Source organism: Lacerta agilis, chromosome 13 (assembly GCF_009819535.1).
Source record: "Lacerta agilis isolate rLacAgi1 chromosome 13, rLacAgi1.pri, whole genome shotgun sequence".
Taxonomy (NCBI): Eukaryota; Metazoa; Chordata; class Lepidosauria; order Squamata; family Lacertidae; genus Lacerta; species Lacerta agilis.
Window position 1 is genome coordinate 27,939,821 of NC_046324.1, and position 254,821 is coordinate 28,194,641.

The following is a 254,821-nucleotide window of genomic DNA, read 5'->3' on the forward strand; positions in this document are numbered from 1 at the left end:
TCAGCCCTGATACGGGCTGGGCCCGCTAAACTGGGGGCGGGTGCAGAGGCGGAGGGGTGTAGGGAGAAGCACTGCAAGGCATAGGAGTGAGGAAAGTAGTGTTCTGCTCACCAAGCGGGTACAAGTGGAGGAGACACTCCAGTACTGGGATAAGTGCTATTAAACAAAGAGAAAATAGTTCCTGTTGGGAGTGTTTTGAGCTGACTCTGTACCTGCCATTGACATAATTCAGCCCTGACTGAAGTCTTAATCTGGAGTGGTGGGGGTTTTGGTTTTTGTTTTGAGTGGTTGTGTTGCCCCAAAACAGTGCATAAGGGAGTGTATGTACTGTATACAGATCCCACCTCTCTCAACAGGGCAGTTCTCATTTGTTTCCTTTCTTTGCAGATTCGGATGACACCAGCATGGATGCAGAAGCTGAGAATCCGCCTCTAGGCTGCAGGGATGGCAGCGATCCTCTTTCTGCTGAGAAACCTTTGGAGACTGATGATCCTCAAAGTGATCCACCTGACCACAGGCTTCTGTCAGCAATGGCGGCGATTCTGAGATTGGGAAAGAGCTGGTTGAGCTAAAGTTATCTGGAACAAAAATAAGTATGACTTGAAGTTCCCACTGATAACACAGGGGCTGACCTGAAGCAGAAAATCCACTCACTTACAGGTGAGGCTGTCTGTGTTTTATGGAGAGGTAATTCTACCACGTGACCTTCCCATCATATCTGGAAGAAATTCCTGCGTTAAAAAGTCTTCCCTGTTGATTCCTTCTTTGCTAGGCCTTCCACCTGCAATGCAGAAGGTCATGTTCAAAGGACTTCTACCAGAGGATAAAACTTTACGGGAAATCAAAGTGATCAATGGAGCAAAAATAATGGTGGTTGGCTCAACTATCAATGATGTCTTGGCAGTTAACACACCGAAAGATGCTGCTCAGCAGGAAGTGAAATCAGAAGAGACCAAAAAGGAGCCCCTTTGCAGACAAAAGGTTGGTTACAACTGCCAGCCTATGTGGCTTATTTGGACTGAAGGTGTACATGGATCTCCCAGGTAAAATGGGAGTACCCCTTTTGACCATAGACCTGTTCAAAGGAAGGACCTTGAGGTCCATGTGCTTCAGTGACAGGTTAACTTGAAGCTCCTTATCTTGATAATTCCTGCAACAGCCTTCTGGTTAGATCACTATTCCAATAACAGAGAGAGCAAGTTGCCTAAAAACTATCTGCAAGTCCAAGGTTGAAGAGCCATTTGAACTCTATTTAACTTTAGTGGAATGGACAGTGTAGTGACTGTAATTTAGCAATAAATAATGTTTTGTAGCCAAATGGTACTGCCCTTTAGGTAGTCCTGTTGAATTTGGCCTTTGTCACCTTTGGCCGATAGCTAATTCTGCTATCGACTGGCCAGTTTTGAGGTGGGAATCTCTGTGAGACCTTTTCATGCTTTCCTTTGCAAAGTTACTAATTACAGGTGGGTAGCCGTGTTGGTCTGCCATAGTCAAAACAAAATAAAAAATTCTTTCCAGTAGCACCTTAGAGACCAACTAAGTTTGTTCTTGGTATGCGCTTTCGTGTGCATGCACACTTCTTCAGATATCTGAAGAAGTATATCAGGTATCTGAAGAAGTGTGCATGCACACGAAAGCTCACACCAAGAACAAACTTAGTTGGTCTCTAAGGTGCTACTGGAAAGTTACCAATGTGATAGCTTTCACCAAAGTTGTGTAAACTCTTGAATTTTAGGGAGGTGTGTGAATTTATAACTACTGATAGACAGAATACATACTATGCATTTTCTTGATTGCATTTGGGTTGTGTGGCTAAGATAAGAGGTTACTAGTTGCCTGTGTATCTTTTTGAAATTCTTAAAAATCTCAATGTGTTGGCAAGTAGGTAGATGGGAAAATCTTCTAGCCTTTTGTCATGTTTATTTTTTATTTCTGCTTTGTTACAGCAACACAGGAAAGTGTTAGATAAAGGAAAACCTGAAGATGTGATGCCTTCTGTCAAGGGTGCCCAGGTGTGTGAGTAGGCTGTATCATTGTCGAGGTCTATAGGAGCCAGTGGCAGTTTCTGGGGCTCTTCCTTCTCTCCTGCACTTGTGTCCTGTACAGGAGGGTGGCTTTTTAAACTTTGTGCTGTAAAGCTGGCAGAAGCTTCTTGTTGTTCACAGAAGACCTCTGTTCTCAACTTCTTAGGAGCGCCTGCCAACTGTTCCTTTATCGGGCATGTACAACAAGTCGGGTGGGAAAGTGCGGCTCACCTTTAAACTCGAACAAGATCAGCTCTGGATTGGCACTAAAGGTAGGTGCTCAAAATTATATACTTTGAGGGGACCTGAAGACTTAACTCTGGGGGAGTACTAATGGCATGTTTAGTGTTTCACAGTTGACCCCTTGCAAGATTTCTGAGCCTGTAGAGTCATCCTGTTCAGGTGATGGTTTAGGAGCAACAAGTAGAAACATGCTACAGTTCATGTGAAGGTTGAAGAGCGGAAAAAGCATTGGTGATTTAGATACCCTGGAGTGTATTTGGCTGTACATCTTTGGCCAATCAATACTTTGCCTGCTTGAAGGGTTTGAGCTACCTAATATGAGGGCTTTTGTGGCACTCAGTGTTTAATGCTCTGCCTGTGCCCCTTGTGTCTGTTGTGCAGGAGTCTTTTTGTGGTAGGGAGTTGAGCTGCTTGTGTCCCAAGAACCATCCAGGAGGGAGGGTCTGAAAGTGCTAAAACATTGAGAGAGCTGGCATTCTGCACACACTCACGCCAGTGGCACTTTATGTACCACTGTCTCATAAATATCAGGACATTGCACAGGGGCTGGGCAGAGTGGGGGACCATTAAAAGCAGCACTTGCAGTACAGAGGGTCCTTAGAAAGAGGTTTTGTTGATCTGGCTGGCTGGTTGAACTCTGGGCAGTATTTTAGTGGCTCTGTAAGCTGCACTTCCTGCTCGTTTGCAGCCCCAGGCTTTCTTTAGATGCAAAACTGGATTGAGCAGGCATGATGCGTGGAGTTGAAAGGGCTAAAGAGTCTGTGGGAAATTATGGGTATTTCTGAGTTTCATTTAACAAGGCTAGTTGAGGAGCAGCATACTTTTGCTACACTCTGGTTTCCATTGAAAGTTGGGGCTTACTAGTTTAGATGTTTTTGACCCTCACACAGAATAACAGGCACAGTGTAGCTCATACTAAGCTGTTGTATGTCCGATTTGGTTTCAATAGTAGCTAAGCTCATGCTTAATTTTCACCAGATGAAATTAATGGGCACAAAGTGCTTGATCTGGGCTCAGTCACAACTGTGGTGATCTCTGTATTATGACTTCTTAATGGTTACTGATATGACTGAATAATATTCTAATGCAGTAATGGCCAATTTCATTATATGGGGTTTGGATTTCCCCAATCCAACTCCTTAGCAGTAGGAGCACTTCAACCATCACCTGTTCTTGCAGCAGCCCACCTGGGGAGGGTCAGGCACTGGTAGTTTACATCTCTGCCTGGCAAATGGCCCTACCATTGGAGAAAGAGAGAGGCCATCTGTGTGTCTCAACATCCTCTCGGGGGATCTTCTCCTTTTGCAAAAAAAGGCACATCTGTTGACTAGGAAAGATGTGAAATATGACACTCTATTATGCTGGCCTTGGACCAGCTTAAAATAGGGAGGAAATAAGAGATTGAAATGCATTCTCATTTTGTCGCTGGGTGGTCTTGTAGATAGACCATGCTTTTGTTTTGTTTCTTTAATTCTATCTGATTTCTTGCCACAGGAATGGTTTAGGGGGTGAACTAGGGAAACAACAAGAACTTTAAGGATCAAGCTGCATATGGGGTTTATAAAGCCATTATTATTATTTTATTATTTAAATCCTTCCAGTGAGTTGAGTGATACAAAGAGCATTTGGGGTGGAGGGAAGGTCTTTGGAAGAGGAGAGGTTGTTGGGATCAGGTATTGGGGCTGGTGAAGTTTTGAGAAAGCTTTTCCTTTTTCATACATTCTGATGAGATGGAGAAGCTCTGGAAGGAAGAGTGGAGGAATGGTGTGAAATGTCATCCTGCCCAAGTTGACATGCTTTATTTCAATGCAGAAAGAACAGAAAAGTTGCCCATGGGGTCTATCAAGAATGTGGTGAGTGAACCTATCGAAGGACATGAGGATTATCACATGATGGTAAGGAACTGTCCCCTGCAAATACCGCACCTGAACTTTTACAGATGTTAAGCCCAGGGTTTCAGGAGAAGACTACATTCCTATGAGCAAAATCAGTCAGCATAAGGGCTAAATCAGAGAGAAGCCTTTCTTCCTTCTGTACTTTTCACGCAACACTCTCCATAGAGAGGATCATATTCCCTGCTTTTTACCCTGCAAGAAGACTCAGCATTCAGTGAACTCCTGTGAACTGTATGCCTCTCTTCTATTTTCTATGGAGGAAGTACTTCTCCCTTCAGTGGACAGAAACACACAGGGGCACAGGGCCTCTGCTTGCATAACAATCGTATTAACTCTTTGGTTTATTTGCCACTTGAAAGGAGAGTTTATGCGTCTCCTTTCCTCCTCTCACAAATAGAACTGAAGCGGGTGTTGAGTGAGGACCAAGGGGTGTGTTTGTGACCCTCCGGATGTTGCTGAGCTACAACTCCCATCAGCTAGCATGGCCAGCGGTCAAGAAGGATGATCATGATGGGAGTTGTAGTACAGTTTGGATGCAGCAGCTGACTGGTTTGCACAAGTGCAGGAGTAAATAATTGAAGCAGAACACCTGAGGGGGGGAGGTGCAGTGTGTGAGCACAGAGCTCATTCCTGAAGCACCAAACCGTGATTTGGCTTTTATATTCAAAAGTCTGAGCCCAGTTGGCAAAATGCATAATGTCTCTGCGTGTGAACAAAGAAGTATTCACCTTGCTGGAGGCAAGCCAATATTCTCTGCCTCAACTACTTTGTAATATGGAGATGCTGCTGTTAGTGATGGTCTGCATTGCTTGGTTGTTGTAAGGGTTTGGGGATAATGTACGTGAAATACTTTGAACACCCTAATATGTATAAACAGAAAGTGTCTGATACCAGTTGGTGAAAACCACAGGAGAGGGTGCTCTTGTGCTCAAATCCTGCTTGTGTGTTTCCCAAAAGAGGCATCTGCTTCGCCACTGGAAGAACAGAATGCTGAACTAGGTGGGCCATTGGCCTGATCCAGCAGGCTTTTCTTATATTCTTCAGTGTTTTGAGAGAGAGAGCTGCTCCACCTCAGGAAACTGCTGAATTTGGCTTGGTCCCAGTGTTGAATGAGGTGGCCATCTTTTGAGAGACCTTAATCCTGAGCCTCCTGTTCTTCTTTTCCCACATCTTCCAGGCCTTCCAGCTGGGTCCTACTGAAGCCTCTTACTACTGGGTCTATTGGGTGCCTACTCAATACGTCGATGCCATCAAGGACACAGTGCTGGGGAAGTGGCAGTATTTTTGAAGGCACGCTCACCTCTGGCACTGGAGACTGACATGAACCTAAGGACACTGCTAGGAGAGGCCTGGACATGGGTCGTCCTGGAACTTCTTATCGATACGATCTCAAAGAGGCCTGGGAGGACGCCAGAGGTGGGGATCTCTCGCCATTAGTTTATTTTTAACTTAAAAAGTGCAGCAGCAGCCTTTGTTCGGCAGCCCAGCTTCAACCATATTTAAAAACAAAAAGCAAATATGATGGAAATCAATAAATCTTAATTCACAAACCACTGTGTGTAATACACTTTAACTGTGCCAGGTGTAGTAGCCCTTCTGGTTTTCTGTTTCTGCAAGGAGAAAAACGCTGACACACCGCTGAGGATTTTCTACATGATTTGGACAAGAGACAGCTATTTTCGTAACTCTTCATTAACAAGCATTATGGTTTGTTTGAGGTATGCGCTTGTGACTGGGAGCTTGAGAAGTAGGTTTCTCTCTCCTTTTTAATACTAAAAGAAAACTTTTAAATGGTATGCAAACTTGGGGTTTCAGAAGCCATATCTTCCTTGTCCTTAAGTTTCCTGGTAGCTTTTCTGGTAGCAAAATGGGACAACTCTCACTCTTAACCCAAAGATGCTTGACTCCTTTTTCAGATGCTGGCAATGATTCTTTAGTGGAGTTTTTCATGCCTGTTACTGAGAGGAAGGAAGCTTAATAACGCAGGAGGCTTGCAGCCATGCTGGACTGTTGCTTACTCTGTTCTGTGTTCCGCCATTCTCTCTTTCTCCCTTTCTGCTGCCATTATTAGGGGGATCTAGACTGCCTTAAGAAGCATTTCTTGGCTATCCCTGTTGTTACCGAGAATTACTTTGCAGCTAGCTTGTGGGTTTGTTATCTCTTGTTTTACGTATAACATTTGCTCTGCATCCAGACCGCATCCAGTATCACCCAGGCATCAGTGGGGCCTCTGAATGTGTGTACAGTCACACAGCTGCCTTGATGTGCTCAGAAGGGAGGTCCCTTCCTGTGTTCAAAGAAGAGGCACAGTTGGTCTGTGTGAACATATGTGCTCTCCTGCACATTCTAGAGATGCTGGGTTTGCAGCTGTTAACTACAGCAAGAGAGCACATTCTTCACACCCTTTAATATGAGGTTAGTGGCATTGACCAATGTTTTAGCAACTTTCCCATAAAATGGTGGTTAAAATTGAACAAAGTGGTGGTCACTTGCTTTTTGTTCATTATACCAGAACTCTGGTCCACTGTGTGGCCTGTGGTGACTGAGGAAGATACAAATTTGCTTTAGAATACAGGTTTTTTCTGTTTGGTGCTCTTTATACCATGTTTTCAGCTGGGCGAGTAGCTGGCCATCACCCTGTTCCGTGGCCCAGATGTCCTTGTACCCTATCTTCCAAGCAGGTTTTCCTTGAGTCTTTGCCTAGGTGAACTTGGAGTGTGGCTTAACATCATGATTTGCATTGATCCTGGTAGGAACTGAGCCAGAGTGGCTGTCATTCCAGCCTAGCTCATTCAGTATAAGTTCCCTGGGTTTCATGTTTTTGAAGAACAACTCAAGGCAAATTGCATCCAGAGACCTCCCGCGTTCAGTTGAGTTGGCCATCTTACTTTCTGCTGAGCTATTGTATAAATCTTTTGTGCCTGGTTAGGGCACATTTCAAGAACCCTTGAAGTAATTTTGACTTCTGTGCCATCCAATTTTGTGGAAGTGACCAGTCTGGTTTTGATGATTGATTCCCCTGCTCCTAAACATCACCAGGTGTGAATAGAGATATATAAAACTTCAAATGTTAATGCCATGGTTGGGTCAGGGCATGTTTTCCTGGAGAAAAAATAGGCATTTGGAAAAACTGAAACTTATGCAATTCTTTCTTACTAAGCCTAAACCCAAAGCTGTTACTATTAACTATCCTGCATTTCATTCATGAATCTAAGAAGTATTGCAGCAGTCAATTGACTCTAATCCTTCAAGTGCTGCTTTCAAAAGTTTTTATTCATCATCCTAGTAGGAAAATATTGCATAACGTTTTTTTCAGTCTTTCCTCAAATGCAGAGTATTTCCACCCCCCCCCCCGAGTATATGTGTTAGGGTACCCAATTATTTTACACATCTCTACTAGTAACTCATAACTCCTACTGGCAACTAGTAACCTTAAATACTTATAGAATAAGGTTGGCTGCAATTTTAGCATTGGGAACATAAGACACTGTCTTACCAGTTGCTAGGAATTGCAGGTGGGCAGAGTGCCGCTGCGCTCATGTTCCTGCTTGGAGGCTTTGCACAGGAATTTGGTCAGCTGCTTTGAGAACAGGATTGTACTAGATGGGCAACCTTTGGCCAGACCCAATGGGCTTGTCCTCCATGCACCAAATCAGACAGTTGGTCTATATAGTTCAGTATTTACACTAGCTGTGGCTGTCCAGGGTTTGAGGCAAGAGTCTTTTTCCAGGCTTAATTGGAGATGCCATTGGGGATTGAACTTGGAACCTTCTGCATGCAAGGCAGACGCTGTACCACTTACAGCTCTTCTCCCTTCTGATTTCCTCATCCCAGGCTCCTTTGAAGGAAGGCTGTCTTTTAACTACCTGTCTATCATGGTATACTTCTCCTTAGTGCTGTAGTTCAATTCAAGGGTCGTTTGCCTCTGGTTTTCTTTGATCCCCATGGTGCCCATTGTGAGCATCCTTTGTTGTGCATGGAGGGTGAGCCAGCCTCAGTCTGGGCTTTAGCTGCACCTGAAAACACCCCGTGCCTAAGTCTGTGCCTCCTGGATTACAAGACTACTTGATGTGAGCATTACTAAACATTAGAGATCTGGTGTCAATGTCACCTGCCTTTTGCAAACATGTATCCCTGTCTGTTCCATTTCCATGAAAGTGACCTTACCGGATGCATCCACACAAATAATTACAACTAGTATTGAGGTTGTTTGTGCTTTAGGGGACGAGTGGGAAGCTGTAAGAAGGTGTGTGCCTTACCTCTTTATTGTTGGCAGCTGTTTAGGAGCAGGAATCCCTCCCCCCCCCCATAAGGGAGACTATACGGAGTGGTGCTCAGTTGGGGCAGGGGCAGGAGAGGCCACTCTTATTTTGGTATTTCTCTTTTGGTCTGCTTTCTAGAGAGGTCCTGCTTTAGGAGAACAGGAGGGACACCAGAGCACTTTCAGGGTTTCAATGGCTATGTTCTCTCTCCAAAGTTGGAGCAGTATGCCTGTGAATATCAGTTTCTGGGAATTGTGAGTGAGGGGAGTGTTGTTGCTCTCAATTCCTGGTTGTGGGTTTCCCTTTGGTGTATCTGACTGGCCTCCGTAAGAACATGAGGCTGGACTTGATGGGCCCCCTTGGTCCTGATCCACCAGCCTGGTTCCTCTTAATGATATATTGAAGGTAGTAGGTAATTGTGACAAGTGGAAGGGAGTCTGACGATACCAAACTGTTTGGCTGTTCGCTCCAGCTCCTTCCCACAAGTGCTTCAACCCATCTTCTCAAGGAGTATGGCTTCTCTCTAGAAGGCAGAGCAACAATACAAGTAAATGGCATAGGAGTCCTGACAGTGGGTTGCCTGCTTCCTTGTGTACAAAGGCAGCTGAAGGTTGCACTAGGCTGGTTTCTCTCAAAAATTAACATCAAAATGGCTCAAATCTTTCCCAGGAACATGCAGTTTAAAAGCGACTATGTACTTGCAAATGTCCAAATACTTCCTATTTGTGCAGCTAAAGGCACAATTTGTAACGGGCCGTAAGTGCAGATAACGTGGTTGACATGGTCTATCCTTTTATAAGATGATGTGCTGATGCTTTGAGTTGCCTTCCAGTCTTTATATGTGAAGGGCATGTCTGCATAATTGGGGATGTGGGGAAACATCTGCATGGAATAGGTAAATGTTTTCTAGGTTCAAGCATCAGTTGTCTTTTTCTCTCTCTAGAAGCAAGCTACAAATTGTTAGTCTCCAGTCTTTCTCAAGGCTCAACCATTTTTCTAAAATTTATCTGCATCATGTGACTAATGCCTCTGAGCCCAGGGAATTTGCTCAGCCCAAGCCTGAAGATCCATCTGAACTTGTAACATCTGCATTGTGGCTTTGTTTGAGCCATGGCCTCGTTGAACTCAGTCCCACAACCTGTGTTTAGTGCCAAGACAAAAGCATTGGAAATTGGGAAGTAAAGAAAATATAAGCAGTTGCCTCTGAGGATAAGCAGAGTGCCTTTCTCTTAACCTTTCAGGCTCCTCTTCTCTCTCCTTCCACCTCCCCCAACACACCTAGGGTGCTGTATCCAACATCAGCTGTAACTCAGAGCAAACCCATTGAAATCAAAAGACCACATGTCCATTATTTTCAACAGGCCTCCTCTGAGTACAGCTAACATTGGAGCCAACCCTTGGGGTTATTGGGCAAGATTCCCTAGTGAGAGGGTTGGAGCTTCAGCTTGGCTTGAGTTCTTATTCTGATCTTTGGGCATTTGGAATGCAGCTCCAGCCCCACTTGAGCCTTTATAAAAGATTCCACCTTTGGTCCTGGAGGCAGCTCTTGCTTCAGGTACTGACTACGAACAAGCAGCTTTTTCAAGCTTGCTGTGTATTCACAACATCCTGGTCTGAAGGTGCAGCTGTGTCTTTTTCAGTCCATGTGTGTATCTGTACCCCTCTGTGATTCCTGCCTTGCAGGGGGTTGAACTAGGTGACCCTTGAGGTGCATTCCATCTCTATACAGTTCTATGATTTTATGACTATTCAACTGAACACATTTTGATAGCAGTGTGGCTGACCCTTGTAGGTGCTGGAAGTTGCAGTCCAAAACCGCTAGAAAGCGCCAGTTTGTGGAAGAGTATCTAATCTGACAACTCGTTGTGCCCCATGTGCTTAGGAGAGGGGGTCTTGAATTTCCTCCAGCATGCCAATATTAATTGGGTTTCTGTGCAAGAGAGGGGCAGCCACATTGATGCAGAAGGCTGAACTGGATGGCCTCAGTAGAACTGGCTTCCTAATGCTGCTAGTGTTTTTTGTTTTTTCCCCTCCGTTGTCTGCTCTGTCCTGTCCTGCTGCCTGAGATATCATTCTTTGCCTCTGCTTGCTTCCAAACTGCAATCCCTTTCTGTGAGGGAGTGTCTCTTTCTGCAGCCTGAAGCATCGCTGCTTAAAAGCCTCCCTGGTGCCATGTTTACATGCAGGTTATATTCAGATCATTTAATGAGCCTGTTGGAAAACATTTGCTTGTGTGTGTACCTTCTTAAAGTGTCTCTGATTGGAAAATGAGGTGTCTCTTCTTAGTGGAAGGAAATATCGAAGGACTTGACTTTAGATTACAGGTGCTGCTTTGGACTGCTTTTTAGGGAAGGCTTCAGTAGACACAAAGAAGTGGGTGGGTGTTCCCCTGTGGGTTTTTTAAATGAAAAAACCACCTTGGGAGCATATCTCCTTTCACCACTCCCGTGATCTCCATCCTTTTTGAGGCAGATTTTCAGTTCTTTCTTTAAAAAAAAAAACATATCCTCATGTTTCCTGCTTTCCACAACCAGGTATACTCCAGATGTTTTGGACTACAGCATCAATCAGCCCTAGCCATCATGGGAGATGTAGTTCAAAACATCTGGAGGAACATCCCATGTAATGCTGGTGATTAGGAAATTACTCTGCATTTGGTGATTAGGAAATGGGGATGGTTTTTCCAGTGCTAATCTTGCTCTTGCTGAGTTGTTGATTTTCTTTCCATTTTCTTAACCAGGGCCAAAAATCTAGGTTCTGTTGTGCAATGCATTTCTCCCACACAAGGTGCCATATTTGGAGAACTCTCCTCCTTCAGACTTGCAGCCATAGGGCACCCCAGTATGCCCTTCTCCCAGCACAGACACATGCTAGCTGTTTGGTCTTACAGGACAGGCTTTCACCACTTGCCCTCCTCCCTCCTAGTCTCCCAGTCCTTCCAACAGACAAGAATGACCTGCCCACATCATGCTCACCCCTTGTAGGGAGCTTCACAAGCAAATGGAGCACTCAAGAAGGGCCCAAGCAGTGAAAGCAGCCAGCTGGAGTGTGGTTGGCATGCACATGTACACACAGACCTGTTTAACACTGGTATGGATGCATTTCAGGGGCTGGGATCTTGGTGTTCAGTATCAGGAAATCTTCCATCTCCCCCAGTTTTCCTTCCTGTGTGAAGAGTTGCCCTGTGCTGGGGTGGATTTCTCTTGCACCATCATGTGCCTGCCCTCTGAATCTTAGCCGGTTCCTTGCATGGGCAGAAGCTAGGCAGGCAGTATGTCTATCCCAAATAGCCCTGCCTGATTCACCCTCATCCCAGGTCCCCTGCAGAGCAACAGTTTATCATTTCCAGGGCCAGTTATGGGAACAGGAAGGCATGAATGAGGCTGGGTGAACATTAAGTCTTAGACGTACACTGCTGAAATATTTTTAAGTGTAACTTTGTCCGGCAAATATTCTCCTTGTTCTATTCTGTAAGATCAATCAGTCTTGTCAATTAAACTTTGATAATGAACACTTTTGGTTGTGTTGAGTGGTTTTTCGCATGGTACTTGTTGCAGATAGTGCTATTGAATTTTGGGGGGGTTTGAGGTGGGGAGGATGGCATCTCAAGGTAGCGTTGGGGAAACGCTACCTGAAAACCCCAGGGAGCTGCTTCCAATCAGTGTTGACAATACTGAGCTAGATGGACCATTGGTCTGACTCCATATAAAGCAGGCTTTGAGCGATGAAAGCTCATCCCCTCCACCCCTTCAGCAGTGAGGATATTTGGTAGAGAAACACATCTTCGTTGGGGATCGTCACATACAATACTTATTGCAAGTATCTCTAAATTACTAAGTAGGTGAAATAATACTTAAGAACATAAGAAGAACCTGCTTGAACAGGCTAGTGGCCCATCTGGCTCAGAATCCTATTCTCACAGTGGCCAACCAGATGCCCCAATGGGAAGCCAGCAAGCAGGACCAGAGCACAAGAGCACTCCTGTAATTTGCAGCAACTGGTATTCAGTTGACTGTAGATCCAAAGGAACAGCCACCATGGCTGGTAGCCATCGATAGCCCTCTCCTCCTCCACAAATTTGTCCAATCTTAATTTAAAGACATCCAAGTTGGTGGACATCATTCGCTGCCTCCTGTGGGAGCGAGTTCCATAATTTTAACTGCACTGTGTGACGGAGTACTTGGCATCCCTGTTGAGTGGATAAAAAGCTACTCTGTGTTGGCGCGAAGGTTGGAAGTTTAATATAACATTTTGCAGCTGCTGGACTGGTCTTGGGCAGCTGTTCATGCAACTCAGGAGTTCCTGGTTGGCCTCATATAGTCCTTCCAACGTGTTTCCTTCTCCGCCTGCGCAGATTTTTGTCCAGCACTTCCTGCTAGTGAGATCTGTGGGCAGATTGTGGTTTCAAGGATGTATCTGAAAGGGTGTGTGTGAGCAGCACTGCCAGCCCATAACCCAGCTCTCCTTACTTTAACTGGGAGGGGGAATCAGGAGTTCAAAATGCCATTTGAGGAGGGGGTCTGGATTTGGGGAAAGGGCTGTTCTTTCTTCCAAATTCAAAAAAGGAAGGGCTCCTTGCACATGCTCACTCTGCACTCTGTATGGGCTCCATTGTTGCCTTTGCTTCCTTCTGCTCTCTTAGTGCCAACAGCCTTCCTTACCACCCTGCCCAGGATATCCCACTTCCTGGTTGTAGCTGGGTCTGAGCTATGGAGAGCCCTGACCCTTAGAAGCTGGAATCTCTATCTCATACACATACCTATGTATGCACGTGTGTTCGCAAAAACAGCCATTGTCATAAACGATTGAAATCCTCTGTGTGCCTCTGGGCCCGTGCAGAGTGCCTATTTTACTGGCAGTGGGGGAGAGGAGAAAAGCAGTGCTTGGGAAGGGGAAAGCGGGTCACTGGAGGGGACAGTGGCTAGGTGAGTCCCGTCCTCCTGGCTGTTGGTCCCGGCAGGTCAGGGACCCGGATCTGGGGCGGAGGCATGTGCCAGGTGGGGCAGCAGCGCCCGGGAAGGCGGTGGCGTGGCAGGTCCGGCTCCTCCCTGCGCGGAACCTGCCGGAATGGAGCCGGGGCTTCGGGCTTGCGGGGGTCTCGGCTGTGGTAGCACCCCCTGGAACAGATGAGGAGGAGGATGCCCCGAAGCCGCGGCAAGAGCAGTCATGCGCCACTCTCCGGAGCAACTGCCCCGACGAGGCAACCACGGACCGCGTCTGCTCCTCCTCCTCGGCGCCCTGCTAGCCCAGGTAAGACTGCATTGGGCGTGGGGTGTCGCCTCCTAAGATGTGGTGCCCACCAGCCCCAGCCGAGCCCAGCTGCGGGAGTGGAGCGGATGCTAAGCCCAGGGCTCGTGGGAGATGCTGTCGGGATGCCCAAGGATTCTCCCCTGTAGGGAGTTGGGAGGACAGACCGCCCCCCTCTCCCCGCCGTGGGCTGACACGGCCCACTGGGAAGCCCGCGGAGCAATCCACCCCCACCCCCACCCCCACCCCAAAAAACCTTTCAGCGCTCTGCTGCGTCCCGGAGCCCTTGAAGAGAAGAGGGGACGGTTTTCTTTCCTGCTCCCCTAAGTCTTCTTTTCCTGAAGCAGAGCATGATGTCGGTCCCGCCAAGGCGCTAGTCCTTCGCGAGGACAAAAAGAAAAGGGGGGCGTGGAAATGGGGCGCTTTCAGACAGCAGGGTGGGCTAAGGCTGGCTTTCTCCTCCTGGTCCCGAGGAGGAGGAGCAGAAAGAGGAGGAAGAAGAAGACGACTCTCGCTCTCCCCTCCATCGCCGTGTTTGCTAAACTGTTTGCCCAAAGGGTGCGCCCGGCTGGAGTTGGCGGGCGGGCGGGGCGCAGCAGGTGAGCTGGCACAAGTCCGGCTTCTGCTGTTGCCGTCCAGGAATGCGCCCGAATGTGGCCGGTCCCTCCTGCAGGGGTTTCTCTGGCAGTCTCGGAAGCGGGGCGGGGTCGTGGGGTTGGACTAATGTCACATCCACACACACAAACCACTTGGAGAGTCATTGTTCCTTTCCCCCAAGAAAGCGTGGGAACTCGTTTCTTCAGGTATCTTGGGAGTATGCCTTCTGGACCAGCCCATGGCGCATCTAGTCCAGCCTCTTGTTCTCACAGGGGCCAACCAGATGCCCCAATGGGAAACCCATAAGCAGGAGCCCAGCACAAGACCACTCTCCCCTCCTGTGCTTTCCAGCAGCTGAAGCACTGCTGCCTCTGACCGAGGAGGCTGAGCATAGCCACTCTGGCTACTAGCCATTGGCTACTAGGCTGGTGGCCATCTGCCTCCTGCAGAAGCAGGTTCCATGGCTTAACTGTGCTCCATGCCTCTCTGAGTGGCATAGGAGGGCTTCAGAAATATGGGGTGAATGCGATCTTTAGGGCACACATCACTGGGTGCCATCCGATGCTCCCCACAGTGTCCCCTTTCCTCCCCACTCCCCATTTTGGCTGGCAAAACTAGGTCCTCTCATTTACCTGGGAAGGCTCTGCTGCCAGGGGTGGAGGCTGCAGGCGGGACCACCATGAGACTTAAATCAAGTTTCGAGAAGACCCTTCGGGACTGCCTACACTAACTGGCAGCAGCAGCAGCATCAGGTCTCATAAGACTTTCCCCAGCTCTTCCTGCAGATGCCATGAGGGAAATGAACCTGGGAGTTTCTGCATGACAAGCACACGTTCTGCTCCTGAGCAGAGGCCCTTCGCTTGAGCTGCCTTAGCCTGAGTCGTAGAATCACAGAAGAGTTGGAAGAGACCCAAAGGGTCATCTGGTCCAGCCTACCACCATGCACCGAGTCAGCCACCTAGTTGGCTCTACAGTGCTGTCTGGTGCCTGTTGAGATGGGGCTGCTGAGTTCTACTAGGGTAACCCTGATAGTAAAGAAGAGGAGGAAGCTGGCAGCACAGGACCACCCTCTGGAGCGACTGTGCACAAGAAGGCAGGGAAAGGACCTTGCTGTGGCTCTGTGTTCCAAACTCACCCCGCTTCATCTCTTCCGGGCCTCCCCCCCCCCCCAGTGTCTTGCTGGCAGCACATCCAGTGTTGCGGAAACGCTGCTCTTCGTGTCAACCCTTGACGGGAACCTCCACGCAGTGAGCAGGAAGACAGGAGATGTCAAGTGGACCCTGAAGGATGGTGAGTACCAGCATAAGCCCATGGATGGTGGGTTGGGGTTTGGCACTGGCTATGTGCCTTTCACCTTGCAGGGCTGGGCTTAAATAATAATAATAATAATAATAATAATAATAATAATAATAATAATAATAATAATAATAATAAATAATAGTTAATAATAATAATAATAATAATAATAATAATAATAATAATAATAATTAAGCACCCCTCCACTTTCTCTTTCCAGATCCACCTCTGCAGGTGCCGGATTACGTGGCAGAGTGAGTGTGGCCTCCTGGGGTTTCCCCTTGGTAGCAATAGCTGGCTTCCCGATCCACAGCCTGACTCCCAAGGGTTTCAGCAAGCCAGCCAGATGGGGTTCCCAGTTTTGTCTGTAGGTGACAGCCAAAAACGTCCTTTTTCCATGCCCTAAGAGTAACCCGGATGTAGTTACTGGTAGTTTGTACATCCCACCTGCCTGGCCCATTTTCAAGATGCAGTCCCAGGTGTTGTAGGACAAGAATAAGGAACCCTTTTCAGCCCAAAGGCCATTTTGCCTTTGGGGCAACCCTCTGGCAGATGCTCCTGCATGGTGGGCAGAGCCATAGGCAAGAGTGGACATGGCAAGAAATGCAGATTTCACCTCTGGGCACTGGGTTAGTTGCTACACACTCACACCATTCTGTCTTCCATCCAGGCAAGGGAAAGGCATTATCAGGGTTCAAGTCTGGTAAGGAAGAGTGGGAAGCAGGGCTGTGGCCTTGAGATAGGAGGTGTGGCCTGGGGAGAGTGGGATGGAGAGGCTTGGAAGGCCACATTTGGCCCCTGGGCATGAGGTTCCCCACCCCTGGTGTCAGAGGCAGAAGAGAGGTGGGGTAAAAGGTTTGGAAATGGTACTTAAACCATCAGGGAGAAAAGAGGGTACTGTAGTTTAAGCACCATGGGTCCAGACAATGGCTGCAAGAATCAGCTCCGTGAAATCTGCACAAATGCTGGGATTTTAAAAAATGAATGGAAAAACATGAATCCTGAGCTTTTCCTGATGCCAAATTCTGCTTCGGATGCCAAGTTCAGACTGGGGTGCTGGCAGAGGGCTCCGGGAGGCATTGCTTGCTGGCTGGTGGTATGTGGATTGGTGGAGGGGTGTGTGTGGATGCCCTGACTTGTGATTCTGAGTGTAGCAAAGTAGCCACTTGCCTGGAGGAGCAGGGAGCACTTTTGCCCAGAGGAAAGAGCAGCAGCAGCAACAACAACAACAACTGAGCAGCTGTTTTATTTGGCCTGTGTCCCTGGCTCAGGCCAGCATTTCTTCCAGACCCAAATGATGGCAGCTTGTATGTCCTGGGAGGCAAGAACAAGGAAGGCCTTATGGTGAGTGGCCTGGGAGCAGCAGAGGGGAGGCAGGCTGGCTCTCTAGCACAGGAGGGCCCCCTCAAGCCAAGGGGAGGTGGCCCTGGGGCCCAACTGCTGCATTTCTACTCTCAGCCCACCTCTCTCTGCTACAGAAGCTGCCTTTCACCATCCCTGAGCTGGTCCAGTCTTCTCCTTGCCGAAGCTCGGATGGGATTCTCTACACAGGTATAAGCTGGAGTGCCTGGTGAGGTGTGTGGAATGATGATGATGACTACTACTACTACAAATTCTGTACCACTTAATATATAAAATATATCTCTAAGTGGTGTACAGAGAACTAAAACAACAACAGTCAACTTAAACAATAATTAGGATCCTAGTCAGTTTCTGGATGGCCGAGCAAGTATGTGGAGCAGAAGGTATTGTGGAGCCTGTTTACATTTTGAATAAGAGTGCCTCTGAGTACGTGCGGAGTTCCTTTCCCTCAGCAATGAAGGACTGTAGGAAGTCAGAAGAACAACCTTCCTACAGGTTTTATTTACAATGAAGTGGTGTACACAGTTTTATCAACTAAAATCCAGTGGTTGCAAAGTGGGGGTGGGATTACCTGGGGGGGTGGAGCTGAGAGGCAGGAGGGTGGCAGACAGGTGCACTTCTCACATTTTGAAAAGTTGGCATTCATCAGGTTTTCTTGAATGTTTTTAATTGGGTTTTGAATCAATGTGCCATTCATGGTTCCTGTTTTGAATTTTATTGTGTTGCTATCTTCCGTGGTGGGTCATGCAAACCCACTATTCTGAATAATGCTTTTTTATACCACAGTGTAGGGGGCATTGGGGATGAGTTTAGGGAACCAAGGTGGCAGTAGCCCCCAAAAATTCCGGAACCAGTGAATTTTTCTTATTTTTTTCTTATTTCTTATTCTCACCATTTCTTAAGTGAGAAGGAGATTTGATCCCCAGCACTGCTCAGTTTACAAATAAAGCATGAGGTGGGTGGGTGGGGCTTGTGTGGGCCACTGTGCACATTCAGATATAATGAAAGTGCCACCCACCCATTTATGGGATGATTGCAATAGGTACCAAGCAAAAAAACCCCTCCCCACTGCAATTTCCCCAGGGAAAAAAGAGGACACGTGGTTTGTCGTGGATCCAGCATCTGGGAAGAAGCAGACCACACTGTCTACCGTGGCTTGGGATGGTCTGTGCCCCCAAACTCCACTGCTCTACATTGGACGCACTCGTAAGTCTGGGTTCCCTTTTTGGCTCGTAAACGTAATAGCTGATTGCAGGAGGGAGCGGGAATCCCACAGGAAGCAGATATCCACACCATTTGCCCAACGCTGGCACGATCAAGAACATGCGGGCCTTGAATGTGCCCTTGCTCCTGGAAGTGGGTGGGTGGGGGGATGTGACGGGCTCTGTGACCACACCCCATTTTATCCACCTGCAGAGTACATCATCACCATGTATGACACCAAGTCCCGCCACCTGCGTTGGAACGCCACCTACCTCGAGTACTCTGTCCCGTTTCAGGACCAGAACAATGACTACGGTGAGTAACTGGGAAGGCAAGAGGGAAGGGACTTGGCTGGGTGGGTGATGTGGGCCCCTCCGCCCCATGGGCGTAGCCAGGATTGGTAGGGCAGTAGCCAAAGTTGTTGAGATTCTTTTAGAACATGGGTAGGCAAACTAAGGCCCGAGGGCCGTATCTGGCCCAATCGCCTTCTCAAGCCCACGGACAGTCCGGGAATCATGAGTAGAATGGGTCCTTTTATTTAAAATATGTCTCTGGGTTATTTGTGGGGCATAGGAATTTGTTCTTTTTTTTTTTCAAAATCTAGTTTGGCCCCCCACAAGGTCTGAGGCACAGTGGACCAGCCCCCTGTTGAAAAAGTTTGCTGACCCCTGTTTTAGAATATTCCCCCCCCCCCGGTTTTTGAGCTTTTGGGGGGAAATCAGGAGTAAATATACCCCCCAAAAGAGGAAATTGCGGGCGGCAGGCTTTCATTGGAGGGAGGCAGGCTTCTGCTGGGGGAGGCAGAATCTCAGCTAACTGACTACTTTCTATGTTTTTAAAGAATTTTTGTGGATCTAGGGGGAGCAGCTTCCCCCCCCCAATGCTCCACCCCACCCTCAACTTCCTTTTGCAGCTGGGTTTGCAAAGACAAGAGTGGCATGGCTTCAAGCGCCATTTATCACTCCCCACAAGTGACCCTCCTCAACCCCTTATTTTTGTCCTGCACCCCCGAGCATTTCAACCACCACAGCACCAATGGGACACAGCTCACACACTCTCCACCATCCTGAAAAAAAAACACCCTTAATCCCGTTTTTATTTGATTTTATTGTTTGGTAGATTTACAAAAAGAGAAACACACGAATACATAAATTTAAAAAGGGGGCGAGATTAGATGCGGATGCACAAAGCATTTTTTAAAATAAAATTAAAACATAAAGACTCCTGGCACTCTGCTCCCCCTTTCTTCCCAACCAGGGTGGCCCTGCCCTCTGTTTGCCCTTCAGAGCTGGGGCATCATGCTGGGCTGGGCCTCAGTGGCAGCAACCTCTCCTCCTCATCACCCGATCTGCAGCAGCCGCTACAAGCTGCCCAAGGGAAGAGGCCGGCGGCAGCAGCCATGGAGAAGCAGTGGGATTCTCCATCCATGCTCTGGTTCATCCTCTTCCCCGAGCTCCGTGGCAGCAATGCTGGGAGGAGGGAAATAGGGACACTCTGGGATCAAATCAGAAGCTGGAATTGCTTTCATAATTCCAGGACTGTCCCTGGAAAGTCAGGACACTTGGAAGGGTATGCAGCATAGAGTCTTGTGGCACGTTAAAGACAACCTTTTCTTCTTATATCATAAATGCGCACGGACTGCAGACCATTTTACCAGATGCACCAGGAACTACCCCTCTGGAAAGCAAGATAATACTTTCAGGGAAGCCACTTACTGGTTTTCCTTAACCTTCACCCTCTGCCCAGAAATGGCCCACTTTGCCTCTAGCGGAGACGGCCTGCTGGTGACGGTTGGCAAGGAGAGCGGGCAGGTGCTGTGGATGCAGGACTACGGCTCCCCTGTGGTTGGCGTGTACACCTGGCGCCAGGACAGCTTGCAGCGGATGCCCTACCTCAACGTTGCCGTGGAGAGTCTGCGCTACCTCGTCCTGCGCTCCCAGGACAGTCATTTCTTCATCCACTGGAACTACCAGTCCACCAAGGACTTCACCGCCAAGACTCGGCTGCTGTGGGTATTGGGGGGGTCCTGTGGCAGTGAGTTCCGCAGGCTTAATCCACAGCAAGTGGGAGACTGTTCAGGTTGTGTGGCAAGTTCTCTGCTTGAATGTTGAGCTTTGCCGTACGGTGTGACTGATGTGCACCCTCTCCACCCTATTCCCCAATTTTCTAGGCCAACGCTGTACGTGGGCAAATACGCTGCAGGTTTCTACGCCTTGACGTCCTTGGTGCATGAGGGCACAGCTCTTGTTGTGAGTGCCCCTCTTCACCCCTTGGGTGGCCCTGGGCAGGTAGAGGAGGAGCAGGGTGCTCAAAGAACTATTTTTTGTGTCCCCGCCTGCTGCAGCCTCAGGGGCTGACACTGGCCCGCAGCAATGGCCCCACCACGGAAGATGTGACGATCCAGAAGTCCGGCGAGTGCGAGATCACGCCCAGCACGAGCGTCAAGTACCCACAGGGCAGCATCACCATCCCCCACAGCCAGTGGCTGCTGATTGGTGGGTCCCCTTCCTCCCTAGACAGACACACACACACACACACAGCGCACTATGAAGCTTTGGCCCTGTTCAAAATTTTGCTCTTTATACAAAAGAAATGGGGAAGGGATGATACTTCCCACTTTGGGAACCACTGCTATGGCTACAGGATGCCCCCTCAAGAAGCAGCATCATGACTACATTGGGCAAGCATTGCAGAACCACAAATAAAGCGGAATGTTTTATTTCCCCGCAGGGCACCACGAGTTGCCACCCGTGGTCCACACCACCATGCTGAGGGCTTTCCCTGAGACTCTGCGGAGGAGCCCAGAGCTTATCCTGCCCCACAGCTCCTCTCCCAGGACCCTCTTTGACGATGTGAGTGGAGCAAGGGTGGGTGGGTGCAAAAGCCGCTTCTGTGATAGAGAATGTGTGTGTGTGTGCTTGGGCAGGGCTGGGGTGGTCTGGATGGCGAGAGGGGGCGTTCCAGAAGGCAGACTTGCCAAGGGTGCTTGTGTGCCCTAATGTGTAGGTACAGGGGTATGTTTTCGTATATTATTATTTATGGCATTTGCCTGTTTCAGTTCCTGGCCTCACATAGCCAGAGGGCACATCCTGAGGATGGCTGGCACAGCGGAGACCCCCGCTTGGAGATGGAGCAGACGGAGATTTACCCTGGGTTCAGCCGCTTGGAGCTGGTGACGGCTGGCGTGGCTGCTGTGTTTGTGGGCGGGGGGCTCTTCTTCCTCCTTCTCTGGGTGAGTGGGCTTTGGTCTTTTCCCCCTTAGGGGGCCTCTTTGGGAAGCACTGTTCACCCCCCGCCCCAGCAGTGAGTCCTGGCTCTCTAGTCCCGCCTAGGCCACCCACTTCTCTGCCCGGAGATCAGCCCTCGACTTCAAAGAAGAACGTGCTTCTTTGTTAAACTATGGAACTCACTCCTGCAGGAATTGGCGATGGCCACCGACTTGGGTGGCTTTAAAAGAGGATGAGACAAATTCCTAGGCCTGAGGGCTATCTCTCGGTGGCTACTAGGCATGAGGCCCCTTCTGTACCTCCATGGTCAGAGGCAGTAATGGCTCTGAATACCAGTTGCAGGAGGGGAAGAGAGTGCTCTTGTGCTTGAATCCTGTTTATGGGTTTCCCACAGGCATCTTGGTGGCCCCTGTGAGAACAGGATACTGGTCTAGATGGGCCATTGGCCTGATCCAACAGAGCTCTTATTATGTTCTTATATTATTAACCTGCCACCTGCACCATGATGGGAAGGGAACCCACTGCCTGCACAGCAATGAGGACTAGAAACTTGGGAATGCTAAATCCTGCCTCGGAGGTCAAATCCCATACCTGTGTAGTCTGTGACAGGATCCAGGCAGCCCTCCCATTCTGGGGAAGGGGAAGGGGCTAAAGACATGGGTGGTGTGTGTCATTCTTACGTCTCACCCAGCAAATGCAACAGCAACAGAACCGAGAGCAGCAGCGGCAGCAGCTGGAGGAGAAGTTGCAGCTCCTGCAGCAGGAGCAAGGAATGGGGCGGCCCCCTGCCAGTCACAGCTCTGGGGAGCATCCTCCCACAGCGTCCAGGGATTCACCAGGAATAACTCCAGACCAGAGTTTGGGCCCTTCTTCTTCTGAATGGACGGATGGGGAGACGAGCCAGAGTCTTCTTGTCAGAAGCAGCAGCCCAGGTTGGTGCGGTCAAAGTCCTGGTGCAGCCAAGGTTTTCATTTTGCTTCATGGGGTGTGGGCGGATACTGAGCTCCCTCAGCCAGGTGGGATTCAGGCAACACCTGGCATTCTGAGCCTGGAGTGGCCTCTGCCTGCCCTTCTGAGCATCAGCCACTCTCCTTCTTGCTCTCTCCTTGCAGCGGGTGCTGACCTAGAAACCATCCAGGTGGGGAAGATCTCCTTCAATCCCAAGGATGTCCTGGGCCGTGGGGCAGGGGGCACCTTTGTCTTCAGGTAAGAAGGATCTGCCTTCTCCTGGAAGGTCCACAACTCGGTGGCAGAGCAGACATGCAGGAGGATCTTGGTTTAGTCCCCAACAGGTAGGCCTGGGAGAGGATCCTGTCTTGAAACCCTAGAGAGCTGCTGCCAGTCAGTGTTAACAATACTGAGCTCTATAGAGCAATGGTCTGACCCTTTATAAGCTTCCTATGTCCTGAGCCAGAGCGTTGGTCCATCTAGCTCAGCATTCTCTACACAGACTGGCAGCAGCTCTTCAGGATTTCAGACAGGATTGTCTCCCAGCCCTACCTGGGGATTGAACCGGGGACTTTCTGCATGCAATGCAGGTGCTGACCGTTTCCCTACCATTTCCTTTTGCTCTGTGACTGATCTCCGAGCAGAGAAGGGAGCAAGAGCTCAGCAGTGCATCTCTGAAGGTGTTGCCTTCTGGGAGAGCTGGGAGATTTATGGAGAGAGAGCTTTGGCAGGAGAGGAGGGGGGTGGTCCAACCTGCAAGTGCAGACCATTGTCCTCCCAAGACACCTGGAGCCCAGGGAGGTATCCAGAGAGGGAGCTGTCCTTGCACCTGGGAGTTTCCAGCCCTGGGGTCCAGGTGCAACTGACTGGGCGCAGCTGAGCCAACCTGGCTGGCCGAGCCATGGACAGCTTCTTTCCTCTCCCTCGCCAGAGGTCACTTTGATGGGCGCCAAGTGGCGGTGAAGCGCCTGCTTCCCGAGTCCATCCACCTGGCGGATCGGGAGGTGCAGCTGCTGCGCGAGTCGGACGAACACCCCAATGTGGTGCGCTACTTCTGCACAGAGATGGACAGGCAGTTCCACTACATTGCCATCGAGCTGTGCTCTGCCACGCTGCAGGAGGTGAGCTGCGGGGAGGAAGAGGGGTGTGTGTGGGGGGGGGGAGAGGGCTATTGATGACTCCTAGCCAGAATGGCTACACTTTGCCTCCACAGTCGGAGGCAGCCGTGATTCTCGATACCAGTTGCTGGGCACATGCAGGGGGTCTCTGGCTGTCCTTTGCATCTGGGCATCTTTGCCACACCTGGCCTGGATGATGATGATGATGATGATGATGGTGATGATTTATTACTTATACTCCGCCCATCTGGCCGGGCCTCCCCAGCCACTCCGGGCAGCTCGCAACAGAATATTACAAACACGATAAAACAGCAAACATTAAAAACTTTGCTAAACAGGGCTGCCTTCAGATGTCTTCTAAAAGTCAGATATTTGTTTATTTCCTTCACATCTGATGGGAGGGCATTCCGCAAGGAGGGCACCACTACTGACAAGGCCCTCTGCCTGGTTCCCTGTGGCTTTACTTCTCGCAGCGAGGGAACCGCCAGAAGGCCCTCGGAGCTGGACCTCAGTTTCTGGGCTGAACGATGGGGGCGGAGATGCTCCTTCAGGTATACTTGACCAAGGCCATTTAGGGCTTTCAAGGTCAGCTCAGAAACGTACTGCGAGCCAATGTATGTCTTTCAGGACCGATGTTATATGGTCTCGGTGGCCACTCCCAGTCACCAGTCTGGCTGGATTCTGGATTAGTTGTAGTTTCCGGGTCACCTTCAAAGGTAGCCCCACTACAGGTGCAGCAGGATGATGGGAACTTCATCTCCATTCATCCTCTGGAGTAATGAGAACTGAGGTGCTGCCATTACCTGAGGCCACTTGGATGGGTGTCTTCTGTTCTCTTTTTGTGATGGTATCTTGGGGGACTTACCACACACACACAGGTGTCATCTTGCACTGGTTGGATAGCTCAGTTGATAAAGCATGAGATTCTTTATCTCAGAGCTGTGGGTTTGAGCTCTGTGTTGGGCAAAAATATTCCTTTTTGCTAACATTACAAAGGAAAACCCTGCTTTCTGGCCATATTGGAAACAGTATACTTTTTGACTTGTATCCCTACCAACAAAAATATTTGGGATGGGGCAGGGGAGCAGAGGTTAAAAATAAGTGGTGTCCCTTTTAAAAGCCCAAGTCAGTATGCTGAAAAGTGAACTTTGATGAAACCGTGGCTTGCTTTGCTTTTTCAAGTTCTCTGGTTGCAATTTGGGTCCCTCCAAAATGTTATTTGTTTGGATTGTAAGGAATTGGTTCATCTTTGTGCTCTGAGTTGGGCAGTGCATTTAAGGTTATCTTTCTGAGACTAAATTTAATCACATATTTATGATTTGCACAGAGCCCACTGGGCAGGTGGTAGCGGAACCTCCCTCCTTGGCTCCCCAGCGAAGTCATTCTGCCCCATCTTTCTGTCCCCCTTTTAGTATGTGGAGAGCCCCATTTTCAACCGGCAAAGTCTGGATCCCGTCTCGCTGCTACATCAAACCATGTCTGGGTTGGCTCATTTGCACTCCCTCAGCATAGGTAAGGGCAAGCCCCCCTACTTGCGCACCTGAAGACAGCTGGTGGTGTTCCTAGGTGACCCATCAGAGGGCACAGGAACCTAGAAAGTTGCCTGGTCCACCTAGCTCAGTATTGTCTACACTGACTGGCATCAGCAGTAGCTCTCCAGGATTTCCAGCAGGAGTCTCTCCCAAACCTACTTGGAAATGCTGTTGAGGATTGAACCTGGGGCTGTACCCAGAAGGCCAGCTGCCTCCCTCCTCCATTCGATGAACACTCTGTGTGTCTTCTCAGTCCACCGCGACCTGAAGCCCTGCAACATCCTGATCTCGGCCCCAAACAGCCACGGAAAGATCCGCGCCATCATCTCCGACTTCGGCCTGTGCAAGAAGCTGCAGAGGGGGCGGCGCAGTTTCAGCCTCCGCTCCGGCATTCTGGGCACCGAGGGGTGGATTGCGCCCGAGGTGCTGAGGGAGGACCCAAAGGAGAACCCCGTGAGTAGCAGCGTCCGCCTTGGGCCCTCCTGCCCAGGCTCCTGTGTTTACGATGCAGGCAGGGCGAAGCAGCTCATGCGGGTCACGAGGTTCTCTGCTGCGCAGGTTGGAGATGCCACAGGCCTGCTGGAGACCTGAGCTGGCCTGGGGTGGGGGTGGGGGTGGGTGGGAAGCAAAGGGTCTGGCTTTAGGAGCAAAGAAGGCAGTTTCCCCCAGGACTCCTTTTGTGTACGACAGACGAGTGCAGTGGACATCTTCTCGGCCGGCTGCATATTTTACTATGTTGTGTCCAGCGGGCAGCATCCCTTTGGAGACGGCTTTCACCGCCAGGCAAACATCCTCACCGGGGCCTACCAGCTGCCGCATCTCCAACAGGAGACACATGGTGAGGAGCATCACCCACTATCATATGTGGGGCAGGGGGCAGGGGGGGCACATCTGCTAACAGAGAGCAGCATCCCTGACTCCTCCTCCTTTTTCCATGGAGAAAGTTTGACCTACCCTCTGCCCTGTGGACTTCATTTGCAGCCAACCTCACCTGGAGGAAAGGTGAGAATGGATCTAGCTGTCAGGGTGAAGCTACAGACCGTGATGTCCCTGATCCCTGCAGGCTCGGCAGCCGGCTTTATGCAAGCCGCTCTCAATCTCAGCCCCACCCATCTGCAAAGCGTTGATAAATTTGGAATACCTTGCAGGGGTATTGCTAACTTGACCAGGAATGTATGGGAAGGGCCCTGCTCACTCTCTGCCTGCCCACTTCCACCCCAGACAACGTCATCGGCCGGGAATTGATAGAAGCCATGATCAGTGGCGACCCCCGTTTGCGTCCGTCGGCCACGCAGGTCCTCCTTCACCCCTTCTTCTGGAGCCACGAGAAGCAGCTGCAGTTCTTCCAGGTGAGCGTCCTAGAAGGAGGGGCTGGGGGTGCAAGCCAGACAGAAATCCAACAGGTGCAGTGCTTTCCCGGTGCAGGCCTCACCGTGCTTGCAAAGCTCGGGGGGCTTTTAGCAAACTCCTCTGCATCTAGGATGTCAGCGACCGCATTGAAAAGGAGCCAGCAGATGGGCCCGTTGTCCGTGCACTAGAGGCCAGAGGGCAAGTGGTGGTGAGAGACAACTGGCGGACGCATATCTCCATCCCCCTGCAGACAGGTACAGGCTCTGCTTCTAGGGTTCCTCTCCCCCCCCCACTACTGGTTCTGACCCACAGGGGGCAGGAGAGAGTCTCCACCCGCCATGCAGAACGTCAAATTCTCCTGGAAAAGCAGCTGCGAAGGTGCTCACCTGTGCCATTTCCCTCCTGCAGACCTCAGGAAGTTCCGTACGTACAAAGGCAACTCGGTGCGTGATCTCTTGAGGGCCATGAGGAATAAGGTACCTTTGTGTTTTCCCCCATTACCCAGGTGTGTCCCTGCCCTAGAATGGTGGTTGCTGGTGGGACAGAAAGCAAGGAGGCCAACAGGAGGTGGAACCAGAAGCTGTGCGAAGTATATGCCTGCGCAAACATGCAGCTAGCCCACGGCCTCCTTTCCACGGTGGTTCTGTGCGATGTGCCATGCGTAACACTTGACTTCCTTTCTCCCTACAGAAACACCATTACCACGAACTGCCCAGCAGCGTCCAGGAAACGCTGGGGGCCGTCCCGCGTGGGTTTGTCCAGTACTTCACGTCCCGTTTCCCTTGCCTCTTGCTGCACACATACCAGGCCATGCGCCTTTGTGCCACGGAGAGGCCGTTGCAAGCGTATTACCCCCCTCCGTCCTGATTGGACCACGCAGGGACATGCAGGCGGCAAATGGCAGGAAACTGATCTCCTTGGAGGATGGAAGAACCGGCTGTGGGGCCCAGGATGCCTTGTGGCGGAGGAGTGATTTCCTCCATTGGTGAGTGGAGGCATCAGCCTACACCAGCATGCTCTCTGGACCATTTGCAGGAGGACCCGGTTCAGCAAAGCCACTCCAGGATTGCGCCATCATTGTGCTTTCGGCAAAGCAAATTTCCTGTAGAACAGAAAGCCCCTTTTGGTAGAAGAACAGTATACAGAGGTGTTCCTTCTCAATCAGACCACTGGGCCGTTTAGCTCATTATCATCTAGTGACAGGCAGTCGCTCTTTGGGGTTTCAGGCAAGTGTCCTTCTTAGCCCTGCCTGGAGATAGAGCATTTTGCAGGGCTTTAATGCAAGAGAGGACTGCTTTATCTTCAAGCAGATAAGCATAAGCAAGAGACAGCATAGTTATCAAGGGGAAGTCCCTGTCTCTGCAGTCTGAAGCTCCCTCTAAGTTGCCAGTGCAGCGAGGGAGCTTTCTGGAACAGGTGTCATGTCAGGTTTATTGGGGGGGGGTGCCCACCCTCTCCTACAAAGTCCCATTGGTGGGAGAGGGCGGGCATCTCCCCATCTGTCATGGATGCTTTAGCTGAGATTGCTGCATTGCAGGGGGTTGGACTAGATGACCCTTGGGTCCCTTTCCAATTCTAAGATTTTATTATTTCTCCCTGGTAAAATGCAAAAGGGCATTGCTGGCAAATAGGGTCATGTATCACCATGGAAAAGCAGGGGAATGAACCTGAGAGGTAATGGCTGATATTAAGCCCTGCAATAGTATTTCCGGGGTAGAGGTGAGAAAAAAGTTGTTCCTGGTAGCTGTATTTCAGTTGGGGTGGGCCTGGGGGGTTGGATGTTGGAATAGGTTCTCTGTGGCCTCCAGTTCTCATTGTAGGAGATCCTTCAGCTCATGGGGGTCCATTACCTGACAAAGGCTGGTGGTGTCAACATGGCTCTGTCAATCTGGGTACTTCCCTCTGACCTCTCACATCAACCACTTGTTAAATTGCTGAGCATACCTGTTCTTGCAACGTATTTGGGTGGCGTTTTATCCTAGCAAGTGACAATTGCTGCAATTTGTAGGCAGGCAGGTAGGATGTATTGCTGGCTCATAATTTGCCTCTGAGTGATTTTGTAACGCAATGTTGTAAATAAAAGATTTTTTTTAAAAAAAGAAACAACAGTATATATTTAAATGTAAAAGCAAAGGAGGCTAGAGTGTTGTGTGTGTGTGTGTCCCCCAAGACAGGGGCTTTCTCAGACCTTTTGCTTACAGAATCACCTCAGTGGCTCGATGTCCAGCATTTTGGGGGACAGCTATTAATAGTTTTTCCTACCAACCCTTCGCCATAAGATACCAGGGAGGCTTAGAGCAAAATAAACAATCAGTGCTAAAATCATTTTTTTAAATTTGCAATGGAAATAATAGGGCAGGTCCTATAAATATGCATCTCTGTCACTCAGGCTAAGCTGGTGGTCCTTCAGATGTTGTTGGAGCCCAGTCCCGATTATCCCTGACCTTTGGATGAGTCAGGACAGATAAAGTACTACTTCATGCAGTATCTAGTTAAACCAGAGGCTTTAAACCTTTTGGGTCCACGGCGCCCTTGACCAACTACATTCTTTCTGCGGCACCGCTGTGGGGCTCAGGAGCCCAGTTATGTCACCCCTTGCCTGAAGAGTCGGCAGCCTCTCACCCTCGTGTAGTGTTCCCTCCGCCTCCTCTCTTCTCCTTGCGAGTCCTCTGGGCAACCACAGCTGCTGCCCCTGGTCTATGAGGTGCCTCTTCACACTGCCCCACAGGGGCCTGGGAAGCACCCCCTGGCCAGCCCCAGCGGCATCATTCGCCTGGGGAGCTTGTAGCCATGCAAGCCTTTGGGAGGCAGAAACACAAGAGGGCATGGGGGGGGGAGAGGAGGAAAGAGGGGCAGAGGCCAGTGTTGCCCACAGCACCCCTGAGCATCATTCAGATGTCAAGGAAATAAACTACTATCTGACTTTTAAAAGACATCTGAAGGCAGCCCTGTTTAGGGAAGGTTTTAAGGATTGATGTCTTTATTATGTTTTTAGATATGTTGTAAGCCGCCCAGAGTGGCTGGGGAAACCCAGCTAGATGGGCGGGGTATTATTAATATTATTATTATTATTCAAGGCATCCCAGGATGCCACAGCACACTGGTTGAAAACCCACTGCCATAAGAGGCAGTGATGGCCACCAATTTGGGTGGCTTTAAAGGAGGGTTGGACTAATTCATGGAGAATGAGGCTATCAATGGCTGCTAGCCATGATGGCTATGCTCTGCCTCCACACTCACGAGACAGCAGTGCTTCTGAATACCAGTTGCTGGAAACTCCAGGAGGGGAGAAGGCTCTTGATCAGGAATCCTGTTTCTAGGTTTCCTATTGGAGCATTCCCCCAGGATGCTGGGGGTCTTTGGCCTGATCCAGCAAGCTATTCTTATGTTTTTATTGGCTACTGGGAGTCTGACAACAGATCTGAAGGGCGCCTGCCCCTGACCTAAGCAACTGTAACCAAAACAATGGATTATTATTCTCTTTGTGTTCACACCTAACTCCATTCCCTTTGTTTTTCAAATGAATAATATTGGATTATAAACAATTATAACTAAATTGTAAATTCTCCCTGGTATTCTGATAGCCCAACATTCTTCAAGCTGAAGGCAAAGGCTTACAAGGTTCTCCCTCTCCCCATGTTACCTTCAGAACCTTGTTGGATAGGTTATGCTAAGAGACAGGTCTCAGGACAGACACCCAGTGAGCTTCATGGCAGAGTGGGGATGTGAACCCAGGTCTCTCAGGTCCTAGTCCACTACACAACACATGTTTATAGGCAACCCTACCCATGTCCAGCCAGAAGTCCTAAGTCCTATTGAATTAAATTTGGCTTACTCAGAAGTGGAGTTATTTTGTGTATAAACCTATTTTAAAACTGCCTATCGCTCATTAGGGCCATAAAATTATAAACAAGGGGCAAATGTATTGACACTGAAATCAGTTTAGTATGTTAGTCTCCTGTCCTTTAATGTTAACATTTCCAGCGCGGCTCACGACTGTAGAGAAGATCGATAGCAATAAGTTCAAAACCTCAACCGCCAATACAATAACGGTTGAAATACCAAGAAGGCGACGCCATTCTAGGCGAAGAAGCGAGCAAGCACTTGGCGGAGGGCCTCGACTCGCTCCGCGGGGCCCGGGCGAGGCTCTCCAAAAACGATCCTACGCTTGCAGCCCTGCCCGCTCCATTGCATCGCAGCGCCCGACGGGGTCCCCAGCACAGACCTACGACGGGTCTTGGAAGCGCACCTTTCCGCACGTTTACTCGGGAGTAAAGCCCTCCCGCCGCGTTAGACGGGTCGGAGGACTCCCACGGGTGTGCGCAGGGGACGCGGATGCTGCAGCAGCAGCAGCTTTCCGCAAGCCGCACTCAGAGGCTGCGCTGGCGCCGCTTTGCCCGCTGCTGCCGAGGCGGGGCGGGGACGGTGACTGCCTCCCAGTCTCGCTCCCTCCCTCCCTCGCGGGCTCCGGTTCCCGTCGTGCTCCGCGGCGCTGGAGGCGGGTTGGAGTTTAAATCGTGCCGGCCAATGAGGAGCGCGCTCGGGGCTCCGTAACGCTCCGGCTCTTGGTTTGAAATTGGTGCAGCCACCGAGCAAGAGCCGTCGGCCGGGTCGCTGCCGCTGCTCGTCTCTATCACGGAGCCTGAACGGAGCGCACAGCAGCGCCACGCCGCCGCCATCCTCACCCTCTGCCCTGACGGGAGCGCAGCGCAAGGAGCCTCAGGAGCAGCATCCGAGGAAGGCGTCGGGGATGAGCACGGCGGTGCCCAGCAGAGGGTCCCGCCCGGGGGCGTCGGCGGCGCCTAGCACAGGCGGTGGCGCCGGGGGGAGCCGGGCGTCTTCTGCGGCGTTGAAGGAGAGCAAGGCCATCCCGGAGGTGCTGCTGGACTCGCGGAACCGCCGGCGGTACACGCTGGGGCGCTTCCTGGGCAAGGGCGGCTTCGCAAAATGCTACGAGATCACGGACGTGGAGAGCCAGGAGGTCTTCGCGGGCAAGATCGTGCCCAAGTCGCTGCTGCTGAAGGCGCCGCAGAAGGAGAAGATGTCCACGGAGATCGCCATCCACCGCAGCCTCCACCACCGCCACGTGGTCGGCTTCCACGGCTTCTTCGAGGACGCCAACTTCGTTTTTGTCGTCCTCGAGCTTTGCCGGCGGAGGGTGAGGACCCGGGCCGGGAAGTTGTAGGGGGAGGGCGCGCAAAGGGCGGCAGCTGCAGCGGGCTCGGGGTTCGCTGTTCGACGGGGCTGCCGGAGGGGCGCTGCAGAGCCTAGGGCTGGGGGGGGGGGGAGAGGTGGGTTTAAAGGGACCGACCCTCTAGCAGCCCCTGGCAAGGCAGGCCTGGGAATTGCCAGGCAGTAGCCATAGCTTCGGTTTGGCAAGGGGAGGGCGCGGATTCGGATCCCAGGCGACCGCCTCTCGGTGGGGTAGGGTGGGCGCCTTTGTTGGCCGCGTTCCCAAACGACTGGATGTGACGTTCCAAGTCGCTGTTTTCGGCACTTAGTGGATAATGCAAGCCGTCTCTGAGCACCTGCAGAGAACCTTCCCCGTAATCGCTCACCACGACCAGCCCCCATCAAACAACAACCACGCTGGGTGGTCCTTCTCCTTAAGTCTTGACATATCTGCTTTGTAAGAAGATTCCCTCACTCCAGAAATGGAGGGTTGCATCAATATCCTTTGCCTTAAGTTCAGCTGCTGCTGCTGTCATCTCCCTCCTAAGTTAAACTTATTTGGGGTTATTGGTTTGTTTTTGTTTTATCATGTATTTTGTGTCCTCATCTTTTATTTCTGTGCTGTGAACACCCCTGTGACCTATGGATGAAGGGTGGTATACAAATTGAATAAAGGAACTGGAAGTCTTGAACCCTTCAACACTCTCTCATATGAAATGAGATGACTGGTTCTGAACAGCCTCACTGAGATCTGGGAAGTTGAGGAATACATGAAAGCTCCAGAGTTTAGCTGTCAGCTTTTAGCTGGGTGAGATGGCCTTGGTGCCTTAGGGGTGAGGAAACTGTTAAAAGTTATGGTCCATGTTTCAAAGGTCCCAGAAACTGCTTGTAGTCTACCTGTCACCTGTGAACCCCTCTTGCCCGTTGCCTGAGCTGTGGTGATCCTAAAATCATAGAATTGTAGAGTTGGAAGGGATCCCAAGGGTCATCTAGTCCAATTCCCTGCAATGCAGGAATCTTAACAAAAAAGCTTGCGATGTTTGCAGACCTTGAATTAAAAGCGGGGAGGTTGGTATACCACACAGGTTTTGTGACAGGCACCAAAGGCTGGTGTGAATAGGGAAGTAACATCACATAAGACCCACCAGGAGATGGCAGGAACCCCTGCTGTAAGGAGGAATATGAGGCAGGGAAAGGAGGTTTCAGGTGGGCCTGAGGTCGACAGAAATAGACTGTGGGCAGAGAAGGTAATATTTGCGTCCTTGCATTTGCCTGCCAATCACAACATCAGAAGAGACCTGTGGGGTGTCATGTTTAGAGTGTCAGACAAGGACCTTGGAGAGAAGGGTTCAAATCCTCACTCAACCATCAAGCGCACTGGGTGTGACCTTCGGCCAGTCTCTGCATGTCAACACCTTGCTAAAATCAGTGCTTTGAAAAGCACAATCCACTGTGGTGCCCTGGCCAAACTTTCCAGGGGTGGCGAGAGAGTTGCTGTGAACTGCATCATATTCCATTCCAGCCCCACACTTATTTGCAAGGAGGGGGGCTGTCTGTCACTCACTGGACAGAGCTTCCTTGGCATCTCCACATAGGGCTGGGAATGCCCCCTGCCTGAAACCTTGGAAAGCCATGGCCTTGTCTGACTCTGTATAGACAGCGCTGATCTAAATGGACCTGCAGTCTGACAGGTCTTCTAATGCAGCTTCCTGGAGAGGAGGGAGCTCCTGCCCGCCTTGGTCAGTTCAGTGACTATCTCCTTAAGCTGCTTTTGTCTTTCCTCCTCCCTCTCCAAAGTCTCTTCTGGAGCTGCACAAGCGTCGGAAAGCGCTGACGGAACCCGAAGCTCGCTACTACCTGCGGCAGATCATCCAGGGCTGCCAGTACCTGCACAGTAACCGGGTCATCCACCGCGACCTCAAGTTGGGCAACCTGTTCCTTAATGATGAAATGGAGGTGAAGATAGGTAAGGGGTTTGTGCAGGGTAGGGGGCCTGGGAATTATATGGCCATGGGCTCACTGCCTGGGGAGGGAGGTTTCCTATCGTGCTGCATGTGAAAGGGAAAGAGAGCTTAAGCAGCCTGGACACGAAACAATTTGATGCCAGCTGGTGCATCAGAACACCTGGCTTCAAAATGTAGGGTTGACATATTTCAAAAAGTAAGCCAGGACACCCCTGAAGTTGTTGAGCTTTTTTTTTTTCTTTTTTTCCCTTTTTTTTTTTTTACAAAAATGCCAAAAAAACGGTTATTTTTTCAATTGACTTCCCTAAGATCCAGGACAAAGTGCTGCCTTTTGGAAACCCCCCCCCCCGATGTCAATTCCACCTTGAAATCCCGGTAGTGTCCGGATGTATGGTAGCCCTACTCTAAATGTGTATATTTGCCTTCTATTGCATTATTTCCCAAGCTGTATGAGTGCTTCTTGGGATGGGACAACTGTCCAGTTTCTACCTGTTTGAACTGAATGACTCTTATTCTTATTCATTTATTACCCACTCATCACCCAAAGGTCTCGGGGTGGGTTTCGGCATTCAAATCAATATTTAAAAAAGAATTAAACAGCTTACAACCATATCGTCAGGAACCATCAGTATTGTGGAATGGTACTTTCCCCAAAGTACTGTTTGGGTGCAGAGCAGGCGCATCTTCAGAGCAGGTGACATCTTCAGAAAACCTTGTTTCCCTCTCCCTGTACTTTCAATTAGGCTGAGGGCTGTAGGTTCCCCATCCATCTTCTAGTGTTTCCAAACTCCCATCAAAGGGCACTAAAAGGAAGCAGCCAGCAATTCACAATTCTCCCCTTGCCAGTTTGTGGGAGTTGATTGGAGCATAAAAACATTTATACTGCACATTGTGAAGGAGCAAATCTTGCCTTAAAACAGCACTCTGCTCACTGCAGAAAAGAAAACCTATCCTGTGAGAGTTCTCCTTGCCAGCGTTCCCCAAACCTTCCAATGTGAAGTGTGCTTGTGTTAAAAATCCCCTGCCCTTTCTTGGGCCTTTACATCTCTGTCTGCCTCTGAAAAGGAAGCTACTTAATGCTTCCGTTTGGGGCTCCTCTGGCGTAGCCTTGACCATGGAAACCTCTGTTTTCCTCCTGTTTATCCAGGGGACTTTGGCTTAGCCACCAAGGTGGAGTACGATGGCGAGCGGAAGAAGACCCTGTGCGGGACGCCCAACTACATCGCCCCAGAGGTGCTGGGCAAGAAGGGACACAGCTTTGAAGTGGATGTCTGGTCCCTTGGCTGCATCATGTACGTTTCGTTTTGCTGTGGTCCTGCAGTGTAAGACTTGAGTGGATCTAATGGACGCCAGGGGTTTCCCTCATCAATGTTGGCGGGAAATCAGTAGAGGGGAAGTTGGGGTAATGAAGTCAGGTGGTGTTAGAACTTCCAGTCTTTCTCTTCCTTCCACAAGTTGGATAAAAATGTGCTGCCCCGTCCCCCTAAAACACTTCCAGTTTCCTTTCCAGAAGTGCCTCTCATGATGGAGGGACTTTTCAGGGATGTGCCTGGTTGTATCACTTGTTCTTGGTGGGGATGACTGCCCAGGAAAAATGCCTTTGGTGTCTTTGCCTAGGATGGGAAATCCAGCCCCAAACATCCGGAGAACATCAAGTGGTGGGGGTGGAAGCTGGTTTAGGCACAGCCTGTCTCTGTTCCCCTCTGCACAAACTGGAAGGAAGCGGGGAGATTCTTAAGTTCTGCTCCCTCCATCCCCACCTTGGGATGTGCTGGGAAGGGGCGAGAAGCAGGGTGGGTCACGCTCCGTGCATTTTGAGGAACAAGAGTTTCAGCAGTGTAGACATGGCTTGTTCCACAAAAGCGGGAGAGAAAGGTGGCTAAATGTTTGGGTGGGCAGTGGGCTCCCTAGCGTTTCTCTCCACACCCACCCCCAGCACCCGCAGTTGATGGGTTTCCATATATGATCTCTCCTTGCAGGTACACTCTCCTGGTTGGGAAGCCCCCCTTCGAAACCTCCTGTCTGAAAGAAACGTACATTCGAATTAAGAACAACGAGTACACCATTCCATCGGTACAGCCTTCCCTGGATACGGGAGAGTTGACTGGGGGGGGGGGGTCAGAAGTAGGCACCCTTTAACTCCAGAAGCACTGGCTTTGATTTTTGGGGCTGGTGCACCTGCCTGTGTCTTGTGTTTGTTCCATTTCCCAATGCTACTCTTCCTCCTTTCCAGCACATCAACCCCATAGCTGCTACCCTCATCCAGAAAATGTTGCGGCCCGACCCGTCTGCCCGCCCCACCATTGATGAGCTGCTGACCGATGAGTTCTTCACCACGGGCTACATCCCGTCACGGCTGCCCACCACTTGCCTCACAATGCCCCCTAGGTTTTCTCTGGCCCCCAACGGGTTCGATGCCAGCGCAAGGAAGCCTCTCACAGTGGTCAACAAAGGTGAGGGAGCAAGCAGGGGAAGGCTTGGCTGCGCTTGCAGCCCAGGTAGTAACTTAATAAGGGGGCTGGTGGGGAGAGTGATGCAACAACATCTAGAATGTTCCATAAGACTCATCAATAGACAAAGAAAGTGCCTTTTCGAACCTGAATGTCTGACAGGGCTTCCACGGCTTCTGATTGGCTGCAGGAGCTTTCTGCAGCCAATTAGAAACCGCAATTTGGTTTTCGGACATTTTGGAAGTTGAACGGGCTTTCGGAACGGATTCCATTCAACTTCCAAAGTATGACTGTATTTATTTATTTCATGAAATGTATACACTGCTTGGTTGTAAAAAAAAAAAACAACCCCCCCCCAACCTCAAAGCAGTGTACAAACAAAGGTAGAACAATAAAACTATCGCTAAGAACAATTAGCCACAATAATTTAAGACTTAAGTTAAAATAACAACGGACTGAAAACAGATTAAAGCTCGCACCAACTTTCTAAACATCTGGGCAAACGAGAATGGTTTTTCGCAGGCATCTTACAGTGAAGATGCCTGCTTGATCTCAACAGGCAGGGAGCGTCAAAGTGCCACCACACTAAAAGATTGAACAAGTGCTGAAGGGGCGTAATGTGGCACCTGTAGCCGTGCTAGTTCTGCCAGTGAAACCCAGGCAAAATGGAGTGAGCCGAACTTGTGGGAAAGGTGTGTGGGTCTGGCTGAGGCTGCACAGGGTGTGATCTCCAACTGGGAAGCTGAGCTCCATGAGCCAACAGTGGAACAAGGCATCACCCCCTGCTTCTTTTTCTCTCTTTCCTGCACAGGACCAGAGAGCCCTGCGCTGGAGAGGGTGCCTGAGAAGGAAGAAGAGGTGGCGCTGCGGGAGCCCAGGAGCCCTGTGGAGAGCCACTTGGCTGACCTCCTGCAGCAGCTGACACTGGTCAATGGGTCCAAGCCTGCAGAAAGAGCACCCATCAGACAAGGTGTGGTGTGTGTGTGTGTGTGTGTGTGTGTGTGTGTGTGTGTGTGTGTGTGTATGTGGTACCTGAGCCAACCTTGCTTGCCTGCGGGCTTCACTCCCTCGTCCTTAACCTCTATTTGGTAACCACGATTCTCTTTTTCAGAGGAGGCTGAGGATCCAGCCTGCATCCCCATCTTCTGGGTCAGCAAATGGGTGGACTACTCGGATAAATACGGCCTAGGTGGGTAGTTGACTGGGCAGAGCAGCTGTCCGGGCGGAGAAAGTGCACTTTGGGAAACAGGGCCATGAGGCAAAGTGAAGCAGTTGCCTCAGGCGGCAGATCTGACCTCCGAAGAGTGTGCTGCCCAACCCTCTCCAGTCTCCTTTTACTCCCTCTCTACCTTCAGCTCAGGCAGTTGGAAAGGAAGAGGTGAGAGGGCAAAACATCCCAGGTTGGTCCTGTTGGAAACAGACCAAAAACCCACCTATCAATGAGGCAAGCCCATGTTCCAAGCTGCCACTCTGACTGCTTCTTAATCATTTAATTTTTTATTTTCCTGAGAACAAGAATAATAAGGGGGGGGGGGCGGTACATGGAGGGCAGGGGTGGGGCGAGACACAATTTCAGGAACCGGGGAAGTCCATGAGATAAAAGAAAGAGTTGCTGGTTCCCCTTATGATGCTAATGTGTTTTTTTGTGGCTATACAAATTTTTATTTGCATGAATTTTGCATGACTCAGATTAATATGTTGGGGGGAAATACCAAAAGTAACTGGGAGAATAACAAAAAAAAGCCGTGACCTAAATCCAGGGGTGGAACATCTGACCAGAGATTAATCAGGATGTTGGCAGGTGGAGCTGTTGGTCAGCCTCTATTTTATTCATTCGTTTGGGTTCAAACCTTCCTCCCAAAGGAGCCCAGGGTGGCAGGACTCCCAAAGGGGCATGAGCTTGCAATGAAATTGTCCAGATGTGATGTTATTGTCTGTTGGTGCCTGTGATTAGTTGGTGCTTCCTGTATGAAAGAGGAAGCCTCGGAGCCCTGCTTCAGGACCAAAACATCTGCCAAAGCATGACCAAGGGGCCTCAGATCTGGTGGCATAGGGCGGTATACAAATTGATTGATTGATTAACAGATAATAAGCACCTGCTTTGTGGCTTTGCCCCGGCCTCTCAGATGGGAAAGAGTCTTGGGTTCAGCTGAGACCACGGAAAGGCAAGATTCTCCTTGGTTTTGAATAAAGGCAGGTTTTGAGTGCTCCCCTCTGTTCTCCGCACCCCAGGCTACCAGCTGTGCGACAACAGCGTTGGGGTCCTCTACAATGACTCAACCCGCCTGATTATGTACAACGACGGGGACAGCCTGCAGTACATTGAGCAAAACGGCTCTGAGTCGTACTTCAACACACGTTCCTACCCAGAGGCTTTCACCAAGAAGGTCAGTGACTTGAGCCTCGTGGCAGCGGCTGAATCTGACCATGTGCAAAGTGCCCCTACCCTTTCCACTGAGCAGCTGCCTTTCTGTATCTGAGGTGAAGGTGCGAGGGACTTCCAGCCATCGCTTGGCCACAGGGTATCTTTTTTTTCCTTGCAAAAGAAACCACCGTTCTCATTTTGGGAAGGGGCAGCATCGATGCGAGGTCGGGGGTCTGGTGGCAACAAGTGGGCTGTTGGCTCTTATTGGGTGCAAGTAGGAGGCTACTTAAGAACGTAAGAACAACCCTGCAGCTGGGCCAGTGACCCACCTCGTCAGCATCCTGTGGCCACTGAAGGCCAACCAGATGCCCCTGTGGGAAACCAGCAAGCTGGATGGGAGCCCAGGAACCCTCTCCCCTGTTGTGGTTTCCAACAACTGGTATTCAGAACATTGCTGCCTACAACTGCAGCATAACCATCATAGCTAATAGCCGTCAGTAGCCCTCTCCTCCCTGAATTTGTCTAATCTTTTAGAGTCATCTAAGCTGTTGGCCATTACCGTCTACTGCGGCAGTGAGTTCCATAGTTTAACTATGCGCTGTGTGAAGAAGGACTTTTATACTATTCTGGTGTCTGTGTGGCTTAAGGGAGGGGGTGCATTTAAATCCTGCTGGGCAGAGGATGCCTTTATGAGATCTGGGCTTCTGTTGCCAATAACCAATAACCTTTTATCGAGCCTTGCAGGGTCCTTTGATGGAACGTAGCTTTTTGAGGCCTGCCTCTGCTCCGCTGCTGTTTTGCTGACATGGGCCCTTGTTTTTGTCTCCTGCAGATCACGCTGCTGAGCTATTTCCGCAACTACATGAGCGAGCACTTGCTCAAGGCGGGAGCCAACATCACCCCCCGAGAGGGAGACGAGCTGGCCCGCCTTCCCTACATGTGCCACTGGTTCCGCACTCGTAGTGCCATCATCCTGCACTTGAGCAATGGCACTGTACAGATCAACTTCTTCCAGGTGACCTAACAGGAGCGGGAAAGCTCTCTCCCCACCCTGCTAGCCTGCATGTATTTGGGGGTGGGTTTTGAAGCTATAAACTATCCCTCCCACCCCTCAAAAAAGGACTATCAATGGGTTCCTTTGGGAGGAAAGATGGGCTAGAAGTTGAAATGATGATGATGATGGCTGTCCATGCTGTGAACTGGTTCAGCCTGGGGTGTCACAGGCATCTCTCCTTGAACAGGTTTAATGCTGCCCCCCAATACTGTACCTAAAAGGACCGTGATGGATCTGGTCAATGGCCCATCTAGTCCAGCATCCTGTTCTCACAGTGGCCAACCAGGTGCCCCCTTGGAAACCTGCAAGCATGACCCGAACACAAGAGCCTTCTCCCCATCTATGGTTTCTTTTCTAACAACTGGCATTCAGAAGCATTGCTGCCTCCAGCTGTGGAAGCAGAGCGCAGCTACTGTGGCTAGTAGCCATTGATGGCGTAAAGGTGGAACTGAGAGCAGACAAAGGAGAGGGACTGTGTGCACAGAGGAGGATGCCCTGGCTTCTTCATATTTGTCTCTCTAAGGGGCAAGATTTGAGTCTCTTCCTACTCCAGTTCCTTTGGCTTCAGAACTGCTTTTGGGATTACAAAGCCGGCATCTTTCTGAAATGCTGTTCTGGCATCTTCTCTGACCGCTTACAGAAAAGTGCGGGGAATCCTTCCAGCCCAGGGGCCCGCATTCCATTCTGGGCAGCCTTCTAGGGGCCACATGTCAGTGGTGGGTGGGGCCAGAGGCAAAAGGGGGCGGAGCAACCAACACAAACTTCACCCTTGTGCAGCAGGCTAGATTTTGAAAGGCACTCATCCCCTCACTCCTCCGGTCCATGTGAGCAAGAGGCGTGAACAGAGTTGAAGGGTGCATCCCATCCTGGCATATCTGAAGTGACGAGGGTTGCCTGGGGAGAGTTCTGAGCCCAAATGGAGGATTGCATCCAGGCCCTGGGCCTGAGGTTCCCTCCCCTGCACTGGCTTAAATGGATCAAGACCAGGGCTTCTCAAACTTGGGTCTCCAGCTGGTTTTAGACTGCAATTCCCCTTGACCACTGGTCCTGCTAGCTAGGGATGATGGGAGCTGTAGTCCAACAGCAGCTTGAGACCCAAGTTTGGGAAACCTTGATCTAGATATTCCTTCTATCGGGAATAGCCACGTTTTTGTGGGGTCCAACTCCCACCCACCTCCCTCCTTGGCCAAGCTGATTCTAGGACCAACAGCTTTGTCTTGTGTGTGATTTTACAAACTGCTACCTCGTATTGCATTGATGCCACCATCCTAATCCCCTGTGGCTGCCTCTCAGAGCCGAAGGAGCCCGGCTGGTGCTAATTTAACTCTTGCATGTATCTTCTTCATCCTCTGCCCACAGGACCACACCAAGGTCATCCTGTGCCCCTTGATGGCAGCCGTCACCTACATCAATGAGAAGCGGGAGTTCCGCACCTACAAGCTGAGCTTGATTGAGGAATTTGGCTGCTGCAAGGAACTGGCCAGCCGCCTCCGCTACGCCCGCACCATGGTGGAGAAGCTGATGAACTCCAAGCTGGGCATTCCCTGCCCCAAACCTTCTACCTAGCACCTGGCTGCTGGATTTGTGCAGCAGCAGCAGCAGCAGCAGCAGCGAAGGACTCTCGCTGTCTCTTCCAGTTCCAATACCGTTAAGGGCTGCAGCGTTCCTGCCCTCCCCTCCCAGCCGGGGTCACCTCTGCCTGGCTGTGTCCTGGCACAGAAGGGGTCAGGTCAGGGAGTGGCTTCTAGCTGGGCGGTGCTCCTTACAGGGGGACTAAATGCCCCACAGCCCAGCCTAGAAGACTCTTATTTTTAAAAAACAAAACAATGATTTGTTTTCTCCCGATTCTGCTGGAGAAAAAGCCCCCGTTTCTCCCTCCTTTCAACCCACCCCACTGAGGCCTCTGGTGCTACTTAAGAGTTGGGGGTTTCGGTTACACCATGTAAGTTACTCGTACGTGGTCTGTCTGATGAGCCTTCCTCTTATGGGCACTCTTTCCTCTTCCCGCTGTAGTTAAACTGTCTGGCATTTTGTTCTTTGACTAAGCAACCAGACTTTTAAAATACTGAAACTAAAGTCTACACCAACTAAACTTTTTGTACATTACTTAATAAAGAAGATTCTCTGGAAGCTTTCAGCGGGGTCTTCCACACTGCCTTCTCCGCTCTTGTACTCTGAAAGGGGTCTTTGGCCCCCTTTGCACATCACCCTCTAATAGAGTTGCAGGTCCCAAGTCCTTGGCTACCTTTACTCCCTGGTGTTTCTTGCCTGGGGCTGCAAGTCTCCTTCCCCTCAGAGAACAGGTTCCTAGGAGACATATTGAAATGGCTTCTGCTCTGCTGTAAGAAACTGTGGCCCCTTCGTGCCTTCTCCGCATGGACACATTGGGAGAAGTGGGCCAGGTCCCAAAATTACATGCCCAGAGGATTAGGGCACTATCGAGCAACAAAGGGTTAGTTCCCTTTTAGGTTCAGAAGACCCACTTCTGCAACTCCTAGAGGAGAGACTCATTGGCTGCCTCTTCCCTTTTGACCTAGCTAGGACTGCCCCACAGCTGAGCTCTCCCTTTCAGGTGCAAAAATGTCCACCAGCCCTTCACAGTTGTAACGCTAGACCCCCGGTCTCTAACTCTGCAGCATGACTGTTCTTAGTTTTGGAGGGATTCAGCAGGGGGAGGGTAATGATTGTGCCTAAGCATCACCAGTGTTTCTTCTGCGAAATGGATCATCTTGCAGTGCGCACAGCAATTTTAACAGTAAAAAGAATTAAAACTTGCCAACCTTTAACATAGGATGCTGATGCCATGCCTCAGGATGTTTCACAGAGCAAGTGTTGGATGCAAATATGAAGATGACCTTTAATATTAATTTAGGGTAGGAAAGCAGAAGGGAGCCTTTGCTTTCCTGCTGCCCCTCCAGCTTATCTGGAATGAAACTCACATCTGCTTCAGGCAGCAAAGCTGTAAGATGTTGGCACCAAAGATGCACCTCTTTATCCTTGACCAGGTACAGTATGGGGAAACAGTGTCCTTCCAGATGTTGAACTACAGCTCCCAGCAGCCTCAGAAAGCATGCCCCAAAGGATCACCTGCAAGGCCAAAGGTGCGCCCCGCCCCCCCACGGAGAAGGCGGGGCATCCTGAACAAAGTGGCTTTGAACAGCTGTGATGTGGTTAGCCTCCTACTGGATGCTTGAGGGGAGGTTGCAGCCGCCCAGTATTGGCAACTCATGTTGCTGCCTGGGGACACACGCTGCCTTGACGGTGACAGGGCTGTCAACTGAACCTCATCCACAGCATACATTTAAAGTGATGATATTGCAGAAAGCAAAGAATCCTGGGAGCTGTAATTTGTTAAGGGTACTGGGGGCTGTTAGGAGACCCCTGCTCCCTGAGCTACAATTGACAAATCCCTCTTCTCTGCAAACTGGGAATTGTCGGTCTATTGGGCGTGGTGGTACCTGCTAATGTTTCAAATTTAATATGCCGTTCGGGCTGAATGTCCTAGAATAAAGGCCACACCTCCTAACAGCAATTTTCACCAACCTGCTGCCTCCCAAGGTCCTTTCAGCTCAATACACTGACTCGCAGCATTGGCTCTCTGGGGTTTCTGACTCAGGACTGAACCTGGGACCTTCTGAGCTGGCCTCTGCGTGGTCTCCCCACCCCCCAACTCAGATGGTCCACCCAGTTGGTTCACCACAGCACTAAGAAACAAAGGAGTAATAGTTTATTCAGCAAAACAGGATGACGTACTGTATTAAAAAAAACAAGTCACACTCCTTCAAGTTCAGAATGGTCTTTGAAGAAACAAGCACAGGTGTAAGCACTCAGTCCAGTCAGCCCAGACCCCATACTCCATCCTAATGGATCAGATCCCCAGCCAGCAATGCTGTTAAGGTAACAGCAGTAAGTTCTGTTTCCACCCTACACGACAAGCCAAGGCTCGCTGTAACAAGCAAGTGGGCAATGCGTTGGAAACAGCTGGAACTGAATGTCAGGCACCCAGGTTTCCTAGAGAAGTCCAGCCTCCGGAGTTGGTCTCTGTCCGAGGCCAGGCTTCTGGAAGAGAGCGCCCCCACCCGGTTGCCAAGAGCAGGCTCGGCAGAGTCCATGTCCTGGAACGGGCCACCTCGAGGGCCAGGAAGCTTGGCACAAAGGGGTGTGTCCTTCCCTCGAGCGAAACTCTTGCGCTCTGAGACCCAAGTGGCAAGTGGGGGAAAGTGTGCAGTCCGCCGCAGGGGCGCCAGATGCAAAACAAAGGCACTTGCTTCTGTTGTCCCGCCAGGCTGGACCTGTGTCTGTCTTTAGAGACTCGATCCCCTAGCCTCAACCCACCGGGGAGAGGCGTCTCCGCATGGCTCGCTACTCCGGAGAGGCAAACGCGCTCCGTTTCTTCCTCCTGCTTCACTCGTGCTCGACGGCATTCGCTTCCTCTGCCGCCCCGTCGGCTGCGTACGAGGAAAGGGGGGCCGCAGCGGCCGCTGGGCTTCCTCCGACGCTCCGGCTAGCAGATGGCGCAGTTGGGGCTCTTGCTCGGACGTCGCCGCGTGGACGCCGTCGGCTCCTTGGCCAGCGGGTCGGGGATGGAGCGGCGCCGGAGGGCCGGGCTGAGGCGCCCGCTGAGCACGTCGACTTGGCCCAGCAGCTCCTGGAAGAGCCCGACCACGTTGCAGCCCTGCTTGGCCGACGCCTCGACGAGGCGGGCGCCCCACTCGCGCTGCACTGTGGCGGCGACCAGGCGGTCGCTGTTGCCGGCGGCCGGGCCCAAGTCGACCTTGTTGGCGACCACCACGAGGCGGACCGGGGCGCCCGGTTTGGCTTCCAGGATCTCATCGCGCAGCCGTTGCAGCTCCTCGAAGGAGCCCGGCTCGTGGGGAGAGTAGACGAGGGCGAAGACGTCGCCGTGTTGGATGCAGAGGCGGCGCATGGCCGGGAAGCTGTAGCTGCCGCTCGTGTCCAGCAGCTCCAGGCGGAGGCGCAACGCCGGGCCCGGCGGCTCCAGGTCCAACTCCAGCACGTGCAGCTCCTCCACGGTGCGACGGTAGCGGGCCTCAAAGGCGTCGTGCAGGAAGCGGCGGATCAGCGCCGTCTTACCCACGCCCGCCGCGCCCAAAAACACTAAGCGCACCCGGGCCTCTGGCTTTAGCGACATCGTGGAGCTGTTTATCTCTGGTCGGTCCGCTAGGACGGGGCGGCCGCTTTATCTGCTGCGGCTGCAGCCCGCGGCCAATCAAACTGCCGGAGGAGGGGCTCAGGCGGGCCGGTCTGCGGTGGGAGGGGCTGCCTGCTGGCCGCCCGCCAGCCCGGGCAATTGATTGCCTCGCGGGGGCGCCCCGGAAGGCTCCGCGCGCTGGGAGCCGAGCACGCGCTACGGGGCTTCTCAGCATTGGCAACAGGACTTCGCTGCTTGGTTTCCCCCTTCCGCGCACATCAGACTTATAGGATAAGCCTCTGTTCTGGTTGTTGTTGTTGTTGTTGTTTTTACACATGGCAGCAGACTGAGGCAGTTTTTGTCACAGCAAATCCAAGCGCTTAGAGGTGATGGATGATTAAAGCAGGATATAAATACAGTTCGCAACAAATAATAGGTATTCTCTCAGCATTAGCCCCCCTGCATATGCAACAGGGGTGTGTCAGTGGCCCACCTTACAAAAGTGTTGTGAAGCTTGCTTTCCTAGGCAAAGCACTTTGAACACACCAAAGAACTTATTACAGTACTAATAATATCCAAAGCTGCATACAGGCTGCACACACGTGGTACATTTAAAGCACCCCCAACTCCTGTAACTTACCTCTTAAGGTAAAGGTAAAGGGACCCCTGACCATTAGGTCCAGTTGTGTCCGACTCTAGGGTTGCGGTGCTCATCTCGCGTTACTGGCCGAGGGAGCCGGCGTACAGCTTCCGAGTCATGTGGCCACCATGACTAAGCCACTTCTGGCGAACCAGAGCAGCACACCGAAACGCCGTTTACCTTCCCGCCAGAACGGTCCCTATTTATCTACTTGCACTTTGACGTGCTTTCGAACTGCTAGGTTTGCAGGAGCAGGGACCGAGCAACGGGAGCTTACCCCATCGCGGGGATTTGAACCGCTGACCGTCTGATCAGCAAGCCCTGGGCTCTGTGGTTTAACCCACAGCACCCCCAGCATCCCAACTTACCCCTTACAAAGCTACAATTCCCAGCACCCTTAACAACCTACAGTTCCCAGGATCTGGTGTGAGTGTGGTTTAAATTTTGATGTGAGTTTCTGGTAGAGGAGGGACTTGACCCCTGGGTGCTGTACATGGGCATAGCCAGGATTTATGTTACGGGGCAGGCTTCATGTTGGGGGGAACAGAACCTCAGTTAAGTATTTTATTTATTTATTTATTTATTTATTTGATCTGGGCTCCTTGGATGCCACCAGCTTGGACGCCACCAGCATCTCCCCTCCCCACCCTCAGTGCAAGGAGGGAGCCTTTGTTCAGTTTTGGCCAACACTTTCTCCTCCTATAGTGGAAGGGGAAACAGATAGACTTGGTCTTACACTGCAATGCTTTTGAAATGTATTTATTTTTTTAACTGCAGTGGCCAAGAAAGCCTGGGGCATGTGTGGCATCTCAGCCTCTGAAGACAGAAAAATTAATTCCCTGGAAAGGGAGTTATCCGCAGATGGAAAACTTTCCTTCTGCCAACAACCTTGGCTTGGAGTGCCCAGAAGGAGAACATTTGTAGAGTCCTAGGATGAGAAACTGGGTCAGGTTTATTGGGACAGGAACAGGGGGGTGCTTAGGGATGCCAGTGCCAGGAGCTGCAAAGTCTTCTTAACTGAAAAGTGATGCTTTGTCAGGCTGTCCTTGGAGTCCGGCCAGAGCTACAGGGATTGTATGTTTTGTCCTGCCATACTACCTCTGGGAAAGGAAGAATGTGTTTCACATCCCCTCCCTTGATTCTGCCCCCCCCCCAAAAAAAACTTTTTAAAAGCTGCCCCACTCTGATGGTTTCTGGAACCATTCGCCTGTGCCCCCTCTTAACAAAATGATGCGCTTCAGAGGCAGGTGTTAGACTCGGATGGGAGGTTGTCTGCATTCAGGTCCAACTCATTGTGCACCTCCAGGCAATAATGAAAAGAAGTGGGGACCTGCAGCCTGTGGTGCCTGGTGCCTACTAGGTAGAGTTGGTGGGGCTGCCAACAATAGGTAGTGTCAGTGACAGGCAGAGCCAATTAATTCTACTTCCCCCCACCGCTGGCCCCATCCTTAAGGAGGAGGTAGCTGACAGCCAGCGCTACCCCCTGGACTGGTTGTAAGAAGGCAGCGCAGCTTGGAGGAGTCGAAGCTGAAGTTGTGGGGCCATGCCCCATTTGCCCTAATGGACCAGCCACCACTGCCTTCAGCAAAGTTGCAGTAAAAGCCCATTCTCTAAAAAGTGTGTTCCTATTCAGGCTTCCATCCAGCCTTGAATAGGAGCCTAGTAGTCCCTTGTAGAGACACGGGTGGCACTGTGGTCTAAACCGCTGAGCCTAGGGCTTGTTGATCAGAAGGTTGGCGGTTCGAATCCCCGCGACAGGGTGAGCTCCTGTTGCTTGGTCCCTGCTCCTGCCAACCTAGCAGTTTGAAGGCACGTCAAAGTGCAAGTAGATAAATACTGGCAGGTACTGCTCCGGCAGGAATGTAAATAGCATTTCCGTGCGCTGCTCTGGTTCGCCAGAAGCGGCTTAGTCATGCTGGCCACATGACCTGGAAGCTGTACGCCGGCTCCCTCAGCCTATAGAGCGAAATGAGCACCGCAACCCCAGAGCCGTCCATGACTAGACCTAATGGTCAGGGGTCCCTTTACTTTTACCTTTAGTCCCATTTTGAGGGCTCCTGGGGGTGTGGGGAGAGGGTCCCCTCCCCCGGGGAAAAACCAAACTAGCTTGGCAGCTCTTTCCTCTGCTGTGATATAAAACTTTAAATGATTTGGATTAGATGGTGTGAGCCAACTTGCCAAAGCCTTCGTTGCTATATAGCAGCAGAGAGGTCTCTAGGAAAAGGAAAGGGTGCAAATTCTGCTTCCCTTCTTCCTGAAATCTCTTTGTTTAGTACAGAGAAGGAAGGTCCTTAACATTGCAGTGTGCACCTGCTGCCACCTGCCCTCAAGGATACAATGAACTCTTATGGCTCAAACAGGCCAGAACCCTGCTCAGCCATGACCACCTCCTTCACTGGAGCAGAGCAACCCTTCCTCTGGCTATTCCTGCTCTTTTTGTTCTGAAGAACAATGGTTGCTCTGCCACAGCTGAATCACTTTCTCTAGGAAAGCTGTCATTCACTTGGGCTGACCCACCCTGTTTGGGTTTGGGATTAGAAAGCCAGAGCCTTTGAAGAGGCCCTGGGAAGTCAAACAGAGGAAATGCCAAGCCCTTGGCATGGGCCAGCCTGATGGCCTCCAGCTGTTTCGGATGACAGCTCACAGCATCCTGGCCCTAGGGTGGGGAAGGCTTGCATATACTCTGCAGGGTTGGGGTGGGGGCACAGGGAAAAGGAGCGGGCAGGGAAGTGGCTCTCATAATACTATAGAATTGTTGTTGGAAGAGATTCAAAGGGTTATCCAGTCCAAACCCCTGCAACGCAGGAATCAGCCAATCTGCCAGCAGCTGATAGCTGGAAAAGAAAACCTGGTGGTTGCAGGAGGTTGGAATGATTGGCAGGTGTCACATGGCTGCCTCTCCTGGAACCCTGCAGGGCTTCCTCTCAAGGCTGGATATTGGGGATTCAGATTTCCTAGTCTTCCCCACCTCCTGCTGCAATTCCACCTTCACCTATTGCATCTGTGGGTTCTTACTGGGGTTACCAAATTTTCTGAGGATGATGCACATGAAGGCAGAGGAGTCAGCTGGGGAGAAGGAACTGACCCATTTCCCCACCATTTAATTGTCCAATAAACTGGTGTTTCGTTTCTGGAAATGACTTGACCCTGACCTACGTGATGTGCATCCCTCTGTTGCTTTGCTTGTTTATTTTTATTACGTTTTATGGTGTCTTTACAGCTGCTTTTTAATTGTTTTTATTGCGGGCTTCTACTCTTGTTCTTATGCCTTGTTGCCTTTTATAGTATTTTGATTCTTTTTGGAATATAGGCCAGCAACAAGTCTTTTATATAGACCAGCTACAAGCCTTTTATATAGAACGTCACTCCAGAAGAAGGAGGGAAGCTTTGAGCTACAAATGCAATGTCATTGGGCCCCAAGTAAATGACCCTTTTCATTTGCCCAGTATGGACACATCAGAAAACCTTTCTGAGGATTTGGCTGCAGAGGATCTTGTGGAGCTGTGCAAAGCCAGGACACTCGATTATATTTTAAACTATTGGTTATGTATTATTGCTAGTTGTTTGTGATTTCCCACCTCAAAGTGGTTGGGAGTGTAGAGGTACAGGAGAGGAGGCTGTGTCTTAGCTATTCCAGAGGTTCCATAACTGGGGTCTGTGGCCCACTGGTGGCCCCCCCATAGGACTGTAGAATCGTAGAGCTGGGAATGACCCCAAGGGTCATCAAGTCCAACCCCCTGCAAAAACAGGAATCCAATCTCTGTTTAAAACCCAGTAAAGGAGAGTCGTCCTCCTTCATTGAGGTATCCCATGGGAAGGTTGCAGAACAGAATACCTGTACTTTGGCCAGTGATACCTGTGCTTGGTTTATTTGTCTCCTGCTGACAGATAATGCATTGTTTTGGTTTACAAAGGATGTTTCTTCACTGAGCCCTTGGGAGCCGAAGTGCGTTGTCCACACACAAATTTATTTGCCAAGCGGGAGGTGGCTTGATATTTTCCTGTTTGGCCTTGTGTACACATCTTATGCTGAGGGGGAGCTCCTTGCCTGGGCTTCGGTCCACAACCTCTCCCCTACTTCTGAAGGGAGCAAAGGTTCTGTAACACCCACCCCACCCACCACCCCCAGACGTGGTCCACGCTTGGCAGCTGTGTGGCTCTGTCCCCTTCGCTGCGAGTGCCAAAGTCTGGCTTGATAGCTGGGACCAACCAGAGGCGCCACTGTCACTTGGATGGCAAAGTCTCTCGTCCTGGTAGAAATCACAGGGTTTTCTTATACTGTACCAGCATTAGGAATGTAAGATGAGCACCTGTTGGATCAGGCCAATGGCCCATCTAGTCCAGCATCCTGTTCTCACAGGGGTCAAGCAGATGCCCCAGAAGAAAACCCACAAGTAGGATTTGAGCCCAAGAACACTGTCCATTCCTATGACCCATGGAGGGATAGCATAGACATCATGGCTAGTCGCCATTGATTGCCCTCTTGACGAATTTGTATTTCTCCCCTTTAAAGCCATGTGGCCATCACTGCCTCCTATGGGAGCATGTTTAATTCCATTTCACTTTTAATTTGTATTCCGCCTTTCTCTATTAGTAGACACAAGGCGGTTTACAAGCTGAAGAAACAACAAAATAGACAGCAAAGATCACACACCTAATAACAATCTGATCCAACACAAAAAAGTCACAGTAACTTTAAAATAAACAACTTATATCGAGTAAAACAATATTCAACAATCCATGGTTCTGTGGTTTAACTATGTACTGTGTGAAGGAGGACTTTCTTTTATCTGTCCTGAATCTTCCAACACTCAGCTTCCTTGGGTTTCCCCACTGAGATCTAAATGTTATGAGAGAAGGAGAAAAGTAGCTTTTCTTTAGCCACTTCCTCCATACCCGGCATAATTTTATAAACTTTGATCATGTCACTTTTTATCCCCCTTTTCTCTAACCTAAAAAGTCCCATAGGCGGCAACCTTTCTTCATAGGGGAGTTGCTCCACCCTCTTGATCATTTTGCTTCCCTTTTTCTGAACCATTTCCACCTCCACAATAATCTTTTGGAGGTGAGATGACCAGAAGTATTCACGTTTGCCAACCAAGCCCCCTCCATATGTTTTGGACAAACTCTCACCTGCTCCAGCATCCTATTGTCTTGGATACAAACCCAAAACACCTGGGGAACCCTAGCCTGCAGTAGGCTGCAATAGACCACAAGCCATGTTGATTTATCCTAACGGTTGGGGACTTTTGTTTGCTGCTGAGAGCTACATCCCCTCAGGGAACTGTTGGGGGTCATGTAGTGGCAATGGGCAGGGTTGAATCCAGCCATGGGCAGGGAACCCCACTTTTCTCTCTCTATGCCACCCCTTTTCACCCTGTTCCCCCCTCCGCACCTTGTCACCTGTATTAAATTAGGCTGAGAAGTGCTGTTTACAACAAGTGATTTGGATGCAAATTTGACTAATGTTGGGTCAGTATCAGTCTTTTCAGGCCATCTCAGACAAGCATCTCTCCCTTGCCTCTTCACATCCTTGGGGTGCAGCTAAAACTGGACCTCAGGGCCAGAATCCAGGGCCCCCAAATGATGACCCAGAGAACAGGAGACGAGCAGAAACAGGCTCCATGTCAGCATCAGAGCCCCTTTTGCCTTCTTACTTTTAAAAAACATTTTTAGTTGGGGGCTGGCTAGGCATGCAGATAGTTACAGATGCTCATTTTGCTATTTCCACAAGCTGTTTGTGCACCTGATACCTGCCTTCTCCTCTGAGGCGGCCACAGGACATGGGCAGGACTCTCCCTCTCTGCCCCAGTGCTGTGTCGGGCCCTGGTGAGAAGCCCTCTCTTCAAAGCAAGCCAAGTGCCTTATTGCTGTTGACAGCGGCCGCCATTCTTCTCAACAGCTGGCATCTTGCTGGAGAGGGAACCTGCCAGCTCTCTCCTGGACAAATATTTGCCTTCTCAATCCCTTTGGCACAATGCAAGGGGAAGAGGCGAATGCCAAGATGAAGAACAGGGAGGGCAGATGGTTGTCAAGTCCCAGAATCGGTACCACCACTCTGGCACTCAGCAGGGCGCCCGGGGATCCAAGCAGATCACAAAAGAGCTGCTGAGATAAACAGCTTTGCCAACCCAAGTGGAAACAGAGGGAGGAGAGGCCCGTGGGTGGTGTTTACTTGTTCATTGTCCTGCTCCCTGCCTTCCCAGCTGGAGATTTAGGCCCTTGGGGCAGTGTTCAAGGGGACCTTTGAGGAGCACACTGAGGAGACAAGCTTCCCTTGAACTTCAGCTGCCCACCCCCACCCCACATCCTGGTTGAGCTTCTCCTGAAGTGTGCAGCCCAGAGGACAGGAGACTGTTTTCGGATGCATCTGGGCCACAACCCATTTTGTGATTTAAAAATTAACCCTGCTGGTTTAAGAGCAGAGTTAAGGCTGTCTCATATTGGGCTCTCAGGATGCTGGACCCTTTGGCTAAGGCCTTAGCAGGCATTCCAACCACTGGAAACCACAGGATAGGAGAGTGATCTTGTCCCCAAATCCTGCTTGCAGGCTTCCCATTGGGACATCTGTTTTGCCACTGTGAGAATAGGATGCTGGGTCCCCTTTGGCATGATCCAGCAGGGTTTTCTGTTTTTATGCCTCGTGATCAGTGGTGATGCTGTGCAATGCCACAAGTTGTGCTTGCTTGCAATGGGATTTGTAGTCCAAAACATCTGGAGGGCAACCAGATTGGGGAAGTGGGTGGCAGCTGGTTTTTCTGCTTCATATCTCAGGTTACTCTCAATTGCATCTTTTGTAAGTATTTGGAAAACTACAGCATTGGGAAGATAAGTGTAGCTGCCAGAATGTTGGCAAGAAGATTTATAGTCAAAGGGACTCTGGGCACCTTCATCCCATATCACACTATCAAAGGAGGAGGAGATGCAGGCCCAGGAGGAGAGGTCACAATCCAGAGAAAAAGGATCGCTGTGTCACCAGGTCAGGTTTGGTCTACAAGCTGCCAGCTCACCATGCCAGATCTTCACCCTGCAGATGCTCTGTGGTCCTCACACAGGTGCCCCTCAGAAGGTATTCAATGCGAAATGGATTCGCCAAAACTTAAGAGATTGAGAATCCACCATTACTGCGTATTTACATATTTTCCTACCATATTTCTAGTTTTCTTTTCACCCAAATGTCACAGGGCAGAGATACATGCAATTAAAAGCAAAGTTATACAAGAATATTCAGACAGGCCCACAAAAATTCCATTCTGAGAGCTACCATCTTTCAGAACTGTCAAATGAAGCATTTATCAACAAGTAAGTTATTTGGTCAGTAGGGAAGTGGGCATTCTGGCAGCCAGACAGTTTTCAGGTGATGGTGAGGCTTCCTTATTTAGAGATAAAGAAATAAATTCAGTGCTGCCCACCAGCTGGTACACACTGTAAGAAAACAGGTATGTACAGTTGGTAAGGAGTAGGATGTGCTCACCCTGCCAACTGTTTATTCCCTTTGGCAGTGCCTTATCTCTCCCAGAGAGCAGGAGGTAGACAAAAACAACTCTGTTGATTTCCTGTCCAGTTTGGCGCTCTGCATTAAAGCCTGCGCTCATCCGTGACTCAGCCTGGAAAAGAGTCTCCAAGGAAGTCCTGGTATAGCTTGGAGGAACTAAGCAAAGCACCTCCTAATATGGGTTCTAGAGCTTCCTCGGGTCATGCTAACATTTCATGGCTGATCTCTGCCTTTACTCCCTTATTAAATAGATGAGAAGGAGGGAGCACCCTCAAGTTCCTTCCTGCAATGCCCTCTTTGCTTATCACAGGAGCCCTGTGCCGTTGCTCTCTCAGGGCAGGTCCTGTGTGCTTCTTTCTGCTGTAACAAGCAGGTATCCCTAACCTCATTGGGTTGGGGCAATGTCCCAGCTTCTTCTGACCATTTGCCAGGAGTCCTGCACACCCAACAAGCAAAGGGACATGTTGGTGCTAAGTCTCCCAGGCGTCCATCTCCAGCACCACCGGCTTTGAACTCAGGGCCTGGGAGGTGCCTGCCTCTCAGTCAGAGTGACATAGAATTGTAGAGTTGGAAGGGACCATGCAGGTCAACTAATCCAACCCCCTGCAATGCAGGAATATTTCACCCAATGTGGGGCTCGAACCCACAACCCTGAGATTAAGACAGATCTAACACGCATGTGCATTATTTTAGGGAGCTTTGTTAAATAACTGAAAATCATTCCTGAGGTGTGTAGGATATGAATTTGGGTCACTTTTTCTAATCTTGGTTGTTTGGATGCCATCTTGAAGAATGGTGGCCATGACTAATGAGATATAAATGTTACTATCTCAGCACTTGTGTGACTAATTCGAAACTTATACATGACTAGTTATTCCAATAGTTTCAGAGCTTGATGAGTAATGTCCATTGTTTGATAGCTCTGAGCCAACACATTGGGGGACACACTATTATTTGACCTTTTTTGCCAACGTTTTGTTGTAGAGTACTTATTCATTTGTTTATAGATACACTTTCTAACGCATCACTCTGTTTGGCTTACCAGCAAGTGAGATTAGAATTAGACAAACACAAAATGCAGTATCAATATAATATTTAGTCAGATACAGCAATAGGACACAGGCAGGCAGGCAGCACAGATAAAACAATCTCTTCAGAAGCAACACAACTGCTCAGAGAGGCAAAGTCCTGTTAGAATAAATAAAGGTCTTTAAAAATAGATGACAAGAACCAGCCCGGCTTCATGGGGCACCGTGGTCTCGCAAAGTTCCCAAAGCACTTGTGCTGAGATTTGAATTGACTTGAATTGTAAGGAAAGTAATTGTGAAAATTACTATTCAAAACACATGGAAGTATATTTGCTCGAGGGCATTGCAAGTAAATCAGTAACCAAACAATAAAAATTATATTTTGAAAGCATGCTATGCCAAAAGAGATTTGTGAGTGGCAACGCCCCTCAATGTTGCTTCAGCGACTTCAGAATATTTGCAAAAGAATGGGACTTTGTTCACAGTACATCGAGTCCAGCATGTATCACCGCTTCTGATATACTATCAGGGCAAATGTAAGGTTTTGCTGTTGGTAAACAAAGCCCCTAAACATCTTAGGCCCAGGTTATCTGAAAGGCTGCCTTCTCCTATATAGACTTACTAGGACACCGAGATGATCAGATGAAGCCCTTCTGGTGGGTCAGGCGCTCTGGAAGTTTGCAGAGCGACTAGCATTGCAACACCCACTTTGGTGGAATAGCCTCCCTGCTGACATCCGGTTCATTTCCAGACCCAATTTAAAGAGCTGGCAATTACCTTCAAAGCCTCAAACAGTTTGGGGCCACGATTCTTAAATGGCAGCCTGCACCCCTATCAACCTGCCCCTGCCTGAAGATCGACTTCAGAGCTCCTGCTTAGGCCTCCTCCTCCACAGACAATCAGGTTAGAAGGAACACAGAGCAGATCCTTCTTGATGGTGGCTCCACCACTGCAAAACTTTTGATACTGTTAAGTAGGCCTTAAGTAGGCTTTTGCCTCTTGTGTTTAGTGGTCTGTGTGTGGATGTGCTTTGGCTTTTGGTAGCAGTCATGTTGAGCTGGGTACTGTTTTGAAATGTTTGTTTATGCATCATTTGTTAGTATATATTGTGGCAACCCCCCTTGTTGTTTGACTAGAGGTCTATCTATTTAAAATGAAAATGATGGTAGTAAAACAACAACAAAGCAACCAAAACCCTGAAAGAAGGGGAAGGACAAGCCAGGATCTGTGATGCAGCAGCAAAAAAAGAGCTAACGCTATTCTAGCCTGCATCAACAGAAGTACAGTGTCCAGATCAAGGGAAGTAATAGTACCACTCTATTCTGCCTTGCTCAGAATACTGTATCCAATTCTGGGCACCACAATTTAAGAAATAGCCTATGTTGACACGCTGGAACATGTGCATTGGAGGGCAACCAAAATGATCAAAGGTCTGGAAACTAAGCCTTATGAGGAGCGCTTGAAGGAACTGGGTATGTTTAGCCTGGAAAAGAGGAGTTTGAGAGAAGATATGGTAGCCATCTTCAAATATCTTAAGGGCTGTCGCATGGATGAGGGAACATGCTTGTTTTCTCCTGCTCTGGAGGCTGGGACTCAAACCAAATGGCTTCAAGTTACAAGAAAGGAGATTCTGACTAAACATAAGGAAAAAACTTTCTGACAGTAAGAGCTGTTCAACAGTGGAACAGTCTCCCTTGGGAGGTTGTGGACTCTCCTTCCTTGGAGGTTTTTAAGCAGAGGTTGGAAGGCCATCTCTCATGGCTGCTTTAGCTCAGATTACTGCATTGCAGGTGGTTGGACTAGATGACCCCTGGGTTCCTTCCAACTCTAAGATTCTGTGATTCTGTGATTTGCTCAGCTTGCCCCAAGGGTGCCTTTTACCTGGGGATAAATCCTTTAACAAACCAGACTGAATTTCTGCTAAGCCTCATTCAAATTGATGAGGCTTCATTCGGTGCTTGTGCCAGCCTGTGTCTTTATTGAAGGGATGGCTTGCAGAGCTTTAAAGGAAGGCTGTCCATGGAAGGCATACACCCACCCATGCACCCTTGTGTAAACAGAGATCTTGCTGGCTGCAGTTGGTCCCAGGGCCAGTGTCCGTCAGTGTTCCACCTAGCTCCCTTGGGGTAAAGGCTAGCCAGACCAGCCACGGAGGCTTGCTTCAAATACGTTTAGGTGGGTTTCTTGCCGTTTGTTCGATTCGCAGCGGAGTTGAGCGTGTTGAATTGCCCAGATCACATATCCAAGCCAACATCCTTGGAAAGTCCGTTAGCCTTCCCAAGAAAGGCCTGATCCATTCTTCAAACAACCAAGCATGCAAATATGAGTGTTTGGGTGAGAAAGATATTTATAAAGCCCAATAAAAAGTTAAGGGAGAGAGAGACAGGGTGGTGGTGATAGAAGGCAACATCCTTCCAGGGAAAGAGGAAATCGTGAGACATCGCTGGAGGTGGGACTGGGTTGCTCAAAGTGCTTTCAAAACCCTATACAGTTGTACCTTGGTTGTTGAACGCCTTGTGACACAAACATATCGGCTCCCAAGCACCGCAAACCCGGAAGTGAGTGTTCCGGTTTGCGAACATTCTTTGGAACCTGAACGTCTGACGCGGCTTCCATGGCTTCTGACTGAGTGCAGGAAGTTTCTGCAGCCAATCAGAAGCCATGCCTTGGTTTTTGAACATTTTCAGAAGTCGAACAGACTTCCAGAACAGATTCTGTTTGAGAACCAAGGCACGACTGTATAAAATTTTGAAAAGCAAATTAAAAGCCCCCCTCCCCCATTTAAAAGTCCTGTAACTGCATAGGGATGAGGCAGTTGAGTTATCTTAAGAACATCAGAAGAGTCTGGCTGCTGATCAGGCCAAAGGGGGCCCATCTAGTCCTGCATCCTACTCTCACAACAGCCAATGAGAAGCCACAAGGAGGACATGAGTGCAACAGCAACTGGTATTCAGGGCCATGCTGCCTCTGATACTGGAGGTCCTTGCATAGCTTTTAGTGATGGAGCCACAGCTCAGTGGTGGAACCCCGTTGGATCAAACCAAGGGCCCAACGTTCTGTTCTCACAATGGCCAACCAGATGTCCCAATGGGAAGCCTGCAAGCAGGGCACGGAGTGCCGCAGCAGTGCTCTTTCCTTGCTTGTGATTCCCGGCCACTGGTATTCAGACATACTGCCTCCAATACTATCATTGACGTCACAGGCACTTCCCAATATGTGGCTGCAAGAGTTGACCAAAAGCAGAATATAGCACTGATGGTGCTTGGGAGGTGTAGAGAGGAACTTATTTCACCAGCAGCATCCAAATGCAGCCCTTGTGTTGCATGATCAAGAAATCAGCTGGGCTTCTTTGCAACTCAGGCATGTTCAGGATGTATAACCCCCTGCAAGATGCTGCAGTATTGGTGGTCTCTTATTTTAAGGATACTTCAGAGAGTTGCCAGTGCTCCACTCCCTGCTGCCCATCCCTCCTGCTGGCTTCCAGTGTGCTCTGCTGCCCAGCAATCCACCTGGTGCCTCATGACGGGCCGGGTTGCCTTTGCAACAACACCAAGGCCCAAGATCTGCAAACAACAGTAATTGAAAGGGACTTTATTATAGCCTTTATCTTGCTGGTATTGACACATTGGAAAAGGAAGGCAGGTGTGTATTTTTAGAAATGCTCTTTGTGTGTTTGGTGGGGCTGGGATGTAAGTGTGGGCGTGTGCACTGAGAAAGTGGGTTCAGTCTTCCGAACTAAAGAAAGGGTGCTTTCCCTGTAACGGTTGCTGAATCAGAAAAGGGCCGGGCATTGGCAGAGGCAGCTAGACCACTTAACTAAATCAGGGAGGGCTGTGCTAGGCTCCCTGCCTCAAATCTTGGAGGACAACTGCTAGTCAGGGTTGACAATACTAGATGAGCCAAGGGTCAGGCAGTATAAGGCAGGGTCTGTGTTCTTATGTAATGGGGGGGACGGGGGGACACAGGTACCTCTGGATCATAGGCCAATCTTGGGCTGCAACAGTCTCATTTGACCCACAAGGCCATTTTCGTAAAACCACAATTAGCTGTCCATCAAGTGACATCCCCTCAATGGGCAGGGTGGTGGGGTTCATCTAATCCCGCATCCTGTTGTCATAGGGGTCAACCAGATACCTGTGGGAAGCCTGCAAGTTGGACGTGAGTGCAAGTTCACTCTGCCAGCCTTGGTCTACCCTGTGGGTTAAACTTGATGTCACTGTGACACCAGATGATTGACAGGCAGGTGTTCCCATCCACATTTAAGTCGGCCCATGGGGTTGGGGAAGATAAAGATCTGGTCCACTGGGCCAAAAGGGTTCCTCACCCCTGCTGTGTAAGGAAAGCTTAGTGAGGTGGTCAAGATAGGGGTTGCTATACTCCAGCACCCCTAAGAATCACCCCTGTGACTCTTGCCAGAGAGGAAGAACCGCCCCTTCAGCAGGGACAAAGGAGAGAAGAGTTGTAGCTCAGGGGCTGGGCACCTGCAATGAACACAGAGGATGCCCAGTTCAGTCCCCAGCAGTGCCAAGTGAGGCTGGGCAAGGCTGCAGCTGGAAACCCTACAGAACTGCTGCTGCCAGCCAGTGAAGACCTTTTCCATCCTGAGGGCCACATTCCTGCTTCAGCGGTCTCCTGAGGGCCGTGGGGCAGTGATGGGTGTGGGTGGACTGCAGTGGCTGTTCTCTCTGTGTACATCTTTGTTCTCAGGCCTGTTGCTGCTGAGCAGTAAGCTCTTTGAGGTTCAGGAGCAGTAAACAGATACTGTACCTGTCACACAAGTTCTGTGAGAGGGAAGGCGTCCTTATGCAGAACAGGCTGCAGATCGCAAATGATTAAGGTTTGAGTGGTTTCGTAGCGCAGCTGTAAGTGACAAGAAGCAGTGGCCTTGCCAGTTTCTTTTCTGGCTCTGTCCCATAGAATATTATTCCCAGGTACCAGTTTGGCTTTATTCATAGAACCAAAGGACTGGAAGAATTGGAAAACACTCAAAGGGACATCCAGTCCAACCCCCTGCAAAGCAGAAATCACAATGTTTTGCACATTCCATTTTAAGTGGAGCTGACATTCTCTAGGAGTGGCCAGCATCTCTCCAGCCACCCTTGGGCAGAGACCAGTTCAGTTCCAGCCCTGCCCAGTCCCTCCGCAAGGAATGTGCCCAGCTCAGCACAAGTTGCTTTTGCCTTTGCCACAACTGTTTGTCCTGGTTTCTTCACCCTGATAGCCACTTTCTAGGACGGCGGCCCTTATCAGCCCTGATGTGGGAAGCATGCAGGACCTCTGCTTCTTACGGCGACAAAGGTGACCTCGGCACTTCCGATAGGACACACCGTAGCCAGCCCTCAATTGTGGTCTTGATTGGTTTCTTCACTTTTTTGGGGGGGGGGTGTACTGTAGTCTGGCTGTGGGAGGGGGGAATCTAAAGCCTCCATCTCCAGCAAGGTAGCTTGACTCCTCCCCAAGACAGAAACCCTTGTCAAGCGATCAGTTCAGACCCCACAGCATGCGCAAGCAGTGCTCCCTCCCCTGGCAGGCTGCTGGTTGGGGAGGAAGAGAAAGAGTTCACCACTCCCTTCAGACTCTGATTCTGCCCGCCACTACATGTGGGTGGCATGGGAGAGAACAACAGATTTACCCTCAAGGGAATATAGCTTTTTGACAATATACCTTTAAAGCATATTCCTGCATTGCAGGGGGTTGGACTAGATGACCCTCGGGTCCCTTCCAACTCTACAATTCAACACACATTTAAAGCACATTACTTCTTGCAAAGAATTTAGCAGATACAGTTTGCTAAGGGTGCTGGAAATGGTAGCTCTGTGAGGCAGAAACTACAGTTCCCAAGATTTTACATTAAATATGCTTTAAATATATAGCATGGACCTGCCTTAAGACAACAGAAGCATCCCACCCCACATCACTGGAGGTTTTTAAGCAGAGGTTGGATAGCTGTCTGTCAGGGATTCTTGAGCTGGATTCCTGCATTGTAGGGGGTTGGACTAGATGACCCTGGGGCTGCCTCCCAACTCTGCAATTCTATGATTTCTTTGCTGCCATCCATTTCTGGGTTGCCACTGCTGCCTGCAAGCTCCACCTGCCACTGCAGCCTGTTGTGGAACTAATTTCCTTGGACACCAGCATGGGGTTCTTGGGGGACAGGTAAGGGAGAGGGGGAGAGAGCATGCAGAACGAGTCAGGTGGCTACAGCCAGGCACAGCAGAGGGCCTCACTTCAGGACCCATCCTTAGTGGCTGCTCACTGAAGGGTATTGGCTCTTCCATTGCTGCAGTGAAAGGCTGGATCATAGAATTGTAGAGCTGGAAGGGATCCCAGGGGTCTTCTAGCCCAACCGCCTGCAAATCAGGATTCATGTTTTACACTTTTCATTTTAATTGTGAGCGGAACTTCTCCAACATCCCTCCAGCCACCCTTGGGCAGAGACCAGTTCAGTTCCAGCCTAGTCCAGTCTTTCTGCAGAATGTGTGCCCAGCTCAGCACAAGTCGCATTTGCATATTTTACAACTGTTTATTCTGGTTTCTTCACCCTGATAGCCACCTTCAAGGATAGCGGCCCTTATCGGCCCCGATATAGCAAGCATGCAGCAAGAGGTCTGCTTCTGGTGGCGACAAAGGTTCTCTCAGCCCTTCTGATGGGACACGCCAGGGCCAGCCCTCCAATCTGGCCGTTTATCACTTGCACGGTCCAGGAAATGTTCAGTTGAGTACACAAGAGAGATGGGGGGGAACACACACACAGAGAGAGATTTGTGAGCTGTTGGGAGATTGCATTGAGCAACTGGGAGAGCCTTCAGGCACACTGCTAGCAGCTTTAGGCTTTTAAGAGAGCTCTTTGGTTAACTGGGCAGTTGGAAAGAAGGCCTTGACATTGCCCAATGTTGGGTCACCCAACTGGTCAGTCCCACCCAACTGGCTAAGAGCCCCTCCAGCCCTGCATTTGCAAAGCTGGTTTTGTGGGACCTGGCTGGATTTGGGGTGGTGGCGGTGAAACCCCAAGCAGCTTTGATCCTGGCCACCTTAAGGATGGTCTTTTCCCAATGGCGGGCCTTGCAGCCCTATTGTTCAACAGCAGAGGCCATTAAATAAGGCGGGTGTCCACCAGAACATAAGAGGAGTTTGCTGCATTGCAGGATATTTGGTAGAGCCCCATGATAAGTTTGCTGGGCCTTGGCTCTGTACCGTTTCAGGCACCGGGTCCAAACTGGGCTCTTTTCAGGAAGCACAGGCAAAAACCAGTTCACCGCCATGTGCAGCTGTTTGACATGGGAGAGAGGACCTGGCACAAAGAACCCGGGGGGCACTCATCCTTTCCCTGCTTACTTGGCATCAAGGAGAGCAGCAGCAGGCAGCAGCACTGGAGGCAGAAGCCCTCCTGCCTACACTGAGATTTGTACCCCAAGGCCGCCGTCTGAAAAGCACAGCCCTGGAGGATGGAAGCTGCCTCCACACTGCCTTCAGTGCCATGCCAACAGCTCTGGAGGTCAGGCTGACACAGGCATCTTTTGTTGCAAAAGCTCTTTGAAAGGCCATTTTACACACAAAGTAAGAGGAAGCAGAGTCCCCAGGTGGACTCTCCTTCGCTAGAGGGGTTTGCATTAGATGACCTCTGAGGTCTCTCCCAACTCTACAATTCTAGAATTCTGTGTATGGAATTACTTACAGGTAGCTGGGCTGGGCTAGTCTGGGTGGCCGGTTGAGCAGCCCCATTTATTCAGCAGTTGGAGATTTCACCAAGGACAGGTGTAGCTAACACACACACACACACACACACACACGCACGCACACACACACACACACACACACACACCAAGCAGTGGGTGGTGACGCCAGTGGGACACTCCCCCCCCCCCTGCTCTGTTTCCAGAAGATTTGTTGGAGGAAAATTACCACTTCAAAGCACCTGACCTACTTGAGAGGATTTTAATTTGTGGACAGCAAAGTATAAACAAGGCAGACAGTGACACGATGGTTAACAGCAGCTCCTCCACGCTGCTGTGTTTGGAGAGGCCATGGCTAGTTAATAGGTGGCAAAACTGTACGTGCCGTAGAACAAATGAAAAAAAAGCACACCCCACCCGCCTGCCAGTATGTTGGGCCTATATCCAACATTCAGGAAGCAGCTGGGTGGGAACCAGGGATGCACACAGCCACCAAACCAATGGTCTGGGGGTTTGATCTGGAAAGAAGCAAAGGATCAGCAGAGCGTATATGGCAGGGTGGGAGTCATTTTCATCCCCAGATGGAAGCTGGTTCCTTCATGTTTTCCAGCAGTGTCTACCCTAAAGAGAAGGACACAACCTTCTCTTGCAGATGACCCAGCCAAGGGGAAGCTGTGGCCTGCCAGGTGATGCTGGACTCCCATCAGCCAGCCTGGTCAGGCAAGGTGGGAGTTGGGAGTCTAGCAGATTCCGAAGAACCACGGGAGTCCTGTCCCTGCCCTATGCCCTTCCAGACATACTACCCCCAATCATAACCCTGTGCAGGGACCCCTAAACTTGTGCAAAATCCACAAGGCCACCCACCTCCTGCCTGCACTCAAGCCCTATGCTCTGAAACACCTCTACAAAGCCGCCCCCTGCAGGAAGAAATGGGTCAAAGCAGCTGCTTGCAGAGGGCGTGTGTTCAAGAGTAGATTGCTGCTGCTAAGTGCCAGGTCACCTCCTCAGCGCCACCCTTTTCTCCAAGTCACATATCTCTCGCTGCCTGAAAAATATGCGGCTGACAAAGGGGAGGGGTAATCTGGACAGAATGTCTGATCTGGGTCACAGCGCATGCCCTCCATATAAAGTGGAGATGGAGGCTTGCTGGGAAGCCCTCAAGGGCCAAATAGATGACCACTTTCTCATCTTGTCCAGGCAGGGAGCAGAACCTTCCCCACTGGAGGGTGGCAGGCAGGAGGGAGGCTACATACGCACCTGCCTGGAGGAGAGGGTGCTGAGGGGCCTCTGGTCACGTTGGCCTCTAATCAGGAATGTGTTGGGTGTGGGGAGATGACAGCAGAATCACACAGGACCCCCCCCCTGCTTATAGGCTGGCTGGCCGTCCTCCCACTCAGGAGGTTTGTCTCTGCCCATTTCACATTCCAATGCACCCTGGATCTAGGGATAAATAAATAACATGCGAGTCTCTCACAAGCAAAGGAGTAGACAGTGGGGTTAGTCCAGGCTGGTCAGTGGCAGGGCTATGGTGGTCAGTGGGAAAAGGCCTCCCACATGGGACAGAACAGTCCAGATCATGGGCAAGGGTGTGAGGCAGAGGAATGAAGGGGATGCCCCAAAAGGGAAGATGGTGTTATACAAGGCAGCTTCTGCAGACTCTGCCAGTCGGGCCTGGGGCCAGCTGCTTGCAGGACTCACACAAGCCACGGCAGTCACGCCGAAGATTCTTCCCACTCTTCCTCCTGCAGAGGGCCACGGGAGGGCTAGGTGGAGACGGCTAGACCTGGGTGAGGGGCAGGAACTTCTGGTAGTAGCTCTTGGTGACGTCAATCATCAGCTCCTGTGTGCACTCGGGAAGTTCTCCAGAGAAGAGCCCTGGGGGTGAAGTGGAGTGTGAGCAGCCAGCCTGGCAATAAGGAACATCCTTTGCTGTGTGGTCACTGTCCCACTTTGAGTGAGGCACACACAGCTTTATAGGGCAGGCCTCCCCCCACTCCTTTTTTCCATTTACCTGGGCAGCCTGCAAAGACGGTAAAAGGTGGGACCACTGTTTCCGGAGGCAAGACTGTGTTGTCAAGGATCTTGCAGCAGTCTTTGAGGACGCACCGGCGACCCTAAAAAGGATGTGCCACAAGTCAGTTTGGAATTAGAACAGGCCTCAGGTTCCCACCCTTCCACCTGCCACTCATGCCATGGACTTCCAGCCTTAAAGGGCCAGCAGGCAGCCCAATGCTCAACTGCATCCAAGGGGATGATTTTGTTCTTAACTGGCAATCTCACCAACTGCAGCACTACAGGACTTTCCTTCTGAGTACTGTAGACGCTCCTTCATTGGAGGTTTCTAAACAGAGTTTGGATGGCTATCTGTCAAGGATTCTTTAGCTGTGATTCCTGTGTTGAAGGGGGTTGGACTAGGTGGTCCACAGGACTCCCTTGCAACTACAATTCTGTGTGTTGTTTGCAGCACTAATCTTGGGTAGGGAATCAAACTGCTGCTCACCCCCCCCCCTTTTGTGTTTCTTGCACAGCATGCCTGAAGAACTAGAGATAAATATATGGCTTTATCAGTCATTTAACAAAGGAGCACCTGGCCAGCTGCTTCTGGGGCAGTCCAAGGGTGGGGAACTTTTGGTCCTCCAGCTGTTGTTGAACGAACACTCACATCATTTCAGGCCACTGGTTGTGCTTGCTGGGGCTGATGGGAGTTGTAGTTCAGCAACATCTGGAAGGTCCAAAGCCTTTCCACACATGGCACAGAGAGCCAACAGGCAGCAGAAACAGCTGGGAGGAAGGCAGAGGGGGGCTTGGTGTGGCCTGCAGACCACCCAGCCAGCAAAGAATAAAAAGATATGAAAAGGCACCAAGAGTGTGTGTGTAACTGCATGGTTAAACTATGGGACTTAGTCTGACAGGAGGCAATGATAGTCCCCAACTTGGATGGCTTTAAAATAGGATTTGACAAATTCATGGAAGAGAGGGTTATTGATGGCTGCTAGCCACTTCGGCTTCCACTGTCAGAGGCAAGATGCCTCTGAATACCAGTTGCTGGAAAGCACCGAGAGAGTGCTCTTGTGCTTGGATCCTACTTGTGGGCTTTCCATTGGGGAATTTGGTCAGCCCCTGAGAAAAGATGGGCCCCCTTTATAGCCTAATTAGCAGCCCTGTCTTATGTTTTTCTGTACCACACTCTAGTTAAAGGGTGGGGAAACCATGCCTCCAAATCCATCAGTTCCAGCCAATGCAGCAGATGGTCAAGGGAACTACAGTATAGTCCAACTCCATCTGCAGGGACAGAGCTCCCCCACTGAAGTTCCCATAGAACCTGTTTGAACAGGTGAGCAAAGTGTAGTGATTAACACCGGATCTTCTACTGTTCTGGCAAAGGTGTGTTTTCGCTTCAGAAACTTCTGGGCCGCAGTTCCTAGGCATGAGAGGAGCCGAGTTGCTCGGGACAGGTGCCAAAGGCAGGTTCTGGGACAGGTAAGCGGGAGTCACGTCCCACACACTGCAGTCACTGGACAGCCAGAAGCTCTGTTCTCTCAGCAAATAAAAACCTAACAATGTTTGCTCAGGTGAGGATGTGGGAGAGATTCAGAGAGCTCTCCAGTTACCTCGTTCTGAAGTTTGTTGTTTGCTTTGGCTGCCAGAGAGGGGAATCATTCCCATCAGGAAGACTCCATTGGGAGATCAGGACGTGCCCTCTCTTTAAAGAGACAAAGACAGTCCGCCCCCCCCCTTTTCAGGGAAATAGGAAGATTCATGACAGATAAAACTAAGTCCTTCTCCAAATGGTCCATAGTTAAACTTCCTCAAAACAGTGCATAGTTAAACTGTGGAACTCATTGCCACAGGAGGCAGTGATGGCCACCAACTTGGATGTCTTTAAAAGAGGACTGGACAAATTCATGGAGGGGCAGCCTATCAAAGGCTACTAGCCAGGATGACTACGCTCTGCCTTCACAGTTGGGAGACAGCAATGCTTCTGAATACCAGTTGCAGGAAACCACAAGAGAGGAGAGGGCTCTTGTGCTCAGGTCCTGCTAAGCGTTTCTCATAACAGGCATCTGGTTGCCCACTGTGATAACAGGATGCTGGACTAGATGGGCTTCCTTTGGCCTGATCCAGCAGGCTCTTTTTCTGGAAACATGCCCCCTCCTCGGGTATCTCCACACATGCCAAACCACAGCGGTATCTTGTTCAGGTAAGCTGTCCTGGCTGTCCTCTTCACATTTGCCAGCAAGGCTGACAAGCCAGGGCTTCTGAACTGGTGCCAACTCTGGGAACAAAGCACTATTCATGGCAGCCCCCACGAGCAGCTGGCGCTTGAGCTAAGGCCACTTCGACAAAGAGGGCGCAGGGAGGAGAGATCCGCTGCAATGCCCGTTGACTAAACAGCAGGGGAGCCAAGTGGCATTTAAAGTGCAAACACTGAGTCACGCAGGACTTTTTTTTAATACTAGTGCTGGATGGTGAAGGACAGAGGAGAAGGTTGCTACAATTGGGGCTGCGATTGATACGCTCTCCTGGGATCTCTCGACAGGCACTCGGGCAAGTTGTCAACAGGTCACATGGGTACAGCTTCACAGCCATATTGCCACAGGATGGCCACCAACTTGGATAACTACTTCTTCTTATTACTGTATATTCTGGCGTATAAGACTATTTTTTAATCCAGGAAAATCTTCTCAAAAGTCGGGGGTCGTCTTATACACCGGGTGGAGAATCTGCGGTCGAGTATATCTCAAACTCTATATTTTAACAGGGAAAGTTGGGGGTCGTCTTATACGCCCGGTCGTCTTATACGCTGGAAAATATGGTATTATTATTATTATTATTATTATTATTATTATTATTATTAATAATAATACACCACCCATCTGGCTGGGCCTCCTCAACTACTCTGGTTGGTTTCCAGAAAAATATAAATAATAATAAAATGCCAGACATTAAAAACTTCCCTGAACAGGGCTGCCTTCAGATGTTTTCTAAAAGTTGTGCAATTCTTTATCTCCTTGACATCTGATGAGAGGGCTTTCCACAGGGAGGGTGCCACTGCTGAAAAGGCCCTTTAAAAGAGGGCTAGACATTATCATTGAGGAGAGGGCTCTCAGTGACTACTAGCCATGAGGGCTATGCTGTACCTCCACACTTGGAAACAGCAATGTTTCTGAATACCAGTTGGTGGAAACAAGGAGGGGAGAGCTGCTCTTGCATTCTGCTTGCTGGTTTACCATAGGCAATTGCTTAGCCTCTGTGAGAACAGGATGCTGGATTAGATGGGCCACTGGCCTGATCCAGCAGCAGACTCTTATGTTCTTACACTGAGCCATGGAAATTGGGTGTTATAAGTGTATAGGTATATCTTTTTTCACTAACCACATTACACAGATAGGATGCCTTTTTCTCTCAGACAAATTGTGTTGCTCACACACACAGATGAATCACTGGATTGTACCCCATGTTAGCCTTACTCAGAGCAGACCCATTACCAGTCATGGACATTACTAACTTAGGTCCATTGATTTCAGTGGGTCTACCCTGAACAGGAGTTAGTTGAATACAGCCCCATGGCTGTTAATTGGGGGTGGCTTCATTAAGTCTGTTCAGAAAGGGTTAGGTGCACAGAGAGGTTCTAACTGTCAGGGATGGAAGTTTTATGGATGTAGAACCTACTAGAATCTTCCTGAACTTTCTAGCGTGTTCACAACAGAACAAGCTTGCAGCTGCGTTTATCTAGTTAAGGTTGCTGCCTCAGTGGGAGATTCAAACCCCTGCCTGCTGGGCAGTTTATCTTCTGTCCTTCATCCTGCTCTTTACTTTTGTTTGCATATATGTTGTGTGATTTTGCTTCTGTAACTGGATGCATTTTTGAGCAAAGATTTTGCCTTACTGGGAATCCAGTAAGTTCCTGTATGCATTTAAGCCTCAGTAAAACTCTTACTGAAGAATCCTGCTTCCTGTGTGTGTGTTTTTCTCTGATCTCTATAAGGAGTGCACTCTGCTGGGGTTTTCCACCCATATCCCGGAGTTGCCCAGGCATGAAGACAGGGAGTGACCGGATTTGGCTATCAGCCCTGTCACTGGTATGCTGCTCATCCTGTGCAGTACAGAACTATGCACACATTTTCACTCAATAACTTTTCATAAGAATATAGGAAGTTGCCCTATACTGAATCACGCCCTTGGTCCATCTAGCTCAGTATTGTCAACACTGACTGGAAGCAATGGTTTTCTATGGTTTCAGGCAGAGATCTCTCTCAGCCCTACTTGGAGATGCTACTGAGGATTGAACATGGGATCTTCTGCATGCAATGCAGATGCTATACCAATGAGCTATGGCCCTTCCCCAACACTCAGTGGTAGAACACCTGCATTGCATGCAGAAGTTGGGGCCTGCTTCTCAGTTCCTTCGGTCTGAAGTTGTGTCCACTCCCCACAACACAAAAAGAACTGCACAGGCCAAACTCCTGCTGCTGTCCCAGGTGCAGCTCTGCTAGGTGAGCAGCAGAAATCTCTTGACAGGCCTGCCAAGCCACAGCCCTTCCCATCGCCATGACCCCACCCTCGTGCCATTAGCTGGTGCCCTGCACTGTTGCAGTCAAGAGGGGAACACAGCAGCTGGGACTGGAGTTTGGCAGCCACAGCAAGGAGCTGACCAGGAGAAGAAGGCTCCACTCCACATATGAATGGGTCTCAGCTTCCGCCTGCCTCCCCAGCCAAACATGGACATGGCCAGGAGGTTCCATTTGAATGGGTGAAAGTGTGGACCTTGAACTGTGGTGTAATGGTTGGTGTCAGACTAGGACCTGGAAGATACCAGTGTTCAAATCCCCACTCAGCTAAGCAGCTGACTGGGTGACCTTGGGCCAATGACTGCCTAACCCAGGGGGTCAGCAACCTTTTTCATCTGTGGGGGGGGGAACACCGTCCCTCAGACCATGGCCGGACTATATTTTGAAAAAAAAAATATGAACGAATTCCTATGCCCCACAAATAACCAAGAGATGCATTTTAAATAAAAGCACACATTCTATTCATGTAAAAAGACCAGGCAGGACCCACAAATAACCCAGAGATGCATTTTAAATAAAAGGACACATTCTACTCATGTAAAAACACGCTGATTCCCAGACCATCCGCGGGCATGATTGGGAAAGCGATTGGGCCGCATCCGGCCCACGGACCTTAGGTTGCCTACCCCTGGCCTGACCTATCTCCCCAGGGTTGTTGTTGTGAGGATAAAACAGGTTAGAGGAGAATGATGTAGTCCACCTTGAGCTTCTTGGAGGAAAGGTGGCATATAAACACAGTAAACAAATAAAACTTGATTCTGAGTCAAATAAATACCCTGGTGGGTTGCTCACAAGCATCTGGTTAGCCACTATGAGAACAAGATGCTTGACTAGATGAGCCCCCTTTGACCTGGCCCAGAAGGCTCTTCTTAGGTTCTTTTGGCCCCTGTGCAACTGCCTGAAAGTCTGCTACACAGACTTTACAGGATGCCCAAGGGGCGACATACTTACAATGACGCAGTTCTTGCCTATGTGGACGTAGGAGCCGATCTGAGCCGCATTGACGACGCAGTCCTCCTCAATGAAAACGTGGTCACCAATGTGCAGAGGGAAAAATGCAACCCTGAAGAAGCAATATACATGTGGGTTGGGGAGGGCAGATTTACAGCCAGCAACACCCACCCCACCCAATTAAAAAAAAATCAAATCAACGAAGCCCCAGAACAAATTTGGTGAGGATGATTTGCAAAGCTTGATCAAACAACCTGCAGCATGCCCAGGAGCTACCAAGGGCCAAACGGGATTGGCAAGGAAGAACACAAAGATTTCCTGGATCCCCCCAGAATTTCTCACTGTTGGCAACCTCCAACCAAAGCTCTTTCGCTCTGCCCCTCCTTAGGTTATAGCCAAACACAAAACAAACAGAAAACCATGAAAAACAGCAATGAAAGATATTGAATATATTATAACGAAAGTGTAAATGGAGATAAAAATATCAATTCAATGGCTATAGCCTGATACATACATTCCAAGGATTATCAACACTAAAGTGCAAAAGTTCACTAGAGGCTTGTTCCTTTGAAGAAACTGGAGTCTCACCAGTGAAACAGGAAGACTATCAGCTAGCAACCCGTCGGACAGACGAGGACAACTGAAGAACTTTGCTTTAAACACCATATCCATGAACATTTACTTTATACTCACCTTGAATATATAGGATTCCTAAGTGAACTTTTGCACTTTAGTGTTGATAATCCTTGGAATGTATATCAAAAGGAATCGAGCAGTTGGGATTATCAGTCTAGGATTGTATGTTTATTAAAGAACCCAGCTCCTTGAACACAAAACTCAGCACTACCCTGTTTCAAGGAAGCCCTCCCACCTTGTCCCAAGCAACTCCTACCCCTTGCTGAATTTCTTGAAAGGTGGACGGATGACACTTCGGCTTTTGACCACGCAGTGGCGCCCAACTCTCACATTGGCCAAGTCCCCTCGGATGATGCAGTCATTCATGACGATTGTCTGAATGGGAAAGAAGAGAATTACTGCAGTTTTGGAGTTTTCTCAAAGCAGGATGGCATTCTGATGGGACCCTGAGAAACATGCAATTAAGATGGGATTCGTGTAAATCTGACCAACACACCAAACGGCTCACCTTCCTTGGTTGCTGTACCGACCACCCCCAGGTACAACCTGTATCAAGATTATCTTTTATTTATTATAGTATTTTTATGCTGCGCTATATGGCCAAAGAGCCTCCCTAGATGGTTCACAATTTAAAAAAGCATAGAAACAATGTAAAACATAAATTTAAGAAATGGCTTTGAAAATGATAAGAGCAGTAAAACTTGAAATATGAAGGAAGAAAGGTGTTTCACAGTTTGCTGTAGCCTGGTCAATTGTAAATAAGCAATCAACACACTTGAAGGGGCCCACCTCAAGAGCCCCCCTGCCTCTTAATACCCTCCAGGTAATCTCACTGCCCCCCCCACTCACTTTGGGAATCACTGGCCTACCTGAACAAGATGTCTTATTTTCCATTCTTTGAATCTATCAGTAGGCCATGAACTGTTCACTGCAGTTACAATCCCTTCTTACCCTATCCCATAAGCAGCCTTTGGAGTTCAAGGGCCTCTCACCTTGCCATTGAGCACGATGTTCTGGCTTCCACACAGCACAGATTGTCTGCTCACTTTGTTCCCAGATGCCTAAAGAGATAGAGAAAGGCAGAAATGATTAGCAAAAACATAGCTTTCAGAGAAGGGACTTAGGCGAGAGCCCTGTGGTCTTTGCAATATGGGTGGGAGCACCAAAAGGCATAGTTATCTGTAACCCAACAGCCTCCAGATTAACTACCATAATGTGGCATGCCTGCCTCTAAATATTTCTTCAGGGGTGGGTGGGTATGTTTCATTTGATATGATAATTAGGTGCTGTTGTGCTATTATTTTATTATTTCACTGCGCATTTAAAAAAATTCTTAGTGGCTTTGCATGAACGCAACCCAATAGCATATAAGGTCATAGGAAGCTGCCTTATACCAAGTCAGACCAATTGGCCCACCTCCCTCAGCACTGACTGGCAACAGCTCTCTATTTAGCCATCCCCACCCCAAAGAAGCTGGGGGTTGAACCTGGGTTTTTTGCATATAAGGGAGGGGCTGACGCCGTAAAAGAAATGGAGTGGCCCTCATAGTCAACAAAAGAGTGGACTCCTGTTCATGGTAACTGGTTATTAATTGGGAATAGTCAATGGAAACACACATTGCTGGTACTGAAACTGCTTCACTAGGTGTTGGGTTAGTTTCCAAATAGCCATTTCTATTACCTTTTCAGCAACCAGGTGCCCTCCTGATGCTTTGGAATACAAAACACCCAGAGGGCCCCAGGCCAGGGAAGCCTGCTTTAAAGCCTTTGCCAGCTTAGGACCCAGGTACCTGGAGGGCCACCTGTGCCCATATACGGTGATCGTGGCATAAGACTCTTCACCGCATGCCCCCACCCTCTGAAGCTAAGTGGGGTTGGGGGTCCAGAGAGAGGGCCTTCCTGGCTCCACGGGGTATGCCTTTCAGGCACTAGCCAAAGGCCCTTCCAGACCCCACCATCACAACCTGCACTCTGCTGCAATTATATTACAGTATTTAGACACTTTCCATCCTGCTTTTCAGGCAAAAAATGGGGCAGCCTTCCAGAGCGGCTTATATATCACTTTAAAAAAGGAAGCAAACAAAAGGCGGCCCCGCAGCCTTAAAATAAAAAAAGACAAGGCATGCGAGGAGAAAAGGCATGGGGAGAGGAGGAAACGAACGAATTGTGGCCTCCGCTCTGCCTCCATACGTTTCATGCGTTATTCTGAGATGAGCGCCCTGGCATGGCGATGCTTCTCCCACTCCCACGGGCCTGGTTCCCGGGTATAGAGGACTAGCACCTTGACTCGACACGCACCGTCTCGATGTACTCGGACTTGTTGTAGAGCATTTCGCTCAGCTCCATCGCGAAGCCCCCGCGTCACACCCAGAGCGGCTTCCCGACTCTATTGTCTTCGCGGGGCTACTGTACAAGTGTCCCACTTCCGCCCTCCCGCGAGCCGTAGACTTTGCAGCCTATCAGCACAGACCTTCCCGGAGGCCCCAAACACTGCCAGCCAATGACTGAAGACGAAAGTGAAGTGAATACATTTACTTCCGGTTTCTGTTTAAAACAAGGCGGCTCCCCCTCCCTCCTTTCCTTGCCTTATTCTCCATGGTGCCCTGTCTTATTTCAACATTCGGCTCTGACTAGAGACATCCCTTTGCCAGGCAGCCCCTGGCGTCGCAGCTACGGAGAATAAAACGCAGTATTAAGTGGCCGGGTGAGAGCGGCGCGGGGAGGGGGTGGGGGAATGAGCCGCTCTACCTTCCCTCTCTGTGGCGCTAGCTCCCGTTTCATGACATGGCGCATGCGCAGAGACATTCCCTCGCTCTCGGCGACTCTTGCGTTTCCATGGACACCGTTTCGCTGGTTCAGCTACTGCGCAGGCGCAGCTGGCGCAAGGTGTGTGGCGCGAAGAGAGCGGGAGATATGGAGCCTCCGCGGGGCCACTTCCCGGCCCTCAACGCACAGGAGAAGGCCCAGGTGGGCGCCGGGCGGGAGGGTCTCTTGAAGGGAGGGTCTCTTGGCAGTTGGGGAGGGAAAGCCCGCCCCGCCCCTCCCCTCTTTTCCTGTGGTGGGGATTTCAGAAGGCGGGACAGGGGAAGAGGCCCCTCACTCTGCGGTACAGAGCATCTGCTGTGCGCGCAGAAGGCCCCACGGGTGGGATTTCCAGGTAGGGTAGGGCTGGGAACCTTGGAGAGTTGCTGCCAGTCAGTGTAGACAGTACAGGCTAGATGGTCTCCAATAATCTTGTTGTATTAAGGCAGCTTCCTATGTCCTTGCTTAAACCAGCTGTTTATTTAGAACAATGTGGGCTGGATTCTTCCTCAACCTTGGGTCCCCAGATGTTGCTGGACTACCACTCCCATCATTCCTAGCCAGCATGGCAAGGGGTCAGATATAATGGGAGTTGTAGTTCAAGAACATCGGGAGACCCAATTATTTTAAAACAACTTGTGGTGACCTCCTTGTAACATCTCTGTCTTTCAGCTGAAAGAAAAGTTGGCCTTATTGAAAAGAGAATACAGCAAAACATTCCACAGGTTACAGGTAAGTAAACAATGGTGTCTGTCAAGGACATATAAGCAACTGATTTCTTCAGTTGGGGCAGTTGTTTCATCACCTGAGGCCCTTCTCCATGTGCCTCCTCAAGAGGTCCTGAGGGCAGCAACATGAGAGCAGGTCTTTTCTGCAGTGACTCCTCGCTTCTGGAATGTGCTCCCTGGAGAGGCTTACCTGACTCCTTCCTTGCATATCTTTAGGTGCCAGGCAAAAAACATTCCTTTTCTTCCAGGCCTTGGTTAAGCAAGTTCTTAAAGGAAATGGGAGTGCCTGATCACCTCATCTGTCTCCTGGGAAATCTCTATGTGGGACAAGAAGCTACAGTTAGAACTGGATATAGAACAACTGATTGGTTCAAAATTGGGAAAGGAGTACGACAAGGCTGTATATTGTCTCCCTGCTTATTTAACTTATATGCAGAATTCATCATGCGAAAGCCTGGATAGGATGAATCCCAAGCCGGAATTAAGATTGCCGGAAGAAATATTAACAACCTCAGATATGCAGATGACACAACCTTGATGGCAGAAAGTGAGGAGGAGTTAAATAACCTCTTAATAAGAGTGAAAGAGGAGAGCGCAAATTATGGTCTGAAGCTCAACATCAAAAAAACTAAGATCATGGCCACTGGTCCCATCCCCTCCTGGCAAATAGAAGGGGAAGAAATGGAGGCAGTGAGAGATTTTATTTTCTTGGGCTCCATGATCACTGCAGATAGTGACATCAGTCACGAAATTAAAAGACGCCTGCTGGACAGCATCTTAAAAAGCAGAGACATCACCTTGCCGACAAAGGTCCGTATAGTTAAAGCTATGTTTTCCCCAGTAGTGATGTATGGAAGTGAGAGCTGGACCATAAAGAAGGCTGATCACCGAATAATTGATGCTTTTGAATTATGTTGCTGGAGGAGACTCTTGAGAGTCCCATGGACTGCAAGAAGATCAAACCTATTCATTCTGAGGAAAATCAGCCCTGAGCGCTCACTGGAAGAACAGATCCTGAAGCTTAGGCTCCAATACTTTGGCCACCTCATGAGAAGAGAAGACTCCCTGGGAAAGACCCTGATGTTGGGAAAGATGGAGGGCACAAGGAGAAGGGGACAACAGAGGATGAGATAGTTGGACAGTGTTCTCAAAGCTACCAACATGAGTTTGACTGCGGAAGACTGTGGCAGTGGAAGACAGGAGTGCCTGGCGTGCTCTGGTCCATGGGGTCACGAAGAGTCAGACACGACTAAATGACTAAACAACAACATGGCATTTTTAACTGTGTGTGGGGGGGGGGGTTATTGTTTGGTTTGTTACCTTAGTGTGTATTTTTGTGTTTCTATGTTGTAAACCGCTTGTGATCATCTCTTGAAGAGTGATATAAAAAATAAATAATAATAATAATATTTTTGGCAAAAAATGGAAGCACATCTGATTAAGCACCGGTCTTACCATTACCCTTGTTTATTGTTTTTCTTTTTGTAGCGTGCTGAAAGAGCTGAAAAGGTGAACAACTATGTCAAGAAAACAGTTGCAGAGAAAAACCTATTGCTTATACAAGAGGAAGCTGAGGGTGACCATGCAGGTAAGCCTGTCTGGAAAGGCAAATCCATGGTTCTTTGGATGTTTATCTTTCCTGGTGAAGTCATTGCTCCATGTCTCACACTTTTGCATTATAGGCACAAGGCAGAGCACTTTTTGTAAGTATTGCACCTGATGCTGTGCTTGGGCAGGCCTCTTGGGCTGCGGACTAAGTGAGAACATTACAGAGAGATGCCATAAAACTTAAATTAAGTTTTCTTCTGTTGTTTCTGCTCCAAAATTTTGCATTGTTGGGGTATTGGATTTATTTCACTTAGAATACTGCACATTTTCTGTTTGGCTATGTACAGATGAGGCCTGGTGTCCCAGTTCAGAACTAGCCCCTTACTCTGGGGTATTTGTGAGTGCTTATTTTCTAAAATGAGGGGAACTGGGACTAAAGCCATCTTAAAAATTGTGCTGGGTGGACTGGAAGCCTTTGCTTTCTACTTGTGAGATATATGGATCAGCCACGATGAATCGTGCAGAGGAGATGTGCTCCAGACATGTTCAGAGGCACTTTTTATCACACGCTTCTAGGCTGAGAACAAACATTTGGAAGAACTGCAGTTCAGTGGCAAAGCATCTGCTTTGAATTCACCAGGTTCACGATTCAATCTCCAGGTAGGACTTGGAGAGAGACTCTGCCTGAAACCCTGGAGATCCGCTGCCAGGAGTGTACTCAGTAGTCAGATTGACCAATGGTCTGATTCAATATAATCCAGTTTACATTATACAGCTCCGATGTTATACAGCTGTTCCTCTAGTAATATTGCTTTCTGTGTTCCCACATATTGCTAATCTGAAGAAAATACCATATGTATGTGTAACCAGAAGCAGGGGTTTTTTTTGGTATACAGTCGTATTTAATTTTTTAAAAAGGAAAGTAGATTTGTCAAGCCTGAACTCTGCTCACCACTCTTTAGGAAGTGAAACAGAGTCTTATGTTAAACTGCCTTTGTATCATCTTATAGTTTTCAACTTTATTGATTAAAATGTGCTTCATTTTGCTGTGCTGTGTGCTTCCTTGATGGGAGAGTGCTGTTATTTTTTCCTTCACAGATGCTGGCTGTTCAAAGAAGAGCACTGCAAAAGATGCATCAGTCACCTTCAAGCCTGAAGCCTTCAACCAAGAAGACAGCTTGCTAGGAAACTTGAGTTCTTCGTGTAGCAACCAGGACCGCGAAAGGGTTCTCTTTAGTCCTGTTCTTAAGAAAAACCAGAATAGTTTGTCAAGAAATAGAACCAAAGTGCAACAGAGAGCATCTTTGGCTTTGGAGGAGAGAGAAGAATCTACATGGGATGCACCTCTGAGAAATGTGGGACCCCCGCCAGAGAGCTCCCAGGGCTCCAGGTCACCAGTTTTCAACAGAAGTGACAGTTTATGGACGGACCTTAGCATCCCAGAGGCCTCCTCAGGGAACACAGCTGAAGAAGGAAGAGGCAGCAATGTTTCTCCCGTGTTGCTGCATCTGGAATGTTTACAGGAAACATCTGGGCAAACCACCTTTCTTCATGATCTGTCGTGTGAAAGCCAGGAGTCTTCACCTGAGCATCTTTGTGAGGAAGGCATATTTGATAGCTCTGGAGGTCCAGCTGTCAAGAATATTGTGTCACCTGCAGACATGCAGAATGAATCTCCACAGATGGAGAAGGAGGCAGGCCGGTTTGCAGGCTTAGCTGTGGCCATTGAGGCTTCCCAGGGAGATGCAACTTCCTCTCATACACATGGGGATGGAATGCAGCAAGAAGGCAGCCGATGCCAGGAACCTCAGAAATTGGAGCTCAGCAGTGGTGACGCTCCCACCAGCAAGCCCAGTGGAAAGGGTTTCGGGGATCAGCTTGAAGAAGCTGGATCTCCCCTCCTGGATAGGGCTTCAGCCACACCTGCTAAGGATGTGCTGAACTCTTACACGGTAGTTGAAGGGCTCCTGTTTCCTGTTGAGTATTACGTAAGGACAACACGGCGAATGTCCAGTCGCCAGAGGGAGGTGAACTTGGCGGCCGTCATTCAAACCCAGCTGGGCAAAAGTAGGAAAGGACAGAGAATTGCACGCAAGGAGAAGAGCACAGATCCAGCCTCGTCGTCCTCCCAAGGGCTGACAGAAAGTGGTGAGCAGAGGGAGGCTATTCCTTTCCCATTTACCGATTCTGGTGCCAGCCCTGGCACTTCTCCTCTTCAGTCTCTTTGTAATGAGAGCACATCTTCCAGCGGGGACCTAGTACAGAGTGAAGGCCTAGTGCAGTCCAGAAGAAAGAGAAGGCTGAGAGGGAGGTCTGATCACAAGGCCTCGTCCTGCACAGCGGAGGACCCAGCAGACAACGTGGAGCTGACAATTTCCAAGGTTGATAGTTCTCTTGTGCCAAGTGAAGCTCAGGGAAGGAAAGAAAACCACCAAGGAAAAGACAAAACCACAGTGCTTTCCATGACAGCTGGTGGCACCTTGGAATCCAAGCAGAGTGGCAGAAAATGGCCAGCAGAGTCTGCAGTTTCTGCTTCCACACACCCTGAGACTGAGTTAGAGACTGTCCATGTCTCACAGGTGGTGAACTCAAAGGCCAGTGTTCCCTCCAGCTTCATGGGAAGCCTGGAAGAAAATGACAAGACATGTTGTCCTGACAGTGGGTCTCCTGAGCAGGCTGGGAATCGGAACAACGCGAGGGTCAATCTGGCACAAGTGGATAGAGTCTCCTTGCCTCACTATGTGCCCCTAGTTGCCTCTGTGAAATGCAAGCAGAGGGGAGCATCCCAAGGTATGTGCCCCCTGGACCCAGAGCTCGTTCAGCTTTATCACCCAGGGGCAGGTTGGGGAGGGTGCTCCTACTTAGTCCCTTTAGAGCAAGGGTTGCCAACGCAGTATTTGTGGGCACCACAGTGCCCACCAATTTCTCCAATGGCTCCCATGAAAGGCCTCAGTAAATATCCCCTCGGGATATTTTGCTCATTTCCTGTGTACACTGGCTTGGCTTCTTCAGTGAAGACCCTTTCCCATGAGGCAAGTTGAGGAAGCTCCTGTAGGTGGCATGTTTTCATGAGGGAGGGTGGGCTGACCTGCAGGATCTCCTTGGGAAGTTCTTTGTGACTGGCACTGGAGGTGCTGTACAGCTGGCACACAAGAAGAGCTCCCTGATTGTTTGATTGATTGATTGATTGATTGTGCCCCATACTAATTGGGGGTGGGGAGTGCTTTTGGATTTCCAGCTTGATCACTATACACTCATTTTACAGGCCCCTTGGTGGTCTTTGATATTTCCCCATTGTTTTGGGGCCTTATTTTGCTGGGGGATGAGGACAAGGCTTTTCAAAATGTACCTGGTAGCACACAGCTTCTTTGCATCTGTCCATTTCTTCCAGGAGATTCCTGAGATGCAGGGGAGTTCACAGCTTAGAGCATCTAGGTGGTTCAGCAAAGGACAACTGAGAGCATGTTTTGAACCAACAGGTCTCCTGCTGCTAATTTGAAGCAGGGTGACTTTAAGGATTCCAGGAGCCCTTCTAGAGTAAGATGCTCACGACTGCAGTGAATGACAGGCTAAGCTGTTTCTCTTTTGTGTTTGCAGGTAGAAGGAGAGCCAGCCTGCCTGTGGAATCTCAGGATCCTGCCTCACTTTACCTCTTTGGGACAAGTTCCCCCAAATTGTCCCTTCCTTTTCATGGCAAAAGAAGTAAGATGTCCAGTCTTGAATGGCTGCCCTGTGGCTTAGATCTCCAAGAATTCCACCTACCCGAAGATGAATTTGGGCTCCTTAAACTGGAAAAGCTCAAAGCTTGTGCTGTAAATCCGCCAGAGACTTTTGACACTGGCCAGTCAGCCAAGTGCCTCCAGGACACTAGTGGGGCTGGCTTTGAGAAAGATTCAGCACTAGGAGAGAATCCCATTTCTCTGGAGAAAGAGCCACCCTTTCCAGTGGGCTCCCCTCAGAAAGCTCTTCCGTCAACTGAGTTGTTTCTCTCTCTAGCCCTGGAGGGCGCCAGCAGCCTTCCAGAGTCCCAGCTGCCTACCCCAGTTTTCCCCCGTCTAGGGGCAACCCCAGCCTCTCAGGCCTTGCCAGGCACACCTGGTGCATCTGCTTTGCAAGCTCATGCCAGCCCTGAGCCAGGGGACTCTTCAGGTATTTCTGCCTTGCCCAGTAACAGGCAAGAGGAAGAAGAGGGATGTGGCGGAAGGATGCCCTCATGGTTACAAGACCAAAGGGAAAAGAAGTGGAAGCCTGATGAGGACGTGGCCAACTTTGAAGAAAGGCAGCTATCAGCTGGCGAGTCTGTTGAGCATTACAAGGAATCCCCCAAACAGGAAGAAAGAGCAGAGGAGCCTCTGGTTGGTTGGTTTATTCATACAATTTCTCTGCTGTTTTCTAAACAGTGTACAAACAATAAACAACAACAGAGCATCATAGTTACAGCACAAGTTATATAATTAAGAGTTTTCAGTAAAACAAAAGAGCAGCTAAAAATGCAGCTGAATATTATTACTCAATCCACCCACATTGTAATCAATCAGTGATTGCACACTCTTGCTGGGTAGTACCAACTGTTCTCTGCTTTTGGTCATAATTGTAGAGGTCTCTGGGATTCCCAAGGAGAAAGCAGAGGCGTTTCTGCCAGAGCTGCAGGATTGACCTTCCTGGAACTGCAGCTATAATCAAAACTCACTCCCTTGTGTACCTCTTTCTTTCCTTTCTCTTTGCTGCCTCCAGAACTCCATGACACTCCCTGTTCTTTGGCCCTGCCTAAGTTTCCTACAGCCTCTCTACGTCTTTCCCTTTCTTTGCTTCTCTGCCTTGCCTGTTTCTCCCTCCCTTTATCCCTGAGCCTCTGCCCATTCCTCAGATTCTTGTTGCCTACTGTGCCCCCTTTCTTTGGTCACCTTTTGTCTGGAGCTCACTTGGGTCCCCTTAGCTACCCATCCCTCAACATTCCTGCCTACTCAGCCTGTTTCTGCCAACACCCCTCTCCAGTCATTCAGCCTCTCCCCCCCTTTCCCAGCCAGATCAACTTTTCTTTGACAGAAGCTGCATCAATTGCCAAGGTACTGTGGCTGAAATCTTTTCTCCGAGCAGGTAGAATGTTCATGAGCATTCCAATACCATTCCCAGCAAGGGGCAAGTCACTGTTGGTTTTTAGTCTGCTAGGTGCAGAATACCCTTGCTTCCAAAAGAAGGTAGCCTAGTTCAAGCTTCCGCCCTTAGGCAGGATCTTCCATGCATAAATCCTTGGTACAGATGTATAGCCTACCTTGGGTGGGAAACTTCTGTCGCTCCACATGGTGCTGAACTACATCTCCCAACAGCCCCTTCAAGCATGATGGGAGACGCAGATCAACAACATTTGGCGCACCAAAGGTTCCCCACCTCATTCAAGGGGTTGGAATATTGAGAATTCATGTTGCACCTTAACTTCCAGGAATCGGATTTGGGACAACTGTGCTTGAGCCAAGCTTAGGCACCCTTGTCTGTCCAAAATCACATTCCTACAGATGCATTAGCATTCCAGGTGCCTGGCACTTAAGAGGCAGGTGGGAACTCTGCTGCCTGGAAGCTGTATGGTTCTTCATTTTAGTACCTTGATGTTTTATTGCAGAATGAAGTGGCCATAGAAGACCCAGTGGAGGACAGCCAGAGAAAAGGGAGCTTGCAGATGACCTCAAAACTAAAGGTTAAAGAAGAAAACCATGTCACATTTTTAAAAAGAGCTTTATTGATGTAAATGCATGTCTGCACTTTTTATATTTTAAATGCCGTGTTCCGATTCTATCTACTTCTGGACACGTGTCCTTTCCCCCCCGGAGGTTGGGCCCTGCATGGACAACGTTATTTGGGCTTGCTAGGACCGATTCACTCTTTTGTTTATTTTTCCTTTTATATGCTTTTATTCTGTTTTGTTGGTTTGGGTTATTCATTATAATGGATATTGTATTTGTATTGTATGTAGCTTACACTGCTTAGGGGTTAAAAAAATTAAGCGGCTCAGAAATGGTTATGAAGATGTAACAAAATATTGCAGAGGTGCAGATAGCCACTTGCCTGTGGGGTGAGAGGAGTGGCACAGTGGCCCCCACCCTCTTGGGTTCTCTCCTTTCTATTGCATCCTCCCTTCATTCACTCTCTCCTTTCCTAGGACAGGCCTCCAGGATAGTGCCAAGAATGCTGCTTTTTTTTTTTTTTTTTTTTTTTGCATGTGTGTGTGCCGAGGACAGAAGTATTGTGGTTGGGTGCCCATGTGCGCTTTCTCTCAGTCTCAGGAGGTGGAGAGGAAGCGGAAGGGCAGGATTAGCCGGGTTCAAGTATGTGCAAGTACTAGACGTTGTCAGGACATCTGGCATGAACAGTGGAAAGGCCTTTAGAAATGAAGCACTGAGAGACCACATCTGGTCCATATTAGGAGGAAGGCCTGGATGTGCAGATGCTTTCCTGGCAAGCTTGAGCCTCGGCCCCTTTATTGAGCTAGCCGCTGGTCTGGTGCCTGCACATGTCCAGTAAGCTGCTTTTCCCTGTGTAGAGGAGCACCACCCCCTTGCTGCTGCTGGTGGTGGTGGTGGTGGTGGAAGCTCTTTGTGGCAAATGATTTGCCTGTGCTGCCAACATTTCCCTTCCACCCACCTGCCCCCTATTGATTCTTTTTCTCTTGTTTTGTACAGAGCTGCTCTGGCTCGTGCTCGGTGGACGTGGGCACCGTGTGGTGGGAGGCCGCTGACTTCACAGCACTGTGTGTTGTGACAGCTTGTGAGGCTTCCGTTTCCCTCTGGAGGCATCTGGAGTCTGGCCACTGGGGCTCTGTGCACACCTGGCACTTTACAAAGGTTAGAAAGAATGAGTATTTGCTCCTGCTGAAATAGAATATGTGTGGTCTGCCCCATGGAGGGTATCACCTGCAACTTGCTGCAGTTGCCCTTGAGTAACTTCTGGAAACAAAAACTGGCTCTGAGCTTCTTCCCATTGGAGCATCTGGTTGGCCCTTGGGAGAGCAGCATGCTGGACTAGATGGGCCCCCTTTGGCCTCTTCCAGCAGCCAGGCTTTTCTTGTCCTGGAAGGGGGAACACAGATGAGGAGGAAGAGAGTTGATTCCTGTTACTCTGGTTCCCCAGGTTCCGGTCATTCAGATTGTCCCCCTGCCAGGTGTCCAGAGCCTTGTGTGTGTTGCATTGGGAGGACTGGAGATTTCAGAGATCAGGTGAGTTGCGCCTGCTTTCAGAGATCCAAACTGTGTGTTCCTCCGCAACATAATCACTGTACGTCTTAAGTGTTACTTTAAAAATGCTTTATGGGCTCTGAGTAGAGGCCAGCTCTTAACGCTGTGGCCTTGAGGAAGGAATTTTGACAGTTAAGTCTTTGTGCAGAGAAGTGAGATTGACCCTCTTATAACATGATGCCCTGCTCTTTGGGTATTAAGAACTCATCCAGCTGTACTTCTGTTAGGCTGGCTGAAATGTCACAAAATAGTGTGCAGACTCTCAAATACACCTCATCTGTGTCTCTTCCCCTACCCCACTTTGCATTGCTTGCCATCTAGCCTGATGGAGATCTCCTAGAAGTTATGTCTACCAACTAGAATAGCTTTAAAAGAGTAGGATAAGGCCATGAATGGCTATGTTGTACCTCCACTTTCAGAGGAAGCATCCTCTGAATACAAGTTGTTTGGAATCACAAGTGAGGAGATACAGTTGCACACAGGTTCCCGTTGTGAACTTCCCAGAAGCATCTGGTTGGCCTCTATGATGCTGGACAAGATGGGCCTTTGGTATTTGGTCTGATTCAGCAGGGCCTTTTATGTTCTTCATTTCAGAGAACTCGAAAGCTTACACAGTATTTTGCGGCATTTCAGCTGGCTTAATAAAGGTATTGCGCTAAAACAGATTTTGCAATGCTTCTTACAGACCAGTACAGTTACCTTTTCAGCAAGCGGTGCTATAGGTTACTGAGTTACCACAGTTATACATAGAAAAAGACACAGGAAACTTCCCATCAATGACTTCGTGGCCTTTGGGAGAAGCAGAAATACAGAATTTCCTTGCAGTGCTCTGTAAAAGAGTTGAACATAGCAGACCCTTTTCGTAGTGAACATAAATACACCCAAATCTTGGAACTTCACAATACATACTGTAAGACAGAGGCAAGGAATTATGAGGGCTGCCTTGTCAAATAACCCTGTTTTTCTTGCACGGTTGCACAGAGATGTTACCAGTACACTAAGGTTCTCAGCATACCTGTCTGAAGTAAGTGCTGTTGACATAAGGGAGGGATTACAAACAAGCTTGGAATCGGGGCCAAAAGCTACCATGTCACCTTTTCTTCTAGGTTCTTGTTTTATTCTTCTGAAGATGGCTGTGTTAAGCAACCCCTTGTCAAAACTGGAAACATAAATGCTGTTCTTGGACTAAAGAATAGGAGGCTGGTCAGTAGTTGTGGGTCACTCCAACACCAAGAAGTGGAAGTCTTCTCTTTCTCTGAGACAGGAAGGTGAGAGGTGGCAGCAGCAGCAGCAGAGACAAAAGGTGTTTTGCTGTCTTTGAGACATCATCTACTTCTTTCAGCTTGGTTTCAACATCCCTGGGGGTTTCTTTTGTTTCTAGGAGTAAAGAGAGGCAGGCTTTGATGCCTCCTGAAGAGACTGTTCTGGCTTTTGCCGAAGTGGATGGGATGCAGGAGGCTTTAATTGCCTTGACTACCACAGACTGCTTGGTGGTCTGGTAAGCATCTGTATGGAGTTTACTTGCACCACAGCCAGAACAAAGTTTTTCTCTAAAATTTAAATCTAAAAACTTCCCAGTGTTCTAAATTAATGATACTCTGAAGTTTGACTTATATTTCATAAGGAAAATGGAAAAAGGTGCACGGCAATTTTATAAACGTATATTCCACCCCCACACACATGGGAGGAAATATTTGTTTGTGGGGAGAGGAGACTAGTAAAGGACACTTTAAATATTTTTAAATGCTTTTTTAAAATTCAACAGCATGCATTTGTCTTGCATTGTTTAAATTTTGGGGTGGGGATGGAAACAGTATTTTTAACATGCTAATCTTAGCAAGCCCAGAAAGTCATGATTGATGGTGGATTTCCTGTGAACAGCCCTGAGACCTGTGGGTATAGAGTGGTATATTACTACTACTGTACTACTACTAATAATAATACTAATACAGTCATACCTTGGTTTTTGAACAGCCTAGTTCTCAAACGTTTGGCTCCCAAACAATCGAAACCCAGAAGTGACTATTCCAGTTTTCAAATGTTCTTTTGGAAGCCGAACGTCCGACAGGGCTTCCATGGCTTCCGATTGGCTGCAGGAAGCTGCGCTTTGGTTTTTGAATGTTTTGGAAGTCAAACGGACTTCTGGAATGGATTCCATTCGACTTCCAAGGTACGACTTGGATAGTTTAATTTCAGAATTGGAACCATCTTATTTGGACAGCATTGTACCCAGTTAATACTTTTTAATTTTATTGAATAATGCCTTTTTGAGGATAATATTGAGGATTATATAAAAAGGACAATTTTCTGTTTCTGCAGAGTTTGAGGGGAAACTTGAACTACCACTACATTCAATTTGTAAATTTCCCTGCTGCCTTTTACCCTTGCCACCACCCTAGAAGAGGGTCACTATTCTACCCAGTATACAAATGGGGGAATTGAAGCCAAGAATGTGACTTGCCACCTGCAGACCATGACACAGTTTGGACTTGAACTCTGGACTTGCAGATCCGTGGCCAGTTCTGCCTTAACAGACCATGTAGGCATTCTGCATCAGCTCCCCATTACCACTGAAGGGCACTGGTTGGGAACAAAGGAAGCTTCCTTATACTGAGTCAGACCATTGGTCTCTCAAGCTCAACGTTGTCTATGCCAACTGGCAGCAATGGCTCTCTTGGGTTTCAGACTGGGGCGTTTCTCCCAGCCCTACGTGGAGGGGTCAGAAATTGAACCCAAGACTTTCTGAATGAAAACAGGTGCACTACCACTGAGCTACAGGCCCTTCTTTGTAACTTGCCCCTCTCTGAGGCAGGGTTTTATGTTTCCCAGGCTGTCTTCATGGCCTTCTATCCTGAGGAGGGCCTGTTCAAGTGGTTTGGTGCAGGGATGCCAAAGAAGGATGTCAAAAACAGCAGAATGGCCAGTTCTAGTGCTTTATTAAAGCAAGGTGTAAACTTACAACACAGCCTGAAGAGACCTGCTGCCTTTACAGACTCAGACAGACGCCGAAACAGCAAGCAGCCATCATGACTTGTCCACAAGGTGCTACTATGTTAAGCATTACTTACACACAAAGCAGCCTATGCAAGCTGGCATCAGTAGCCCAGTTAACACCCCTGGCTTAGAGGCCCCTTCCCAGCTCGCATCCATCTCCTTAGATAAGGGAGTAGCCGACAGGCAGCCGGCGGGAGAAGTCTCCTCTCCTAACTGAATCAAAACTAAGGCTTCAGAGCAGATAAACATACATGACCTTATTTTTGCAGCGGCTAACAATTAGTCTTGGGGTTATCCTGACTATCAAGATGGTGTTTACAGGCCTTCCAGAACATTTTCACTGTTTGGTTCTACACACCTTTTGCTGCACTCTGTACAGGAGCAGGTGATATTTGCTTTCTCCTTTTGCAGGAACTTGACAAGTGGGCAGCTGCTGAGGAAGGTGCCTCTTGGTTTTTCCTACCTAGGATCTGTCTGCCACAAGGCCTATTCTGACTCGGTATGTCTCTTAAAGCAGGTTCTGCTCTGTGAAATACACAGTGCTGCAGTTTGGGCTGGGGCAAGGGGCAAGGCATTTTGGGAAAAGGGGGAACTGGGATTCAAGTTGCACCCTTGCATTTACCTCTCCTACTCCCTCCCCTGATATTCTGGTCTTTGTGTTGCACTAGCTCCCTAGCTCTAGACACCACCAAGGTCCAACTTTGACCTTGAAGGCCCTAAATCGCTTTAGTTCTGCATTCCTAGGAGGTTGCCCTCCCTCCTACATCCCATTGCAGTGTAAGGCATCAGCAAAGTCTCCATCAATATAGCCTTCTGTTGCCTGGGTTAAAATGTTTCTGGATTGGCATCTAAGAGCCAGGCCAAAACATTTCCTGATCTGAGATTTTAACAGAAGCTCTGCTTTCAGTCAGATTTGCAGCAAGCTGTGTGCAGCTTTCAGACTGCAGCATGCCTTGTGTCTTAGAGGTGGATCACAATCTTGTTAAGGGGGTACCACTTTCCTGAGCCCTAGATCTCCTCTCCCCCCCCCCACTTCCACCACCAGTCGCTGCTACTTTTGTTGCTTGCTGAATTGACATTTCCACTTGCTTTTCCTTCCTTGTGGATCAGGGCCTCCTGTTCGTAGTTCTGAGCCACCCGCATGCCGAGGAGAGCAACTCATGTGTGAACCCTGCCTTCCAGGTGGTTGTGCTCAACCCCAAGACAGCGAGGAGTGCCAGACTGATGTCCTTATCCCTTCCCCTGGGAATCACAGGAAGGCAAGTTGTTGCTTCTTGTTGTTTCCACCCATAAAACCAGCAGTTAGAGCAGATTGCAGCCAAGCTAGGGTATGGGGATCTGACTCCCCATTTAGCTCAGTTCTTCCTACTCTGGCTGGCAGCAGCCCCCAGGCTCTCTGGCAGAGGTTTCTCCCTGTCCTGCTACCTCTGATATTGTTAACTGGGCGCAGCAAGGACTGGGGGTATCCTATATTCAATGCACATGCTTCCCCTCCCCCACTTTCTTTCCAGCCCAGTGGAGCTACATTCCTGTTGATGCTTCTGTAGCTCTAGGTCACTGGGAGGGCACTGCCTCCTTCCTGCCAGCCTCCTGTGTAAATCTGATTTTAAGCACTGGAGCTTCCTGGACTCTGGTGAAGGGAGCTGCTTCCTCTGCAGCTCTTCATGTCAGGAGTTCCTAATGAAGCCTCTGCTGGCGTGTGTCATGATGGGTTATCATTCAAGTGCAGACCACTTTCTGCCTGCCACCTTCTCTGCCCTTTGAACATCCTGGACCTTTTCCACAAACAGCTTTCTTTCCTAGTTGATGATGAGGATCATTAAAACATGCTGTAACTTCCACTTTTATTTAAGCAGGCTTTTTAAGCATCCAGATTTTACTGCACTGTTGTGATTTTAAGAAAACAGCCTTGTATAAAGTTGTAGGAAAATGTTAAATCTATTTTTAATCGTGTGTGTCCTCTGTGTTTCTTGTTGTTATTTTGACTTTATGCTCTTCCATTTTAGTTCTACTTTTTTAAAAAAATAAATAGTTATGTTATGGGGCAGCATTAATATGGATATTGCTTTTGGCTCTAGGTACTTGGAGGGTGAAGTGAAGGGTGTTTCTGCAGCAGCTGTGCTAACATCTGGAACCATTGCTGTCTGGGATTTATTTTGGGGGCAGTGCACGGCTCTGCTGCCCCCCAACTCTGAAGGGAGCTGGTCTCTCGCCAGGTGGTCTGTGACTGACACTTGTCTGCTGGCTGGGCAAAAGGACGGCAGTGTTTACATTTACAGTTACACAACAGCTTTGAGGGACTCGCTTGGTTAGATGAGTTAATTTGGACAAGATTTCCTGCACTTGAACAACATGTAAGGACTAGTGCATCTGTTTCTCCAAAAAGTTGAATGCTTTCAGGGATAAACCAATTTCAAAAGTGTTATGAAGTGGCCCTATTGAAAGTTGTATTCTGTTTATTCTGGCATTGCCAGTACAGTTGTACCTGCTAGGGCCAATGGTAGTTTTATCCCAGAACATCAGGTTGGTGAAGGCTGGTCTCAGGAATTGATAATGAGCACGATCCACTTCAGATGTTTTCTCTGCATACCCCAATGGACTTTCCTGGGCACAGTATTGTGCAAAATCTATTGTTCTTACTGTTCACCCTCTTGCGCAGGCTTTGAACTGTTGAAAACATTTTCTGGAGTGTCTTGAATGTAATATTAAAATTTCTTTTTCAAAAAATGTATAAAGTTTTCTAGGTGATGGGTTTATTTCTAAACACTTATAAATTGCCTAAAAATTTCCAAGTGCTGTATGTGTATCATTGAAAGATAACACAGTACATTCACCCAGCCTCACAATGGTAATAGACACAAAAGAAAAGGAAAAGGGAATGGGGAGGGAAGAAGAAAGCAAGTGCTGGAGCAGCTAATCCTTTACTGTCCATTATGATGTCTCTCTCTCAATAATTATCCTCCTGGGCTGCAGAAAATGGTCTACAGATAGCTGGCATGAAAGTGGGATGGAGTACAGTGCTACCTTGATTCTCGAATTTAATCCATTTTGGGAGTCCGTTTGACTCCCAAAATGGTTCGAAAACTAAGGCGTGGCTTCCGATTGGCTGCAGGAGCTTCCTGCACTCGAATTGGAAGCCGCAGAAGCCACGTCAGACGTTCAGCACGCTTTCAGGCCAAGGGAGCCGGCGTTTGCCCATAGACTGCTTTCTGACTAAACCGCAAGCCAGAGTGCACGGAAACACCATTTATCTTCCTGCCGTAGCGGATTCTACCTGCACTGGCATGCTTTCAAATAGCTAGGTTGGCAGGAGCTGGGACAGAGCAACGGAATCTCACCCTGTCATACGGATTCAAACCACCAACCTTCTGATCGGCAAGCAAAAGAGGCTCAGTGGTTTACACCACAGTACCACCTGCATCCCTTACCAGTAAGCATGGCCAATGACCAGGGATGTTGAGAGTTGTACTTCAGCAACCTCTGGAGTGCCAAAGGTTTCCCACACCTCTACATTGATCAGTGAGGGTGGGAGGCTTGTGTGTGTGTGCACATGCACTAGATAGCTACACCCTCTGCAGGCATGTGTTCCCCAAAAGGGTTTCATCCTGTCCATGTGCCCTGGAGGCTGACTTTACTAACTGGTGGCAGGGTTTCAGATAGAAGTCTTGCCTAGGTTTTCTTGGAGATGCCAGCCACATAACATGCCAAAAGGCCTAGATTCAAAGTAGGCGCTTACTTCTGGGCAAAGATTCCAGTCCCCATTGTTCTGAATAAAAGGCTGGTTTAAATGCCAACACTAATCTATTTTTATGGAGTCAGACCTCTTGGCTCATCTAGCTCCATATTGTCTGCCCAGGCTGGCAGTAATTCACCAGAAGAATATCCGCAGCCCTATCTGGGACCTTCTGCATGCAAAGGAAGTGCTGTCTGGCAGTGAAACTTGGGGCTGCAGGAGGGAGGAGGTGAATGAGGCAGGTAGAAGGGCTATCGACGCTACTCCAGTTCTACTCGGAGTAGACCCATTGAAATTAACTGAGGCCCGTTACTTGTCATTTAAGTCACTGGACGGGGCAAGGGGAGGAGCCACCACATGGGCCTGAGTGGAAGGCGGGGCTTGCTTTGCATATGCAAACACGGCGCGCTGCATGCCGGGAGCCTCCCCGCCTGAATACCCTTGAAGCCCGGCGGGCGAGCGGGCTGGCGCGTGGCATTGTGGGTGTCGGCGCAGGCGCACTCGCGGGGTCATCATGGCGGCCCGTGTCCTCCTGCTCTCCTCCACCTGCCTTCGCCGCCGGTGCTGCAGCGGGAGCCGCCGCTTCTTCTCCGCCTCCTCCTCCCCACTCGGACGTCTCAGCCTCCCGCTACCGCCCGCCTCCCGCCTCGCCTTCTTGGCGCCTCTCCTGCCGCCGGGACCCGCCAGGCTGACGCCGCAGGTGAAGAGCGCAGGCGGGAGCCCGTCCGGTGCAGCGCAGGCTTCGGCTTTGCAGGCCGCCCGGGATCCCGACGCGGGGGGTGGTCCGGAACCCAGCCCAGCGGATCGCGCAAGATTCGGGGTTTTATCGTTTTCCTACCCCGCCTTTCAGCCAGCAAATAGCCCAAAATAATAATATTAATTAACACAGCTAAAGCTGGATCAAGAATAGCGACAAAGAACGGGGTAAAAACTTGAAGCAGCACCGGCTCCGCGCTGCATGAGGGTGGTGCCTCCCCCTCGTGGCGTCTCTTGGCCTTTTACTGCTGCCATGGGGAGGTGATTCTGCTGCTGCTGCTTCCTTGGTGGGGTAGTCCCAGTTTCGTTTATTCCTGCATTTGTTACCACTTTGAGGTTTAAATCTCTTCAAGTTGTTGTTTTTTTTTACAGTCAAGCGGTATGTAAATTTTATGAAATAAATAAGTGAATAAATGTATGTGCTAGCCCTCCCCTTGCTCAAGGTGTCTAGGATGGTTCTTCCATCCCGTTTTATCCTCAAAACAGCCCTTTGAGGAAGGTTCAACAGAGACAGAGAAGGTGAGAAAGTGACCAGCCCAATGTTGCCCAGTAAGTTCTGCGGCTGCATTGAGGATTTTGAACTCTGAGGTCTCCCTGGCCATGGATTGTAGACTGGGCTTCCTTCACAAGCACAAGGTGCTTCGCCATGAAATGTGCACACCAAGGCAGAAAATGCCCAGTAGAAAACCCCTTGCACTGCCCTCCCTGCTTTTGCAGTTCCCTGTGGCATCTGATCCCTAGGAATTATATTTTGAGACTACTTTGCAGCCAAAGTTGTTTTTTTTGAAGGCGCATTTAGTTTGCCATAAATTTTAGAGCTTGAGAATGATCTATCACGCTCAGGAGCTGTGTTTCAAAATATGCACACTGCAGTGTCTCCATCTATGAGTATCTGGGGAGCTTTAATGACCAGTTCTTTTTAGGTGTCACTTGTAAAGAGTTAGTATTTCAGGTGAGGATGCAGAGGATATTCCCAAATCATGTAAAACATATCTCTGGCTTCTCCTATAGGTCTCTGGAACATTGCTTCAATTATGTCGTCATTACTCTGAGATGCCTCCTTTGACCCTGGATAATATCAAAGATCGGGTCATTTACGTCCTGAAACTTTATGATAAGATAGATCCAGAAAAAGTAAGTAACTGTGTTGCAGCCTCTGTTTTGACCCTCTTTTTATTGAGTCCTGGGTTCTTCATGAGTATGATTAACATACATTTTGCACTGGAGCAAACTGTACCTTTGAATGAACCACAAAGGTGTGTTCCCTATCTTTCTAAAACTTTGTGCCAACCCAAACAGGTCATTGTTATGGCCATAGCAGATGATAGGAAGAAAGTTGTCTCTCTGGCTTAATGAAACAAGTGAGCATCCAGACACCAAGAAGAAATAGGAAAAGAACACTAAGGGGGGCAATTGCACTTTAAGATTCTCCAGTAATGGGAACAAAGTCAGAACAATGTTCTGGATGGGGTGGAGAGAAGACCTCTATATGTAGTAAGACCCAAATCTCCCTGGAGTCTTTGGCCCCTATTTTCTTACTTTCGACATTATTTGGATGGTTAGGGGCAATGTCCATTATACCACAATGTGTGGTTTTCTATTTTGTCTTCCAGCTCTCGGTAACTTCCCACTTCATGAAAGACCTGGGCTTGGACAGCCTGGACCAAGTGGAAATCATCATGGCAATGGAAGATGAATTTGGTAATGTGTTACTTTGATGTGTGCAAATACATCTCAAGATGTGCCTGTTAGAATGTCACACGGTCAGAGTGTGCCTGCTGTGGAGCTCACTCTTAATCAAGAAAAAACAGAATTTAACACATAACAAAGTAACACTCCTGGGCAGTTACTCTGAGCATCTGAGTTAGTCTGAACATCTGAAATGCAGGTGTTTGCATCTTCCATAACATTGGCAACAGCCCACCTGGTGTGCCCTTTGATGTTTCTGCCACAGTATCAGGGAACATCAGCTCTATGGTATTCCTTGGGCAAAGCAGTCTGGGCGTTCATTCTAGCAGGAATAGCCAATATGCTGCTCTCCAGATGTTGCTGTGCTGTTACTTTCACCATCCCTGACTGTGGGCTAGGGCTGCTGTGAGTTGTAGTTTAACAACATCTGGAGAGCACCATGTTGGCTACTCACACCATTATACAAACTGCCCAACCAGGCTTTTAACGTGACAATCCTTTCATTCTCCTTAGATATGCACACATTTCCCTTTCCTCTCTTATTTGAACTTTTAGTTTAAATTTACACTCACTTAGTTTCTCTCTATATTGGTGTTTCCCACAATTCTGTGCTTCATGGCACATCGGTCATTACACCACTTCCTTGGCTTAGGCTCAACCATCTTGCACTGCTGTGCATACTGATAAGTGATTTGGACTTGAAGGAATTTATACCAGGTGAGATGATTTGTCCTTCAAGTCCAGTGTCAGCTACACTGGCAGCACCTCTCCAGAGCCTCTGGCAGATAGAGACATCCCCACCAGCTGCTTCCCTGATCCTTTTAACTACAGGTGCCAGTAGGTGAACCGGGGACTACCTTCATCTAGAAAAAAAAGCGGGGGGAGGTTTCTGCCACTGGGTTGCGATCCATCTCCAGTTGCATTTCTGACAAGACTACTGGAAAAAGATGGAGCTCATGCATTTTAGCATATCCCAGCTTGCTGAACTCCTTTCACAGATATAAGGGGCCTGGTGCATTCCCCAAACTGCTACTTCTTTTGTGATCACTTGTAGCCATGTAAGATTGTCTTCCATTAATATGGTCTTAACAGTGTGTGCATAGGTGACTGTGGAGGCCAATTCTGGATCCGCACATCCTTTCACAGTGGGGCCATACATTTCCAGGTGGGAGTTGATCACGGTGAGGATTTGCCAAACGTGCCTTCCTCTTAGCACGTTTCTGCCTTTTGTCCTGAGTTTGTGCTTCTTCAAAGTCCATGACGCCTTTGGTAGAGGCTGTTCTACAATTGGACCACTCACAGGCCAGTGTTTCCCAGTTGTCTGTGATTATACTACATTCTTAAAGATTTGGGGACCCGAACTATAGTGATGCTCATTGGCAGTTGCATAAATTGCTTCTGTTAAATTCCCTTTTCCTCCCCTTACTCTTTAGTAGCACTTAAAGGAGTGTCCGGGAGAATCTCATAAGCAATAATGTGCTTACAAGCTGTTCTTGTATGTTTACACCCTGACTCCCAGGGGACACAAATCATTCTGTTAACTTTCCTGCACTACATGGCATCCCCTTTGCCCCTCCTTTGAAAAACTACATCATGTTCCCTTGTCTTGTTGACTGAGATTCCTTCACCTCTGGACTAAACAGGCCACATCTTTTTCAGGATTTGAAATCCCTGATGTGGAAGCAGAGAAGCTGATGTGTCCGCAAGAGATTGTAGATTACATTGCCGATAAGCAGGACGTGTACGAATAATTGTTTGTGTCGAGCTGAGTAAGTAGAGGCTCCTGCTGGAAGGAGGGTGCAACGGTCTTGTGGTAGGAAACCTGCATGGAGTGATGCTCTCCTCTCGTTCAGAGGGCATCTGATGGAAGGGAAGCAGAAGGTGGACGTCTTGGGGAGGACTTCATGCTCTTCTCACTGCAAAAGGCACCAGGCTCTGCTAGACAGAGAATCTTGGGTAGCATGGAGCAGCCCCTGTTAAAACTTTGGAAGGGTGGATTCTTTGATTCATGTTTTGCTTGGGAAGGCCTTGGGAGCCTGCTGCCTCTCCTCGCTGGTGTTACTACACTTGCTTGAGGACACAGCCCTCTATCTGTGTCTGTAATCCACCTTTCCATGTTCATGGAATAAGCAATGCACAGCTATGGGAAGGGAACATTATCCCCCTGTGACGTTGTTCTCCTGGAGTTGAGGCTACTGAAAGCTGGCCTAGCACATTTTGCCAAATACAAAGGAGCACAGCAAAGGTCCCGTTGTGCCTAGGTAGCCGAGTGCCCCTAGACTAGATATTTTCTGGAAAAGGGAGCACTTTATTATGAAGTAAAATGCATGGCAAATTGCAAGAAGAGTAAGTGAAGGCTGTTCCAGAGTGGAGAGGCAACAATAACTGGCATTGGAAGTTGAAAAGGTGACCAGGGTGGGGGTAGAATGAGAGACTGAGTTTTAACACTATAACAGCCTCTCTTTATGATCAGTCAAAAAGCATGTCAAAAGGAAGTGGAACCCCCTAGTTTATAAGGAAGTATTTCCCTGTGTGTGTTACTTCTCGGTGATCTTCTTGAGTTTCTAAGCCATACATGTCTCCCTCTCCCATCCACAGGCAACTCTGTTCTGTCCTGAGGGCTAGGATGATGTCAGCAGGAAGAGGGGACCGTGTCATGGAAGCTCTGTGCTGTATTGAATCACTATTGCGCTCAGAGGAATAGTCCTGTTGGCTGCTGTATTTAAAGCTGTGTAATATATGTTGGCCTTCAAAATAAAAAGACTGATACTGACTCCATTATTCTGATTTTCACTGGCTCCAAGCCAGTGTCTCAGGGTTAGGGTGACAGCTACATTACCTGCTCCTATTTTCTTCGGGTTAAGGGGTGTAGTCCTTCTTCCTATCTTCATCTGGGGGAACTCATAGAATTGAAGAGTTGGAAGGGACCACGAGGGTCATCTAGTCCAACCCCCTGCAATGCAGGAATATTTTGCCCAATGTGGGCCTCGAACCCGTGACCCTGTGATGAAGAGTCTCATGCTCTACTGACCAAACTATGTTAAAGGCATTTCTTGGCTGCTGAGTCAAGAGGTGGGAGGAGCTCTTGAGCTCAGGTCAGACAAGGGGAACCTTTTTCAGGCTGAGGGCTGCATTCAAGGGGCCACTTGCCAGAGGCAAAGGTAGGTGGAGACATGAATGTGAATTCTTCCTTTTGTAGAGCAGGCTGATTTCTACACACACCCCTCTCTATATACTCCATCCAGACTTTGTGTCCAGAATTCAAGGACACATTCCAGCCAGGCAGAAAAACTCAAGGAATGTGCTAAGCTGAGCTGGTGAGGGTATGGCTCAGGGAGGGTCCTGTGAGCCTCTGGCCCAGAGGTCCCCACACCCATCCCTGGCTTAGATGCTCTGCAAAAGCCTTTTGGAGCCCCATGTGTTCTGTGGCCAGTTCCTGCCAATTCAAGAGCTTTGCCCTGTTGGGACTTGCTCTGCTGTTGCGTTTGGAGCAGGGGCATGGGGCATGGGGATTTTGTAGCCTTAGCTCCTGTCTGCCCCAGCCATGATGGCCAATGGCCAGGGATGATGGGAGTTGTGGGCCAGCAATGGGCAGGACCACACCGCACCCTTCCTAGAGCTAGCATGATAGGATGAAGTTGTGGCCAACTGCTCAGCTACCAAGGCCTCTTGCTCCTTCACTGCCAAGTGGAGGCGTCTTCTTGGTTTCCAAGCAAGGGACAGTGGTTGGGGTGGGGACACTTTCCACATGCTCCTCTGGACAACCACATAACAGTGATGGGCACACTAATGCCAGAGCAACTAATGCTAATTTTCCCTCTGTACGGTAAGCTAGTTTCCCCACCTGCACCTTCTCTGCAAACTAAGAGGCATTGGAGAGTTCAAGGACATCTTTCAGCCAAGGAGGAAGGAACATGGGGAGGGGGTGTGTGCTCCCTAGGGCCAGAAAGAGAAGCCTGGTGTGCCACATTTGGCCACCAGCGCCTGAACTGCCTCTTCCTTGCAGCTGGCCTCGATGGAGGCTCTGAGAGGGCCAGGGAGTCCCTGGGATTGAAGTCCCGAGCAGGGCGTCAGTCAAAGTCCCCGAGCGCCTGCCCCGCAGAGGGCCATAGCTGTCAACGTTTCCCTTTTCTTGCGAGGAATCCTATTCGGAATAAGGGAATTTCCCTTAAAAAAAGGGGGGGGGGAGTTGACAGCTATGGAGAGGGCAACCGTGAGACCCCCTCGGCTGTTCTCGGCCCCACACGCCCCTCCCTCGAGGGCGAGGCGTGGGTGAGTCAGGGCACTCTGCAGATGCTCAGAGCAACTTTTCCTCCCCACGTGCGCCGGCAAGCTCTGGGGCTGCTGCGTCTCTCGCCTCCTCCCTTCACGTCCCGGAGTTGGGGGCAGGCGGGGACTTCCCGTCTCCAAGCCGGGGGGCCCCGCTTTCCGGGTCTGTGGCGGCGGCGGCTGCCGCTTCTCCGCCTCCTCCTTTTGTGCCCGCCGCGCGCTCGCTGGCTCGTGTCGCGCACGGGAGGTGGCGAGCAGGGCGGAGGGGGGTGGGGTGGTCTCCGCTTCCTGGCAGCGGCGGCGGCGCGCTTCGGAGGGAGCCGGGCGCGCAGCATGGACCTCCACCGCCGCTGCTGCTGCTGCTGCCGCCGCCTCCGCTGCTCTCTCGTGGCGCTCCTGGCCCTGCTGGCCACCGCAGGTAAGGCGCTGGCGAGGGGGGCGCGGGGTGGGCCGGGCGCTCCGTCGGGCACCGCGGGGTACCGCGGGCTCCTCTCCTGCCCTCCTCTGTCTCTCTCCGCGCAGGGCGCTCCGGAGGCTGCGAGCGACGCCTGGACGCCTCGGCCGCCCCCGAGGGCCCCCCCTGCTCGGATCTCCTCCCCAGGCAGCCGCTCCCCGTCGAGGGGCAGGAGGCGCCGGCGGCGGCCCTGCCAGACCCGCTGCAGGTGGACTTCGAGGGGGGCGGCCGGGAAGGCGGGCGGCAGCGTCGGCGGCCCCGCGGGGACCAGCAAGGCGCCGGTAGTAGGACCCCTCAGCCTGGCCTCGCCATCATCCCCTCCTCCGGTAAGCACCTCTTCCCTTTTTGTCCCTTCCCTCGAGAGGGCTCTGGAAGGTCGCCCGGCTGGCGATCGGTCTCGTTGTCCTTGGCATCGGGGAAGCCCCCGCCCCATCGGGTACTGTCTGCCGGGGGTGGGCAGGGCTTGGGGCTCTCTCTGCTCGCGCTCAGAGACCCGCTTCTCTTGGATGATGTTGCCAGCGCACTCCAAAATCGGGCGACAGCCCTTCTTCGCCAGCTGAGGTGCTGGGGACGCTGGAGCCGAAGGTCGCCCGCTGAAGGAGCCAAGTGGCCACAGGCATGGGGCACCCCAACAAGGCGTCTCGCTCGCCTGAGGACCCCCACACTCCTCCACTTGTTGCCTGCCTGGAACTGCCAGCACTGGGTATCCCGTGTGGGTGGTGGAGATTTGGCAGGTCTGAACCTGGGGCTGGTGTGGGGAGGGTGAATTTGGGAGTCATTTGCACTGAAGTGGCTTGTCTGTGCCCCCCCCCATGTGTCTGGACTCCATCTGCCATCATCATCCTTGACTTTTGGCTGTGCTGGTTTGGGGTGATGAGAGCTCAGCTCAGCATCATCTGGGAACCACAGGGTAGCCCCCCATCCCCCTGCTCCATGGAAGATACACTGGTCTTCCAACAGGGAACATTTTTGTACATCCCCAGCCATTAATAAATTACTGCTCATTATTTAGGAAGATTTACATGCCACACTTAATTTTTTAAAAAAATATATATAGCTAAAACGCTTAGTATGATGGCCACTTGCAGTAATTGTTTAGTGCATTAGAATGTTCGTGGGGCTTTTCGTATTTTAATCTTGACAACAGTCTGGTAAGGTAGGACAGCAGCATCAGAGGCGGATTTAGGGGAATGCTACCACACTGGGTGCCTAGTCAAGATGGCACCACAGGGGGTGCTGCATCAATGACAAACAATAGAAGGTAGAAAGTAGAAGGGGGTGCCAAATTTTAAAAAGAACATAAAAAAGAAAAGAAAAAGAGCCTTCTGGATCAGGTCAGTGGCCCACCTAGTCCACATCCTGTTCTCATAGTGGCCAACCAGATGCCCCAGTGGGAAACGCATAGGCAGGACCCAAGCCCAAGAGTGCTCTTCCCTGCTCTGGTTTCCAGCAACTGGTTGGTATTCAGAAGCATAGCAGCCTCCAACTGTGGACAATGGAGTTCATAGCCTTAAAGCACCCGCAAGCACCTTTTAGATGGACATGTGCATTTTTTCACTGGCTTCAAAATGTCCTACACTGCTCTTGCTGCATTTCGGGAAACCAGCAGCTCCTTCTGCTCAGTGGGGGGGGGGCCTAGACCTCTGCCCCCAAGTCTTACCCTGGCAGCACCCCCAAAGGATAATGCCCGGCTGTGAGGCCCCATGTTCTTCCTAATTCTGCCATATTTTGGAGGCTGATTGTGGCTCCTTTGTGGGGCAGGAAGGAGCACTCTGCACATGGCTCTTCTTTCTCTTCCGTTGCTATGTTCCAGGAGGGGTCTGATCTGCAGGACGCTGCTCTGTCTAGGTATCTGAACCTTTGCCGTCGCCTGTCCCCTTGCTCGACTCCTATCTCCACTCCAGAAAGACATCGTCTCACCTTATGGTGCTGCGAGGATGTATCTGTGTGGGTGTGCAGTTAGCTGCAGGCAGGTCTTTTGGGGTTGGTGCTGGCTTTGTGCCAGAGCTGGGTATCTGTCTTAGAGCTGTGTTCCTAGACTGAGTAGAATGGAAATATTATGCAAGAGGAAAAAAAGCGACAGAACCACAGCAGGAAGCAGCTGCCTCTGTGGGATCCCAGCAGAGCCGTTGGGGCTCCCATCCATGGCTAACCTTCCTTCGCAATCCTGAGATTAAATATGTCCATCTCATGCTTGCCTACTAACCCCAACGAAAACCTCTTGCTAGTGACTCAAACTCTCCTTTACCTTTGCTTAGGGTTTTCGTTGATGGAGGAACGAAGCTTTCACCCTTGTCACATGGTTGTGTTCAGAAGAAAGCAATGCCAGACAAATTAATAGCACACTTATGTGGTCAACAGGCATCTAGTGCTAATCTCTAGGTTGGAATGGGAGGAGGGCAGTGAGTTATGGCTCTGTTCCTTTGGAAGAGTGTGGTTAGGCATGTTCCTTCCCTCTGAAAGACAAAGCGTGGGTGTGGGGAACATTTTTGAGCCTGAGGGCCACATTGCCTTACGATTAACCTTCTGGGGGCCACATGCCAGCTGTGGACAGAGCCATGGGAAAAAGTTAGTGTGGCCAGAGGCAAAACACCAGTTTCCACTGCCATTCTCCACTTTTCTACTTTCCAGCCACACAAATGTCAGATATTTCTGCACAGCTCTTGTCTTCCATCCAGGCAAGCAAAGTGGCATCATTACACTTCAAGGGCACTTGAGGAGATGGCAAGGCAGGTGAGGGCCAGATAGTAATGGAGGGCCATATTCTGCCCCCCGCCCCGTCTCCAGGACAAGAGATGCAGGGCTGATACAATGCCCCTCTTTGATCGTTCAACCTTAGGTGGAGAGTAGGAGTGCAAAGGCTTCAAGGTTTCACTCAACTCTTAATCAGCGATGTCTTGGGTGGCCTAGACTGGCCCGATGGTCTGGCTGCCAACTTAATATACCGCAAGCTCTTACTGGCCTGGTGTTATCTCTCTCAGTCCATCTGTATGAGTGACATGCAGTGCTCTAAGGACAACCTGTCTGCTTAGAGGGTGGGGTGGGGAAGGATTTTCCTTCCCCACTGGCAATCAGGTGAGAAGTGGTCATTGCAAGCCTATCAGAGACTGATAACTATGGGGTGCATGATGCTCTGCCTGAATACAGATGTTCACTATGATGGATGACTTCGCAGATGTGTGTGTGTGGATGCAGTAAAGAGTAGTGGCACTTATCCTACACCCTTCCTCATTCCCTGGGGTCTCTGCCTTCTGCTCTGTCCCCACCCGTCAAGTCCTGCGTCTCGGATGTGCGTGTATGAATGCAGAGGACCCAGCAGTTCCTCGTACAAACCTGGATCTCTTCCACAGCAGACGCGATGCCAGCCTCCTCCTCCGAACCAGCCGTGTCAGATAGCGGTCTGTGCCAGAGAAATCTCGTTGCCTTGGCAACACGGAGAGAGTGATGCAGAATATCTGGGTGGGTTGTCTTGAGTGCCTGTTCTGGATTATTAGCTGGGCTTCTGTCGAATATTCTGCCACTGAGACGGCAGCTCTAGAGCCATTCTTACCCAATAGCTACGCTGTGGCCCCTGGGAGGCTGGGGGGAGATTTCTGCCCCGCCCCATGATCTTTCGTAAGGTTTTGGTTCCCAACTTCGTCTTGGGATTTATAGCTGTGTAACTATGGTCCGGATGTGTCTATGCGCGGTGCAGAAATCCGGCGAGAAGCAGGGCAGCTGCTCCACCCCCAAATCAGCAAAACCAGATCAAAAGCAAATCATTCATTCATTCTCATTGTATGCTGCTTTTCCATGCTCAAAGCAGCTTACAACAAAGAAAAGAGGAGAGCATTTCAAAATCAAAGTGCAATAATAATTTCCTAATAGCAACAAAACACCACAACAGTATAGAGAACACCATACAAAAAAACAACACTTCAGTGCTATAAATATAGCAAGGTTGCATAAACAACGACATCCAGCACCCAATAGCAAAAATAACAAGGGAGCTTTACAGTTGCACCGAGAGAGCTCTGTGTTTAAATGCATTTTTGGAGATCTTATTCACCCTCCCGTGGCTGCCAGCATGTAGCATCAGCACAACACCACTGCCTGGTACCTCCCGATGCTTTAACCTCCTTGCGTCTGGTTGAACAAAGGGCAATTGCTGACATTTCCAGCTCAGATCCCAAATACGCCTCTGCTTTTCTGCCTGTAGGGGTGGCAGTGAAGGTGGTGCTGCACCTCAACTTCCCCCCAGGGAGCTCACTGCCTCTGCTTTCCCTCCACCCCACAGGGTCAGATTTCTCTGGGCTACAGGACTTGCTACCTGTAGGGCAAAGCACCAGTAAGACGCTGAAGGCCCTCCTCCATGGCAGCGCTGAGCCCTCTGTCATCACCTGGCATCGTCCCTCATCCACTGCTGCTGCTGTCCCCACTGCGTCGCACCCAGACTTGCAGACTAGATCTGCTGTCCTTGATGCCAGCCAGGAGGAAACACCGAGGAGGCGAACGGAGGTGGAAGAAAGCAGAGCAGCAGATGCCACTGTGAGAGGCACTCAGTTCCCCACTCAAGAGAGCACATTGGGGGCTGGCGGGCTGCCCCAACCGAGTCCACCCCTCATCACAACCAAACCTGTGACCTTCTCATCTGAGCCAGTGTTGCTTCCTGGGCCCATTTCCCCAAAGGATGTTGCAGGTCAAAATCCTTGGTCCTCTTCTCCTTCGGAAGAATCCTCCAGCCCTGGAGCTGGAGAGGAAGCCCCTGAGGTCTGGCAGTCCACCAGCCCCTCTCTGCTTCTGGCCTCCAAACTGCAAGCTGCTACACAGACCCAGGCTGAGCCTCAGCACCCTTGGGCGGAGAGCCAGGGACCCCTGAGTGCTACAGTGGGTGGGAATGAGACACGCAGCGTGGGCCCTACAGATGACCTGAAGATGCCCACCAGAGCCGACAGTATGAGGCCCCAGGAGACCCAGTCACCCACTGCAGAGACTCAGGGGACCCTTCTTCTGGCTTCCACTCCACATCCGGTTGTGGCTGATACTGGAGCAGCCCAGGAATGGGATATGGCAACCATCACAACACAAATATTCCCACAGGGCTGGAGCACAACCCCGTTTGTGGTGGGTGCTGAGGGGCCAGGGGGCAGCACACCAGGCGTGGATCCAGAAACCAGATCTCACGAGTCTTGGGGTGCTGTGGGATCCTCTGATCCCAGCTCCACCCTGGCACAATCCCCAACGCCGCCGAGATCCAAGGCAGGGTCGGGTCACACGATGGAGACGACCCAGGAAACCATAATCACAGGCAATTTTGTCCCCAGTGGAAGAGCCCCGGTGCACAATTCCACAGAAGCCATGAGGGCAGCACAGCCTGTAGTGGATGCTGAGGCTACTTCTGCAGACTCCCCACATCGAACAGAGGTGGCTCCCCACTCATCCTCATCTTTCCACTTGGGGACAGCTTTGCCCCTGAGGTTGGCGGACTCTGCCACCCATCCTGCTTCTGCCAGCAACGCCCCTGTTGGGTCTACATTGCTCACCTCGTCTGTGGGCCCAGGTGGTGCCATGGAAGGGCCAAGAGCGTCCAGAGCAGGTGGGCATGCCAGTGCAGACGTGCCCACGTTTCAGAGCTCCATAGACCCGCTCATGGCTGTGGAGGCTGCCTCCAGCGGGGCTTCGACAGCCGCAGAAGGGCTTGGATCTCAGAGCCCCTCAGAGCCTGGCAGTGCCTGGCCCACAAAAGGGGGCGATCCTGCACAGCCATCCTCACAGCCAAGGCAGCTTACACCCAAGTGGGCTGCAGAAGAGGCCACTTTGCCCACCATGGTCCTCAGCCCAACGGATGTCTCTGTCAATTACAGAGAAAGAACAGGGGTACCTACCGACACCAGGGAGGCAACAAGAGAGGGGTCCCTTTGGCAAGCCACAGAGGCAGCAGAGCCCTTCGCCAGCAGCAGCCTCCCAGGAAGAGGTGCCCCCACTGGCTTGACTCCCAGCCCGACTGAGACCCCAGCGGGCTCTGAGGCTGCCTTGCTCACTCCAGAGGGAGATGATGTGAGCACAGCTCCTTCGGTGGATCCAGAGCTTCACTCCCAAGCAGCCAATTCCTCCAGTTCGGGCTCTGGAACGGCTGTGCCTACAAGCAAGACGGGAGCCACTGGGCCCATGCCCGTGACCCACCGGGTGTGGACCTCTCCAGGCAGGACAAGGAGCTGGGAATGGGGGAAGAGGCCCAGTGCCACAGCCGAAGGTGGCTCCATCAGGGAGATTGCCCGTTCTCCACTTAGTCCGGAGGACCTTGTCCGAGCAACAGCCACTCCGACAGGGAACAGTAGGCACACACAACCACCTTTGCCAGCTCCAGGACCAAAGAGCACTGCAAGGGAGGGTCCTCTCGTTGCCAGCACCCGGCTCTCACCAGCCACACCAGAGAAGTCCACAACTCAACTGCAGCCAGCCGTGCCCAGGGAAGGTCGCCCCAGACCCCACCATGTCTTTGTGGTGGAGAATCAGCTGCCCCGCCTGAAAGGTCAGTGGGGCACCTCTCTCTGCAAACCGAGGGAGGGAAGCAGAGCTGACCTGGGGGGCAAGGTTGGCGAGCTAGGAGGGGATTCTGTAGTAGGTGAGTTCCCTGTAAACCGAGGTTTAGTGGGGGCTGGAAAGGACTGTCTGCGAAGGCGGTGGACTCTCATTCATTGGAGGTTTCTAAGCAGAGGTTGGTTGGCCATCTATTGGGGATTTTCTCTCTGATTCCTGCATTGCAGGGGGGCCGGACTAGATGACCCCTGGGGTATCTTCCTACTCCACCTTTCTATGATTCTGTGGCCTGGTAAGGCTGAAAGCAGAGAGGCCACTGATAGCTGGAGCTAACTGATTCTAGATTCAACCCTTTCCTCTCCCCTGATGAGTTTTACAGAGACATTCTGAAGTGGGGAGGAGGAAGAGGACAGCCAAGGCTGCCCCCTGGATTGGTTGTTAAGTTAAAAGGCAGAAGGTAGGGGCTGGCAGAGGATTTCCCCGGGAAAATCCGGGCGTACGGCAGCCATACCCATTTGCCCTAATGGACCAGCCATCCCCAGGTAGAATTTAACAGACAGGAGGCCCCACCACCTTGCTGGCACTAAGCTGGTCTGGGTCTTAACGTAAACACATAAGATGACTTCCTGGTCTGGCCAAACGGGATCCCACCTAGCAACATGTTCTGACAATGGATGACCCAGTGCCCATGGTGGGAAACCCACAAGCAGGGCATGGGCATAAAATGAAAACAAAACCTATAAGAAATGCTAAGTTTCTACACCCATTCCCCTGGTCCAGCTACACTGGCCTCTTTGAAGCAAGTTTTCTGTTGCAAAGACCCCCCCACACACACACCTGCAGCCTCTGTGCTCCCTACACTTGTGAAGCAGGTGGATCCACCCTCACCATCCTGCCATGCTGTGGCAGCTGCCATCACTTGGGGCCCTAAAGGTGGTTATCAAATCATAGACTCATACAGTTGGAAGGTACCCCTGGGGTCATCTAGTCCAACCCCCTGCAAAGCAGGAATCACTACTAAAAAATCTCTTCTTTCTTTTTCTTTTTCTTTCTCTCTCCCTCTTTCCCTCACCTTGGGCTGAGGTGGGTCCTATTTTCCTTCTCCTCCCTTCCTGCAGCCACTCTCCTGCATATCCCTTGTGAGCTGGTCCTGGCCATGGAGTTTTCCAGAAGCTTCTGGAACCCCGACTCACTTGAGTACCAGGGCTTGGTGCTCAGTGTCAACGAAACGGTGAGTTAGCCATGTCTGTTTACCCAGGACTTAGGTAGGATTTTTTTTAAAATAAAATTTTTATTGGTTTTCCACAATAAACAACAACAACACAACAAATAGACAAATGCACAATACAAATACAATTACATTAAAAAAGAGAAAATAAACACTAAAAAGAAAGAAAACTTATACATACCTGACACACCTAACACACGAACATTAAATCATAACATGCTTATTGCTATATTCAAATTTCAAATCTTATGTGGGGACTTCCCCCATTCTCTCGGCTGCGTTCAATACCAATTTACTTTAGTAACTTCATTTCTTCATAACAAATTTAAACAAAAACACATTTTATATCTGTTAACTTCTAAATGTCAAAATATAACATCTTATTACCTATCTTAACTTCTTATATCCTTTAGGCTGTTGCTTATTTCATATCTTATAAAATACACTAAATTCAAAAAGAAAGAATCGGGATATTTCTATTCCAAATCAGTCTTGCTCTCTGACATCGGGGACCATGGTAGACCTGCCTAATAAATATATATATTCTTTTACCCTACCCCCCTTCTTGCCGTTTTCTCTCCACCTTCTATCAACCACCAGGCCTCCCCCCAGTTTTTCCCAACAGCATAGTCCAAAATATCATCTTTCTCTTGAGATCCAAACACCAAAGTATTGTCGTTCTCTTGAAATCCAAACACCAGAGCATTGTCCCAGAGTTCCCTTGCCACACTCTTCGAAAAGGATAATACACCATCACCAAGCATCTCCAGTCCAGTCATCAAATCATATTATGGTTGCAGTTCCCATCCTTGTTGTTCCAGGTATTCTGGGCTCTCACCCCAAAAAACCGTTATAATGCCACATTGTCCAGCCCTTGATCTCCCACGTCGGCCAGGCTCTCCTTCTACTTGGACTTGCTTCTTCTCCACTTCAACAGACAGTTCCACTTCAGATGGAATCTCTAGGGATCGCTCTTTGATTTTTTCCTTAAGTTCTTTAGCAATATTCTCCAAAACTCTTCCAATCTCTAACATTTCTGTAACATTCTGTTCCATTAGTTCTAAATTCGAAAGAGTTTGTCCAAAAGCCATTTCTGGGTCTGGAGGCATTTTTCAAAAGTGAAACCAGAGAAGGCAGAAGTTGGCAGGGAATAACAAAGTTCAGTACTTTTCCATGATGAAGTGTCAAATTACATCCGCCATTTCCCTAGACAGAGTGCAATAGATCTTCTTTATAATCCACCGACTTTAAAAAGAAAATTACCTTAACAATCTCAGTCCTCCCTGAACAGGGGTTTCTTTGCAAATTAAATGTAAGTCCTCAGATGCAATTGTATCAACCACAGATAGCAACACCTGGTTACTTTTTGTTACTCTCTTTCTTTAGCGCAGACAGAGAGAACGGACTTCCTTTTTCACGTTCTCTCTGCAAGTCCGAATTTTAAGATTTTTAAAGTCAATTGTAAAGCAGTACTTACAGAGTTTCTAATTGCTAATCGAATCAAGAAAGAGCCGGGCGCTCAAATCCGCCAGTATCGCTGCTTCATATCTCAGGTGCATTATCCTCTTCAGCTCCGTGCCGGAGCCTCGCTCGCCCATTTTTCCCCCTTACGAGGGTCAATCGGGAGCGGGGTCGGCACAACGTGGAGCCCGCAAGAGTGACTGTCCGCAGAACGCTCTTTCCGCGGCTTTAGGGGGCCCGTAGCGTGGGTACGGAAACCCCTTTCCCCCGAGGATACCGGAGCTTTGCAGCTCCCGACTGGCTGGAATGGCACCCTAACCGGAAGTCCGACTTAGGTAGGATTTTAACTGGGTTGTCCAAGGTCCTAGAGCCTAAAGGCCACATTCCCTGCTGGTCAACCTTCCCAGGGCCACATGGCCATGGGGGCGAGGCGGGACTAGAGGCAAAAGTTGGCAGGGTTGCAAATGGGAATCTGGCCTTTGAGCACTCGGCTGGTTTCTATGCATGCTTCCCTCTCATCTTCATCCAGGCAAGCAAGAGACATGATTAGAGTACAAGGAAATCATTCCGCTCGGGCAGAAGCACTCAAGGAGGGCGTGAAGCATGGGCCAATGAGGGGTGTGGCCTGGGGAAAGTGGGTGGGGCCTGATGATAGTTCCAAGGGCCAGGTGAAGAGGACTGGAGGGCCACATTTCATCTCCAGGCCTGAGGTTCTCCAGCCCCTCCTAGAGTTCATTATTTTGAACTGATGATGCTTCATTGTTTTAATGCCTGAGGGATTTTTAAAATAAATTGTGTCTGTTTTGTTGCAGGTGTTATAATTTAATTGTATTTTATGCATGGTTTATTTCATGTTAGCAAACCCCTCTGGGATCTGTTTTGGTGAATGGTTGGAGATGGAAGCTCCATAAATCAATGACCGATTGATTACCAATTTTCCCCCTTCCCCTTTTCTCTAAGGTCACACCTCTCTTCGATTCTCTGCCGGGATTTCAGCGACTGGAAGTGAAGGCAATCCGGTATGTATCCATCCATCCATGCATGCATGTATCCACCTCTCTCTTTGGGTTTCCTTGTCCACTGTATCCCAGGGCTCAGGGAGGGCAAGATGACTGACACCACTGTGTAGCACGTGAAAATGCAAAAGTTCAAAATCGTCCCCAGTGGCTCCTTGGAAGGCAGCTGACATCAGGAAGGCCTTGATGTCTCTGAGGAATCTCTGAGGGCTCAGGAGGTGGGCAGGGAAGAAGGCAACCCTCTGGGCTGCTCCATCTGATGGCAGAGTTGGATCACCAGGAGAGGCTGGTTGCAGGAAGGCCTTAAAACACTGTCGGAATTCAAGCAATTTCCTAAAGTATTTGGTGCATTCATGAGTCACATTTCCAAAACCTGTCGCTGCAAAATAATTTCGCTTATGGGTGATGACTGGGCCCTGAAACTTCCTGCGTTAGGAATGGCAGTATCTGTGTGTGTATCTCAGGACTCGGATGGGGCTGCCACCTTCTGTGTATTGCATTGGACTAGATAGTCCTTGGGATACCCTTCCACCTCTGCAATTCTACCATTCTCTTATTCTCTCTGCAGGCCCGGGAGTGTGGTGGTGGCATTTGATGCCCTCTTCCTGGTAGCGGCTCCCGGCTTGTGGGCTGCTCTGAATCGCTCATCCCTCTCAGACCGCTTGCGCCCGGGGCTCTGGGTTGGCAATGCCCGGGTGCTGCAGAGCACGACGCTGGGTAAGCTTTTGCTAACAGGCAATTTGCCCGTTTCCTAACCCAGTGTTGCCACTGGCCGACATCAGTTGCCCAGGGGATGCCGCTGGGGACAGAACCTGAGAACTTGCAAAGCAGCCACTCCCCCGCTGAGCAATGGCCCCCTCCCCACAAGTTTCTAGTCCACAAGATTTTAAACAAAGTGGCTGCTTTCCATAGACATATCAGAAGCTGACTTTCGCCAGCGGGCCCACCTAGGTCTACGCTGACTGGCAGTGGCTCTCCAGGGTTCTCAGGCAGAGTCTCACCCAGCCCTACCTGTGGACAGAAGCTGGGGCCTTCTGCATGCCAAGCAGGGGCTCTGCCACTGAGCTGTTGCATGTTCCTACAGAGCGGCACCTGGACCTCTGCTCCGTGCTCTTCGCCTGCCAGGCCGGCTACGAGTGCATCTCCACTGGGGAAGACGGGAGTGCTGTATGCACCTCTGCGTGCCACCGCGACTATTGCAAGAACGAGGGCATCTGCACCCATGCCGTCAACCACACGCCTGTCTGCCAGTGAGTGCCACGGCGCACAGGCCTTGCACCTGGTCCCTCTGCCCCTGCACACACGTCTCAGCCTTCAAGGCCCATGTCTGATAGTTTTTCCCTTTCATCCCCCAGGTGTCCCGTGGGGAGTGACTTCTGGTTCCTGGGGGTGCGCTGCGATTACAAGGTGACACAGCAGGGCTTGCTAGGGGTGGCCTGCGGCCTCTTGCTGAGCCTGGTGGTGGTCGGAGCTGCCATCGCCGGCCTGGTGATCCGCCGGGTTCGCATGCTGCTGCTGGAGGCCAGAGCGGATCAGACCAAGAGCAGGTGAGACCTTGCCCCTTCTCCTCCCTTCTTGGATTCCATGGAGGTGGAAGGAGGGGAGAGAAACTGGGGCACTGCTCCCATTGGTTTCCTACCTTCCCTGCCAGGTTAATCCATGCACTGCCTTGACAGTGGCACTGGCTACCTTGGACAGGGCTGGTTTAAACATGGAGCAAAATAAGCACATTCTTAGGGCATCAAGGGAATTGGGTTAGGATTAGACATTTTCCATAGCTCGATTTCTAACAACAAATGGTAACAAATTGCTCTGCCGAGCATTCGTTTTCAAATATAAAGTATACAAAGATAAACACTACTTTCCATCCTATTGTAGGTTTTGTTTCATTTCAAAAAATAAAATTTTATTTTATGGTTTGTTATTGTTTATGTTTTGAATTGAATTTTATATTTTGAATCGGATATATATGTGGGCACCCAAATCTTGTTAAGTGGTTAGGGCCTCTAAAGGTCTTAATCCGGCCCTGACCTTGGAAGGGGAAGGACTTTCCTTCATCGAAGGTTTTTAAGCAGAGGTTGGGTCTTTAGCTGTGATTCCTGCATTGCAGGGGGTTGGGCTAGATGACCCTTAGAGGTCCCTTCCAGTTCTGCAATTTTATGACGCATTTCCCCCTATTCATGACATTCCTCATTAACCTCTTCTCTTAGGGAGGGCACCCCCAGGGGCGGTTTGCAGTGCTGAGTCTCTGGGCCTTGTTGGGCTCATAGGGCTGTTCACCCATTGCTCTTTCCTTATTATTATTAATTAGATTTGTATGCCACCCTTCACCTATAGATCTCAGGGCTCTTGTCTTTTCCCATCTAGTGTGGGGCTGCGGGTGGGTGGGTGGGAAATGGGATGGGGGCTGCTAGGCTGAGCTGAGGGATCCATTTCCTCCCGCCAGGCCTGCTTTCAAGGGAAAAGCAAACAGCCAGCAGCTTCTGGCCAAACGCCAAGGGAAATCCGGGGGTGGGGTGTGAGGGGATAGAGTGTGTAACTGAGCTTTGTGCTGCGAGTGAGACAGGGGGGGGTTCATTTCAGCCTGAGCTCTTTAGCACTCCAGGCTTGAATCTCTGGCTACAGACTCTGAGCATATGCAGAGTGCAGTCCCTTTTCTATGCTCTGAGCTTATGCAGAGTGCAATGAAAAGACAGGGCAGAAGGTCTCACTGTGGGCACCTCGCCTAACCCCCCCATAAACATCCTCTCACCCACTTTGACCTACAAAACTGGCCCTGTTACAGGTGTCACATAATACCTGTTCCACATTTGTAGGAAATAGATTTTAGTGTGGCAGCACCTACAGTCTGGAACTCCCAGACTCTTGACACCGGGCAGGGACCTTCATTTTACTCTTTTCTGTGCCTGCTGCTAGAAACGTTTTTGTTTAGACAACCCCACTCAGGCTTTTAGAATGATGGTGCGTATATTGGCCATTTTAATTTTTTTGAATGTTTTAATTTCTTTTACTAAACTGCTGTGAGGTTTCCTACCATCCACCAGCATATAATTTTTTATGAAATACATAAAAATAATAAACAATGCATTTAATTACCAATGACTTCCCAACAACCTGCTACTTCAGCATGTTTCATTTTTGCTTTTTTAAAATAATTGTATTTATTAGGATTTTAGATTACCGGTAGTTTCCATAACATGGAGGGTTGGACTAGATGACCCTCGGGGATCCCAACTACGGTTCTATGACTCATAGCAACATAAGGGATCATAAACTCTTGACCCCTCCAGCTACCGCCGCTTCTGCCGCCTGGACGATGTCTCGGCTCACTACTGGTCGGAGCCTTGGCTGGCCTCAGCAGTCTCCTTGGACAACCCGGCCTTCAGCAACTCAGAAGAACTGCTGCACTTGCAGATCCTGGACACAGCCTGCTGCAGCTGCCAAGATGACTGCATGGGTGCCGACGGCTACTGCAAGCAGCCGCAGGGTGCCTCCTGCATCGGGGCCGCAGGCCGGCCAAGGTAACTTTCACTGCAGCCATGGTGGGTGGTGTAAGGGGTGGTGCATGAAGGGTTCTGGTGAAAAGGGGGTCAAGGAATGCAGCTGTAATGGCACAGGGGCACACAGTGTTTAGTTTCTGAAAGGGAGGTGCCCTGTCCTCAAGCATCAAATTTCTCAGTGATGGGACACCTGCTTGGCATGCAGAACGTCCCAGGGTCAATCCCCAGTGGCATCTGCAGGTAGGGCTGGGAGAGACCATACACACCTTTGTTCTGGATGCTCCTCACCTTCGTGCAAAGGTGGGGGTGGGTGGGAGACTGTTGCAGCAGGAAAATAAAGATCTGCTTTGCTTTGACTGGTTCCTACCTCCACCCATTCTTCTCTGACTGATAATGGACTCTGGGGATTCTGAATCCCTTGATGGAGAGTTGGGTGTAAAAGCCAACGCCCATTTAAAAAATATATCAAGCTTGAAACCCCAAAGAGCCGCTCTCAAGTCAGTGAAGGAGACATTAGGTGGGCCAGCGGTCTGATCAGGTCAAGACAACTAACTTCCTCTGTGTTTGGCAATTGTAAATTCATCCTCCTGTTTTTTAAAAGATGAGCTGCTCTGCTTATAGAGGGCTGCTGGATGTCACAAACCACCTTCATTTGCCCAGAGACACCTCTATTCCATTGCTTAGCAACTTCCCACCCCCCAGCAAGCAAATCAGGCTTGATCTCCAGCAGCAGGCAACAGCCCAGCAGGGTGGAGAGCAGGCTGGGCAGGGAGGTGGGAGCTCCCCAAGGAAAGGACAGGCTGAGCCCAGAGGGCTGACCTTCAATTGTCACAGCTAACCTGGCTGGCCTGAGGCCAAGCAGCTGGTATAAACTTTCCATTTATGTTGATTTGTTTGGTGCTAAAGGGGAAAAAACCCTACCCAAACATAAAGGCCTCTAATAGCGCCATGGAAAGAGGAACTCAGGAAAAGTTTGATAACCGGCGGCAGAAATGCAGAGATAAGCCCCCACACTGCTAGACTGCAGCCTTGCACTCCAATTTCTTGGCTGCTTTTCCCAAGGCAGTACCTGACTTTCAGCTTCCTCCCTTCGGCTTGCTCTCCCCAGCCCCTCCTCCTCCAACCTCAAATCTAGGAATACAAGCATTGATCTAACCATGGATCTTCCTTCTGCTGGATGGGGGTAGATGCTTGGTGGGGAGACAGGACTCAAGAGTTGGGGCTGCCAGGAGAAGAGGTTTTAACCAAGTCACATGCCCAACTATCCCATCGATCAGAGTTGGGTCAGATGCCTGAAGCCCAATATTTTATTATTGCTAAGAAGTGGAGAAGTGTTTAAAGATAAGCCCAGCTGCTGGATGAGGCCAAAGGGGTGCCACCAGGGGCCCATCCCATCCAGCATCCTGTTCTCACAGTGGCTAAACAGATGCCCCTATGGGAAATCCATAAGCAGGACCTCAGCACAAGAGCCCCCTCCCCTCTTGTGGTTTCCAGCAACTGGTATTCATTATTCAGAAGCATGCCCCCCTCAAATCTCTTTCCTGAGAATATGCCATGGCAGTAGTTCCTATCAACACAGAGACACTGGGCTTCATCCAATAGTTGCAGCACTACTACTTGTGCTACTTCCCCTTTTCCAAAAGCTCTGGCGAACCCTGGAGCAGGCGGAAAGCAGGAGGAAGGACTGCATTGGCATTTTACAAAATCTACAACTCTTTCTCCCTGAACGCCCACCGTAGTTAATCCTGGTGCGCTTTAAATCACTTTAAAGCAGGATGTGACAAAATGTTGGCCTTACTTTCATTCCTAGGGGAAAGTCAAGGGCTTCCAAGGAAGAGAATTGGTGTTCCACATTTTAATGTGTGTGTCCTTGCATCTAATGCCCCAGTACAACCAAGCATTTACAAAGCCAGAGGCCCTGTAGATACGGCATCGCTCTCATTTTGCATCTTGGACACCTTCCTTCCAATCTTTTTAGCGCTCATTACAACCATTGGGACGTGAGCTCCAACAGCATGAACGACCCTATGATAGACTCCGGGAAGGCCAGTGAAGTTTCTGTCTCCAGCTGGCCCATGGAACCTATTCAGTGGAGCCCTTGCCCTGCTCTGCACAACCCCTCCAGGGAGCAAGTGGTAAGTGAAGCCCAGGGCAGGGGGAAAGCAGGCACACTTCCCTTGGGCTGTGGGTCTCTAGTTTTGGAGAAGTGGCACTTCGGCACACAAGTGCACAGGATAGTCTGGCACAGAACTCTGATGAAACACAACTATTTGTTTCCATATTGCAAAACAAAATCTTATTTGTATTTTATGATGACACTCCGAGGGGGCCAGTGGGTATAAGAAATAAATTTGCTCATGTAACCTGCTTATGGTGGAAACTACGAGAAGAGACTTTTGCTCAAGGTCACTCCATCAGTTTGGTGACAACCAGTTAAGTTGTCTGGCTGCTCACCCATAAACCAATAGTCCTACATCCTATGCCCTTCTAAAATCTTTTTTTTTGGAGGGGGGGCTATTGGGTTGTTGTTTTTATTTTTATTATGTATTTTGTGGTTTTATATCTTGATTTTATTCTGTGAAACACCCTGAGACACTCCCCCAAGGTGTAAGGTGGGATATAAGTTCAATAAATAATAATAGAAATCAGCAGGAAGGGGAGAGAGGGGTTGGGCCCTTTCAGCCAAATTAGCCCCCCCCCCCCGTGGCATTCCCAGTACAAAACAATCCCTGGAGCCCCACTGTCTCTCCTTTCCGCAGCACAAAGCCCAGAGGCCTCACTCTTACTGTGAGGGAATGGAGCTGGTCAACCTGGAGAGAAGCTGGACAGCCTGAATCCTTCCAGTCAGACACAGGACGTGTCAACATGCTCGAAACCAACCTTTTAATTTCTACATGACCAGCTCAGAGATTGAGGTGGCTTTGAACCCTGCGAACAGCGCAAGCCCATCAAGGCAGGTGGCGGGTGTAAGTTTTCAATGCAAAGGTGTGAGGAGGCTCAACCATCAAGCAAACTAGCCTTATTGGTTTGGTGTTGGAATTTTAAATTTTTTACGAGTAGTTACTCTTGGGAGGAACATCACAGCACTGGAATCCAACACTGGGACAAGTCTGAGCAGTTAGTTCCTATTTGGAGACAGGAATCTCCTTGACAGAAAAAGCTGGACAAGTAACTGGATTAAAGGGCGAGGAGGAAGAGCAGTTACTGTTTCGTTTTGTGCAAGTTGCTGTAATGGAAGTATTAAATGCCAGAGTTTAAAAAAACAAACCAAAACCCAGCATTTTTTCCCCACACGCTCCTCAATTTCTAAGTGTCCTGTCAAGGTGGGAGCTGGCCCTAAAAGGAAATACACAAATACTAAACCCTTGTTAACCAAGCATAATCTAGCAAATCTGCCTGTGCACCAATAGCAGAGGGTCCGGGGGGAGAGACATGGACAGACAATACAAATCACGAATGAGACCGTTCCATGGTAAGCAGCCAAAAAATGTCATGATTTATTAATATCTGGAGAAACTTCATAATTAGAACACAACCCAAACTGTACATTTTACAATCACACTCTATTTGTAAACAGTTAAAAAGCCACTGGCGACTTTTGCATCTTCAGACACAACAGTTAGAATCAAGGCAATGAAATGAGAGCGTCTTTCAGCACAGTTAAAAAAATTGGTTTCTTTACTTTTTTATCCTTGTTTAGTCTTTCATCCTCCAACTAAACAAGCTTCAGGTAATAACACCATTTGTGGCAAAAGAGAGGAAGATGATTTTAACACTTTCACAAGAAAAGTATTTGCAGGAACTTTTAAAACATTTAAAATTTATACAACAAAATTCTGTAAGCCCAAGTTCTTGGTTACAGTCTGCATAGTTACTTCAGCTTTAAGGTTAAACACTGAACACAGTCACGAGAGCAGGAAGAAGGGCCACACCAAAAGGGGGGGGGAGGGGAGGAGGAAAGGAACAAGGGGGCCGGCTTTACAAAAATTGGGGGGAAACTAGAGATTAAGAGCCAAGCACCCCTCTCCCACCCCACACTATTAAAAAGACAGCATTGGAAAGCACAGAATGTCGAACTCCAGCGATTTGAAGCAATTTTTGGCAGAAGGTTTACAGAGCAAGTAGTAATCAGTGCTAAAAGTTATTTTCCTATAAGAAACTACAAGGAGTTTTACTTAGGGACCTTGGTTTTTCCTGAGAGCCATGCTCTTAGATTTAGGAGGTGGGAATAGAAAAAACACAAATGGAACATGGCCAAACACTGCTCGTTATTCCCAGAGATAGAAAGCATCTTTTAACATCCACAATTTTTTTTTGTTTTTAAAAAATATTTAAGTGATGGTCGAGTAAACATTGTTTCTCAAAAGAAAAAGAAAGAAAACAAAAGATTTCTGTAAACAAGGCAGCACCCCAACACAGGAGCCCCCCCAAAATAAAACAAAAACAAAAATACCAAACGCCTATTGAAAGTGCAGGACCCCCTGCCCAGACAAGCAGGCCGGGTTGCCAGTCATAGCTGTGCATGCAGTTTCAGAAACTGCAGAGCTCCATTCTTTAGTTTAATTCCACATGAACAAACAGGTGCAAGGCTTTTCCGCTTGGCATCCTAGGTACCAGTCTCATCATTCGATTGTTGGGTGCTGGAGGGCCGCCAGGTAGCGGCTAGGTGGGCAGGCAGGCGTCAAGGCATAGTGGGGCACAGCCTGGTCCAAAGCAAGGAGCATCCTTCTGTCTGTCCTCCAGGAAGCGCCACCCGCGAGCTGCTGCTGCTGCCCCCACCTTGACGATTGTGGGGCAGGGAGAAGGACAGAGTCTGTGCAAAGCCTAAAAAAGCTCAAACTCCATCATCAGCAAGTTGCAAAAATAGTAAGAATGATGATGACAATGATGATGAATCCACAAAGCAAAAAATAAAAATAAAATAAAATAAAAAAGCGATGGAACACATGAAAAGCAAGCTGATTCTACGTAGTTTTGTTTTTTCTTGTATAGCACTATATCCTGGAAGTGTAAAATCTATAACTTTTTTCACATTATAATTATTGGCCTGCACGATTCAAGTATTCAAACTGGGATGTTTTGGGCTAAAACAAAGGGGGCGGGGAAGAGGGGAGGAAATGTGCGCACGAAGTAGAAGTAACCGTTTCCACAGGTGACCCCTGGAGGCTGCAAGTGGGGAGGGCGGGGAGGGGTGGGGATGGGGAGTCCAAATTTAGTGCTGCTTTGAGGTCACAGTTTTGTTCACTGATAGAAGAAGAGGTGGCTACATGGACTCCCCTCCGGCCCCCAGGTGGTCAACGGAGAGGAAAGCATTGAGAGGGGACGGGCTGCTCAGCCCTCCCCTGGTGTCGTTGCTGCCCAGGGAACCCCAGAGGCTTGTGGAATAGTTAGGGCTCCCCCAGAGGGATGTGCCGTGGAGGTCTCCGCTCCCCGTTCCTGAAAGCCCAGCGCCATTCCAGTGGCTGTTTAGGTCGTTGCGGTTGGAAAATGCGTGGGAGCCATCGAGGCGCCCCAGGCGGGTCTGACTTGTGCCCAGAGACTGCCAGGCAGGGGAGGGGGAGAGAGACTGGCCTTGTGCAAAGAAGCGGCTGATCTCCTCTTCACTGGCAAAATCAGCAAGGATCGTAGTGTTCCCGAGGACACACCTGTCCGGAAAGAGGCCCAGAAATGGGTTGAGGTGGGTACAAGCCCTCAAAAGCAGACGGCATCTTCTCTTCCCTGCCACAACCTCCACTACTCCAGCCCACCTGCCTTCCTTGTGCACAGAGATTGCAGCAGACATCCCTGTCCCCACCATCCAGACTCTGGCCTGCAGCAGCCAGGCCCTTCTGAGGCAGGAGAGTGGTAGAACACCTGCTCTGCATGCAGAAGGCCCCTGGTTCAAACACCGGCCCCCCACCATGTCATCTTCAGGTAGGGCTGGGAAAAGACCTTGCCTGAAACCCCAGAGAACCCCTGCTAGTCAGAGTAGACCGTACAGAGCTAGATGGAACCAAGGGTTTGACTCGGTATAAGGCAGCTTCCAGTTAAGACCAGCCCTTCATTCAGAAACATGAGGACTAGCATCTTACTTATTTTTCAGGGGAAGCAGCGTGGCTCAGGGGTAGGGCACCTCCTTTGTGTGCAGAAGGTGCTAGGTTCAGCCCCCCAGGTCATTTCTAGGGAGAGCTGGGGGGGGGGGAAGACTCCCCTGCCTGAAAAGAGAGCCACTGCTGCCAGTCAGTGTGGGGACAATGCGGAGTTTGATGGACCAGTTGTGTGATATAGCCCAAGGCAGCTTCTGGTGTTTCTAGATCAGTTCTACCTGCAGCCCTCAGACTACCCTGTGCTCAAAGCAATTTCAAGAGTTTTGTGCTTTTAAATCCTACCCTGCCCTCCATCTCTCATAGCAAATGCATCTCCAACAGTGTATCTGAAACAGAGTGGACACTAAGGACCAACGTTTCCTATGGGAAATGTCTACTCCCTGCCCAGTGAGGGGCATCGGCAGGGACCACCTGCTTACACCGAAGTGTGCCAGCTAGACGCTGCTGTTCTCGGCATCCCTAGGCCCCAATCCTTGCCTTCTGCGCCCCCCCCCCCAATGCAGCAGGACGGAAAAGCACCTTCCCTCTTCCCCCCAGGATCCCGGGCGTACTTACATGTGGAGAGATTTTTGTGCCTTCACCACCTCTTCTTTTGAACTGTAGCGGACCAATGCATTGCCGTGGGGCAGGTTCAGGTGGAATGTGATCAGCGGCCCGTGCTGCATGCACAGTGTCCGCAGGGTGGAGCCATCAATCTGGATGGGGCAGGGGGGTGGGGAGAGAGAGGCACACACACTCACTCACTGTCTCTACCTGCCTGAGCCCTTGGGGCAAGGGGAACAGGACCCAAACCTCCCTGCAGGCTCCTGGCACAAGGCCAAGCTGTGCCCTCACTCACCTGAGGTGTGAGGTTCTTCAGGACAAGACAGTTGGTTATTCTCCCTGAGCTGCTCTCACCCCAGCTTGAACCTGCCAGAAGCAAGAGAAAAATGGCAATGCCATTGTGGAAAAAGGTGCCTGCAAGCCCCACATGGGAAAGCCATGGATTTTTTTTTAAGGTCCTCTACCCCACCCACAAAAGGGCCAGATTCCACCCCACAGTGAATGAGGCCGAAGGCTTCTAGTTCATGTGTGGGAATCAAACCAGCCACTCTAAAGCAACAGTGACTTTGCAAGAGAAGGATGACTGTGATACAGAGCTCACTGGCCATGCCCTCAGGCTGCCATGTTCCCAGCCACCAGTCAGTTCAGAAGGCTGGCACTGGAAATGCTGCAAGAAGCAGGGAGATATGAGAGAGGACAGAGTGTGGAGAGGGTCTGAACTTCAGGCCCTGTTTCAGCTCCTGATTGATGGTCCATGATCCTAATTTCCAGAGCCCCCCTCGCCGCCACCCTTCTGGCAGGAAATGATACCAACTGCGACAAGGCAGCTCTCCCACAGCCTCAAGAACCAAAAGCAAGGAAAGGTGTTCTTTCCCCTTCCGCAGACCCCTCTCCTCTCTTTCTCACTCCTGCAGGCAAAAAGCCAGCCTGGCCAAAGGCAACCCAGACCCTCACCAGGGGTATATCTGGCATCGGAATTGCTCCAGCTGCCCCCGAGCCGCGCAGAGTTCTCCCACGAGGACAGAGGCAGCTTCTGCCCGGTCAGTCCTGGCGGTGGGCGCGAGGGAGCGGTGATGCTCTTGGGTGGCAAAGGAACCTTCCACAGCTCATGAGCCAGAGAGGTGTTGTTAATGGAAGCAGGAGACCACGTCGATTTGGAGTCACTGTTTCTGGCTGGGAGGAAAGGAAACCAGAGGCATGTGAAAAAAAGTAACAATAATGAAAAAGGAGAGCTGTTCCTGGTGTCCCTCCCCAATCTTCCCCATGGGCTGATCCGGGCAACACAGGACTCTGGGCAGATAAGGGCTGGGTGGAGAAGCAGGAGTTCATGGTGGCATCTGAGAGGAGGCGGCAGACATGGCCTGTGTGCCGGGGTGTGTGTGATGCACCCAACCTCACCTGAAGAAGAAGTGCTTTGTGCTGTACTGCTGAGGGAAACATTGTAGTTGGAGGCACGAATGGATGACCAGGCACTAGTTGAAGGCAGCGTGGTGTTCAGAGATGAGGATGACCCTACCAGGAAAAAGTCAACAGCTCATCACTCCCCTGGAGGAGCCCTGGAGGTCACCAGCAGCAAGGGAGAGACAGGCACCCTTGTTTCTCCACATGTGCCGCAGCATTGAAATGCAGGTTCCAGGGCTGAACCCTGCTGCAAACTGGAACGCAGAGCCCAGCAAAGTGGATGCAGCTCTGGTCACCCAGGCACAGCTCAGTTCTCTCCTGCCCACAGGAACCCTTCTTTTCCCCCAGCACTGCTCAGACCAACAGACCTCAACTCAGGGATCAAGCCATGGCTGGCTGCAAGTTACTCGGGGGGGGGGGGGACGACACCCTACGGGGATGGCGTTCTGGCCCTCTTGCCAAGATGCACACTGGCTAATGAGTTCCACCATGGCTGCAGTTCTGCAGCAGCAGCATGCATGGCTTGCTTCACCCAACTGCAGCAGAATGGAGGATGTGCAGAATCCAAGTGGACCCGACTGCCTCACACCTGGGCTTTCCAGAATGTCTCTTAGGTGGAGAGCATCAAGAATCTTTGAGAGGGGCTGGGGGGGGACCCTTCTTGCTCAGGTCAGGTCAGGCGAGACCTGGCCAGCTCCTTTGCATTACACTTTGCTGGGTATGGAGAAGGACTCAGCATGGGTCTCAAGAGATGCAGGATTTCCTTCCTCTAGAGACTTGCCAAAGACCAAGCCACTTAAATCAGGCATGACAACAAAAAGCTCAGAAAAATACAAGCTGGAGCAACCTTTGGACCACTGAAGGGGCTCTTTTTTGTGCAGAATTCCCAAGTGACCAGCCTCTGCTCCCAGATACATACCGCTGTTCCTGTCCCTGAGGTGGTCGGCCTCCCGCACAGTGTTAATTGACAGATTGTTTGTGACGCTGCCGGGAGTGATGTACGGGTCAGTTTCAGGGTCGATGTTTGGATAGCCTTTCCACGGCTCACCAGGACGAAATTCTAGCATTTTGGGGAAAAAATATCAGGAGGCTGAGCTTATTCCATGGGAGAACTATTGGGCCCAATTCAGCCTCCGAGTGAATGCTGAGCAGCTGATCACCACACATGGTGCCGGTGGGGCCAAGGCTGTTATTTCAGACTGCAGGGGAAGGGCAAGGATGGGGGATCCACTTCAACTCACAATGGGACTGGTGCTTCTCCAATAATTCTCAGAAAAATATTTGGGCTTTCCCCGGAGTTCTTTCAAAGTTTGGAGAGAAATGCGTCCTCTTAGGAACACCTTCGTAGTCCCCTTCCCAGCTGCAAGATCACATGCATGTCCTCCCCACACTCACAAACTTAACTTGTAGAACTTCCTAGCACAAAACTAGTATTTCCAGCTGCCTCTCAGGTCCGCAATTTATTGTCACAGCCAGAGAAGGCACGTAGCTGAACTCCTCTACTCTTCCCTAAAGACTTCTCAAGTCCCCCTTCAACCAGTTGCTTCCCCCACCTTCCCCCACCCAAAAAGGGAAGAACTTGGGTTTCCTGTGCCCCAAGCCCCAAATCTTGGGGGAACAGACTGATGCAAGTCACCCACCTGGTGGCCAATTGACACTGCTAGAACCGTTAGGCGATTTGGCACGTGGCCAGCCGTCCCCAATCGATCCAGGAGGGCTGGCTGGTGAGTTACTGCTGTTCATGAAGTCGTAGGGAACAAAGGGAGTTTCCTCCAACCTAAAGCCACTTGAAATAGCACCTGGAAGAGAGGAGACTGCTGATCAGTTTGGCCACTGAGCTTCCAACAACCACCACCAGATTAACCCCTTCCTTTACACCCACAGCTCAGAACATCATTCTGAGTTAAGCCAGAAGTAGTCCTCCAGTCCCTGCCAAGATGCAGCAGGTCACATCCCCACTTGCACCCAGGTGTCATCCTGGTCCAGGGTAAGGTCATTGTTCTCCTCTAAATTAGCTATGGCTGGCAGCCAAGGCGAATGAGATGTGCCTGCATGGGCAGAATCTGGCAGGCAACTGCTGCAAATTCCCAAGACCACCGGCTTTCTTTGGCAACCAAAAAAAGACACTCCAGTATGACTGTGGGATTGTGCTTCAAACCATGCAATGGCCTCTCTGAGAAAATAACCATGCAAGGAGCCGCCCAGAGTGGCTGGGGAAATAATAATAATAATAATAATAATAATAATAATAATAATAAATTTCTAACCCACCCATCTGGCTGGGTTTCCCCAGCCACTCGGGGCGGCTTCCAACAGGATAATAAAAACACAATCAAAGATCAAACATTAAAAACTTCCCTAATCAAGACTGCCTTCAGATGTCTTCTAAATGTCAGATAGTTGTTTATTTCCTTGACATCTGATGGGAGGATATTCCACAGGGCAGGTGCCACTACTGAGAAGGCCGTCTGCCTGGTTCCCTGTAACCTCACTTCTCGCAGTGAGGGAACCGCCAGAAGGCCCTCGGGAGGCAGCTTTGACACCCTACATTACATTTTGCCCTCGTGTAGCCCCAAGTCCATTTCCTCTGCCTACTTACAGCCCACTCCTCTCTCTTCTCTCCACTCTCTTCACATTTTGCAAAAACCTCAAAGCATTTTTTTTTGGGGGGGGGGTTGAGAGCTACATCAACTCTTAATTTCAGAAAAAGAAGCATCCAAAATATGCAACCTTTTAGGTATTGTACCGATTTGCATACTTCAGGCTTCCTCAAACTCGGCCCTCCAGATGTTTTGAGACTACAATTCCCATCATCCCTGACCACTGGTCCTGCTAGCTAGGGATCATGGGAGTTGCAGGCCAAAAACATCTGGAGGGCCGAGTTTGAGGAAGCCTGCTTTAGTCAGAATAAAAGGGTGTACGGTACAAAAGCTTTACTGCCACCTTTCACAATGAACATCCACAATTACACCCCTTCTCTCTGCAGCACCCATCTTCAGGAGGTGCTCTTTGCACCTGGAAGACAGTGTTTGGGGCCCTCTTTGCTCACCCCCCCTTGCATTTCACTCACCGTTTTTGCTGGCATTTTGATCCAACGATGTGTTAGCAGAAATACTGTCCACAGTCATCCATTTTCTCAGCCGGGACTGTGGCTCCTTAATACTGCCCAAGTCCATATTTACATTCAAGTTTGAGTTCACTCCTGCATCAAAGAAATTGGGTTACAAGAGCCAACAGATGGACTGATCTATATAAGACAGATCACCCCACACCAAAATGCCTCCCAAGAATGCAGCATTGGGGGCAGTCACTCCCTGGACTCCAGTTCAGCTAAGCATAGCAGTCTGAATAAAACAGGCCTCTGCTACCTTCACTGTCAAGAGGCAGGATTCACTATGAATACCAGCTGCTGAGAACCACAAGCGAGAAGTGTGCTGCTGCTGTACTCAGGTCCCAAAAGAGGGATTGTGATTTTTTTGAGCTGGGAGACTGTCCCTCAGCAAAACAGAAGCAGAAGCTCTTAAACAGCAAGACGGAACACTGTTCAGAAGACTCTAGCAATTAAGCCTCAAACTAAGAGTGCAATTCAAACTGAATCTTGGGAGGAAACAATTCTATTTATTCAATTTCTAACATTTATCAAGAAGAAGGAATTAACAACAGTAAATTTTAGACTTTTTCAAACAAGTTAAAATAACCATAGGCTAAATACAGATTAAAGCTCACACCAACGTTCTAAAGCTTGGGGTAGGCTTTTCTAAACAAAAATGTTTCTAGCAGCCGCTGGCCTGACGTCAAGAGGCAGGGAGTTCCAGTGTGGGTGCTGCCACACTAAAATATTGAATTCTGCCTATCAAAGCAGTTGATTGAATGGAAAACCTGTTAAATTATACATTCACTTGCAACTGGGAATCCTGTTTCCTTTGAGGATCCTAAACGGGGGCTTCCATTGAGGAGTTCCCAATACATAAACATACTTATGTCTTTAATCTGGTGAAGTCAGGCAGCAAAAGAAAGCTTGGTAACCGACTAGCAGGATTGTTATTGCTGGCTGCAGAATCAGAGACAAGAGGCTTAGCCAGGCAGCCATTGGCTCTCTTTTGAGAGAGGCTAAGACCAAGCACTGACCCAGCTCACAGCCTTGGTCACCTGATGCAGATTAGCCATCAGACGAGACGGAGAGGACACTCACCTATGGGAAAGTTGCTGAATGCATTGATTTGTGACGGCCCTTTCTGCAGCTCTGGGTTGGCGTGGGGCACAACGTTCTCCACGAAAGACTTCATGGTGGAATGATGGAGCTGCTGTTGGGATGGGAGCAGCTGCTGCTGCTGCTGCTGCTGCTTCATGAGTAGGTTTGGATCCAGCTGACAAGACTGTTGCATCATCTGTTGCTGCATATTGAGAGCGCGACTCTTCAAGCAGAGAGAGGGGGGAAATGGATTTGAGACAGATGTCCTGTCTGAGACCTGCACAACTAGGAAGTGGCTCCACTGTAGCTGTGAAACAGAAGCCACAGCATATATAGCAGGCAGCTATAGAATCTTGGAACTGTAGAGCTTGAAGGGACCCTCAGGACCATCTAGTCCAACCCCCTGCAATGCATGAATATGCAAGGATCGAACCTGCGACCTTGGTGTTATCAGCACCTGAGCTGCTCAGTGTGTGCAGAAGGTCCCAAGTTCAATCCCTGGCAGCATTCCCAGGTAGATCCCCCCGTTTGAAATCCTGGAGAGCCATTACTGCCAGTCAGTGTTGTACACAGTACTGAGCTGGATGGCCTGACTCTGTCCAAAGCAGCATCCTAAACTTCTAATTCAGCCTAGTGGGTCGTATGTTCTATAGACTTTCTGCCCTTACAACCTGTGCACAAAAGTGGAATTGGCTTAAGCATCCAGTGAAAAAGGCCGTAATAATCATTCTTATAACAGTCAAACAGAGCAGCAGAGATGATTCATAAAACACACACAACCAACATGACTTGAATGCACAATATGGATGAAATCTTAAATAATGTTGTCTATGTATTGTTGGTAATAGATGTTAAAATAATTTTGTTATTTGCAAATAAAACCTATCTTCTTTTCAATCTGCAAAATGGTCACCGTTAACGTACAATATTTAAGCAAAGTGAGTCCTTGATCTGGGCTGCAAAACACAGGTGGTGAACTTGCACTTGTTCTTTGAAATAAAGTGGTCTGATTAGAACAACCTTTAGAATAACTTTATGCAGGAGAGAGAGAGAGAGAGAGAGAGAGAGAGAGAGAGAGAGGAAAAAAAGAGACACTCCTTTGGCCATGTATGAAGGCAGCAGGATGGAAAATAGGAGAATCATAGAATCCTGGAGTTGGAAGGGACAACAACAACAAACAACAACAATTTATACCCCGCCCATCTGGCTGGGATTCCCCAGCCACTCTGGAGTGATCCTGCAGTGCAGGGATCTTTTGCCCAACGTGCGGCTCAAACCCACAATCCTGAGGTTAAGATTAAGAAGTGAGCTAGTTCTTCCACAACAGATGATTCACCTATTTTGCCAAGGTGCGTTGCTAAGTGCATCCTAGCTTTTGCAAAGGGCTGTCCACTGTTCCCGTGAAATATTCCAGTTCTCAGGCAAACAGCCCTGAACTGGCAACAAGAGATTTGTGAAGAAGGGGATAACGTATGGGTCAGCGGAGAAAGACCCAATTCAACCTGATCTTTCCTGATCAATTCAGGTCAAGAGAAGGCAGAACCAATATTAAAAATGGAAGAGAAAACAAAAAAGGTTTCCCAAACCCTACCTGTTGTTGCTGCTGCTGCTGCTGCTCCTGGCGGCTGCCACCCACAGCAGAGGACATGTTTCTCTGGCTCGGCACTTTCCTCTGCTGGGCCAGCAATCGCTGCAAAAAGTCAGGAAGAAGTCAGGGCAGAGTCAGGGAGGATGAGCACTTTCTAAGCAAAGTTGGCGGAGGAAGTGTCTCACTTACTTGTAACTGGGAGATCTGGGAAAGCTGGTTGAGCTGGGAGAGTTGGTTCAACATGGCTACCTGTTGCGGGCCAAAGAGTGGATTCAGACCCCCGTTGTTTGGTGCATACTTCAGCAAGGATACGGGAACCTACAAAGCAGAGAAAAGCATGACAATGATATGAAGGTTGGAAGTTGGCTAGGAAAGACATGCAACCAACACCTTCTCACCACAAGCAGAAAGAGCTGCCCCAGCAGATCCTGGCAGCCTTACTTGGCTTGGAGGCCCTTTACTTAGCTCTTTTAAAACTTTTTTTTGGGGGGAGGGGAGTCTTGTAATGGGATGTGGAAGGGAGAAGAGGGAGGTGGAGAATGTGACTTGAGATTGCTTGTACCAGGGCAGGTGCTATTGGGACCAAGCCTGGCAGCCATCATTTTTGAAGCGAGGAATGCCTTTACAAAACTAGCACACTCACCCACCCAACATCAGGCCAGGCCTTCTCTTTCACAAGCCTCACCTGAGGGGAGAGCAATGGAGGAGGCACTTGAGCGCGTGGATTAGGCTGAGATGAGTTAAGAGGCTGTGCTGGAGACGGCTGCATACTCCGGGGCTGTGCTGCTAGATTTCCAAACATACTGGGGTTGCCATTCTGCAGAGAGAACGTAAAAAGAGGGCTGAGCAGCTGTTCCCACCCTCTCCCAAGACAGAAGCAGGAGCATGTCACCATAAAGTGGCAGCTTAAGTCAGGAGTGACAGAAATTATGGTCTGCCAGCTACTGAAGCTGCTTCTTGCATTGCCCTTAAGTGTTGCATTCAGCACATGTAAGGAAAGGGACCACTGTTCAGCCTAGTGCTATTTTGGTAGGAAGGCGACATTTCTAAGATGGTGAGCTTGCAGCTGAGACGTACGTTAAAGCAAACAAGCATCACCCTGAAACCAGAGAGTAAGACCGAGTTTCCATCTCCTTCTGAATTCTACCGAGAGAGCTAATTTGTGGGCTTCCTCCCACTGGGGCATCTGGTTGGCCACTGAGGCTGCAACTGCTGCAGAGCTCTTTTGACATTCTTATATCCCTGACTCTTAGTAGACCCTGAAACTCTTTTGCTTGGAAGCAAAAAAGAATGCCTCCATCCTAGCACTCCTGCAAGTAGCTGAGGGAAGCATGCCTAGTGCAGTGCTTTTCTCTAAAAAAAAAAATGTTTAGGGGCACTCTCATTTTCCTACTCATATTAAAATACTGCCAATGAGGCCAATCTTAAGACTCACAAAAATGTTTAAGGGTATGCGTACCACTGCGTCCCTCCAGAAAAAAGCACTGCCTAGGTGTGTGGGCACATAAGCACTGTCCTCACAATGGAAGTGGGTTGTAGGTTCAAGTGTAGGGATTGGGATTTGCCTAAACCAGCTAGCGAACTTTCAAAGATCAGGGGAAATTTAAATCAGGCTCTTCCATGTCTTAACACCAGTGTTTCCCAAACTTGGGTCTCCAGCTTTTTTGTGGATTACAAAACCCATCATTCCTAGCTGGCAAGACCAGTGGTCAGAGATGATGGGAACTGTAGTTTGAAACACCGTCTTAAACCTATAGCTCAAGCTACAGCACCACAATGGAGCTCCAGTCAGTATGATAAATCTATCTGCCACAGAAGGAGACACTGGGAACCCACCAGGTCCTTCACCAGTGACAGGATCCTTGGCCAATGAGGGGGATGACCTGAAGGAAGAAGGGAGCCCCCAAGACACACTGCAGTGGCACAGCTGCTTCTCTTCTCACCCCAACCACCCTTTCTGGACTAAAGTGAACATGCCAACAACAACCATAACACAAAGGCTAAGCCTGTGCTTGCAAAAATAGGCACACATGGCCCTCAGATGGGGCTGTAAACACAAGCCCTGTCCACCCAAGAGTCTGGTTCCTGCACTGCAGGGAGTTGGACTAGATGACCCTTGGGGTATCTATGAATCTATGATTCTCTGCTGCCTTCAATTCTCCATATGCTATTGCAAATACGCGGACAGTGGTTGGAGGCTAGAGAAGTTAAAAAGAAACTACGAATGAGAAGCAGAGGAGAGTAACAGGCACATTTAAAGAAATGGCGTAAAGAGACAAATGAAAAGGAAGGAAGGAAGGTGCTCTCTGACCATGGCTGTTTTTACAACACCATGCAGATGACTTAACCCTGGGGGAGGGAAGCAAGCAAGCACAACAGCAGCCCACACACACCTTGTTTGGCATCAAGGACGAATCTGGAAAACCTGATCTAGAGGATGACAGAAGATTCTCCTGCCTGAAAGATATCTGATCAGGAGAGGCTACGAGAAATATGCATCTAGAGCAGTGTTTCCCAAAGTGTGGTATGCGAAAGGTTTTCTAAGGGTACACTAAAGAATTTGCTCTAGTCAAGATAAAATATAATTATGAAAAATACCCACAAATTAACTTTGCCCCAGAAGGGGTTTGCCAGTAAGACTAAACTTGCAAAACGGGGCACATGATTATTCTAAGTTTGGGATACACTGATCTAGAGGGTTGCAGGTTTTTAAAAACCATGTGTGCACTAACTGGAAGAGGACCAAAAGGTTTACGCTGCCATTCATCTTCTCTAAATGTCTGTAAATCAAGGGGGCTGAGACAGCATGCTAAAATCTGAGGAAGTACCCAATGGCTTTGTTGAAACACCATGTAAAGAGGATGCTCGCAGCCTTACCTGTCTAACAGAATTCAAGTTTTGCATACCCAGCCCTGTTAGGGAGCCAAGGGCCTGGTTAGGTAGTGCACTGTTTGAAGGGGGAAACTTCACGTTCTGATTGGACATAAACTGCATGTTCTGGGAATCGTCTGCTACAACAAGGCCATCCTGGTTGGGCAGACAAGTTGAAGGAGCAAGGATTGGACAGCAAGCCAAGCAGCAGGACGGATAGACGGACAGGAAGAGGCAGACAAGTCCAGCATCAACGGAGTAGAGAGAAAAGGTCAGAAAACAGGAGAGAGGTGGTTAGTGCCACTGCAGTCTAGAGCCAGATGGTTCTCTAAGCAGATGGCAGAAACTCTTTTATTTTATACACTGTTCGATTTGTAAGAAAACCTCCAAGCAGTTTGCAAAAAATAAGAAAACTTTAAAATTATTGATAAAATAATTACTAGTGGGTTGTATTCAGCATAGCATGAAGTCAGGGTCCCATCAATGGCTGCTGGTGCAATGGACCCCCCCCCAAAAAAAAATCTATTGTAGGGCTTTTCCCAACCCTCCCAAGCCCTTTTGGCAGACACAGGGCAGGGGGAGTCCTGTTGCGCTAGCAGGAATCCTGAGCCAAAAGGATGAGTTTGTGGACTATTTAATAATAATATTTATGAGTCACATTGTTGGAGGGAGGTGAACTCAAAGCGATTCACTAAATCAAACATTAAGCACAACAGCAGTGAAAATGCTTTCCTGAGATGCCCACCCTGATTGAGAAAAGAGGAGTGCAGACCCCCCTCTTAAGGGCTTATGACTCATAGCAAAAGCAACAGCATTAGATGCTCCTGGTGGAGGGTGCTGGGCTTTCATTTATGCACTGAACTTAGTCCCTCAACCCTGCAAACTATTTTCAGTGAAGACACATCAGCGTCCCTCAGAATCTTCCCCTTCTCTGGGTTCTACAGGCACCAGAGTCAGTCTCCCACTCACACATTTGGAGATGGGCAGCCTAGAATAGGCACCTTTCAGGCTAAATGAAACCTTTGGGATGGCATGTATAAAGACAGGAGCAATCATTTTATTGAGTACAGCAGCAATTTTTTTTTTACTGTCCCTTGGAAGGAGACAGGCTCTCTCACCTTATCAAAGTAAGGATTTCGATCCACGGAAGACTCTTTGGAAATCTGAGGGCGGGCACCAGGGCCTTTTCCTATCACCCGGCTGTACTCTCCAGCATTCAGGCTGTGCTTGTCCATCTCCATCCGTTTGTCCGGCAAGATCCCTAAGGGGAGATGGGAAAGCATCCTCACACACCTGCTCTGAACAGTGGATCTCGACAGAAAGACTAACACTGCCTCTTGCTTAAACTCCACGGGCACAAAAAGTTCTCCTAAAGCAGGCGTGTTCAAAGTCCGTTATGGGGGCAATTTAATCTGGCCCCTGAGGCAGTATATATGTCCTGGGTAAAATCCTTTAAAAAGCTCAACAACTTTGGGGTAAAATTGTAAAAGCTCACCAACTCCAATCTTAAAAAACCCCACAAAAAAACAGCTCAACAACTGTGGCCGGTCATCACGCATGTTCACTTCTTTAAAGTTTGGGCACCCCTGTCCTAAAGCAACCTTCCCCAACCTGACACCCTTCAGCTGTTTCAGACTGCAACTCCCATCAGCCCCAGCCAGGATGAAAATAGCAGTCCAAACCTTGCACAGGAAATTCCTGCGAAGACAACGCAGGTGAAACCGAGTCTTTTTTGACAACAATACGCTCCATTTCATTTGCTTTAGGCACAAGTTATAACTGGGATTGCTGATTTTTTTTAACAAGGCCTGAGCCATTTGGACTAGAAATGCACACCATTTTTAAAAGACCACAAATAAACAGGAACATAGGAAGTTGTCTTTATACCGAGACAGATCACTGGCCCATCTAAATGGACTGGTAGGGGCTAGTCCTTCCCAGCCCTACCAGAAGAGGCTGCCATTTGGGGATTGAACCTGGTGCCTTCTGCATGCCAAGCCAGTGCTCTATCACTGAGATACTCTGCCCCCCCCTTCTATCTTGAGTCACCTTTCATTCATCGCACCACAACCCCATGTCTGCACTTACCTCCAGATACATCCATCTTATTGCTCTGCATCATTTCTTCTGGTGACTCTCTCTAAAGGAATAACCAAGAAGAGCATAATTACAGTCAGCCTCTGCTTACTGGTATACTCCAGGCTACCCCTTCTGCTTTTCATGAGGCAGGGAAGGCAGGCAGGCAGGCTGCCTTTCAAGACAGAAGATCACAGAGTGCATCTTAGCAAAACGTGAAAAAAGCAGGCAATATGAAATGGGGCTGGAAAAAGAATGAATTGCCACAGGATGAGTCCTTGCCCTACCAGGCACTCCCCACTTCAGGACTTACATGGAAGCCGAGATTCACAAACTGTTTCACAAATGGATTAATCCACGTTTCGTCTTGCTTGTTTCCATTTTTCATTGTTCCCTACAAGTAACCACAAACAGCATGGAAACTTCATTATTAGATATATGGCTACTGATCAACACCTACAAAGGACATTAATGGGGCACAGGATTCAGGCAGTTTAGAGGTAGAGGGAGCTTTTCTCTGTCTTGCTCTGCAGCTAAACTCGGTTACCTTAGAAGGCATCTTTTTAGGGTATGGTGGCCAGTGTAGAGAGGCATTGGCTTCTTGGGCAGAGTTGCTGTTCCACATCCCAATCTCAACGTCGTCCTCTTCCTCCCAGTTCGACTGATGGCTTCCTGGCAAAGGCATGTCACCCCCACACCAGCCATCTGGAACTTGCATAGACTTAGGTCCTGATTGTAATAAAAAAGAATTCACCCTTTGCTCATCAGATACAACACCCCCTCACCCCCTCACTATAGCCACTATGCAGCACTATCACCTGGGAAGCTGCTATTCACATTTTACAAAGAACAAGAGTCAAGCTAACAGCAGCCAATGATGAAGGAGGAATCTGAATCCAGATCTCCCAGACCCAAGTCATAGGGCCTCCCTTCTTAATTCAGCTCTCCAAACAAACACACCCTTGGTTCCCCGCACCCCCCAGATCCTGACAGCTGGCAACTTCCCTAGTGAAATTCTCCACTTCCAGCCCACCTAGAAAAGCACTTACCAGGTTTATGAGGAGCCTGCTGCCCAGCAGATGTGTTCCCCCAGCTACCGGCACTCATAGCATCACTGACCGATTCTCCCCAGTTCGTACCAGCATCAACAGGCTTGCCCCAAGCTGATGTGCCATTGTCTACAGTAACAGGAGCAGGAAGAGGCTCTCCCCAACCTTTCAAAAGAGGGTCACGTTATTAGCTTGTCCCAAAGCCAGGCAACACATAGCTAGGCTAACTTTTGGATTGTTTAAGGAAAATTTAGTGACGTTTTAGCAACAATTTCAGTTCCATTGTGAGGAAAACTGTTCTATAACCAAATGGAAAGCTCACATTATCCTACCACCAATGCAAACTGATCTGCAAAGATGACCGTATAACAACAACAACAACAACAACATTTATACCCTGCCCATTTGACTGGGTTGCCCCATTTGTTGTGTTAATGATTAATGCCTGTTGATCAATAAGCAAGAAAAATGCTGTGTGTGGCACTTGTTCATCCCCCAAAAATATTCACAGGCAAGGATATAAATTCTTATTTTGCTCCTTGCAATTAAAACAAAATACAAGTAGGAATTGACTAGGGCACCTGAAGGTTGGTGGTGGTATCTTTGTATTGTTTGAAAGGCAAGACACCAAAATCAGACAACCGTCTGCAAATCTCCCAGGACCTTTCAACAACTGTGAGTTTTCATTGATTTGACAAGGCTAAGGTGTACCACTGAATGATTTTCTGGCTACTTCTCTACACAATTTTATAAACCATGGTTTGCACCCAACTTTAAACCATAGCTTAAAAACAAACAATGGTTAAACAAAAATAAGCAGCATGCTTGTGCAATGCAGCTAATACAGTGCTTGCGTTGCTTCTGCCCTGCTCTTGTTGCTCCACCAGGAAATGAGCCAGAGTCTCACTTGTGATACCTGAACGTGGGAAGATGGTTTGTTTCTCTCCAGACAAACCACACCTGGAAGCCATGGTATATTCTTGACTTCCTGCTAGCTTTTTGAGCGAAAAACCCCCAACGCTTTTCAATAGACAGTCCAGTAACCTCCCCCCTCACGCCCCCACCCAAAGGAAAGCCTGAGGGTTGCCTCAGCCGGGCAGATCATGGAAAATGGAGCCTTACCAGAGCTGCTGCCACTGCCGCCACCAGTCTCCATGCTGCTCACAGCGCTTGAAGCAAGCCCTTGCTGCTGTAACTGTGCCTGCTGGTCTGAACAGCCGCTGCCACTGTTCAGTGTGTTCTTGTTCCACATGTTCACATTCTTGTAGTTGTACTTGCTCGGGTCGCCCCAAGCAGAAGTTCCATCGTCAATCTCCATTTTGCGGCGAATGGACTCGGGGGATGGCTCCTCCCACCCGGTGGGCTCCTCTTCCTTGGCTGCAGCCGGCATTGGTCCTCCTAGCCATCCTGCAGCCGGCGGCTTGCCTGCCGCAGATGGTGCCCCCCAGCAGCCCACCTCTTGTTGCTTGTTCCAGTCTGGGGAAGGAGGGGGCTTGGAGGGTGCCTCTCCCCCCCAGCTCTGGGAGCGGCTTGGCTTAGGAGATTCTCCCCATCCCTGGCTTTGGCTTGGCTTGGCAGACTCTTCCCATCCCGTGCAGCTCGTTGGCTTGGCATTGTTGCTGCCGCCTCCCCCCCAGTGCCCAGTGCCGGACTTGCCCGGCTCTTTCCAGCCAGAGGTCGACTTGTCGCTATCGCTGCTGCCGGAACTGGATTTCTTCACCTCGCCCCAATGATTGCTTCTCAGGTTCTCCCCCCAGCCGTCGACAGCTGGGGCCGCCCACCCGGGGCTTGCCTTCTGCCCATCTCCCCACCCCTGCTTGAGCTTGTCTGGGTCACTCCACTGCAATGATGAGCACCTGTCCTCTTTGCCGCTCCCCCATGATTGATTGCCCTTGGCCTGTGCAGTGGAAGCAGAGCCCTCTTCCCACCCCCCCTGGGTGCCGGAGACTTTGGAGTCCCCCCACCTTGTAGCAGACTTTGGATCGCCCCAACCCTGGCTGGATGGAGCGTTGTTGCCATGCAGGCTGGACCTCTCCGTGAGGCCCCCTGAGCCGCAGGCTTGGGCCACGCAGCCCCTCCAGGCCTCCGTCCCATTATCAGCCTTCTTCTCCCCTCTTGAGGAAACCTCTGTGTCCCAGGCAGTGTTTTGTTTGATTGGAGTCTGTCCCCAACCAGAATTGGAAAGGACCCGGGGGTCCAGATCTGTCCTGTTCACTATGCTTTGGAGCAACGCGTGCTGGTCAGCTTTCCTCCTTTCGCGGTTCGCCCCTTCCGCGGCAGATCTTTCCTCAGGGCTCTCGGTACTGCCGTCACTATCCGCAATACTGCTTTTCGTCCACCCACCGTTCTGCTCCACATTCTGAATTGCTGCAAAACTCTGGATGTCGACTGCGGCACTCTCCTCCTCAGATGATTTCCGCATGTTTGTAAACTTCTTAACGTTCCCACTGCCGCCCTTGGAGGTGTGGGGGCTGCTTGGAAGTTTGTTCCACTCTCCGTCGGCTAAGGTGGTGCTTTGGGCAGGACCCCTCCGGCCACAGCCTCCTCCTCCAGAGCCCATTCCAATCCCACCCCCCCACACCACATTCTGGGCACTGGCCCCCCCGCCTGCCGCCTCCCACGCCCCTGCTCCTTTCTCCCCATTGATTTCAAAGTTAGTGCTGCTGGTCCCGCTGAGCCCAGGCTGCATTAGGTTTGCATTCACAGTGTCGCTATTGGCTTGGCTGTTTGAGCAGGTGTCTCCGGAGTAAGCAGGGCTGTAGGTGCCCCACAGAGTACTGGGAGTTCCACCATTTTTTGCTTCACCATTGCTCAGGTGAGAAACGGAAGTGCTGCTTATTACTGGAGAGGAGGCCTGGGGCTGAGGCCGACTGCTCTTGGCACTCACGCACCAGGCCCCAGGCCCTGTATTACTACTTGCCGGTTCAGTCACCTGCATCGAACCAGCAGGGTTTGGTAAACTAGAGGTCATAAAGTTAGTAGTGTTATTATTATTTGGTCCATTCACTTCGGGGTTAAGGCTCTGAGGCTGCCCACTCCGCGAAGCCTTCCTTGTACCATTCGCTTGGGGATCACAGTTTTCCTGGAGGCTGGCCCAGGAGCCGCCAAGGCTGGACGAGTTCATACTCTGATTGTTCGCCATCTGACCTAAACCTGTGCTGCAGCTACCGCTTCCTCCGGGCCCTTTCAGGGCATGCCCATTGTTCTCCAAGACAGGCCAGGCACTGCGGTGGCCGTTGGAATTCAAAGTGCTGGGATTTAATCCTCCATTGGATGAGTTGAGCGCGCTCCAAGTGTTCATTCTATTGTTGCTACTTTCCGACATGCCGTTAGGAGCATCGGCGGGCATCGGCGAGCAGGAGCTCACGAGGGAGCCGAGGGACATGCCCCATGATCTGCCAACGCTCCCGTTGCCCACGTTATTGCTGTTGCTACTGTTGACAAACTTGGCCTGAGGACAGTGGCTGCTGCCGCCGTTCCGCAAGCCATTCACTTCACTGCCAGGGCCCCTTGAAGCCATAGTGACGAGGTTCCTCTCTGACCCAGAACTCGAGGCAGAAGCACAGTCAGTGTCCGTACATTCTGAAGCCAGCTCCACGTCACTGCCGGTGATTGAGGGCCATGCCTCCTTGTCTGAGCCGTCTACAATAACTTTATCCCAGTTTGTGCTGGAGTCACCACTGGAAGAGACTGTTCCCCACTGAGAGTTCTCATAATGGGATCCTAGTGTGCTGTGGTTCAGATCTAGGAGGAGGAGGAGGAGGAGGAGGAGGAGGAGGAGGAGACAAGATATCGTCATCATTGTTGTAAATGGTACAGCAAAAAAGAAAAGATTCAGTATAGTGAGCAAAGAAACAGAGGCAAGAAGACTCTCCAGAATTCTGGAAAACTAGGACCACAAGATGTTGCAAAAGTACATGGCTTAGGTACTTGCAATATTCTTAGCAAAAGGGCAGGCAAAGGTATGACCATATATTCCACATATGAAATGAGCCCCAGTACCTAAAATGACTTTCTCTCCCCCTTCCCCATACATTAAGATCTACAGGAGAGGCATCTCACCACATCCCACTGATAGCTGAAGTGCAGCTAGTAGAATGGTGGGAGAGCACCTTGGCTATGGAGCTCAGCTTGGCCCTTCCCTCTTGTTAAGAACTCTGGCCAAGCTCTGGAGCTCTCTTGCTTAGACTATTGTGGCCTTCTCTGGTGTGCTGTGGTCTCGCAATGGTCAACTCATCCCTGCTCAGGGCTCCAGATTCATTCACCTCTCTGGTCACTCTGATAATCTGACAAAGTGCCGACAACGGCTTGCTGTCCGTGCAGACTTCTTAGCATCCAGCCTCTTATCACTCTGAGAGTAAACTGCTGGCATATAGAAAGCATGTGCCCCCATTATGCTCCTCTTCAAAATGTTAAGTCACACAATGGGTGCACCAACCTTCCTCCTACATTGAGAACAGTCCTATATTCTTAAGTTGAGAAACTCTCTAGCGATCCTCTGGTCACAAGTGTGAAGGAAGAACTGACGCCAGCAAGTGTATTCCTCCTGCCCGCTCCACTCCCCCCAAGTGTGGAAAGGCTGGTAACAAAGCTGAGGGCAGAGAGACCATGTGTTGTGCCTTGGCAGGTTCTGCAGCTGCAGTCTTGGCATGAAGCACAGGAAAAGAACACCCGGTTTCTGCAGAGTTGTGACATTTAGAAATGGGTCTTAAGGAGCATGGAAAAGAGCTGGGTTGGGCCTTCCTCCAAGGCGTCCAGCCCCCCCTGCCAGGTGAGCCAGAGAGTTTACAGGCACTTGTCCCTTTCATTGGGAGGTCTTCGCCGCCTCCTCACCTGTTTGCTTTTTGCTGCTGCTCTGCCCTTCGCCACCCGCTGCAGGTTGCTCGCTTGTTACTGGGCTCCCTTCGGACTGGCCGTTCAGCAGTTTAGATGCCGCCCCCAGGGTTGCAGCAATCCCCGGCAGTGGCTGCCCTCGCTTCAAGAGTTGCTTCTGCTCATGGTGCCGGAACCGCGGAGGGACTTCGCGAGGCGGGTAGCGAGGCAAGGACGACGATGATGACTGCTGCTGCTGCTGCTGCTGCTGACTACTGACCAAAGCCCTCTTGGCATTATTATTGCCACCAACACTGCTGGTTGCTGTGGTTGTGCCGGCAGTGGAGGTGGCAGGTAATAGCTGATTGACACTGGGCTTGGCAGGTTCCGGCACTGCACTTGCCCAAAGCAAGATGTTTGACGGAGGAGGGGGAGGTGAGAGAAGAGGGAGGAAGAGCAGATGTTAGTAAATTGCTTTAGGAGACCATTAAAAACAACAACAAATATTTATTCAACAAAACACACAATTGTTTGTTCTCAAAAAGACTTCTAAAACATAGAACTTACACAAGGGGTTTAAAAAGGCTTTAGCTGTACAGTCAATCCTCGATTTTTGAAGGGCTCTGTTTTTGAACGTTTTGGCTCCTGAACGCCAAAAACCCGGAATGTTCCTCAGAACTCAAACGTCCAACGTGGCTTCCGCTTGAGTGCAAGAAGCTCTTGAAACCAATCGGAAGCTGTGCCTCAGAACCCGAACATTTCGGAAGTCGAATGGTCTTCCGGAATGGGTTATGTTCAAATTCTGAGGTTCGACTGTATGCTTTATATACATGACAGACTAAGTGGCTTCTGCTCTTGCTGGAAAACCCTCCCCTTCCCCAGTGGCAATGGAACCACTGGGATGATGGGAATGATGGAGCACCCTAGTGGCTTAGAGTGAAGGGGTTAGGAACAGAATAAACAGCTGGCTTGAGCATCTCTGGGAAAGAGTTTGGCCTGGACAAATCTCATGGAGAAACAGGCACCAGGAGGAACTCAATGTTGGTAGTCAGAAAGGAGAAAGAAAAAGCAAAAAAGAAGGATGGAGGAAAGGCAGACTTGAGGGGTGAGCTTCATGTACAATTACCAATGTATTTCCGAGTTACTAGAGATAAGTGATTTTAATTGCCTTGTTTGTCTCCAATTCAACCCAGGCTCACACACTTGCATGCTTCAGTTAATTTTCATAAGAAAACCATTCAATTTCCCACTTCTCCTTGGAAGATTTCTTAGGACTAAACAGAAACTTTAAAGCAGTTGTGCAGCCCCTGACTTGCCTCAAAACTTAACAGCAAGGAAGATGAGCAAAGAACATGTTTTCAACAAGTATAGGCCTTGTTTGTCTTAATTTTTTAAAACTCTATAGTAGAGATTAGAAGAAGCACATCCAATGTGCTGCATAAACATCACTTGACTGCTGGAAGGGTATAGTTTTACAGGGCTAGTGAGTAGAACTCTTCTCTCAAGTCCTAACTTAGGCATGAAAACAAAACTACAGTTGCTTTAACATCTTCATTGCAGACAGGAAACAGTTTCACTAGCTGAAGAACCACCCTGCAAGTGTTGGTTTCACTCCTTTTTCTGGCACGAAGCAGGCTGCATTTAGACCTCTCTGCTTTCACCGTCACTTACAAACATAGCAGTGTACTTTCCTTTCGAGTGCCTCACTGAGCTGCCAGTCTGGGGGTGCTAAAGGGCACATGTGGCTTTCATATCACCAAGATGAGACATGCAAAACGCAAAAGTTCCAATGGAGGCCCCTGGGGAGGATGGATAGCTGCAGTTGACTCCCCTAGAGCCATGAGAAGGAACAGGAAATGAGGCAAGGTGGGGACTTTTGACAGGAAATACCTGCCCTTTCACAGATAAACAGCAATGGCTCACCAAAGCACAGTTAAGAGTGTGCAAGATTTTATGGGAGTTCTGATGTGAAAGGAAACCAACTTTAGTTTCAATAAGAAAAGGGGCACTTTCTACTACTTTATAGGAAAGCAAGTTTTGATTTAAGGAAGACGTTGACAAGCTGGAATGTGCACACAGGAGGGCAACCAAGATGATCAAGGGTCTGGAAATCAAGCCTTATGGGGAAATGTTGAAGGAGCTGGGTATGTTTACTGAGAGGAGATGTGATAGCTATCTTCAAATATCTCAAGGGCTGTCACACAACTCAAACCAAAGGCTTCAAATGACAAGAAAGGAGATCCTGATTAAACATGGGGGGGGGGACTTTCTGACAGTAAGAGGTGTTCCACAGTGGAATGGTCTCCCTCAGGAGGTTGTGGAGCAGGGGTTGGCAAGGTTTACCTTGCCTGGGCTGGTTCACTCCAGCGGAGAACCCTCCGTGGGCTGGATAGTGTGCATGCCTGCGATTTCCAGCATCTGCACTGATGCGATTTCCAGCACCGCAGAAGCAAGTCCCTGTGCCGTGCTGCACCGATTTAGTGCAGCATGTGGGGACTCGCCGAGTGGGCGGTTCGGGGCCAGTTAAACGGCCCCTGTGGGCCGCTTGTGGCCCATTGGCCTTAGGCTGCCGACCCCTGAACAAGAAGATTCTTGGGGTCCCTTCCAACTCTACAATTCTGATTCATCCATTACAACTGGAACAAACAAATGAAACATGCCACCAGGCTCCAGTAGGGTAGATTTATTTAAACCTTAAGAAAGACTAATTTAAGTGATTGTCAGAGCAATCCTAAAGATGGCAAAAGGCCGATTGAGGGTCTGCTGAAAGTAGGGTGGGTGCCACAGACCTAGCTATGGGACAGACAAGACCCCCTAAGAACATCAAGAGCCCACTAGATCATGCCAAATGGGCCCATCTAGTCCAGCATCCTGTTCTCACAGTGGCCAACCAGATGCCTATGGGAAACCTGCAAGCAGAATTTGAGAGCTAGAGCACTCTCCCCTCCTGTGGTTCCCAGAAATCGTTATTGAAAAGCATTCCTGCGCCTGCCTGTGGCTTGCAGTCTTCAATCAGGTTTCCAATTTCAAAATGTATACATACTTCCTGAACAAAATCTATACTGACTAGGCACTATAATGTTTAAAGCATTGCAGTCTGTAATTAAGCAGGACCTTAATTACAAGCCAAGAAGCAAAATCCAGAATTTGTTGCAATACTGCCCATATTAGCATTGCACTGCAAAATTATAACCACTTGAAAACAATAGTCTTTGGTTTACCCATCTGTACACATGTTAAGTAGACTAAGCAAGATCACTTACTTGCAAGCTAAAGCTGAATCCTATGCACATTTATTAAAGTAATTCCACCAAAAAGACTGACTTATATGGGATCAGATTTCTTTTTCTTTTAAACCAGGCTATTATTGCTTTTTTAAGTTAAAGAGGCACCTTTAATTCTTAAAAAAAAACAAAAAACTTTATCCAACCTGGGCACGTGTGTCTGACACCATTAACTGAAGCAAATTGGCCTATTATTCAAAATGCACCATTCTTAAGTATACAGTACTAAGTTTAGAGTGCACTGAAGCTTTTGTTTCCTAATCAATCTAAGGTGCCTAATATTTTGGAAGATACTACTCAGAGTACCCTTATGATGCCAATAGGACTCTTAGCCAGTTTCACTCATGAGAAAAGCAAAATTCAATCAAAAGAAAGGAAGCCTTTTTAAAGCCTTATAACTGCCCCCCAAATCCCTCTTTTCCTCTGTTTTGCACTTAATGCAATCTGAAACAAAACATTAGATAAAAAAAATCAATCTGTTCAACAAAAGATTTGCAGAGCAAATGTATTTGTGCAATCTGCATCTGCAGTACTATCTTGGAAATATCTCCTAACGAGAGAAATTTAAGTACAGGATACAGTTTTAACCCCCCCCCGGCCCCCCAAAAACCAAAACCAAAAGTGAGAGCCAACATAGCATGAGAATGCGTCTGCCTTTGCAATGGGACTTCTCCTTCCATTCCTCCCCTGAAGCTCCATCCACACCCAAAAAAATCTGCTCTGGAGTTTTGGGGACCCCCCAGAGAAATTTTTTGAGTGCATGGGGGGTGCAGGAGGGGAAATCAAAGAAACCAGAAGCTACAATGCACATGCAGATTTCCACTGTGCAAGCAGGTGGACATCCTTGGATGCTGTTCCAAATTTCCTGCTTTTAGACAGAATGCAGGAATTCAAAATGTGTAGCAATATCTGGTATCTAAGGAGGACCAATGGGTCTGGAGAGGGGGACTTTGCTCTCCATCCTCAAACAACTAGGAAAGGGCTTTGAATTACAAGAGTTAAGGCAGGCATCCCCAAACTCGGCCCTCCAGATGTTTTGGGACTACAACTCCCATCATCCCTAGCTAACAGGACCAGTGATCAGAGATGATGGGAATTGTAGTCCCAAAACAGCCGGAGGGCTGAGTTAATGCATAGGGTGGGGAGGGGGGAGGAATTTCTCTTCCATGCACTTTCCTCCTCTCCTATTTCAAAGCTCTTTGCTCATCTCTTCCAGCATATCCATCAGTGTTCAACAGGACAAGGGCTGGGGGAGGCTCAAAGGTGTGCGGATTCTATTATGCCCCCCTCTGGAAAGAAAAAAGATGGTGTCTCAAATAGAAAAGGCCTCATCACTAAAAAGCCAGGTCGTAGGCTTTCTCATGGAAGAATCTCCAGCCCAGCAAAGGCACATTCAAAGCCAGACAAAGAGGAATCATACCAAAGTTATGCCAAGCCAATAGCCATAAAATAACTCACCTTTGTTTTTTTGTTCAGCGGCCTGAAAAACAACAACAACAACCCAATTAATGATTATCAGAGACTTGCTTTCCCAACACTGGGCACAAAATGTCAGCTTATAGGGCATTATCAGAATGTGCATCCTTTCTCAACATAAATATGAAGCAGGGTTGTCTCCCCTCCTCCCTATAAAACTGTAGTCAGACCCCTTTAAAGTTGAAGGCTTCTCCCCCTATGTGCAAAGAACTCCCAGCATTAAAGGGTAAAGTCATCTGATAAACGTGCAATGCGAGGTTCACAAATACATAGATTTTAGGCCCATAAAAGAGCCCTAAAGCTGGATCAGATCAAAGGGCTCCTGTCCAGTCAAGCACCCTGTTTCTCACAGTGGCCAATAAGATGCTCCTGCTGTTCCATCATGACTAGTAGCCATCAAGAGTCTCCTTCTCTTCCACGCATATGTCTACTCTAAACCCATTTCAAAGCTGACAAAGTTGGTGGCCATCACAACCCACTAAGAGCCTTAGTCTCCGACTCACCTTTTTCTGAGCAGCTTCTTTCTTCTTCTTGTCGTCTTTCCTCTTTTTCCTTTCTTCCATCAACTGTTCTTCCTCCTCTTGCACCAATTCCCTGAAAAGGACAGGGCTGCAATTAGACCTCCAAAGACACATAGTCAATGTCTTCTCTGCGGGGCATGGACCCCCAATTCATTCTACTCTGGGTCTACTCTGGGTAAAACTTACTTGGATACAACCCACACTAATTTGCTAGGAATTAAAAAGTTCTGCCTACTGTACTGAAAAGCATTAAGATGTCTGTCACTCCAACTTTAATAATCCTAGCAGTATCTTCCTAGATATACCTTTTAATTCTGCAAGCACACAAAGAAATATGGAGTGCACTTTTTAGTTCAGCTTGAATTCAGACTAGAAATGCTTTTAACAAGGTGCAAGTCACGCAATATATTTTTTAATCTGGTAAGTGCTATGCTCCAATATTTGATTTCTTACACTTACTCCAAGGCAACACTAGAAAAAAGGGAAAGGGGAAACTGCTGCCCACTGAAAAAGAAGGGGCTTTCAGGGGCAAGGAAGGTCTGGAGTGCCTCACAGGCTCCCAAACCAAGGAAGGGCGGCTCAAGAAAGTGCTAGCAACTAAGCTTCACAAGCAACAAACCCTCCACTTTCCCCAAACTTAGCAACCTAATAATAATAATAATAATAATAATAATAATAATAATAATAATAATAATAATAATAAATAAATAAATAAAATAAAAAATAAAAGAGGCCATGGGGTTTGAGGGAAAGGTAGTGAAGGTAATAGAGGCCTGCAAGACGTTGAAATATTTTGAGTTCTGCCCTCACAAGAGGCATACAAGGTTGGGTGTGGAAGGGAAGGCAGACTCCAGCTTGCCCAGATAAAGGCACCACAGTGCCAAAACCACAAAACAACTTTGTAATGTATTTACAGCTCCTGCCATTCAAATTAAATAACTAATCAGTACTAAATTTTGTACCACTCAGAGGTTCGCAACTGAAAAAGCCATAACACCTCAAGAAAAAGGAATGGGACAGATCTGAAAACAAAATCGAAAATTCTTTCTAGTAGCACCTTAGAGACCAACTGAGTTTGTTCCTGGTATGAGCTTTCGTGTGCATGCACACTGCACACGAAAGCTCATACCAGGAACAAACTCAGTTGGTCTCTAAGGTGCTACTAGAAAGAATTTTCGATTTTGTTTTGACTATGGCAGACCAACACGGCTACCCACCAGATCTGAAAACAGTAAGATATGTAGATGACGCTATAACAATAACTGCCTTAAAAGTAAGGGGGAAATATGAAAATTGCGTTGAAGTGCGGTGCTCTGGTTTGCCAGAAGTGGCTTAGTCATGCTGGCCACATGACCCGGAAGCTGTACGCCGGCTCCCTCGGCCAATAAAGCGAGATGAGTGCCGCAACCCCAGAGTTGTCCGCGACCTAGAGAGGGTCATTAAGCCAAACAACAACAGGCAAGGCCAGGAAATCACTTTCTGAATTGCCGTGGGAGGCTCTCTTCCAAACCAATTCCTTCCACATGGGACTGTGCTGAAGAAGACAAAGGAAACAGACCCACCCTCAGGACACTCCACCTGCATTAATTGACAAAAGGCAGCTGCAATCACAGGGCACTGGCAGAGGGGGCTGGCTCCTTAATCCTTTCAGCTGCTTTTCTCCCCTTAAGTGAGCTAAGTCCCTTACCTCCATGAACATAGCTGGGGAAGTAGAAAGCAGCCAGAAGGGTTAAGCAGCCTTTCCACCCCACTCTGTGCTCCACTGAAGACTGCAGCCTCCAGAGGCTGCTTTTCACTAATTAGCTAGAATTGAGCAAGGTGGCACATGATTGCATGCTAGGTATAGCTTGGTCCTGGTAGGGCCAGGTGGGGACTGTGAGGGGGTTCAAGTCGCTGCCAAGTCAATATGCTCCGTGCACCAACAAAAAGGCACAGCAGACTCCGCAAGATGGCGCTAGCCTGACTCAATGGGTCTAAGCAAACAGCTTGACAATTGTTGCTTTATGAAGCCCTTCCAGCTGTAATGGAATTCTACTCCTAGTTTTATTGGCCTCATTTTGACCCACTTAAGTGCCACATGTCCTCAATTACCGCATCTTGTTGCAACCAACCAACCCCAAAGTCTCAATTTAAGGCAATTACAGGGACAGTAAATTAGACCAAAAGCAAGCATGTTTGTCCCCCTCATAATATGCTCCACTGAAAACCTTTTACAGATGTGTAGCATTTACCCAAGTAGTCAATAGATCCAAGCAATCACAATGTTATACACACACACACAAATCATGCTTGCATTACAATTCAAGTCCTCTTAAAACTTGACAGTCCAAATTGTGAGGACCCAAGGGGCTAGAGGTGTTATAAAGCAGCATGTATAAGCAGGTAGGGAGGTGATTTAATCCACAGATAATGAGGTTTGCCTGCACAAGACCACACCCAAGGATCAGCTCACACCCAGAGTTCAAAGAAGCCCAGACAACTGAATGCACACACACTATTTATACCTTTTGCATAAATCGGCTACCGTAATTAGGTGCTGAAGGGAGGTGCTGCCTATCACAGTAGTATGCAAGACAAACTAAACAAGCAATCTTTTCTTCTTCCAACTTCAGTTAAACTAGGAGCATGCATACACTCAAGATAGACTTGAAAGAGATCTGGGAATTTTGAAAACTGCACAATATGCTACCAACTGTAACTGCCACAAAAGATTCAATACTTTCTAGGTTTTATACCACACAGTCCACTGAGCGTAAGACGAAAAACTTTACAGCAATCCTAAAACTTTACAGCAATCCTAAAACTTTAATTCCTGAGTGTCATAGCTGAGTGGGGACTGGAACCCTGGCCTCCCAGGTTCTGGTTCGGCACTCTAACCACTACATCATACTGCCTCTCACCTGATACTTAGGCAGTATCAATATTCAGGCAACACTGACATCAGAAAAGGTGCCTATGCCTCTTTTCTGCACTGTAGGCATCTATCCAGACATGTGTTTAAATGTTTTTAGCTGCAGTTGATTTTAATTATATTTATATTTTAAAATACCTGTTTTTAACTGTCTTGTATTGGTCATTTAAATATCAGTTATAAACCTCTTAGAGTAGGGGCGCCCAAACTTTTTTCAAAGAGGGCCAGATTTGATGAAGTGAACATGTGTGAGGGCCGACCAAAGTTGTTGAGCTTTTTTTTAGGATTGAAGTTGCTTTTTCTTTTTACCCCAGGACGTATACTGCCAAATTGAGCCCCCAAAATGGACTTTGGACATGTCTGCTTTAGGAGAACCTTTTGTGCCCATGGAATTTAAGCAGAGCAGCTGTGTGAGGATGCTTTCCTGTCTCCCCTTAGGGATCTTGCCTGACAAACAGATGGAGATGGACAAGCACATGCCTGTCTTGGAGGTTCTATTTACAATCAAGCCGTATATAACTTTTGTTAAATATTTAAAACAGCATGTCCTTTGCACTTCTAGAGAATGAATCACAGAAGAAAATCAAAGGCGGGAGGGTAGCCTTTGGTAGGTATCAAAAGCCCAGCCAGTTATTATTATCTTATCAAGAAGGCTATCACAAAGTGTCTGTCAAATGCTTTGCTTAAAGTGAGATATACTACAGGCATATCCCCATCTCTCTGCCTTGCTCAGATTTAACTTGCACAATTTCAATCAGCTTGCCTTCGACTGCATATGGTCAAAATATCGCAAGTTTAATACACATAAGATGCAAACATGCTGTACAAACTTTTCCCCTGGATACCTCTGAGCTCTATTTCACCTTTGAATACCCTTTGTATGTTTAAGCACCCAGGCAGTCTGTTTACAAAGGCTCAACAGGCAATTTCATTCACAAACATTAGAGTGTCAAGCAGAAGCCAACCTTCCAAAGAATCAGTTACATTCGGTTTAAGAACAAAAGGGGAAATCAAAGAGCTGAACCAGACATCCGCCTGTGCTAGATTCCAGGCCTTAAGGCAGCTGCCTCACACAAATTATGTGCCTTTTGCTTGGTGCATTTATGGAATACCCATCTTAGAAATGCAACTAATGATTAGTTCAAAGCTTTGAGGTCAAGACGACAAAACCTTTAAGTAAACATTAATCACCTCTGGCTCAAGGACTCCCGCAAATCAGCAATGGAGTTGAGCAAACTATCCATACACAGTCAACTCATTCACAGCACTCTTACTTTGGGGGCAAGCGAATGACTTGCATTGGAACTCAAGGTACCCAGAAGAAGGGAAGCCAGAAACTCTGCAAGAGTTATGGGCAAGCAGCAGTGGCAATCAAGTTGGAAGGTGGGGTAAGCCATCATCCGAATAAAATAATAATAATAATAATAATGGATGTTGCAGTGTTGCTCTTGACTCAAGCAGTATGCAAGCACTGGAAGGGGTTAAATGGAGCTGCTTGCACAGCCCCTTCTGACTCATTACAACTTCCGATGGTGAACCTCCAAATACTTGGAAGTCATTTATAGCATCTACTTAGGCCAAGTCCTTGAAGGTTCCTGAACACTGCCTGTGCTGGCTGCTAGGGAGATAAAGAGGCCACCAAATCCACCTGCACATCGCTACCTGGCAGCCCGGCTGACCTCGAGGCCTGTCCTTCAATAAACTGGAAATATTAATTTATGTTGTTGTAATTTTGCCTGTTGACTTTATAACAGAATTGTTTGGATGTTTATTGGTCCTGTTTATATGATTTTGTAATTTCTGCATGTTGTTTTTCTCTGTTTGTTTTTATTACTTTCCCCCCACTCTGGGATTGAAAACATTCAATGAAGAGTGGGGCTATAAATACTGTAAATAAACAATAAATATTTTAAATTCTTTTATGAGAAGGACGGCACACCAACTGTTTTGGCAGCAGTCCTATAAGCAGATTACGACCTGGCAGGTAAAGGTAAAGGGACCCCTGACCATTAGGTTCAGTCGCGGACGACTTTTGGGTTGCAGCGCTCATCTTGCTTTACTGGCAGAGGGAGCTGGTGTACAGCTTCCAGGTCACGTGGCCGGCATGACTAAGCTGCTTCTGGCGAACCAGAGCAACGCACGGAAACGCCTTTTACCTTCCCCCCGGAGCGGTACCTATTTATCTACTTGCACTTTGACTTGCTTTTGAACTGCTAGGTTGGCAGGAGCAGGGACCGAGCAACGGGAACTCAACCCGTTGCAGGGATTCAAACCACCGACTTTCTGATCAGCAAGCCCTAGACTCAGTGGTTTAACACACAGCGCCACCCGCGTCCACTTGCACAGATGGACTTTCCCCCTCTCCCCACATACACCATCTCCAAATCTACTAAAGAGTCTTGGGGAACCCCAGAAAAGATTTTGTGACATCCCAATGCACAAGCTGAAACCCTTGTGCTGACGGAATGTGTTACTCAGAGCTACTTTGGATGCAACCCAAAATAAATCAGCTGTGGGTTGCATTCCCAACAGATCTCTGCACTAACTGCTGCAGGCCAAGTTTCCACTGTCCTGTAAACCTCCTGTAAACCTACCCCAGGCATTTCAGTCATTAAGAGAGACTCTATTATATGTACTGCTATCTTGTACAGTGCGGAAGATTGAGATGTAAAATCAGGCCTTCTCAGTAGCAGCTCCTAGACCGTCAGATCACACAGGGCAGTAAGTTCCACAAGTCTGTTTTATTTTGCATGCTTAAGCCAAGGTCAAAACAGCTCTTCTTTTTTATGTTTCACAGCTGTTTGCGATTTGTGTGTGCCCACATCCCTGCTGTGATTTACAGTTTCAAAAGGGTAAAAAAGTAAGGTATAAATGATCTTACGAAATAAAACAGTGTGGAGGGTTTATGCCAGATAGGTATGTCCAATGGGGTTTCCATGTCAAGTTAGATGGCGAAGAAACATCTATTAAATTGACGGGAGGGGGGACAATTTCCTGAAGGTTCAACATACAAGTCAGTAATTTTGCCCCAAACAGAGTACACAAGCACAATTGTTGAGCCACCACCTTAACAGCATCTTTTGCCAAGGGAGTTCATTCAGATCCTTAAAGAAGGAAAATCATTAGTTTTCTCTGAAGCCAATGTGCCTTCAGAGGGCATAACATATTGCAAGATCTGACTAGAGCTGGGGGATAAATCATCCAAAACCGCTTTGAAGTTCACATCCTAATAATTGTTTCATAATATTTGAGCTGACAATATATTTCAAATCACAATGTGTGTAAGGGCTAGGCGATATCTGGTTTTCAACATCTTGATAACTCACCAGCTAAACCTTGTGATAACTTACCATCTAAATGCTGCAATGTTATCGCCAGCTGAACCTCACAACATCACCAGCTAAACATTGCAATATACCACAATGTCTGAAATAAGGATGGAACTATACAGAGGCAAACACAATACCCTGGCAACTTCCACTACTAAAACAGATAAACAAAAATACAGTGGTACCTCTGGTTACGTACTTAATTCGTTCTGGAGGTCTGTTCTTAACCTGAAACTGTTCTTAACCTGAAGCACCACATTAGCTAATGGGACCTCCCGCTGCACCGCCAGAGCACAATTTCTGTTCTTATCCTGAAGCAAAGCTCTTAACCTGAAGCGTTATTTCTGGGTTAGCGGAGTATGTAACCTGAAGCGTATGTAACCCGAGGTACCACTGTATTACCAATCATCACACACTCAGTTTCATCAGCAGGCAAGCCAAAATGCATCCCCATTGCATTGGTTTTGGGCTTGGCTACCAAATGGTGCTATTCAGGACAATCCAAAGTACAGTGATGAGTCATAGTGAATAGAAATAATCTGGGCCTGCCACACTGCCAGCAGGCCTGCTAGGAGGCAGCAGCGGCAGAAACCGCTTGCCATGATTGCTGTACGTATCAGCAGTAGCGGTGACAACCTGCAAGGCCTGGCAGTGGCAGCACAATCAGTGGTGGCCTGCAAGTCCTCTTGGAGGCCAGGAGCTGGCGGCAGTAGCAGTAGCAGCCTGCGAGGCCTTGCAACGGCAGCAGAGACAGTGGCGGCCTGAAAGGCCTTGCGGTGGTGATAGTGACAGCAGTAGCAGCTGCGGCCTGTGAGGACTCACGGCAGCGATGGGAGGCAGCAGCAGTAGAGGCGGCCTGCGAAGACTCACAGCAGTGACGGGAGGTGGCGGTAGTAGGGATGGTGGTGTGCAAGGCTTCATGGCAGTGATAGAAAACAGCAGCAGCAGCAGTGGACTGCAAGGCGTTGCAGTAGCAACAGGATTTGGCAGCAGAAATGGCGATGGCCTGCAAGTCCTCATGGCAGAGGCCTGTGGGGACTTGTGGCAGTGAAAGGAGGCGACAACAGTAGCAGCATCCTGCGAGGCCTTGCAGCGGTGACAGAACATGGTGGCAATAGTAGTGGCAGCCTGTGAGGCCTTGTGGCAACACAGGCAGTGGGGCTTGCGAGGCCTCCTCTGTGGTGGCAAGAAGTGGCAACAGTCTGCAAGTCCTCCTGGTAGTAGCTGGAGGCGGTGGCAGAAGCTGTGGCAACCTGCAGGCCACCTCTGCTTCTGCCACAGTCTCCTGCTGCCACAACAAGGTCTTGCAGTCCACCACTATGGCTACTACCATGACAAGGCCTTCCAGGCTGTTGACACTTTTGCTACTGCCACAAGGCCTTGCAAGCCACCACTACTACTGCTGCCACCACAAGGCCTTGCAGGCTGCCACCGCTTCTGCCACCATGGCCCACTACTGTGGCAAGGCTTCACAGGCTGATTACTGTGCCACTGTTGCCAGGCTGCCGCTGCTTTTGCCCCCCTCCCCCCAATTGTCGATTCTGCCGCCGCCAGGCTGATGCTGCTTTGGCTGCCTAGTAGGCCTGCTGGCAGTGTGGCAGTCCCAGATTATTTCTATTCACTATGACTCATTGCTGTACTTTGGATTGTCCTGAATAGCACCATTTGGTAGCCAGGCCCAAAACCAAAAGTCCTGTTGGGATGCATTTTACCATGCCTGCTGATGAAGCTGAGTGTGTGATGATTGATAATGTCATTTATCCATTTTAGACCCCTAAGTAGTAGCAGTTCCCAGGACATTGTGCTGTTCTCCTCTGCAGAGTTCCTTCCTTATTTCAGATATTGTGATATATTGAAATATCAAGATGTTTAGCTGGTGATATATTGCAATAGTGAAAACAAGCTATCGCCCAGCTCTAGATCTGACCACATGCTTTGAAACGCTGCTCAGTGATTAGTTTCATTAAGATTCCTGGCTGTCTATGATGAACCACTCCACAGCATGAGTAGTGCTGTAGGCAGCAGCAATTGGCTCAGGAAGGAGACTCAGACCATTATTGAACACTCTGAAAATTTGTTACAGAGCCCCCTTGCATGAGCTCCGAACCTCTGGCCAGATAGCTTATGTCACATGTTAGCCGCTTTGAGACTCCTTCGGGTAGTGAAAAGCGGGATATCAAATCCAAACTCTTCTTCTTCTTCTTCTTCTAAACATCCTCACCACAAATGCAACATTTATTATATTGTTTTTATGCAGCAAGGTGGTGATTGTTTTAAGGAAAGTTCATGTCCTTTATTCAGTTTCACTTCTAAACCCCAATAGGGGTGTAGCAGCACAGGTTATGCTTCGATGGCATTAAGTTCTAATGCTAGTCAGCATTTCCTCTGTTGCAATTATTTATTTAGCATCAGAGATGCCAGGTTGGATGATTTCAGTGCAAGCAGTACAATCATTTCAAATTTACCCTAGCTGCACACGCGCACAGATTAGAGGGGTAAAAATGATACTGCAATTAAACCACTCTCTGCCAGTGAGGTGTAAGGCCCCTGACCATTCATTTGCTTGATAGGAGTCCCATGCCACCCTATTAAAAATCCTCCCACTGCCAGTTTCACTTTAAACACGCCTGCAGCAAGAAATTTGACCAAGAAAACTACACCTGTGTTCACACTGACAAAGGCATCCTTGGAGAGTTCAGGGTTTTTACCCTTGCTTCTCTACCTGCTTCATGGCAAGAATCATGTGAGCAAAGTACTTTGCATAAATCAAGAGTTCTCAACTGTTTTCTTTTCTAGGACAGAAAAGGGGGCCCTTCCTTCCAAGGTGAAAAGAGACGGGAAGGAATTGGGGAGGACAGGGCCCTTTCTGGTAGCATTTGCAGGTGAGTGTTTCAACTGGGAGCATGCTTTTCTTCAAAAGCAGAAGTACAAACACCTCCCTTGAAACGGAGTACGTATATTCCTTCTTATTTACTCGTCACTTGTGACAATGCAAGGTTGAATGCTTTCATTATAACTCTTGTTCATTTTCATGCTGTTATTGTATATGGGTTTTATTGTTGAAGTATTTATTTTATTTTAGTGAACTTGGGAAAAGCTCCAAGCAGCCATTAAACATCAGTTCAGCCCTGGATTACAAAATGCAGCAAGAATTGGAACTTTTCACCTCCCAGTATTACAGCGACCAACTAGTACTGAAATATGAATGGCAGCTGGAAACTGTTGCGAGTAGAGAGGGCCATAGCTCAGTGATGGCACATATGTTTGTGCATGCAGAAATCCCCAGATTCAATCCTTGGCAGCAACTCCAGGTGGAGCTTGCAGAAACTCCTGCTTAAAACCTTGCAGAGCCACTGTCAGTCCATGGTCCAATGATTGGCCCTTGACGTTTTATGCGCCCCTCCCTGCAATGTCTCCCCCAAAGCCTGGTGTCTCACTTAGCTGCCTTTGGGAAGGCAGCACCAAGGGCTGGGGTCAACTTTTGGCATCACCAACCCCTGCCTCACAACAAGGCGGCATGCGGTCCATGGGTTCCATGTTGAAGTACATTTGTGGCCCACTTGGTATGAAAAGTTGGGCTTGCCTGGTGGAAGCCATACCAAACTAGATGGGCCCAGTGGTCTGACTTGGTCTAAGACTGCTTCCTATTTTTCTAAGAATTAAATGACAATGTTCAGTAGATTAACAATAAACTACTCTTCTTGACTTTCTATTGATGTGCAGAACTATCAGTTACTATACTATACATTAAAAAACCAAAACCAAGGCAAGATGTCGTAGCCTTGATTTCTGCTCTGTAAACTCAGTCAGGGTTTTTCAGGATGTCTTGTTTTGAATTGTATAAATCTTGCCAGATACAGTTTTCATTTTTCAACCTTTGGGTGTATGCTCGGGAGGCAGTTATAGCTGAAATGGGGTATACTGTAGAGACATTTAAAATACCAGTAATTAACTTCCTGACTATTGGTTAAGGTCAAGTTGTGGCCAGTTAAGGGGGGGCACAAAGATAAAAAGTAACGAGTTATCAAACACAGAGAGCGGCAAGGGGAGGGGGTCTGGGTGGGGCTAGACATCATTATTTAACCATCTGTAGATGGCTTAACTGTAAAAAGTGTATAAAAAAGAGAAATATGCAATACATTTATTTTTTAAAAGTTAATAGGTGTTTTTGTTTTCAAAAAAATTCAGAATGTAATTAAAATCAGTAGTTAAGCTAAAATTACTAAATAAAACACAGGTCAACTTTTAACGTATTTGAGTAGGCATCCCTTACTACTGTAGTAATGGGAACTTTCAAATTTCCCTGGCTATTAGCAAGCAGCTACTTCTCACACTCCTTAATACAGCACATAGAAAGGAACAAATGTTTATTTCACAAGATGTGGCTTGTGTTGAGTTCAAGGCCAGCGATGATTTCCAGCCAATAAAAATCCATTTGGCTAGGCAAGGATGAAAAACACACACAGCAAACAAACCCTGCATTCATTTTTGCTCTTGCTTGCTTCTGGCAACAGTTTAAATGTAGCAAAAGAAAATATGTTCGGCAAGATATTTAAAGAAGTGGAGGACACTGCTTCACAAAGGACCTCTCTGCTCAATTACATTTTATAAGGAAGCTTCACCACATTTCTTTAAAACAAATCACGCAAACTGTCAATTGTCTAAGCTCCCAATTCCTACATGCCCTTCAGGTCATTCTCTGCCCTTTTATTTCTGACTTACCTGCTTAGTTTTCTTTCGACTTCTTTGGTAGCTTTAGCTTCCAACACTCTGAAAAAGAACACACATATCTCCATCAAGAAAGAAAGCCCAGGCAGTAACAAATCAGAGGTACAAATACAGGCATACTTGTCTGACAAATGGTTAAAGGATTGTTTTATTGTGCACAGTTAAATGAGGAATGAATATGCAATGAATAAAAATACACATATGCTCTAGCTGATTGAGAAAAGCAGTGAACATGAACACACACGATGGTGCAAGAGAAGCAAGAGTTCAGCAGCTGAAAACCCTCATCAGTCCCGTTCTGAACACAACATGTATTTCTGGCACCAACAGGAGGACAGCCATGTCAACCGCTTGCAAGAAAACCCAAGGAAGGAGCTTTGTGGCACCTTTAAAACCAACACATTTAAAACTGCTGAAGTTATTGTAGGCAACGACCCATTTCATCAGATGCACTAATGTGAAGGTGCAGGTGAAAGATAAGCGAGGCCCACAAAAACAGCTAACAGGATAGACTCCGATAGCACCAGACACAAAGCTGGAATGCATTGAGAAGCCCTGCCCCAAAGATGGTAAAACTATACAGCTCAGCACCAGCTTTTAAGATTAGCAAACAGAAAGTCTATTAATAATATAGCTTCAGAACAGAAGTTACTATTGCTTGATGTGCTCCACAAGAACATTCACTGCATGCAGGGTACACCATACTTGCAACACTCTGCCCTAGGTGGGACTGAGGCCTAGGCACCAAACATGGAGCCACAACATTAAGTGCTCTAAATATGTCCCAAAAGGGATTTGAATCTATGGCTGAGTTGGAAACATGCTGTAACTTCCCACCCTCTGGGCTCAGAGCAAAGGAATTACTGTATAGGTGGATTAATGGTTCGGCCAGATTCTACCTGCAACAGAACACGGTGACATACTTACTTGTATCAGCTGTTTTGTTAAAGACGCAGCTGCTACTGTATACAAATGTGTGCCCAACAAATGGGTGGGGTGGCATTTTCATACCTCACCAGTGTTCATTCAATTAAAATAAGGAGGGTTTTTTTTCCAAAACATACAGGTGAAACTTGAAAAATTAGAATATCGTGGGAAAGTCCATTTATGTAAGCAATTGTTTTTATTAGCTACTGGAGTTTAATACTGTATATGAGATAGACCCATGACATGCAAAGCGAGATATGTCAAGCCTTTATTTGTTATAGTTGTGATGATTATGGCTGATGAAAACCCCAAAGCTGAAATTATTAATTTGGGGTTCTATCTCATATATTAGTTTCACCTTTTAAGTTGAATTACTGAAAGAAATGAACCTTTCCACGATATTCTAATTTTTCGAGTTTCACCTGTAAGTGGATGGTGCCGGCAGCTAAAGAGGTAAAAGCACAGCATCTTCTACTCTATCGAGGCCCTTCAACGCTGCTCACCCTGCAGGGATCTACAGAGGGCATCCTAAGGGTACAGCCACTGTCAGGCCAACAGGGTGGCACAGACTTTTATGCTATTTGTTACAACAGGGGCACCCCTGTTCTCCATCTAAGAATGCACCATAGGGAGCTTGACTGAAAGCACCTCCTCTACCCATGCACCCCTTTAGTTCTATTTAGATTCTATTTTTGGGGTGGGGAAGGCATCATTTCTTTTCATCTGGGCAAATCTAGGGATAGCAGGCTGCACCCCAGCCTCATTGCAAGTATTCCTCATTTGGCATAAGGGCACCCACCGCCTCCTGTCTGCAATGAGGCTGCCCGCGCTGCACTCCTCCTCTCGCGCCATCCTCTGCTGCGGGGCGGCGCGGGGAGGGGAGGGGGGCGAGCGAAATTTCCGCTTCCTCGCAGCGGCCCCCTCTCACCCTTTCTTGCATTTGCAGGATAAGTAAACAGAAGAGGGGGAGACTCTCTCTTTCTCTTTCCCCCACTCTCTCTTTCCTCTCCTCCCCCGGGCGCCATGCACCGCTTTGCAGCCTTCCCGGGGCGAAGGCGCACGCAAAGCGCGGGCACGGGGCGGCGGCGGGGCGCGCGTTTCTCTCTCTCTCTCTCTCTCTCTCTCGGGCAGCTCGGTGTAAGGCGGAGCGCTGGCGCAGCAGCAAAAGGGGGGGGGAGAGAATCCGGCCCGGCCCTCGCGCGCCATGTTTAGTGAGGGGCTTTTTTTTTTTAAGGTGCTGGGGAGATATATCTGAGAGGAAAATTTTGTCCCGGCTCCACCTTGTCCTGCAAACGACACCCCCCAACCCGGATCACGGCGCCCCCTCCTCACCGCATGTGCTTTGGGGGGGGCGGCGGGGGTGTCGCCTGCTCCGCCTCTTATTCCGGGCGCCCCGGTCTTGGGGTCCCCGGCAGGGTGGCCTCGGCTGCCTCCTGCTGCTGCTGCCGCTGCTTCTTCTCCACCCGGGTCGGCCGCCTCCGCCTCCGCCTCTTCTTCTTCTCCCCCCTCCCAGCCGCCGCCATTTCCAGCCTCCCTCACGGAGGAGACTCCCCAGCAGCCCCGTCGCCGCCCCGCCCCGGAAGAGGACGCCCCGCCTCCCTCCCCGCCGGTGGGAAGCACTTCCGGGGGGGGGGCTCCCGTCGCCGCCAACATGGCGCCCTAGCAACGGGCGGGAGAGGGTGGGAGGTCGAATTGGCGCGGCGGATCCGCCGTGGAACGAAGCGTTAGAAAAATAATGTGGTGGAAGAAGGGGCAAGAGAGTCCCCTCCGTGGATGTAGGGAAGCGGCTTATTCATCAGCTCAGTTGCTGCATTTATTATAGCCCGCCTCTTTTCTTCTAAGGAGCGCTAGGTGGCGCGCACGCTTCCCCTCCCCGCACTCCATTTTATCCACATAACGACCCTGCGAGGTAGGCTTGGGTCCATCTCGCTCAATATTGCCTACACGGACCGGTAGCTGCTCTCCAGGGTTTCACGCAGGAATCTCTCTCAGCCCTAACTGGCGATGCCTCGGGAGACAGAGCCGGGGACCTTCTGCATGCAAAGCACGTGCTCTACCCGTGAGCAATGGCCCTTCCCTGGTAATGTGGCCTTCCTGCCATCTCCCATAGATGTCCCTTTAACGCCACAGTTGTGCCATAGCTGTCAACTTTTTCCTTTTCTTGCCAGGAATCCTATTTGGAATTAGGGAAAATTTGACAGCCATGAGTTGTGCTCTTTTAGCTGTCTCATCAGCCCCCCCCCCCACTCCACCCTCCGCAGCTTGTGGCTGTGCCTTCAGTATTTCACTTTTTATAACCTACCTACCTCTTTAATGTCTACCCATGGCATCCTACCCAACTGTTGCTTGAGCTATGTGAACTTGGCCTTCCATGATGTACACTTGACTCTGTCTTTCTGTCACAAATCCCAAGATGACACGGTCACTTTCCCTTGAGGTTCCTGCCACTTCCACTCTTTCCAACAGTTCTTCCCTGTTGGTCAAGATTAGGTCAAGGGTAGCAACTGCCCTCCCCCCCCCTCCTTCACCTAAGAGAATAAGAGATGGCACCTCTGGCTAAGTTAAACTGACTCTCTGCTGCCTGCCCCATTAATTAGCTACTCTGTTGCCCATAAGCCTGCCAGAGATATGGCATCTTATCAGCATTTCCCTCATGTCACTCTGATGCTTTGTTTCTAACAACTTAAGGAGTTCTAGGAAATCAAATTTCTTTGTGGATGTTTTTTGTGCTATTCAGAAGTACAATTTATGTTCTGAGCAATTACAACTGTTAAGTGCAATTAGCTTTGTCGTTTATATCAGCCTTCATGATCCTGATGTCCTCCAGATGTTTTAGACTACAACTCCCATCGGCTCCAGCCAGTCTCAGAATGTGTTTTAGTCCTGCAGCTGTCCTGTGAAAGTTATGAGGTTGGGCTATGAGAGACGGAGAGAAATAGAGAAACTATTTTGCACAAGGTCTGTCAGTGAGCTTCATAGCCAAGGAGGGATTTCTGCTCGCAGTGGGTTTCCCTTATCTGAGACCAAGGGCTCCTCCAGACTTCCTGTTTACTGAGCATTCATCTTGATTTGCTTACAGAAGGCTTATGCAGAAGTTACATGATGGCCAGTCTTTACTGAGCATCCACTCTGATTTATTTATGGGACAGTTATACGACAATGAGCATTTGTCCTGATTTGTTTCCTGTTGATCATTAGTTCATCCAACACTTTTCTTGTCACTTTCCAAACTGCAAAAAGTTCATTTTTAAATTTGTTTTGCTAGGAATTTTTAAATTTGTATTTTAATCTGTATTTTAAATTGATTGTTTTTATGTTTTGTTGTGATTTTAATTAGTGTTAGCTGCCCTGAGCCTGGTTTTTGACTGGGAAGGGCGGGGTATAAATAAAATTTATTATTATTATTATTAGGGCAACAGAGCACTTTAATCTCCTTTAATTGCACAAACCTAAAATTCCGGTATGCACTTTGAACCCTCCTCCAAGTTAGTGACAGGCCGGAGGCATCCCAACAACTGAGCTGTCCTTGAGTTCCTTTGCAAGCTGCTAACAGGTCATGGTCTGGATCTGACCTTAGATCCCTTTGAAATCAATATGACTTAAATTAATTCATTACTATATTTGCTCATTGATTTCAGTGAAGTTCAATAACAGCCTGGATAAAAGAATCTAATAAGGAATAACCACAGCATGAGGCCACCAGTCAAATGTGTATTCCTCAGCCTATCTATCTCCAGTTACAGTACAACTTTGCTCTTATGCTCCACAGTCAGAGAGATCACATAATTCCTGCCATCACAAGCTTGATTTATTTTGAGTCAAGACACAAAAGCAGCATTTAAATACAAAAGACTCGCAGGATTCACAGAACACTTGAAGCATAACAATCAAAGCATTGCCCCCCCTTCCTTTATCTTCCTGTGTCTGCAATTTGTAGTCAAGGCTTCAGAGAAAACCTCACTAGGGGGAAATCAAGGGAATGGGGTGAATTTCCTGTGGCCTTTGTCTAGCATCTTAAGGAGAGGAGAATGGAAAAACCATGAGCAAACCGATAGTTTTTGGAAACATAGTTGATTTGTGTCTAAATTAGTTGTATGGCAACTGGAGTTCTTGATGCACAACACAGTGGGCGTAATTTTAACACGAGGTTTGTCTTGCCCCTGATCCATTCAGAGAATGTTCAAATTGGAGTCCAGCGGGTGATTCATCGTGTACACCAAATCCTGCCCATATTTGGTTGAGGCCAAGAAGAGAAAGCTGAAGAAAGCACGGGGCACGGGCAATGAATTGAAGCCTGGTCCTTGGTCCTGGAGTCTCTCTCTCTCTCTCTCTCTCTCTCTCTCTCTCTCTCTCTCTCTCTCTCTCAGAAAAGAGAAGAAGCAGAATATCATGCCAGTCCTTTGATTAAACTAATCTTGGTTGAGTTCTGTGAACTCAGGAGTCAATCCCACTACTTTTGAGTGATGCTTCTGGTTGAGTCAGTCTGGATCAGGCTGAGCACCTATTTATTTTTTGAGCTGCTGTCAAAACAGCTGCTGAAGCAAAACAAAAAGGAAGCTAAGCCTGGGATGAACCTGTGGGTTTCTGGTTCATTTCCAAACTGATCACCATTGCACAGGAGAAGAGCCCAAGTAGGGCTGATGAAATGAGAAGGGGATCCAAACTCCAGGTGATGTGGGGGGCTGAAAGCAGGAGGGGGCCCCCTGCTGTTTAACTCTTTTCCCATCTACTGTTAAGTCAAATCAAAATTGCTTTTCTCCCCAATTGGGAGAAAGGCGCAGGGTCGGGGGGGGGGCGTGGAGCAGCTGGGAGGGCCAGTATTGAGTGGGCAAAAGGGATAGGGTTAAGTAGCCCTGCTCCTGACATAAAGACCTAAGAGGAGGCTGCTGGATCAGGCCAATGGCCCAAGTAGTTCAGCATCCTGTTCTCACAGTGGCTGGCCAGAAGCTTGTGGGAAGCCTGCAAGCTGGAGATGAGGGCAATGCTCTACTCTCAATTTCATACTCTCTCCATGCATAGCCAGGCCCTCCATTTCCTGCAGTGTTTGTGAGGACATCTTATACAGCCACACAAAAACATATTTCTCCAAATTAGTGACATGCACTACCTTTGGACAGCTGTTTCTCCAAAAACAGATTTGATTCAATTTATTCAGATTTTATCCAGACGTAATGGATGGATTCATTCAGCCTTCCCCAAGCTGGTGCCCCCCAGAGGCTTTGGACGGTAACTCTTGATGAGGCTCACAATCCAAAACATGAATGGACACCAGCTTAGGGAAGGCTGGATTGATCAGTTAAAATTCATAGCATTAGTCAACTAGACTTCCCTTAATCAGGCGGCTGCCTTGTCTGGGTGATATTCCCAGGCTGCAGGTGAGGTGTGTGTGCATGTGCTCTTGCTCTTCCCCCGCAATGTCCACCCTCCTCCATGCTGCTCCTGTCCACTCCTGACTAGCCATTTTGCCCATAAAAACAAAGGCTGCTTTTGAAATGGATGCCTGGCCTGGCAACTTGCCAACCTGTAATAGGAGACAAAGGAGCAGAATACAAATGGGGGGAGCTGGGAAGCACAGGCAAGAAGCACCGCAGAAGGGAATGCAGGTTTCCATGGAGACCAAGGCGGCCCAGCCGGCAGGGGCGGGGGAGAAGGAGGAGGAGGAGAACCTGTGCGCTCCAGTTGGGCTCAGCACCGCCATCTGCAAGCCGAGGAATGTTGGCACGGAGCCGAAGTGCAGCACTGGCGGCTCCTTGAGGAGGATGGGCACCCGGAGTGGCTGCCCAGGGGAGGGTGTCCTGTTGATCATCATGGCAGGTGGTAGAACCTCCATGCACGGGGCAGACTACCACCGAAGAGCATTTGCCAAGCACAAACGAGGGGAATGGTGATCGCTGTTGTGCCCTCCACATGGGCTTCCCCCAAAGCTTCTGGCTGACCGCTGTTGGGAACTGGATACAGGGGCAGGGCCGTCTTAAGCATATCCGGCGCCGTGGTGCAAAGATCCCTCCGGCGCCGGCGCCCCCCCCCCCGTTTCCCAGAATTGTCAACCTTTTTTAGGCGGGGAACCCCCAAAGTTGTTGACCATTTTTAGGAAAGGTTCCCCACGGGGATGCATAGCGTGCAACGTGCATGTCCAAATGGTGAGAAAGGGTGGGGGTGGGGGGTGGGGGGTGGGAGAGGAATACTTCTGGAGCTGTTCCTCTCCTGGCCTCCCCACAACTCTCATGCAGAACCCTCCAAGCTCCTCCCCGCCTCGACTGTCGCTTCCCAGTTGTGGCGGGACGGAGGCGCTCCTCTTGCTCGCTCTCTGCAGCCAGCCAGCCAATCGAGCCCGGCACGCTAGCACAAGGGAGGCACAGCAGAGCATGCAATCGGGATCCCAGAGGGTTATGGTTTCGCCGGGTCCTGCGCCTCATATGCATAGCCAAGATCCCGATTGCATGCTTTGCTGCACCTCGTGTTTGCGCGCTGGGTTCGGCTGGCTGGCTGCACGGGGGCGTGGAGCGCGTCCTGGGAGGGTGCGGGGCACGCCGTGGAGGGGGCAGCCGCAATGGCACGCTTTCCCAAAAGGAGGCTCCGGGCGCAGCGTGGCATGGCGGAGGCAGACAAAGGTGGCAAGCTGATGCTGGGAGGCACCTCGTCCAGCCCCTGCCTCTTCCCTGGCGCCCTCCAGAACATGGCGCCGTGGTTCCCCGCACCACTAGCCTCTATGGCTAAGACGGCCCTGTACAGGGGGCTGGATGGACCTTGGCCTGATCTAGCAACCTGGTTCTTACTTTCAAAGAATTGTGGAGTTGGAAGGGACCCCAATGTTCATTTTGTGCAGCTCCGTACAATGCAGGAACCAAGAACCCCTGGCAGATGGCCACCCAACCTCTCTTTAAAAAACCTGTCCCCCCACCTTCTGTGGACATCCATTCCAGAGTCCTACCATCAGAAAGTTATTTCTAATGTTTAGTCATTCACTTTGATGCTAGGCAGGAGCTCACAAACTGGCTTTGTTATTCATGCACAACTAATTTATCTTATTTTAATGAACATTAAAGTAGCCGGCATTCATCCATTTCTCTCTTTGTGGGAAAGGGGAGGAAGAAAATGAAGCAGAGGGGAAATGTAGCATGGAAGGAAGGAATGTCTCTGAAATCTATCTGTAGCTCTTCCATTGGCTTTTATCAGAAACGAGATCCCATTTCTTGGAACAAAATAATAGTTATGTGCCTCATTCAAGGGCTGCCTCTTTGCACATTCCTCTTGTTTCCCCCTCTACATTCCCCTCGGGGGTCAGATTCATTGACACAGAATATAGTTACTCCTCTCTCTGTGTGTCTCAATCTCTTTTCAACTTTCCACACCATCACTTCTCAAAGCAAGACACGGTCTGCTTAAGACAAATTTTGAACAGAAGGCACATTTCAAATTTTGAGGAGTACTGCGGGTGCTAGTCACAAAATGGCTGCTATGGTGCTCCCTACCCAACCCCTGGGTAAACTCATGCTTACCATAGGGAAACCAGCCATATTCTGTTGGTCCTGTGGAGATACAGCTGTTAAGGGCATAAGAACCCTATTTCCCCTCCAATGACAACTCTAACATATGGAAGAAGAAGAAGAAGAAGAGTTTGGATTTGATATTCCGCTTTTCACTACCCGAAGGAGTCTCAAAGCGGCTAACATTCTCCTTTCCCTTCCTCCCCCACAACAAACACTCTGTGAGGTGAGTGGGGCTGAGAGACTTCAGATAAGTGTGACTAGCCCAAGGTCACCCAGCAGCTGCATGTGGAGGAGGGGAGACGCGAACCCGGTTCCCCAGATTACGAGTCTACAGCTCTTAACCACTACACCACACTGGTTCTCTCTCATAAGGAGAGACAGCTAGTTCAGGCCAAAGGGGGGGCATCTAGTCCAGCATCTGTTTCTCACTGTGGCCAAATGTCCCTTTGAACCTAGGAATCTGGATAGACTGCCTCTGGACCTGGAGGTTATACAGCAAGGGTCCTGTAGCTGGATCAGACCACAGTGGGCCCATCTAGTCCAGAATCCTATTCTCACAGGGGCCAAACAGGTGCCTGTGGGAAGCCAGCAAGCAGGACCCGGGTACAATAGCCCTATCCCCTCTTGTGTTTGTCAGCAACTGGTATTCAGAGTCATCCTGCTTAAAGCAAAGCCTAGGGCCCTAGGCAGCCAACCTGTACTCACTTACTGGAAGTTAGACACATTAAATACAGAGAGACTTACTTCTGAGTAGACACATATGCTAGTTGTACTGTAAGTTAGCTGTACAGTTAATTCTTTTTCTTTTTTTCCTTTTAAGTAAATTCTTATTGAATACTTGGTGTTGGGTCCTGCACAACAAGAGACATGCCTCAGCCATTTCCCAAAGCTTTCACATTTCGCATTTTGGATTTTTAAACACCCACATGCACTTATTCTGTAATAGGATTTGCAGAAAGTAATTCCTAGGTGTTCCCCGATCTCAGACAAACCCACCTGGTTGTCAGAGATGGGGGGCATGCGCGGAAGGAATGGCAAACTATGGAGCGTCCAAGAACTGCTTGAAAATAAGACAGAGGATTGTAGCCAGCAGTTGCTCAGAGTAGACGCATTGAAATGAATGGGCCTGAATCAGTCATGTTTATTAATTTCCATGGGTCTTCTCACTGCTGGAATAGCTCATCTGGTAGAGCATGAGACTCTTTATCTCAGGGTCATGGGTTCGAGCCCCTGTTGGGCAAAAGGTTCCCGCATTGCAGGGGGTTAGACTAGATCGCCCTTCGTGGTCCCTTCCAACTCAACAATTCTTCCACAACCTCTTAGCTGGAGACATTGGGGACTGAACCGTTTGCAAACGACACAAAATATGGCCGCCGCAACCACTGCTGCAATGGGACTCCCAGACAACAGGCCAAAAGGGAATGTGGTTCTTGGACCCCCCAAATTTAGACACCTCTATCTATACTCTCCACAAATAATTCCATAGTATTGTGATTCTTGCATCACAGGGGGTTGGGCTAGATGTACTTTTGGGCCCCTTCCGAATTCTACAGTTCTATGATTCCATGTTGAATGGCCACCTCCTGCTGCAATCGGAGGTGAAGCTGTGGTGGTGGCAGACTCCAGGATCTTTATGCAGCTGGTGAAGGTGTACCCATATGCCCCACTGTAACCCCAGACAGCCGCTCTCTAAGCACAGATGAGCGCAGCAACTGAAGGTGTAACATGTAAAAGAAAATGATTTAATAATAATTTTTAAAAAAAATTGCAGGAGAGCCACACATGCAAACACAACACAGGAAGACTGGAGCTTATGTGCAAGCAAAGAAGAGGTGTTTTGCTGCCTCCTGCAGGCAGGGACTGGACACTGCAGGCTGGAATTGGGGGAATCTCTGCCATTTCCCCATCCATCCCAAAACATGTAACAGCTGGCAGTGATTATTCAGCGATGGTGGGAAACACTCTGTGCACACCCAGTGCACTTCACATGTTCCAGAGCTGGTCTGTCATCCCCTCAATTAGCTCAGAAGCAAATTGGGGGCACCCCAAATAAAAGGGGGTTCCTTCATGCACCTCCCTCTTTCCAGCACACTCTCTAATTCACTGAATATAATTTTCAAGATAGGGTGCCCAAAATTCACACAGTGCTCCTCATTATTGTCTTCTGGAAAGAAAGAGGCACATTTGCAGAATGGCTGGATGAGAATGAGCAGCAGCCATCCTGCATCCTGACTGGTGCTTGTGAGGTGTTTATATGTCTTCCTGTTAACCGTTTGTTCATTTTCTATGCTTTTCTCCATTACTTTTTTTTCAAAACTGTACAGGTGAAACTCAAAAAATTAGAATATCATGGAAAAGTCCATTTATGTAAGCAATTGTTTTCATTAGCTACTGGAGTTTAATATATGAGATAGACTCATGACATGCAAAGCGAGATATGTCAAGCCTTTATTTGTTATAATTGTGATGATTATGGCGTGCAGCTGATGAAAACCCCAAAGCTGAAATTGTTAATTTGGGGTTCTCATCAGCTGTACGCCATAATCATCACAATTATAACAAATAAAGGCTTGGCATATCTCGCTTTGCATGTCACGAGTCTATCTCATATATTAGTTTCACCTTTTAAGTTGAATTACTGAAAGAAATGGACGTTTCCACAATATTCTAATTTTTTGAGTTTCACCTGTAGTTTTTATTATTTTTTTAAGTGGATTTGTTGCGCTAGGGCAACAGAGTGCTTTAATAATGCACTTTAACTGTGCAAACCTAAAATTATGGTAGGTGCTTGAATCCCTACTGAAAAAACATTGGCAGTCTGGGGGCACCCAGAATCTCAGCTGCAGATCATGGATCCTACTTGGAGATCCATACAAACAGCTTACCATAAGGTTCTCAGATGGTTCCCTGGGTGTCTGTGATTCCAAACATGTACATCCCATAAGTAATCATATAAACCTATGGAACATAGGAAACTGCTGTACACCAAGTCAGGCCAACAGTCCATCTAGCTCAGTGTTGTCTGCACTGACTGGCAGCACCTCTCCAGGTTTTCAGGCAGGAATTATTTCCCAGTCTTACTGGGAGATGCCAAGAATTGAATTTGGGGGCTTCTGCATGCAAGGCAGATGCTCCACCAACCACCGAGTTCCATCTCTTCTCCAGATATAGCAGTCTAATGAATCATGTGTGGTACCTCTGTGGGTCTTGTTAGCTTGACAAATTGCACTGTGCGAGAATGTGGGCATGTCGACCTGTTCTCCAGATTAAGATCCATTAGGTCCTTTGCACAAAATTGCATCTCCAGAATGGGGGTGGCGAGAAAGGCAGTTAAGCAAAAGCAAACTTGAGTGGGATTCCTGCCTTGCCTGTTTCACTCGTCATCTGACTGCATCCCTGGACCTTTCAAACATTTATGAATGGGGACGAATGATGGTCAGTGATAATGAATGAAAACAAGTTGAAGCTTGGTGATCGTCCAAAGTTCTTTAGCTTTTTTTTTTTAAAAGATAGCCCTATCCAAGCTGGGTCCTCCAGCCATCGTACCACCCAGTGTGCCCCGCCCTGTCTTCCTATGCTACTGACTGTGCATGAAAGCGCACCATGCGTTTAAACCACATTTACAGCACATTGTCCCGCCCTGACAGATGGCCATACAACCTCTGCTTAAAAACCTCCAATGGAGAGTCCACCACCTTCCAAGGCAGTCCTTTCCACTGTCAAACGGCTCTTATCACCAGACAGTTCTTCCTAACGTTTAGTCAGAATCTCATTTTTTTGATCACTTGAATCCAGTGATTCAGGTCTTTCCCTCTGGAGCAGCAGAAAACAAACTTGTTCCATCTTCCATGTGACAACCCTTCAACTATTTGAAGATGGCTATCCTGTCACCTCTCAGTCAGTCTTCTTTTGGCTAAACATACCCAACTCCCTCAACCGTTCCTTGTGGAGCTTGCAACTCAAAAAGCAAACAAGCACAAACAACCCACTGAGCAAATTTTTCTGCCCAGTTGGCAACTCTGCTCATGACAGAGCAGGTTGGTGGCTGCTTTGCTGCAGGACAAAACACCACTGCATTTTAAATCCATCCTTCCTGCCATGAACTGCTCAGGGTAACATGCAGAGTTCCCCCCTTTATCCTTACAACAGCCCTGTGAGGTGGATTAGGTTGAGACAGAGAGAGAGTGAGGCCCAGAGTCCCTCTGTAAACCTTGTGGAGGAGCAGGGATCTGAACCCCGGACCTAGCAGTCTGACGATCTCGCTAGCCACCCCAACACCTGCCTTTTGGAACCCGGAATTTCCCTGTCCTGCTGGAATGCTGCTCTTGGAAAGGGCCGCTGCTGTGGCGGCGACGGCGCATTGCGCCATGTGCTTAATAATGCCAGTTAATTTGATTTGAGGCACTGCCTCATTATCACAGACAGCTTGCAGTGTGTCAGGCCAAGATAATTACAGCGTCTCTCCGCTGACGGTGGCAGCTCATTCATTTCCCCATTATCACTGGCTTTCCTTGGGATCAGCACCTCTCCTGGATTCCCTCATCCCCCCCCCCCCTAATTAGGTTCCATTCATTCCCATCCAGAGACGCCTGCTCAGACTCATGGGCAAAAACCAGCTCTATTAAATGGACTATTCATTGCATCCAAGCTGTAAGGCCAGTTGCCTTGATAAGATTGCTGGTGTTGTGCTGTGTTGAAAAGCAGGGCGGGAAGCGTGTGACATCTCACCAAGTACAGATCCTACCTGCCGCTATGCCAAGGGTGGCTAACCTGTGGCTCTCCAGATGTTGCTGGACTCCAGCTCCCATCAGCCCTCGCAGCCAGCATGACCAACACTCAGGGGTGATGGAAGCTGTAGTCCAGAAACACCTGGGGAGACACATGTTAACCTGCTTTGCCCTATGAGAAACCCTGCTGAAGGCCCATGTTTGTCTGCCTGTTCCACCTGCATGGCATCTGATTCAGTAGCAGAGGTTTAACAGACAATGAGGCAGTGTCAGCGGGGTACAGCTTCTGCACAAAGCAACACAAGGAATTTTGTAACTGGGAATTTTGCTGGGTACTTGAAGGAGCTGGAGACTGAAGGACCACACAGAGCATCAGAACAATGGACTAGATAGACTGAGACCCAATTTATGTCATGTCTGAAGATTCAGGGCATATAAAAGGAAGTGCTTCTACACACAGCAGATGAACTATGAGACTCGATCCCACAGGAGGCAGTGATGGTTAGACAAACCTAGGAGGAGAGAGCTATCAATGGCTAGTAGCCAGGATGGCTCTGCTCTTCCTCCACAGTGGGAGGCAGCAATGCTTCTGAATACCAGTTGCTGGAAACCAAAGGAGGGGAGAGGGCTCTTGTGCTTGGATCCTGCTTGCTGGTTTTCCATTGGGACATCTGGTTGGTGGCTGTGAGAACAGGATGCTGGACTAGATGGGCCCTTGGCCTGATCCAGCAGGGCTCTTGTTATGTTCTTATGTCAAAGATCAACAAATAAGAGCATCAGAAGAGTTTATGATTGAATTTATGATTTGCTTCCTCCAAGGAAGTACTGATGTAACTTACAAGGAATAATAATGTACAATGCATAGCAAACATATTCATTATAAGCCAAGGAACATACTGCGGCTGCCAGACTGGTGACTGGGAGTGGCCGTTGGGACCATATACCACCAGTCCTAAAAGATCTACATTGGCTCCCAGGCTGAGACCCTACCTACCTACAGACTGTCTTGCCAGAGTGGTGCATGTTCCAGTTATCTCCTGCTTGGACTACTGCAATGGGCTCTACGTGGGGCTATCTTTGAAGGTGACACGGAAACTACAACTAATCTAGAATGCGGCAGCTAGGCTGGTGACTGGGAGTGGCCACCAAGACCATATAACACCAGTCCTGAAAGAGTTACATTGGCTCCCAGTATGTTTCTGAGCACAATTCAAAGTGTTGGTGCTGACAAGAGAAAGCTACCAGGCTGCATTGTTTCTGAATATACATCTTTCGGTTAAGCCTCTCTGTACAATGGCTCAACAGTTCTGAACTGGCTGGGTCTTTGTATTGTAAGTTCAGAGTCTTTAGGGAGGTTGCACTGGACTTTTAGCAGTTTTGTGGCTGGCCACAGGAACCACTGACATCAGAGATGGAGGCGATTTCATGATTGGCTAAACAACCATTCATCTTAGGATGGAGACCCAGCTCGTACTGATCTCACATTCCCCCAAAATATGTAAGACTTCAGCTTTGGTCTTCCCAGAAACATTTACCGTAATTGGGAGTCCAAAGATGCTCTCTCTCATCTACAAGGAAGTCTGCACATGCTCTGAAGACCAAGACTCCACTAAAGCAGGTAACATATAACTAGCTATATTAGACCAACTTTATTAGTTTTATTTGCAAAACCTGTCTTTGTGTTGCCTTGCCCTTTCGCCCCAACAACATTCTTCCTATTTTGGAAATTTGGCTTCCTTGGTTTTAAAAGGCCGTTCCCTAGAATTGTTCACCAAAAGATTTTCCCAGGTGCTACGCCTGCCTCGCTAAGTTGTGTTTCTCTAAAGACAATTCAAGAGGTTCTGTGAAAGATCTGGAAACAAATGCAGAAATTTATGCTTTTGTTTATTTTCACCTAGAGCTGTTCTGATGGAAGTGGTCTCCCTCAAGCAGCTGGACAGATATTGGGATGAGGCAGGAGAGCAGGAGGAAGCTTATCCTGCCTAGTGGTAGTATATCTTTTTTTTGGTGTGGGGGGGCATTTACTTATTACATCTAACTTCCTTTCCTTCAAGAAATATGCCTCTCCATATTACCCTCACAACCCTGTTAGGGTTAGGCTGAGAGGCAGTAAGTGAGCAAAGAGGCAAAGACTGGCTAAGTGGGGATTTGAACTCTGGTCTTCTGACTGAAAGTTGCATCTGACTCTGACCACTGCACCACACTGTTCTTCTTCTTCTTCTTATTATTATTATTAGTAAAAAATGTGAATGCCACCTTTCAAGTAAAAATTCCAAAGCAAATAAAGGCCAACCTCAAAATAAGAGGAATGTAACCAATTGTAAAACTGCAGCCGCCCATAATTAAAATATATAATAAACACCCCCATTAAAGCAAAGTCCATTAGAGAAAGAAAGGGAGTTTACCAGTGAGGAGTGGACCACCTCAACCCCATCACTCCCAGCAACTGATATTACTCAGAGGCATCCTGCCTCCACTATTGGGAGGTTGATAGCCTTGACCTCCATGAATTTGTCTAATCCCTCTTTAAGGTCATCCAAATTGGTGGCCATCCCTGTATCTTGTGGTGGTAAATCCAGGGCTTTTTTCAGGAGCTCAGCTCTGGCACCTCTCATAGTGCCATGTGCTCAAGGTAGGGTGATGGGAGGAATAGAGAGCCAGCATGGGGAGAGAGGGTGGATGGACAGCTCTGTTAAGAAGCGCTGTAGGTCAGTGGCAGAGCATTTGCTTGGCATGCAGAAAGTCCTCAGCATCTTCAAGTAGGGCTGGGGAAACCCCCCATCCAAGCCTGGAACCCTAGAGAGAAGCTGTCAGTCAGTGTAGGCAGCACTGAGTCAGATGGACCAGGGGTAAGTCTGACTTGTAATGAGTGGGAATTATTTTTACTCAGGAAGCAAATTCCCATCCTAGATCTTCTCATCCTAAAATCAACTTTAAAGTTGCCTAGCAAAAAAAAGCCTTGGACCTATTTATTTGCTATTTGGCAATTTTCTTACCCTCGTGTGTTTGGAATTTTCAGTCCAATTGCCCACAAAGCAAGGAGACAGAGTGGTTCAATTTTTTTACTAGCACTAAAACTTAAATTGCTGCCATTGTGGGAATGGGCACTGCAGTTATTTTGAAATTTGGCAGGATTGATGCGCTCAGCTGGGGCAACCTTGCCTACAAAAGTAATGAAAATTATAGATCATTCTTAAAAGAAAAAGAAAACTTTAAAGGTGCCCAGGACAAAAAGCCCTAGGACAAATTTACTTGCAGAGTGTTAGGTTTGACCCCCTATGCAACAGCTAATAAGCCTGCAAATTTCAGTCACTTCTGCCAAAAGGGGATTTATCTATTTATTTGTTTTTTAAAAAATAGAAATACTGAAAGATGGGGAAGCAAAGGAGACACTGGCAGTTCTGAACTGAATTGGGCAGATTCCGAAGTGCCTTGGACTGAGGCAAGCTGCTTTTCAAAGTGCTAAATTGGGATGCAAACTTATTTGTGTGGTTGGTGCTCACCCCTCATGGCAACAGCCTCTGAGCTCCCAAACATATTTTGAATGAAGTCTGCTTTCCCATTGGAATGCTTTCTCTTCCCCATCTCCTCCCACTAACCTAAGCATCACCTGGGAGGAACATTTTCATCCAGAAAGAGGAACTATTTTGCATGCAGAATAAAATGAATAACCCCCTCTATAAACACTGACCTCCCCCTTTCTTATTACACAGCTGTAGGAGCCATACCTCTTGTGAGGTGGAAGCCTGAGGTTCACCACTATTGCTAAAATGAGATGCAAATGTATGCACCACCTTTGTTCCCCCCTCCCCTTTCCCATCTGGGTTGGGAAGGAGGAAGGCAATGTTCTTGAACATAACCGATGAAATTTCTTTTTCTTTTTCCAGTTTTCTCTGTTGACAATGAAACAAAAGCTGGATGTCGGGATCGGGGCAATAATTCACTACCTCAAATCCTCCTCCTCTGAGCATGGCTACCAACCACACCACATGCTAAGTCAGCCAGACACCCCCGCCCAAGTCCCCTCCCACCATCTCCACGGTAACGACAATGGAATTGCATCCTAATGAAAGGCCAGCCTGCTGACCTGGAGAGAGCGAGCGGGATGTCCTGCCTCCTCTTAAATTTCGGACTGCTTGTCTTTGCAAGCCCAGCCTGCGATCTGAGGGCAAGATCAGTTCCGAACGGCTAAAAACTGCAGAAGAGCAAGTGGGGCTGTCCCTGAACATCACAAAAGACTGAGTGCCGGGGTGCCAGTTTGCTTTTTGGGTGCAGGCAAGCTTTGACGCTGAAGCGTCTTGAAAAGTGACATCCCGCTTTGGGGAGAGGGAGAGGGAAATTACCCCCCCCCCCGCCGCCTGCAACCAGGACAATTCGCCACCAGCTTCAGAAGCCGCAACTTGGATGAACAACCACCCTTCGGGTGCAAACCAGAGTTCCTGGCTGGCCACCCTCCAAAATTCTCTCTAGAGGCTCAAACTCTCCAAGCACAAGAAGGTGCCAAGCACTGGGCGATAGCCCAACTGCTTGCACCAATTCAGGCACTGGGGCTGCAGAGAGCATTTCTCAAACCAGCGGATGAACAGAAAAAGGCATTCCCGGGAAGCCCCCTTCCAATGCCGGCACCCACGAGCTGGAGATGCGACGGCAGCCGGCAGGCAAAGCAAAGCACACGGAGCAAGGCACCCTCTGCAGTGGCGCTGGCGCACCAGGCATTGTCAGGCAGCCTCCACGCCGGCTGTGCAGTGTGCATGCTAATGAGTTACTCTGGGAAAAGCTGCGTAAATTAATTGCTCAAAGTATCTGTTAACTTACCAAACAGGGCGCTGTAACACGCAGGGAGAGGGAGAGGGAGAGAGGGGGGGGGCAGGAGTCTCAAGACGCAGGGAGGGAGCTGGGCAGGCAGGATTTATTATGCCCAGGTGGTCTTCCCAGGGACTCAGAACTGGGGAGGAAATGAACTATTACAACAGCAGGTGAAGGGAGGAAGGACAGAATTCCTGATATTTTTGTATTATTATTTTTTTAAAAAGCTCACATAGCTTCTTAGGGTCACATGCTGCCTTTAGCACCAGTCTGGGCTGTCATGTGATCAAGGTCACCAGTCACATGGCAACCCCCCCAAACCCCCCAAATGTGCCTGGATTCTAACGTCTCAGTGAATGAATTCACTGCAGAAGCTTTCATTTAACCTTTGCAATTAAGCAATTGTTCCTGAGGGGGGTGGGCAGGCGAGCGGGGGGGGGCAGCGTCGTTGCGAGAAAAGAATAAAGAAAAAAGCCAGCTAAAATGCCAATGAACCTGCCCATGAATATTTAATACCCGCGCCTTCGATTTCTCATGAACCGCAACCTGGACCAGTGCCAACCCCATTTGAATAGCCTCCTTTGTTAATCGCAAATCTGACGCCACTGCCGTCCGTCTGCAGGGTTGTGGCTCTCTCAAGCTGGAATCTGTCACAAAGGATACTGGGGGAAGCATAACTCAATAGCCGCGGCACTGCCATCACCACCGCCAGGCTTCCCTGTCCTGCATCTCAAGGTGCACGGGCAGCTCGTCCTAATGACTAATTAAGAGAGGCCAACTCGCAGCCATCTCCAACGAGGCTGAACAGCGCTACCACCACCTCAGTCCCCAATTAAAAAAAAACACAACAGCGAAAATTTAAAATCTTAAAGCCCTACATATTAGAGATGGCTGTGGAGATCCACAGCGCTTGAGAGCGTTTCTTAAAGACGAGAACAAAGAGATGGTTGGGAGAAACCTGGTTCCTCCCCCCCCCCACCGCCTGAGCTCCCAACGCTGATTGAAGCTAAATCCTATCTATTCCCACTGATGGGCAAGTAGGGAGGGGGAGCTATTAACTTCAGTTTGCACTTAAAGGCACACCTACCCAATTTACACATCCCAAAACAGCATGTCATCCAAAACACAACCACCTTTTGAAATCTGTACTTCTCCGAATTTTGCAATGCAGTTCTCCAGCCCAGTAAGGTACTCATAAATGTGTATACTGGGGTTAGGTGTGCATAAATATGCATATACAGTTGTACCTTGGAAGTTGAATGGAATCCGTTCCGGAACTCTGTTTGACTTCCAAAACTTTTGAAAACCAAATCGCAGCTTCTGATTGGCTGCAGGAAGCCCCCCGCAGGACATTCGGGTTCCAAAAGAACATTCACAAACTGGAACAATCACTTCTGGGTTTGCGGTGTTTGGGAGCCAAAACGTCTGAGTTCCAGGGCGTTTGACAATCAAGTTACAACTGTATTAGTGAAACTAACACACAAAAGCCATATATCAAGCAAAGTTTCATAGACTAACATGCATATTAGGAGAAATTCACACTAAAAAGCTGGTGAATTTTCAAAATGACTTTTTTTTTTAAACCACACACTGATATGCAGAACTGAATTTGAGACTGGAAAAATGAGAGAAACCAAATTGGATAGATTCCCCCAGCCCTTGGGGGGCAGGGGTGGGCAAGGCCCCTTGGTCAGAGGAAGGCCAGGACAACATTCTCCACAGAGCACTGAAAAAAAGCAGTTCAACCTAAAACAACAAAACCTTTCTGTTCCCCCATGAATGTTCATTCGGCACCCAAACAGCCTATAATAGCTGAAAGCACCCTTTGAAAATGCCACCTGGGCACCTGGGCCTTCCATGGTTGGCAGCAGTTCAGCAGAGCTGTGAAAATCTGCACCAAATGAATCTCAAATTGGCAAATCTGTCCATGCTGCACAAATAGATTTCTGTATTGAAGCTTTGCTCAGTTTGTATAATTTTTCATGGGGAAAGCTAAACTGTGAAGTGGTCTGGACCTGCTCCCCACCCATTAGCCTCTACAAATCTTGTTCAGCCACACATACACCCAGGTTCTGAGTTTTCATCTGGACTTACTTGGCAGTCATATGGACTAGCAACTTGCTGGGGGGTGGGGTGGGAATTAAATGCTGAATTTATCAGGATCCAAGCATGTTACTCTCCATCCCAGCCTACTGTGCAGAATCACAGAACACACATGGCTCTGAAAAAGTGGGCTGGTGGGAACGGGAGCCAGAAGCCTGAATTGGGATGGACTTGCGGCACTGGGTCCTGGAATCTTTCCCAGATCGGCACTGTAGCCTAGGTCCAAATCAAGTCAAGACAGGAGATGAGCAATCTCAGACTGACAAGACTGAACTGGGTCCAAGAGCAGCTGAGCAGATTGGCTGGAGAACAGCCAAAATAGCCTAAGGGAAGAATCAATAGGAGCTGCATTGCAGGCAGAAACCAGAGGCCCAAAAGCAGCAGAGGGAGGGTTAGCCAGGAGATGATTCTTGGTGCAAGACCTGCATTCCCAGTCAAGGTACCGAATCCTCTTGGGGTCAGGGACCACAGTGTTGGGTAATTTCCTTGCCACCTAGGGTGGCCACCCAACAGGTAAGGGTAACAATATCTGTTGTGAAGCCCTTGTGACAGCCTATAGTTGACCACTGATGTGGTGTATCGGTTAGAGCAGGCACCCCCCAAACTCGGCCCTCCAGATGTTTTGGGACTACAACTCCCATCATCCCTAGCTAACAGGACCAGTGGTCAGGGATGGTGGGAATTGTAGTCCCAGAACAGCTGGCGGGTCAAGTTTGAGGATGCCTGAGTTAAGAGTGTTGGACTAGGGCCTGAGAGAGACCAGGATTCAAATCCCCACTTGGTCATGAAGGTCACTGGACAACTTTTGAGCCAGTCACTGCCTCTCAGCGTCACCTACCTCATAGGGTTGTTGTAAAGATTCACTGAAGTGGGGGGGAGAACCCTTGGGCTCACTGGAGCAAAAAGGAGTGATTCCTGCATTGCAGGGGGTTAGACTAGATGGCCCTTTGCATCCCTCTCAATGCTACAATCCTATGCTTCTATGAAATATAATGAATTAATGAATGCCAACCAACACTCAGATTTTCATAGGCCTTGAGCTTTTTGAGAACCAGTGTGGTGTAGTAGGAGGAGCGTTGGTCTAGGACCTGGGAGACCAGAGTTCATATCCCCACTCAGCCATGAAGCTCACTGGGCATCCTTGGGCCAGTCCTTCCCTAACTCACAGGGTTGTTGTGGGGATTAAATGAAATATTTTTGGAGGGAGAACTATATATGCCACCTTGAGCTCTTTGTAGAAAAAGGTGCGATACAAATGCAATCAATACCATTAAGTGAGCCAGAGTTGGTGCACAATGGCTGAGGGCGGCCTGTGCCCCCAATTAAGGGGGAGAAAAGGGGCGGGCTTGCTTCCTACCTGCTCTGCTGGCACAAGGAGAGGCAGGCTGACGAATGATGTCGGAGAAGTCTCGGGCTGCACCCCCCACTGGCTCTCTGCAGCACAAAGGGATTCACGGCTGGTGCCAGGCACGGAGGCATTCATGTAGGCCAAGGAGATACTCCAGATGGCACCTTGGCACATGAAGTGCCTTCCCTCCCTCTTTTCCTGGGAGGCAACTTGCCCGAGCTTTGTCCCTTGCGGAGGATGCCAGTGGCAGGCAGCTTCCTCGGCGCTCCGCTACCTCCTTGAGACAGAGAGAGATGCCATCTGGGCGAGGTGCCACCGGCTCCCCGGAGCCTGGGAAGTGGCACGTGGCATCCACAAGAACAGAGAGGAATGTGGCACTGCAACCAGCCAAGATGAACTGCTCTGTCTCTCTGGAAATGAGCAGGCCAGAATAAGGGCGGGCGGGAGGGAGGGCGGCACTGGAAAACTGCCAGGTTGGTTGCTACACAGTGAATGCCCTTGAGTGGTGGAGCACAAGGAAATCCGAAGAAAGTTGAGTTTGGCTGAAGGTCCCAGGTCAATTCCTTGGCATCTCCAGGCACAGGTGGGAAAGTCCCCTCCCTGGAACCTTAAGAGAGCTTCTGCCAGCCTGTGCAGACAGTAATGAGCTGGATGAACCAACTGTCTGACTCAGTGTAAAGGAGCTTCCTCAGGTGGTATTCACAGGAGGCAACATACAACAAACCCTCTCCCATCTGGAGGGTGCCTGGCTGGGGAAGGCTGACTGCTCTGTACACCCAGGCAGACTCTTTCTTTCAGTGTCTTCTGTGCTGCTGTTTTTCTGTTTAGTTCTTTGGTTACAATGGATATTGTGGTGTTGTGAGATGGCCCAGGGCAGGACTGAGCTGTAGTCTAAAACATCTGGAGCAGTAATTATCTTTGCATAGAAATCTGGAAATTCAGTGTATTTTTGAGTATTTGAGAAGTTTTGTGTGTTTATAGGCCCACTGCAAGAATACAGATGAGCTTATGAGCTGTAAAGTTAACAATTGTCTATGTGTAGCTCTGTCACAGCAGAGATGCTTGCAACCACAGCTATCAAGTGCTATACATTTTCACTGCCTAAGCAGTTTTGGTTCCCCAAAGGAGGCCCATTTCCCATCATTAACTACAGAGAAATAGCCAAGTACCCTGTGTAATTAGAAAGCTGGGGCAAGGGGAAGAGATGAACCTGCAAACTCACCTACTAAGCTGCCTTCCTGTACATGGGGGAGCCTGTCTGAATAAGCCAGCTCTCCAGCCCACCCAACACTCTGCCTGCAGGGAAGTCCAATTCTTGCTCCCAATGGATCTCTTCTTGCCATATAGAGAATGTGGTGGCCCTTGAAGTGGTCAGAGGAATAATAATAATAATAATAATAATAATAATAATAATAATAATAATAATAATAATAGTAATTTATTTGTACCCTGCCCATTTGGCTGGGTCTCCTTTGTTCCATGAATCTAAGGACCGAGATGCAGTTCTCCAGTACTGCTCAAAATACCCAAGTTTTAAAGTCAACATAAATGGTAGTCTATAAATGGCAATTTCCCTCTCCTTAATCAAGGCAGCATGCAGAGCAGAGATCCCTTAATGGGGAAATTAAAAGGCTCAGCTAAATGAAAAACTGTTAACATGCTGAGCATCTCAGATAGGGATGAAACAAATCCAAAACACTGAACCCGAGAGTTGTTGTTGAAAGAGGGCTGTAGTCCTCAGCATAATGGGATGCCACCTTCATGAAGCCCCATTTAAGTGAATATCCTTAAGCAACCAACTTTAACAGATACCCCAGTATGTTCTGAAGCGTTATTGATATTTGGGCTTCTCCAACAGCCTTGGTTGAATTGCTCATGGTGGTGTTGAAACGTTAAAGGTGAGTGGAACCCTGAATTTCATACACCCAGGTTCCAATATAACCTGTTAGAACAAAACTGATATGGGAGGAAAAAAAGTATACCTGCCCCTTCAAAACATGGGAAATGAAGTTTTATTACTAAACCAGTGAGGGTCTCTGAAAGACAAGACATGCCAAATCAATTTTATCTTAGCTACTAAGTAGTTCATGGAAATGTGGTAGACATATGATATATTCTCTCACGATAATAATTTTGACCTATGGGCAGGATGATGCTACTGTTAGGTGGATCTGCAGCTGGTTGAACAGCAGCACCAAAGTACCCATTAATGGCTTACATCCACCTGGAGTGCTGTCTCATCTGGAATGCCATGGGGCTCTGGCCTAGGTCCTGAGCTGGTAAATGTATTTATAAATTTGTGGTGGCAAAGGCATACGGGAGCTCATCAAATCTGCAAATGACACAAAGCTGTGAGGGGAACCACCAAAGACAAAATCAAGAATGAAAATGAACTTCGCAGGTTGGAAAGCTGTGCTGAAACTGAGATGAAATTCTACAGATGAAAGGTAGCCTTGTGTTTCAGCACCAGTCACAACTATAAGTTGGATGAGGGAGCCCTGACGTGGCAGCGGTACATGTGAAAAGTCTTTCAGAAATGTTAATGAAAGCGGAGGCTGCAGTAACAAGATCACAGCATACGTATCAAAAAAGCAAGTGTTTCACCTCTATTCTGTGCTCATTACTGCCTCCAATAGTGGAGGTAGCACACACCTCTTGTAGCCATTGATAGCCTTACTCTCTTCTGTGAATTATGTCTAGATCACCTGCAGCAGGAGTACTGGGGTCCACATTTTAACAGTCTTTCACAGCACAGTGTCTACCTATGTCAATTTGCTCCCGTAAGAACTAGTGATGGCCACCAACATCAGTGGCTTTAAAGGTGATCTAGACATATTCACAGAGGAGAATAAGGCTATCAATGGCTACAAGTCACAAGGGGTCTGTGCTACCTCTACTATTAGAGGCAGTAATGGCAGGTGCTAGAAAATGCATTTGGGGAAAGAGGTGCTGCACCCAGGTCTTGCTTGTGGGCTTCCCACAGAGGCAACTGGTTAGCCACTGTGAGAAAAGGTTGCTGGACTTGATGGGCCATTGGCATGATCCAGCAAGCTCTTTTGTTTAATATCTCTTGTGGAAACTCCCAGTGACCACTTTGCAACCATGTGCAGTACTAGGAAAACTGAGGGAATCACAGCCAAGTATTAGTGTGAAACAGCCAAGTTAGTGTTGTACCTTTTTGTCTGCTTGCTCTAACACTGTGGAGGAGTATTAGGACTTTCTTTGGTCCACTGAGAGCAGGAGCAATGCAGCACCCACTCTCCAAAGAGCAAAATCACTCAGTGTTCAAGTCTATATCTACACCCTTAAAATGAACATGAAAATTTCATGTTCAACTGACAGCACCATTCCATGATTTTACCTGAAAATTTGAGGCATTAGAAATCTAGCATTGCAATTTAATGCTGCAGGATATATATTTTTCTTATTAAAAACAGGAACTCCTTACTTGGTGTTTAACCTTTTGAGGCAATAAAACATGCCAAATTTTTAAAAAAACACAATTTCCCCTCCCAAAAATCTTAAGTCTGACAGAATTGACAACGGACAGTGCCGACAATGAAAGGCTGAAATGTATCTCCCAAATTGCTGGCAGGAGCCAATGCTGGCTAGCTGCACAGAATGAGCCCCAGCCACCTGCTCTGGCTGCTTAGCAAAGCATAGGGTTTGGGTTGTTATTCACCAAGCTAAAGGGCCCTGTGGCAGTCTGGAATCCTGCCTGAGGCAATTATTGCTGGCTGTCACTGTAACCCTGAATCAGCCAGTTTGGAAAGCCAAGCTTCCATTTAAACCAGTTTACCCCAAACCATCACCCTCACTATGCATCAAAATGTGGACCAATATGGGTCCAATGGCATTGTGTTCAGGTCCCCAAAGGGAGTCCACCCCCACAGGCTCGAGGATAGCTGCTTTAAGCATGCAGCCTCCTAGGATGATGCATTTACCAGTCCAAGTTCTCTCCGCGGAAGAGCGAACTTGACTGCTTTCAAAGATTAATGCTCACAGAGCTTCCTAGCCACCCACCCTCCAGTTTAACATTCTGTGTGTTAAACCAATAAGTTCTGTCGGAGACAGACAATTTCTCATGAAGGGTAGAGCTCATCGGGAGGTGAGGGTCACCTTCCCTTCCTTGCCTGATTAAAGCTGGTGCTGCAAATCTAACACATTGATTATAAAGTTTAATGAATTCTTTTTTTATTGTAATCCAAAAGTAACAGAACAGGGCTGTAATGCATTCCACAAGTCCTCTGGCTGATATTTTAGAACCGATACCAGCCCTTTTCTTTTCCTGACAGGCAATTAAAAAAAAAGTGTGAATTTTTTCACAGTACAGTAAACACCACCCAAACTATTTTAATGGTGGTTAAAAGAGCCCCCCCAAATAAAAATAAAATTAAATAAAAAAACCCACCTCCCTCCCCCATATCACATGGTCACAACTCACAAGTCTGTACAAAATGTTCACTTTATAAAGCTCTGATGTAAAAATCAAATCAAGCAGCAATTGTGTAAGTGCAGCACAGGGCCCGTCATGGCATTATTTACAAGGCTCTCGTTTGTTTACATTATAACAAAATTTCACACAGGCGACTCAGTCCCTCTGTAGGTCGGTCCACCCCCTGCCCCGCCCTAGAGGGGGGCCGCCTTCGCTTTTTGGTCGTCTCCTTTCTCCTTTTCCTTGTTCTTCTTAGACTTCTTCTTCTTGTGTTTGTGTTTTTGGCTCCGCTCTGCCTCAGACTCTGTTCCGCCGTGCTTCTTGTGCTTCTTATGCTTTTTGTGCTTCTTGTGCTTCTTCTTGTCCTTCTTCTTCCGCTTCTTCTTGCTGTCCTGGCTGTCGGCCGAGCTGGCACTGCTGCTGCGGCTCCGGCCTTGACTTTCGGAAGGGCTCTGGCTGCGGCTGATGCTGGGGCTGCTCTGGCTCTGGCTCCCGCCAGCTGGGGGGGCCAAGACTGCTGCCCCCACCACTCCCTCCTTGGGCTTACTGTTCTCGGGGGCCTTATCCTTCCCCTCCCGGGTGGCTCTTCCAGGTGAGTCTTCTGGCTTTGTAGAAATGTTGCTGTCGCTGTCGCTCTCATTGTAGTCTGGGACGAAAGCTGCCTCGTCGGTCTCCCTCGTTGGGTCAGACGAGAGGCGGGCAGAGTGGCTGGGCAGAGGCTTCGGCTTGGTGGTGCCCTTGTCATTCGGCACCATTGTCCCTGACTCTCTTGCCTCTGGTGAGCAGCGGCGGTGCAAGGACTTGTTCCCACCTGCTACCCTCTCCTTGTTGCTCCAGGTAGTCTCAGAGGACGGGCGTTTCTCTCTTTCCTTGCCCGAACTTCTCTCCTGGGACTTGTGTTGTTCTGCAGAACGCCTAGAGTCGTAAGCAGCTTTGTGGTCATTTGGCCTCCGATCCCTCGGAGGGCTGTAACTGCCTCGCTTTGAGTCTCCAGCCTCCTTTTTGGGCTGCTCCGTTCGCTCATCCCTGGCCTTGTTTTTTTGTCCAGAAGTGGCAGAATCACGGCTGCGAGGAGGAGAGACCTTTTTCCGTGCCAGGTCGCTCCTTTCCTCTCTTCGCTTGGAACCAGAATAGTCTCTGCTACTGCTGCTGTCGTAGTCAGACTTTTTGTCCCGGTTAGGAGTGAAATCCTTCCCAGAGGACCCATGGGCAGATTCATGTTTATCTGAAGACCTGGCCTCTTTGGAAGAGTTAGAAGAGCAGTTCTTTGCATTGCCTTGTTCAGCACTGCGTTCGGAGCGCTCCTTCTCCTGTTGAGTGCCACTCTTCCTTTTCTCAGAAGAGTCTTTGTCAGATGCAGTGTGATCCCTCTCTTTGAGTTTCCCTTTCTCACTGGACAATAACACTGTTTTGGAGTTTTTGGACTCAGGCTGTGAACTTTCAGGATCCTTTTCACTGTGTTTGAGGGAGTTGGATGGCTTTGTGCTGACATTCTTGACGACACTCGAGGGCTTCCCAGCTGCAGAAGGAACTTGCACAGATTTAACGTCCTCCTCTTCTTCCTCCTCCTCAGAGTCAAAATCGTCTTTATCCCACTTGGACTGAGGAACTTGAATCATGATGATGACATCTTCAGCAGGGGCTGTTATGTCATTGTTGTACTCTTCCATGGTCTTGATGACAGTTCGCTTCATGTCCAGCTTATCTTCTGACTTTCTCACAGGGCTTCCTCCAGCAGAGCTGGTGCTAAGGAAGGAAAAACCAAAGACAGCCTATTAAGGAAGACATCAAAGCAGCATAATTTAATTCCAAATTTAGCTTGTGGGGATATTCATTTTTTGCAGGGCTAAAAGCCTCACTTTACTATTTTATTTTCACATAGAAAACAGCCCTTGCATCAAGGAACTGGCCAGGGGTTTATTTTTTCCCTCAGGAACGCTGGGGTCCAGAGTCCCACCCCCCCTTTCCAGGCCACATGTGCATTTTCCCACTACAAAAAAACTAAACTTAGTAACCAAGCCTTAATTCTTCACAGCCTACACTTTAGAGGGGCTGTCATGACTCAAGAGATTTCTGTTTGACAACAGAAGGTGTAGGGAACCTCATTGACACAGTGGGCTGGATTCAACTATGGCAAACCTTCTGCAGCCAAAGCTTAGCAGGCGGGATTGTTCTTTTGCAAGCGTGCCATGCGTTTGTTAAAATGCAGCAAGGAATGCAAGCCGTGCTGCCAGATCAGATTCACTGGAGTGGATCTAACCTGGCCAAAAGTAGCACAGTGGGCACTCAGTGCCAAATGCAAGTGGTTCTCAATTGTTCCTTTGCTGTTTGCATTTGGCATGGAATATAAAACTGTGCTGCTTTCAGCAGACACCAGGTCTACTTGGGAACTTCAATCAGGAGCTCCTGAGTGGATCCAAATCTAGATGTAGCCTTCCCATCAAGCCTGGGTGACCCCTTGCAGATCTTATTTTAGCATTTTCCATCAAGGGAAAATAATCACTGCCTGACACAGCTGATTAGGCTATTTCCCCTACCTGTCACAAGGGCCCTTTGCACACCTGACATCAAATGATATTAAGTGACAGGTGGGTATGGGGGGGTGGGCCTCCAGGGCAAATGAGGAACTCTGAAAGGCCCCCTCACCCACAGATTACAGATTAGCACTGATAAATTAACACTAGTGAGCCATATCAGGCAATGATTCCTTCTCCTCGATGGAAAATGCTGAAGTGAGATTTCCAATGGGCTACCCAGGGCCAATGGTAAGTGCACTTTACCTAGCCATAGTCACAAAATAACCGACACAGCCCAGACTTCAAGGAAAGGTGGGCAAAATGCTTCATAAAAAACCTCATGCTAGAAGGGAAATTAAAAGGCCATGACTCAATCTGGACTGCTTGGGACTGGAGGGCAACTGATCTATATCAGAGGGATTGATCTGGCTTGTCCATAGGACAAAAGATCCAGACCAGCCAACGTCAGCTACTCATCTTCTACTCCCACATGGGTTTAAGAGAGTCCAAACCAAATGACATGGGCAGGAAGTGAAATTAATTTTTAAGTTTTAATCAGGAGGTACCTGGTGTAATCAACCAGTGTCAGACCGGATCCATCGGCAGCTGCGGCTTTCCTCCTCAGCTTCCCTTTCGCCTTCTCTTGTTTCCCTTTGCTGCTGGGGGGTGGCTCAGGCTTCTCGGCTGGAGCCTCCTTCACTGGGGGGACATTTTCAACACTGGCAATCTTCTTGCCAGTTTCTCGGTTCAGCTTAATCTTTTTTGCAGGAGCAACTGGCAAAACAGCTTTGTCCTTTTCAGGGGTCCTCTCTGCTTTTTCACCCTCTGGCTCAGTTTTCCCCTTTGGCAACGGTTTCGACTCTACAATGTCAGGTTTGGACATTTTTAATGACGGCGTTTCATGATCTTTGTCTCCTTTTTCCTCGGCTTTCCTTTTCCTTTTCTCTGGCTTTGCATCCACAGGCTTGTTCTTGTCCACAGGTTTCTTTGACTTCTCCTCCTTACTTGACTGCTTCTCCTGCTTGACTTCCTTGGGGGGATCTTTCTTGGCCTTTTCCTCCTTGGCTGATCTGGTTTCTGGATGCTCTTTTGAGCTTCGGGGATGAACCTTGCGTGGCGTACCAAGTGCCTTCTCATCTTTCTGAGAAGACACTGACTTAATAGGATCAGCCTTTGGCAACTCCTCCTTGGCTTTTTTCGCAGGAGGGGGGGATTTTTCACGATCTGCGTCTACTTTCTCTTGGGGTGTTTTAGCTGGCTTCACTTGCATCTCTTTCTTGGTAGTGGCAGGGCCTTCTGCTTTTCGCTTTGTCTTCTCTGCTTTTGCCTTTGGCTTCTCTTTCCTTTCCTTGTCAGAAGTGGGTTTGAAGGCAACGGAATCTGCTTCCATTGGCTCATCTCGGACAGGAGTAGCATCATCCCTGCTTGGGAGCATGAAGAGTGGGTCAGACTTGCTGCCCTCTTCCCCAGGGGCAGGATCCCGTGGCTTCCGCGAGCCTTCCAACAGGTCAGCATTGGGGAAGCCTTCGCCCTCGTCCCCCTTCCTTCTCTTGCGGTGCTTCTTGTGTTTGTTTCCCTTCCCGTCTCCTGGTGGGATCTCAACCTCCTTGTCTTTCAGTTTGGCCACCTCTTTCATGCCATGGCCCTCTCTACTTGGAAGCTTCTCAGAGTAGCCAGTACCTACATTCCGATTCCGATGGCCCAGCCCTCCAGGGTAATCATCTCTACGGCCCCGAATATATGGGGAATTCTCTCGCCTAGGGCCAGGAGGACCAAAGCGCTCTGGGGAGAAGTTCTCCCTGTTAAGCAAAGGCCTGGGCTGGGCTCCAGCTGTGTAGCCCTTGTAGTATTTCTCGTACCACTCCCGGTAGGTCTCCCACTCCCGGAATCTCTCTTTCTCAAATGGGTCTCTTATATCCACAGATCTGCCATAGTATGCTTTCATGTCGTAAGGTGGAATTTCTCGGTATCGGCCGAAGTATTCCCTTTCTCCTTCTGCCTGCTGAACAGGGCGCTTGTTTGGGGACTGGCCTCTGTAAACTGGAGACCTCGATCGAGAATGATACCTTCTGTAGGGGGGTGACCTGGATCTTGAGCGGTGATATCCGTGCGATCTTGACCTGGAACGGTAGTTCCGACTCTTCCCCCTGCCTCTCCGTGGGTATGGAGGAGATCGTGAGTAGGAGCGGGAATGGGAACGGCTGAATGACCGAGAATAGGATCGAGAACGGGATGAGCCAGATCGGGACTTGGAGTACGTATAGGAACTTCTTGAGTATGAAGATGCACTATATGGTGATTTGGACCTTAAGAAACAAAGCAAAGGGGGAGGGGGAGGAAAGATGTGTAACTGTAGCCTCTTCACTTTTGTACAAATTATGTGGCACAACCAGTGAAGAGCATTCCCCTTTTTGTCACAGAATCTGTTATGAAGCAGTCACTGCAGATACCTAGAAGGAGACAATGCACAGAGCTCTTCTGGGCACCCCTAACAACTCATTCAAGCTCAGTGGGACTTTTACAACTTTATTCTTATCACTATTGTCAATGAAGAATAGCTCCTTACTCTGCACCAAATAAGTTATCACAAATTGCTTTTGTACACCCAATATTTAAGAAGCAATTCACCAGCTGATGGTGACAGCTCCTCTTTGGGAAACATTTTCATGCTCTATGTGACTAGCTAACAGAATATCCAGAAATTATTTGGCCTGCAGACAATCATTAGGCTTTATTTCAGAGTTTACTTTCACAGAAAGCTACTACTGGACATTTTGTGTGCATTCTCAAAATAGCTCAGGAACTATTTAACCCCTAAAAATCCAAACAATATTTCTTTCAAAGCCTTCGCAAATTCAGAGTATGTTGTTCCTCTGAATATGGGAAAAAGTTGTATCTCATTGCCTGCAGTTTGCATCAATGTTGAAACGTAGGGCAACAGGTGCAAATCTGTATCCTGTGTTAGTCTTCATAAGAAAAATGCCTATGAACATAGTAAGCCAGGTTTGGGAAACCGTTGGCCCTCCAGATATTGCTGAACCACAACACCCATCATCCCTGGCCACTGATTGTGCTTGCTGAGGGGCTGATGGAGATGTACTTCAGCATTATCTGGAGGGCCAGAGGTTCCCTGTACCTGCAATAAGCCATGCATGTCTGACTGTTAGCCCACCATGCCCAGTCCCATTGGCACTGAGTGGTAGCATCTTTCCCCATCTCTGTACTACGTAAGACCCAAAAACTAGGTATGATGCCAGGGACTGAATAGGGGATCTGCAAGGTGCAAAGAAGGGGTTTTTTGTTCCGGTTCATCTATACAGGCACAATAAAAACAATTACCGGGAATAAGAGCGCCTGCGTTCCTTCTGGATTTTTTTATATTCCATCAGTTCCTTAGCAAAATCATTTGTAAACTCATCAAGCTTTGACTTTTTCTTTTCCCTGTCAAAAGTGAGAGATCGTGATGTCAGGTCACTGGGCAATGTTAAAGGCGGCATTAAGAGAACCACACCACTCAAAAAAGGACTCGCATGCAACTGAGATGTGAACATGCTACAACAAAACAAAAAGCAACGCAGGTTTCCAAGAGATGCTTCATGGCATTTTGTTAGAATTACAGTTTTCTGGGTTTGAGATCTGAAGGATTATTTTTATTGGTGAAAACCAACATTTGAAATCTCACGTTATATGTCATTTTTGCTTACGGCAGACGCATTTTTAGCATAGTTTTGCAGTCTGATATTCTACGGAAACAGAAGAATGAAATATAACGGAACTTCATTCAGAGCCAAATACTTACTCCTCTTTAAGTCTCCGCTGTTCTCTGTAAAACTCCTCCCTAGAGAGAGGAGGTGCTTGTGTCGTTGGGATGGCATTTGAATGAGCCGTTGGTACTGGTGTTGGTACCCAAGGTGTTGATATGTTTGCTGGAGCTGGGGGGTATCCCGGAGGGGGGACAGTGTACCCAGCAGGTGGAGGCTGACCAGGTGGAAACTGAGGAGGAAACTGTGGTGGAGGTACCCCCGGTGGAAGAGGAAGTGCATGGGGAGGAGGAGGATACAGGGGAGGAGGAGGCACGGGCACAAAGACTGGTGTTGATGCTGGCAGTGTTGGGGCCTGAGTCCTTTGTGTACGGTCACTATGCGGGCGTCCTCGATTTGAACTTCTAAGAAACCCAAAAACACGTTGTCACTGAGTGTTACACTTGCCCCTTGTTCTCAAGAGAGGAACGTGAAATGGATAGCACCCCTCTGCAGTAACTGCCCATCCTCAGTCTTACAGCCTATCCAGTCTAAACTGTTCTTTTGCTCCCCCTCAGCACTGCCGGTTCAACAGATCCTCCCAACAGCCCTCCCTGTCACACACAACACTTACCACAGTTTTCCTCCTCCAAGCTTTTCATGAACATTAGTTAATCTGCTACTGCTGCTGTTTTAAATGCCTGCCATCCAGCATCCCCATCTCAATTGCATTTCTTTTGTACACTGGCATTTTGGAGATGTTAAAAAAGATACCTGGCACAGTATGTCTAATAGACCTGTCAGGGTTTGGATTTCTCTACTCTCCTCCCTATGGCTTGCAATTCAAAAACTTGAGGCTGCCTTCAATCAATCTAAATTCTGCTGCCTGGCAATTTGAAACCCTACCCCTCACCCTGTGACTTAATCTGTGCTAAAAACTACCCATTTTAGCCAATGGCAGTTAATGGTGTTGATGTGGGTACCAGCAACTGCTGCAAATATGCTGTAAAATGTTTTGCAAACCTACTCCATGTATCCTCAGCATTTATGGAGTCAGTTGTCCTGTAGCATCTCATTTTGCTCCCTGCCCCCTTTCAATTATTTTAAAAAAAATTCAATTACTAAGTTGTCAGAGGCTGATTTACCCTGTTGAAATGAATGGGAAAGTGAAACTACTCACTAACTGGGGCCTATTCTATCCCAGCAACTTATCAAAACAGGATAGGTAAAATAACTTTAGTGTTCAGTGCACTGGAGTGCATCTTCTATCCAGTTTTTCTGCACATTCCTGTGTGTACAAAGCCCCAGTACAAAGCATTGCAGGGGTCACAGGAATGAATCTTCTCTTAAGCAGTTAATTCTCCTCTAAGCTGGCTTTCAACACTGATTTCTCATTTGTAAGAAAAAACCTACTAGGCCTTGCTTGGGTTCTAGTTTATCTTCTCTTCTTTTAAAAGCTCAGTATTTCATTTATGCATCTCTTCTGTTTTCTCCTCTAGGGCTTACGATAATTCAATGAGCAATTTGAGTAGACATTGTGGGGTTCAACGTATCCCCATAGCTTTTGGACTAGACAAGAGTTCGTATCAGCTGCGTTGAGTTGAATAACTTCCACCTGTGAAACGGAACTTCCCTCCCTCTCCTCCCCACAAATGCCCCCCACATCTTTTCCCAACCTGCCATGGGGTATTGGGAACCCCCAGAGCAGATTCAGGGGTGGGGCTGCAGCAGGAGGAGAAGGTCCACTGCACAAGCAGAAGTTGTTTCAATCATGCAATGTCTTCATTGGATACAGCCCTATTTTTCTGGAATGCAGTATCGATAAATATTATTTTTTATAATAACTGGAGTTATTTTGAAAGTGATCATATTTATTTCTAAGCTAGGACTTTAAAGGTGTCCCTGGATCCTGATAACAGTTTGACACTTTAAAAAATGGAGTGAGGTTAGAGTGTTGCTCAATAACAAACTAGATCCCTACAGAAGAGCTTAGTAGGGTCCTTTAAGCAGCAACTTTTTAAAAAGCCTCTCTACGCATATCAAGCTGTTTAATATGCTTATCATGTTCTAAACTTACTATCTAAGATACAAAAAATATGTTTTGGAGGTATACTTACGGCTCCCAGCCTGACCTATTGCCTGCAGAGCGAACAGGATTGGTTCTCATCGGCTGACCTATGTTGAAAAGGGGAAGAAGTTGCTTATTAAATGTAGATGGCACGCCTATTGCAAAAAATAGCCAAGAGCAAAGTTGTACTACTTACCCATGGTGGGTATTGAATGCCCATGACAGCCCAGCTGTCCTGGCAAAGCTGGCTGCCCAAGCACAGGAACCTGATAGCCCTGCAGAAAGGAAGAGGAACAGAATTAGAGTGTGATGCTGCTAAAATGTGCGAACAAGTTTAGTTCCAAAACAAAGCTTACCTTCTCCTCCATCACAGTATTAATTGATAGTGAGGAAGGCGGCTTTGAGTGTTCTGAGGCAGTCACTATAGCAGCAGCTGGTCCAATACCATCACCCTCACTGCAGTGAAAGAGGCAAATTCAAGGTTAGGAACTACTAGGCAAAAGACTGAAAACGAGAGACTGGGTGCTACAAAGTCATTCAGACCCTGGAGGTACTCATATTCACAATACTCTAAAAAGGTGGGGAAGAGCAGGCAAAACAAAGCAACAAACTTAATTAAATGGTTGGGAGAACTTCTCTATGAAGAAAGTGTTTTGAGGTTAAACAGATGAGGTGCATATATCAGAAAGGAACCGTGCTATGACTAAGTTTTCCAATGAGATGTTAATTTGTCTCATGTGGTGTGGATAGGCTCCGAAGAATACCCACAACTAGAGCAACTAAGATATACTGTATGAGATTTGCAATGACAGGAGTAAACCTGCCAGTCTGCTTCAGATCTTTTCTAGAAGTTAACATGAGGAGCACCAGATGGGAAACACAATCAGTACAATTTTTAGGGCCTTTTCAGTGGTGGCCTCCTGTTTAATGGAATGTTTCCCCCAAAGACTCTCATCAGGCACCTACATTAACATATTTCTGGCCTCAGGGGAAGCTTTTTCTCCCAGCCATTTGATGGTTAATATGTTTTGGGGGCATACATGAACTGACTAATTTTAAATGCTGCATGCTTATGTTGTTGTGGGGAGATAGGTTTTTGATTAACGTATTTATAATTATTGCCTGATCAATTGTATGATTTTAGCCATTTATCATGTTTTAAATTTGTATCTGATCGGCATCATTTTTGTCTTGTAAATTGCCGTGAGACTTTTTGCATAATGCAATTAGTAAAACTACTTTTACTAATTAGGGAAGGGAAAGGAAATCTGTGACCCTCCAGACTCTCAGCAACCACCAGTCCCAGCCAGCAAATGGTCAGGAATTGGCATCCCTGAATTAGGGCTTTAGAAACCTTACTACTTCTAATGAACTTCAGCTGCAGTCAGCAGCTCATTTCAGGCAACCTTCCAAGCCATGGTTTCAGGAGAATTGACATGCTATGGATTCACCAGGTCCCTCCTGCCCTGCCTCCCATTCTCTATTTCCTGTTTAAAGTTAATCAGTTTGCTGTGATATCGAAATTGGCAATTTATAGTTACCAATTGCCCTCCATAGCATGGCTCTTGAGGACCATCTGAACTGAGCTGACAGCCGATGAGAACATTGTAGTTTGAAATTTAATCAAATAATACAGATAAAGAGTGATTATTGCTTTCTTGGATGCTTGCAGCACCCAAAGGAGAAATTCTTGAAATTCACTAGGATATTCTCTCAGCCTCACCTAGCTTACTTTGCCTTTTAAGATTTCAAACCTAAAATCTTAAAAGTCAAAATGTGATACAAGCATATCAATCAACCCCTGGAGATTGCATGAAATTCAAAACAATGCAGTAACTCATTAAAACATATAAGCATCATTTCCCCCCCCCCTAAGAACACTCAATTTTAACAGGCCAAAAGCAAGCATGGGCTTGAAATACCTTACTTTGGATTTGATTTCTAAGAACTCCGTGTAACTTGAAAACTCACTGCCAGCCTTAGAAAAGTAACTAAGACACACAAACACACTCAAGAACTGGCAGTCAATTCTTCCAGGGAGATAGGCATACAACTGGTTAGACACAGCATCACCAGAGCCCAGGACAGTATAAAAGCGAAGCCAAGCTGTCAATCTAGTGGCCTCTTTCTACAAATTCACCTACCGGAAAGGTCCTTCTGGCTTGTCAGCATGAACCGCCAGAGACATTGGTGCAGAGACCTCACTAGCAGATTTGGTGGCAGAATGGCTGACTGACAACGTGGCTGTTGAAGATACTGATTGGCCAGGAGCTGATGACAGGGTGAGGGATGCAGGTGTATGAAGAGGGGCAGAAGTGGTTGGAATTATGAGCGGATCCTGCTGCCTGGAACCTGTTGGCCTTGGTAATGAAGGCACATTCCGCTGAACTGCTGGTCTAGGTGGCTGGGGCTGTTTGCGAAGTCTTTTTGTGTAGCCAGTTTCGTTTTTGAAGTTATTTACAGCCTAGAGAAGAAAAATCACCAGTCAAGAGAAATGAATAAGCATATCAAAGCTTCCTTAAGATTGCATCAAAACATCTGTGCTACTTGGTATCAGGGCTGGTGAGGTCATAAAAAATCAGATCTTGCTGTGGATACCTTTACTGCAGGGAAGAAGGGACACAGCATGTGGGTCAATTTCTTGGGTGGGAGGTCACAGAGGGAACAAACCAGCTTAACTCCCACCCCTTCTCATCCAGGCCAACACAGTGGATCAGTAAGAATAAGGGGGAAAGAGATGTACACTCAGGCATGCAGAACTGGATACAGATAGATCTCAAGTTACCTGGCGTAAAAATTTGTTGGCAATTAACGCATCAGGAGAAACATCTGTCTGATGACAAGTTGGGCAGGTATGTTCCTCTGATTCTAGCAGCGATGTTCTGATACCTGTGAATGATTTTTCAATGCCATGTGAAATGTGTAACTGTTATATAAATCATCACACTCTGCTCAATGGTACAATGTACTAGCACAGCTACTAAGACCGCAAACAGCAACAAATGCCAGAAGACTTCTAAATGTGGATGTACTGTAACTAAAAGGACACTGCAAAGGCCACAAAACAGTAGATCAGTACAGAAATCTATTAGCAACTGTGGGGTCCAAAGGGCATGTCCCAAAGATGTACACCCACTGCAGTCCCATATGCCTCTTGAAAAGCAGCTGCTCCAGAAAGGGGTGGGTGGTTGTCCTTCTAGAGGCATGGAGGTGCAGAGGGAAACTCCAATGCCTGAAGAGGAATGTCCTTACTTTATAAAGCATTCCAGGTCAGAATTTAAGCAAGACAACAGTTTCAGCTTTTTATTATGATAATTATTATTAATTGCCTTCTTTTGTACATCAAGATGATGTACAAAACAGCTATAATCTACAGAAAATAATAGTGGGTGAAATTGAAAACCACACCAAATAAGCACCCATGGCAGAGCCTTGCAGACCAAAAATGTCTTCAACTGTTCCAGAGAGTGCAGATAGCCAGCTCTTGTCTGATCTCAAGAGGGATGTTGTTCCATAGAACAGGTGCAACCACACTAAAAAAGCCACTCTTGAGTACTGTGGAATGGGCTTTTGATATCTTAAGAGTGTACCCTGTATCTAAAATGCCAGTGAGTTTAGCAGTCCAGGTGCAAGTAAGTACCCGACACTTTAAAGTAAAAGCATTCTCAGGTAATGTTAGAGGTGTGGAAACCCAATCAGCCTTGCTCTTCTCCCATCACATTCAGACACACACAAGCCAGTTTATGGAACTCACATTCATCACAGTAGCTGTTTCCACAGCAGGGAATGACCACAGCATCAGTCATTATATCTTTGCAAATCAGACACAACAGCTCATCTGGAATAGGGTCATCTTCTTCTGAGGAAGACGATGGCTCCTCTGGTAGGAAAGGGGGCTTCTCTTTCTTTCCTATAGCATAAGCAGCACTGAAAACACAGACACACATCTTGGTCTTAAAAAGGTGATACAATACATGATGTTAAGCATTAAATATATGTTTTAATATTTTTTATACAGTATTTTCCGGCGTATAAGACGATTGGGCGTATAAGACGACCCCCAACTTTTCCAGTTAAAATATAGAGTTTGAGATATACTTGACCGCAGATTCTCCACCCGGCGTATAAGACGACCCCCGACTTCTGAGAAGATTTTCCTGGATTAAAAAGTAGTCTTATACGCCAGAATATACAGTATTTTTTAATATATGTGTTTAATATTTATTATTATTTATCGCACTTGTGCCCCACCTTTCTGCCCAAGGAACTCAACACTACAATTCCCAGCACTCTTAACAAGCTAGTTTGTGGATAGAAGCAATGTTCTGTTTATGGTGTGGATATGACCCAAGTCACATCCAGCCTTATCGTCAATGAACTCAAGAGTTTACAATTTCAAACCAAAACATTGGAGGACAGCATCAAACAAGAATTATCAAAGAGAATAGTTCCAGGAGAAATCAATAAACAGGAGGCTTTCCCACTACTGCAGCAGCAAAATGGTAAAACCAGGTGTTTCTGGAGGTGTTTTTGAAAAGCAATGTTTTTGTCTGATGCTGAAGACATGTCTGATGCCATAAATGAACTGCCACGAACATTCACAATCATTTCTTATCATGACATATTTTATTTTTTTACAAATATGTTGCTCACATTAAATATGATTCCCTAGTTTCAAAGCTCTAGCTAGGAATATTGAATGTTAGAGACAGCATCTCCGGCACCATAAAGACCTGCATACTTACGCATCAATAGTTGGGATGGCATATTTCCCTGTGTTTGTGAGCATGGCGCCCTTGGTATTAGGGTCCTGCACCTCCATCATGAAACTTCGGGGAATTCCTGTGCTCTTTTTAATCCTGGGAACAGACTCGAAGTTTTTGTCCTATCGAGGGGGTAAAAAACACAAAAGATCTCTCTAAGCTATAAGAGAATGATTCAACAGCTTCTCCAAACAGACCCCCCCCCGCCCAAATTTAACTAAGCTTCTTGGCTTGTGTTGAAACAACATTGTTCAGTCACCTGACATGAACTGTGCAGCTTCACCAAGGATGCTATTTAAGTCAGTCACATCCCATTTGAGGCATGAAAGAATTGAACCAAATTGTCTACTGCTCTTAGAATGTTTACTGTAAGCTATCATTAAGAAACTACTTTTCATAGTGAGAAGTGCCCCACAATAATACTCCATGGCAGGTAGCCCTCCCTCAGCCCCACTGATCTTGCATTACTGGAGAGTCAGTGATACAAATACAAGGTGGCACTATCAAATGGATCATTGAAGAGACATTCACAATCTGAAAGTGGAGAGAAAGAAGGACTTAACAGGATATTACACTCCCCCATATACAATAAACCAAGAAATAAAACTTTAATTTTCTTGCTACAGGGTTCATGGAGATCTATGAAAATAAAGATAAACAAGTTAACACAAATCAAAACTTCCACTCCACAGTCCCTTACCCCATTGGTCGGGCAGTTCTTTATGTAATGGCCAGCTTTTCCACAACGAAAGCAAGTGTATGATGGCGGAGGCGGACCCAGGGGTTTCTTCATGTAACTAAAAAGGTGTAAGAAGAGAAGTGTGTTTCTTTGTTGTTTTGCTTTAACTAAGATAGTAAATCTGTAAATTGTTTCAAAGTTAGCTTTTTCAAAAAAAAAATGGTTTGTGGCATGCTGAAGACTTACTTGATTGGATCATATTCGTGGCCAGACTGTGACATCATAGCTTTAATTTTATCTTCTTCGGAAGCATTGGCTTCAGCCAGATTGGCGGTCTGTTCAATAGGTAATCATTTGACACACACATTAGAAACACATTTAAGTCCATCCAGTCAAAGACAAACACCACTCATCCAATCCTGTAAAGAGCAGCACAAAGCTAACTGAAAGTTGCCTCAAAAACAGCTCTTTAATATCAGATTGTCTTGAAGATGTTCCAGGGAGTCCTTATGCCGTTACATGATGTTTGTGTACTTCCTAACCTAAAATGAAAAGATAAAAAACTCTGCTGGGGCATTCTAACTAAACCTTAGGTGCAGTTTGTATCTTATGTAATGGCTTGTGTAACTGCTCCAGTTTGCCGTGATAAATTTAAATGGTCTGGAGTTAAGTGTTCTGAAAGATGCCTTCTGTAATACTTACAAGATAAAAGGCATTGAGCTGTTTCATTTTGTAAAGTGATGCTGTTCGCTACTGCCTCAATTTGCTATATAATGCTATGCATTATTTATGCTTAAAATATTTAAAAGGACAATGTCATCCTGAAAACTGAGGGTTCAGAAGCCCAGCTAGACCACCTTTAAAAACTTGGGAAATGGGCTTGTTATTCCCTTACAGATGTCTTTAACAGGAAAATGCCTGAGTGCAACTGAATGTATAAAAAAAACTGCTTCGCACCAACACACACAAAAAAATTCAGACAAAATATTTTTTCCCAACTGGAATTAAAGACAGCACAATGTTTGGGAAACACATCTTTCAAGATGACACTACCCTTAAGGTGCAAGCCCTTGATGTGAGGCTCCCTTATTGAGCTAATGTTTCCAGAAACTTGGTACCTGTTAGGATGGTTCATTACACTCTATAAACAGATACAAGCAGGGTCTAAGGGACTGGTTTACTAACTGTTCAGATATTCAATCACTTAACATTCAGATCAGCCACACATACTTTATACATTCATCCACAAAACAACCAGCTAGTTTCAACATTTTATTAAACAGTTGATTTAAAATACATATTTTTTCTTAACAATCCAGATTAACAACTATTAAATTGTTTCACATTTACAGAAGACTATTTTACAAATACTGAGCTAATTTGTTTGAACCCAAACAGTTTTACAGAACACATCCAATAGCACAAAACATTAGTAGGAATAGACCAAAATTCAAATATGGCATTTAATACATAATAGGAATAAAACAGAAAACTGTTAAACACATTTCCTCTATGCAAAGACTCTGTGCATTGAAGAGGTTTTAAAGCAAGTAACAGTTTTCAACTACTTTATATTACAAAATAGTCAGAAATACTTAAGTTCTCTGTAACTTGTATACCTCTTGGACATTTTTTCACACCTCAATAAAAATAGAACTTGACACGAGCTTACAGAACTGAGGACAAATTTAAGGACAGCACTAATGGAAACCAAACTAAAGCTACCTTGCTTGACTTAAATTTTGTATTTGCAAATATACTTCAGTTTCCCAACTTTACTAGATAAAGTTTTTCTTGGAAACACATAACTTCAGTCTTTATTCACAAAGGGAACACAAATGTATTAGTAACACTGCTTAATAGGAATTTTAAAGAGCAGCTAATTTACTTGTTGAGCGTTATCACTAGTGCTTTCCCAGACAAAGTTACACATTATTGAGCAGAAAATGCAAGCAGTTTCATAGCAAAACAAGGCAGATACAACAGTTTCAGAAGGTCACATTTGCTAATATGCCACACATACACATTGGTATATTCCTATAAACAGTTACATTTACGCAGTCTGTGTTCAAACAAATTAGTTGCATAGCTGCTGCCCACTGCATACACTACAAGTGTACAACTTTTATCAAATTTTATGCAAATTATTGCACTATCACTGGCTTTGAATGCAGTATCCCAAAATTATCATGTAAAGTGTCCATGTGATAGGGAAATACTTCTATTTTGGCTGTTGCACCGAGAAATCCTAGGAGTCCATAAATAGCCAAAGTATTAAAATTCTTCTTTGTGCTATTTTTCCAATGCAAAATTAATGGAACGTATGAAAGAAACGATAAAACAGCTTCGGAGGTGCTTCTTCTTTGTGTCTTGAAGATGAGTAAAACGGCAACATTATGTTGAGGCTGATAAGGGACTCCCCTTCTATCTTCCCATACTGGGAACTACTCTTTACAGGATAGTTATCAATAAATATACACACATTTTCAATGTTTAGGCTCGGTACTTTTTACTAAAAATGCTTTGCACCAGTAACAGAAATTAACCAGATAAGGATCACAGCATTAAAACATTGAAAATACCAAGCAAGCAACAATTTATTTGGCTATATTTGACAAGAATATATGTATATATACCTTTGTAAGCTGGGCCAGAGAAATAGATGCAGAAGAGTCATCAATCTGTTCATAAAAAATTAAACACACATTCAAGTTCCACAATCAAAATGAAGCAAAATATTTAGCCTCTACTGTTATTAAGATCTAGTCCTACAGAGAGGCATTTTTTCAAAGTAATGAAGCCTTTGGCCAAAACATATCATTGTCTGTACAGTTTGTGCAGTCAGATATACATAATATTCAGTTTCACAGGAGAGCAACTAATGCTGCACTCACTCAATGGAATCAACTCATCAGGCTTTATGTTCAGAGATCAACATAAACAAGCCTACATTTTTTCACAGTAAAAATAAATTGCTTTTTCAATAGTTAAAAATCTTCATTCTGCATGTAATGCATGCTGCAGTAGGTTCCACAAAGCAGTCACATAAAATAGCCAAATATTTTCCATATTAAAAAAAAATTAAAACTGGCAGATTCCAAGCCTCTGGAAACTTGTTAATGCTTAACTCCAAAAAGCCTATGCTGATAGCAACAGGGTACTAATTAAATGCTCTGTGGCAGGAAAAGTGTTGTACCGGTAATTAAGTGCTTAAAACATTTATGTGATTCTCAAATTACATTTTAATGGAAACTATTGAAATAAAGAGGTAACATTTAAAGAATTTTGTTAGTAATATCTAAATCAGTAATAGCAAATATTTTTCGAAGCCCAGGGATCAGTTCAGGAACTTGATTTCTAGCACTGCTAACTACTGCTATTGTCCATTTAAGAGCAATGGCATGCTATCGCAAGAAATCAGACTTTGGTTCTGTGATAAGTCTTGGGATGCTGCTCAGAAAATGAACGGAAGCCCCCTAAAGCAAAAGATTTTATTCTGTTGGAGGTGCCATGAGTGTTAAACCAGACTGTGTAGATCAACTTTCTTTCATTTACTGTACAGCAGTAGCCTTCACTCCTGGTGCACTCCAGATGCTTTGGTGTGAATCAGCCTCAGCATCCTAAAGACATGTGCTGGCAAGGGCTGATGGGAGTTGTAGTCCAAAACATCCAGAGTCCAACAAGTTGGCAAAGGCTGCATTCGAACTAACTTTGGAATAAGGCAGCATTCAATACCAGAAATACAGTAATGAGTTAAGATAGCCCTTCTTCTGACACAAGGAATAGAACTCTAGCTGCTGCTTTAGAAAACCATCTCAATGAAAACATGTATTGCTTCTCATGGTGGTATCTTGCTTGCACGTACCAGGATTGGGTCTCAAGAGCTTACATGCCTGGCACCAAGTAAATAAAGCCACATTTTTGAGAGGCTAATCCTAGGATACAACATTCAATGTAAGTTTTAAGACACATTTTAAGTAGTGCCTACAGGTAATTCTGAAGCAAAAGCAATCAGAAATATAACATCATAAAACACAAGCATTGTTTTATGGTCTTCAAGTGTAATGCAAAAAGTTGCTGAAGAAAAAAAATGGATTTATGTTAAAAGTAATAAAATACACATTTCCCTTCTAACTCCCAACATTTCAGGTGATTGAGACTAGTGTTACAATAATGTCTGCCTAAAAGGGGGACAGAGTGAAACATGGGGTTAGGCATATGGAAGCTAAGCCTGAAAGTTTGCCTCTATGGAACTCTGTAGGAATCTGTTGGGAAAGATGGAGAACATGCTCAAGCAATAGGTTTCACACTTTGCCCAGTTATCTGAGGGTACCCCTTTACTTTCTCCCACTCAAGTGAATGGCTGCCATTCAATCCCACCAGCACTACACTTGGAACAGCAGTAAGAGGGATCCTGGTCACCATTCCTAAAGTTGGGTGGCCAGCCACAGCCAACGCAGAGTTATTTGCAATGCCCTCACCCCCATAATGTCCCACCAATCACAATCAGGGCTATCCTACTAATAACATTTTTTGTAGCTTGAGCTATGCAATTTAATTAAAGCAGTATACTCAAACACAGCTTTCTAAAGGTAGCCTTTTTAATGAGTTTATAACCTGTGTCATGGCAGTTATTTTTGTGTGTGGTAACAGGCTGAACAGGTAAACTGAAGAGCTTAACAGCTCAAGTGTTATTCACTGTAAGCAGCTGCAGCCATATGAAGCAAGTTATGGAACATGGGCACAGAGTAAGATTTCCCGTGGAAAGCACTGAACAGATTACAAGCAAAGCCTTGCTTAAGAGAAAAGGGACAAGGGAACACACACTGCATCCTGGCCTCTAAAATACCACAAACAAGTGAATTTTGGGTCTCCTAGTAGTTGGTAGTCCTCTGGCTGCTCTTATTCCCTTAATGCTAAACTCTTTGCTCTTAAAAGTCATCAATTCCAGTTGTGATTTCTGCCAGTCCCCTGATTTCCATTCCTTTGCATGACCACAAACAGCTGATTCACATTTCCCACTCAGTCAAACCCATGCCCTACAATGAACTCAGAGTGCCACAAAGAGCTAAGAAAATCCCAGTGCCATGGCACTAAGGATCGTGTTAGATCCAGTCCTGTATATGATTGAGTTCACAACTTCCTAGATCCCAAGTTATCTGTAACACAGGAGAGGGAATCTGTGTGTGGGACATCTTGCCTTCTTAGGAAACCTGACTTGTGGAGGCCTTGTCAAGAACATTAGCAATCTATATTAGATGCAAAAGCCCACCCAAAAAGATGCTACACTTTTTGGATACTAAGACAACAATCAAAGAATTACTACTTTGGGGAATTCTTGACAATTCAGAACATGTTGACTTTTAAGACTACAGAAACCTGCATTCTATACTACTCTCAGCCCAGTGCCAAGCCTCATCTTCAGCCTACAGAGTTTTTCGCTTTGTCGCGTATCACATGGAAGCACTGAAGTCTCCTCCCAACCATCTAGACGAAGTTTCCCAGAGCACTGAACACTTCACACAGAATTGGAAAGACCTATTCCGAAAAAGAATTTTCTTTTGAATTCTCAGTTGACATCTGGGCAAGACAGCATAGCAGATGAATTATGTAAAGGAACCAAGTGTTCCGCCTTAGCTTTAAAGCAGGCTTTAAACAGCCACCCTCTAGGCCAGGAAGTAGTAATCACCTCCAGGTACTTAGACAGGGAAGCTTAAAAAAGTGTACACCCATCACTCCCACTTTAGAACGCAAATAACTTACAATGTGGCTAAAAGTTTGAAGGCTAGTAAATTCTGTGGACCTGTTTGCAAGCCTGCTTTAAAAAAACACATTTTAAAAACATTTGATCAAACTACAAGAACTACCCAGATGTGTAATAGACATGCCAGGGAACACAATATTCTAAATGAATGTTGAACTTTATTTACGAACATATAGTCGTGTTTATATACATACTAGCAAAGAAAGGACTGCTCATGAAAAAAGAATTAGGTAAGTGTAGCTTACACAAATCCATTATATTATGTATTACAGCAGTCATTGGGTCACTATAAATGGAAGCAGTTTTAAAACATGTATGATGAGTTGTCAAATGCAGCCTATGGTTTAACATTTTGAAAGGCTACACAAAGACCAAACATTTCTAGTTAACCATAATTTCATCAATATTCTCACTGGTCACCAAGACCAGTAAATCCACAAAGTAACTTTTTGGGCTTCGTTCTTCTAAAAAGAAAGCCAGCTACACTTAAACAAGTACACTTAAGATATGCCAAGCTGAAAAATAATTAGAACTAGGTTTGCAGTATCTTAATTCAGCAAAACCATACTGAACAGAATATGTGTTACTACTGGCTAAAATTAATACACCAGAATGAAAGAAAAATGCTGCCAATGTTATCATACACAAACAATGGTATGCTAAAGGAGGATTTACTAGAGTATTCAATTTAAGAGTTTATCTAATATAAAATGACATTAGGGAATTTGTCTGGTGAAGAGGAAAGAGGTAAAGCAAGTTATCCTCAACTGGGAAGGTTTCTTAAAAAGGTAGCAGGACATAGCTGGGTTGTTATGTCAAAATATGTTTCCTGTATGTTGACTGTGACAAATTTAAATTATGTGATTGCTCACAGAAAAACGGAAGCAAGTGCAGGATACCAGTCTAGATGGTTTTAAAAAAATTCTTATTGCTATTGGAAGTCATGTGCAAAGACTGTGTATGACAGGGCACATTTATAGCTGCATAAAACTGCTCTTCATATTTCAACATGTGCCTGCACCCCAAGTTTAAAGGAAAAAAACAAGTTTAACACTAATGTGGTTTTTGACAATGTTTTCAAAAACCATAAAGGGAAATACTTAGAACAAAGCCTAGGTGATGCAATGCAATAGTGGCAAAAAAAAAGATAGACTCCAAATGTTTTTATTTCAAGAAAACAAAAAGGCACACAACAACCTATACAAACATATAGCTACTAACTAGAGACACACAGATGTTGAACAAGGTAATCGTGTTTAGCAGTGAAACCCTTATCTTACATGATCTATAAATGATCATACAGTATCTGTACAACACACAGTCATACAGGAAATAATCTTGCATTCAATATGCAATACAGTGCGTCACTTTGCACAAGTGTCAATATTCACATTAAAATGATCTGCATTGCTTATTTTGCTATACTGATTCAAAATACATTGTATTTACAATATAAATGGTTCTCTGTGGGAAATCAATGTAAATTAATATTTAGAAAAGTATTTTATTGCTACATTACTTTAAAAACTTTAAGTGAATGTGTAGAAGGAAAAAAGTGTGATATTGTGTTTTTACATACTGCTTTTGAAGTTCCACTCACTGGATCAGTTCGACTTCTAAAAAGAGAAAGTAGAGAATGTCAGAAAAACAGCAATGGTATATAGCACAAAACAGAGGAAACTACCACCTTGGGTACAAACAGTATGCCTGAAAAACTAAGGTAACCAAGGCATAAGGGTAACATTAAGTTTCTAAGACTTACAACTTTCACCCATTTCATGAGAGACAGAAGCTGCATAAACTTATACAAACAGGCCAAATCCCCAAACTGTGAACAAGAAGGCTAACTTGGCCCAGAGAGAACTGTTTATAGAACAGTATTAACCAACAGCACCACCCGCACAACAGCCACCATACAATGAACACACTTAAACTTGATTCAGATGTAATGGGAAACCATAGTTTTCTGCTATGTGCATAAGCTATGGTGAGCCCCTCCCCTTCTTTAATGGCTGTGGGTGAGCACAAGCACCTGCTTTTATACAAAGCACAACTGCCCATGAAATCTTAACTTTGGTGAACTTTGTTTAAACTAAGTTTGCGATAACAAGGCAGGATTTGAAACTGCTAGCTTCTTCTCGTTAGATGTTGTTTAAGTAACTACAGCTTAGATGTTACAGGGAACCACACATTGCTTAAAAGTTACTGATCTCCTCACAATTGTTAAGGAGTGAGTGCATGCAAGTCCAAAGCCAATGTCTGAACAGGGCCTTATACCACATGCCTTACATATTTGTCACTGAAAATGGCTTAACTGTAAGCAGCAAGTAACTCAAGATAAAAGCAATTTTGTATTTTAAAAAAATATTCTCTGAATCCTCTATTTTGTTGTCTCATTTTTGAGGTTGATGTCTGTCATGTTTATTACTGGGTAAAGAACTAATACTAACCATGGTCTCTGGTGGTACAAAGCGAACACCACAGGCACACACATTAAGTTAAAACTACATATGGGGTGAGGGGATAGTACTGCACACTCAACCAGCATGTTCCATGGTGTGTGTGAGGAGTGGGTGGACAGAGACCAGGGAATGATTGGAACTCTAGGCAGAAAACTGGTCCTTGCACCAGGAATAGTACTTTTCTGTAGGAGGAGGAAGCAGGCTGCTTAAGCAAGCATTGGAGTGGGAAGAATACATGAAGGCAGGCATTAAGTGCCTGAATGGTGCAGCGAGACATTTTAGTGTTGGCCTGGCAGGTGGATGGAGGAGTAGACACCAGACCTGGCCTCAGCAGGCAGCAAAAAATACTCTCAAGAGTTCCTGAGGATATGTTTGCGATACATTTTACCCTTCAAATGTACATCTTACCATAAGCAACTCTTGCAAACATAGGCAAATGTGCTCTGTGTTCACTTGACTTTAAAGCAAAAGTCAATGTTCACTCCAGAGTACATTATGCTTTAGTGCTAACCCATCATACCTATGAATGTCAGCTATGTGGAAGGGTGCAATCCAGTTACCAAGTATCAAACCTAAGACCAGCTCAGTTGGTTAGTTGCATATTCTTGCATCACAGGGGGTTGGACTAGACATCCTTCCAACTCTACAATTCTATGATTCCCTCTTTCTTATTCTCCCCCTCTCACACACACACACACCATTCACATGTTATGCTATTGATGGCTGAGAGGTAATATCATGAACTACCCCATGCTATGACAAATGCACAAGAGGACTAGAACAGTATCTGCTTAAAATATTCAAAACATTATCTTCAGAAGCACAATCCACCAGAATCTTGCCTTGTCCAGCATCCACTGCTCTTGCTTGCTTCCACCCAATTCCTCCCCAAAAGGCAATATGAATGAGTCCTGTGTCCAGAAACTCGTACCCACACGTAGAATGCAGACCTCATTAAGCAATCCGTAGACAAACCCAAACTCCTATAATGGAAAACCAGTCCCAAGAGTTTCTCTCCTAATCCTGTTTCTACATACCATAGAAATTTGTTTTCATCATTAAGCTCAACATTATCTGATCATAATTAATTTTATAATTAATCATAATGTGAAAAATCCACTCCTTTTACAATTTAATCTCTATCATCCCAAAGTCAACCCAAACATAAAATATTCTACCTCCAGATGTTCAGAACTGGCCCTATTGCCAACCTGAACTTCAAGAATGAGCCCCCACACTTAGGATTTCAGTCAAATTTATTTCCCAAATTCCATGACTGCAAGAACACAAGTCTATTCACTGGAGAGGAATAATCTACTTCAAGTGCCTCCAAATAAAAGAATGTAAAAAATTAAACAAGAATATATGTAGGGCTAATTCTTGGGCACCACCGTTTAGTTGGTCAGCTGAAACATGTGCAGAGGAGGGAGACCAAGATGGTCAAGGGTCTGGAAACCAGACCTTATGACAACTGTTGAATGAGTTTGTGATGTTTAGCCTGGAGAAGAAACAGGTGACAAGATAGCCATTTTCAAATAGTTGAAGAGTTGCCACAAGGAAGATGGAGCAAGCTTGTTTTCTGCTGCTCCAGAGTGGAGGATCCTAACCGATGGGATTCAAATGACAAAAAAGGAGATTCCCACTAAACATTAGGAAAAAAATTCTGATGGCAAGAGCCGTTGAACAGTGGAACAGACTCCCTTGGAAGGTGGTAGACTTCCTATTGGAGGTTTTTTTTAAAGTTGGATAGCAGTGATGCCAAATTGTAGGGGGTTGGACTACATGCATGACCCTCAGGGGTCCATTCCAACTCTGATTCTTCATTTTCAAAGGACTACCAGAAAGGGCACATAATTTTAAAGTATTATTCAGTAAACAAAATAACATTTTTGACTTTATTGTCCCACTCTCACCAAACATATCAAAACACACAACTTACTACCAACTAGAAGCTGGATCTGCCTAATCCACTCACATGAAACTTAAGACTGAGTGGGTGGGGGAGAGGATTCTGATGGAAATCCCCAGCAAACTAGCAAGTAGAAAACTGCTCTCCCTGTAACATCTGTTAGAAAGTGTAACTTCATCAGGAGAATAAGTAGGAATGTAACTGCCACTGACTGAAATGGAAATGTGCAACTTACATATGCTGGCATGGTCAAATATAACAAAATGAATTTGCATGCATGTTTTTCATGTAAAATAAATAAATTAAACTATGTTTCTTGCATCACTAAGCTTCTACATGTTAGTTAGAACCCATATGTTTATTTTAGTACTTGGAACAAAAAACAGACACTTACATGACATAAGTTTTGCTTGTACATTTTACTCCACCAATAGGAATTCTTCTGACAATAACAGATGAGTTCTTGGGAATCAGGGCATTATCATCAGTATATTCTAGGAAAGGAGAGAAAAAACACGTATGCTTGGTTCAGAATAAAAGAAAAGAAAACCAATGTGGAATTTTCTCAAACTAGGCCACAAAACCCTGGGACTTTTCAGCAATTGTAACCAATTTTTTTTTTTTTTTTTTTGTTTTTTTTTTTTTTGGGATCATTAAACTTATCCCACCAATTACTGAAGCAGCATTTGATGGAACTTGCACCACTTTCCTTAATATACCCAAGACCGGTAGAATGTATACAAATGAAAATGTAATTTATTAGGACACTGGCTAAAAGCACAATATGGCAGGACCTTATTTAGCATCTTTGGGATAGTTTTAAAATGCTAAATGGACCCTGTCAATTAAGAGTGCACTCCAGAACAAGGATTTCATAGTGACATATTTAGAAAAGATGTACAGAGTGGTGTGGCACTTCACACTGCATTGGGAATGCACACTCTGTCTGCAACCCTACACATGTATACTAAAAAGTAAACCCTACTGAGTTATCAGGTAAGGGTATATATGACTGCAGCCTAAGCCTATGAATTTGTAGTCCAGTTTTCAAAGTGTTCCCAAGAAAGCAGGTATGGCAGTTACTATAGCACAATGATCCGATGTGGCAATTTCACTGGGCTTACCCTTTTGGGAATACTGAAAAATGTTATACCACTTTTTGCCAAAATCACATAACCAAATGTTAGCTTGTCCTTGTGAAAGGTTGCAAAGAACAGGATGTGTTAATGTACAAACCACAAGTTTAGTATTTGGAATACATGGATCTCCCCTCTATTACAAAAGGTTTGTGTAATAACAGCTATAGTTGGAGTAGATCCACTGAAATGAATGAACATAACTACTTAGGTCCATCAGTTCCAATGGGTTTAATCAGAGGGGCATAGTTGGATTCCACCCAAAATATTTAAGCCACCCAAACCCCATACAGTGAAATCATACCCCTATTTTTTAAAAAAGTACAGTGGTGCCCCGCTAGACGAAAAACTCGCTAGACGAAGGCTGCCCCGCAAGACGAATTTGTCTATGGGGCTGCCTAGCGAAAACCGCGGTTTGCATTGCCGCTTCGCTAGACGAAAAAACCGCTAGACGAAATATTCACAGAATGAATTATTTTCGTCTAGCGGGGCACCACCAGTTATAAAATGATTAACACATGGCTCCATAGTTAGGATGGATGCTTACAATTACCCCCCCCCCAAGCCTGGAGCTGCTAATATAGTTGTGCCAATGTCGGTGTTTTAACACACATCATATATGCATGGGCACAATAAGGTAACAGTACTTTGGTGAAGATGTCTCTAATTTTCCCTGGACAAGAGCATAAAAATGGCAAGCATAACACACGACTGAATTTCCCAGGGACCTGGTGGGTTTTTTTTTTTAACTCTAGATAGTTCAGCAACTGAAACAGCTATTGTCATAAAATTTAACTAGCTGACATGAAAATTAATTAAGGAATTCACTGTACAATTCTCCTGAGGAAATAAATGGCTTGTGTTCACATCAAGAACTTGCCATAGTTCACTTCAATTTTCAGCTTATTGTCCCAAACAGTCTTTCTATATTCTCTGCTGGAATTATGCACAATTTCTAGGAATTAACACAAAACTTGCATAATGGTACACATACTTTGTGGGGGGAGGGGGAGAGGAAAACAAGGAGCTTGAGGGTAAATGTGACACAGCCTATTTCTCCCAGGATACCCGTCTGGGGTGCCTTACTAGATGAACTACTATAACCTTGCTGCCTAATAAACATTAATCCAATTGCCTAATTCAGTCCTGACACATCTAATCTACATTTACAGTGAACTCTCTCAGTGGGGTGCACACCATTTTCAGTGAGCATTTAGTTTGGAGCCTTTTGCCTGCACATGACAACCTCGGGGACTTGCCTTAGACACACAATGCACATACATGCAGGACAACATTCTCTCTTCCATAAAGTCTTGTACATATGAGAGGCTTTTGTGGCAGTCTGAAGACTGCTTTGTTTGCCGTGATTTGTGGTAACAAGCACAATGTTTAAAATGCACATACCCTCAGCAGTGCCAACATGACTTGTACTTTCGTAAAGATTCACATAAAGACAGTCTTGGTCCACTTTTTAGTGTGCCAAGGAGGTTACTGGGAGGAGTGCTGACATTATAAAAGTCACTGTCCACCAGGCCTACCACCAATCAGGAAACTAGTGTTATCCAGTGTATTCACCCTAGGCCAGGGGTCCCCAAACTAAGGCCCAGGGGCCGGATGCGGCCCAATCTTCTAAATCCAGCCCGCAGACGGTCTGGGAATCAGTGTGTTTTTACATGAGTAGAATGTGTCCTTTTATTTGAAATGCATCTCTGGGTTATTTGTGGGGCATAGGAATTGTTCATATATTTTTTCAAAATATAGTCCGGCCCCCCACAAGGTCTGAGGGACAGTGGACCGGCCCCCTGCTGAAAAAGTTTGCTGACCCCTGCCCTAGGCTGTCATAAGCCAAAGATAAGGAACCTGTTTCCTCCAGATGTGGGTGGACTAGATTTCCAGTCACCCCTGACTATGCCGGCTGGAACTCATGGCTGGGAGGCCAACAATACCTGGCGAACACAAGTTCCCTGTCCCTGACATAACTGTTACAAAGCACCCCTCCTCATCCTAGGCTCTTACAGAGTGTCCCTATACTGTACCAGTGGTGAAATCAGGAGATCGTAAATCTACTCAAGCGGCTCTATTCATACACAAATTCAGTATGTATGTTTTGACATAACACCATATGCCACAACATCAGGCATCAAGGATAATGAGATTTTAACTAATTCAGAGGTAAGTAGGCCACCAGTGGCTATTAGCCATGATGTAACTGCTTAAACGGTATGTGGAATCTTGGAACTGCCGGAAACTAGGAGTGGCTTGGAATGGCCCACGCCAACAACTGTTTACCACGCACTTCCTCTGACGCATCTGCTGCTGACTGTTGCTACAGACAGACACCAGCTAATCAGGCCACCTGAGCCTCACTTCGTCAAAAAAAAACCAAAACAAAAAAAAACCCTGAGGGGCCTTGTTTATGGATCCAACAACTTCTGATGGATTCAACTATGACCAGAGGAGGAGTAGGAGTTTGGATTTGATATCCTGCTTTATCACTACCCAAAGGAGTCTCAAAGCAGCTAACCATCTCCTTTCCCTTCCCCCCCCCACAGCAAACACTCTGTGAGGTAAGTGGGGCTGACAGACTTCAAAGAAGTGTGACTAGTCCAAGGTCACCAAGCAGCTGCATGTGGAGGAGCGGAGACGTGAACCCAGTTCACCAGATTACGAGTCTACCGCTCTTAACCAGATACAACCCAAGGTCTCTACTAATTTATCATATAAAAACTATAATATTTTTCTAGGTATTCATTACATATTCAAGGAAGCAGTGTAAACTTTGTGTGTGTACGTCTGGTATTGGAATGGGAAACTAAGTAACACCGATGAAACAAGTTTTAAACTGTTTCCCCAATTCAACTGTTACCTTTAGCACACTAGGTAGTTAGGAAAGCATGTGCTTCAAGCTGTTGTGAGGACTACTGAAGTAACACAATGCTGCATGCACAACAGTGCTATATAATGTAACTTTAAATTGCTTACATGAAAACAGTCATACCTCTAGACACAAACGCTGCGTGTTGCGTTCATCACGAGTTATGAACACACCGAACCTGGAAGTACTGGAATGGGTTACTTCCGGGTTCGACGGTTTACACATGTGCAGAAGCGCTGAATTGTGTTGCGCACATGCGCAGACGCAGAACTTCAGGCTGCGCGCTGCTCATGTTGCGAACGGGGCTCTGGAATGGATCCCGTTAGCAACCAGAGGTATGACTGTAGTTGCATTCTTTATCAGCCATATACCCTTGGGTCTGGGGTGGCGAGACCTAGAAGATCACAAGACTAAAGATGCTACCACCTTAGTAATTCATCTCACCACATACAGGGCAACAGCTTGACCACTGGCTACCCATACACACAAATCTATGAAAGGAAGGTAACAGAAAAGGTGTACACAGTGGTGTGAGCCCTCCAGATTTTTTGGACCACAACTCCCATAGTTTCTGACCCTATGCTTGTTAAGGCTGATGGGAGCTGTTCTCTAAAACATCAGGCTGGGGATGGCTAAGAGTCCTGGAAAAAAGACTAAGGAGTTCCAGGTTCAAATTCCCAATATTGCCCACAGCTTAACTATGCCTAGCTCAACAGTGGAGCATTTGCTTTGTATTTTTCCCTTTGTATTTAGCCTGTTGTAGAATTGGGGGTTAGTTTTTGTTGCCCAACTCACCAAGGGACTCTGAGTCCATAATGGGTCAGAGAAGGATGGATGGAGGCAGGATCCAGTGAAAGCAAGGCAGATCTTTATTTTTCTGTTACAACAAAGCCACTGCCTCCTTGCAAGGTGAGAGATCCAGAACAAAGATGTGCAAGCCCCTTTAAATACTTTACACATTGCCCAACCCCTTAGCCAAAGACCACCCTAAAAATATCATACATACATCAAAGAACGAGGAGGCATCTACAACAAAACATTGAGAAAACAAAATAAAAGCTCATACCAAGAACAAACTTAGTTGGTCTCTAAGGTGCTACTGGAAGGATTTTTTTTATTTTTATTTTGTTTTGACTATTTTGTTTGACTCCCTACCTGTAACTAAAAAATTGAGAGTGAGACTCCTCTCCTGCCTGCCAGGATACCTAATAACCTTTTAACTGATTGCATTACCTGGGCAGTCTGACCATTCTTTTGAGATGGTAAATACTTTGTTATTGAATCCAGGTCACTTCCTATTCATACACAAAGTAACCCCTTAAAATGGGATTTGAAGGATTTGGAACTGAAAGAACTTTTGGGAAAGCTTCTGGGATTGTTCTGTGTGCTAAAATAATGGGCAATTTTCTCAGGAAATATTCCCTAAATTTTGAAGGGTGAAGGATTGGTTTTCTGTGGGGTGTGTGTCTGATATGTGTGTGCATTCTAAAATTTATAACAACCCCTTAAGCAATTTTAAAACCTGCTAAGTGGAAAACCCCAGGTTCAGGCTTTGGCATCTTCAGGCAAGGCTGGGAATTTCCCCAGTCTGAAATCAAGGGGAGCCTCTGGCAGTAGTCTTCAATACTGTCAGGCCTGAGTCCCACCTGTAATTCAAATATGCACTGGAAAACCCACTTGGCACTCAACTTTCTGCCATACTGTATATTTGTACAGTGAAGTGCTGCTGTTGTAATCCATCTTAGATCAGACCATGACACAGTAGTGGGTCCCAACCCACCAGCTGAAGACCAAAGGTGTCAATGATGCTGAGCTAAACGGGCAGTGGCCTGACTGCAGGAAGCAAAGTGAAAGCATGTGAAGATAAAGACCCATACCCTTTGGAGAAAAGGTGGCCTAGCAACCCTTACAAAGGAAGGGCTTTCTGAGTCGAGGATGTTTGTCACTCCTGCCCCGATTTAGACTGTGGCTGTATACATCATCATCCATACATCTAAAGCACATCTCCACCCCTCACAAGGCCCAATTCCCAGCCCCCGGGATTATTTCTGCTCCCTGTGTGTGAGTGTAAACGTGCCTTTTAAACCCATGTTGTTGTGTATGTGTGTACGCAGCATGTGGGTAACCTCCTCGCGTGCCGGGGGACCTGGATCGCGGGTGGGTGGGTGTGCACGCGCTGTGTGTGAGGGATGGTGGTGGTGTCCCCACAAGAGAGGAGGAAGAGAAGAAAGCCAAACGACGACGACACAAGAAAACAGCACGAGAGCCGCCCGTCGTCGTCGTCCTTCCTACCTTCTTTGGTCTGAGCGTTGGTGATCTGGAGGTCGCAGTCGCCGGCCTTGAGCTTCTCGCGGCCCATGATCTGGCGCTTGAGGTCGCAGAGCGAGATGTGGAGCCCATCGAAGGTGACCGTGTCATACTTGAGCTTCGAGGAGAACTTGTAGTGCACGCAGGACATGGCGGTGGAGGGGAGGGAGGGACGGGGGGCGCTACGCGGGTGGGGGATGGGCAGGCGCCGAAACTACGGCGGCGGCGGGCGGGTGGGGAGGGAAGGATGCCCCGAGGAGAAAAAGGGCCGCGAGGGGCGTCCTCCCGTGTGAGGCGGCGGCTTCCTCCTCCTCAGAGGCCGCCTCGCTCCGCCATGGCCCTCCGCGACGGCAGCAGCGGCGCTCCCGTCAGGCGTTGCGCTGGGCCGGCTAGGCCTCCATCATGGCGGCGGCGGCGGCTTCCTAAGACTCCTCTCTTCTCTCCTTCCTTCCTCCTCTTCCTCAGTCTTCCTCCGCTCCTTTTCTTTCTCCTCCTCCTCTTTCGTCGTCGTCGTCTTCGGCCTCGGCCTCCAACTCCTTCCCCTCACGGCGCTACTACCGCTCCTCCGCTCGACGGGGTTTCCCGGCCAGCGACCGCAGGGGCTGCGGAGGGAGGGAACGGCCGCTCCACGCACAACAGCAGCGCAAGGCGCAGGCGGTCCCTCCCCCCTCCCGGGTTACTGGTCTGCGCATGCGTCACAGTGCGCCACCTTCGGCCTCACGTGACCCTGCGCATTATGACAAAGAAAAGGGCGGGGGTGGCAGGAAGGGAGGGAGGGCAAGGAAGGAAGGAAGGAGAGCGGTGCTTTCCGGGCTTAGCCCTCCGCCTCCTTCTCCTCTTCGCCTTCCCCTCTCAGCCGTGTGATCTCTCGGGGCTCCTCCCTCTTAAAGGCGCAGGCAGCAAGGGCACCGGGGTGGCCTTTCTAGGGGAGAAGCCGAAGATGGTGGGGGGAGGAGGGGGCTGGCTTTGGAGGCACGCTGCCTCTTGCAGCTTCAGAGATATATTACAAGGATCCCTTTTTAAATTTCGCCCTGCCCATTGTTTATTTTATATAAAAGTTATGTCTAATATATGGAATATACATATTATTATTATTTTAAAAAATCAGTCCAATATATGAAATATACGCACAAGGATACATATATTTAGATACAAGTATACACCACAGAGCCTAGGGCTTGCTGATCAGAAGGTCGGCGGTTCTAATCTGCGCGATGGGGTGAGTTCCCGTTGTTCGGTCTCTGCTCCTGCCACCTAGCAGTTCGAAAGCACAAAGTGCAAGTAGATAAATAGGTACCGTTCCAGGGAGGTAAACAGCGTTTCCGTGCGCTGCTCTGGTTCGCCAGAAGCAGCTTCGTCATGCTGGCCACATGACCTGGAAGCTGTACGCCGGCTCCCTCGGCCAGTAAAGCGAGATGAGCGCCGCAACCCCAGAGTCATTTGCGACTGGACCTAACGGTCGGGTCCCTTTACCCTTTATACATGAATTGAATTTATGGACTAGTTGAAGAAAGCACGGTGAGTGGGGAAGCGCAAATCCTTGCCATAAAGAAGGGAAGTACCTTTCAACAAACTCTTGTTCATTAATCACCCTCCTGCGATAGAGACCATTTCAAAGAACTGTAGAGCTGGAAGGGACCCCAAGTATCATGTAGTCCAAGCCCCTGCAATGGCAATGCAGGAATATGCAACAGTTCCATCTGGCAATGAGACCTGCGACATTGGTGTTTTCAGCCCCATACTCTAACCCACTGAGCTATCCAACTTACACACATTAGGAGGTGATTGTTGTTGTTCAGTCGTTCAGTCGTGTCCGACTCTTCGTGACCCCATGGACCAGAGCACGCCAGGCACGCCTATCCTCCACTGCCTCCCGCAGTTTGGCCAAACTCATGCCAGTCGCTTCGAGAACACTGTCCAACCATCTCATCCTCTGTCGTCCCCTTCTCCTTGTGCCCTCCATCTTTCCCAGCATCAGGGTCTTTTCTAGGGAGTCTTCTCTTCTCATGAGGTGGCCAAAGTACTGGAGCCTCAACTTCAGGATCTGTCCTTCTAGTGAGCACTCAGGGCTGATTTCTTTGAGAATGGATAGGTTTGATCTTCTTGCAGTCCATGGGACTCTCAAGAGTCTCCTCCAGCACCATAATTCAAAAGCATCAATTCTTCGGCGATCAGCCTTCTTGATGGTCCAGCTCTCACTTCCGTACATTACTACTGGGAAAACCATAGCTTTAACTATACGGACCTTTGTCGGCAAGGTGATGTCTTTGCTTTTTAAGATGCTGTCTAGGTTTGTCATTGCTTTTCTCCCAAGAAGCAGGCGTCTTCTAATTTCGTGACTGCTGTCACCATCTGCAGTGATCATGGAACCCAAGAAAGTAAAATCTCTCACTGCCTCCATTTCTTCCCCTTCTATTTGCCAGGAGGTGATGGGACCAGTGGCCATGATCTTATTTTTTTGATGTTGAGCTTCAGACCATATTCAGGAGGTGATTACTTGATTACTAAAATGGGCATTTTCTGCTTTTGTGCCTGTACTGTGGAATGCCCTTCCCGCTGTCAAGTGCAAGGCAGCAACCCCATCAGTTGACTGAGCACTAAGCTATGAAGAATTATATTTTTGCCCCCCTTTCCCTGACCTATAAAATTGGACTTTGTTTAAGTCCTCTGAGTTTCTGTTTTATTCACTTTTGTGTGCTTTTGTGTTTTTTTTTACACTACTGTTCTTTTGGTTTTAGATTTGTTTCTTGTTTTAATGATCTATTGTGTGTTTCTTACACTGTACTGTTGTAAGAATTTTATAAGGGTTATCTAGATCAGTGTTTTTCAACCTTTTTTGGGCAAAGGCACACTTGTTTCATGAAAAAAATCACAAGGCACACCACCATTAGAAAATGTTAAAAATTTAACTCTGTGCCTATATTGACTATATAAAAGTAATTCTCTTGAATTTTTCAATTTTCCCCACGGCACACCAGGCAACATCTCGCGGCACACTAGTGTGCCGCGGAACAGTGGTTGAAAAACACTGATCTAGATAAAGGTTTCGATTCCAGGTAGAATCCTGAACCTCGGCAGGACGTTATTTTGAAACCCCTGCCTGCGCAGAAAAGACAGAGACCAGACCAGAGTTCTAATGGAAAGCAAGGCGGCTATTAAGCCTGATCTTTATTAACCAATACTGTTGCAACAGGGGTCCTCACTCACCACATACTGGATGAGGAGGAACCCAGAAGGTCTGCCTGACCTTATATAGACCAGTGTTTTTCAACCTTTTTTGGGCAAAGGCACACTTGTTTCATGAAAAAAATCACGAGGCACACCACCATTAGAAAATGTTAAAAAATTAACTCTGTGCCTATATTGACTATATATAAAGTAATTTTCCCACAGCACACCAGGCAACATCTCGCGGCACACTAGTGTGCCACGGAACAGTGGTTGAAAACACTGATATAGACAATTTAAAATCCCCCCCCCCCGCTGCCTTCAAGACCACCCCCAGAAACATCCATGGACACATCATGAAGGGGGAGGTCTGGTGGCAGTAATCTGAGCATCCTGGACCCTGGACCCTGCCTCCTCTTGCCCTCCACAAAACCCATCAAGTGAAACAAAGGAGATATTTACATTTCCCTGCTTCCCAGCCAAGTTAACCACACCCTTTTGTCTGGCACTGGTATCAGGATGCCAAGGATTTTCACTTTAATTCCTCAGATAATGGGAAGGTTCCCTCAACCCCTCCTTCCTTGCAGAGAAGCAGTTTGTCAGTTTGGGAGTGAAAAATGGCTCTCAGGGCTGTTACTCCTGTTGTGCCCCACACATGTGTATATGTGTCTGCTTGGTACAGTTATAACATATAGATAGATAGATAGATAGATAGATAGTAGATATCCTTAATATTCTTACAACAGTACACCGCTTAGAGATTTTTGAAACATTAAGGGGTTTATAAATGAAATGAAAATTACATGTTAATAATAGAATAGAGACCATAAATATTTATTTGAAAAACAAATACTGTATTACTAAAACTAATATTCCTGCTTTCTACCAAACAAGGAACCTGTGTGTTTTGCCTAAGGACAGAGATATCTGAGTCGGCAACATGTGGATTCTATATCCTCAGAAATGAGGAATCAGCTGCTATGTTTCCCCTTCCCAGAAAATGAAAGTGGTTGAGCTGAGGTGTGTACATTTCAGGCAGCCATTGCACATGCTCAGATGACAGCTTCAGTGAACTGGAGTTTGGCAGAGGGAAATAAATCAGATAATGGGCATCAGGCAAAGACGTCCCGACTCCATCTCTGGTGTGAATGGCAACATTAAAGAGCAACTTGAAACGCAGAGTGGGGGTGTACAGGATGACAACTTTTCTGTGATTCAAGCTGTTAATGTGTACATTGCCACAGACTCCATTGATGGTTCCAATACCAACCATTTCCCCCTCTCCTCTCACCTGTGTTCCCCCCTGCACCTAGCTTGATTAAGAGTTCTAGAGAACACAGAAGCTTGCATATTAGTTTGTAACAGAACAGAAGGATTTATTGCCGCTGAGTTGACCCACAACCTTACACTCAGTGGCTGTGTTCACACGATCAGTTATTGGCTTAATATGTGCAAGTTTTACTGCACGTTAAGAGTATGTGTGGGTGCTGCACACTGGAGTTCAGCTCCTTTGCTGCTGATGCTTCACTCCTGCCTTGCCACAAGCAGGGAAACTTAACCAGGAAGATGCAGCTAACAATCATTTCCTGTTACTGTACATCCATAGACTAGATGACTCTTGGGGTTCCTTCCAACTCTATAATTCTGATTCTATTTTATTGTTCTGTGATCAACTAAGACCCTGCTTGTGCAAAGGGAGGAGTAAAAGAGCTTTGGGTGGGTGCAGAAAGCACCTGCATGGCTTACAAAACCAGGATTTGATCAGGCAGACACAGCCAATGTGGATGTTCATGGGATGCCCCCTTGTGGCTCTCCTTCTCTACTGCACCCTCTGGAGCCTCACCACTGTGCTAGGCATTTGGCAACATTGGAGAGATAGGGATGGAGCAAGCACTTTGTGGAAGGATGGGACATAATGGCTCATAGAAGCAAGATCTTTGTAATGAATATATTGTTGCACACCACTCCAATTTCTGAGCAGTGTGAGATTTCAGGGGTTCCAGGCGCTTACCCAGGGTTCCTGTTTGCTTTTAGAATTAGGCACAGTGGAGACTGCAGTGTCTTTATGATATATGGTGTTTATTTACACATATATACAACCTGAGCCAGAAGGGCATTAACACTCAAAAAGGGTTTTCTCCCATAGCTGCAGCCTTGGATTCAAACAGAAATCAAGCATTGCTCTGACTCTCTCTCCAACTTGCTGCTTTACCTCAAAGTCACATCACTGCCAACTCTCAATTCTAAACTCAGCCTTTGTCCTTCTATCTCTCAGTTGAGGGCGATATTTGCCTTCACGCTCAGAGCCCCCTTTCCTTTGTTTCTTAATGGCCAAAGACCAGTGCTATTTTTCTAGAAAAAGTGGTGCCAGAACTCACCATGAACTCCTCCCTTGTGCTCTTATAATTCCCATGGCGCCCATCTGAGATGTGCCAGAACTGAGTTCCACTGAGTTCTGGCTGAAAAAAGCCCTGCCCGTCACCCAGGTGATCGCCTAAACACAGGAAGCTAGCCTGACTTATATTTTAACCCTTGCTGGATCCAGGGGTTAGAAGCCTACTTCCTCCCCACAAACTCATAACAATACCTGGTTAATTTTTAATTCGGAAAAGTTGCTGGGCTTAGATGTTTTTATAACTGAAGGAACAAGTAAAATCTATAGGGAGACCACCCTCCACCAACTCTGAAAGGGTCCATTTGAAATGGCATTACATGCTGGAGATGGGAAATGCCACACTCTCTGAAATTTGCTGTCTGGAGGATTTGCCCGATGTTAATTCAGCAGATGTCACACAGGTACCAGCACACCTGGTCAAGCATCAGTGGGCTCTTCTGCTGTGCTTCAAACTGAGTAGAAGCCACTTGGGCAATTATGCAGTGTAAATTAAATTAGCAGCAACAACAGCAACCTTGTGCTCTCTTACAGGCTTGGCAGAGAGAGAGAGAGAGAGAGGGAGGAGAGAACACTGTCTAGGGAGAAAGACAAAAGGGAGTAAAGGAGAAAAGTTGCCAGGGGTCCATAGAAGGAGGGGTCTGCAACAATCCTTTGAAGGGGTGGAGAGGAGGGAAAACTCTTTGCTCAAGACAAGTGTAAAGCAGCCTCCTGAGAGGCTCCCAGCCTCCAGGAAAGAGTTGTGATGTCCCACCGGAGCGGAATATTTTATTTTTATTTAAGGAGGTGGGCGAGTGGCAGCAGTCAGTGTGGCCACTGAACCTTCTCTGGTGACTTTGGAGCATATTGGCATCCATTCTGACTGAGGACCCTAATTCATTGTTGTTGTTGTTCAGTCGTTCAGTCGTGTCCGACTCTTCGTGACCCCATGGACCAGAGTACGCCAGGCACGCCTATCCTTCACTGCCTCTCGCAGTTTGGCCAAACTCATGTTAGTAGCTTCAAGAACACTGTCCAACCATCTCATCCTCTGTCGTCCCCTTCTCCTTGTGCCCTCCATCTTTCCCAACATCAGGGTCTTTTCTAGGGATTCTTCTCTTCTCATGAGGTGGCCAAAGTACTGGAGCCTCAACTTCAGGATCTGTCCTTCTAGTGAGTACTCAGGGCTGATTTCTTTGAGAATGGATAGGTTTGATCTTCTTCATGGATCACTGCCTTGTCGTGGCGAAGGGGCTTGAATTACTCAGGCAAGCTATGGACAGGTCAAGATGGACAGGTCATAGCGGAGAGTTTGGACCAAACGTGTGCTGGCCCCAAGGGTTTGTCCATGAAGCGAGGTCCAAGTCCAGTCCTGGGTCTAGGGGTCCAAAGGAGGTCAATCCGGCGGGGAGCAAGGCAGGGAGCAGGTCAAGGTCCAAGGCAGGTTCAGGCACAAGGTTGCAGGTTGAGCACACGCTTGCAACTAAGTTGCTCACGCAACTTGGGCTGGGTCTGGCTGGCTTTTATCTGGCCCTATGCTTAGGGCGGTCCCGATCCTCCGGAGACTCGCCTCTCCTCCGGGCCTGGAGGCGAGCACTCCTCCTGCAGACACTTAACTCCCTTCGCCTCTCTGCCCTGAGCCTCTGTAGCTCAGGAGAGGCTGGTGGGTTACTGGACCCAGGGGGTGCCTCAGCTTCCTCTGAAGAGGCTGGGAGTGGAGCACCTGCAGGCAATGGGTCCTCCCTCCCATCAGGAGCCAGAGCAGACTCTGCTGATGCCTGCACCTGGGGATCCAGCACAGGTGGGGATCCTTCAGGCTCAAGCCCTGGCCCCGGCTCAGCTGGTTCTGGAGGCGGGGAATCCTGTGCAGGCTGGGATCCCTCAGGTTCAGCATCAGAGTCTGACTCCCAGGCCATCACACCATCCCCCCTCCCAGGCCTCCCCCTCAACCGAGGGGCCGGACCAGGCTTGCTGGGGTAAGCTGCATGGAAATCACGGAGGCAGGCAGGTGCGTGGACGTTTCCCGCTGGTTCCCATGAACGATCCTCAGGCCCATACCCCTTCCAGTCGATGAGGTATTGGAGCTTCCCCCTGCGGTATCGTGAGTCGAGAATGCGCTCCACCTCGTACTCAGGCTCCCCCTCAACCAAAACTGGCTGCGGTCGTGGATTGTCCGGGTGGAACTCGTCGGGCGGGGCGACTGGACTAAGTAGGGACCGGTGGAATACTGGGTGAACCTTGAGCGATGGAGGTAACTGGAGGCGAAACGCCACCGGCGACACCTGCGCAGTGATGGTGAATGGGCCGGCAAACCGTGCATCCAGCTTTCGTGAGGGCCGAGAAGGATGCAGGTGACGGGTAGAGAGCCACACCCGATCGCCAACATGGAGTTCTGGCCCCTCCTGACGATGTCGGTCAGCCTGGGCCTTGTATGCGTCCTTGGCCTGGCGCAGTTGCTCCATCAATAATTGTTGCTGGGACTGAAGCTCCTGAAGCCAGTCTGTCACTGCGGGGACCGCGGAAGCTGGCAGCACGTCCGGGAACAAACGTGGATGGTAGCCGTAGGAGGCCTGTAAGGGGTCTGCTGGGTGGAGGCGTTCACTGCATTGTTGTAGGCGAACTCCGCCAATGGCAAGTGATCGACCCAGTCATCCTGCTGAAAGCTGCAGTAACACCGGAGGTACTGCTCCAGCACCGCATTTGCCCTTTCCGTCTGGCCATCGGTCTGCGGGTGGTGGGCCGAAGATAGACAGACCTCCGTCCCAAGGGTCTGGTGCAGGGCTCGCCAGAAGTGGGATGTGAACTGGACGCCGCGGTCAGAAACCACACGCTCGGGCAGGCCATGCAGGCGGAAGATGTGCTGCAAGTACAGCTGAGCCGTTTCCTTAGCTGTGGGTATGGACGGGCAGGGGGCACAGTGCACCATCTTAGTGAAATGGTCCGTGAAAACCAGGAGGCAGGTACAGTGACGAGATGGGGCAAGTCCACCACAAAGTCCAGCGAGACCGTGTGCCAGGGACGCGTGGGACTGGTAATGGCTGGAGCAGACCGGGGGTCGCCCGTAGGACCCTTGGCCCGCCGGCAGACGTCGCAACCAGCAACATAGCGTGCCACATCAGCCTTCAGGCGGGGCCACCAGAACTCCCGGCTTACCAGATGGGTGGTCCGGTACCGCCCAAAGTGCCCTGCTGCTGGGGCATCGTGGGACATCTGGAGAACCTCAGCCCGCAATGGTCCTGGTGGATGTATAGACGACCCTGGTGCAGCAGTAGGCCCTGGTGCAGGGCCAGCCCCGGATATCGAGAGCATGACCCGTCAGACAGTTCCCGGAGCCGTTCCTGTGCCCAAGCATCGACCCGTTGCTGTTCTCGCACCCGAGCCTGCAGCGGCTTGGCCTCCTGAGTGGCCAGGAATGCGGCTGGTGGTAAGATAGTCGTCGGTACTGCCTGCTGTACAGTGTCTGCGACGTCCTCAGGTTTCCGGGACAGGGCATCCGCTTTCCGGTTTTGGGAGCTAGGGATGCGGCGGATCCGGAACTGGAACCGGGAGAAAAACAGCGCCCACCGGATCTGCCTTTGGTTCAACTTGCGGGTGGTCTGGAGGTACTCCAGATTCCGGTGGTCCGTTCTCACTTCCACCGGGTGTCGTGCCCCCTCCAGATGATGGCGCCAGACCTCAAAGGCCACCTTGATGGCCAGTAGTTCCCGCTCCCACACGGTATAGTTACGCTCCGCCGGAAGGAGCTGCCGGGAGTAGTAAGCGCAGGGTAACAGTGGCGCATCGGGTCCGTGTTGCTGAGACAGGATGGCACCGAGAGCCGTACTGGAGGCATCAGTCTCCACCACGAAGGGACGAGAGGGATCAGGGTGCTGTAAAATCGGCGCCCTCTGGAAACAGGCTTTCAACCCCTGAAATGCCACTTCAGCCTCCTCATCCCAGGAGAAGGGCGTCTTGGGGCGCAGCAGTCGGGTTAATGGGGTGGTGCGATGAGCATAATCTGCAATGAAGGTCCGGTAATAGTTGGCGAACCCTAGGAACCGCTGTAAGTCCTTGCGGTTCCGGGGCGCTGCCCACTCTCGAACCGCAGCCACCTTCCCAGGGTCCATCTGCACCCCGTCAGGGGAGAGTCGGTGTCCAAGGAAGTCCACTGACCGCTGGTGGAACTCGCACTTGCTGAGCTTGGCGTACAGGCGGTGCTCCCGCAAGCGCTGCAACACGGACCGAACATGACTCTCGTGACGGGCTGGGTCACGGGAATAAATCAGAATATCATCTAGGTACACCACCACGTATTTGTCTAGCAAGTCCTGGAACACGTGGTTGATGTACCGTTGAAACACGGCGGGCGCGTTGCATAATCCGAACGGCATAACCAGGTATTCAAACTGCCCATACCGGGTCCCGAATGCAGTCTTCCACTTGTCCCCAGCACGGATCCGAATCAAGTTGTAGGCCCCTCGGAGGTCCAGTTTGGTGAACATCTGCGCCCCCTGCACCCGCTCCAGCAATTCTGCAATAAGGGCAAGGGGTACCGGTCTGGGATGGTGATCTTATTCAGGGCCCGGTAGTCATGGCAGAGGCGAAGCTCCCCACACTTCTTCTTAACGAAGAGTACAGGAGCGGCAGTGGGTGAGGTAGAGGGTCTAATGAACCCACGTTCCAGGTTCTTGCGAAGGAAGTCCTGCAAGGCTTCACGCTCTGGCTCCGAAAGAGAATATAGGCGGCTCACAGGCAGGGGCGCCCCAGGCTGTAGGTCTATGCCGCAGTCGAAGGACCGATGAGGCGGCAGCTTGTCTGCTCCCTGTTCCTCGAACACGTCTAAATAGTCCTGGTACACGGCAGGGAGCGTTGACACAGCCTGCCCCATGGGGGCAGCTGCTACTAACTCGGACTGAGCACGGGAACCCGGGTCTGGGAAGCGTACAGTCCGATTGACCCAGTCGATCTGAACATTGTGTGACTCCAGCCAGTCCATCCCAAGCACCAGGGAAACCGGGGCATGGTGGCAATGTCCAGGGTTCGCACCTCCCGGTGCTGCTGGTAGCAAGGACCAAGGCTGGGTCTCCCGAGTAAACAGCGCCCGAGCGTAGAGCCGTCCGTCAATTGCCTCCCCCTGTACTGGTTCCGGCTTGTTCTGAAGCGGCACCTGATGCTGAGTGGCGAAGGCCAGAGTCCATATAGGAGCGGGTTGCCCCCGAATCCACCAGAGCGTGGGTGAGAATCCAGGGCCCACCGGGGGTAATAGACGCACCGGTATCATGAGGTGTTGCAATTCCACTGGTGAGGGCCCATCATGCGATGCTTGGGTCCCCAGGTAGCCCTGGGCCAATCGGCTACTGGGGTTGGCAGTTTTCCCTGCGGCTGGCGTTTCTCAGGGCAGGTTCGGGCGTAGTTGTCCACTCCCACCGCAGTAGAGACACAGGTTCCCCTCCCGACGCCGAGTCTTTTCCGATGACTCAGCTCTGGCCACGGAACTGCAGGGAAGCACCGGCGCCGGGAGCCCGGAGTGCCGGCGGCCCCGGCCTGGCGACGGTCCTCCAACCGATCGTCTATCTGCAGACTCCGTTGGAGAGGGCATCCAGTGTGGCAGGGCGATCCAACGTGGCCAGCTGATCCATATCTCGTCTGAAAGTCCCTCGAGATACTGGTCCCGCAGGGCAGAGTCGTTCCAGGTCAAGTCCTGCGCCAGCAGCCGAAATTCCGTGGCGTAGGTGCTACTGTGGACTTGCCCTGTTTCAACCGCCGAATTGCCCGATTGGCTTGACTCCCCTTCGAGGTTGGCGAACGTGGTTTCCAGATGATTGCAAAACCCCGTATAGTCTGTCAGCAAGGGGAGTCTTGCCGGAGCAGCGGCAACGCCCACTTGGCCGCCTGGTCCTTCAGCAAGCTGATCAGGAAGTGCACCTTGGTGCGGTCGTCAGGGAAATCCCGAGCTCGCCCCTGATATACAGCTTGGCCTGGGCGAGAAACATGGGAAAGCTGGCTGGGACCCATCAATTTCTCTGGCAGGGCCACTGGGTACTTGCCAGGAGCTGGGGCGGCGGCCCCAGAGGCCGGTAGGGGCATCCAAAACGCTGCTGAAGCGCCGTAACCGCATTGCTTAGCTGCTGCACGGTGTGGGTCAAGGCCTGGTTCTCCTGGCCAATGCCACTAGCCCAGCCGCCTGGTCAGCCATGGCTACTAGTTCCTCCCGAACGCACCCCAGCGAAGGGGGAGTGCGGGTGTGGCGTGAGCAAACTGTGCTGGCCCCAAGGGTTGGTCCATGAAGGCGAGGTCCAAGTCCAGTCCTGGGTCTAGGGGTCCAAAGGAGGTCAATCCGGCGGGGAGCAAGGCAGGGAGCAGGTCAAGGTCCAAGGCAGGTTCAGGCACAAGGTTGCAGGTTGAGCACACGCTTGCAACTAAGTTGCTCACGCAACTTGGGCTGGGTCTGGCTGGCTTTTATCTGGCCCTATGCTTAGGGCGGTCCCGATCCTCCGGAGACTCGCCTCTCCTCCGGGCCTGGAGGCGAGCACTCCTCCTGCAGACACTTAACTCCCTTCGCCTCTCTGCCCTGAGCCTCTGTAGCTCAGGAGAGGCTGGTGGGTTACTGGACCCAGGGGGTGCCTCAGCTTCCTCTGAAGAGGCTGGGAGTGGAGCACCTGCAGGCAATGGGTCCTCCCTCCCATCAGGAGCCAGAGCAGACTCTGCTGATGCCTGCACCTGGGGATCCAGCACAGGTGGGGATCCTTCAGGCTCAAGCCCTGGCCCCGGCTCAGCTGGTTCTGGAGGCGGGGAATCCTGTGCAGGCTGGGATCCCTCAGGTTCAGCATCAGAGTCTGACTCCCAGGCCATCACAAAACGTGATCCACCTGGAGAAGGAACTGGCAAGCCGCTCCAGTATCCCTGCCAAGAAAACTCCATGGACAAAGACAACAGGCATATAAAAGATATGACGCTGGAAGATGAGCCCCTCAGGTCGGAAGGCGTCCAACTTGCTACTGGGGAAGAGCGGAGGACAAGTACAAGTAGATCCAGAGCTGATGAAGCGGCTGGGCCAAAGCCGAAAGGACGCTCAGTTGCGGATATGCCTGGAAGCGAAAGGAAAGTCCAATGCTGTAAAGAAAAGTATTGCATAGGAACCTGGAATGTAAGAACCATGAACCTTGGTAAGCTGGATGTGGTAAAAAATGAGATGGCAAGAATAAACATTGACATCCTAGGCATCAGTGAACTAAAATGGACAGGAATGGGCGAATTCAGTTCGGATGACTATCATATCTACTACTGTGGGCAGGAATCCCGTAAAAGAAATGGAGTGGCCCTCATAGTCAACAAAAGAGTGGCGAAAGCTGTACTGGGATGCAACTTCAAAAATGATAGAATGATCTCGATACGAATCCAAGGCAGTCCTTTAACATCACAGTAATCCAAGTTTATGCACCAACTACCAGTGCTGAAGAAACCGAAATTGATCAATTCTATGAAGACTTACAACACCTTATAGAAATGACACCAAAGAAGGATGTTCTTCTCATTATAGGGGATTGGAATGCTAAGTAGGAAGTCAAGAGATAAAAGGAACAACTGGCAAGTTTGGCCTTGGAGATCAAAATGAAGCAGGGCAAAGGCTAATAGAGTTCTGTCAAGAGAACAAGCTGGTCATCACAAACACTCTTTTCCAACAACACAAGAGACGACTCTACACATGGACATCACCAGATGGGCAACATCGAAATCAGATTGATTATATTCTCTGCAGCCAAAGATGGAGAAGCTCTATACACTCAGCAAAAACAAGACCTGGAGCTGACTGTGGCTCAGATCATCAGCTTCTTATAGCAAAATTCCAGCTTAAACTGAAGAAAGTAGGAAAAACCACTGGGCCAGTAAGATTCAATCTAAATCAAATTCCTTATGAATACACAGTTGAAGTGAAGAACAGGTTCAAGGATTTAGATTTGGTGGATAGAGTACCTGAAGAACTGTGGATGGAGGCTCGTAACATTATACAGGAGACAGCAACGAAAACCATCCCAATGAAAAAGAAATGCAAGAAAGCAAAGTGGCTGACCAATGAGGCCTTACAAATAGCGGGGGAGAGAAGACAAGCAAAATGCGAAGGAGATCGTGAAAGATACAGGAAATTGAATGCAGATTTCCAAAGAATAGCAAGGAGAGACAAGAGGGCCTTTCTAAACGAGCAATGCAAAGAAATAGAGGAAAATAACAGAATGGGAAAAACCAGAGATTTATTCAAGAAAATTGGAGATATGAAAGGAACATTTCGTACAAAGATTACCACAATTAAGGACAAAAGTGGAAAGGACCTAACAGAAGCAGAAGACATCAAGAAGAGGTGGCAAGAATACACAGAGGAATTATACCAGAAAGATATGGAGGTCTCATACACCCCAGGAAATGTGGTTGCTGACCTTGAGCCAGACATCCTGGAGAGTGAAGTTCAAATGGGCCTTAGAAAGCCTTGCTAACAACAAGGCCAGTGGAAGTGATGATATTCCAGCTGAACTATTTAAAATTTTAAAAGAGGATGCTGTTAAGGTGCTGCACTCAATATGCCAGCAAGTTTGGAAAACTCAGCAGTGGCCAGAGGATTGGAGAAGATCAGTCTACATCCCAATCCCAAAGAAGGGCAGTGCCAAAGAATGCTCCAACTACCGCACAATTGCACTCATTTCACACGCTAGCAAGGTTAGGCTTAAAATTCTACAAGGCAGGCTTAAGCAGTATGTGGACCGAGAACTCCCAGAAGTGCAAGCTGGATTTCGAAGGGGCAGAGGAACCAGAGACCAAATTGCAAACATGCGCTGGATTATGGAGAAAGCCAGAGAGTTCCAGAAAAACATCTACTTCTGCTTCATTGATTATGCAAAAGCATTTGACTGTGTCGACCACAGCAAACTATGGCAAGTTCTTAAAGAAATGGGAGTGCCGGATCACCTCATTTGCCTCCTGAGAAATCTCTATGTGGGACAAGAAGCTACAGTTAGAACTGGATATGGAACAACTGATTGGTTTCAAAATTGGGAAAGGAGACGACAAGGCTGTATATTGTCTCCCTGCTTATTTAACTTATATGCAGAATACATCATGCGAAAGGCTGGACTGGATGAATCCCCAACCGGAATTAAGATTGCCGGAAAAGAAATAGCAACAACCTCAGATATGCTGATGATACTACCTTGATGGCAGAAAGTGAGGAAGAATTGAAGAACCTTTTAATGAGGGTGAAAGAAGAGAGCGCAAATATGGTCTGAAGCTCACATCAAAAAAACTAAGATCATGGCCACTGGTCCCATCACCTCCTGGCAAATAGAAGGGGAAGAAATGAGGCAGTGAGAGATTTCACTTTCTTGGGTTCCATGATCACTGCAGATGGTGACAGCAGTCACGAAATCAGAAGACGCCTGCTTCTTGGGAGAAAAGCAATGACAAACCTAGACAGCATCTTAAAAAGCAAAGACATCACCTTGCCGACAAAAGTCCGTATAGTTAAAGCTATGGTTTCCCATAGTAATGTACGGAAGTGAGAGCTGGACCATAAAGAAGCTGATCGCCGGTAGAATTGATGCTTTTGAATTATGGTGCTGGAGGAGACTCTTGAGAGTCCCGTGGACTGCAAGAAGATCAAACCCTAATTCATAGCTACTTATATTAGAATCTGTAAGTGGCATTACAGAGTGGCAGGCAACAAAGCAATTAAAAAATACAAGGCAAGCTCAAATGGTAAAAGGAGCCATTACAATGCAAATGCAGGCTGCGCAATGAATGTTGATTTGAAGCTGTTGAACACAAACATCCCTCTCCAAAGGATAAGACTATTTGCAACAGGGAAATGCCTTGGAAAGTGTGGGATAATAGCACTTGCACATCTACATCTCCGCTCACAAATCAGAATGAATGCTTATTAAATAGCCAACACGGTCTGTTCTTCTGAAAACAGGTCAGGATGAATGCTCAGAAAACAGGTTGTCTAGAAGTGTGCCCCACTCTTCATGGGATTTAAAACAAACAAAACAACCAAAACTTATTTGAAACAAGCCCCCCTACCCCAAATTCTGCAGCTGTTCTGTTCCAAGAGGCACAGGTTGGGTAAACATCAGTTTAAAAATGTAACACTGAATTCTCCCACTTTTTGTCTTGGCCTCAGTGCTTTAGCTGTAAGGAGAGTTGCCGGCTTCCAGGACTCTGAAAAATGTCTTTGCTCTCCTGCTTGATCTGCATTTCAAACAGAGTTTGTGGGACGCAATTCTGGCTTGTGGCGCCTTCCCACAACTGGCCAGCAGTGGGCACTGGGAGGCAATGGAAAATGTTGCAATCGCTCGATGCAGGCCACAAAGCCCAGCAGACCTTTCGGTGTTTGACTAGCCAAGCCCTTGTTAGCCTACCAGTCAAATGCACCCCTTTCTCTTTTTGAATCTTTCCAGCCCTCAGGAGGCAGAGCACAGGTGGTCTGATAGCTGCTAGGAAACTGCAGGAGCCAGCAGGAATGAAGTTGGCGGACAGAGCCCAACCATATTTTCTAGAACTCCCAGTCTGGGAATCTGATCAGGACTCAGTTTTTCTGGCTCCCTGAGACCCCATGAATGTTGGGGTTAGGGCAGCAAAAAAAGTCAAATAAACACATTGCTGTGGTGGGTGTAAGATTAGACCTGTTCACCCACGTGGGAGCCCCTCTAGATTGGTGATTTATTCCAGGTGATATTCTGCTTGCTGATCAGAAAGGTCGGCGGTTCGAATCCCTCCACGGGGTGAGCTCTCGTTGCTCGGATCCCCAGCTCCTGCCCACCTAGCAGTTCAAAAGCACATCAAAGTGCAAGTAGATAAATAGGGACTGCTCCAGCGGGAAGGTAAACGGCATTTCCGTGCGCTGCTCTGGTTCGCCAGAAGCGGCTTTGTCATGCTGGCCACATGACCTGGAAGCTGTCTGCGGACAAACGCCGGCTCCCTTGGCCTATAAAGCGAGATGAGCGCCGCAACCCCAGAGTCGGACACGACTGGACCTGATGTCAGGGTCCCTTTACCTTTACTTTACATTATGAATTGTTCATTGCTGTCTGATGGGGGCCAAAGCACAAAAGGGTGTGTGTGTGGAGAAATCTCAGTGTGTTTGGTGTTATGAAAAGTGTTATAAGAATTTTAAGGTCATATATATAAAATAGATGTTCATAAATGTACCAAGCAAACACATACAAATATGTGTCTGAAACCCACAGAAAGTCCTGAAACCATTTTCTCTCTCCCAAAATGACCTCAAATATTTCTCTGCAAGGTCAAAGGAAATGGGAAATCTCCCCCCCCCCCGTTGTCTCTGTACTCACAAATCCTGCCTTAAGGGCACATTTAAGGTGTGAAATAGGGTGAGCCTGTGACCTGTGACCTGGATTCAGGAATTAAGTACCGGTAGTTATAATAACAAAAGAGTGGCCAAAACCCAGATAATGCAATCAGGGAAATGGCAGAAAGGAGATAAACAACTCACTCAGGATTCTGTTTTAGACCACCCCCTGTGATGTATGTATGATGTATTGGGGGAGGTGGTCCTGGGCTACACCCTTCTGTGATGTATGTATGATGTTTCTGGGGGTGGTCTGGAGTCTGAGGGTGGGCAATTCCAAAAGTCTATATAAGGGTGGGCACACCTTTGTTTCTGGTCCCCCCCCCCTGTGTGTGTGTGGGAGCACCCTGTTGCAACAGTTTTAATAAAGATCAGGCTTACTAGCTGCTTTGCTTCTCAATATTCTCTGGTTGGTCTCTGTTATTTTGTCCTACCGATAGAGAAACTACAAAAGGACTCTATATGGGCTCTTGGGTACCTCCCCATAAGGAAAAGGAGTGGTTTTTTTTTTCTCATAACAAAAAGTTATGGGATTTCTGTTGTACATACAGGTTAACAAAGGGTTAAGCCTGGCAAGGATGTGACGTCCCTCACTGGATATATACTGCTGATGTCTTGAAGCTATTGTACTTTCTACTTTCGTTTCAGTAGCTGTATGGCTTTACTGCTTTCGGTTTCGTTTTTCTGAGCACCATGTTACAGGAGTGTGCTCCGGCTAAGCTGTAAATAGTTTATGAATAAAAGTAGTTTGTAGACAAAATACTACAGACTTCTGAAGCCTCATTCTTTGGGACGAAGCTGCGCTGCTCTGCTCTGCTACACAAAGAACTGCTCTGCTGTGAACTGTGAGTTTAATTCGCAGAGGAAGCGCGTGGACCCAGATAGTAAGCGTCCGAAAGCAGCCCAGCCTGCGGCCGCTTATCTAAGTAACTAATTATGCTACAGGTTATGGTGATTAATGAGAGCGCTTTGATGTCCCTGGAAGAATGTTGACTTGGCTGCAAGGTCGAGCAGCTTGTGAGCTCGTTAGCTACGTTTGTTTGCCTTTCGCTGCTGGCTGCGGGCGGAAAGAAAACAAAAGCTTTTGGAATGCTAATACTGTGAGAAAAAGCTGCTAGAAGCTGCTGCTTTGTTTGCTGCCTGCGAGATCGAGTTACAGTCGGTGGCTTGAGAAACTGAGGGGAAGAGAAGAGCGTTTTTTCCTGCGTCTGAGTGTGAGTACGCAAATCCCTGGAGTTGGGGAGGGAAAATGGCTGCTGCTGAACCCCATGAGAGTTTTCAAGTCCCATTTCCACGTCTTAACGGTGCTAATTGGGCCGCTGGGCGATTCGTTGTAAACTTTGGTTGCGGGCACGAAATTTATGGACTTGTGTATTAAACCCCCCGGCTGTTGCTCCAGATGGTGCTGCCGATGATGTTGTGGCTAGAGCACAAAGAGAACAGCTTCGGGATGCCAAAGCAGCTGCTAGCATTTGCATGGCCATAGATGAGAATGTGCTTCCTCATATTGATCCTGATGGCACTGCACAGCAAATTTGGCAATCTTTGGAACGCCTTCATGAGAGAGATACAGCAGGTTCGCGCTTACATGCAATACGTGAAGTGTTTGAGACGCGTTTGTCACCTGGAGGGGACATTCAAGCCCACATCACCAGGATGCTATCGCTGTATACTAGACTGAGGCAGCTACATGTGCCTTTTACTGCTGAGCAGCAGGTTTATATTTTGCTGTCTTCGCTGGACCCTAGCTGGAAAACAATGGTGTTACTTTGGAGTCAGTGCCAGTTGACGATTTATCGATGAACTACGTAACTTCGCGACTGCTGGATGAACAGAATAAACGTCTTAGAGAGAAAGGAAATGTTGCGAAGGGGGGCTTTGCTGTTCCCAGGAGTGGGGGTGCAGTTGGTGAGCCGTTCGTAAAAGCTAATCTTGTTAAGCTTTGCCACAGCTGCAACTCCCCCCACCATCTCCGTAGAGATTGTCCCAAGCAACGGGAGTTCTCCTCCTCCCACAAGGCCGTTGCTAGGGGTGACGGACAGATAAGGAGAGGAAAGAAGTGCTACAAGACACGTAGCTTAATTGCTGGCAATTCAGAGACTTCCCATGTGTCTGCTACGTATGCAATGGTAGGGAGTGCAGTTGCCAGACCAGCTCTTAAACTAATTATTGATTCGGGAGCCAACAGAAACATTTTTCCTTCAACAGCTGACCTGCTGGAATGCAGAGATGTTGAGAATGGACAGACTGTTACTTTGGCTGATTCTTCCAAAAGACATTTACAGACTACTGGTGTTTTCTTTTTGGACTGCTTAGACACTGAGTTAGATGTGTATGTTTTGCCTGAGATGCCTAACGCTTTGCTTTCTGTTTCAGCCTTAGATGCAGCAGGTTTCAAAGTGGAGTTTGAGAACCAAATCTGCTCCATCTCCAGAGGTGGGAAACTGCTGGTTAAGGTACCATCCAAGAATGGGTTATATGTCTTGGAGACAGGTAAAGAGTACTCAGCTGAGGCTCAAGCTGATGGTGCTAAGGAGGTAGCAACTGCAGAGGTTCAGGCGCAGTGTGCTAACGCTCCCACGCATTCGGATTGTGCGCACTTGTGGCATCGCCGCTTCGCACACATGAATTTTGGGTATGTACGCAAACAGGTAGACTATGCTGAAGGCTGCAAGATGAAGCCATGTTCTAAGTACCTGGATTGCAATGCTTGCAAACGTGCAAAGACTCACACTTGCACTTATCCAAAATCAGACAGGGTCACCACTCAGGCTTTCGCGCTGATTCATGCAGACCTCTGTGGACCCTTCCCTGTAGAGAGTCTTGGACGAAAACGTTATGTTTTATCTCTGGTGGACGATTTTAGTAGAGCCACATGGTCTTTGATGATAAGAGACAAAAGTGAGACTGCTGACACAGTCATAGAATGGGTGAATGCTGTGGAATTACAATTTGACACCCGTGTAAAAGCCATTCAATCGGATCGAGGATCCGAGTTTTTGGTGTCTACTTTGCAGACGTTCTTTCGTGCAAAGGGCATCAAACACAGACTGAGTGCTCCCTATTCGCCTCAATGCAATTCGGTTGCGGAGAGAAGGAATCGCACGATGCAGGAGGCAGTAGACGCAATACTCTTTGATGCAAATTTGCCTAGACCATTTTGGGGGGAAGCTTGGAAGTTTTGTACCCATGTCTTTAACAGGACTTACAATTCTGTGATTGGAACCACGCCTTATTTCCTGCTATATGGCAAGAAGCCCAAGGTGAACTACTTCAGGACCTTTGGAGCTATTGCCTGGGTTTTGATTCCCAAACAGAAGCGCAGAAAGGGTGGTCCTAGAACACAGAAAATGATCTTCTGCGGCTATGAGCCAGCGTCAAAAGCGTGGAAATTTGCTTATCCACAAGGTGATCGTTCACGCTTGTTGCTGAGCAGAAGCGCTGACTTCTGTGAGCAAGAGGGTTGGAAGAGAATCCACGGTAACCCAGAAGTGCTCACAGACGTGTTCTATGAACTGGATAATGACCCTCAACTACTTGCACCAAGCGCTCCGGTTGGAGCGGACCCAGGTGGTGCTGGACCCTCAGGAGGGGCTCCTCCTAGTGGTCAACCCTCTGTCCAGAACGGATCTCCTGGAGGTCAGGGGCGGACGCCCGACTCCAGACAGGTTGCAGGTTCAGAGGGGGCAATTCCTAAGAGGGTAGTGAAGCAAGAGACCAGAAGTGCTTCTCCTTCAGATAGAAGCAGGTCAACCAGATCACGCAAACGAAGTAGATCTCCTGTATCACCCACGTTCAGACCAGGTCAACGTGGAGTGAGTAAACATAGTAGGTCACTAGGTGGCGCAACCAGTGAAAGAGATTCTCAGTTAGAATCTTCAAGCTCAGCTAGCTCTGAGAATGAGGCTGCCGTGATGCCTAGGCGTACAGGACGCACCACAAGACCTCCTGATAGGTATCAAGCCTCAAATGTGTTTGTTGGGTTTGCAAGGTGTGAACCAGAAAGTTATGCTGAGGTACAACGCTTACCTGCAGCAGAAGCAGAGAAGTGGGAGCATGCCATGTTAAAGGAACTGGATGCTATGAAGTCTTTGGAAGTCTTCACTCCCACACCTCTACCAGCACAACAGCAAGCTGTAAGCTGTCGCTGGGTGTACCGGTTGAAACCCACTGCTAATGGTACACCACAGTACAAGGCCAGACTTGTCGCAAGAGGTTTCGCGCAGAGACCTGGGGTGCATTACACACAGGTGTATTCACCCACTGCCAGGTGTGAAACCTTGCGCATGCTACTAGCTGTAGCTGCACAGCGAGGGTACATCGTAAATCACTTTGATGTTGATGTGGCATACCTCAATGCTCCATTGCAGGAAGAGATTTACATGATTCCTCCGCCAGGTTTTGAAGATAAATGGCCAGGAAAGGTATGGAAATTGAAGAAGTCTATTTATGGATTGAAACAATCTGCACGCAATTGGAATTTTACTCTTAATGCAGCTTTGGTCAAGCTAGGCTTTAAAAGGAGTTGTGCAGACAGCTGCCTGTACCTGAAAGGGGCAGGTGTGCACCAAACATTGGCTCTAATTTATGTTGATGATGTCATTCTGGCTTGTCAGTCAGATAAACAGGTACAACAGTTCGCTCATGAGCTAGGTCAGAGTTTCAAGCTAAAGGACCTAGGCCCAGTGAGCATGTACCTTGGTGTGGAGATCACCAGATCTCAAGATGGAAGTTTTCTTTTGAGCCAACAAGGTAAAATCGCACAGTTACTAGAAAGGTACAATATGTCTGACTGTGCAGGGTCAAAGACACCCATGGAATCATGCTTTGTAAAAGATATTCAGGTTGAAGGGACACCCAAGTTTCAAAGGCCGGAAATCTATCAGTCTGCAATCGGCATGTTGCTGTATTTGTCCCAGTGGTCCAGACCCGATATCGCCTATGCGGTAAACCTACTCAGTAGGGAGACTGCAGAACCCAGTACAGTTGCCTGGAATGGTGTAAAAAGGGTTCTGAGATACTTGCAAGATACTAAAACGTTCAGACTCAAACTGTCAGCACAGGGTGACACTACGCTTCAGTGTTCCACTGATGCTGACTGGGCCAATTTGGCAGATAGAAAATCTGTTTCTGGTATGATTGTTAAATTTGGAAATGCTGTCATTGGATGGAGATCCAAGAAACAAAGCCTTATAGCGCTTTCGAGCACAGAAGCAGAGTTCGCATCACTTTCAGATTCAGTTCGGGAACTTGAGTTCTACAAGTGTTTAGTTCGTGAGATCTGTGGGGATTGTCCATTGCCCATTACAGTTTGGGAAGACAATCAGCCTTGCCTGAAACTCGCTGAGTCAGGACAGTTTAAATCTCGGACAAAACACTTGGACATACGCTTCAAGAATGTTTGTGAAAGTATCAAGACCGGGATGGTTAAGTTGCGATACTGTCCCAGCCAGGAGAACTTGGCTGATGGATTCACCAAACCTCTAGGAAACGTCAAACACAAGGTGTTCTGTGATGGGATTGGTTTGGGATGAACTGTTATGTTTATAATATCCAGATTTCGGTACGAGAGGGGGTGTTGTACATACAGGTTAACAAAGGGTTAAGCCTGGCAAGGATGTGACGTCCCTCACTGGATATATACTGCTGATGTCTTGAAGCTATTGTACTTTCTACTTTCGTTTTCAGTAGCTGTATGGCTTTACTGCTTTCGGTTTCGTTTTTCTGAGCACCATGTTACAGGAGTGTGCTCCGGGCTAAGCTGTAAATAGTTTATGAATAAAAGTAGTTTGTAGACAAAATACTACAGACTTCTGAAGCCTCATTCTTTGGGACGAAGCTGCGCTGCTCTGCTCTGCTACACAAAGAACTGCTCTGCTGTGAACTGTGAGTTTAATCGCAGGAGGAAGCGCGTGGACCCAGATAGTAAGCGTCCGAAAGCAGCCCAGCCTGCGGCCGCTTATCTAAGTAACTAATTATGCTACAATTTCAGCAAGAAGTTACAGGATGTACACTGACTGGTAAAGTGGCAGTGTGACCTGTGATGAAGCGGCCAGGGGCGGGGATGTCCAAGGGAGCCTCTCGCACCCCTTTCCTTGTTCTGATGCAACACAACAGCCCTGGAGTGTTGCTACTGGGTCTTATTCTCGGGTAGTTACTGCTGCCACCCTCCCACTTACTCCTGCAGCTCAGATGGGAGGGGACCTGGGATGCACCAAAGCAGTTGCTTAAAAAAGAAAAAGGCTGTGAGCCAGTGCACCCAGTGTTGTCAGAATTTTAAGGTATTTTATTTATATATAATAATTGTTATTAATGTACCAAAACAAATAAGGCCACATGTCTGAAAAACAGCACAGGAAGACAGGCCTCACTCCATTTTGACTCCCAACTGACCAAGTATTTCTTTGTCTCAGGAACAAAGGGGGGGGTTTACCCCTCCAGCTACTCAGCAGCCCTCTGCCTGAGTGATAATCTCTGGCATCCTGATACCTGAGTGTCAAACAAAAGGGTGTGATTAACTTGGCTGGGATATAGGGAAATGTGAATATCTTTTGTTTCACTTGATGGGTTTTTGGTGGAGGGCAAGAGGAGACATGGGGCAGGGTCCAAGAAGCTCAGATCACTGCTACCAGACCCTCCCAATTTTTGATGTAATTCTGATGTATGGAGGGCTGGTCTTGAGCTGGAGGGGGGCAATTTCAAAAGTCTATATAGGAGCTTGCGCGCCTTTGTTCCTGGTCTTTTGCTTGCAAGACACCCTGCTGCAGCAGTTTCTAATAAAGGGCTATTGCCTTGCTTTGGGAGATTCTGTATTGTCTCTATTTATTCATAAGTGCTCTTGAGAGGAGGGGAGCCCTACTAAGGCTCTCCCCCGGGTTCATGGACTCCCTTCTGGGGTTGAACCTAATTTTTATAACACCAGCACTTGTTGGTTCAACCTACACCCAACTTGCACTCAAGTGTTGCCTTATCCTAGTCCAAGAACAAAGTCACTTGCTAGTTTACCTGACAGACCCTACTAAACTTCCTAAAACCCAGGAACTCTGAGACCAAAACACCCTGCATTTCCCAGACAGCTTCTTTATAAGTTATTTATTCAGAGTGTAAAGGCAGCCCACACCCCCCAAGGCCCTCCTACATCTCAGAAGAGTATGCAGGTGCCAAGGTTGCAGGTTTGATCCCCATATACGACAGCTGCATATTTCTGCATTGCAGGAGATTGGACTAGATGATCCTCAGGGTCTCTTCCAACTCTACAATTATATGATTCTATGATTCTTACAAGTTTGACCCTAAACTGCTACTAGCATGAATTCCAAGCGTCTAGGTGTGTGGGGATTATAGGTCTTTCATAACATGAACTTCCCTCCCCCATTGTGGGCAAGAAGTACAGAAAGTGGAATTACATATGACCAGCCCAGTAACACCATAAGCACAACTCAATCATGAATGCGCAATAAAAGGGACATCTGGAGGAGCCCCAAGCACCCTGAAGGGGGTGCAGGTCCCTCCTCCCTGGTCCTCAAACTGATCAGGTGATGAATGAGGTAACCAGACACACTTTCTCAGCTGATCTGCATGGATCAGGGAGGAGAAGGGGCTGTGTGAGTGTCTCCGTGTGTAGGAGAATGCTGTCATAGTTTTTTTTTAAAGATTTTTTTGGAAATATAAAGGCTTTCAAATAAATAATAAAGAGTTACCATGGCTCTAACCAAAAAGGGGCCTGCTGTGAGGGACAGCCAATCTTGCTCCCTCCCCCTCCCCCAACCCCACCCCCCGGTGATGGAAGCCAGAGCAAAACTCTCTTGGAAAGCCTGCTGTTTCAGTTTCTGAACAAGGCAGGACTTCTGAACGCCAGACTTCAAAACACTTTTTAGATCTAGCTGTGAAAGAATTCAATTTATTTCATTACTAAATGCTTTATTTATAGTATTTGACCGCACATAAACAGCAGCAGATGTATAATTTGTCAGGGGCAATTTGCTGGCGATGCGGACAAGACGTTTCAAAAATTAATTGTGCTTGGTGGGAATGTAAATATATGTTTTTTTCCCCTCTCCCTCCCAGCCCATGTATACTATAAAAAAGGAAAAGAAAACCTGCTTTAAAATGAAGTGTCATTCTGTACCAAGGACCGTTCCTGTCTTCAAAGGCAGCCCCACATAGAGTGAATTACAGTAGTCTAACCTAAAAGCCACCCAAGCCTGAATGATAGGGGTCAGGCCTCTCCAGTATCTTGCCTCTATTATCAGTCTCAAATCTACCCAGATGGCTTATTTGGGATCTTGGTCCTTCCAAGCTGTGTAGCCTGTGGCTCCTTACATTTGGCTTCCCTTTCAGTTCCCTGTTTTGTTATGTATTTATAGTGCTACTACGTTGCTTTTCAAGTCAGGCCTCTCAAAGCATTTAACATACACCTGTAGCTTCTCAAAGCAGCTGACAGACACATTTATATACACAGTATGTACATAAAAAAACACAACCACCCCCAAGAATCAATCTGCAAAAGTGCAGCATGAAAAAAGTAGGCTGGCTTCGGCACACAAAAAAAAGTAGGCTGGCGAAGTATTTATTTATTAAATTTATATATCATCCCCTTCCTCTTGAAGGAGCCCAGGTTACCGAGTAGGAAGGGAGGAGCAGCTGATCCTTGGTGGTCAATGGATCATAGAACACAGTCCGCAGGGTTAGGAGAGAAGCAGGAGTGACTGTGGTGGTGGCGGGGCATTGCAATAATAGCCATTTCCCTTGAAGACATGTCTTTATATGGACAAGGTTGCACTCCCTCTGAAGAACCAGGTATGTAGGGCAAATCCACACTGCATATTTAATGCCCATGGCTGTCCCAGGGAACTGTAGTTTCCCCACAGAGCTACAATTCTCAGCACCCTTCAACTACAGTTCTCAGAGTTCCGGGGTGGGGAATCATGTGCTTTAAATGTGCATTGGATGAGCTTTAAATGTATGGTGCAGTTTTGCCCATAGTTTGGGAGTGCTCCTAGAGCCCCACCATGGCCATTGCCCTAGTGATCTCTCTGGCTCAGAACATTACTACCAACTTAATGAACGTAAGAATTGTGGGATGTGAAACACGGGACCAGTCAAGTACAACATCCCTAGAGTGGATATAGAAAGAGGATGTCTGATCCAGCCAGTCAGAACCTCCTGTTTCTCCTGGGCTGGGACAGACTTCCTCTGCATGTGACTGGAGGTGGGTGTGGCCTCACCTGTGCAGGTTAAACAAAGGCAAAGAGGCCGGACGCCATCTCTCTCTTTTTGAATTCGCTCTCAAGCAAGCAACATCTGCTTAGCCAAAAATGCTCTCTTGGCTTCTAGCCAAGAGAGGAGAAGGAACTATCTCCCATATAGAATAGTCTCCAAGTATGTAACTTCACTAAGCTTAAGTCTGCCTTCTGGGATCCTTTTGTGAACAGATGTGTAAGTAAACTCTTTTTATACTTTTATAAGAACACTGTGTCATGTCTTATCTTTTAGGAGGGATTAAGGGGAAAATACCAGGACAGTATTATTATAGAGGTTTTAGCGAACCTGAGCAAGCATCCGCTGTGTGTGTTTAAAAGGGGAATGTAAACTCTGCTGATATTGTTGAACTTGTAAACACAAGTTGGAATAGGGTATCTTAAACAATACTGTATATCCTCTCCTACATCCCTGTACATTCCCACAAGAATAGCCTGTTGGATCAGCCCAATGGCCCATCTAGTTCAGTCTCCTGTCCTTTCACAGTAGCCAACCAGATGGGAACCCTGCAAAGCCAAGCCTGAGCACAACAGCAGCGACTCTCCCCTCCTGTGGTTTCCAGTCGCTTGGATTCAGAAGCATTTCTGCCTCTGATTGTGGGGGCAGAGCAGAGCCATCATGGCTAGTAGCCATCAATAGTCTTACAATTGCAGACTTTCTGCTTTGACCTTCTGAGAAGCTGGGTTAATGTATGTCTCTCTGTAAGGACACAAATGTTTGCATTGCCAGCAGTGGAAATGCAGCATCTAAAAACAGAATTTTGTTTGCCTCGCTGTATAGCTACTTTCCCTACTTCCTCTGATCTCCATTTCAAGACCCGCTTCTAAAAAAACGGTAGGGAGCTTCTTTAAACATGCCCGGGGTGGGGTGTGGGGTGGGGTGGGAGACACTCTAAGAGCAACCCTTAGGGTTGTTGGGGTGGAGGAAATGTCCCTCTGTGCTCAAGAAAAGGTGGCGGGTGATTATCAGTTGGCAGGAAGGTGCTGTGGGCTGTTGATTTATTCCGAAACACTGCCTGCCTGCCCCCCCCAACCACCTTTCAAGCTGAGCCATTGCCTGCACCTGTTTAATCTCTTTGTAGTGTAAGTCCTCGCCAAATTACAGGTAATTCTTATTCCCAGAAAGGGATGTAAGCCTGCACTTTTGTCAAAGGTCAGCTCTCTTTGCCCCAATTTGCCTCACTGCGCATTGTGTAAAGGTCTTGCGGGTGGAGGCGGGAGAAGAAAACAACCCACCAGCCATGTGGCTGCTTCTTAAAAGTAGCCCAAATGGCAGCTCAGACAGCACAGCACAGAACTTCCCTCTCACGTAGCGATGGATGCAGCTGTCAATTCCTGCTCCTCTCACTTTCTTATTTGCCACATTCTAATTTGCCACATTTCCGCATCAGTTTGCAATCTTTTTTTTTTTAAGTCCTCATGAAAACCCACCTGCATCTTAGTGTGTACTTCTGCTCTTGTATGCATTTTTTGCAAATAATTTCCCCGAACGTTCTGCATTTTTCACTAATATATGCATTCATAAAGACTCTCCCCAACTTGATAATCTGGCAGTGCTGATACTCTGTACTTGGACTTTGTTGTTTTAACTCACATGCAACTGCATTCATTCCATGTGCCTGTTTTTCATCCTTTAATTTTCATCTGTTGTTATAATTGTTCTCTCTGTTTTATATAAGTTATAAAATTAAATTTTTCTTTTTTTAAAAAAATTCCCCCTCATACATGCCTTTTGGTACACATTTTTGAGTTCAAGAATTCTGATGCAAAATTCAGAAAAGTGTGAGTTTCAAAGGATGGTTGCATTTCAGTTCATCTGCTGTTTCAGAAAGTGCAGATTAGGTGGGTTTGCATTAAAGTGTGAATTTAACCAAATCTACCCCACCAAATCTCCTGCCCACCTAGCAGTTCGAAAGCACGTCAAAGTGCAAGTAGATAAATAAGTACCACTCCGGCGGGAAGGTAAACGGTGTTTCTGTGCGCTGCTCTGGTTCGCCAGAAGCAGCTTTGTCATGCTGGCCACATGATCCAGGAGCTGAACGCCGGCTCCCTCGGCCAGTAACACGAGATGAGCACCACAACCCCAGAGTCGCACATGACTGGACCTAATGGTCAGGGGTCCCTTTACCTTTACCTTACCCCACACTGCTGTCTCCATTCATCAATATGTGCTCCACTTCCAGAGGCCAACTCCACTCTGAAACGGTCAATCTTGTGGTAGTCTAATGAGAGCTACTGAGCTCCCAGCCAGGGCTGTCTTAAGGGGATTGGCTGCCCTGGTGTGACGATCCCTCGGCACCCCCGGTGGGCCGCCTCTCCGCCCACCTCCCTCCCGTGCTGGCCGCCCCTCGGGAGGGGGGGGTGGGCAAGCGGGGGATGAGGGGCGTGGCGGTGCAAGCCGGCCGCCCTCCGGAGCCCCAGCTGGAGCGCTGGGAAGGGCGCGCAAAGCCCCGCGCTGCTCCAGCGCCACGCCCCTCATCCCCCAAGGGGCAGCCAGCGCGGGAGGGAGGTGGGCGAGCAGGGGATGAGGGGCGTGGCGCTGGAGCGGCGCGGGGCTTTGCGCGCCCTTCCCAGCGCTCCAGCTGGGGCTCCGGAGGGCAGCCGGCTTGCAGCTTGCCCGCCGGCGTGCGCACCCGCCCGCCCTCCCGCCCATGGGGGTGGGCGCGGGTTGGGGAGGGGGCGCCCGGTATGCCGGCGGGCTCGCGGGGGCGCCCCTGGGGGGCCCGGCGCCCTGGTGCACCGCGCCACCCAGCCCCTATTATGAGACGGCCCTGCTCCCAGCCATCGAGAAGCAGGAAACCCACCTAGTTTTCATGTCTAGCTGCAGTTAAGCCTAAACATGGGCAATGAAAATAAGTGCATATTCCCCTTCCCCAACCTCTTAGGCTGCCTCAATGCCCTCCCCATTTTCTTGTTTATAAGCCCCCTTGAATGAGGTACTTGACCTTTCATTCTTTCTAAACCGTCATCATCATCATCATCATCATCATTTTATTTGTATGCCGCCTTTCCCTAGTTGAAACTATGCTCAAGGCGGCTTACAACATGACAAGATTTACACAATTACCAACATAACAAAAGTCATAAACAATAAATAAAGCACATCAAAAGGTACACAACCAAATGGAAAACAATTTCCACATAAATCATAAAATCTAAAACTAAAAAAAATACAACATTAATATCAATAACAATTTAAAATGACACAGATAAAAAATAAAAACAATTTTTTAAAAAGGAGCCATCTCTGTGTATGGCTGGTGCTAAGTAAATAATGTTAGAAAAAAGCAAGTTTCTAGTCCTCATGGCTGTAGGAAATAAGCTTGAAAATTAGCAAGTGAAATCACAGAACCCAGTGATGAGACTGAGCAGGTGTTTCCACTGATCAGGAGAGGAAAGTTCAACACCTTCTTTCTTGCCATGGCGTGCAGAAACAGAATGCAATATGACAGGGGTTTTTTTGTTTTTAAAATTGCCCATTTGCTTAATTTACATCTTGCATTTAGTACACTGGCTTTCGGTTGCCTTGGCACAGAAATGGGGGAGAGTTCTTGTTGTTGTTGTTGTTGTGCATAATGAAGACTTGGCCATGAGCCGGAATAGCAAACTTTCCCTCCTGGCTCTTCCTGTCAATTCATGTTTCCTAATAGGGCTTTAAAAAGTTATTGACAGATTCACTCCTGCAGAGCAAATCACAATGTGACCATCCCTGCTGGAGCATCACTGATGATATGAGAGCTTTCTGAACCTCAAAGATGCTGATCAGATGGAAACAAATATATATTCATTATTTGTGCATTTAATGCAGTCTGCACTGCATTGATGTCAGGCTGCCGGAGATTGCAGCTCATTAAAATAATTGTCAAAGGAAGAGAGCTCTGCCTGTTTTACCCCATCCCAACCCCTCAACTACCAAACCTAGCGGCTGCAACAATCCTCTTCTTCACCTGTTATGTCCTGCAGTGGAGATTCTGCTGGACGGAGAGCCAGCTGCAATGGACAGACCAGCCTCCCACAATCTGGTGCAGGGGTAGGCAACCTAAGGCCCGTGGGCCGAATGTGGCCCAATCGCCTTCTCAGTCCGGCCCGTGGATGGTCCGGGAATCAGCGTGTTTTTATATAAGTAGAATGTGTCCTTTTATTTAAAATGCATCTCTGAGTTATTTGTGGGGCCTGCCTGGTGTTTTTACAAAAGTAGAATGTGTGCTTTTATTTAAAATGCATCTCTGGGTTATTTGTGGGGCATAGGAATTCGTTTATTTCCCCCTCCCACAAAAAATATAGTCTGGCCCACCACATGGTCTGAAGGATGGTGGACTGGCCCACGGCTGAAAAGGGTTGCTGACCCCTGATTCTGGTGCCATCCAGATGCTTTGGACTGCAACTCCCATCACCCCCAGCCAGCAAAGCCATTTTGGACTACAAGTCCTATCAGCCCCAGGATCAAATGGCCATCATGGTTGGGGTGATGAGAGCTGCAATCTGAGACATCTGACTGGCACCTGACTGGGGAAGGCTGGGAACAGTCCCAGTTAGCTACGAAGCTCAATTATGACAGTGGTGGAATTTGGACTTTCAAGTGTCAGTGGCGCTCTTTGCAATGCTAAAATGTGCCCCCCCCACCTCACACCTTCTGTTCTGTATCATTGTTGCTGCTGTTACTATTACCCTGCTGCAGTGATATCTATATGTTCATTCCAAATTGTCTAAAGAGGTCCGTGCTTTTGTCTGCCCTGTATATCTAACTCTACAGCTTCATTGGATGACTCTACTGTGTCTTATTGTTATGGAAGGAGGAAGGAATGTAGGAATCATAGCTAACCCTAATCACAGCTGCTGGCAGTGAAGCAGTATCAGGGATTGCTTACTCATGAGTAGACCCATGAGTGACAGTTCCAGGATTTTTTTTTTTCCACCAAGGGTGGATCTACACACAGGAAAACCCCACTATAAATAAGTCAGAAATTAGTGGGGGAAACTCTATAGAAAATTAAGTATTAAAATTTCCTGCTCGCTGTCACCATCTGGTGTTGCACATTTGTAAGACATTCAAACTGCTGTTTTTTGACCAACGTAGCTGAGTCCCAGGACTCTACCTGCAGCATTGGATTTGGGGCTCCTGCCTGCTCCTCAAGATCCTTGGTCTGGGGAGTGTCTGGTTTCAGCTGCCGCCACCCAGGACTTAACATCCAGCACCAGGTCAGGGCCAGACATGAGGACATCCTCCTCTCTGCTGAGCTGAACAAAGGCAAGACCAAGATGGTGGAGGAAGAAAAAGCTGACTGGCAGCACTCCTGCTTGTGAGAAAGCAGCCAGGTAGTTGGGGTCTGGCTGAAGGCAGGTAGCGGGGTGGCAAAGCTGTTCACCATTCAGCCTTATGGAGCAGCCTCCACAGTATCAATGGAGTTCTTAGGCTGGAGATCAGGTCACTAAATAAAGGGGAGATATTGAAGTGCGGAGGCAATTGCACCTGAAACAAACAGCAGTGCCAACTGAGCAGAGCAGAGCCCCAGAACCTATTTCCTTTCTTCCTTTTATTTATTATTTCCTGCATTGCAAAGATACAAAGGTTAACCTACCGGTATTTTCAACTCCTAGTCCTAAGCAACAGAATTGCTCTGAACAGGTCAGGAGTCCCTTCCTCAGGGGTAGCTGAAATTTGTACTGTTGGCTACATCCCAGCCATGGAAAATCCGGACATTCCTATACACTGGTAGGAGATGTTGTGCCCCTCCACCTGTGTGACAGATTCCTTTCTCTCTTTCACATGAAGCTGCCTAGGTGATTTTCACACCTGGACTGTAGAGGTGTCTTGCTTCCATTACACACTCGAAACACTTTCTCCACTGTTGTCTTTTCTGGTTTTTAAAGATGAAAGGCATCCGTGTCTCTTTGGGGACAGACATGGTTTTCTATGCTGTTTTTCTGCAGAGCCTCCAGAGGGCCAATCTTGCGTTCCTGAGACTTTTGTTCCTCCCCCACCCCGTTTAGAGTTCACAGCTTCAGTTTGCAGACACTTCACAGACTCCCTTGCAGAGGATGCACAAGGAGGTCAAGCTCAGTGGAAAACCACCTGCTTTGCATGTAGAAGGTTGCAGGTTCAATCCCTGATGTGATCTGCTGGCAGGGCTGTGAGAGATTCCCTGTCTGAAATCTCGAGAAGCCGCTGCCTGGAAAAGAAGACAAACTTCAGCTACATGGACCAGGAGCCTGACCTCCTATGTTTGGCGGAGAACATAAGAACATCAGAAGCTGCCTTATACCAAGTCAGGCCAATGGTCCACCTAGCTCAGAATTCTCTACATTGACTGGTAGTGGCTCTCCAGGGTTTTAAGGAAGGGGAGAGACCACAATCTGGAGGAGGATCACCCTCTTTGCATGTAGAAGGTCCCAGGTTTAATCCCTGGTATCTCTAGGTAGGGCTGGAAGAGATAATAGAATCAAAGAATTGTAGAGTTTTGAAGGGACCCAAGCGTCATCTAGTCCAACCCCCTGCTATTATTATTATTATGCAGGAATCTCAGCCAAAGCATCCATGACAGAAGGCCATCTAACCTCTGCTTAACAACCTCCACGGAAGGAGAGTCAACAACCTCCTGAGGGAGACCATTCCACTGTCCAACAGATCCTAGCGCCAGAAAGTTTTTCCTGATGTTTAGTCGGAATCTCCTTTCTTGTAACTTGAAGCCATTGGTTTGAGTCATACCCTCCAGAGCAGGAGAAAACAAGCTTGTTCCCTCTTCCATGTGACTGCCCTTGAAATATTTGAAGATGACTATCATATCTCCTTTCAGTTTCCTCTTTTCTAGGCTAAACTTACCCAGCTCCTTCAACTGTTCCTCATAAGGCTTGATTTCCAGACCCTTGATCATCTTGGTTGCCCTCCTCTACACAGCTTCTGAATATCCTTCTTAAACCAAGGCAGAATAGAGTGGTACTATTACCTTCCCTTGATCTTGACACTATACTTCTGTTGATGCAGCCTAGAATAGCACTAGCTTTTTTGGCTGCAGCATTGCACTGTTGACTTTTTTTGCTGCAGCATTGCACTGTCCACTAAGACCCCAGATTTCTGTTGGAAACCCTGCAGAGCACCTGCCATTCAGTGTTGGCAATACTGAGTGAGATGCACTAAGGGTCTGAACTCAGTATAAGTCACCTTCTTCCATTCTTATTTCACAGGTCCTTGACCCTTCAGAGGTAACGTCAAAGGGACTTGCAAAAGAAAGAAAGAAAGAAAGAAAGAAAGAAAGAAAGAAAGAAAGAAAGAAAGAGTGATTTATTCACTTCTCAGCTAGCTCAGTCCTGGCTTGCCTCAGCTGATCTCAGATTCTTCACCTCTCATTTTTGCTATTCCCATGAATACTTAGCACTTACTTAAGCAACATATGAGCTAACTGAGGGTTATATTACAACTGCACAAAACTTTGAGGCTGCAACTTTATCCCACAGTTATGGGTGGAATCAGGAAGCTGCTGCATCACCCGCTGGGGAATTGGACCAGGGTCCTGATGCTGGTGGTTTGGAGTCCAGAAAACCTGCGGTGGCAGCCTGGGCTTTGCATAGCCCATGTTGGGATCCTTCCTGAGCTTGACTTGCCAGAGCAACCGAGTGCTTGCTGCACTACCACACCTGCCCAACAGCGCCAGGAATATGCCAGATCTTCAGGTTAAGAAGGTGGAGTTTGGGAAAGGTGACCTGGGGGAAAGATGCTCCGATGGCCTCAGTTTGCCTCCAGCTTCTGCCAGAGCAACTTATGAGTCACTTGGAGCTCTCCATTGTGCTGCGTGGATGTCATGGGTGCATGGCATTTTCTGAAAATCTGGCGGCAGATCCACACATTCAATGCACATTTAAAGCACATGACTCTGCAGATGAATCCTGGGATCTGTAGCATTCCCCCTTACAGAGCTACCATTCTCAGTGCCCTTTACTACAGTTGCCAAAATTTCTTGGGGGAGGCATTGGATGTGCTTTTTAATGTATGGTGTAGATCTGCCCTTAACGTTGAGCTTATCCACACAGATCACAGATTTCCCCCCAATTCCAATCTTGCTCCTTTAGCTGAAGAAGAAGCAGGTATTCACCCCTCCTTCCCACTGATTCCACTTAAAATGTGAACAATGATAGCATATTGTATGCATCATTACATTATAATAACATGTGCACATTATATGCTTATATGGTCCATGTTTCCTAAGGTAACCAGCACATACACTGATACATATAATAATGTATATAACTCTATAAAAATACTTACACATTAATACTTAATACAGAGTTATCAAAGCAGCTGTTGTCCCTAAACCAGGCCAGAAAAATAGATTAATATTTTGCTGGCTTATAGTGCACTACATTTATTTATTTAAAATGTTTCCATACCACCCTTCTGCCTATAGGATTTTAAGGTGTCTTACAGCAGCATAAAAACCATGACAGCATAATTGCTTTCAACTACAGTATTTGCAAAGCTCAACAGTCTTTGCGCTGGGTTTTGTGTGTGTTGGTTTACGTTGCAAATGGCCAGAAGCATTTACATTTCAGATAGCAGTTACTCTTCAAAATATTTGGCAAGCTTCTGATGTCAACAGTGTAAATGCCTTCGCTCTAAGCAATGAAGAGCTCTGTGGAACTTAATATTTTTATTTTTTTTATAAAGAGTTTTATTGATTTTCCACAATAAACAACAGTTACACAAATACATAATACAAACACAATTAAAAAACACAACACATACATTAAAAAGAAAATAAACATAAAAGAGAAAGAAAACTTATACGTACCTAACACACGAACACTGGAACAATATATGCTTATTGATTAATTCTAATTTTAAATCTTATATGGGGACTTCCCCCGTTCTCTCTTCTGCGTTCAGTACTAATTTACATTAGTAACTTTGTAACTATTTTCATTCAACATTATTCTTAATACAAATTCAAATAATAACTAATAATAATAATAACTAACTTATCACATATATCTTACTACATTAAAAACAAAAAATATAGACATTCTCTAAACATTACTTCTAGTTTACTATTTTAACCTAACATCAAATAACTAAAGCCACTTATATTCACTGATTCTGCTTCAAATATCTAATTTTTCATGATTTTTAAAATAGTTCTTAAATTTCTTCCAATCTTCTTGCACCTTCTCTTCCCTCTGGTCTCGGAGTTTCGCGGTCAGTTCAGCGAGTTCCATAAGTCCATTAACTTCTGTGGAACTTAATAGCACAAATATTCTTCAGCTGCCACCTTCAGGTAGCCCAGCAGAAAAACCAAAGTCTGTCTTCTTTGCTCATTGAGCAGTTGTCATCTATTGAACCATTCCTATAGAAGGTTGATAAAGCACTTCACAGATTTGAACTCTGGTCTCTGTGTTTAGCGTATATGCAGTTTTAATGAATCCTGGCTAAGTTAAGACAAAGGAATCTGTGTTAGTTCACAGGGTATCCTCCAAATCCAGTTAATGCAATGCTGTTACTCCCTTTTCAACCTTCAATAAATGATTTAAGGAGCTGGAGCAACTCCACCTATGAACAAAGGTAGCTGCATCTGGGGCCTTTTAGATTTGAAAAAGGTGAGGAAGAGGCAACACAATAGAAGTTTATAAAATTATGTATGGCATGGAAGAAGTAAATAAAGTTTTTCTCCCTCTCTCATAACACTAGAACTTGTGGACATCTGATGAAGCTGAATGTTGGGATTTCACAACAGATGCAAAACAATCCTTTTCATTCAGTGCATTGTTAAACTGGGGGAAACCCCCCCCTTGAGGCAGTGATAGCCACCAACTCAGGTGGCTTTAAAAGAGGATTGGGCAAATTCATGGAAGAGAGGGTCACCAACAGCTACTAGCCAGGATGGCTGTGCTGAGCCTCCACAGCTGGAGGCAGCAATGTTTCTGAATACCAGTTGCTGGAAGCCACAGGAGGGGAGAGGGCTCTTGTGCTCGAATCCTGCTTGCCCATTTCCCAAAGGGCACTGTGACGAGAGGATACTGGACCAGATGGGCCACTGGCCTGATGCCGCAGGCTCATCTTATGTTCTTACATTCTTATGATTGGAGTTGTAGTTCCCAATATCTTGAGGGCACCAGGTTGGAGAAGTCTGTTCTAGGGCATGAGGTCAGTCAAGGCACAAGAAGTCCAGACGGGTGTTTCTGGAGCAATCTCCAAGCACTGTGTATTGTTTTGAAGTGGGATATATATATATATATATATATAGAGAGAGAGAGAGAGAGAGAGAGAGAGAGAGAGAGAGAAATCCTTTCCTAAAAATACAGCTGAAATGACAAATTAATTTTCATCTTGATGGGAGCACGGAGCGACTGCTAAGGGTGGCGAGGACAAAGCCGGTGATTAAACGATAATAAGTGCTTTCGTGTTTATAAGTTATGTGCTTGGTCCTGGAGAGGAATATTTTTAGGTTTCAAAGAACACAGTAGCAGTGGTGGAGCCAATGGAACTTGTGATGTGATGCAGCAAATGCTTAAAGCTGCTGGAGGCTCAAAACCCCAACCCTCCGTTTTTGCAGCCCACTCAGCTCAGATGCATTTTTGAGGGCTGCTGTCCATGTCATCAGACAGCATGAAGGGAGATCCTGAGCTGATGGATAGAGAAAAGTTTTCCTCCTTTCCCCATGACCCTAGAACTCAGGGACATCCAAGGAAGTTGAATGCTGGAAGAGTCAGGGCAGATAAAATAAGCTCCCTCTTCACGCAGCACATGATTAAACTATGGAACTCACCTCTGCAGAAAGCTGAATGTGGTCCTCCAGCCCCTCAACCTGGCCCATCGTATTCTTTCCAGGCCACACACATCGCAGGCCCTGCTTTGCACCCTTCTTGAGTGTTTTTGACTGGATGTCCTTGAGTGCTGATGATGCCTCTTCCTTGACTGGAGGGAGCAGAGGTTTTCAACCTTTCTGAGTCCACGGCTTCCTTGACCAACTGCATTCTTTCTGCAGCACCCCTGTGGCCCTGAAGAGCCCAGTTATGTCACCCCTTACTTGCAGAACTGGCAGCGTCTCCCCCTTTTTCACACACCATCCCTTGTGGAGTATTCCATCAGCCTCCTCTCCTCTCCCCTCTCTTTGGGAGTCCTCTGGGCAGCTGCAGCTGCTTCCTCTGGTCTCTGAGCTGCCCCCCTTCCTGCCCCAAAGAGAGGTGCCTGCTCACACTGCCCCACAGGGGACTGAGAAGCACCCACTGGCCAGCCCCAGAGGCACCATTCACCTGGGGAGCTTGTAGCCAGGGCTTCTGCAACAAACAGCTGTGTAAGCCTTTGGGAGGCAGACATGTGAAAGGGCATCATAGGAGGGAGGGAAGGAAAGAGGGACAGAGGCCAATCTTGACCATCATTCAAAGCACCCCAGGGTGCCACGGCACACTGGTTGAAAACCACTGGGATGGGGGATAGAGACAGGTGTGTACAAAGGTAGCATTGACATTCCTTCCCATACCCACTTTTGCCTCTGGCCCCACCCACCACTGGCATGTAGCCCCCTCCCCAAGGTTATCCAGAGATGAATGCAGACTGTAAAGAGCTCCCCAGCCCTGTACAATTTAAATGCAAAATTTTGTGCAGTTTCCTTTTTATTATTAAAAAAAGCAGAATCAATCCATCATCGATCCAATCAACCAACCTCACAATAAAACTTACACATCCATTTACATACAAAGTGAGATACCAGGTTACTAAACATCTGCTTCAACAGCTAGGAAAACAAGGTTGCAAATATTTGGATAAGATTTTTACTCATGCCTTCATTGCTCCCAACAGGAACAGGAATTTAGCTACAGTTTCTTTATTTATATTAGAGAGAAGAATTATACCCAACTAAGCCACACTCAGAATCGGACTAACATTGGATATTGCCCAATATCGAGAAGATCTTCCAGGAATCTTCCAGTTTCTAGAATCCAAGGTGTTTGTTGGATTTATCAACTCTTTCTGGAGTGGACAATTAATGCTACAAAATATAAGACACTCCTTTCCTATGTTTCAATTTCTTCTGAACATGGACACAACCTTAAAAAGAAGAAGCAAAATACAGGACAGATGGAGTTCTGAATGAATGCAAATGAAACTGACTGCAGACTGGAAATAGACTAATCCACCCATCTCTAACTTTAGATAGAATTATAGAATTGTAGAGTTGGCTGGTGATCAGTGTACAGTGGTACCTCGGGTTACATACGCTTCAGGTTACAGACTCCGCTAACCCAGAAATAACGCTTCAGGTTAAGAACTTTGCTTCAGTATAAGAACAGAAATCATGCTCTGGTGGCGCAGTGGCAACACGAGGCCCCATTACCTAAAGTGGTCTTCAGGTTAAGAACAGTTTCAGGTTAAGAACGGACCTCCAGAATGAATTAAGTACTTAACCAGAGGTACCACTGTATATGGTAATGTGCAAGATAGGTCAGTGGTCTACAGGCCAGTGTAGTGAAGGGCTGTAGTAGCTCAGTGGTAGAGCATCTGCTTTGCTTGCAGAAGGTCTCGTGTTCAATTACTAAGGGCATCTTTAGGATGGGCTGGGACCACCCCCTGCCTGATACCCTGGAGCACCACTGCCAGTCAGTGTCAACATTACTGAGATAGGTGGACCCAAATGAGGCAGTTTCTTGTGTTCCTATTCTATCAGCTCTTTCTTCACAACCATGAGGACTAGAATCTTACTTGTTATCTTTAGGGGGAAGGGCCATAGCCTTGTGGAACAGAGGTTCTGCTTTGCATGCAGAAGGTCCCAGGTTCAATCCACAGTATCTCCGATTTTCTTTTTTCAAAAAATGGAGATCAGTTTGGTAAACTTCTGGCTTTTTAACTTGCATTTTTATTGCTCTTAAATCCTTCTTTTGAAACAGAAACTTCCTGTCATTGAAACGGACAATCAGACCATGCGAAGCAGCTGCAGCATGAAGTGAGGTATCTTTTGGCAGCCACATCAAAAATTAAGAGACTCTCTCTTTGAGACAAAATTGTGCATTCATCTCCCTGCTTTTGTGCAGGGGAGAAAAAAAAATGATTTGCAATTTAACTTTTCTGTAATGAGCTGCTGCTATTATACGGATTCCATAATGGCTGGTTTGGCTGGAACAGATTGTTGGTGCAACTGGTTTGCAAAACATTTTTCAATGCGAGCCCTGCATTTTTTTTTTGCTTGTTTTAAATAGCAACAGCTGCTAAGCCTGATAATTATTGTATTTCATCAAAATAAACTTACCAACTTGCTCTTCTTCATGCCTTTCCCCATTACAGTCTCCCAATGGATCGGGCTAGCTTTTATTTTATTTTTTTGGGGGGAAAACAACAGCTTTAATTGTGCCCTGGAGGAAAAGACACCATAAGAGAGGTGGACTGGAGGCAGAGACTTAACAGGCTTTTGTTCACTCCTAGTCCTTGTCCAAGCCAGTTGCCCACTTTAAGTGCTTTGTGGTGCTACAACACCGACCTGCTTTGCTGCTTTGGAGCTGTCCATGGTGCTATCTTGGAGCAAGTGGTTCCCTCTGAGCTTTCCATGGTGCTGTAACATCCAACCTTCTTTGCTTCTTGCACTTATGTGATCACCCATGGAACCAGGACAGAGTAAATATAAACATACCACAAAAATGCCCCTGCTCTGTGTCATTCAAAAGGAAACTAAGCCCAACACCTCCACCTCACGAAATGTCCCTTCACTTGGGGACTTGGGGAACCGTGGAGGAGGTGCACATTTTATTTGTAGCTATGCTCCTCTCTGATACACATGGACACTAAAATGCTCATGAACAAATGAATGAATGTTCCTATCTAGACAATGAGGGAAGGTGTGTGTGATTTAACTATCTAATTTTAAAAATGGACTGAAAATAAGAGCCAAGAGATTCCGGTATAGGGTTTAAGATCAGAGGGGCTGGGGCTGAGTTGCTCTGGCATCTCCAAAACATTTGGGTCCCACCTGTGTTTTATCACTAGTTGAAAGGGTTGGACTGAAACCAGGCCCAGATCACACCATACTCTAATCTATTAATGAACTCCAGTGCTGAACATTACCATAATAAAGCAATCAATCTATCCCAAAAACCAGTCAGTTACTGAAATGAAGGAGGGGAATCAAATAACCACAAGGACCTTCACTGTTGAAACTAAGTATTCTTGTGGAAATTGGGGAGGCAAGCCAGAGGTGTGTCACTGGCTGGATGTTTAGGGGATGCTTTAACCCCAAGCTGATTGATCAGCTGCAGGCCATACAACTGTTGAGTTCATCTGCCCAGCTGTTTGGCCACAGCTGGAGCTCAGCTCCCAGCCCTGGATGCTTTTGATGCAATGAGATGCACACAAATGGGATGTAATGCAGGCAACAGCAGTCCTTCCTCACCCAGTTGATGAGGAGGAGTCTGATGCCAAGGGGAAGAGCGAGTGTGTGTGTGAGAGGATTTCAGCCAGCACTGCCTGAAATTCAAAGCATCCTGTCTAGGAAGAGCAGTAAAAATAAATACTTTATATTAAAGGCTGCTCAGGAAACAAGTGATGCTCGCTATGCAATGGCCTCCTTCTCTTCTGCATGGATTCAACTTATTTCTGGTAACGCCCTTCAGATAATAACCATGTCCTGTGGCACCGCAAAAAGATATAAACTTCCATGACCAACAGTCCACTTCACCAAATGCATGGGAGTGAGATCTTTGGCCGCCAGGTGTACATGTGGGTTTTTTTTTTTTTTTTTTTTTGGAGGGGAGGGATTGTAAACTGTGAGGTTGGTGGGAAATGAAATGCATAAAAATACAGGGATAATTATGTAAGCAGTGGACAATCACTAAACAGTTCTTGATGAGACAAACACCTTGGCATTGGTGAGCCAATTAATATGTACCGTATAATGTGCTAAACATCCTTTGTCTCCAGTCAACCTGCAAACCATGGCACTGAAATGCTTTACATAACTGCTTTATGCTTGCCCAATATTTGTGTGACCCCACATGTGCATATTGCCACAACCTAGAAGTGGCTGGAAAAGGGGGTGGGGGCAGAGCAGGGGTGGGGGGCATAACAGGGTGGGGCCGAGCAGGCTTATGTGCACTCTGTCAATGTGCATGTGGGGTGGGGGTGGTCGGAAACGTAACCCCCATGCAAAATGGTTATTGCCTGTATTGTTATCCACCAGTTTCACAGGGCAGGTCTCCCTTCGACATGTCCTTGCAACTGTGAAACAGAGAGTGTGCACACACCTGGGAATCTGCAGAAACATGTTATAGCAGGTCCTGCCACCTTGTCAACACCCAAGACTGGTTTTTCCTTGCCATTCTCATTGGACAGCAGCCACTGCTGCTAAGAACCTTTCAAAGCAGTTGACTTTGAATGCCATGTATTGCATTTTTATTCCCAGGGAGAATGGCCAGTTAGATTTCCTCTCTCAAGTGCTAAAATAACGTGACCAGCCTTGGGCGCTTTTACACGGGCTATTTTTCTTCAGGCTTCAAAATGACTTTGTCCAGTCCTGTCAACGCCTGTATGGAGCCTGAATCAAAGCTGACCCCACTTTGCGACTGGGCGAGGTGACCTGCTGAGAAACCACCTGTGTGTGTCTGGTAGAGATGAAGGCAGGAACTGGAGCCTCAGTGGTGGAGCAACACTTTTCAAATGTGTTCTCCCTCCACCCCAGCAGAGATTTGAGCCCCACTACAGACAGCAAACCTCTGTATCCAAGGAGAAGAGACAATACCCAATGCAATGAAGTCCATGCAGACCAGTGCAAAGAATGTACCTCTCTCGAATTTTGAAATGGGGAGCCTTGCTGAGAATGAGACTAGACTGAAGCAACTGATAGAGCTCAGTTTTGCATGAACAGGATCAGGGAGGAACATACCAAATCAGACCATTGGTCTGCCTAGTTCAATCTTGAGCACACACTGATGGCAGCAGTGGCTCTCGAGGGTTTCAAACAGGGGGCATTCCCAGTCCTACCTGGATATGCCAGGGGGACTGAACCTAGACCTTCTGCATGCATGGCAGATGCTCTGCCACTGAGCTGTGACCCTTCACCACTGAGCCAAAAGGAAGTGGTCTTGCAGCTAAGGATGGATGGAATGGTCTTAATTCAGTCCATGTCTATTTCATATGTTACCGACTGAAGGTCCATTTTCAGATGCATGAGCAGATTTTAAAAAATCCACACAAATATCTCTCTCTCTCTCTCTCTCTCTGTTTTCAAAAACTACTTACAATTTTACAATGCAGCCCAAGGGCTGCCTTTTATTTTTCCTTTTTTGTAAAAGCATCTATAGCCACTTGGAGCGGCTACAGCTCGCCACATCAGTGTGAAAGGCACCTGAAAAGGTCCCTGGATTGTGTGGCACATGAAGACACACTGTTCCCATGTACTGATGGGAGCAGTCATCATTCCTCATCTTCATCCTTACAGTACCCACTGGGAGGGACAACATATCATGAAGTATTACCACATCTTCAAATATCTGAAGGGCTGTCACACAGAAGATGGAGCAAGTTTGTTTTCTGCTGCTCCAGAGGGGAGGACCCGAACCAATGAATTCAAATGGCAAGAAATGAGATTTTGCATAAACATTAGGAAGAGCTTTCTGACGGTAAGAGCTGTTCAACAATGGAATGGACCCCCTTGGAAGGTGGTGGACTCTCTTTCCTTGAAGGTTTTGAAACAGAGGTTGGATGAACATCTGTCAGGGGTTCTTCAGTTATGATTTTTGCATTGCAGGGGGGTTGGACTAGATGACCCTTGGGGTACCCTCCAACTTTCATTTCTATGATTCTAATGCAATTTTCAGGCCATCTTCTTCCAGTCTGGCAGGATTGGTGATTCTGTAGTATGCCATGTTCTGACAAGCACAATACTTCCAGAGTTGTAGAATGACAAGTTCATTATGTAATGTGGACCCCAAATTGCTCCCCTGCTGTTCCTGTCTGCAGTCTTCAACTCTTCAAAGAGAGGGATTTAAAAAAAAAATTTTTTTTTTGGTGAAGTGTGGGTCTCTGGTGAAAATATTATAGGAGCAGGCAGGACTGATTGCATTATTTGGGTCTGCCTACAGCTTTCATGGGGAGAGTAGGGAATAGATAGACCAAGGCCCTGCCTGCAGAATCAGTTGATGAGTCAATAAACCAGCTGTGATTCTTAATCCAGGATTGTGCTTTTGCAGGTAGGGATGATGAGATCTGCTAATGGCAGTGGGAGCAGAATCATCACCAGCAAAGTATTGCCCTTTCCCTCTTCTTGCAAAGGAGATTGCATTCCAGCAGAATGAAACGTCTGGACTGCACGTGTGTGCTAAGAAACCTGCCTGGAATCTTTATATAACTCAATTAAATGCAGCAGTTTAGTTTCCAGAACCAGTGTAGAGATCAATGAATAGGATGATTTAGGTTCAGCAGGCAACCTGCTGGTCACAGTTAAAGAGACAGTGAGTTTATGCACCTGATCTTGGTCACACAACCTGGTCCTTTCTTTGCCGATACCCTGATCTTGGGCAAGAACTATGGCGGAAAAAGAGACACAGAGGTTTGCCTTTCAGCCCTCCTTTCCCCCATTGCTCTCTCAATTGAGCTCCAGTTGCTCAGACCTTACGAGGTTTGACTCCACTTCTGTTGAGAGGTGAATATGCTGGAGAGGCGCTGCCAGTCAGAGCAGGCAATACTGAGCTAAAGGGACTTATGTTCCGACTTGGTATAGGGCATCTTCCTATGCTCTCCAACCAACTGTATTTACAGCACAAGGCCTGGTCAATCCAGAGGCTTCAACGTGCCTGCCAATCAGAGGGCATAATGCTGTCAGGGACTGCGCAGAGGAGGAATGGTAGAGACCGCCTCCCCATTCCGACCCTTCCAGGGAGAAGGAAGAGGAAGACAGTATAGATTTACAACAGTGGTTTGAGGGAGGTTACTGCTCAGAGGCAGATTTTGGGAAAAAGTTGGGAGAGGAGGAGCCAGAGCAGCAGCTGGCTGACACGTCGTCATTAGAAAGCATTCCAGATCCTCCATCTCCCAGAACCCAGTGAGCCTTAAAAGTAGGAGAGCAAAGAACTCAAAGACAGAGGGCACGTAGCAGCACGCATAGAAGTGACGAATGAGGAAGTGGGAGAGACGGGTGTGTGTGTGTGGGTGGGTGTGTGGGTGTGGAGATTCACTTGGGACAACACCATTATCCAAGAGGCTGGGTTCTATAGCCTCTCTTTATAAAGACAGAAATAAAAAAGGACAGTGGGAAACTTTTACTTGTCTTTATACTTTCCTGGGCAACCAGTTGGGAGGCGCTGGGAACATCCTGACACCTGCATGGCTTGGCGACCTTCATACAGACAAAATCATAAGAACATAGCTTAAGAAGAGGCTGCTGGATCAGACCAATGGCCCATCTAGTCCAGCAGCCTGTCATTACAGTGGCAAAACAGATGCCCAAGTGGAAAACCTTCCAGCAGGATTAGAGGACAAGAGACCGTTCCCCTCCTGGGGTTTCCAGCAACTGGGATAGAATCATAGAGTTGGAAGAGACCACAAGGGCCATCCAGTCCAACCCCCTGCCAAGCAGGAAACACCATCAAAGCATTCCTGACAGATGGCTGTCAAGCCTCCGCTTCAAGACCTCCAAAGAAGGAGACTCCACCACACTCCTTGGCAGCAAATTCTACTGTCGAACAGCTCTTACTGTCAGGAAGTTCTTCCTAATGTTTAGGTGGAATCTTCTTTCTTGTAGTTTGAATCCATTGCCCCGTGTCCGCTTCTCTGGAGCAGCAGAAAACAACCTTTCTCCCTCCTCTATATGACATCCTTTTATATATTTGAACATGGCTATCATATCACCCCTCAACCTTCTCTTCTCCAGGCTAAACATACCCAGCTCCCTAAGCCATTCCTCGTAAGGCATCGTTTCCAGGCCTTTGACCATTTCAGTTGCCCTCCTCTGGACACGTTCCAGCTTGTCAGTATCCTTCTTGAACTGTGGTGCCCAGAACTGGACACAGTATTCCAGGTGAGGTCTGACCAGAGCGGAATACAGTGGTACTATTACTTCCCTTGATCTAGATGCTATACTCCTATTGATGCAGCCCAGAATTGCATTGGCTTTTTTAGCTGCTGCATCACACTGTTGACTCATGTCAAGTTTATGGTCTACCAAGATTCAGAAGCACTGTTGCTTCTAGCTGTGGAGGTAAAGCATAGCCACTGTGGCTAATAACCATCGCTAGCCCTCTCCTCTATGAATTTGCACCAACCTAAGCCATCCAGGTTGGTGGCCATCAATGCCTCCTGCTGGAGGGAGTTCCATAGTTGAACCGTGAGCTGCATGGTTCTTCTTCCTACACTTTGCTTTCCAGTAGAAGCACTAGAGCTTTCCAGGAGAGTCTCTGTAATGGATGGTATAACTCCTGCTTTAAAAAGGATGAGAGGTAACTGAATTTTTCTAAGCAAACCTGGGTTAAAAGAATCTGCCTGCGACCCTTCCCTCCCCCAACCAATGATGTCTTTCAGGGATGGCCAGCTTGCGTACCTCCGCTGCCGGTGGGCTTGAAGGCCACCTTCCTGCTGCTGGCATTTTGTACCTTCCTTTCAGAGCGGCCCCCTCCCACGCAGTGCGGTGAATGCCCCACACGGCTCCATGTGTTATGCTCAGGAGAGAAATACCTCCAGAGGGTTCCGCTATGAGCTGGCACCAGGATCCACCCCCTCTGCTGATCCACAGCCACATCTCTCCTCCACAAAGCAGCTGGTCCGCGCTTGGCATCGCGAGTCAGCATCCCACAGTTGGCCACGTCACCCACCGCTGCCACAAATATCTCATTCTTGGATCTAACTCAATGGAATCGAGTTCTTTCTCAAAATATATTCTTCTGGAGTAGGATGAGACTCTCTCTCTCTCTCTCTCTCTCTCTCTCTCTCTCTTCCCCCCCCCCACAAAAAACAAAAAACAAAAAACACCCCCCCCCAACAACAACTATGATCCTCCTCTTACAGTCACAAGTTTAAGCTGCGATTTCCAAAATGCCGACTGGGGCTGCTGATGCTAGTTTCAGGCTGAAACATTTGGAAATGACCATGTATGGTGCTCAAGCGACATATTGGAACACACTTTATATGGAGTCAGACCAATGCTGCATCTAGCTCAGTACTGTCTACACTGACTGGCAGCAGCTCTCCAGGGTTTCAGACAGAAATGCCGAGGATTGATCCTGGGACATTCTGCATGCAAACCAGATGCTCAACCGCTGAGCATGTGTGTCTCAAAGTCTCCCACTGCTTTCGGGAGCCCCCCTCCCATTACACCCCAGCCTAGCAAAAGTCTTCTTTACCTCCACCCAAAACCCTTCCTACAGACCATACAGGAAGTCTATGCCTGTTTTATGTTTCACCGTCAGGAACACTGCCTCTAGCAAAAAAGCTGCATTTAATATTGATAAGTTTTGCATTTTAAATATTTCTCAAGGACACAGAGGCCCTAGGATGGGTGCTCTCAAAATATGTTTGCAAGCAGAGGGAATATGCTTCCAGTTTTCTCTCCTTCAGAGAGGTTAAAAAAAAAGATACAGCCATTTGTGAATTTCCAATTTTTGTGTGACCCCCCCACCCACTCAACATGATGCTTCCTCTAAGCCCACCAATGATCTACAGATGAAGGGTTGCATACTATTTTTAAAATGATGATGATGATGATGAAGATGATGATGATAATAATAATAATAATAATAATAATAATAATAATAATAATAGTCAAGTGGGAACTTGGGGGTAAAAGAAAACATTTGGATGCTGCTTAGCTTTGCTCTCCTGCTATGTTGCTCTTTATTTTAAACACTGTTTAGCAGTTTTTCCTCCAAAAGGGACTGGCCACAGTTTGAGTTTCAGGACACCAAGGCAAACATAATAGGTGTTCTTGCCATTATACAAATCTATGGTGTCACCGCATTTGGAATACTGTGTACAGTTCTGGTTGTCTCACCTCAAAAAGGATATTGCAGAGTTGGAAAAGGTTCAGAAAAGGAAAACCAGAATGATCAAGGGGATGGAGCGACTTCCCTATGATGAAAACTTACATTGTTTGGGACTTTTTAGTTTAGAAAAAAAGGCAAGTAAGGGGGCACATGATAGACGTTTACAAAATAATGTATGACACGGAGAAAGTGGAAAGAGAAAAGTTTTTCTCCTTCTCTCATGACACTAGAATTCGTGGGCATCCGATGAAACTGAACGTTGGAAGATTTGGGAAGGACAAAAAGAAAGTTCTTTTTCACGCAGCACAGAATTAATCTATGGAACCCACTCCCACGGTAGGTAGGGACGACCACCAGCTTGGATGGCTTCCAAAGAGGATTGGACCAATTCAAGGAGGGTATCAATGACTGCTACCCACAAGGGCTCTGTTCTGCTTTCACAGTTGGGAGACAGCAATGCTTCTGAATACCAGTTGTCAGAAACCACAGGAGGGGAGAGAGGGCTCTTGTGCTCAATTCTTGCTTGTGGGTTTTTACACAGGCACCTGGTTGGCCTCTGTGAGAAAAGAATGCTGGACTGACCCAGCTCTTAAAATGTTCTTATTTTTCAGACACCTTCGCTGAACTGTTTCCAATGCTTGAGGCTTGTTTGTACAGACCAGTCTACCCAGACACAAAATTCTGATATGTGTATTTGTTTAAAAACTATTGTCCCACCCCCATTTTTTTATTCAATTTTGTACATCTGCTTGTCTTTAAAGTTTGATTTTACCTTCCCCCCCCCTTTTGACTATTTTCTACTGATTTTAGCTAAACCACTTAGAGTTTTATTTGTTTATTTCTGCTGATTAAGCACTATGTAAAGCTTTCTAGATAAGGGGGGGGGATACAGCCTGTATTCAGGGAAAAGAGCTCTCCCTTAGAGGCCACTTCCCACCAATAATTACCTGACTCAGCACTCCCCCCACCCCATACAAAGACTATTGCATTAAAGGGAACTTGGCTGGTACTTTTTGGAGAAACCATTGGGTGGGCATAGAGGGAAATGCCAACAAGCTTAAACAAACAGAGACAGAATGTCTCGGACATTCTGGGATCAAAAGTAGGATGAAAATTGGGGTGGGCTCAACATCAGCCAGTTAGGTCACCATTTAAAGTTAAAGTTAAAGGGAAAGGGAAAGGACCTCTGGATGGTTAAGCCCAGTCAAAGACAACTATGGGGTTGTGGCACTCACCTCACTTTCAGGCCGAGGGAGCCAGTGTTTGTCCACAGATAGCTTTCCGGGTCATGTGGCCAGCATGACTTAACTGCTTCTGGTGCAATGGAACACCGTGACAGAACCCAGAGCACATGGAAACGCCATTTGCCTTCCCGCCACAGTGGTACCTGCTAGGTACTTTTGAACTGCTAGGTTGGCAGGAGCGGGGACAAAGCAACGGGAGT

General features: G+C 47.9%; 10 protein-coding genes across 14 annotated transcripts; 6 read left to right on the forward strand and 4 right to left on the reverse strand.

Annotated features, from left to right (window-relative positions):
* Positions 1 to 387: 387 nt before the first annotated feature.
* UBFD1 (ubiquitin family domain containing 1) lies at positions 388 to 5,713 on the forward strand. Its single transcript, XM_033166450.1, is given in 9 exon segments — positions 388 to 510; positions 513 to 566; positions 569 to 610; positions 613 to 660; positions 773 to 981; positions 1,947 to 2,012; positions 2,191 to 2,296; positions 4,080 to 4,162; positions 5,340 to 5,713. Coding segments are annotated over 9 exon segments (825 nt in total). The 5' UTR covers positions 388 to 404; the 3' UTR covers positions 5,451 to 5,713.
* A 7,739-nt stretch (positions 5,714 to 13,452) lies between these two features.
* ERN2 (endoplasmic reticulum to nucleus signaling 2) lies at positions 13,453 to 27,612 on the forward strand. Its single transcript, XM_033167686.1, has 22 exons — positions 13,453 to 13,674; positions 15,441 to 15,558; positions 15,785 to 15,818; positions 16,836 to 16,908; positions 17,043 to 17,115; positions 18,010 to 18,132; positions 18,343 to 18,444; positions 19,876 to 20,137; positions 20,300 to 20,378; positions 20,474 to 20,624; positions 20,860 to 20,981; positions 21,188 to 21,361; positions 22,048 to 22,288; positions 22,469 to 22,562; positions 23,236 to 23,425; positions 24,835 to 24,934; positions 25,208 to 25,407; positions 25,645 to 25,792; positions 26,176 to 26,303; positions 26,435 to 26,558; positions 26,713 to 26,780; positions 26,995 to 27,612. Exons 1-22 carry the CDS (start codon positions 13,591 to 13,593, stop codon positions 27,169 to 27,171), a joined length of 2,865 nt encoding a protein of 954 aa, XP_033023577.1. The 5' UTR covers positions 13,453 to 13,590; the 3' UTR covers positions 27,172 to 27,612.
* Positions 27,613 to 30,967: 3,355 nt separating this feature from the next.
* On the forward strand, positions 30,968 to 41,444 carry PLK1 (polo like kinase 1). The gene is made up of 10 exons (XM_033167317.1): positions 30,968 to 31,462; positions 33,274 to 33,442; positions 34,588 to 34,732; positions 35,420 to 35,513; positions 35,674 to 35,893; positions 36,702 to 36,860; positions 37,002 to 37,079; positions 38,123 to 38,277; positions 39,088 to 39,270; positions 40,669 to 41,444. The coding sequence occupies exons 1-10, from the start codon at positions 31,055 to 31,057 to the stop codon at positions 40,873 to 40,875; spliced, it is 1,818 nt and encodes a 605-aa protein (XP_033023208.1). The 5' UTR covers positions 30,968 to 31,054; the 3' UTR covers positions 40,876 to 41,444.
* Positions 41,445 to 43,068: 1,624 nt separating this feature from the next.
* Positions 43,069 to 44,606, reverse strand: LOC117057097 (ras-related protein Rap-2c-like). Its single transcript, XM_033167885.1, has one exon. The coding sequence runs from the start codon at positions 44,459 to 44,461 to the stop codon at positions 43,814 to 43,816; it is 648 nt and encodes a 215-aa protein (XP_033023776.1). The 5' UTR covers positions 44,462 to 44,606; the 3' UTR covers positions 43,069 to 43,813.
* A 17,957-nt stretch (positions 44,607 to 62,563) lies between these two features.
* DCTN5 (dynactin subunit 5) lies at positions 62,564 to 71,910 on the reverse strand. The gene is made up of 6 exons (XM_033167271.1): positions 71,754 to 71,910; positions 70,449 to 70,517; positions 69,713 to 69,831; positions 68,821 to 68,932; positions 63,309 to 63,411; positions 62,564 to 63,172 (listed from the first exon to the last, which is right to left on the reverse strand). The coding sequence occupies exons 1-6, from the start codon at positions 71,799 to 71,801 to the stop codon at positions 63,075 to 63,077; spliced, it is 549 nt and encodes a 182-aa protein (XP_033023162.1). The 5' UTR covers positions 71,802 to 71,910; the 3' UTR covers positions 62,564 to 63,074.
* Positions 71,911 to 72,224: 314 nt separating this feature from the next.
* PALB2 (partner and localizer of BRCA2) lies at positions 72,225 to 87,540 on the forward strand. The gene is made up of 13 exons (XM_033167059.1): positions 72,225 to 72,422; positions 72,930 to 72,989; positions 74,474 to 74,573; positions 75,632 to 77,323; positions 78,131 to 78,888; positions 80,151 to 80,225; positions 81,208 to 81,369; positions 81,656 to 81,741; positions 82,866 to 83,027; positions 83,141 to 83,257; positions 85,165 to 85,252; positions 85,864 to 86,012; positions 86,832 to 87,540. Exons 1-13 carry the CDS (start codon positions 72,240 to 72,242, stop codon positions 87,064 to 87,066), a joined length of 3,867 nt encoding a protein of 1,288 aa, XP_033022950.1. The 5' UTR covers positions 72,225 to 72,239; the 3' UTR covers positions 87,067 to 87,540.
* A 1,416-nt stretch (positions 87,541 to 88,956) lies between these two features.
* Positions 88,957 to 93,704, forward strand: NDUFAB1 (NADH:ubiquinone oxidoreductase subunit AB1). Its single transcript, XM_033167493.1, has 5 exons — positions 88,957 to 89,186; positions 90,254 to 90,376; positions 90,856 to 90,943; positions 92,591 to 92,700; positions 93,530 to 93,704. The coding sequence occupies exons 1-4, from the start codon at positions 89,001 to 89,003 to the stop codon at positions 92,680 to 92,682; spliced, it is 489 nt and encodes a 162-aa protein (XP_033023384.1). The 5' UTR covers positions 88,957 to 89,000; the 3' UTR covers positions 92,683 to 92,700; positions 93,530 to 93,704.
* Positions 93,705 to 95,310: 1,606 nt separating this feature from the next.
* Positions 95,311 to 112,634, forward strand: LOC117056975 (nascent polypeptide-associated complex subunit alpha, muscle-specific form-like). Its single transcript, XM_033167687.1, has 11 exons — positions 95,311 to 95,618; positions 95,723 to 95,980; positions 99,931 to 102,165; positions 103,292 to 103,404; positions 105,823 to 105,881; positions 106,447 to 106,595; positions 106,963 to 107,128; positions 107,234 to 107,425; positions 109,169 to 109,399; positions 111,357 to 111,513; positions 112,138 to 112,634. The coding sequence occupies exons 1-11, from the start codon at positions 95,534 to 95,536 to the stop codon at positions 112,210 to 112,212; spliced, it is 3,720 nt and encodes a 1,239-aa protein (XP_033023578.1). The 5' UTR covers positions 95,311 to 95,533; the 3' UTR covers positions 112,213 to 112,634.
* A 209-nt stretch (positions 112,635 to 112,843) lies between these two features.
* TNRC6A (trinucleotide repeat containing adaptor 6A) lies at positions 112,844 to 152,735 on the reverse strand. 3 transcript variants are annotated; one of them, XM_033166989.1, is made up of 24 exons: positions 152,505 to 152,735; positions 150,240 to 150,287; positions 139,260 to 139,350; positions 138,739 to 138,760; positions 134,018 to 134,389; positions 130,307 to 132,928; positions 129,185 to 129,349; positions 128,683 to 128,864; positions 128,449 to 128,529; positions 128,148 to 128,199; positions 127,178 to 127,320; positions 126,066 to 126,215; positions 123,874 to 124,005; positions 123,378 to 123,506; positions 123,199 to 123,290; positions 121,601 to 121,827; positions 120,479 to 120,610; positions 119,049 to 119,207; positions 118,328 to 118,468; positions 117,406 to 117,519; positions 116,962 to 117,180; positions 116,303 to 116,373; positions 116,020 to 116,159; positions 112,844 to 115,023 (listed from the first exon to the last, which is right to left on the reverse strand). In XM_033166989.1, exons 1-24 carry the CDS (start codon positions 152,507 to 152,509, stop codon positions 114,642 to 114,644), a joined length of 5,871 nt encoding a protein of 1,956 aa, XP_033022880.1. In that variant the 5' UTR covers positions 152,510 to 152,735; the 3' UTR covers positions 112,844 to 114,641. The 3 variants fall into 3 exon arrangements, with proteins under 3 accessions (XP_033022880.1, XP_033022879.1, XP_033022881.1); XM_033166988.1 differs by having other exon boundaries at positions 121,601 to 121,823; positions 123,192 to 123,290; XM_033166990.1 differs by lacking the exon at positions 126,066 to 126,215 and having other exon boundaries at positions 121,601 to 121,823; positions 123,192 to 123,290; positions 152,505 to 152,734.
* A 23,083-nt stretch (positions 152,736 to 175,818) lies between these two features.
* RBBP6 (RB binding protein 6, ubiquitin ligase) lies at positions 175,819 to 206,983 on the reverse strand. 3 transcript variants are annotated; one of them, XM_033166629.1, is made up of 17 exons: positions 206,286 to 206,983; positions 200,377 to 200,476; positions 197,191 to 197,227; positions 192,484 to 192,528; positions 190,094 to 190,182; positions 189,869 to 189,965; positions 189,151 to 189,290; positions 188,160 to 188,332; positions 187,191 to 187,294; positions 186,550 to 186,869; positions 184,762 to 184,861; positions 184,602 to 184,680; positions 184,455 to 184,512; positions 182,397 to 182,762; positions 181,937 to 182,038; positions 179,164 to 180,903; positions 175,819 to 177,827 (listed from the first exon to the last, which is right to left on the reverse strand). In XM_033166629.1, the coding sequence occupies exons 1-17, from the start codon at positions 206,449 to 206,451 to the stop codon at positions 176,276 to 176,278; spliced, it is 5,268 nt and encodes a 1,755-aa protein (XP_033022520.1). In that variant the 5' UTR covers positions 206,452 to 206,983; the 3' UTR covers positions 175,819 to 176,275. The 3 variants fall into 3 exon arrangements, with proteins under 3 accessions (XP_033022520.1, XP_033022522.1, XP_033022521.1); XM_033166631.1 differs by lacking the exon at positions 182,397 to 182,762; XM_033166630.1 differs by lacking the exon at positions 181,937 to 182,038.
* Positions 206,984 to 254,821: the final 47,838 nt, after the last annotated feature.

Coding starts and splice junctions, on each gene's coding strand:
- ERN2 (XM_033167686.1), top strand. CDS start 13,591: ATGCGCCACTCTCCGGAGCAACTGCCCCGACGAGGCAACCACGGACCG. Junction 13,675..15,440: donor TCGGCGCCCTGCTAGCCCAG/GTAAGACTGCAT, acceptor CCCCCCCCCCAG/TGTCTTGCTGGCAGCACATC. Junction 20,138..20,299: donor ACCGCCAAGACTCGGCTGCT/GTGGGTATTGGG, acceptor CCAATTTTCTAG/GCCAACGCTGTACGTGGGCA.
- PLK1 (XM_033167317.1), top strand. CDS start 31,055: ATGAGCACGGCGGTGCCCAGCAGAGGGTCCCGCCCGGGGGCGTCGGCG. Junction 35,894..36,701: donor TCTCACAGTGGTCAACAAAG/GTGAGGGAGCAA, acceptor TTTCCTGCACAG/GACCAGAGAGCCCTGCGCTG. Junction 38,278..39,087: donor CAGAGGCTTTCACCAAGAAG/GTCAGTGACTTG, acceptor TGTCTCCTGCAG/ATCACGCTGCTGAGCTATTT.
- LOC117057097 (XM_033167885.1), bottom strand. CDS start 44,461: ATGTCGCTAAAGCCAGAGGCCCGGGTGCGCTTAGTGTTTTTGGGCGCG.
- DCTN5 (XM_033167271.1), bottom strand. CDS start 71,801: ATGGAGCTGAGCGAAATGCTCTACAACAAGTCCGAGTACATCGAGACG. Junction 70,518..71,753: donor AGTCCGAGTACATCGAGACG/GTGCGTGTCGAG, acceptor CTATCTCTTTAG/GCATCTGGGAACAAAGTGAG. Junction 63,412..68,820: donor TAGGCAAGAACTGCGTCATT/GTAAGTATGTCG, acceptor CATCCTTTTTAG/GGTCGCCGGTGCGTCCTCAA.
- PALB2 (XM_033167059.1), top strand. CDS start 72,240: ATGGCGCATGCGCAGAGACATTCCCTCGCTCTCGGCGACTCTTGCGTT. Junction 81,742..82,865: donor CTGGAGATTTCAGAGATCAG/GTGAGTTGCGCC, acceptor CTTTTCTTCTAG/GTTCTTGTTTTATTCTTCTG. Junction 83,258..85,164: donor ACAGACTGCTTGGTGGTCTG/GTAAGCATCTGT, acceptor CTCCTTTTGCAG/GAACTTGACAAGTGGGCAGC.
- NDUFAB1 (XM_033167493.1), top strand. CDS start 89,001: ATGGCGGCCCGTGTCCTCCTGCTCTCCTCCACCTGCCTTCGCCGCCGG. Junction 89,187..90,253: donor CCGCCAGGCTGACGCCGCAG/GTGAAGAGCGCA, acceptor CTTCTCCTATAG/GTCTCTGGAACATTGCTTCA. Junction 90,377..90,855: donor ATAAGATAGATCCAGAAAAA/GTAAGTAACTGT, acceptor TTTGTCTTCCAG/CTCTCGGTAACTTCCCACTT.
- LOC117056975 (XM_033167687.1), top strand. CDS start 95,534: ATGGACCTCCACCGCCGCTGCTGCTGCTGCTGCCGCCGCCTCCGCTGC. Junction 102,166..103,291: donor TCAGCTGCCCCGCCTGAAAG/GTCAGTGGGGCA, acceptor CCCTTCCTGCAG/CCACTCTCCTGCATATCCCT. Junction 106,596..106,962: donor GCTGCAGAGCACGACGCTGG/GTAAGCTTTTGC, acceptor ATGTTCCTACAG/AGCGGCACCTGGACCTCTGC.
- TNRC6A (XM_033166988.1), bottom strand. Junction 123,507..123,873: donor CTCCATTGCTCTCCCCTCAG/GTGAGGCTTGTG, acceptor TCTGCTTTGTAG/GTTCCCGTATCCTTGCTGAA. Junction 118,469..119,048: donor CAGTGTCAATTGGCCACCAG/GTGGGTGACTTG, acceptor CCAAAATGCTAG/AATTTCGTCCTGGTGAGCCG.
- RBBP6 (XM_033166629.1), bottom strand. CDS start 206,451: ATGTCCTGCGTGCACTACAAGTTCTCCTCGAAGCTCAAGTATGACACG. Junction 189,966..190,093: donor CACGAATATGATCCAATCAA/GTAAGTCTTCAG, acceptor ACACCTTTTTAG/TTACATGAAGAAACCCCTGG. Junction 184,681..184,761: donor ATACTGTGATGGAGGAGAAG/GTAAGCTTTGTT, acceptor TCCTTTCTGCAG/GGCTATCAGGTTCCTGTGCT.